General features: G+C 38.1%; 20 protein-coding genes and 3 long non-coding RNA genes across 69 annotated transcripts; 12 read left to right on the forward strand and 11 right to left on the reverse strand.

Moving 5' to 3' along the window:
• Positions 1-38,471: 38,471 nt before the first annotated feature.
• Positions 38,472-40,774, reverse strand: LOC124294818. Of its 3 annotated transcripts, XR_006904746.1 has the most exons (4): positions 40,431-40,774; positions 39,823-39,980; positions 39,522-39,674; positions 38,472-38,626 (listed from the first exon to the last, which is right to left on the reverse strand). It is a non-coding gene; the product is annotated as an uncharacterized LOC124294818 (long non-coding RNA). The 3 variants fall into 3 exon arrangements; XR_006904745.1 differs by having other exon boundaries at positions 39,522-39,980; XR_006904747.1 differs by having other exon boundaries at positions 39,088-39,980.
• A 33-nt stretch (positions 40,775-40,807) lies between these two features.
• On the forward strand, positions 40,808-45,765 carry LOC107226864 (myotubularin-related protein 14). 2 transcript variants are annotated; one of them, XM_046742133.1, is made up of 6 exons: positions 40,808-41,310; positions 41,673-42,232; positions 42,723-43,042; positions 43,144-43,612; positions 43,887-44,246; positions 44,463-45,765. In XM_046742133.1, the coding sequence occupies exons 1-6, from the start codon at positions 41,224-41,226 to the stop codon at positions 44,623-44,625; spliced, it is 1,959 nt and encodes a 652-aa protein (XP_046598089.1). In that variant the 5' UTR covers positions 40,808-41,223; the 3' UTR covers positions 44,626-45,765. The 2 variants fall into 2 exon arrangements, with proteins under 2 accessions (XP_046598089.1, XP_015523317.2); XM_015667831.2 differs by having other exon boundaries at positions 40,811-41,310; positions 44,460-45,765.
• LOC107226835 (peroxisome biogenesis factor 10) lies at positions 45,436-47,500 on the reverse strand. Of its 3 annotated transcripts, none has more exons than XM_046742138.1 (4): positions 47,328-47,500; positions 46,805-47,102; positions 46,479-46,730; positions 45,436-46,407 (listed from the first exon to the last, which is right to left on the reverse strand). In XM_046742138.1, exons 2-4 carry the CDS (start codon positions 47,093-47,095, stop codon positions 46,081-46,083), a joined length of 870 nt encoding a protein of 289 aa, XP_046598094.1. In that variant the 5' UTR covers positions 47,096-47,102; positions 47,328-47,500; the 3' UTR covers positions 45,436-46,080. The 3 variants fall into 3 exon arrangements, with proteins under 3 accessions (XP_046598094.1, XP_015523267.1, XP_015523266.1); XM_015667781.2 differs by having other exon boundaries at positions 46,805-47,105; positions 47,328-47,498; XM_015667780.2 differs by having other exon boundaries at positions 46,805-47,115; positions 47,328-47,495.
• Positions 47,501-47,926: 426 nt separating this feature from the next.
• Positions 47,927-64,469, forward strand: LOC107226866 (ras-related protein Rap1). Its single transcript, XM_015667833.2, has 4 exons — positions 47,927-48,545; positions 62,805-63,078; positions 63,502-63,783; positions 63,891-64,469. The coding sequence occupies exons 2-4, from the start codon at positions 62,896-62,898 to the stop codon at positions 63,978-63,980; spliced, it is 555 nt and encodes a 184-aa protein (XP_015523319.1). The 5' UTR covers positions 47,927-48,545; positions 62,805-62,895; the 3' UTR covers positions 63,981-64,469.
• Positions 64,470-65,299: 830 nt separating this feature from the next.
• Positions 65,300-73,464, reverse strand: LOC107226837 (carboxylesterase 5A-like). Its single transcript, XM_015667783.2, has 5 exons — positions 73,181-73,464; positions 72,327-73,039; positions 71,346-71,622; positions 68,864-68,973; positions 65,300-67,177 (listed from the first exon to the last, which is right to left on the reverse strand). The coding sequence occupies exons 2-5, from the start codon at positions 72,486-72,488 to the stop codon at positions 65,810-65,812; spliced, it is 1,917 nt and encodes a 638-aa protein (XP_015523269.1). The 5' UTR covers positions 72,489-73,039; positions 73,181-73,464; the 3' UTR covers positions 65,300-65,809.
• Positions 73,465-73,539: 75 nt separating this feature from the next.
• On the reverse strand, positions 73,540-110,239 carry LOC107226867. 4 transcript variants are annotated; one of them, XM_046742137.1, is made up of 14 exons: positions 108,318-108,839; positions 107,342-107,713; positions 86,134-86,386; positions 84,109-84,263; positions 79,107-79,301; positions 78,386-78,495; positions 78,088-78,254; positions 77,843-77,998; positions 77,591-77,658; positions 77,428-77,508; positions 77,128-77,289; positions 76,859-77,056; positions 76,285-76,389; positions 73,540-76,187 (listed from the first exon to the last, which is right to left on the reverse strand). In XM_046742137.1, the coding sequence occupies exons 2-14, from the start codon at positions 107,400-107,402 to the stop codon at positions 76,045-76,047; spliced, it is 1,854 nt and encodes a 617-aa protein (XP_046598093.1). In that variant the 5' UTR covers positions 107,403-107,713; positions 108,318-108,839; the 3' UTR covers positions 73,540-76,044. The 4 variants fall into 4 exon arrangements, with proteins under 4 accessions (XP_046598093.1, XP_046598092.1, XP_046598091.1 ...); XM_046742136.1 differs by lacking the exon at positions 108,318-108,839 and adding an exon at positions 110,206-110,239 and having other exon boundaries at positions 73,541-76,187; positions 79,053-79,301; XM_046742135.1 differs by lacking the exon at positions 108,318-108,839 and adding an exon at positions 108,873-108,949 and having other exon boundaries at positions 73,541-76,187; positions 79,053-79,301.
• A 1,000-nt stretch (positions 110,240-111,239) lies between these two features.
• LOC124294520 lies at positions 111,240-112,813 on the forward strand. The gene is made up of 2 exons (XR_006904399.1): positions 111,240-111,312; positions 111,396-112,813. It is a non-coding gene; the product is annotated as an uncharacterized LOC124294520 (long non-coding RNA).
• LOC107226850 (MAP kinase-activated protein kinase 2) lies at positions 112,109-126,485 on the reverse strand. Of its 12 annotated transcripts, none has more exons than XM_015667807.2 (10): positions 126,316-126,485; positions 124,604-124,682; positions 122,259-122,577; positions 117,800-117,939; positions 117,379-117,443; positions 117,009-117,116; positions 116,719-116,817; positions 116,544-116,619; positions 116,003-116,213; positions 112,109-115,891 (listed from the first exon to the last, which is right to left on the reverse strand). In XM_015667807.2, the coding sequence occupies exons 2-10, from the start codon at positions 124,639-124,641 to the stop codon at positions 115,652-115,654; spliced, it is 1,296 nt and encodes a 431-aa protein (XP_015523293.1). In that variant the 5' UTR covers positions 124,642-124,682; positions 126,316-126,485; the 3' UTR covers positions 112,109-115,651. The 12 variants fall into 12 exon arrangements, with proteins under 12 accessions (XP_015523293.1, XP_046595948.1, XP_015523292.1 ...); XM_046739992.1 differs by having other exon boundaries at positions 126,283-126,485; XM_015667806.2 differs by having other exon boundaries at positions 126,256-126,485.
• A 1,500-nt stretch (positions 126,486-127,985) lies between these two features.
• Positions 127,986-136,897, reverse strand: LOC107226860 (orphan steroid hormone receptor 2). Of its 12 annotated transcripts, none has more exons than XM_046739427.1 (7): positions 136,681-136,897; positions 131,648-131,787; positions 131,232-131,496; positions 130,796-131,058; positions 130,487-130,683; positions 129,976-130,253; positions 127,986-129,832 (listed from the first exon to the last, which is right to left on the reverse strand). In XM_046739427.1, exons 1-7 carry the CDS (start codon positions 136,709-136,711, stop codon positions 129,573-129,575), a joined length of 1,434 nt encoding a protein of 477 aa, XP_046595383.1. In that variant the 5' UTR covers positions 136,712-136,897; the 3' UTR covers positions 127,986-129,572. The 12 variants fall into 12 exon arrangements, with proteins under 12 accessions (XP_046595383.1, XP_015523308.1, XP_015523309.1 ...); XM_015667822.2 differs by having other exon boundaries at positions 131,648-131,791; XM_015667823.2 differs by having other exon boundaries at positions 130,796-131,043; positions 131,648-131,791; positions 136,681-136,894.
• Positions 136,898-137,031: 134 nt separating this feature from the next.
• LOC124294438 lies at positions 137,032-139,938 on the forward strand. The gene is made up of 2 exons (XR_006904300.1): positions 137,032-137,562; positions 137,648-139,938. It is a non-coding gene; the product is annotated as an uncharacterized LOC124294438 (long non-coding RNA).
• LOC107226858 (microtubule-associated proteins 1A/1B light chain 3A) lies at positions 137,990-141,208 on the reverse strand. Its single transcript, XM_015667817.2, has 3 exons — positions 140,680-141,208; positions 140,226-140,388; positions 137,990-139,982 (listed from the first exon to the last, which is right to left on the reverse strand). Exons 1-3 carry the CDS (start codon positions 140,720-140,722, stop codon positions 139,820-139,822), a joined length of 369 nt encoding a protein of 122 aa, XP_015523303.1. The 5' UTR covers positions 140,723-141,208; the 3' UTR covers positions 137,990-139,819.
• A 903-nt stretch (positions 141,209-142,111) lies between these two features.
• On the forward strand, positions 142,112-159,326 carry LOC107226836 (dual specificity tyrosine-phosphorylation-regulated kinase 2). The gene is made up of 2 exons (XM_015667782.2): positions 142,112-146,616; positions 157,056-159,326. Exons 1-2 carry the CDS (start codon positions 145,555-145,557, stop codon positions 157,791-157,793), a joined length of 1,800 nt encoding a protein of 599 aa, XP_015523268.1. The 5' UTR covers positions 142,112-145,554; the 3' UTR covers positions 157,794-159,326.
• Positions 159,327-173,206: 13,880 nt separating this feature from the next.
• Positions 173,207-177,335, forward strand: LOC107226838. 3 transcript variants are annotated; one of them, XM_046740474.1, is made up of 8 exons: positions 173,207-173,549; positions 173,897-174,006; positions 174,102-174,288; positions 174,424-174,552; positions 174,629-174,814; positions 174,938-175,210; positions 175,443-175,525; positions 175,614-177,335. In XM_046740474.1, exons 2-8 carry the CDS (start codon positions 173,898-173,900, stop codon positions 175,715-175,717), a joined length of 1,071 nt encoding a protein of 356 aa, XP_046596430.1. In that variant the 5' UTR covers positions 173,207-173,549; position 173,897; the 3' UTR covers positions 175,718-177,335. The 3 variants fall into 3 exon arrangements, with proteins under 3 accessions (XP_046596430.1, XP_015523272.1, XP_015523271.1); XM_015667786.2 differs by having other exon boundaries at positions 174,938-175,199; positions 175,354-175,525; XM_015667785.2 differs by having other exon boundaries at positions 174,938-175,199.
• On the reverse strand, positions 176,323-178,901 carry LOC107226840. Its single transcript, XM_015667788.2, has 4 exons — positions 177,828-178,901; positions 176,948-177,232; positions 176,557-176,852; positions 176,323-176,460 (listed from the first exon to the last, which is right to left on the reverse strand). Exons 1-4 carry the CDS (start codon positions 178,215-178,217, stop codon positions 176,352-176,354), a joined length of 1,080 nt encoding a protein of 359 aa, XP_015523274.2. The 5' UTR covers positions 178,218-178,901; the 3' UTR covers positions 176,323-176,351.
• A 1,118-nt stretch (positions 178,902-180,019) lies between these two features.
• Positions 180,020-191,134, forward strand: LOC107226854 (transmembrane protein 94). Of its 4 annotated transcripts, none has more exons than XM_015667810.2 (25): positions 180,020-180,328; positions 181,205-181,376; positions 181,623-181,757; positions 181,852-181,988; positions 182,159-182,352; positions 182,769-183,236; positions 183,453-183,614; positions 183,780-183,883; positions 183,971-184,062; positions 184,155-184,392; positions 184,482-184,575; positions 184,749-184,966; positions 185,077-185,312; positions 185,570-185,694; positions 185,783-185,931; positions 186,702-186,836; positions 187,318-187,461; positions 188,133-188,277; positions 188,368-188,576; positions 188,679-188,853; positions 188,977-189,222; positions 189,560-189,830; positions 189,928-190,021; positions 190,203-190,364; positions 190,443-191,134. In XM_015667810.2, exons 2-25 carry the CDS (start codon positions 181,207-181,209, stop codon positions 190,513-190,515), a joined length of 4,176 nt encoding a protein of 1,391 aa, XP_015523296.2. In that variant the 5' UTR covers positions 180,020-180,328; positions 181,205-181,206; the 3' UTR covers positions 190,516-191,134. The 4 variants fall into 4 exon arrangements, with proteins under 4 accessions (XP_015523296.2, XP_015523297.2, XP_015523298.2 ...); XM_015667811.2 differs by having other exon boundaries at positions 180,077-180,328; positions 184,752-184,966; XM_046739850.1 differs by lacking the exon at positions 180,020-180,328 and adding an exon at positions 180,381-180,498.
• Positions 191,135-192,536: 1,402 nt separating this feature from the next.
• LOC107226828 (GPI ethanolamine phosphate transferase 2-like) lies at positions 192,537-196,798 on the forward strand. 2 transcript variants are annotated; one of them, XM_046739858.1, is made up of 9 exons: positions 192,537-192,749; positions 192,884-193,082; positions 193,164-193,370; positions 194,518-194,766; positions 194,846-195,272; positions 195,366-195,528; positions 195,659-195,953; positions 196,045-196,214; positions 196,549-196,798. In XM_046739858.1, exons 1-9 carry the CDS (start codon positions 192,601-192,603, stop codon positions 196,796-196,798), a joined length of 2,109 nt encoding a protein of 702 aa, XP_046595814.1. In that variant the 5' UTR covers positions 192,537-192,600. The 2 variants fall into 2 exon arrangements, with proteins under 2 accessions (XP_046595814.1, XP_046595815.1); XM_046739859.1 differs by lacking the exons at positions 192,537-192,749; positions 192,884-193,082; positions 193,164-193,370 and adding exons at positions 193,885-194,161; positions 194,243-194,445.
• Positions 196,799-196,941: 143 nt separating this feature from the next.
• LOC107226862 (GPI ethanolamine phosphate transferase 2-like) lies at positions 196,942-202,363 on the reverse strand. Of its 7 annotated transcripts, none has more exons than XM_046739852.1 (15): positions 202,140-202,363; positions 201,744-201,886; positions 201,259-201,421; positions 200,961-201,159; positions 200,663-200,872; positions 200,317-200,505; positions 199,830-200,172; positions 199,185-199,381; positions 198,844-199,089; positions 198,588-198,769; positions 198,155-198,336; positions 197,919-198,072; positions 197,539-197,839; positions 197,253-197,419; positions 196,942-197,170 (listed from the first exon to the last, which is right to left on the reverse strand). In XM_046739852.1, exons 2-15 carry the CDS (start codon positions 201,769-201,771, stop codon positions 196,942-196,944), a joined length of 2,790 nt encoding a protein of 929 aa, XP_046595808.1. In that variant the 5' UTR covers positions 201,772-201,886; positions 202,140-202,363. The 7 variants fall into 7 exon arrangements, with proteins under 7 accessions (XP_046595808.1, XP_046595807.1, XP_046595809.1 ...); XM_046739851.1 differs by lacking the exon at positions 202,140-202,363 and adding an exon at positions 201,983-202,132; XM_046739853.1 differs by lacking the exon at positions 202,140-202,363 and having other exon boundaries at positions 199,185-199,339; positions 201,744-202,132.
• A 1,089-nt stretch (positions 202,364-203,452) lies between these two features.
• LOC107226832 (haloacid dehalogenase-like hydrolase domain-containing 5) lies at positions 203,453-209,467 on the forward strand. The gene is made up of 3 exons (XM_015667775.2): positions 203,453-203,719; positions 204,508-205,325; positions 206,124-209,467. The coding sequence occupies exons 1-3, from the start codon at positions 203,660-203,662 to the stop codon at positions 206,434-206,436; spliced, it is 1,191 nt and encodes a 396-aa protein (XP_015523261.1). The 5' UTR covers positions 203,453-203,659; the 3' UTR covers positions 206,437-209,467.
• LOC107226865 (potential E3 ubiquitin-protein ligase ariadne-2) lies at positions 208,619-214,104 on the reverse strand. The gene is made up of 7 exons (XM_015667832.2): positions 213,945-214,104; positions 212,762-213,284; positions 212,427-212,658; positions 212,195-212,312; positions 211,861-212,085; positions 211,519-211,731; positions 208,619-211,268 (listed from the first exon to the last, which is right to left on the reverse strand). The coding sequence occupies exons 2-7, from the start codon at positions 213,282-213,284 to the stop codon at positions 211,113-211,115; spliced, it is 1,467 nt and encodes a 488-aa protein (XP_015523318.1). The 5' UTR covers positions 213,945-214,104; the 3' UTR covers positions 208,619-211,112.
• Positions 214,105-214,835: 731 nt separating this feature from the next.
• Positions 214,836-220,671, forward strand: LOC107226868 (polynucleotide 5'-hydroxyl-kinase NOL9). Of its 2 annotated transcripts, none has more exons than XM_015667836.2 (8): positions 214,836-215,845; positions 216,028-216,172; positions 216,271-216,994; positions 217,195-219,199; positions 219,306-219,526; positions 219,591-219,632; positions 220,098-220,297; positions 220,388-220,671. In XM_015667836.2, exons 3-8 carry the CDS (start codon positions 216,951-216,953, stop codon positions 220,624-220,626), a joined length of 2,751 nt encoding a protein of 916 aa, XP_015523322.2. In that variant the 5' UTR covers positions 214,836-215,845; positions 216,028-216,172; positions 216,271-216,950; the 3' UTR covers positions 220,627-220,671. The 2 variants fall into 2 exon arrangements, with proteins under 2 accessions (XP_015523322.2, XP_046597248.1); XM_046741292.1 differs by lacking the exon at positions 214,836-215,845 and adding an exon at positions 215,875-215,967.
• A 109-nt stretch (positions 220,672-220,780) lies between these two features.
• LOC107226848 (DNA (cytosine-5)-methyltransferase 3B-like) lies at positions 220,781-246,935 on the reverse strand. Of its 2 annotated transcripts, XM_046741289.1 has the most exons (20): positions 246,636-246,935; positions 241,197-241,273; positions 225,559-226,507; positions 224,913-225,001; positions 224,722-224,841; positions 224,549-224,630; positions 224,358-224,471; positions 224,212-224,292; positions 223,838-223,990; positions 223,662-223,753; positions 223,466-223,576; positions 223,130-223,352; positions 222,904-223,034; positions 222,768-222,815; positions 222,626-222,690; positions 222,293-222,558; positions 221,971-222,207; positions 221,715-221,856; positions 221,409-221,623; positions 220,781-221,320 (listed from the first exon to the last, which is right to left on the reverse strand). In XM_046741289.1, exons 2-20 carry the CDS (start codon positions 241,242-241,244, stop codon positions 221,100-221,102), a joined length of 3,387 nt encoding a protein of 1,128 aa, XP_046597245.1. In that variant the 5' UTR covers positions 241,245-241,273; positions 246,636-246,935; the 3' UTR covers positions 220,781-221,099. The 2 variants fall into 2 exon arrangements, with proteins under 2 accessions (XP_046597245.1, XP_046597244.1); XM_046741288.1 differs by lacking the exons at positions 241,197-241,273; positions 246,636-246,935 and adding an exon at positions 229,641-229,826.
• LOC107226849 lies at positions 230,086-251,674 on the forward strand. Of its 2 annotated transcripts, none has more exons than XM_046741290.1 (10): positions 230,086-231,696; positions 232,074-232,836; positions 241,729-241,796; positions 242,061-242,272; positions 242,389-242,693; positions 242,839-242,980; positions 244,367-244,436; positions 246,125-246,274; positions 247,515-247,657; positions 247,902-251,674. In XM_046741290.1, exons 2-10 carry the CDS (start codon positions 232,589-232,591, stop codon positions 249,945-249,947), a joined length of 3,384 nt encoding a protein of 1,127 aa, XP_046597246.1. In that variant the 5' UTR covers positions 230,086-231,696; positions 232,074-232,588; the 3' UTR covers positions 249,948-251,674. The 2 variants fall into 2 exon arrangements, with proteins under 2 accessions (XP_046597246.1, XP_046597247.1); XM_046741291.1 differs by having other exon boundaries at positions 230,086-230,250.
• Positions 251,675-257,221: 5,547 nt separating this feature from the next.
• LOC107226856 (26S proteasome non-ATPase regulatory subunit 6) lies at positions 257,222-260,691 on the forward strand. Of its 2 annotated transcripts, none has more exons than XM_015667815.2 (5): positions 257,222-257,468; positions 257,750-258,101; positions 258,165-258,493; positions 258,584-258,752; positions 258,844-260,691. In XM_015667815.2, exons 1-5 carry the CDS (start codon positions 257,324-257,326, stop codon positions 259,016-259,018), a joined length of 1,170 nt encoding a protein of 389 aa, XP_015523301.1. In that variant the 5' UTR covers positions 257,222-257,323; the 3' UTR covers positions 259,019-260,691. The 2 variants fall into 2 exon arrangements, with proteins under 2 accessions (XP_015523301.1, XP_046597250.1); XM_046741294.1 differs by having other exon boundaries at positions 257,335-257,468; positions 257,699-258,101.
• The last annotated feature ends 3,093 nt before the right edge of the window (positions 260,692-263,784 follow it).

Raw genomic sequence — 263,784 nt, forward strand, 5'->3', positions numbered from 1 at the left:
ACACGAAGGAATTTTCTACCGGCGTGTGTAATTTTTGGTACAGAAAAGACGACCGCAGCCGAGCCAGCGGACCTCCTAAATAAATAAAGAGGTTAGGGGGACCAAATCCACCATTCTATAAATTGTGGACATAGGCCCAATAGAATTCCGCCTGCATGAAATAGATTTCCCACCTTTTTTTCCGAGTAAGTATAAAACTGAATCTTTTCGCCAAATATCTCGCAGAAAAGGAAAGAAAGAATGAGAGAAAAATACAGAGGCACAGCAGTACGCTAAACTTTATTCAGTTGCTAAAAGCGAACTGTGAGTTTCTCTCAACTCTCGTTTTTATATATGTATATGTATATATATATATATATACATTGAATTTGAAAACTCCACACTTTAATACTCTTCTTCATCCGTTATATCCTTCACATCAATCGGAGATATCGCCGTTTCGTCTATGCCGTTAAGCTGTCGTACTGTGAGCTTTGAATTTTTTCCACTTCACGGGAAGAGGAAAAAGAGACAAAGCCGGTACATAAGCTCGATTAGAGCCGGGCAAAGCGCATGTGCCATGCAGCTCATCGCTAGTTGCGCACTTGATGGCTCTGCAGTGTATAGGTCTGACTGTAATATTAGCTATTGGAGGGAAATGTTCGCTGTTTGCAGGGGGAATATCGCGTTCGTCCGAAGTGCCTGCCACTTGGGGCATAAAAAGGATTGAAAAATCGTAAAACTGTAACAGCGCACTAGCGCCGGTCAACATTAGGTTATATCATACGGATCTGAGCTAGATCGATTCTCTGCTGCATCGGCGATTAAAATTTCAGGAATAAACATTTTTCCGCAATATCCGCGATGCCTGGAATTATCGGGACTCAAGAAGGACGAAGAGGAAATAATCGAGTAACAGTGCGAGGGATAAATGGGAACCACAGACTGAATCGAAAATTTGGAAATGAGAAAAAATCGTTTGAATAATCACAAGGAATGTCATTTTCGCCGATAATGACGAACACGGATGAAACAGTGTGCGTAGTACGTGAACTCGAATGACACAAGCTATTAGATATCATCAGCTCGAGAAAAGGTTTTATAACTAGAATATTCAAATTGATTAAGCTCCAGTGTTTTTCATCCGATTCCAATATTTTTGGGCTTTCTTTGTACACTGACCAACGTACCAGAAAATAAATTATAGTACAGTTATAACATACAATTGTAGTTAATGACGAACATCTGCTGCACCGTACTTACACAAATCTTTTTTTTTTTTATCCACTCTGGATCTAACAAAAAATGTTTGTAATCATATTTAGACGATTTCTGGGAATCTCTTTATTGAACAAAACAAACCAAAAAACATTAGAAACGGATCAAAAACACCAGAGTTCAATCATTTTAATGGTTCTAACTGTAAAACGTTTTCTCAAACTGTTGATGTCTCAGCTTGTGTTACTCAAAATTGCTGGCATTCGTTAATAATTCAATGGTAGAGATGTTGTTTCGATTCGAGTTCGCCATCGATAGTGCAAATAACATGCCGCAGATTTTTTAAACAGTTTCTACTCCTTACTCAATTTTTGATTCATACCGTGATTCCCATTCATCCTTAATCCGCGAACTGCGTGTCTCCTTGCTCGCTTTTTAACGCAATTGCATCTTGATAACACCTAATACGTAATACCGAAGGCTGTTTTACCCGAAGGTTGGCACGCTTCCAATCAGTTTTGTTAACCCCCGTCGCTGTTATACAGGGGTGTTTGCCAGCGTAACTTAATCTGCGACCAAGTTATAACGTTGCACGTATGTGCCTGTAAACCGAACGTGTGTCCAGCCAGTCACGCCACGTATATCGCAAGCACGAGCGACGGGCCCAGTTTCTGTCGATCCGTTTTTTCCTCTTTCAAATTCTCCTTAATTTCTCGAACAAACTTATATACAGGCGATATTCCATTCCACATGCATGTAATTCCGCGGGTATAGGTACGTGCATGATGTGCGCACGGTACACAGAATGACGTGCACACACAATGGTTTGCAGTGCTAAACCCGCGAACGACTGCATTAGCATGCTAACCCAATTTCGTGCAATTAGTCTGCAGCAGAGGGAAAAGAGAAGAAGGAAAATGGAAGAGTCCGGGTCTCCGGTTTCACGGCAAACAAAGGAAAAAGCAAAATAAGAATCAAAAAGGGTGGAGAGTAGGGGGGCGGAAAACGAGTCGAGAATGGAGACGCTGTTCTGTTTACCATTTTTATTGAGGCTCGTTTTCAGAGGTAATGTCCGTTGCTCGGATGCCGAGGCGAGGATTGCAGATCATAAACGGGTTGACAGTTCTCCGTCCGAATGCTCATGCGGGAAGTACGCGTCGCTGGGTCACGTGACCGATTCAAGCGTATTCACGAGAATCCGTCCAATTTTTTCGTAAAACATCGGTTTGATTCAAGATTTTTTTCCTACCATCATTAATCCGATGTCAGGAAATGCACTGCGCTCTTTCAGGACACATAAATTATCACATAGACAGATAATACAGTGATTCAAAAAATATAACCTCAAAGCCCGTCTCGCAACGAAATAAATTCATGAAAAATCAGTACGATATTTATTCAGCCCTGGCTGACCAGAACGCGTTTTCTTACAATGGCACGACCGTTTTCCGAAAAATTTCAAAGCGATTCGAAAGTTTAAGAACGAGTAAACTCGATTCTTGGAGATATCCTTGAATCGGTCACGTGATCCCGTGCTAGAAACACGTTAATTGCCGGGGGAACAACCGCGGCATGTATCAGGAGTAGGAAGAGGAGGTAGACCGGACTTCCTATACGCGGATGTTGGATCGGACGGAGGTGGTACAGCGGTCAATTCACGCAAGTGGCTAGCACCGAAGTACACTTTAGCCCTTCTGAAAGCTCCGTGACCGAAAGCCTCCAAGGGAGAGTTATTATTAACCTATTACAGCGGTGGGGAAGCTCCGAAAGAATCGGCCTAAGGGGAGCCGTAGATCTGCTCCGCCTGCATCACGCGGACTATGCCTACTATACGCGTTGTGGGTGGGATGCCTCCGGATACAGTGCGTCCATCCATCAGCCACTCGGGGCGCCCTGATTCTCGAAAATGTCGGAAGAGAGACATTTAACATTCGCAGGTGTCTTCTCGAAGTATAACTAAACGAGCAGCCGTTGCATAGTCTGTAAATTCCACCGCCAATTATGTTCATCTCTGGGTATTGGGAGCGAAAATGTGTTGCTGCGTCATCTGGTGGAAAAGTAATGCGTTACTCTGAGTGAGTCATATTTAATTTTAAAAGACTTTTTTAGTCGTATTTTTTGCGGTATATCCATTACTTGTCAAATAACTAAAGCTTCACAACTTGCACTGAGTTTTCTTTGCTTTCACGTTCGTGTAATTAACGAAATACTATTTACTCATAGCCCAATTGTCGCCGCCATATTGCTAAGCTGCGCCCTCTATTTTCGTTCTCAGTAACAACTGTGAGTATTTCATAATTCCGGAATTAAGGAGGTTGATTCGGCATAAATCGGTAATGTAAATTGACTAATAAAAAAAAAAGAAAATCTCTTCCAATAAGTTTGTGAAAAATAGTCTTCTGGACAAAATGATCTATCTTAGAGTGAAATCGTTCAAATTCAGTAGATATTTTAACCAATTTTTAAGAGATTCTAAATCGAGCATCAACATCTAAGTAAGCTTTTTTTATAATCCCAGTATGTCCAGTATTTTTGTATTTTCAAACAGATCTCCGTAGCTTGTGAATATAGTTATTCGATGAATACTCAATGCACGATTGTCTCGTGATAAAATTTAGTGAAAAGCGTAGATTTTTGGGTAAAGCAACCTTCTCAAGCGATTATGCCAGAGGCTATAGAGTTTGACTACTAATTTTAAACCGTTTTAATTTCATTGAGGGAGAACAAAGTGAGGAACTTCATCATGGAAGTAACTGCTTTGTCAGCGATGTCATATTCCAGTCACATCCTGGGCGTAAATCTCCCCGGCTTCCCCATTTCAGCCATAGTCTCTCTTTCGTTCGCACCGCCGTGTCAAACATCAGGATGAGTGCGATCGTATACAGGTGTGTTATACATAACATATACAGGTATACGTGCGGCACGACGAATGCTGTGGAAAGGTGTAATTATTTCCCTCCGCCTAATATCAAAGTAGTACAAACCTGCATATCTGCGCTCCGGTACTGTTTACTCGCTCTCAAAACGCGGGCAAAACCTGAAATTCATCCACGTGAATAGCTCGTTAAAACTTTTCCAGAGGGATGCAGTTTAGGGTATTAGAATTTTCGTCCTCGAGTTACGTTCGTGCAAGGGAAAAGCGCGCTGCTCCATTCCGCAGCTGTAGACTTTCCCCAGGGAATCTCTTACTACACTCTCCTTTTATCTCCCGTAAAGCAGCTAATTATATCTTCACAAAAGTTCTTCCTTGGATGACCTTATAAAAGGGCCGTCATATCTTATGTACCCTCACAGTCTTCAGCTATCTTTCAATGAACCTTGTTGCTTCTGTCACAGTCGACCTCGGTCGTTTAATTTTCCACGTACCGAGTTATCTCCGACTTCTTTCACGTATTTAATAACGATGGTCGCTCACTCGTCTCCAAATGCATCTGGCTTACAAGTTTCGCAAGAAAAAATACACCATTACCGAACTGCGACCAGCGAATGAACAACAATGTTAAAATCATGATGTATAGCTATAATTTTTCGTAATTTGTTTAATATATACCGGTGGTTGTTCATTCAATGGTTTAGTCGCCATACTTGAAACGTAACCAAAGACGTTCCTTTGATTCAAACCTTCTTTGCTCCATCATTAATATGACGTGAAGAATATTCAAGAACACATCTTCGGATTGACAATTTCAGTTTGTGTAACCTGCATGGTTGCAGTTATAATATACAGTGAAATTTAAACTGAAAACAAGCCCGTGGCTTATACGTAATCATGAAAAGTTCCCTTTGATCGGTGGATAGTGTAAATACCATTCCGTGTTAAATAAGACTAAGAAAGTTGTTCGGAACGGTGCAGTGCTCTACAATCATGCGGGGTTTGTTGGTGAGATGCCCCCAGGGGATGGCCCGGATCGCATGAGATGCTATTCGTCTCGAAGATGCCATCTATCACGAGCATGGCGTTTCGGGCCTGGAGGTGTATACCTTATACACCCAGCAAGCTGGATGTCTGGAACTCGAGTCACCGGCTAAGAGGTCAAAGGTTCTCCGATGGGATGATGAAATTTTTCGCAACCAGGCGCGTGTTAACGTTTCTCTAAGTTTTCCTCCACACGTTCCGTAATACGCTGGGGATGCCAAGATGGCGTTGTTGCTGCAGGATATTCGGGGATATATGCCGGCGTTAAACCCGGGTGGAGAAAGAGGACCTGCGCAGGATGAGGATGAGAGAGGTGGAACAGAACAGAGAGTGAATAACTCCAACTACGTGATGCCGTCGTCCCGGCGAAGGATTGATGTACTCTCCCAGGTAACCTCATCCCCTCTTTCCGGACCGTCACGTACCGTCTTTACTCGACGCTTCGTATATAAAGTCCTTTTTGGGGTAGTATACCTACCGGCCTCGGAAAATTCTTTCACCCTGATCGGAGGGGGGGGGGGGCACTCAATTATTTATCAATTAAAATCATCGCTCTTCCGGTCGGAGTGCCTCGTTAAACAGAGAGCGTTAATTTTTCATTCCAGTCCGCGAGTAGGGATAGCTAAGTTTTTTTTTTTTTTTTTACCTTTTTTCTAAGGTTAGATTCGACGGTCATGGGTTATGTTACGTTTATTGAGACTGAGTTTGTTTCGCCGTCGGGCGACTATGGCGCTGTAGGTTTCTCTGTGTTGCCAACATAACTGTCTAGTGCAAAAAATTAGCCGTCTCAGATTCATTGTCCCCAAGTATACGTAACCTAAAAAATTGTTGTAGCCTTCGGTGTTGAACACAACTGCCAGCGACAACTGTAAAAATTTTCGAAATCACGCTCATGACGGTTGGTCACCCTGGCTGACAACTGCTCTCGGATTTTAGTGCATGCGCATTAAACTATAGCAGACAACGGACCATTCTACCGTATATATGTACAGTGAGGAGGTACAAAAGTATTCGTGCAGTGGATAAATTTAAATAAAGTAAGGAATAATTGTTCAAATTAATTTATTTATTCCATTGTTTACTGTGTTATTTCACGCCTGGCCACTAACGTAAACAAATATATGGAATCGGAATCGTTACCTTATGTTGCGTAGACAAGTCGCCGTTATGGCAAGGATAAAAATATTCAAACACTCTATCTACGAATAATTTTGTCCCTCATTGTATATATGCGTATTTGTACATATATGCATATACATGTACACGTATACGTGTAATGTACATATAAATGCGTACGACGGGTAGAAATAATTTTTCAATTTCACGAGCGGTGAATTAAACTTGCAAATATTCATCCCTGATTTTACTCACCTCGAGGAATCCCCCCCCCCCCCCCCTCCTCTTGGAGAAGTGTTAATCAAATTCTATTTCCTTAACGTGAGCGAGTTCTCCTCTCTCTCTCTCTATCTCTCTCTCTCTATCTCTATCTCACTCTCTATGTATGTGTATGTATTTTTCATATCTGCATGCTTTGTATACCTACCTATGTTACATGTATAATATAGACTCTACGGATTTGCAAATTTTCATAAACGGACTTTCACCGCCCTTGTTATTCGGATTTGCTCAGAATCATTTTTATTACCCGTATCAGGGATGTTGTTCAATTCGTGTTTACTATCATCGGTGAGAACAACATTGCTGGAAATTTTTTTTTTTTAACGTCCTCTTCTCTCTCCCTAACAAGATTTCATTCCAACGGTCCCCGGACCGATCCATCTTTAATAACTACGTAAGAATTACCAACGAAGGCGATAAACGGCGGGGTGAAAATACGAGCGTAAAAAATTTCAACCGGCGGGGAGGAAAGCGAAGCGAGGAGAAGCAATTAATACCTAATCGACGAGCGCGATGATTTTTCAGCTGGTGGTTAATTTCTACGAGGTTCATTATCGCGGAGCAAGACCCGGCGAAATACCGCACGATCAAAGATGCGGCACGAGGCGAATAAAAAGGTGAAGGGACAGAAAAAAAGCTCCACCCCTCATCACTGACGGACAATTAATCTTCGTCTTTTACTCGCTGAAACCTGTTCCTGCCGCAGCGATATCAACCGGAAACAATTGTCAAAAAATTCCGCCGTCTCATACCGGTTAAAAAGAAGCTGATACACCCCGTCCAAATGAGTCGGAAGATTCTCCGATTCAACTTCCGTCCAACTAATGAAAGTAATTACCTGATCACCGACACATTCTCCATTATATCCTACGGAGTATACATGTAATAAGTAACAGTCGTCGCAAGCTTGCCGGCAAGTTATTAACCTCGCTCGCAATTCTCCAAAGCTATGTATTATATATATGTATGTATATGTATATCCTCGGGGATCTTATAGTCGTATAATATAAAACTCTTACGAATCGAGAAACAGCGACGGGTCTTCCAGCTTCCAGTTCAACGCCTATCCGATGTGTGCAGTCACGTATCAAAGTGATCGTTGGACTTGCGGAACAACTATTGAACATATTTACGTCCGAAACTTGAACATTTCGTAGTTCATAGATAAGCTGATACTTTTTAGTTAGTTATCAATTTCAGTTTTGAACAAGTAGATACGTCGGTTGCACAAAGCAAGGGATGCCCAGTCCTCGGAATGACGGTAACGGATATCGGGGGAGGAGAATAAGAAAGCTGAAAGAAATTTGAACGAATCGATGAATGTCGAAAAGCTCTCAGCGGTAGCGCGAGATGATCTAATAAACTGTACGATTCTCTGTCAACCCGCGGGATGTAATTTGTGCGGAATTTTGTTTCGCGCTGAGGAAGAGATAAGAGAGAAAAAAAAATGCAAACAAACAAATGCGATAAGAAGGAAAAAACTGAAGGATTTCGAACCCTTCGCCAGGATGGAAGGTATTGAATGTCTCCGACTCCTTCCCTCGTCTCGTCCTCGCGTGTCATTCGCTTCACCGACAATTTTCCATCGAGAGCAAACCCTTCGCGATTACCCTGGGCCGAAGCGCTGAAAAGTTTATTGTCACGAAACTTTTACTTCCTTCCGAGAAAAGATAAGAGCAAAAACAAAAGGAAAGGAAAGGACAGAAAAGAAAGATGAAAGGGACCACTAGTCTCACTTTTCTCGACCCCGGTCACTGAATTCGTAACGATTGCCTCTCGTGATTCAAGTGCAATGGATTTCGGATCCAATGGGATTGGATTTCGGAAACTGGATTGTTTAATAAACGAAGATTTCGAGGCGGAAATAAGTCATGAAAAATTCGTTTGTAACAAAGGGTCGGTCCTTCGACTCTCGGAACCTTCTTTCCAACTTGCGCTGGATTAATAAGGGTAACAATATAAACGACCATGGTGGTGGTACGGTAAATTATTGAAAATAAATTTACTTGAATAAATAAAATCGAGTTACATGGACAAAAGCCTTCTACTTCATAAATACAAGCTTAATTTGAGCCTAAATAATAACTCCGGATTGATTCATCCCTGCAGATCAATAAGCTAATTGTACGATTGTTTCGGGGAAAAAAGTCGCGTTTTATGTAATGGAAAAAAAAATCTGTTTCAAAACAAGGTTTACAAACGAAAGTTCAATTGTAAAGATAAAAACTTTTGAAATTCTTCCCTGCGCCGTTCTTTACAGCTCGTATTATAATTACCGACAGCTGTTGCTGATGCTGTTTGAAAAGCCAATTATAATTATTATCTTCGACTGCCGCGCGTTCTCCAATTGCCAATCAACTGTTCAGCACAGAAACTGTACTCGTCGAAAATACCTGACCGTAATGTGACCCATTTTTTTTCGTAAAAATTATTCAACGTCAATGAGGAAACAACGTTGAACATTTCCGCTCCGCGATCTCATGAAACCTCAAAGTTATCGTTACATCCGGTCATCTAAATTCATGTATTCCATGGAGAGGAAAAAAAAAGTCGAGGGGTTGTAAGAAATCAGGAGCATTTCCACCTTGGAAGCATAAAAAGAAAAAACAATCTGTGCAGCTGAGAGTAGGGGGGTGGAGGGAGACGTGTCCCTAAAAGAATACGGAATTTCGTATGCCAGTCGTGAAGTGTGAACGTTGCAGTATAGGAGAGGAGATTCCTGTCTTTCCTTGGTAGAAAATGTTTGGGACGTTCTGTCTGAAATTCATCATTGTCGGGGATAACGGAAGGCGGGGAAACGGAAAACGGACGCCGGAAATCGATCGGGAAAGAGATGTGCGGAAAACTTTGCTGCGCTAAGCGTACTGCCGGCAAAATTTCCTGGCTCTAAAGTACCTGGGAGAATTTCTTCCAGTCACCTGTTCCCGGGTTTTGACCCCGCCTCACCGAGTAAATTTTCTTATGCACGTATCCATAACACACAGTTTGTACAAACTTTGGAGTTTTCGCGCTCTGCGTAGAACGAAGAGTACAAGGTAAGTGTCTATATACAGAGACTTAATGAACTTTCTTCATTAATATTCCTTAAACCCCTCGATTATTATAAGAAATGCATTTAAGAAGATTTCCACAGCTTCTATGTATATCAATTATCTTTGTCAAATTTTTTACGCTATCGAAACATTAATGTTCATTTAAAATTGACAATTTTTCTTCGCTATATAAATTGCTCGTAACTCTCTGTTGCGCGTCGTTCGAAGTGATTATTTTTTATCGGTAAAAATGACTGCGCTTATCTCGCGAGAAAAAAGGGAATAAAAATTTAAAAAAAAAACGTTTTACAAAAGAACATGCATGATATATGATATATATAATCGTATTTAAACATCCCACCTGTGGTTATATTACGGGATAAACTCGTAATTCTGCTATCTTCTTTTTTTATTTTAGCAGTTACAATTAATTTCAAAAGCATGTGTAGACCGTAAAATTAGCAGCGAGTCTAATAACTTGAAATTCCGTAATTAGGGTTCCCTTGTTATACCCGGTCTCCCAGCTCGTGTACATATATAACAATCTTATCAGTTCTCGAGTTTGAATTAAATAAAGGTTATCATCGTCCCAAGCCCCGTTTTAATTAACCCTTGAATGCCGACATAAACCAGGAATGAATTCATTCGATGTAAAGGGTAAATAAGTAGGATAAAACGCGGTGGAAAAGTGAACGTGAAAGAAAAAATAAAAACGAATTGCCAAATATACAAACGGGATCCGCAGCGAAAATATTTCCAAAAAAAACAGTGGACGACTGACTTTTCGGGCTTAATTACACACGAGAGTCAATATATCACGAAGCTCATCCACACGTGCCAACCTGCGGTGGTGTAAACACTTCTATAAATATATACCCAGCCGTTTCGAATGCGGGCAATATACATGGGAAATGAAACTGTCACTTGTGTCCCCGCATAGTGTGAACATGTGTAAACCGGTGGCAAGCAAAGTTTCGCCATGGTCCGAATGAATATATGTTGATACACTGCTTAAGCACAGATATTATGTGTGTATGTGCTTTGTCGACACGTCGATTGAACAGTTTGCATAGCGCGAGTCTTGCAGTCGTAGCTGCAAAAATCGACGTTTCGAACAGCCCGCTTTTGAATCAGTAGAGGAAACGCCTATTCGGTCTGCTTTTCACTTCTTTAATTAAGAATGATCGATCTATTCGAATCTATACAACGACAGGAGAAACTTCCCCGCGTAAACAGCGGGAAAGAACCCTGGATTTGAAATTCAAATTTCGAATTCGGCGTTGAGACTCTCCGAATGTCGTCAGTAGAGACGAAATTTATTGTTGTTCTAGTGTTGGGTCCGTTATGGACCATTGAATGGATTCATTCCCGCCCAAAGCAACCACACCTGAACGCTGTCGATAGGACATTGAATAATTACTAATGCTTGTCGAAAGGTAGTTTACTTAAGAAAGTGGATTCCAAGATTGTTCGGTCAATGCAATTGAATGTAAGGTGTCTTTGCAAAGAGCAAGTTTTTGAGTGAGTAAAGTAATCAAAACGGGAGATGTTCGGAGTAGGTCTCATTTTGAGAGAAATTTTCAGCTATGTGCAAGCCCGAGGAGACTTAAAAGATAGAGGGACAATATGAGAAGTATGAGATCACAGTCAATAGATAAGAGTGACTAGTTCCTTCGGGACGCTCAGACGAATCTGGAAAGAAAATGATAAATATTTTGAAAAATGAAGAAACTACTTTTGGCCGGGTTCAAAATGTTCATAATTTTTCCCAAATGTATTCTGTGATTTTTTTCTTTCTTGTGGCAGCTTTTTCAAAGCGTCCCTAAAATCTGTACATAGAACTGATAACTCGTATCTTGACGTTAGTGAATAATCAACACCTTTCAAGATGGTGAAAATACCACTTTTTGCGAGAGCTTAAACTTTTTCTAAAATCGCGTATAATTTTAAAAGTATTCCGAGAGCTCAAAGATCATCGGGTTCTAAGTACGGAACGGTGATGGTGAACATATCGATGGCCTTTTTTGAGTATACGTACGGACGCACTTTGAAGTCGGAAGAAAATTGGGATTGGTGACCGTTCGACGCTGGATGTAACCGCACGGAATTCACGAGTAATGGAGAAAACGCTACGACATCTCAAATGTCGAGTAGAAGAGTGGCCGGGTTTTTCGGTCATTCCAGTTCTCTCTCGTATTTCAACGACTCGAGAACCGCCCGTGCATAAGATATATTCGCAATATTGTCCCTCTCGACTCTTGGCTCTTTGACTCTTGGCCATGAAGCATATCTCCAGTCCTCCTCCTCCCGCCACATGTCCAAGCCCTCGATCATCAATGTCCCAAAGTAGCTCGCCAAATGCGGAAAGCATCGAACCGTGAAAATTGGAACGACCATCCGAGCCCGTCCGTATCTGTTGTTAATCCGACCCTTTGAACCGTGATGACGAGTAACATCATAGCGGTGTGATTACGAAATTAAACGTCCGTCCAATTTATACTCGTCGACCAAAGATCTCGAGCGAACCCTTTTTCCTTCGCTCGACTTTGTTCATTAGTAATTCATGAACCCGGCGAGCGTCTTCATCTTCCCAAGGCATTCCCACCGTAATTAAGAATAATATAACCAAGGTGTCTCAACGATCCAAGCTGCATGGGGTGTGTAATAACACTGAGCATATTTTTGCCAGACGATCAAAAAATTCCTCAGCTTGCTAAAGCGTGGAAAAACGAGCAAGGACAAGAGGAATGGAAACGGGTATCCCTGTAGTACCAAGAAAACACTTCGTCCCGAGCTCCTGATGTGGAAATAACTTGAGTGCCGCGATATATACACTACAAGCTGCGAAGTCCTCGTGGTTCTTTTGCGATTGTAAAAAGCATTGGAAACCCGAGAGGTCGGCAGAGGTGGTGACAAAAAACTACCGGATGTTTAGGATGAATATGTAACCGGAATTGGCCGTTGTCGTCATCCGGTTCCTTTGACTGCAGTACGAAAGTAGACGGAGCGTGTCCTCGAACGCACGAAGGGTACGTATACAGGCTCGATTGTCAAAGCAGGGGGGCTGAATTGACGCAGAATCGCTTGGCGGGCGATAGAGCGAAATTCAATTCAAGCATAATCGGAAATCTCTCTTTGATCGGTACCCCAAGGTAAGGAGATATCGAGTTGAGCTTACCCTCGGCGACGGAACGACGTACAAATCATCGAAGAGAAGTGAGGCTTGGAATCGATAATTACAAGGCACCCGACGATCCACCTTCTCTCTCTACCCACCCGCCCCCCCCCCCCCTCTCTCTCTCTCTCTCTCTCTCTCAGATAACCGTGAATTATCGTTTCCGTTCTTCGATCGTCTCCCGGCTTGTTATAACAGACCACAATTGCCGGTACGTCGCACGGGATGGAGAAAGCTGGCAATCGATACCCCGACCCCATGAATTTCCGCCCATTCTTAGCACCCCCGTGTCTCACGGTGTTGCTGCAATAACATGTGGAAGAACTGACGAGATCAAAGGATAAGTTGAAAGCTTTTGTGTGTCGCGGTGCGCCGCCGAATGACTCTGCCGTCGTTTCAAGGTATAAGAGAAGCACCACCCGTCATCCGAGATACGTTCACGGGTCACCTGGACCTCTCCCACAGCTCCTCTATCTTACTCGACCCTTCCGTTCCTCCCCTTTCTTTTCCTTCTATTTTTCCCATTCCCACTCCCATTCGCATTCCCATGCCGAGCTCCTTCCCGCCGTTATCCTCGTTTACGCCCATAGGTGCCACCAACAGTTACCACTTCATCCCGGATACAACGTGCGTAGCACAGATCGATCAACCCCTCTCACGAAAAATTTCATCTTGTCCTACCGCCACTCCCACTAACTCACTCTCTATGTCTATTCCCTCTTCCCTTGAGGCTGTACCGCTGTGGGGATTCGAAATTAGTACATGGTCACTTATACCTGCAAGATTCTTCTTCCGGACGAGGTGTAACGATGCGATGGACGTGCGATCAAGTTTATTATCCAAGTTAACGCACGGTCGAATCACATACCTTTTTACACCGTTGCCGCTAGAAGATGAAGTCGATTGATCGGAGAGTGATTGAAAGAGGCGTATTGGATTCGAAACCGGTAGCTGAATACCTGCCGCCAATCTTTGGACGCTCACGAATGTAACTACGACGTCGTCAATTTACAGTCGACAGTGTACAAATTGGTTGTAAATTGACTTGTAGTAAACAGTAAAACGAAACTGAAATTTTAATAATTACCAAATCCTGTTGATCCTATTAGATTCGCGATATAGGGAGTTCCATGTGGTACTAGTTTCTGTTGGAACTTGGTCTTTGATTAGTTAAACAATAGTTGGCATTTCGACGAGAGCGCTACTTTGGTTTCCAGACAATTCGGCTGTCTCGATGAAAAAGAACATTTATCGCAACAGGGATTTAACCGTGCAGCTGACATTAGAAGAAAAATCCGATCCGTGAAAATGGTTCGATCCTAGCAATATCCGGAATGGAAGGTAAAGCCGAATCGTGTTATACCCGAAAAAGGTAATAGCCTATCGGATCCTAAGCCCACAGGAAGCGAGACCGCCGCAGCGCGTCGTTGGTAAGAGTGTGCGAGAGTAAAACAGAGGGGAAAAGGTTTAGCAGAAGAGTAGGTAAAGGATGCTGAGCGAAGAAGAAGAGTCAATGACTGGTGAGAATCGCTCGGGTGAAATAGCCAATGATCTATAGCACTCGACTCGATGGAATGCTTTGGGTGGACAGATCAGAGATCCAAATCCACCAACCTCCCGAGACTTGGGAGTATGAAGAAGAAAACGGCTGAGACATCTGTCTCGCTGTTCCAAGTGTCGAAATTAAACATGACGCTCCGTGCGGCATGTTGGAGAAGTTGATCGATACCTTTGATCTACTTGTTCCCCCTGATCGCGAAATAGTTTCCACATGCTTCATCCGCCTCCCGTTGCCACAGCTTCGCGGAGTTCTTAAAGAGTCCCCGGAGAAGGGGGAACAGCGTCTCCATCAAATTTGCATCGAGTCTCGCAACTTTGAGGGCGAGCTGGTCGTCGTTCATTTCTTCCCGGAGTGTAGCCCGTCGATTATGAGGGGTAAAAGTGAGCCCGCTTTCATCGATCGCTCCCAGCTCCTGCAACCGTCCTGAAGGTCTTTAAGAGGAAGGCCAGTATATTTCACGGAAAACCTTAGAGCGCAGTGTCCCGAGTTAGCTGGTACCTTCGTTATGGACTCTGGCTAGGAACGAGATAAACTGGGTCACCGGCTGCCAGTTGCATTCACCAGGAACTTGGCGGTAGGTGTTCCCGGATCCTTAAACTACTCGGCTAATTTACCACAAAATTCTAAAGTCTCCTGCACACAACGGGCCAGTGTACACTTGCTATCGTTTAGTAGTTCTCTTTGAGAAAGCTTGTACCGCTGTACCTACAAGAGTAACCTTTGAGTAGGTACACGCGGAAATTGTGTGGAGACAGTTTAACGAAGAGAATCCTGCGGCCTGGTCTACTTGCGAAACGTCGTTTTACAGATGATTCGTACAACGTCGAGCGAAGGAGGAAAAAGGCAAAGGGTTCGAGTTCCTCGAGGATAAGATGATTATGTGTACAAATGCAACGTTGCAATTAGGACACAATTTTCCAGCCATGTGCTTGTATGAACATAACAAAATTGTATGACGTTAATATAATTGTACGGAGTTACGAAGGATGGTAAGCCGGGGTAAAATGAAAAAAATAAGAGGAAAAAGAAAAACTTTCTCGTTTACCAACGACTTTTATAACTGTAATTAGGCGCTAATTGCTTTTTACGCAATTCCCGAGCACACAGCTTTCGGCGTTAAACATTCCCGGTTATGTGCGTGCAGGGTATATAAGAATAATGTATATTATACGTGTATATATGAAGGGAAGTTTGATGGATTCTTGGAATAGGAAATTGGCTCGTGAGTTTTGATGAAATTTAAACACCATTAGACGTCCCTTCATGCTCTGATCGTTCATCTATTCTTCGACCCGGTTGTTTCCAGACGATGAACATCCGCGCAAGCGGTTCACCCTCGTTAGGACGATGTAATAACAGCGTAGACACTCGATTCTCCCTGCGGACTCGTGTATCAATTAATCAGTAGGGATTAAAGCGCGTGTAACAACGTTTGAAAACCATCAAATCGAATATTAACCAACGGGTTACACCGCGAGTTCGAGTCACGAGGAATGCGACGCACAGCTCAAAGGTGCAAAGTTCACGAATAATAGAAGAAACCTGAAGAGAAGAAGAGTGAGAATCAAGATTGCGATATGAAGAAGCATAGGTATAAAATGAAAAAGAAGCTTTGAGTGCGGACGGGGTTGATAAAACAAAATCTCACTTAGGGGGACCTGCACTGCAGGGTAGGTACAGCGGGGAAAGGCAATGGCATCAGTGGTTGGCTGCGGAGAGGAATGGAAAGAGACGTAGAGGATAAGAGAGGGCTGGAGTTCCAGAGACTAGCCAAGAGTCACGTTTGCCCTCGGCAAGAAGCTTCGAAGCTGAGTGGATGCGTTGTTCCTAGAAAAGCACCCCTTTGAGCCGTAAACCTCCGAGGAGTGGTCCTGAAACACCTTAACTTCACCTTCGTTCTGTCGTATCCTTTATGCCCAATGGACGCGACTAATGGACCGAGTGGTCCCGGACAATTTTATGGTTATCAAGTTCGCGGCCCCACCCATCAGTGCTTAAATACTTTCCCCGAGAGTCTAAACAGCGAAGTGCCTTGATGGGTAAACTTTGCTTTTTTAATGCAGTTGGCGTCGAAAACCGCGCACGCGCAATAAGCGGGACGTAATGGACAGCCGAGGAAACGCACCGATCCAAATAGCAAAGTGGATTCCGGAGGTCAACTCATTTACTACCGACGACGCAACCTGGGTAAGCTGTAGTTAGCTGGTTCAAGCCGGATTAGAGTAGGTAGAAGCACAGGTATACACATGTACACGGTAAGGCGCCGCCGTCACTCTTTTAGTTTTATTCCATGCGACCGGAGCGGTTGGTTGGTATTCAGTCACCGAGCAATTAGTTGATGTTTTTACGAGGGTCTCTCTATTTATTTCACTGCAATTCCTGCCGCTGGTGTATACCGCAGCTCTTGCAGTAGCAGTTATTTCTCTCTACCTCCTCCCTCCCCCCTCACCCCTCGCTCTCTCTTTAACAGTGAACTCCGAGTAGGTACTTCCGGCAGTTCCGATTTACTGAAAATTAAACGAGCCAGCATAAGTGACAACCGTCGACCAGGAACCTAAACGGAACCATGGAGATGGGTCGGGAACCATTAGAATGGAGGAAAAATAAAAGAATCAATCAGACCGAGGCTTAAGGCGACATGCCCTCATCCTTTGCCGGAATAGGGGCTCTGCTGATCCCTCAGCTAACTAGATTGCTATTTACATAGAACGTTTCGCAAGCAACCTCTTCTTACCCCTCCAGCAGTTGAGGGGAATAAACTGCGGGAATCCCCCGGCCGCGGCAGTCAGCTTCCAGCTAGCGGAGCCAAGACGTACACCTAATTAGGGCCTACACGCGAATTTGAGAAAGCCCTGGCGAATGTATAGGAGCTATATTCACTTCGCGAAACCCATACTCTCCGCGTGGATTTTCACGAATTGAGGCTTCCATTTAATTACATTTTGTCTCGTGACTCCAGACCCGAAAATAAACCAACCTTGGGGGATAAATTCATCGTCGCGCCGATCCTCGAAGGCTTTCTGCCACGCGGTATTTTGCGAACGATTCCAGTCTCCGAATATATAAATAACCCATCCTTCAAGGGCAAACAAACCATCGACATATCGGTTGGTACTCTCGTTTTCCGTCTCCACGCCTGGTCTGAGAACCCGTGTACTTTACCAGAAGTTAATTATTGGCTTAGGGGATTGTTTAGTTAAGATATCGAGGTATATACTGCAATTACATTAAGTTTAAGCTTACTTTCAAACTACGATGTAACTAATTTATGTTTATAAAAGAGCTCGAACCGCGGGGTTTGCTAGTCGCAGAGCTTTGCATTATGTATTTAAGCTCAGTTTGTACAGCGGTGAAAATCGAAAACTGTCCTATTTTTATTTTTTACTTATTTATTTCTTTTTTTTCTTCCTTTTTCTCTTTTTCAACCATTCTTCAATTCGCACAAACCAAACGATGTAGAATTTTCCTGGACCTGAAGGCCTAGCGTAGCGACAAGTTTAAATTAGTGGAACGGGAGGAGGGAAAAAAAAAGATAGAAGGCTTTCCGATGCTTGTTATATTACGAAAAAAAGCTTCAATCGTGAAATGATACTTTTTTCACATCCGGCGATGCGAACAACATATCAATGTGAACTTTTCACACATTGACTGTCGACAGTTTTCTGGACTTTTTATTTTATTCTTTTATTCTTTCTTTCTTTCTTTCTTTTTGTAATTCTATCCTCCAACCGTCAACGCCCTTTGTTTCAACAATCCCGGAGTAAAACGGCGTGATATATATAATGAAAAGTTTTTCCTGTTACCAAGCGAAACTGAGGCAAAAGTTTTGTTTCCTGCAGCGAGTCGAGCAGCTAATCGTTGGATGTCTTACTCCGAAAGTCCCACTTTCGCTGTTGGGATGAAATTTGTACCCCCTGTAAACTCCTTATTCGACTTTGCAAGCGTACTTTATACATATGTATATGCAGTACATACCTTCAGCTACGAAATATATTCATGCCGAGGGTAGTGGAACTCGCGCTACAGCAATAAGACGTGTCTAAATTACCCATAGAGTTTCTCTCCAATTAGCCAAATTAATGAGCAACTCACAACGACAACTTGTAACTAAACGATGATACGCAGAGTGAGGCATTTGTAGTACGTATAAATACATATATACTACAGTGGGAAGATCCTCAATCTCTGCTAATAATAACCGTATACATTGCTGCACTCGACTATTTAACATCGCCAGCACATTACACTAGGACTTTCCTCATTTAGCGTGTTGACGAATTTTTTCCACTCCACCCCTAAAATCAACTTCAAACAATTTAAAAACAATTGCCTAATATCTTCAGATTTTTATCTCAACTCTAAGATAATCCACTTCGCGATCGAAGTTTCTTACGGAAATAATATGGAAAAAACCTTTTTTCTCAGTGTATAATTTATTTTTCGAGTAACGATGTTCCAAAAAATCCGTAACTGCGAGGTCTTAGTCGGCATTAGTGCTACTATCCGAAAATGCAGCTTACGAAAGTGGACTGAAATATTCCGGATGCTGCAGATCGGTGAAATTCGTATCAATCGGCATTACCGGTTGCTCCCAATCGACTGACATCGGATAGGATGGGCGATCAAGACGATCGGCGAAATTGTTTATCGGTATAAAAAGTCGTCGAGTGCCTCGGGCGCATGGTCCAATTGAAAGGAGGCAGCTTATGATGTAGTTTTTGAGGACTCGACAGCCAGCGCGACGCCCCTGTAACGAGAATTTCAGGGGGCGGCGAGGCGAGGGAAGCAGGTAAGCCTGCCAGGACGGAGGTTACAGATCCTTCTATTGCCCTACAGGGAAATCAAGGATACCTTGGCACCGTCGGCCGAGCGGTGGAGGAACCACCGTCGAACCACACGCGCTCAACAGTTCAACAAAACGAAGTTAAACCTACCTCGCTTCTCTTTTTCCCCACCAACGGAGAATCAAGTTTAAGTTTTTGAATTTCTTTGTCTCGCCGAAAAGAGAAGACAGAAATCTCCGCGAAGATGTTTTTTGAACGGTATCAGGTCCGTTCCTTCGATTAATGGGGAATAACTTGGAGTAATATCTTTTTTGTACCAGGCTGATTCAAATTTTCATTCATTACGGTAACGGGGTTTCACCATCCAGATGCAAGGAGATGCAGTGCGAGTGTATTTAAGCTCGATAAGTAAAACGAGCGAGCAAACTTGATTATTATGCGGTAGGTACGGTGAAAATTTTAAGCCGTTAAGAAGCGCGCAATTTTCGACGCAGAAATTTAATTACACTTGAAACTTGATTAAATATTTCGTATAGAATATTGAAAACTTTGTCAATTTCTTCTGTTACATCGCGAATGGTCGAGAAATAACAGAACGAATAACGCGAAATGGATCATTTGAGGTATCGGAAAAGAAAGGGGAGGTAAATTTTATTGGTTATATAATACGGTATATACAGTGGGAAATGTCGGTGCCAAAACGCTCCCCCGAATCTCAATAACATCCTGTCAGGAGAGGCGAGTAAATCTTCAGGTTTAAGAGGGCATAAACCTGTCGTACTTATTAAATTCAGTCCTTTCCCCGAATCGTTTCCGGAACGGTGCAAAGGGAGGCGGAAACCACGACGATAGAAACAATTTTCTAAAGGTGGGTACCTGCAACATTCGAGAAGGAGAAACACGCGATTAAAGGAGGCTCGGTACACAGCCCAAGGTGGCGTATACGACAATAAACCACCGGAAGATCACAAGGACAAGAACATTGTAATTGCCGATCTCGGTGTCTCGGCGCTCATCCGCGAATCTCCGGAATTCAAGGCACTCGAAATTAATCTAAATTTTTGTTGTCCTTCGTGAGCCTGGGCTCGCCTCAAAAGTAAATTGAACTGCCAGAGACTGCCAGAAGAAATTCAAAATTAAAGGACGGTCCAAAAGCGATACAGTCGGTGAATTAAAAAGCCTTAAAACAAACGAGCTGATCTTACGTCCGCCATCTTGTCATCGGTAGATCAGATTAGGGAAAATTTCCCGACTATCGAGACTCGGTACACTTCGTGCAAGCCGTCAGACCTTCGCTGTCTCGCAACAAGTTAATACGCAACGAAAATTCCGGCGAAAAACAAGCTTCGAAATTAAATAACGGCTAGGTTAGGATTTACGCATTTTCCACCGCAAGATGGCGGAGCTCGCGCTCCCGTTTCGATGATAATAACTCAATCCTCCTATCGAACGGACGACAAGACGCGGGGAATACACCCCGGGCAATCTACATCCCAGGTGCAAGCCCGTAAAGCACGGATCCTGTCGATATAACCATAAACCATCCCTCATAAATTAAACACTATTTAATATCGGTTATCCATCTCGCCGCGGGACGCTACCGCCGTGCCGAGTTCTGGCTACCGGGGAATCCCCTTCACAGTTAAAGCTGCGCCTCCTCTGCACGCGCCGCGTTCCTCTCGCACCGCATCGTCATAATATCGCCCATTGACGCAGCGGGGATTCCCCGGCTATGTTCTACCCGCCACATACCTGCCGCTTCTGCTGCTGCTACTGCAGCTCCGCGTGACGTGGCGTGCGCGTTCAATCGAAACTTTTCCAGTTTCCCGGCTAGTCTCTATATCCTTTTTCAACAAACTTTAAACGCAGTTTTTCTCAGGAATTATTTTCAAGGAAACGAGAAACCGAATTTCAAATTCCACTTTGACCGATCACCGGTCTTTTACAACCTCGCCGTAAATTCCTCGCAATATATACTATGTCTGTACTGTTAATTGATAGTGCTAGTGAACACAAACATCATGTTTCACAAGGTAATTTCTTGGAGTAAAAATATCGTCTTGCGACAATTTGGACGTATTATCATTTAATGTGTTTTTTGTGCATAAAAATCTGAACATCCCAAACGTGAAATTTATTTTGCAGTAGAGCCTCAGAACCTGCCGATAGCACGCGTTTTTTCAACATTTTCAGTCATGCGTGACTAAAGAATAAGTTGTTTATTTTTTGTTTATTTTTTTTTTTTTGTCAAAAAGTAGACATTTCGTAGTGTATCCCGAAGTTGCAAGAGCGTGGTGAAATGGGTTTATAATTAAACCGATATAATGCGTATTCTATATCCAATTATATTATACAATATATAATATAATACTTTCAGAAAATTTTTGATTCCTGGAATATTTCATATTCTAGTCGAAATTAAATCCGCTCTAAAAGCCGACCAAAAAATGTTGGATCGATCCATAAGCTTGTAAAAATATCTCGTCTCTCCTGTTACTGCAAACAGGAACGCTAACTGTTTAAAAAAAACAAAGAACGAAGAATAAGAAGAGCCGGAACGAGCTTTGAATTTTTTCGCAACGAACTTATCGGTTGAGCGTTGTAGAAAATTGATGTCGGTAATTGAAACGAAGTAATTTTCTCGAAGTACATACAACAGCTTCTAGGTTATAACGAAGGATCCGCCTCTTTTGAGATATTATACCTGTATAGTATACACGTATAATAACGGGAGTGCAGATGATTGAAAGAAACGTTTTGCTCGTTAGCAGCGCGTTTCGAGGATCGTTCAGGGGGCGGGAATTTCCGGGATTCGGAACATGCTCACGTAACAAGGTTAAATTAAATTACGCGGTACAGCGATACACGATGCGGAGGGGGCGCTGCAGGTTTCGGGTTTCGGGTATAAGGGGTATAAGACACATGCCGGTCGGGTCGTACATACCCAGAATACACCGCGGGACGGAGTAACGCGTTTTCGAGACGGAACACCCCCTGCACAATATTCCCGCGAGTCGTGATTCTACCTGTGTGACCATAATTCATACACGCTACAGCGATATGTGCGACCGCCTCCTGCCGCCCCTTAATCTCTCGCACTATACAGCACATACCACCCGGGGCTTTATATATGTTACACACATACCCGCACTCTATATACCGTAGATACGTACATATCGGAACCCGGGAAGGTAGATAGAACCGTACATACAGGATATGTAGATAAATACGCACCTCCCATACGCAAACAGGACCAGCTACGGGGCCACGGGGTGTTTTATTTTCATTTTCTTTCCTCCTTCCATCTGTCAAAATGAAGAGAAATGCTCTGAACACGTTCTCTGAATTGGTTATATAAACGCGGTAAGAGTTCAACGAACTTTTTTTTTATACGGTTAATCCTAACATTCATCTAGGGTGACAAAAAAATAATATCTGCGAGCCTTTTTGTTTCATTTTCATTGTTCTGTTTTTTTTTTTTTTTTTGTTTTTTTTTATAATTCTTTCTTCTCCCATTTTTCACCGGACCAAAGTCAATGCGGAATTCGATCGACGTCAAAGTTTCGTATCTATATGCATACTTTTACCGAACATTGACGCAATTTAGGAATTGTCACGTATTCCTGCCCAGGAATAGTTCTCGGTTCGAAGGATCCTGCGGTACGAGACGCGTCCTTTGATAATATGGTCAATGACATTTCGATTCACACTTTGACGGCAATGCTGTGTCTTTTCAAATATATGTGTAAAAATGTAATCCGACTCGAATATCGAATTCTGCGAATAAGATGATGAATTCTGCGAAAAAGATCAGGGAGTCTGAATGAATTAAATTTTCCACGTGAAATGACACCGGGCATGCATCAATAAGTTCTGTTGTGTGCCTTACAACTTCTTGGGATCGAAATTTAGAAAAATTTTCTATTCCCAATATCGTCATTTTTTTTTACTTTTACATTGTACAAAGGTGGAGGCTGAGTTTGATCGCGCAAAGAGAACGTTTGATGTGGTTCAAAAGTTGGAAATATTTCTTTAAACGGGAATATGCCTTGTGCGTGTTTTTTTCTTACTTTTTCCCCCTTTTTTTTTTTTTTTTTTTACACCGCAATTTTTGGCTTCCGTCAAGACAAATTTAACGACCTGTGACAGAACAGCATTTTCACGGTTAACCCTCCGTTAGTCACGCCTTTTGAAGTTGGAGATTGCCGAGTTTCCCTCAGTGCCTACACATATATACATATATACGTATACATGATCCAACGCCAAGAAAGGAGACTGAGAGCATGCCCAGCGTCAGAAATTGAATACCGTTGAAAATGTGTAGGGGAAAAAAGGTGAAAATCAAGATAGACATTCCTTACGAAATAGCTGTTTTGCAGAAGTGAAAAAAAAATGCGCCGAAGAAAACAGAGGAGAACTCAATATTCCTAACGTAATAAACTCGTACAAAAGCTTTGCGTTTTCAGTGTAGATGCGGCTGATGATTTCGCTACGGCAGCAGTTGTGATAACAAAACGCTGGGGTCAAATTGAAACTTTTATATAAATATGCAAAGATGGAGTGCCAGAAATATTTTTGGTTTTAAAATCCGCGACATTGTTTTCTAATACCTATTCACTGAAAATTTCTTCTCGAGATTCTATGTTCTAGATCGATAACTATATAATCACACTAATTGCAGGTGTGCTGCTTGTACTGTGACAATTTTTTGCGATAGGCTATTCACTTACAGATCAAGTGAGGAGCGTTTAAAACGTTTCAATGATTTCAACCGATTACAGATGATTTTAATTTCTAAGATATCCATTGATTTCGAGCAACTATTACCGTGATTTCAAAAGATTTCCAATCCGTTCGAACTACAACCGATTGTTGCTTGGAACTCGAACGATTTCAAGTAAGTCCTAACCAATTTCTCAGAAGTCGCTTGACACAAAGTGCTTTGCGATATTCAAGAATTGAACAGCCCCTCGCTTTCCAGTAATTCGAACAACCTTATAACACCCGTTATTGCACCGACGCGATAACAATTTCACTATATAATCGTCCATTAACCATTATATGATGAATAAAATTTCGTCCTCGATGAATCGCAAGCATAACAATTAACGCTTCACCCGTTACGTGAAGTAAATTTGTGGATATATGTGCGCGCGTTACACTCGGGCGTATCATAAAAACAAGGGGTGGATATCCAAACAGCCGCATTTCTCCGGTCTGATTCCTTCGGGCGTACGGAAAGGGGTGGTTTTGCGGTTTAAGCAAAACAACGCCGCTTTGTTTTTGCAATTAACATCCGCTTACGTATAATACTCGCGTGGAAATTCAAGGAGAAATTATTCGGAGGGTGTCAACCGCAGGAGGTACCGGCTCTCCCCCACCTCCCTACCACCACCCCCTCTCTGACCACGTGACCGTGTCACGTGCGAAAGGCCTAAGGGTGGAAGGCTCCGCTGTTTTCATCCCCTGACGACATGACGACAGGCCAAACGGACCGGTCGAACGTCATCGAGGGTGGAGGGCGTACAGCTACGTCCGAATAACCCAGCATCCCTGCAGGGTCGCATCACCCTCCACCGGGTGGAGCTCAGGTCCGAAATTGCCTCCAAGCCCAATACAATAACTCTCTTAATCCACTTTCAAGCCCGCATTATTTACTCCGAGGTGCAGACGGGGCAACGCCTTCGTTTCACACTTTCTTCTCTCGTAACCGGTGACCCTGCATCTTTACCTGTTGGACGCAGCCTGCCAACTTAATGTGGAAATTTGCAACTGTCATTTATTTCGATACCGGCGGTGGGATTATTGTTGCAATGGATAATGGTGATCAATTCGATTTTGGGAATTACCGTCGATCGTGATTCGGATAACTGTGAAATTGCAATACACTAATTGTAAGATCACGTACAGGGAAAAGTAGAATAAACTGTATATGATCATTTTTTATCCCCATCGTCATCTGAATATGTATAATAAAAACTTCCACGAACTTCTGAACTTCGCATTTTGTTCGTTAGCTTGTCGAAAATTGAAATTTCGATTAGTTTTCAAAGAACCTATTTTCCGACACATACTCTTACAGTGGCTTGAAAACGTAAGGATTCGTCGTAATTGGAGGAAGTAAATTTCAACGGAAATCAATACTTTTCTTACATCTGAACCATGATATAAGTTATACAAAGTAAAAACATGCGCTCAGCTTTAATACGTATGCCAGGAGGCAACCGACTGATGAACTTCCACCTTTTCCCATCAGCCGGAAGTCATGTGAAGTTCCTTTGCACCGAGTTAAGTGAGACCAACCAGAAACTGAGCTAAGCTTTATACTTGTATCCATGTTACACACGTACTGATAGAAAATGGCAACAACACTTGCAATTAGCGTTTCAGTATAACAGCCGCAAGGTATCTGGCTTTGCGAGGTGTTGCCGGCTTGATTGGAGCAGAAATTAACTTAGAAAAAGAATAATAATAATGATAATGATAAGAAGAAGTATAAAAAGAAGACGTAGAACAAGAAGCAGAAACAGCAGCAGCAGCATCAGCAGCAGCTTCAGGCTACGGGAATAAATTCTTGTTTAGAGACTTGTTTTTATCATGCAAAATTACTTTCAAGAGCTGTGTATAAAGATCTCTCTTAGAAAAAGTTGCAAAAAAGTTGTCGGTTTTTCAGAAATTTAATGCCGGTATAACTTCGGGCTTTTCTGATATTACACCGCAGGGCTAACAAATTCCATCAAAACCCATCGAGCTCATTGACGTAGCAGCATTAACAGTAAACTTTGGCTCGTGGATACCCGAAGAATGCGAGTAACTTATTTTCTGTTCCGTCGAGCAAATCAGGGAGAAAAATCCAGTCTGGCAATCAGGAAAAATGCGAGATGCGGAAGAGCGTCAACTCCGATCCTTGGTGTCTGTATCTATATTAATAAAACTCAATTCGCGAAATCTCTTGGATTCCCAACTTTCCAAGGATTCGCGGCTTTTAAAGCGTAAGGTGTTACGGTATGCATTCGAACGGTCGAAATGTTCATAAATACGTTACTACAGCCGTGGATGAAGTGGCTTGAGAATAATCGGAGGATAAAAATGTAGTTTCATTTGGACTGTCGCCAGAGTTGCAGACCCGCACTCTCGATCTATGGCGACCCGGACCGTTACTCAGTAAGAGACTTGGGCAAGCAACGAGGAATCTCGGACGCCGAAGGAAGGAAATGACTCTGGCCAAGTGCACCAGTTCAAAAACAAGCCCTCCGGCGATGAAGCTATTTATGCAGCGCTTTGAGGAAGCCGGTAATACGTGGTCCATGCGGATGCCTGAAATGCCAGAAGTAGGAAGTACATCAAGCAGAAATATACCCTCCGATCTTCATCCTAAAATTAGCCGAGTTCTGGCGAACGTGAGTACTATATTACACTCTTTACCCTGATCTGAAATCGTCTATAAGTTATGGGTACCTATAAAAGATTGTACTCTAAAAAAATTGGTCGAGTTAAAATTGATCAAAATTTTGCTAGTGCAGACTACTATAGAACCATTTATATGGTTCCTTTGAAACTGGACCATCACATAGTGTTAGACTGACATCAGACTTTTTTTTGTCTATAGTTGTCCATGCTGAATATCTGTTTCAGTGTGTATGTATCAAGCATTTTCGTGGAAGTGCAACGGGGACCCCTAATTATAGGCAATTTAGGGTACAAGTCCACTCTGAGCAGCTCCGAGTTTCGCATCAGCCACGTTATACGGTAACAAATGGAAAACGGAATTGCTCAGAGTGGAGCATATCAGGTGTGTTCTTGCGCATCACTGCCGCTTCGGCCAATGAGAACGTGCCCACACATGACGTCATACCGAGCATTATTTTAAAAAATTATGAAACAGCCATTCATTCTTACGTCCACCGAATCATATTTGATGGGGGAATAATTCTCAAATGTTAAATAACTGGTTTCAACGGTTATGTTGTACTTTTTATACGACAGAAATGGATTTCTATCGTGACGTCATGCGGGGATCACGTGACTTTGCTACTGCGCATCACCGTTTAGAGCACACCTTGACCTCACGTTGAGCATCCAGAAAACTCGCGTTTGTTAACGTGAATAATCACTCTTATGCTTCCGATCGTCGTATAATAACAATTATTCAAAATTGAAGGAATAATGTGGGCTTCTCGTTAAATTTCTTTTGCAAAGCAAGGAGATACTTGAGAAGTTATCATCACGCAAATATGAAGGCTTTGGATGTATGAAGTGGGCGAAAGTTTAGGCGAGATGAAAGGCTGAGATAATTCACGTAACGACTCGACAGCTCGGTTGATGATACGGGTGGGTAAGTTACTGGTAGACTTATACAGACGTACAATTTACGTTTCAAATTTCAATAACCTGGACGTCCCAAGGCTTATACATGGCTGCTCCAGAAGGAGCCTCGCGCCATGGTGTGATATGTGCGCCACGCAGAGTAACGCTTATCTGCAGGCACTTGAATACCAACTTTAATTAACTTTTGAAGACGCTGAAAGATCAACCTCTGTTATTGCAAGTAATATAATGGCCTACGGCACACGCGTTACTTTGCAAACTTGATAGATCCTACCGCATGAAGAAAGCCACCCGAGAAGCGACGAGGAGAATCCACAGGGCCGTTAACCGGGGAATTTTCATTGCCGGGAAAGAAATTAAACCGTAAACCCGCTAAGTGGCTATATCGCCCCGACCAAATCGAGGCATTTGGGGGAATTCGTCTGGCGGATCAGATGTTTACCTTTCGTTAAATTCGCGGCTATGTGCGCAGGAAACGGCGATAGTTGGACACGGAATCAGTGAATGGACGATAACCAACGCCTTTCGCCGAACAAAATCGCAAAACTTTTAGTAGCTTTGTCGCACCCCGGTAGTATAATATAATATAATGATATACAGGATGTTTTCAAGTAAACGCCGAAGTTTTTTTGGGTTGCCTACCACTGAGGGGAACAAATGTCGGTAAAACAGATCTACCGAATCATAATCGCTTTACTCAAGTCAAATCTTATAGTCGTTTTGAAGTGACTCCGGGACGCGATTACTGAATGCTTCAGCTGGATGACATCGGTTATAAACAACGAAACAACTGCTTAGCTTAATTAACACAACTTGGCAACACGGACAGTTCCAGCTTACTCGCGAGGACTTTAAACGCGCTACTTACCGATACTTAACTCGTACCGATATTTGTTCCCCTCAGTGGTAGGTAACCCAACATACTGCGGCGTTTACTTGAAACATCCTATATACCTTGCGTTCTGTTTACATAAGGGTTTATACCGATACGGTTTCACTGAAATTTTCTGCAGTAAATATACCAAACGAAATTTTTCCTGCAACGAATGTTCCACACCTCTAGCGTGGGAAAAAAACGGGAGTATTAAAATGCAGTTGGTAGATGTCATGGGATTATAACCTGCAAAGTGGCGGGCATTACTCGAGGCATGACGCTTTGCGGTCACGAAATAAAATTAATTAGAACTGCGCGCGCCGCCCAATCGCGCGCTAAATAGCTTCGTTAAGTGCTCCGCTGCGTGTTCGGGGATTCCCCAATTTGAATGGTTCGTTCAACGACCGTTCGCACGCGCCGGGTCAGTTACCCATTTACTGGACTACGCGCTAACCGCTGAGGAAGAGGCATCGCCGCGATGCGTTTCCGGCCGGAAAAAGAGGCGGACATGGCATGGAACGGGAAATGGAGATACGGAGAAATGCGAATAGCCCTTAAATGGAACTCCAATTTAACATTTCAAGTCCTTAAAATTTATTTAGCTTGATTACTACCGATTTACATATCTCATCATAAAGTTTTCAAATGTTTTCATTTGCGTTCTAGAAAATTTCCAGGGACTTCCAAATTCATAGAAGATCGCAACAAACTACTGAACGTCATCTATAAGAAATAACTGATTTGGAAAAAAATAATTCGCACGAACATTATTATTTTATGAATACATGCAGAGTAAAAGATATCTACATACATTATAAGGCATTGGACAGCTAGTTTTCTCGGCACGGGCTAGGAAATCACAATTTCCGTGCACAAGTATTAAAGTTGACATGAAAATCACGCAATAAAGTGCAGCACGATACACATTGTGGTTCAGAACTTGCAGATGGGTAGTTGCGCATGAGGCAGGTCGTAAACCTGTTTATTGAGACATAAAAATGGCAACAAAAAAGGACCAAAAAACCCATACGACTATCGATTTACACTGCAGGGTTAACTGAACCAAGAGTAGTAAATCGGCTCCGCATCAGACATAATGCAGTCGTCGATGTACATTATACTATATAATTTTCCGTGAATAATTTAGCGGTCAAAATGCAAAATGGCGACTTGAAACGATTGGTTGGGGAAAATTCGAAACATTAAATATTTATGAAATAATTGCATTCGTCAGTGACAAAGAAAAGCTTGGATATCCAAGCTTTGATTCAAAATCTTAAATCGCTTCGAAATTATTTTAAAAAATCTGATAGATTCGTTCGCTTTTCGTCTACGATTGCTCAATTTTACTCAGACGACTATTTTTTACAAAATCATTGAAACGGACCTTCTTTTTTGTAAACAGTTAATGCGATGTTTCATTTCTTGATCATAATTAATATCACGACGTTATAGAGTCAAATATTGGAAGATTTTTGCAGCCTACGAATACAATAATTTGTATGACTCAATGAATGAATGTCTTCTTATCAAATTAAGGAAAGTATCCTTCCTTATATTCTAATTGGTTCATTGTTCTAATCTGCACGCGTACGATTAGATGAGACAATTGTGTAACTACTGTATGACAATCGATCACAGGAAGGAAACGCGGCCGTCTGCCTTAAACTTAACGTGTTAAAATTATGGGGATTTCCGTCAGCAATCTATGCAAATGGTTGACTTACGTCGGGCGAATTAATACCGATTCCAATCATGTTGACGTTATTGTATTACATCGCAGCGTGTTCGACACCCTTGAATAAATCACAAACCCTAGTTTAGGGGTGACAAATCCTAGTGAGAAGGACCGGGCGCCATTTTGTGGTAGGAAAACGAGAATATTATACGTGAGATCCGTGAGATTGTTGTCAGGTATAGTATGCTTTTCGGAAGAACTGATGGTCTCGATCGTCTCTATCATGTATTGTACATACATACATATAATATGTTATCTATTAAAAGGAATAACAAACAGAACTACGGCTTTGATTCGGCTGAGATGGCGGCAGTGAGGTTACGTTTGACATTGCTGTTGACGATATTCTCAGTCGGCGTATTTCTCCGTTGATTTCGCGACAGGATCAATTAAGCCATTCATAATTCAGGGAGGAAATTCCTATGCCAGAAGCAATACCTTCTGGATTTCCTTCCTCGGCCTGTCCGATGGCTAAGCCGAGTAGAGATCAGCCTGGGGTTAATTACGCTGGGCAGTGTTTTGGAAAATCAATTTCTCTGAAACCCGTGCCTAACGAAAGCTTTCCCGGAAATTAGGAAACTGCTGTTCGAACGTTAACCGAAAACGACAAGTTGTCGAACGTTATACTTTATTGTTTCATCCGTGTGATATTCAAGACACGTGATCACAGAGTGCGCTGAAGAATTCTCTCGGAGAATATCTAGGGGCGCGATAATAGGAAATTTAAGTTATTATTCCGGCAGAATAACTTTTTCATCTCCATTGCAACAATGCAGGCTTGTGGAACACACGGATTACTTAATTACATAATGAATTTAACCAAATAATGCAAATATATAATGCCCGGTAAACAGTGGCGTACTTTTTGATTTTAAATTACGAATAACTGTAGAATTTTATGCTCGCGCATATAAGCCGCAAAACTTTCCTCATCGATGTATAGCCATTCCGAAATTATATTTCGTCATGTGTTTACACAGTCGAAATAACTCATAATATTAAATTCTATGTTCAATTTCTAAGTTAGTCGAGACACGTGTATATAATGTATAATTCACTGCAGGAGAATGAAAAATAATGATTAGAGTCGTCTGAATGTAATGAACCGCTATTCGTTCGTTATTTGAATGAATGAATCACTCGTATACTAATTACACCTGCAGATTAAAAGTACGCACATACTTCTTCAAAGCTAATTAATTAACAAGGGTAATTAGGTTATAACACGAATGCAAACATTGCGACAACGATGAGGATATTACGGAGCAATACTGCGTGTCAATAAAGTTTAATTTATAGTCTGATAATGCGTTATTATTCAATTAATGCCTAATTAATGAATGTGTGCATAAGCATACATTTATTAGACATCGTGAAAGTGTCACGATCGTGATTATCTCAACTCTGATAAATGTCCGGTAACGCGATACTGTATTTATATTAAAAATATACACATGTATCACGTACATTTATAGGCCTATTCTACACCATTACTTATTGATACATGACAAGGTTCCATAAAATCCGGCAAATTCTATGTAAACAGCATCTGCGCAAAACTTTCCGAAGAACATATTTATCAAAATGCCTGAAATATCCAGCTATCAATTTAGACTAAATATTTGCGATACTGACCTACAAACTAGTCTAAACTTTATCTATCCAAACTTTATAAGATTGGGATCTCTAATTTTTACCTCTTATGAATCTCTATATGTTACACGATCTATGTTATAGCGTCAAGCTTGAAGCTAGCCGCAGTCTGTTACTGATCCGACAGCACCTGCCACCTAGTGGAACTTGTAGGTACTAAGTTTCTTCGGGGTTGAGGACCGTCAACCGATGATCACAGTAAATTTGAAAACTGTGTCGAATTCATTCCCACTACCGATAGGTAGGTAAATACTAATAATGACTGGGTTTTACAGAACCTGCAATAAGACTCAGAAGTACCATACCATGAAACTACACACCGAATAACTATTTTATGCATTATTGTGATCTTCCATATCTACATTGTTGTTACATAGTCAATGTATCTGATGCATCCTGCTTTGTTGTTTATTTTAGTCTCGGTCGATAACACGTGGTAGAAGGATGTCAGACTGACAACTAGTGACAACACCTGTCAGAGAAACGCAGCCACTGCGTCGGTACAACCACTGCAAACTAGCGAACCACCAATTGGTTATCATACCAGCGCTCACTTTCTGCAGAATAAGTATTTTGTACCTTGCACCCATGGAACAAAAATTTATCTCCATGCGTGAATGAGTAATTTACTAATTAATTAGAGATAATAGGAATATTGATTGATTGGAACTGATTGAAAGAATGAAGACTGCAGTTTGTGAACCAGTAGTTGAAGGAATAAAACGTACAAAATTGATCGGGTTGTAAAGGACTGTTCTTCACAACTGTACCTTTTTCTGAAAAAAAAACCCCCCGACGTTTTCAACCGTGTGATTTTGCATGATATTCAACGAGTAGTGGATAGTCTTGTTGATACGCCGTATCGAGAAGAATGTGAGAAGAAAAATTATTGCAACAGGTCAAAAGTCGCTAACATGGAAAGGTCAGAAGGTACGAAAGATATGAGCGTAGTGATTTTGTTGGATTTCTCAAGCGGGAAGATGAATTCTATTCGAATTATGCGTCTTCGAATATTACGATTAGAATCTACAAGTAAGAAATCTTTGAACAGCGTCTCAGCTCTTGGTTCTACGATGTCGTGCATGTTGTTTTTGGCTTCAACGACGAAAAATTGTTGGTTCCAGAAATAGCAAATAAAAAAAGCAGGGATAACTTCTTTGTATTTTTTCGGTCGCAATTTAACCGATTTTAAATAATGATGAAAATGCGTCATTGCTGCACTATATCGACTATATTTTTCTGTCCATTTTTGCGGATGTTGTAAAATGCTGAAATCGACGTGTCCAGAATCCACTTGACCGTAATTTTGCGAGAGGAAAGTTGCGTACAGTCTCGAATCGATGTAAACAACTGATGAAAGGTTACAACTGAAAACCATGTAATTTGAACAAGGTGTTTTTCGGCAGATTTCAGTTCAATTTAGGTTTATTCAACGTAAGTTAGTATAGTACAAATGTTCAAGTGTGAGTATACGCTACTTTACCAAGGTTTCGAAGAGTATCATTGTAATATGTTATACTAATACATTATACTAATAGGAATATGTTATACCAATGTCTAAGTATTATAATATTATATTGATTGATATGGTAAGTGTGATATTTCCAATAGTATTAGAGTTCAAGCCAAACAAAATGCAATGTACAGAACGAAAATTGCATGAGAAGTCTGACTACAGTCTAGGGAATAGAAATACAATATACATTTCATCAAGCAGAGTATTACCGATACTGTATAAGATAGTTATTATTATAGTTCGTGAGAAGTGTTCAAGTTCCTTTCTGCATACAGGTGAAATGCCCCTGCCCGAGATATAATATGAACACTATTGTATCGCTACTATTTTATGTAACCTGGAATAAAATTATTAATACGTAAAGAAATTTCACCGTTTGTGTTTTTGTTTGTGTCCCACGCTAATTTTGCTGCATTTTCTGAGTTCCTTGGGGTCCAGTTAGTCTGGAAATGGTCGTACAAATCGAATCTGAGACTAAAAATTTTTCGCCCAAAAAAAAAGTAAGGCTAACCCCTTTGTGTTTTTGGCGAAAATTTTCGCGACTTTGAAAAGTGCTGGAATCAATTATTTGGTGCACCATATCGATGTGATTTTGCGAGAAAATTCGATTGAGCGCAGTCCCAACACGCTGCGAGCAACGGATCAAAAGTTACAGCCAAAGAACGAGAACCTGTGTTTTTGACATTTTTCAGCCGGTGCTCTTTTGATCGTCATTTCTCTCCTAGTGGTCCCACGCTAATTTTGCTGCGTCTTCTGAGTTCCTTGGGGTCCAGTTAGTCTGGTAATGGTCGTACAAATCGAATCTGAGACTAAAAATTTTTCGCCCAAAAAAAAAGTAAGGCTAACCCCTTTGTGTTTTTGGCGAAAATTTTCGCGACTTTGAAAAGTGCTGGAATCAATTCTTTGGTGCACTATATCCACGTGATTTTGCGTAAAAATTCGATTGAGCGCAGTCCCAACACGCTGCGAGCAACGGATCAAAAGTTACAGCCAAAGAACGAGAACCTGTGTTTTTGACATTTTTCAGCTGGTGCTCTTTTGATCGTCATTTCTCTCCTAGTGGTCCCACGCTAATTTTGCTGCGTCTTCTGAGTTCCTTGGGGTTCAGTTAGTCTGGTAATGGTCGTACAAATCGAATCTGAGACTAAAAATTTTTCGCCCAAAAAAAAAGTAAGGCTAACCCCTTTGTGTTTTTGGCGAAAATTTTCGCGACTTTGAAAAGTGCTGGAATCAATTCTTTGGTGCACTATATCCACGTGATTTTGCGTAAAAATTCGATTGAGCGCAGTCCCAACACGCTGCGAGCAACGGATCAAAAGTTACAGCCAAAGAACGAGAACCTGTGTTTTTGACATTTTTCAGCTGGTGCTCTTTTGATCGTCATTTCTCTCCTAGTGGTCCCACGCTAATTTTGCTGCATTTTCTGAGTTCCTTGGGGTCCAGTTAGTCTGGAAATGGTCGTACAAATCGAATCTGAGACTAAAAATTTTTCGCCCAAAAAAAAAGTAAGGCTAACCCCTTTGTGTTTTTGGCGAAAATTTTCGCGACTTTGAAAAGTGCTGGAATCAATTCTTTGGTGCACCATATCGTTGTGATTTTGCGAGAAAATTCGATTGAGCGCAGTCCCAACACGCTGCGAGCAACGGATCAAAAGTTACAGCCAAAGAACGAGAACCTGTGTTTTTGACATTTTTCAGCTGGTGCTCTTTTGATCGTCATTTCTCTCCTAGTGGTCCCACGCTAATTTTGCTGCATTTTCTGAGTTCCTTGGGGTCCAGTTAGTCTGGAAATGGTCGTACAAATCGAATCTGAGACTAAAAATTTTTCGCCCAAAAAAAAAGTAAGGCTAACCCCTTTGTGTTTTTGGCGAAAATTTTCGCGACTTTGAAAAGTGCTGGAATCAATTCTTTGGTGCACCATATCGTTGTGATTTTGCGAGAAAATTCGATTGAGCGCAGTCCCAACACGCTGCGAGCAACGGATCAAAAGTTACAGCCAAAGAACGAGAACCTGTGTTTTTGACATTTTTCAGCTGGTGCTCTTTTGATCGTCATTTCTCTCCTAGTGATCCCACGCTCATTTTGCTGCGTTTTCTGAGTTCCTTGGGGTCCAGTTAGTCTAGAAATGGTCGTACAAATCGAATCTGAGACTAAAAATTTTTCGCCCAAAAAAAAAGTAAGGCTAACCCCTTTGTGTTTTTGGCGAAAATTTTCGCGACTTTGAAAAGTGCTGGATCAATTCTTTGGTGCACTATATCGACGTGATTTTGCGAAAAAATTCGATTTGGCGCAGTCCCAACACGCTGCGAGCAACGGATCACAAGTTACAGCCAAAGAACGAGAACCTGTGTTTTTGACATTTTTCAGCTGGTGCTCTTTTGATCGTCATTTCTCTCCTAATGGTCCCACGCTCATTTTGCTGCGTTTTCTGAGTTCCTTGGGGTCCAGTTAGTCTAGAAATGGTCGTACAAATCGAATCTGAGACTAAAAATTTTTCGCCCAAAAAAAAAGTAAGGCTAACCCCTTTGCGTTTTTGGCGAAAATTTTCGCGACTTTGAAAACTGCTGGAATCAATTCTTTGGTGCACTATATCGACGTGATTTTGCGAGAAAATTCGATTGAGCGCAGTCCCAACACGCTGCGAGCAACGGATCAAAAGTTACAGCCAAAGAACGAGAACCTGTGTTTTTGACATTTTTCAGCTGGTGCTCTTTTGATCGTCATTTCTCTCCTAATGGTCCCACGCTCATTTTGCTGCGTTTTCTGAGTTCCTTGGGGTCCAGTTAGTCTAGAAATGGTCGTACAAATCGAATCTGAGACTAAAAATTTTTCGCCCAAAAAAAAAGTAAGGCTAACCCCTTTGTGTTTTTGGCGAAAATTTTCGCGACTTTGAAAAGTGCTGGATCAATTCTTTGGTGCACTATATCGACGTGATTTTGCGAAAAAATTCGATTTGGCGCAGTCCCAACACGCTGCGAGCAACGGATCACAAGTTACAGCCAAAGAACGAGAACCTGTGTTTTTGACATTTTTCAGCCGGTGCTCTTTTGATCGTCATTTCTCTCCTAGTGGTCCCACGCTAATTTTGCTGCGTCTTCTGAGTTCCTTGGGGTCCAGTTAGTCTGGTAATGGTCGTACAAATCGAATCTGAGACTAAAAATTTTTCGCCCAAAAAAAAAGTAAGGCTAACCCCTTTGTGTTTTTGGCGAAAATTTTCGCGACTTTGAAAAGTGCTGGAATCAATTCTTTGGTGCACTATATCCACGTGATTTTGCGTAAAAATTCGATTGAGCGCAGTCCCAACACGCTGCGAGCAACGGATCAAAAGTTACAGCCAAAGAACGAGAACCTGTGTTTTTGACATTTTTCAGCTGGTGCTCTTTTGATCGTCATTTCTCTCCTAGTGGTCCCACGCTAATTTTGCTGCATTTTCTGAGTTCCTTGGGGTCCAGTTAGTCTGGAAATGGTCGTACAAATCGAATCTGAGACTAAAAATTTTTCGCCCAAAAAAAAAGTAAGGCTAACCCCTTTGTGTTTTTGGTGAAAATTTTCGCGACTTTGAAAAGTGCTGGAATCAATTCTTTGGTGCACCATATCGTTGTGATTTTGCGAGAAAATTCGATTGAGCGCAGTCCCAACACGCTGCGAGCAACGGATCAAAAGTTACAGCCAAAGAACGAGAACCTGTGTTTTTGACATTTTTCAGCCGGTGCTCTTTTGATCGTCATTTCTCTCCTAGTGGTCCCACGCTAATTTTGCTGCATTTTCTGAGTTCCTTGGGGTCCAGTTAGTCTGGAAATGGTCGTACAAATCGAATCTGAGACTAAAAATTTTTCGCCCAAAAAAAAAGTAAGGCTAACCCCTTTGTGTTTTTGGCGAAAATTTTCGCGACTTTGAAAAGTGCTGGAATCAATTCTTTGGTGCACCATATCGTTGTGATTTTGCGAGAAAATTCGATTGAGCGCAGTCCCAACACGCTGCGAGCAACGGATCAAAAGTTACAGCCAAAGAACGAGAACCTGTGTTTTTGACATTTTTCAGCTGGTGCTCTTTTGATCGTCATTTCTCTCCTAGTGATCCCACGCTCATTTTGCTGCGTTTTCTGAGTTCCTTGGGGTCCAGTTAGTCTGGAAATGGTCGTACAAATCGAATCTGAGACTAAAAATTTTTCGCCCAAAAAAAAAGTAAGGCTAACCCCTTTGCGTTTTTGGCGAAAATTTTCGCGACTTTGAAAAGTGCTGGAATCAATTCTTTGGTTCACTATATCGACGTAATTTTGCGAGAAAAATCGATTGAGCGCAGTCCCAAAACGCTGCGAGCAACGGATCAAAAGTTACAGCCAAAGAACGAGAACCTGTGTTTTTGACATTTTTCAGCTGGTGCTCTTTTGATCGTCATTTCTCTCCTAGTGGTCCCACGCTCATTTTGCTGCGTTTTCTGAGTTCCTTGGGGTCCAGTTAGTCTAGAAATGGTCGTACAAATCGAATCTGAGACTAAAGATTTTTTGCCCAAAAAAAAAGTAAGGCTAACCCCTTTGTGTTTTTGGCGAAAATTTTCGCGACTTTGAAAACTGCTGAAATCAATTCTTTGGTGCACTATATCGATGTGATTTTGCGAGAAAATTCGATTGAGCGCAGTCCCAACACGCTGCGAGCAACGGATCAAAAGTTACAGCCAAAGAACGAGAACCTGTGTTTTTGACATTTTTCAGCTGGTGCTCTTTTGATCGTCATTTCTCTCCTAATGGTCCCACGCTCATTTTGCTGCGTTTTCTGAGTTCCTTGGGGTCCAGTTAGTCTAGAAATGGTCGTACAAATCGAATCTGAGACTAAAAATTTTTCGCCCAAAAAAAAAGTAAGGCTAACCCCTTTGTGTTTTTGGCGAAAATTTTCGCGACTTTGAAAAGTGCTGGAATCAATTCTTTGGTGCACTATATCGACGTGATTTTGCGAGAAAATTCGATTGAGCGCAGTCCCAATACGCTGCGAGCAACGGATCGAAACTCACGGCCGACAACATCAAATTTGAACTGGGTTTTCAAAAAGGTGGAAGGGTAAAATCACAAATTCATAGATGCTGAGTCTCATTTGTATTTCATTCAACATATCTTATTTCTAGTACAAGTGTTCGGGTGTCAGTGTATCGTACCTCACACGTAGACAAATAGTATTCATGTGACACACAAGAAGAAATGCAACAAAACGATTTCACATTACATCAGAAATCTCACTATTACTTAAGAAGTACAAAGAAGAATTCACATTACTCCAAGTAAAAAGTAAAAAATGTTGTACAGAATAATTATTTTTGTAGTTTTCAACTATAGTTTAACTTTCTCTCAATTTCCTAAGCCGTTGGTTCCATGGTGTCCCAGATATCTTTTCTAGCGTTCTCAGGGTTCAATTAGTGCACGAAGGATCGTACACAACGATTATGAGACGAAAACCTTTTCGCTCTAAAAATCGAGAAAAATTAATGGTAACGCTCTTGATTAAAAAAAAACCTAAAAAGCATTTACCTCAGGGGCCATCCATTAGTCACGTCACACGAATTTTAAAACTTTCAAACCCCTCCCCCCGTCCTTGTCACAGGTTGTCACATTTTTAGACCCCCCCCCCCCCTGATGTGACGTCACAAATTTTTCAAACTTATGCATGTATTTAAAAATAATCAAAAGAAAACAGTTATTTTCATTTTATTCTTATTTTCATTAAATAATCTTCATATATAAATTTTTATGTTTTAGTACTTTAAATTTTAACATGTGAGGTCACAAAACTTTTGACCCCCCCTGCCCCTTATCACACTATGTCACATTACGGTGATACCCTCCCCCCCCCCCCCCCCCCCCCCCGTTAACGTATGACGTAATTTATGGATGGCCCTTATTCCGAAAAATCTTTAATTAAACAATACCTTAGACAGTATATCGACATCTGTTCACGAGAGAGAACAGTGCATAGACTCATTTCTCCAAGATTATTATGTCCATAATTATAGCCAAAATACACAGAATACACATATCAAAATAGTCATGGTCCGACGAATATCTCAAAAAAATCCTCAACCCATCAACCAATTCGTTTGTTTGATTTTCTCACAAATATTCTTTGAATACACCGAGTTTCCTTAGCACGTAAGAGGTTTGCAATAATTTTTCTGATACAACAAAGTTTGCGATTCAAAATTGCAATACTGTGATAGGTAATCACTTTCTTACTTTCCATACAACTCGCACATTCACTTGTGAAAAGATTTTACAATATTCTTCGAAACACTTCCTAGACTTAAATTTTCGCGGTAAAACGTTGAGAACGCAGCCAATGCTGCTTCGAAGAAGTTGAACTTACTGCTAAACTGCGCCGGAATCCTCATCTACTTGTAGTTTTGCGTCCATACGTGATATGATGTTTTGTAATCTTCGCTTCCACAATTCTCTGGTGTAAATAGAATCGAAATTTTTTCCTGTTTCCAGGTTAACACATCCACGCATTTATCGAAGGCTATTGGCAATCTCAAAGTTAGTAAATACAAATCTACCATGAGTTAGAAGCTACAGAATCATGTAAACCAAACATGTTCTCCATCAAACATGTACACAAATCGTTCAATTCTAAAATAAGAAAAATAATGCACAACATGAAAGTTCACCTCTAGCGACTTGGTCCGCAATCTCATAGGATTAATGGTAAGAATTATTGACAATACGCCGTGCCAGGTGTAAAGTTAACCCTGCGTCGGCCACGTCGTGTTTTTGTGACTACGCCGTTCTTGGCCATTTTTAACCCACTTAGGAGTGTCCAAAAAATCTAAAAAAAATTCAGAGAATAAGATTAACATGATTACTCAATGATCCAATAGCTTTCATTGCAATATTTCTAGTTGTTCAACAAACAGAAATGTTTAAACATCAAAAAACTCCCGAGATACTGAGAAACCCAAAAGTCAGACGTAACGGTATCGTGTTGACAGTGTTAACGATACAGATTGCAACGGTAGAGTTGTAAATTATTACTTTTCAATTAAATTCAATACGTATATGCATAAAGTGTACAATTATACGATGCAATACTTTATACAAATACTATAATGCAATACATGATTATAAATCCATTTATAAATATACAATACATTACAAACATATGAAGCGAGACACGTATAACGTTATATACACAGAGTATTGTATGGAGCATTGTGACAAATCATGAACAGTCATAGCTTAAATACACGGACCCATATATGAACATTTATACCGTCACCTTATCGTATACGGTTCCGCTTTGGGCGAAGAACGGGATGAGCGTATGACCGCAAGGACGTCTGCTTCGCATCTCGTCATTACAGCTTCGCGGCGTGGCGTGAGGGGGGAAGTTGGGAAGTTGAACGATGTCTGGAAGGGGTCAGCTAACCGAGGGGTAAAAATTGTATCATCGGACAAGGACTAAATTTACTTAACCAACTTGGTAGTAAAAGAACTTAGGATAGAACTAGTAACAACAGAACAAAAGACTGTTGATCTGAATCTAGAGGTTACGGTGGATTAGGAATTAACACCGCGTGTCCGACCACATGATGAAAAAAGGGATAAGCAGAGTAATAATAATAATTATAAGAAACAGAAGAGGTAGAAGAAGAAGAAGGCGCGGAGAAGGAAGAGGGATTTGAAACGCCGAAATTTGGCAATCGGCATTAGAGACGCCGAGGTATATATCTCGCTCGGTACATGTGCATACCAGACGTTGTAAAGCATTCATATCCGTTACACCTAGCCCAACGACGCTGTGACGCGAGAGTTTCGAAACGTTTTGAAACGACAGATGAAGAGAAATAAAGAAGGACAGTAAAGTAATAAAGAGAACAGCGAAGGAATTGAACAGAGATAAGGAACTATAAAAAAAAAAACAAAAAAAAAAGATACGAACTCGAAGCCGCGAACGGCTAAAAGGAAACGAACGGGAGAAACAAAAGCGAAACGTAATAAGTACGAGTGTAAAAAAATAATCACAACAATTCATAAACACAGTGAAAACAAAATACGGAAAAAAGAATATCATGAGTGAAATAAAAAACGAAGATCTTCAAGAGCTGCTTGTCCATTTTGCTAAAAATACTTATCGTGCCAAAGATGCTGACAGTACGGTAATGCATACACCTAAATAATATTATATTACCTTTAATCTTAACCCACGTTTAAGGTTATGTATCACGAACGTGGCATGCTTCTCTACGTCTGCTCAAGGCCAACGTAGGTGTCGATAATTTTAAGCTTGTTCAAGAAAAAAAAGGAAAAAACAACGCGGACAAATGACTTCTTTATTTTTAACTTCTTTTCTCGGCACTAGCTAGCTTGAACCTCGACCTAACCTAATCTAACCTGGAATTCGTGTTCACGCCACCTTCGTGTTTCTAATTGTCTCTATTCTGATTTCCTACCGCATCGTATTCTCAAAATTTTTTTTTCCACCCATCAGCACTTCTCATCGCACTTAAATTGTTCGCAGAGTCAAGCGATAATGCAGCGATGCCTGCTAATTTCCGACATCGATTACTCACATTCTGTGATAAGCAATAACGGTGGTGAGCTTAGCGCTCATTATCCTAGTCAAATGATCCTTTTCGAAAATGAAAAAACCAGAAGTTCTAATTCCGATTCACCGACGCCACCGCCTAGGACGACAGATACTATATATGAGAGCATGTATGATATCAATAAGCTCAGGGAACTTATGAAAAATGCAAGATTCGCAAGATGCAGGTCCAGGTTTCCCTTGCCGGTCATACTTTACAAAGGGAAATATATCTGTCGTTCCGCCACGCTGTCTGGTGGACCTGAAATTTACGGCAGGTCTGGTCTGGACTATTTCTTTTCGGGTAACGACGGTGCCAACTCTCTCCCTCCTGAAGAAGAGGTCGAAGAGGCTACTGGCGGAGAATTGACTTCTGGAGACTGGCAGCTGTTTGACAGAGTCAGAAGCCATGATATAAGACTGCTCAAAACTCTCAATGTTGGGACTATCGTTGACTTTATGGTAGAAAAGAAGAAGGTGAAATTTGGCATGAAGTAAGTATCAATATCATTAACAATAACCAATTTCAGGTGTTAAACCCCTTCGACCATTTATCTTTATGTATTTATAATATATAACGTTGGTTTGTCACAGAAATCGGAGTATAGTTTTTATTCCTGAGACAAATAGATGGTTTTTTTTCTCAAACGTATGCATAAAGTCTTCTTCAATTATATTCAATCCCAAATTTTATATAAAATGCAGAAGACATTGTAACGCTATATTTAAAGATGGCACAAAAATCCAAACTACCCTCTTAATTATTACTTAAACGCAGCATTTCATCATTTAAGCAAAATATAAAAAGCAAAAGTGAAAAATACGATATATACTTTTGTTTAAATAAGCTGTCAAAAGGAAACCTGCAGTCGTTGATTTTTTACTACAATAATTGTGTTGAATCACTTCGTAGTGTCTTTTCACTTTTTTTGTATTGATGATAAATTTATTGAACTAAGCAGTGCTATTTTGTCCGGTACATAGTGTCACGTCTTCGGAGAAGGTCGACAAGGAGAAAAGGTACTCAGACTTTACCATTATCTCACTGCCATATCCTGGGTGCGAATTCTTCAAGGAATACAGAGACAGGAACTACAATGGGAAGGGCCTCGTGTTCGACTGGAGCCAAGCTCATGTTGATGCGACCATTGGCGTTCCAGAAGATCCAGTCTCCACTCCGCTCAGGGTAAATTGGGACCAGTACAAAATCTGGGATCTAGTCCAGCTAACGCAAAACTACATGAAGCTCGTTTTACGTTATTTAACCGACAATGGAAGCGGTTTATTAATCCATTGCATTTCTGGTGAGATACTATAAGGACGTTTTTTTTCTGAGAATCATCAACAGGACTAGCAATCGCCACTTCTTTTATGAAATACTCACTTGACTAACTCCTTTTCTTAGGGTGGGATCGAACTCCATTGTTTGTCTCGCTGCTCAGGCTAAGCTTATGGGCAGACGGAATGATCCACCAGTCACTGGACGCACACCAAATACTTTATTTCACCATAGCGTATGACTGGATGTTATTCGGCCACAACTTAGAGGACCGGCTTAGCAAAGGAGAAGAAATATTCTTCTTTTGTTTTTCTTTCTTGAAAAACATAATGGATGAGGAATATAGCATATTGGGTTCACGCTGCTCAAAGACTAAACACCCGGTACTTAGAAACGACAGCGATTGCCAACTAGACAACGTCATGTCTGATAACGAATCCTTTGTCACGATTAGTTCGGTTAGCTCAAATTTAAGCCTCAACAGTTGGTGCAGTTCCGCTAGTCAAAATAGTCGCGATAGTCAAGACAACAATCCACCTGCTATCTCTACGGTTTCCCCTGTCAACGAAGGCCAGGAAGAATCTCAAAATAATGGGTATGGCTACAGTTGATTAATCCTAACAGTATTATGTTGCGTTCCAGGCTCGATTTCGAGGCACACTGTAAACCCGAGGAATGTTCGCTATCATCCCTGATCCTTCGTTTCAGATCCACCTCCTGAACGCCCTTGAATCAAAGCAGGCATTCCAAACCCAAACGACCATTAAGTATCCCTGACCCATACTATTGACCAAGTCGCTGAATTCCCTAATCTCTTAACTACCGACTGCTACCGTGAAATAAATCCGATTTTTATCTATGTACTTCAGAAACACGGTTGCACGGACCTTGCACACTACCCACAATCGGGAGAGTAGCGGATTGGGGCCGCGTTCGCCTTTGCCACAGACTCGAACATCTCCTGTCGCTGTACCTGTTTCAGGAAGGCTTCGACAGAGAAATGAATCCACATCCTCAGTCAGCGGAGGCTCTTGGCAAATAATATCAGGTACCGGAAGTCTCCGAGGTTCAACAATGGCCAATTCTTCCGGAAGCGAAACCACTTCTGGTGCCTGTTCAACAGTTTGTAGACCAATGTGCGAAATTTGTCCCGGACAATTATCGCATGATTCTAGCTGCACCATTACGGAAGATGGCCTGTCCCAGACCACTCTTGATCACCTTATGCAGTACGTGACCTTGATGAAAATAATATTTCTGTATTTTTAATCCGGAAATTAATCTGAGCAGGTATCTTACATCTTGGCGTGAAATATTACTTGAGATGAACATATGCAAGTAGTGTGTATAATAAATTAATCGATTATGCCGGCTTCTGTAGCTTTAAATCTTTAACACTTAGAGTTTGGAGAGAAAAAAAAATTATTTTCGTTTGCTTCCAGAAGACGGAAAGAAAGACTCCACAACGTAAGAACGCTATTTTACAACGTCTACTGTTCGGCGATCGGGTTCAAGTTCAAAGACGGCGCGGATTCGGCACTGGGTAATCTGTTGGGTAATTTTGCCGAAAAGGTTGGAATCCTTTCAACGCAGCGTACATCGTTGTGACCTAAGCCGTTGATCATCGTGACATCTTAGCTTCTTCCCCTCATCATGCTAATCACAAATAATTAATTTATCGTTATTGATTCTTCTTTGATTCAACTGAGAAAATTTTATTAATATCATTATTATTCACCTGACTAAAAAGAGTGACGTGCACACATATTGATAACTCACCATTGTTGTTGACGTGTATATCATCATCATGTATCGCGATTGAAACGTGTCGTGTTCGGCTTACGTATACGTCTCAATAAGACTTGTTATTTTTGTATATAATATATCGTACGTTATCCTTTTTATAATAATCGAAGTCTTTGAATCGTTCGCGCGCCTAATAATTAACACATATATAAAATAACGTTTACAATATTACACGTACGTACTTGTATTTATTATTATAGAATTCGAAAATAGTATCGTTGATCACAAAAAGAAGATTCGGGATCGAGTCATCGACTCGCTGTATAATCGGTGAATATTAATACAATTTTTCATGTTATTTAAATCATTTTCACGTTATGAGGTATCCGAAATTCGAAGAATATTCTTAGAATTAGGAAACACCAGATCCACGTAGTTAGCTAGCTAGTTGATAACGGGAATAAAAATGTGAATTCTGAGCTGGGGATTGAAAACGTCATAGACCAAATGAACCGCAGACCTATTGATGACAAACAATTAAAAATCTATTTCTACTGCATGAGAGGACGTTATCGCAAGATTAAAGAAGAATGAAATTGTTATTGTAAAATGCAAAGTAATGGTAATTCATAATTGGCTTGTAACATATTATACCAAATTGTACAATATTTGTAAAGGGAATCATCGTTTCTTCCGTTGTTAAAAATTGCAGGCACTAAGCCTTAAACTAAACTAAGTACGTGAATTAGAATAAAACATTTATCTACTTAACACGAACTACCTATTCCATATTGAAAAGTTTACGATAAAAATCGAGCAACATGGACTATGATATAGCACGTATAACCGTTGTAATGATAAAAAAATGAACATACGAACGGCAAAAACATGTTTCACTTAAATTCTGATTTCAAATAAGATTGAAGATTTTTAATTTATTTCTTGTGTACAATGTAATTTGGAGAAAAAAAACTTTTTTTTATATATTTTAATCAGATCTGACATCGGTTGTTTGTGTTTTATTTTACCAATCTCTCCTCTTTCACAACTGGAATTATAAATTTTTCCCATAAGTTGTTGTAATGGGTTATTGCGTGATCCTTCATCAGTGTAATAATTATAGCCAAACTTACAATGATACAAAACGTATTTATTATCAACAAGCGAAGGAATTGTTATTATTTGGCATGCATTTACTTTTTTCATGCTGTGAAACAATCTCCGTACCTAGTACATGTATCTAACGGTTTGTCACATTGGAATGGAAATAACGCATGCGTGTTTGCCACTTTTTTTTCTTCTCTCTGCCCGCATTTCTCAAATATTTAATAAATATATAATTCTAGATGGATGGGCATACTCTCTGCACAATGGGCACTGCGGTCTGGCGGCAAGCCAATCAGAAATACATTGCCAACAGAAAAGATGACCACAGGGTGTTGCGGTCGTTGGTACAACTTCGAGGCATAATTGGCAGCTACGTGAATCTGTGCCCAACCCTTTCGTGATTTCAACTGTTTTTGCCTCCTCAGATGCTGATAACTGTCGGCTGCTCCAGAGCTTCAATAAACATTGAGCGATCGTTGCCACCCCCAACAATCGCAAACCCCAACTTATCCCTTCGGCTGGACGACGGCCGTATACCTGCGAAAAATATTTGCAATTTTTACTATCAAATATGCTTTGAGCAGGGGTAGACAGTACGGTCAACGCACCTTGATATAATCAACACCAGCGATTCTTTTGCTGAGGCTGTAATACCGACCAAGAATATAGAAGAGACCTCGATGGGCTAGAATTACAATGGGAATAGCAGTTCTGAGTCTCGTCAATGAGAAATTTAGAATAGATTTCGCCTCGGGTGTTAATTCGTTTCCTGGATTGTTGATTGAGACCAATAGCCTGTCTAATATCCTTATCAAGACTTGTTCGCCAAAGCATTCCAATAGTATGGCTAACGTTCGTGCCTGAAAGATAATTTCAGTCTGTTTATAAAAACGGGCATTTGAATTCAGCGGATGTTCCAAAACTGAATACCCACAGCGAGCGATGGAACTTTTAAGGCTTTCAGGTCAGCTTGAATAATGCCAGTGTACTCCTCACCAATAGTCTGATTGTTCATTGCTGTAGTAGCAATGAAATAGGCGAATTTGGCTGGTAGCTCGGACTGTACGATGTGTAGAAGTAATTTGCTGCCACCGAGTTTGTGCATCAATTCTGATAAGTTTTCCCGCAAATTTGTAACAAACATATCATCCCGCTGACGGGCTCTTAATATTTCTGCCTGATTCGCACCCTTCGATCGGAAACCACGTGGAGTAACTCGCTCCATCGTTGACCTTCTAATTTCATCTGATTAACGGTAAGACCAAGAAACAAAAGACATTCGAACATTTGAATTTCTGTACAAATTAACGCAAGATCGCATGCACGAAGATCCGATACGTCTTCAAGTTTTATATTTCGCGGCATACGGAACTGCCAACTTAAAGAAAGTAAATTAATTTTCCGCACTCTCCATTGGCCGAGAGTGAGTAGAATTATTTGAGATTTTTGGCAGTTACCTCGAGTTTATAGCTCCGAAATAGGTAAAATCGACGCTCGTAGTGACGGAATAGAGCAAAAATTGCTGCTTAAACAGGTACGAAACAATATCCTGCTCGAATCTGGCGTTCCGGATGTCGTTCGGTGTGTGGCTGCGTATGACTAAGCGGTTGCGCTTACGTTGGTCGAATGGCTAGTGACGTCATCACATAAAAGCTGAGTGCCCATTGGGCTTGACCGACGTAAGGGAGCCCCCAATTGGCCGACGAAAGGTTACGAGAGAAGCTATCGGCGAACGTTCGTAGCGACGTGCCAATGGAAGACAGGGTGAGCGAGCGGCGACGAGCAGAGTAGGCATCGCCCTAGATAACGGTAGAATTGTGATTCGCCGGGCGTTACTTAAGGCCGTGTTATAAATTGATACGAACCGACAGAAGGAGTAAAACGTGCGGTGATATAGAGACTCTGTGGAATCGAATGATCCGTAAGAGAAAAAAAAAAACAACAAACTAGAGAATTTAAATTAACGAGTAAATGAACAAAGAAGTGTTGCGAGGAAAAAGAAAAAAGATACGGGATACAAAGAAAATAACAATAATAGTTAAAAAAAAAAAAAAACAACACAATTCAACAAGACTGTATAAAAGGTAAAATTAATTATTGTTATATGCTCGCGAGTTCGGCAGTAGTGCGGTGTGCGTGGAAAGGGTGCAGCATCGGCGACACGAGGCTTAGAGGGGAAGAAAATCTGTGAATGTAAAGTTGTAATAAAAGTTTCGTAGGAAGACTTTAAAGAGTTACGAACGAAAAAAAATAGAGAAAAGATATTCCTTCATTCGTGAACCGAGTATCAGTGTCACAACTCGACGACAATCTCGGTGTGCAATTGGTACGTACACCTACTCAACTGCCTGCCTGCCTACCTACCTACATCGTGACTCTGGGTAGTAGTGGGTATTTTCTCTCTCTACATGAAGTCATGGCGGTGTAGCAGCAGCAGCAACAGCAGCAGCAGCGGCGGCGGCGACGACAGAAGAAGGCAAAAGCGAACGACAGGAAACAACCGGAGAATCTAATCACAGTCAGACTTGGAAGTCGTTGCAACGAAATCGAAAACGGTGGACGTCGTAAAAAAACAAAATAAAACAACAACAACAACAACAATCATACACCATATATCGTAATTTCTACGGGAAATCAAGGATCCCCAGAGATACCAACCGCGAGATAGGCGTCAGGTATGTAACTAAGAAAATTACACACATCTACTTCATTCCGTCTCTCTTCGCTTATCTTCATCTCCGCACACAAGCGATGCATCAATTCATCCCTACACTGAAAACGCCCACAGTCCGAGCTCTCAAGTATCTTGTCGTATCTCATTTTAGCTCGACAGTCGATCCCATCCGCTTCCCTCTGGTCCTCTCACTATGCAACAAAAAACAAAAAGTTAATTCGCGAGTATTCGATAATCGGAATCGGATGAATAAAGGGAGAGAAAGCGAATTTTTCTTCTTCTGTCGTTTGTCGCATATCTAGGAATTTATTATCTACGATCACAGCAGCCGGATTTATCTTGCGTTTCGACCATCCATAGACTAAATACTTGATCCACATAACTGAGAGCGTTCCCTCCCTTCCTTTCAGTACCACGTTACCGATGTTCCTCTTTTTTTTGTTCTCTTCTGCTATTGCCCTTTTATTACTGTCAATCCTGTCAATTTCTTTCAATTAATCACGGTAACCAATCGCTTTTATCGGCGAACGAGGCTCGTTTTAAAATCGACCTATCGTACTGTCCACGATAAATAATTTATCAGTAATAATTTAGTCGGCTCTTTCACGTTACGAGGCGACATCTAGACATGCAATATATGGTTGTTGGTTGGCTTTACCGCAATTACGATCAGAACAAGTGACGACACGATTCAACTTACGGATACATACACTAAAAATAATCATAATCCTAATGTGACTCATATCATAAAACGCCGTACGCACGTATTATACGGTGTATCTATGCACGATGTAACACGAGCGTGTATAAACGTCATCCATTCCCCATCAGCGTCATCGCGGGACGAAAATCCTTCATGTGTTTAAGGGTCTTCGACACCCCCCCTCTGCACGTTGCGTGCATCACGGTCGTTCCTTAAATAAAATCAATTAACGTACTGCACATTTAATAATAGTACCACGCTTATACGGGCACTGATCTCGCACTCTCAAGATTACCTTCTACCCGATTTTTATAATTCACGTCGAATGATTTTCAAATATTCTTGACTGTTTCTCAGCTGTTACATACCTTCACACAGGTAACATAAAATCGAGTCACGAGAGCGGGAAATTTGAACTTGATAATAACTTCTCTTGAGATAAAATGCTAGTCATTTGTATAGACAGCATAGAATAATCTGTGTAATCGCACACGATTATATCATCGATGATTACACCGATCATGGAAATAAAATTCTTTCTTGCGTCATGCTTTTTAGACATCGATGTATCGATTGTATTTTTCTTCAACCTGGCGTCATAAACGAGGACTGTACGGGTCTCTCTACGACGTGTCTTGTTGCCAGTGTTTATCATGCAGGTTATTATTAAACGCAACCTCATTTACTCGTCCGTCAATATTGTACGTACTAATCTTAAACGTAAGTCGAATGAATATATAGTAAAATTTTTAAAGTTTTTAATGCACGTTATACAATGTAAAGAAAACTCGGCACGTTGTGTATGATTATTATATTATTCCATGGACTATTATCGGCTTCCAGCAGCAGGGGGAATACAATTAAAAATTAATTCACACAGCAACGAGAAGAAAGCAAACCACCCCTCATCCTGCAGAAAGGTACAACACGTATTGTGGGAGTAACATCGCGAAGTATACAGAAACAGTTGTACGTATACGTTACAAAATTATCAACTTGAAACCACTCGAGGGTGTATACATATGTACATATAGGTAGAGAGTCGTTACGTAAGTGATACCAATTATCCTTGGTGTGTGTAGGTATCTGGTTGAACTTAATCGACGAAACGATACACTCCATCTACTCAGTTTCGCCATTCTGGCAAACTGCAGGAAACAAGCAGCAACAAAGATAGAAAAAAAACACATTCCCTCGTAGATCTATTTCTGTACCATCTGTCATAATTCGTACTAATTTAAAGCGATTCGTCGATTTTCCGGTAATCCTTCGTACCAAAAACGGGGATAAACTCTACACAAAAATAATCGTTGCGCCTCCTCGAGCAGCATCAAATTTCAATCGATTATCCGAAGATTGATCTGTTATTGATTGATGTTTGTTTTTAAATCAGTAAACTTCAAGCGGTTGATATACTAGAAATAGTATTTAAATACACTTGTATAGAGATGGAGTTGTACCATTATTTAAACCTGAATTTTTATGAGTCTGAAACAACGGGATACGTTATGTCATAAAAATTTCTCTAAACGACTGAAACCGAGCATCCAGAAATATTCTATGCACAGATAAGGATATCGCATTACACAATAAAGCTAGTCGATGATGATATTATAACGATAAGAGTCGTCCGTACGTGTGTGCGTATGTTTTTCTTACATCAACCTATTTATCATAAACGATGTATAGTACGTTATAAGTTGCAAACGATTTATTAATTAGTTTAATTTTCGTTTTCTTTTCTTCTTTCGTTTCATCGACAAGAAACACACATGTGTTTCGAGTTGTTTTATCGGGGTTAACCGGCATTGATTTCGCTTTTTTCACTACCTTATTACACGTGTCCGATTTCGACTACGATATCGAGTCCCCTCTGACACTCATATGTGCATTTTATACGTGGGGACCCACGCTGGGCCCACGCCGCGTGCCCCACCCTCTGAACAACGCGTGTCAGCCAATAGAAAGTGAGTTGAGAGACCGACCGAGCGAAGAAGGCTGCCGCGGCTAACTACCAAGTCCCTAACCGTAACTATATAAACATAGAGAGAGCGTCGACTCCGTGGAATCCACGGGAACTTGTTTTAGAAGTCGGCAACGTTGCCAAGCACTTAATGGTGCAGGAAAGGTAAAAGGGTTCGTTTTTTTATGCTTTTCTTCTCTCATTTACAAACTTGAGGGCCTTTGACTTTCCTTTCGTTCGATTACGACAGTTTCACCGTTCGGAAATGAATCAAAGAAAGGTAATGTATACACTGAGGGTACAGAGCGAGTTTTCGCCGACTTTGCTGAACACTAAAAGAGGAACAGCACAGATGTATAAATCGACTGGTGCACTGCGATGAGTCATAGATCAACGCACCTAACAATAAGCTATATATCGCGCTTCTCCAAAATCACACCGGGTGCAACCAGCCAGCCGAAGGATGTACGGAAAGAATCGCGATTCTCGTATCCATGTATATCACAAAGAATAACGCAAAGTTTGTGATGAGTATAAGTTTAGTATAATAACGACAACATTCTAACCTGGAATAAGTCGCGTATACACAGTACGTCGTACGGATCTAATAACGACTTATAAATGTAACTGTCGCGATCTGATTGAAATAATATATAAAATTAAGAATTGTACTTGGGATACGTTTTTCTCATTGTTATTATTATTTTTGAACGGCAATATTTGTTTTTCTCTTTGCTTTCGAGATAAAATATCGACAAAGTTTCATCGTTATGTGTACAGTATGCGTATAATCTACGATATATCTCCTCTGTCGCTAAAAAGCCTTTCCAATTTCTTTACGGACGGCTGACGACTAGGTTGTAAGATGTATGAGGAGGCATCGCGATATGAGAAAGAGAATAAGCGAAGGAAAGCTTCCTGTGTTGAATGCTGTAGCACCAACGCAACGGTGCTGCAAGCACACACAGAGTGAACAACTTGAGGAAACACCGCTGTTCCTGCCACAAAGGCGCGGCTTCTTCTTTCTCCTCGCAAAACTTGTACAAGGTATATAATACGGTTGCTTTGTGCATCTAGCGGTATCTATATTTAAAATATCACGTCGCATGGGGTCCTCGGTTCGCGACGCGCTCCTTCAAGATACATCATTGTATGCGCGCGTGATGCACGAATTGAATTTACACACTTTGCCAAGTCTAGGAATGCTAGCTGATTTCATTGTCAATCGAAAATCAACGATATTGATGGTGAAATAGATGCGAATCGATAATCGCTTGATACACACGGCCTACCGATAAACGGATTTATTGTTGAGTCAAGTTGGTGAAGAACTTTTGTTGTGATTTCCAGTCACGCGTCGTTACTCCTTATCGCCTCCACCTCCTTCTCAATGCTCTTCGGTGTTTCTCGCTTGTCGCGTGTATACACAAGCCGCTTTTCCTTTCTTTATGCTTTTCACTCACAATCAGTTTGGATTTCATTACATGCGTACCGATATAACGAGCAAGGAAACTCACTCATCGGCAGAATTGCGTGGCTCTAAACGGTTTGGATCAAATTCCCTTTACAATCCTAGTTCGTTATTCGTTCAATATCATTGTCAGGTTTCAGAACTTTGAAGTTTGAGAAGTTCGAATGAAATAATAATTGTATCCTTATAAGGATGGCTACAACGCAATGAATTTACTCAATCTCCTCTCCGAATGACGTTCATTTCCGTTTCCTTTTTTGGTACGTGACTCTTTTGGCAGTGGAAGAAAGAAAACCGTTTCCGATCGCTCTCTTGATTCTGCGAAAACCGCGCCGCGAGATTGCTAACGCAGTTCTTCTAATGTACATTATACCTTGGACTATTCCTTCGGTGACGAAAAAATATTAGTCATTCATTCGTTGACGCTGATTAGGTCATTCTCTGACAATGCATAAACGTGTGTATAATGAAAGGATCGAGTCGGAATTCGAAATCCAGTAATTCATAAAGAGATAAAAAGAACTATACATATATCTAACAGGAATCGCTAGAATGTTATAGGCATTATACCTGTATAAGAGGTACCGATGACGGTGCAATCAAGTCGAATCAGAATCCAAGAGAAACATAAACGTGTATAGAATTTCAGAATTAAGTATATTTCACAGGGCTCGATTCTTTGCAATACTTTGACCCGGCCATGCATTTTATAAATCCTTAACTCTACTTTCTACTTCTTACCTTCTTTACCGTCAGCAGGTAATGAGTCGTTCTTACCGATAGATACAAGTCGTTTCACGGACTGTAAGATCGCCGGTTTTCCACTCGAACAGCCAATTTCTTTTCCTGTATTATACATGCACAAATTTCGACCCGTCAAGCTTGATTAAAAACTCCGATAATGACTGCCTTGGAGAGTAAAATAATGAGACTAAGTGCAAAATTTAGTTTTCGACCAAGCTTGATCAACCTTGTCCTGACCTTTGAATTATTCACCTTCGATTGAACGGTTACCTCAAAAAGTGAAGAGAGCAAGTCGATGGTAGAGAAAATCGTCAGGGGCTTTGAATTAGGTTCTCTAACCTAAATGGAACACCTGTTTCGTCCCCTCGTCGGCGGCAGCAATTCGAGCGCTCATCGTTCATTGTTCCGTAAGTTGCAGTGGCTCTCGATCCTCGAGTTACGTCATGCATCCGCAGCTTCCCACGAGCCAATTCCTCTCTTCGCTGCTCGTGCACTGCACTGAATTGCTTGGCGTAAAACCCGGTCAGCTATCGAACAAAACTACCACCGCATTACACGTTATGCGAAACTTTGCTCCGCTTCGAAGAATTACCGACAGGAACCTAGATAAGAGAAAAACCGCAGAAGAACCGCCCCGAGTCCTCCTGGTACAAAGAATTTAATACTCTGATCTTTTAAGCGATATGCCAACTCGGCTTGCAGCATTGAAATCGAACTGCTCGACCCGAGTCTCTTCGTCAGCGAAAAAATACGGGCTCTACTGCTTCCATTTATCGACCCAATAGGTCCACAATAAAATCGATCAATTCGCGGTCTCGCTCGTGACATCGAACTTTCCAAGAGTCGTTCTCTCGTTCGGCCATGGCCAAGACTTGACTCATCGCGCCGATGATATTCGTGCCAGACCCCTCGGGACGATGTCGCACTGGTTGGTTAATTAACCGAATTTAGGTGCATTCTACATATGGCGTGAAAAAAGGAGCCTACCCGTAAAGAAAACTTACCCGTGAATCATGGGTCGTGAGATACTGTGTACTAGTTAGGTCGATTTATGCTCGTCCAGGTTCAGGAAGTTCTTCTTCCTCTCCTCCTCCTTATTAGGTTATTTCTTTTTTTATTATACGTGTAACTATTGATTGGCACAAGTGATACCTTGTAAGCCTCTGGCTTATGACATTTTTGCTTGGCAGCAATTTTTTGACTCAGCCATTCACGTTTCGTGAATCCTTAACTTCTTATTACTTCCGATCCTCTTTACCGGCAACAGGTAACGAGTTATTCTTACCGATCGTTACAAATCATTTCACGGACTCTAAAACCGCCGGTTTTCCACTTCATCAGACAATTTCTTCTCCAAATTGTTCCAGACGTTTCTCAGCATTTTCAGTGGAGCAGGAAAGAGGCTGAGCCATACCGTTTATTCATTTCTCCCGTTGTGGTTTCGATCTTGCAAGTTCTGACGTCATCCCTTTTTCTTCTGTGACGTTGCTGCGACGTTTGCTGCAGCGTTCTTAGGAAACTTCAAGCCTTGACTTTTAAGGAGATTCATTACCTTTGATTAAGACAAGGCCAGAATTCCGTAGAAAAAAGATTCGATCCATTATTAGCCTTCGTGATGAAAATTTCCTGTCGAGAGTTTTACAAATTTTATATCAGGCGAAAGTCGTTTGCAAAACAAGTATTCAAAGCGTTTTTCGTCTGTTCGAATTTTAAAAATCGAACGATACCGTGAATACGAGGCGTTGATTATTTCACAGAGTGTGACACTTTCCTGCGGGTATAAACTAAATTCCGTAATTTCGTTCATTCGCCGGAAAAACTGCGCTTCTCTCTCTTTCTCTCTTTCGCCCGCTCGCTCTTTACAGGCATCACGGTTTAATTAAATTTCCAAACTTTCCCTTTGCACGCTACATCAGCAACGAACTTTATACGTCTGTTATACGTAAGTATGTTTGTATGTATATGTGTATACACATGTACATATATCTGTACTGTAAATTAAACATCGCGTACTTAACTCGAGTTTATATATACATAATACATACTCAATTTTATCCTGAGACAAAATTTCTACTGTAATACATAATGTACGAATTCAGTCTGGCTTCAAATATTCAATGATTGTACAACGTTTTTACTTGTCGAGAGGATGAAAATCCATATCTAACAATGAACAAACATTCCTCGGATACAATAAATCACCGTTTCAATCTTATGTAATCGTGAATTCTTAGCGACCTTATTTACTGCAGGATGTGGCGAAGGGTTCGCTTCGTACGTGTTTATAGAGGAAAAATTTATTGGTTTTTCACTGCTATTGCCTCATTCGCGTTTTTCCGCCTAAAGTATTTTGTTCATTTCCTCTCAGTAAGTTTTAATCGATTCTCCTATTCGCTGGCAGAAAAGAAAAAAAAAGAAAACCGTATTGATAATTCGTGAAATGAAAACTCTACGGAAAAACTCAACCGAGATCATGAATATATTATATCACGTATGAATTCGCAATGTATGTGAAATAATGATGATATCAATATAGCAAGTCACTCACTGATATAGTACATATCATTACTCGAACTTGCGATTCCCGTTTGCTGTAATCACTCTAACATTATATAAAATTTCAATTATATAATCCATGTTGCATTACCGTAACATAACTTGGTTATATCCCGGTTATGTCTACATAACGGACAACAATTAACGCTATTACATCCATGATCCACGTATACATAACCGCTATGTAAGAGCCATACCACACCCATGCTGTATTAAAGATAGCAAAAGTAAAGTTAGTTCGTGAGAAAGATTTTTTTTTTTTAAATAACGATGCATCACATGCAATGCGACTGGTTTTCGAAGGGCAAAGATTCGCCAAGAGAACCGCGTAACTAGAGCAATTAGTAATTGACAATAAATAATTTTCTATATTTCTTTGAACATATTGCATTAAAAAATTTGTAGCAACTAAAATAGAAAATTAAAAATATACCGGCTGGTGTAAAAAATTTGATGAAATTTTAACCCTGACTGCGTCTGCTACCGATGTGGGTTATATTATTCCGCCAGAGTGACTGTAAGAAGAGGCTGTTTGACCAGCTAGCTAATCATCAACCGGCTTTGCCAAAAGGAGCTGGTGGTGCTGCTGCTTGCTACTAAAGGCGGGCGACTAGACGAACCGACGACCAACGTCAACGAGGCAAACGAAACGGGTCATGGTATGCAGGCACATAAAGGGGGTGAAAATTTTCACCACGTGTTCAGCGCCAACTCACCTGCATGCTGCGATTGACTCTATGTATAATACCTGCATACTCGTCGTCTTTTGAACAGTTGCACAAGCCGTTTGCCCAGCCGTGTGTAATTCGTTCCTGATCCCGCATCGGGGAATTCATTATCAGTGTAAACAGAGGACGGAACTCGTATTGCTAACGAACTTCACCTCTGCAATGGAAATGAAATTTACTAGAATTTTCAAATTACTTCGCTTTGGTTGATTTAGTTATGTTATATGTATTTAATTGTAAATAAGTCCCCGTTACACAGGAAATTATTTTAAAGCGTATCAATGTTTGCAGTGTCAGATATTAGTAACAACAATTATTTATTTCGGCATTTTTTTGCTTACGAATTCATGTCGCTTATCAGATCCTAATTATAATTGTCTCGTATTGCAAGAATTAAATTTAAAAAAATGCAATTGTATCGTTAAATCACAACTTTAACATCTGTAAATTCATTTTTAACTATTTTACACATCGGATTTATTTTTACCAATCGATAAGCTGAACGAAAAGAATTTCTGTCTCGGACGATTTGTATCAGGCATATTTATTCACGGATAAACTAATTTATTGTTCATTAGACTCAAACGAACTGTATGGATTTTATGTTAAAAAAATTTATTAGAACAATGTGACTTCTCTGAGTCATTGTTAGTAACAGAATGTTGTTAGTAAAAGAAATTTTCTCTGAATCACAAAGACGTTTTTAACTACATTCAACTTGAAGAGGTTTAGTTATATCTTTTTAATATTTTATCAGTAGCCGATGATTTGTTCCATCGTATGGTAAAATAATATTCTAATACCTATTGATTAACCACGAGCTTCTCAATTTCACTAGAGATTCATATTTTACTATATTTTTTCGCTATTGTCATGCTTGTTATCTAAAATTCACCATTATATGGGGAATTTTCCTCGCTATAAGAGGTGGAAAATTTCGAAATAGGATAAACTTCATAAGTATGAATGGATATTGCGTTTTCCGGCGATAACCACGTTTCGCAATATTATGTATATATATATATATATATGCTTCGAGCAATTTTTTAACCCCGCCGTGAACGTTCCGTGAATCCCTCGACTCTTCTATCTACTCCTGATCCTCTTTACCGGTAGCCGATAACGAGCCGTTCTTACCGATCGATACAAGTCATTTCACGGACTCTAATTGTAAGACTGCCAATTTTCCAGTCAAATTTTCTCCAGAGGAATTTTTTTTCGAATTTGCCAAGTTTATTAACTTTCATCGTCGTGAAAAAATTTCCCCCCATTGCCTATTCGCGACATCGACAATTACCTCTCGATCGATTATAAAAAAAATCCTCTTCGTTTCGTCATCCCGTTGTTCAAAGCGCCCCCAACGACTGTTGGAACCCCCTTAATTGCCACTCCTACGGTTAAGCTCGTTTCCGTCGCATCCTGGCACGGAGTGGAGTATTTTTAGTTAGTTTTCTTCGACGCGGTGTATACAGTATAGGTATGTACGTAAGTATGCGTACCTAAAAGAGTTCAGCTCTGTCGCCAAGCAGACCCGCGTTTTAAGTCTCGAAATTCGGAGGACAACAGATCGCCATACACGACGTTGGCTACCTTCGAATATCTTCGCCGATAATTGTTGTAATGCGAAACAACGATCCTCGCTTATTGTAAACGTGACTGTGGAACACACGTCATCTCTGCTGCATATCATCACGGATAACAAGCTGAGCGAACAAACGTGCCCCGATTATAATTGTAGCACCGGATGATGAAGATCAGTGTGCATCATTTCAGACCGATTTAATCAGACTGATTGTGAGTCATTCGTCAAAGTTATTGTCTTCTTTTTTCATTAGACACATACATCTATATGTACGTATAAATATAGTCAACCGAAATATTCACTGCGTTGCACTTGGTCGTGATTACATATGAAAATCCCAGATAAAAATTTACTGCTGCAAACACACACAGGCTGAGGGACAAAGTTGTTTTGCACTTGAATTAGTGCAGGAAAAAACAAAGGAAAGGAAAAAGAACAGTAGAAAAATGTCCGCCACTTGTTGTACGGTCGTACGATATAACGAACCGCTACCGCTACACATGAGACGAAGTGTTTTTTCATCATCACAGGGGGATCCTTCATATATTGGACATGCGCATACTGCACGAATTGCGATGCAGTATGTATTTTTGTCTCAACTGCAGCGTCTGTCAGTTCTAACCCTGAAACGAAAATTTTTAACATGAATTGTTATTTATTCGACGATGTTTATATGGAAATATTATCCTTGATTTATCGCATAAATTTAGTGTCTGGGGACAATCTTTTATACATATAGTATACATGTAGCTCCCAGACCGACTCTGGTATGTACGGAAAACACATGGATGGTTAATTTTATTCAATGTTTCGTTATAATCACGCACCGACACTGAAACAGCCTTCGTGCAATCGTTTCACCGCAACATGCAGACGGATAAAACTGAGCAACGGAGAGATAACGTGATAAAGGAAATGAAGTTGCCCACGGTAGCCGGATTTTCTGGATTATTGATCGAGGCTCTACCGTTGATACGTTATAGACAGCGCACAACGCGTCTACGGGTTTTCAATTTTTCAACAATGTATAATAGGAATCGACTTAATGTTATTAGCGCAAACTGAAGTAGCGAAGTCAGTTTCATCAAGGGGTCAAGCGTATAACTAGTCACTTCTTTCCCCTCCGGCTAACTTGTTTTCGGTAAGAAAAAAAACCGCGAGTGCAATTCTATACGAATTATGTGACAATGACTGGCAATGAAGGTGACGTGATAATATTAGATGCATTGTCACGTAATTCGCATAGAATCGAAGTCGCATTTTGTTTCCGATCGAAAACAAGTTAGCCGGAAAAACAGACGGCGTTAATGAATATTGGAAAATTTGAATCGGTCGGTAAAGACTGACTACACCATCCTCTTAGATCTGAAGTTGAGGATGAAACTCGCATTGCGACGAAACAAATGCTGTCCGATTATATACTCTCGTCCAACGGCCAATAACTGTCCTTATATCTCACTCCTCACTTCCACCTCTATCTTTGATCAATTCGATCACAGAGTTTGTGCAGCAGGGCTGAATTGCCACTTCATATATTATACGGTTATGCTAGAGCGGTAACACGCTCATTCACGCTCATTGTCTGAGGCAGCAGCTGCTCATTGCGATTAGACGACGATGAGCAAAGTGGCGTGGTTGGTATCTACAACAATACTGCGCTCACAGTGTACGTAATCTAGAGACTCTTATACCCTGCGGAACGTGGGCGTTTTTCACCGTCACCGTAACGCTTCACGCTTTTAATATCATTCATCGATACCAGGGAATGCTGATGGGATTCTTTTTCATTAATAGTAATACCTCGATCCAATCCTCGGTTATATTACAGAAATTTGACGTTTCGAATCTTTCGTTTAATTAATTTTTTCACTCTATAACTAACTGCAATCCCACCGTATGTAGGTAGGTATAATGAGAATTAAACCTCATCGCCACCACCCTAATTGCGGAGTATAATAATGGGCATGAAATCACGTCGTATAATCCACCAACGTGCATATATGCGAAGAGCGAAGCGACTGGCTGGGGATCAGGCCATAGAATATCTGCTGCAGGGTATACGAGCGTGCGACCATGATGATGGCACACTTTTGCAACAATAGCCCCGCAAAGTCGAACACTGATGTATGCAGCAACGGATCTACCGCCAAACGTCATTCTTCTCCGCGTATATACCTATACGTTTACAATATCTATATCTACGTCCGCCAGTTTGCCCCATTTTTCGTTATATGCGAATAAAAACCCGATGCCGGGTATACTCCGAGTATATCAACCATTATATCTATAGATACATAACTGTTCGGTCGATGCGATCAAACTACGGATTATCTAGGTTGAAATTGGTTTCCCAGAGCCTTCAAGAACGTAACTAACTCGGAAAATGATTCTTACCGAACGGGCAGATTCGTTGGACCTTCAAGTTCAGATAAGAATTATACACTGTCGTCAAATGTTCAGGGATTATACAAATTGAAGAAAAGAAAACGCCGAGATTCTTGGCACGAAATTTAATTAATCTTCAACCGTATTTTCCGCCGTTCGAATCGAACATTCGCCAATTAAGTGCACCGGCATTAAACGAAAATTCACTTGACGTTCAAATCCACGTTTAGATATGAATTTCGAAGGAAAAAAAACTGATACGAATGGTCGTTTCGCAGTTTTATCACTTTCCTCAAAGTCGATAATGACCTGCTTCGTACACAAAAAGCCCGGAAAGTGCGCATTGTCCATGGGTCTCAATTAGAACTATCGCGCGTCAACGGTATAAGTAAGAAGAGACATCGATTATCATTCATTGTGAAGCTAATTTGTTCTATCTCTCGCACTATAAGATTTTACACTCCCGGGTAAAATGGATCGATAATCAGGCGAGGTTTACTGTCAGAAGTTTCGACACTTGAAGCCTCTTCTATGGTTGTTATTAAAACGTTATTTGCCGAGTCTGACAACAACGGAAAATCTCGGGCCGCTATGGACGTTAAGAGAAACATTAACACACACACACGCACACCAATCGCTGTCTCATCAAGCGGTTTTCTTCTCCACTGTTGAATTCTGTGTTATAAACTATGTCATTTACGCTCCTCTTCCATCCGCTTTCCATCTTTAAGTACCATTATCATAATCTTCTTCACTCAGTTTTTGGTCCCATCATGATTATTGTCACAAGTTTTGAATTTTATTCCGTCTTCATCCTGCATGATATATAACACTCACGATCCAATAATATAATCCAAATAGAATTAAGCGGTTTCAGAATATCAAGTTGATACGATTCCAATAAGTGCTTCCGTCTGTTCCTCAAACTCTGGCTAACATCTCAGAACTTCCTCGTCTTTTGGTTAGAAAATTGATAGTAGGCAAAAAAGTTTAAAACACCCGCAACTGTCAGAGGACTGCTGGGGTTTTGGAAATTGTGCAAAGAAAGTTATGAAAACGAAGTAAAGTTGAAAAAACACGTATAACGTAGAAGATTAACCTAAGCAACACGATATTTAAATCCTTGGAATACGTCTTCTTCTTTGATACAGTTCACAATTGACAGTCACTGTTATTCGTATTTACTATAAATTAATCAGGACATCGTTTATTTTCATCCCAAAAAACGTTAGACGTCTACGTTGTGCAACGAGTACGGACTTGCACCCGTGTTCGTATCGCTGCATAGGAGAAAGTGGCTGGCGAAAGGGGTTGTTGGAGACCCTAACCATTGGCTTGGCTCGTTCGAGCGCAGCGATGGTACCCATCAGAGCAGATAACTCATACCGATACTCTCTGCTCGACGTGGCGACGGTAGTGGAAGAGGTGGTGGTGGTGATGGTGGTGGTGGTGATGGTGATGGTGGTGGTGAACACGACGGGCGGTCGTTGCGTTGGCAGATATCGTCGAGGGCTGATTGTGAGCTTACACCTCTCCGCGCCCTGTTGGTATCCGAGAAGAGCTCCACTATCGTTTGACCAAGGAATCGCCGAGGCAATATCCTCAGCTCTATTTATACACTGTTTTCCAGTGTCCGTACATCTAGTCTTCCGTCTTTGATACCCGTTGCAAAGTATTTTTATAGCGAATAAATTGGTCGAATTTTAGCACCGCTATACATATATACCATAGGAAAATGTTCCTTTTTTCCTTCCTCTCCTTTTTCCGAACCATTGATCATTTGGTCGTAATAGCGATCCGATCTGCTGTCATTTCTGCTGACGTCGCTGTAGTCTTTTTCTACTCGCACTCGTGTATCTTTTATGACCGATGTGTCAATCTATGGGAGTTTGTGTAACCCCGGCAATAAATAATGGTTTCTCTTTTTCTCGCTTGGCTAATCGCTGATGCATGAAAAATATTTGTGCGGTTTTCTTTTGCGGAGGAGGAGAAAGGGGCGGGGGGGGGGGGGTGAAAAATGAAAATTGAAATACATATTGAAATCGCAAATTCGAAACATGCACCGAAAATTTTAAATCGAATATTATAACACTTTGGGTTAATAAATAAAATTTCTTTCCTGTTCCAGATCTATCTCGCTGAAAGAGACCAAAGACACGACGTGGCGGATTCGGTGACCTCTCGGCTGTGACAGCGAGCACAGATAGATAGGCCGAGAGATGCGCGAATACAAGATAGTCGTGCTAGGTAGCGGAGGTGTCGGCAAATCTGCCCTCACCGTCCAATTTGTCCAAGGTATATTCGTCGAGAAATACGATCCGACAATTGAGGACAGCTACCGTAAACAGGTGGAGGTTGACGGGCAGCAATGCATGCTCGAAATTTTAGACACTGCTGGCACGGTAAGAACGATTATCACTATACATATACGCTTCGTCATTGTCACTAATTCATTACACTCATTCATTACGTAAATGAAAACCTGCTGCATAGGCAAAATTAATTTTTCGACGAAATACTCTTTCAATATTAGCACATTAAACTATGTACCGTAATTTTTACGTGTACGTTGCGACGCCATTTTGTCGTCGTATTTAAATTTTAATGTCATTTGATATACCGCATTTTTCACTATCGTTACTCGATGTAACAAAATAGGAGTCTGGCAGTTTGCGCGACGCAATATGCCGCTTGATATTCGTGTAATTGACCTAAAACGGTCAGCTGATAACCGTTCCGGCGCCATATTGTTTCAGTCGCGTCCCCATTCGCTGATTCCCCTGAGCTCCGAAAAGAATGACAGGTCTTTTGATTGATATTTTCAGGAACAATTCACGGCCATGAGGGACCTTTACATGAAGAATGGTCAGGGCTTCGTACTGGTCTACTCGATAACGGCACAGTCGACATTCAACGACCTTCAGGATCTTAGGGAACAGATCCTCCGGGTAAAAGACACGGACGACGTGCCAATGGTACTCGTAGGCAACAAGTGTGACTTGGAGGATGAGAGAGTAGTCGGAAAGGACCAAGGAGTCAATCTGGCCAGGCAATTCAATTGCGCGTTCATGGAAACCTCTGCCAAAGCCAAAATTAACGTTAACGACGTGAGTGTTCTGCAATATTACCGAAAACGCCCTCAAAGTTCTAAACAAAAAATATCATATGACGCATCTTTAAGTACAATTTTAATCCTCTTGCCGTTTCGTTTCAGATCTTTTACGACCTGGTGCGACAAATCAACAAGAAGTCACCGGAGAAAAAGATAAAGCAAAAAAAGAAAGGGCTATGCCGACTTCTGTAAAGAGAGAAATGGGCCTAAACCCCCCATCGTATCCTTGTACGCGAAAATACATACGAAAGAGATAAACAAATGAACATATGCATATATATACATATATATGTGTGTACACATCTATCCACACACATACATATATATATATATATATAATATATATCTGAATTTGAACACACATACCAGTGGGGGCGTAAAACGAGGTTTCAGAGGAACGGGATAAAATACAGAATGGGGAATAGGGAAATAAACCGAACGGAGGGAGAGTATAATAAACAAGTGACGCAAGGAAGACAGGTGGGTGGGGCGGGGCGGGACTCTAAGCTTCGAAACCGATTAAAAATAGGAAGATGGGGAAGATGACTATAAAGGAGAAGAGCAAGACATTCGAAGAAAATAGTGTTTTCTCAAGCACTGATCACAGGGAGGAGTGGAGAAGAGGGAGCGACAGAGAGGGTTATTGTATATACGTTGGTCCGGGGTGGCTCGTGTCAAAGGTGCGGCTATAGGCGTACAACGGCGATGTCTTACCCTGTGACTTCGGTTATCACTGTAGGAGTTTTGCATAAAAATTATTAATTAATAATATTATATATTTAGGAGAAGAAAAAAAATAATAAACAAATAAGGAGATGATGATAATGATGGTGATGACGAAGATGATGATGATGATGATGATGATGATGATGATGATGATGATGATAATGATTATTATGCTGAAGAAAGAAAAAAAAACATGTTTTGGGTGTACGCCGGTGTTGGCCAAGCCCTCATGCACCATCGCTCGACGTACATCTCTCTTATATAATATAATAGTAATTATACATAGACAGTACATACATTATTATTAATGATTATTATTATTATTATTATATTATCAAAGCATCAAAATATTCATAAGTTATCAACCGTTTGTTTCTCGAAATCGATTTATGGTTTTTTTTTCTTTCTCTTTTTAAAATTTTTTTTTCTATATCCGTATTGAAGCCAATAATAAAAAAAATTCAATAAATGTTAAACGTTGGTTTAATCGTTCGCAACCTCTTACAGATGGTTGGATCCTTTCCTTACTACGATAGATATTAGATTGCTGAATATCGATTGTCAAGTTGAAGAGATAAATATAGATTTAAGCGTAATTCAAGCTTTCAACTAACTGCTCGTTCAGTCAAACTCTTAACTACATGGATCGACCATTTTGACGATAACTTCTCCTCGGTGTTTTCTATAATTTTAGAACTCTTTTTTTCATAACATTCGTATATGTAAAGTTAGCTGACTTGTAAGAAAGATTATAGGAGAAATCAATTTCAAATGATCCACGTCTATTATAGAACGATGTGTGAAAAGATTTATTTCCAGTTTTATGAAATTGCCAATCAACATATTGTGTAAGTGTACCAGTGACGGAAACTTGTTCGATCTTTCCTTTCGGACATCCGAGAAGCGACAGTGGAATTTCGAATTTCCTCATTGGCATGACTAAGAGAGTGTATTATTAATTAATTATTGCAACTCTGCACTCTGGCTTATTACCAAAGCGGCAACAATACGTTGCAAAAAAAAGAAAGCCATCAGGCATTTTCGAAGGTTCTATCGCAACGTTTCGCATATTATGCAATTTCTTTGTACTTCGCAATATTGCCAATTATACGTATGAAAAGACATGGCAGAACGACGATAGTTAAATTTGATTTGAATGATAATTTGAGTGATAATATCGCATCTATTAATCATCCGACATTGACCATTTTCAGTTTAGTATTACAATGGCGCCTAAATCAGACTTAGCAATGTTGCAGAGACAATACAATAGTTGTTTTCGACTATCCTACTCGTCAGAACAATCCGAACCTCCTGACGAACACCGGCTCCGCAACGATACTCTGCAGCACCGCGGTGAAAAAGACAATGTGGAAATTCGACGAAGCAGATGTGAGAGACTGGGCGGCTGATGTGTTGTTACAGTCACAGGATCTCGCCTCCTCGAGAACAATGGGATAATACTCGTTCCAAAACGCGAGCGCTTTGTAATCGACGGCATTGTGATCGCTCATGTTGATGGTCCTGTCGATCAGTAGAATGCCGGGATTCTCCTCGGTGTAAGGTTCCCACTTCACGCCCATGCTCGCCTGCGAAGGGTTCGCGGTCTTTACGAAGTTCGAAAAGAGCGTCATCATTACGTCGGCCATCTTCTTGTCGGCGGGGTTCCACTGCACGGAGCTCGCGGCGTGAGGAAGGCCCCAGACGAACTGGAGTTCGAACATGTGAGGGACTCCGGCCCAGTCGGGAACACCCTCCGTGGACATAGCCGTCCGCGGCCGGTAGTCGAAACGATAAACGAAGGCCGATTTCTGCCGCGATACTTTTCCCGCAAGAAGAGTGAGACCAGCGGCGTAGTTCTTCTCGGTCTGAAGGTCGAGGTATCGGTCTCTCAGCACCATTTCGTCCTTGGTCGGCGGGTAGGGTTTGTAGTAGAAGAGCACCGACTTCACCAGCATATCGGAGTCCACCTCGCAGGTGGTGTTGTCCTCGAACTTCTTCGCCGCGGCGGTTATCTCGCTGTCTATCAGCGCCTCGAACTTATCCGAACTCAACGCCCCGTCAGCGTTTTCGTCCCGCCCGTTGCCGATAGACTCGATGTAGGCCAGGGCCTGCTCGTTGTTCGAATAGCCGACGAGCAGAGGAACCGCGTTGAAGTTGCCCATCTCCAGGGTGACCAGCGGGTCCTCTGGCAGGAACGGCTCCGTCGTGTTGTTCGTTTCATAGTCGACGATCGGTCCCCACGTCTCTATGTGGGAGGATTCCTGCACCAGGATCTCTGCTCTAACGTTACGGAGACACTTGATGAGGTCCGTTGTCGGGTGACGATTGCACCCGAACTTTTCCGCTATCTGGTCTACCACCGACGTCTCCGTCTTCGGCGATCCGACAGACCCGATAGCGTCTCCGCTCATCGCTATTGCCTTGGAGAATTTTCCTCGACTCAATGGACTCAGTATGTGAAGACCCACGCTTATCGCTCCCGAACTGTGACCGTATATCGCCACGTTGTCCGGCTGGCCGGAAAAGTACTGGATGTTTTTCTGCACCCAGTCCAACGCCGCTATCTGGTCCAGCATTCCGTAGTTACCAGGAGCCTCCGCGTCCGTCGATGTGAAAAATCCAAGGATGTTCAGCCGGTACGCAACCGTCACGATCAGCATCTGAGTACGTAAAAGTCACGGTCAGTTGGGATCGCATATATGATAGAAGAGATAAAAATACTCGGGGGAAGTTTACTTGGAAAACAAGTGTATGATATCGTATCTTATTGTGTGATCCTCGTTGATTCCCAGCGTATCGAGTGATTGCTATTTGACTTGTAAGGATTTCATAGCATTCCTATCAGAAAACGTAACGGCTTGGAAGGGGTCACAAGAATCATTGTGGATCACCTAAAACACTGAGGAATCATTTGAAATCAATGGAAATCATTCGGTTAACTAGAAAAGAACGAAAGCACGTAATAAGATGGAAATCAATAGGAAAAACTCGTCATCAGTGTTGATAAATTGAAACCATTAATCATAAAACTTACAAAGATTTCCATCATTTTCAACACTTTCATGTAATTTTAAGTGAATTCGAGTGATGCTAAACAATTTCCGTTTTCCCTGTTTATTCCTCGTGATTTTGAAGAACATTTAAGTCGTTATGAGTTCCTATGATTGACAATACGATGTCCAACTACTGTTAAATTTAGGAAATCCTTGACACAAAAGGACGCATAATTAATGTTCTTAGACAACATGAGAACCTTGGCGATTATTAACAGATTTAGGTTGTGCAAAAACTAATCAATTTGCAAGTTATTACTCTGGTGAAAACCTGCGAAACACAATTTTAGCTTCCGTCCAATACATAAAGTAACCCTAGGACTATTTTCAGTATTCAAATCCATCGCAAATTCGCATAAATTTCCTATCCTCCACGCGAATATCACGTCAGTTGGTCCGTTGCGCTTCGATTCATTGATCTAACATCATTCTAAAAATATCTTTACCGCAGCTGACATACATACAGATATAGAGGTTAAATGAATTCGTTTTATAGTCACACGACAAAACAGCAAATTTATTGCACGAGAGATTGCGTTCAGGAATAATTCTGCTCAACGAAAATTTGCCGAATAATATCAGTGTGACTATCTCCGAATTCTAACCGATCACGCTTGGTTAAAAATTCACGGTCAAGGTCCTGATCCGAGATTTCAGGTCCTGGCATGTATAAATGTATTAAAAGTTGGTGTAAGGGTGACCACGCAATTACGCAACTATTATCACATACCTGCCTCTAACTGTTCCGTATTTTCGAACCCCGATCCCCTGCGATAAGTCAAATTCCAAGTCATATCTTGAACCTTAGACCGTGGGCATATTTACCAGCACAGAAAGTATTGTTGATTACTCGATCTTTATCAAGCCATAAAAAAAAAACATTGAGCCAAATCCCAGAATCGAGTTATATATTTTCACGCGACGTGTATTGTACCTGCAGTAACTCCTGCAGCACTTTTCCCAGTCCAGCTTATTTCAGGTACTGAATTGAGAAAACAAAAGTTATAAGACCTGTAGAATACGTTCGAACTTTTATTCGCATTCTATTTTCAAGCCCGAGGTCCACCTCGGACGAATTCGTGCATGTAAACCGTGACATACGTTATCACGCGCAAGACTCGGGGTCGTTATGCATGTCTCCTAAACACGCGAAACATCCAGATTTAATGACAGTAATCTCATACACGACTATCAATAGCATGCTATGAATCGATTTCGACGAGAGTCCTGCGACCCTTTCAAGGCCGTTCCGAACCTTCCGAATCGCAGTATCACGCTGAGTCCAAAGCTTACCTTCTGTTTGATCGAAAAGACTGTGGCGTCCCAAATGGCTGGAGTCCCAGTGTTGAAATCTCCGCCGTGAAACCAGACCATCACCGGCCAGCCCTCGCCCGGTGGATTGCCTGAAAGAAATTGAGCTGGTCAGTATGACGCGAAAACACCAGGCACGCGATACGTCCAAGAATACTGACTCCAAATTTGAAGTGAATCGGTCGAGCCGTTCTCGAGATATTCATGGCTCCGCAAAACGAGCCGCGAAATGGTGAACGTTATTCTAAATGACAATGCTTCCTACTGATTGATTCTAGTAAAAAAATACTTGAGTGAATCTCGATCTATACACACCCTTAAAACATGGTTAAACCCTTACAATTGAACCAGTACAAATTGCTTCGCTGTCCGCACAATGGCGCTAATTCAAACACAAGACCGTTGAAAAGTAACCATTTCCATATAATTCTGTTTGATTGGCGTAAACGTACGAGCTCCGGTAAGAGTTTGCCGAGTTTTTCACTCCTTGCAGTACTTATACTATACAAAATATTGTTGGAAGGAAAATCGAGCCTGCGGTTGAATTGCGGTAATATCACGAATCTCGCAACGGCGATCCATTGGCCCAGTCGCATTTTCGAGGGTTTAAAACCCGCGTCCAAGGTCCGTCGTGATGTGTACCTACACGAAGGGAGCGAAAAATCCAGCTAGAAATGGCGATGGAATGATTTCAGGGGTGGAGGAGAGGGCTTCGTGACTATTACCACCGTATCATGGCATCTGCGAGGAGGGCGAACGGATTGCGTGTCCAAAGCACCGTAACGCTGCAACACAACCATCCCTTCTTCTTCACCAACACTTTAAACCGTATACTTTATTCCCTTATCGATCCAGGACCGTTCAGCTTATGTCCAAATGGCAATTCTTTCTTTGTCGTTGTTCCCGTCAACCCAGTTGCTGTTTGACTGTAAGGGTGCCCCAGTCCGGACTAACTGCTCATGGGTGCATAAGTGTGCCAAACTTGGAGTACAGTGCAGCAACTCTGGTTAGTTTGGTGCCCAGAGTCGATTTGTCGCAGGCGTCGAAACGGATTGTCGAAATACGCAGGTGATTGGCCAGCGACGGTCCGAGCGATTCTGATCGGTATATAATTTTTATTTTTTTTTTTTTTTTCCCCCACCTTCGACAAAGAAAATGTCAGCGTTGCGTTCTTGTCGTACGTTATAATGTGAGTATCGTGGCTTTGGCTAGTTTTGTATACCCGGGGTTGTTTATCGCAACGATTACTATCATCATCTTCAAGGAAACTGAAAGCCCATTAACCGAGGCGATATTATATGCCCTTGGAAAGTTTTCTCGTTATATACAGGCACCTTGATGCTGGAGTCGTAAAGAAGTAAATCGTGGATTTGATTTAAGGGTTGCATGTAAGTCAGACGTATAAAGTTGACGGGCTGACTACCCTGCCGGAAATTTCATCACGTATAATCGACATGATCTGGTTAAAGAAGTAGACAAATTACTTGGCTCGTTTTCACACCGATACTGAAATTTACTTATCACAAAGGCTTCGGGGCTTGGCCATTGACCGACTGATTGTTCGCATCCGGAATCGATAATCTCAGTTATAGGCGAAACAAATCCACACTTCGGTATTCCGATCGGTTCGAATTCGCTTCTAGTTTTTCACAGTTTCGCTCGTTGAAAACATTGTAATATTCGGCACTCATCCGGCTGTACGTATTTCTAAAATTTCATCCCCGTTTACTTAATATGTTTAAATCCTTCCGTAAGGGTCTGCGAATATTATATAACAGAGGCCCTTGTGAATAAATTTTGTAACACCAATGGATTTGAATTTTAGTCAACTCTTGAGGCTTGTAAGGTCTTTGTCACGTTGAACTTTAACTTCGCGTTGCTGCGGAAAGAACTTTCTGCAGTAATATCGCGTGTCGTTGGGTGGTAAAAATTGTAAACGAGAAAAACCAATTTCAGTTGGCACAAGGCTCTGTCTCAATTTTTCTATTTTTTTCTTTTTATTCAACATGATTCATTCCTGCATTTTTCTACACCCGTACTTTTCACAATAAAATGATAGGCAGAGGTTAAATTCTTCATTCTATTTTTGTATCGGAACTACTCTACATCCAAGTCTCACTTACATTTCAATAGATAAAGTTAAGTCGAGTTGCTGTTTGCCTTTAATTACAGAACACCATTTGTTAATCCGCAATTCTAAATCAGGATCTAATTTGTCACCTTAGCAATTCAAATGCCAAGGCACCCCCAAGTTAAACTACTTGTGACGTTCATTCGTTTCCGCCGCTGCAATCTTCCGCCGGATATTTCCATCGCACCGTTATCACGGCGAACTTACCATATCATCACGGTGATTAAAAAATTCCGCGCAATTTTTTTTACTGTCATTCTCAGCGCTACTCTAAAGCGATACATATCTCGATGGCCGAATAACTTAAATGAGGAAAAGTTTATCAGAGCTCACCATCAGGCACGAAGACATTGAGGTAAAGACAATCCTCGCTGACTCCTGGATCATCGGCATCATTGATGGCCAGAAGTCTGAGGTAAGTCCGTTCATGGAGCTTTTGTCCACCCTCTACTTGCTGACAGGATGGAGCGTAGGTGGTGGCTTCTTTGATCCCGGACCAGGATGGAAGCGGGTTTGTATCAGGCGCAGCAAATCGAAGCTGACGAATCGGAGGCTTTGCATATGGTATTCCAAGGTACGCGAAAACCTTCTGCGTCCGCATCCACGTCATCTAATAACAAATTCAATCACCAAAAGCTAGAGTAACAGAATTTGGTGAACAGTGATTCTCATCGCTCAATGTACCCTCTGATTATATGCGAAATAGGAAATGACGTGTTGTGTCACGAGCACCAAAAAGTTTCGATAAAAATGTTACAGCTACTCTTTCAGAGTCCGGTGATTATAGGCTTGTTGCCGACACGGATCACGTGACTATGAACAATTGCCCTCCCCTTACACCTTGAGAAAATATTTATTGTTCAGAAATAATGATACGGCTTTGTTTGAAAATAATTTATGTGCCGTGAAGAAATCATATTCGACTCAAAGAAATGACAGTTTACTGTAAATACTGAATTTTACTTTTCGTACATAAGCACCCGAGTCAAATGAATGAATTCTTCGCAATGGTTGACAAACTAGATACAAAATCTTAAACACTTGAATGCATGTTTAGTTTATACGTTCGATGAATACTGGAAAATTTTTTTTATTTGAAATTTTGCATGCGAGTCTATTAATAATTGACATAGGTACAAATTGGCAGGATGGCTAAAATACCTGCACAGCATTATTGACTCTGCGCTTTGCAGGATGTGTTTAACATGTGCGGTGGAACGAAACATTCAGTCGCATCTTTCATAATGCACGATGATTTAGGCGTTGTAATAGGATTGGTGCTTAATAACAAGCCAGTGCATATTAATACCTCACCTCCTTTCCGACCAGACTACCCTGAAGGGGTATCTTGATCGTTGGTGGTTCCCTACCGACGCCTTGCCGAGCATGAGTTCTCTGGGAATCGACGTTGGGAATCCCATTACAGAACAAAGCCAGCAAGGATAAAGTGAAGGCGAATCTCGTGCTGTTCTTCATCGTGTTTAACCACCGACTGACGACTTGCTGCGACCGAGGAGGGCTTTCCGATGGTGCAAGGTAGCTTGCCAAGCGAGATCGCGTGACTGAGTTCGTCTCGAAGTAAACTCCATTCGTAAGGACCTGCGCTCTAGACTCTCCTCGTATTCGCGTCTTGGGCTTCTATAATATTTTATTTATCACAAGGTGATTATTATTATTATCATCACCATCGCTGTGCTGTTAGGTTTCCGGCTGCAGCTGCATGGTCTTCTTTTTCATCGATAACAGTTTAACAATAATGCCTTATGGTCGCGAAGAGGATGATAAAGAAAGATTTCCGTCCAGTATTCCATATCGACTCTCTCAAGAACCGAATCCTGACAATCTCGACAATCCATAATCAACTTTTTTCGTTTCATTATACAACGTCTTTGCATTGTCAGGACAATTAAGCCATTAATGGACGTGAAAAGAATGGCAGAAAATAATCATCCAAAGCTCTGAACGCCGTTCGCGTCTTCGGAAGATATCTCTTCTCCTTATCTGTGCGTTGGCCCATTAGAGGTGACCTTGAACAGTGCCGAGAGTTAATTCTGTGCAGTTCACATTCTCCTAAATTATGATTACCTTGCGTCAAGCTCGTGCACAATGCGCACATTACCCACTGACAAGATCTACGACATTACTTAATGTCTCTTTGGAGTAATTACCTTGAGTGCTCTCCACTGTGAACCGGCTGCAATTCGACTCCTAAATCTAGCACGTCTTCGTACCCTCACAGATCCTAGAATGCGATAGCGCCGCAACTAGACCTCGGGGTCAGGCTCGTTCTAGGCTCAACATCATCACCTACTTTCAGCCAGCTTGAACTATAAACGGTGCATGATAAATAATACTCGACTAATTTCTGCTGTGATCGCCGCACCGAATCCGAAGTTTACGCACCGATACATTTGTTACAAAATTCAGTTTTTTCACACTAGGAAATTGAGAAAGGTGGTACGAGTTTTTGCTAAATATATTTTTCGAATAATTTGGCGAATAGAAATATTCGTTCGCACGTTTGTGTTAAAAAATGTATTTGGCAAACATAGTTATAGATTATAGGAAATAATTTCTTTTCGTTAGAAGGTATATCGGTATTATGATTTATAAAAAGAAAACGTATGCTAAATAAGTACGTCCGACACACGTGGTCTCGTTCAATCGCTTAGACTAATTAATAGTATATTGTACACCAAGGGAGCGAAACGGTCACTCCTGCGGTAAACTCGATTTCCACTGTGCGCGAATGCCGATTTTGCTTTCTGTAGCGAGGAATAACGCTTCATCGATCACGCTGGTGCGATCGAGGTTAAGATTCATGCCGTCCGATGGCGTTATTTTGTAAGCGATCTCTTGCGCAGCCCATCTCTTAGAACCAATTGCGTCCCGCTGCGAGTGAAAGCCATCTTGGATTTTCGACCAATCGGATTCGAGATCATTTAGCGATTTCCAAGATGGCTTCCATTGGGCTAACAGCTGACCACTGAAATATGGTCTGCGCAGACCGAAACAAAAATGCATCCGTCGGAGGAACACACCTTTGTCTACTTTTTCACATGCTATGCTCCCGCATTACAGGGAGCGAAATCGGCCTTACCGCGCATGTATGGAAAAAACATACGTATATGTATTTCTTATTGCTTTTTTCGTATCCTGTCTTTTTGTCTTTTGTACAAAAATATTTTACATCACTGTTGCACGAAACACAACGTGCTTAAAATTATTGTTAGCACGCAAGTTTGAGGAAGAAATTTAAGGAAAGTGAACTCACTTCGTTACAATAATATTAGCTTACAGTCGGTATGAAGTAGTGAATTAATATAGAATAAAGTTTCGAATGAGATAAAAGAAAAACTGATTGAATGTCTTAATAATTGGATAAAATAAATTACAATAAACATTAGCCATGCACAAGAACCTTGGTATTGAGGCATAAATTAAAAATGTAATCTGATCTACAATCTTAAAAACCAATCAAATATATGCCATGTTAAGTACTCACTCGAACCTCTATTGTTTAAATTGACAAAAGCACAAGGTAATTGCTCCAAAAATACGAGGATCGATTAATTGGGGTTCGGTGAAATTTGTGTGGAAAAATATTTTCAAAACACGAACTTTGAATTAAGACTCATGATAATAGTAAAAAAAAATGATAAAAAATATTTTCCGATTGATCGACGAACCTCAATTTTTACATTCCTCAATAACCTGGGGTACTTCATTTCAAGTTCTTACATAAATGTTTACTAATAAATAATCATAAAAAGTGGATTACAATAAACTATATTTACATTTGATTTTTAGCGTGGTAGTTTCCGTAAGATTTGAGTCAATCGTTAAAATTTATTGTAAACTGTGGACTGAATTTTTTTCTTTTTTTTGTAATAGGCTCCGTGCAACTGAATTACAAAGAAGATATGGAAATCTTCCTTTTTTGATTTACTTATATCCAACCGAAAAGCAAAAAGCAAACAATTAACTCAAGGCTCGATCTACCGCCGCATCATGATGTTTTGCCTTCTGGCAAACTGTACATTGATCTTAACATGTATACGATAATTGTAAACTCTCTGAACTAAATAAGATAAAAATTTCAATTATACGTATACTAAATTTTTTTTCACTGAAGCCATTAGTCACGCATTGTTCGCACATTTCTAAGGCACGTGTTTATGTATATATAATTTTAAGTTTATATAAGAAAAAAAAAAAATTTCCACACAGCTTGATATGCCACGTTCAAAAATATTTCAGTGCGACAAACGTACATGCAGTTGTAAAAACATGCAGAAACGGCTTTTGGAACGGTCTCAGTCTAAAATTGCTTTAACAAATTACACAACCAAAGAAATATTCGAAAGAAATATGCCGAAAAAATTGAAATTAAAATCGAAATCAAAATACTTGCGAGAGATACACAATGAAAAGCTAGTCACAGTTTGGAAATGTCCAAGGGACCTGAATGAGATGGAATAAATAAAAAAAACAAAAAAAATGCAATACAGCATTCAAATTTTATCCAACCAAGGTGAAGCTTTCGAATTAATCACTTTCACGAGAGTCATTATCAATGTTTGTCATTTTAACGTCAGATAAAATACATATTATGTTAAAAGTTAACAAGATTCAGTTAAAATTTGGCCGGGCGTTGCCAAATCTTGTTATTTCTTTTTCTTTCTTTTTCGTGAAATGTTCACAATGCAAACTTACCATCGTAAATTCAGTCGTTATATGTATATTGTGTATATATGTATAATATTTAAAACACTCGTTGAGATATTCAGATTACGAATACGCGTATATCATATATATATATACGTCTAATATATTATTCTAGTATTTTTTTATTCTACACTTTCTACACAAAATTTTTTACCCTCGTCCTTGTTTTTTTTTCTTTCCTATTTTTTTTTTATCTTGAAAAAAAGGCGACAGATCTAAACATTGTCCAGTCTTAGAGTCTATTTATCGCAATTAGAATATCGCTTGTCGCGTTATATTTATATCTCCGTTATAAAACAATTCTTCAACGCTCCGACTTCGAGTAATACATATTTAAGTAAATTAACCCCAAAAGGATAATTAGGAACATAGTGTGTTGATTATTTGCGGTTTTCCCGATACATCTGGATCCAGCCGTGATTGTTGAAATTTGGTTGATCATATTATCTGTAGGGTAAAAGACACGAAAAAAAATTGGTAAACAGAGAAAATTTTAGTCACATTTTTCAGCGCGCGAATAGTTACTCGTACTTTGACGTCTTACCTCCAACGTTTGATCGAGGTGTGGAAGTAATCCGCATTACTGGATCGTGCGGAATTGGTTTAAGCGGCGTGGGTGCGGGACTCGGAGAGTTGCCATAACATTGTCCTGGAATAGCGATCAAAAGTGACAACCTTGTATTTCTTAGTCTTATTTACAGTTAAACCTCGTTTATCCAAGATAACGTGAGGAGGAGGTACCTCGGATAAGCGAAACCTCGGATAACACGGAAGAAATAAAAATTTTGAAAATTTCAATCATTATTTACGTATTTGAAATGGTAAAATGAAATTTAATCACAGAAGTATATTAAATTGAAAATCTAACGAACGTAGATTAATCTTTGGGGTAGAAAGCATTGTTACTACATATAAGCAACAAAGTAAAGGCTCCATCCGTATTATCCGAGCATAACGCGGAGACTCGGTTGAGCGAAGGCCGGAAGAACGAGGTTTTACTGTAGTTCGTTATATTGTGAACAGAGCGAACTAAGAAAAGAAAGCGCAGAAGCCTTAGATTCTTATAATTTATTTTTTTTTTCTCCATGGGTAATGTAATCATTGTCCCATGTTCCTACCTTTTTTGTACAAACGCATTCCCTGCGTTTTGGGATCGATATTTCTTATACAATGATCCCCAGCTTCTTTGATGTAGATTTCCTCGTCGTTAACTATCAGTCCAACGAAGCACTCGTTTGTACTAGTGTCGTTTCTCTTCGTGTACGTATACATAACGCCATTTTCTTCCCACTGTCCAAGACACAAATAACTGCGTTCTGAAAATTTAGAAACGATAAGATAGAAAAAGCAAATATATTCACAACGATGAAATTAAATTCTTACGCACCCTCGTATAATTCACCGGTACTACAATCACTGACTTTGTAATACATGATTTCTCGCGTGTTGCAATTACTACTTAACTCTGCGCACATTCCAGGAAGATCGGTTATAACTCCCGTATACTGGCCCGTAATTGGGCAAGGAGATTCGACCACGCGTTCTATTCCTTAAAAAAAAATTGTTCCACATCTCAGATGAATGGGGCAATAAAAATTACATGGATGAGTCCAAATTTTTTTTTTCTTCTATTTTCTCTTTCGATCATCATTATTAAATAATCAATTAATTTTATTTGTCTACTCACTGGATTGTGTCATCCAAACGGGTTTGTCGAGATTCGGATCGTCGCAGAGGTAACTTTTGTAAGTAAGACTCGTTGCCGTACCTGTAGAGAATAGAAATTTCGATAAGAAAAGGATTGTCATTTATTATAGTTACTATTATTATTTCATGTTTTTTACTCTCACCTGTGGTGAATTCCAGAACGTTTTCACTACGTTGTTTCATCATTAAACACACGTAACCTTCCATCTCACTGTAAAAGAATGAGAATACAGTTCCTGATTTGTAATTTTAGAACGACTAACTTTTCATTCAATGAAATGATAGTTCTTAGGATCAAGGAAATGATATATTACCGATATAGGGAATTTTTACATTTTATACATTTTTTTCCGTGCTCATGGATAATAGAAAATTATCAAAATTATTATAATTACCATTGGTCCTTCGAATAGACGACATAACGTCCGCTTTGATCGTTCGAATCGACAGTTACGAAAGTGTAACTTTTATATCCATTTGTATCCGTAAACGTCATCGTGCCGTTTACGATCAACGATTGTTCCCACTCGCCGTGCGACCATTTCGGGAATCTTAAAACCAAGAATGAAAAACTTGACTTTACCCGAGTTCATTTTTTCAAATATAGTTAGAAAATAACGCACAGATTACGGATACTTACAATGCTACATGATTTCTCACGTAGTCTGGTACCGTTTTTTGGTTCGTCGCTTTGCTCAGTACCAGAGTTTCGTATCCGCTAGTTGAATTTTCAAGATTTTGTGTGCAACTCGAGTCGCTGCTGAATGCCAGGTAGGTTTTACCTTTTTTATTATCGACATGATAAAGCTGAAAGGTAATTGGCGACGTTAAGTCATAAATCGTACATTTTTGCATCGAATTTGTTCGTTCTCAAAACAAAACCCATATGTACCCTTGTGATGAGGTACACGTTTGAAATTTTCTAACAAGAAACTTACACCGCATCGATATTGGGGTCGACGTTCTTCGCCTCCTTGCGCGTCCAGAAGAGCCAAGTATTTCGATCCGTTCGGCCCGTCCCAAGTACCGAGACAATTGAATGTAATATCTGTCGGAGAGGAAGATATATTGCAATGGTAGACAAAAATCAAATTCTCAAATTATACCCAATGCCTGTTAATCACATTGAAAAACATAGAAATATGAATTTCTGATATTTTCTATCCCGGAAACAAAAAATAGACAACGACTTGTTAGAAAATATATCGGTAAAAACGTGATATGAGATACTGTGGCATAAGTGGTCTTACAAATTAGTGCGAAGTATAAATGTCAAGTCAATTTTAACGAACAAGTATTAGCGTTCACATATTAATTTTCATGCTGATCCTTGCCGAAATTACCGTTAGATACGTGTCTAAATTTTCATTTTTCTGATCTTTTGCTAAGTGCGTGTGTGATTCTGATCAATGTCACAAAACAAAGCGAACTAATGTGGATGCGCAGGTGACGATGATTCAAGCCATCATGATTTGCGACCACGTATGATGAGTACAAAGGTATGGAAGAGAAGTAAAAAAAATGAAAAAGAAAAACAAACGAAAAGAAACAAGGAATAACGAGGATGCGACAAGACCATCACGAACACAGAACACTTATGCTCACTCATTATCTGATCGCGAGACGCCTTTCTCGACAGACTGATGAAATCATCCCTACCAAGATTCTCGAACGAGCATCGTTTGAATTTCAAATGAAACACCGATCCGTCCGGGCAGTTGCCAAAGTCAGATGAGAACGTGTTACATTCAATTTTTTCTTCCGAACCGTCGTTTATATTGTACGTAAAATGGTAACGTCCTTCAATCGGGCAATATTCGTTCCTTATCGGTTGCCCAGCGAATTCCTTAGTACCTGAAATGAAAAATGACTTCTTATCACGTATCAAAACAGGATGGAAATAATATTTCCAGTTCTATAGAACTGCACAATTTTTTTTAAATTTGACAGTTGGTGTTCAATACAGCGCCTTATTTTAAATGACACTCGTTATTCGGTGCATGTTAGGTTGCTTGCAGTCAGGCGAAATTCGAGTTTATTCCTTGAACCCAACATACTCTAGGCGGATGCTTGTTCTAAACCTTTTTCTATCGTTAGTTCAAAGAATTTTTAAGAACCCTGCAAAATTCTTCGCAAAAAGAACAATATTCTCTGAATATTGAGGAAAAAAAGGAATTTTTCACCAATAAATCGTATGGTAATCGGCGAAATTTCCTAATTCAAGCAATGCAGGTTGCAAGTAGGTATGTTAAGTTGCATATCGGCAGGCGTTTCGTGGATAATCATGACTGAACTTTTTAGTCGACTTTAATAACGACCATATACAATATGTAAATACCGTCAGAAACGGAAGTCGAATATCATTTGTTGGCATTTGATATCTTTTTCTGATATATAATGTATGTTATGCGAAGACGTATCACTACGGATTTTCGCAAAATAAATATAGTATATTAGAGCTCCGAACCGGGTAAAGTTCGTCGAGGTTCATAACTCGCATAACCGATATCTATGGGTACCGGTGATAGAAACTACAAAACAGCTAGAGGTAAATATACAATAGAGAGGAATCCATCCTCCCCACCGGAAGTCTGGTAATTCCATACCACTTTCCCTCAAGGGTATTTTTTCTCTTTTTTTCCGTTCGTTATTTCCTCTTTTTTTTTTTTTTTTGTAAATGTACTCTACTACCTGTGCTCACATAGATATACCTATATATATGTATACCCATATTGGCGATGCGTAAATATTTTTGTAGGATTCTCCGAGACTCGGGTTTACCCTCGCGACACGTGGGAAATTTGAGATAGAGTTTGTTACCCTTGATTTAATATAGACTGAAATTAATACTTAAATCTATGAACAGTGAATTAGTATGCGTTGTTCAATCCTCACATGTGTCCATGAATTAAGGACGAACCTAAGGTTAAAATATTGAGGTATGAATTAGCAATTTGAAAAAAAAAAAGAAAAAGAAAGAAACAACACGAATCACGTGTTTAAGAATACAGGTAAAATTTATTCATGTCTAGTTTGTAGTCAAAAAATATTTCCTCGTAAAAAGTGAACGGAAAAAAATTTCAAACTTAATACAGGCGAGATAATTAGTGTGATCTCAGCTGATTCTGACTCGTATTCACTGAATATTTCATGGGACAGTGAGCCAGCTCTGGGAGATGACTTCTTTCGGCGTAACGAATTTCCTTTAGTCACGGAAAACCCAGAAGCGACAGGTAGGTAGCTTTGTATACCGTGAATTTATGGTGAACAGGAAAGATCGAGTACGCATGCGTCAACACATCCACAGATTTTACACGAGTTAAAGCAGCCCAGCGTGTGCCACGAACTGCTGCCAACCTAACCTTCACAACGGCACGACTGGCGTCACGTAAGAGGTTATAAACCATTTCGTCAAATAGGTTGGCAGTAGTTCATAGCACGTACTGGAGCTGCGTTCATTAATGTAAAATATGTGCAATTTTCCCTGTTAACCATAAATTCACGATACACGGCGAAAGAGGTTATACCCATGGGGTACCGTATTATCGCCTGGTGAACATATTTTCGAAGAACGGAGCCCAAGACTTGGAAAGTAATAAAAATGAATAACACCGTCGTATAAATCTACTGTAATTGCACTTGCGCATGGCTATAACGTTGCAATATGGCGTCATGCGGTGTGATCAGCTGTTCGTATTAAATATGTATATTGTACGAACATGGATGCACAAAAACCTTCGTGCAAGCGTTCATACGACTATTTTGATACATTAAATAGATACAGAGTAAAATATACGATGAAAAACAATCTTTATTATTAAATATGAGAGCAAAATGGCGTCACCCAATACCGTGGATCCCGATAGTTTTTGCATTGTTTTCATTCTCACTGCTCTTTTTTCACGCATTTATTTCACCTCTCCATCTCATGGTTCGATGGTTCTTCTTCGTATACGAAGATGTATAAAAAGAAGAAAGAAAGAAAAAAAACTACCGAGCATAGAGCAAAAAGTGAGCTCATTGAGATCAGAAACTCGAGGCGGAGATCGCCGCGGAGTCCCACGCCCGACTGTTATAATACATATAGAAGAACTACCCTCGATCGCTGATCGTGTGGATGACATCGACTTAAATTCAATTGTTGTGTACGAGGTATGTACGCCACGTGTATTATATACACGTATAATTCTGAGGTAAAACTATAAATGTAAGATGGCCGGTGTCACGCTTCCGTAAACACCACGAATGCTGGGTCAACTTGCGGCAATTTTTTACACGACGAGCCTCAGCCTCATTATACGCTGGAAGAATAATACTTCGTTTCAGATTTCTTGTCGCCAAGAAACCCGACAGGTAGGTATAATAAGATAAGATGTATAATAGACACCTAGCCCTCGTCTAGCGGGATGAGAAATAAAAAAAAAAAGAAAGTAAAATGGAAAAATAGAAAAACAATAAAAATTACCAATTTCCGCTCATCTCGCGATCGTTCCATGCGTTCGATTTTCTCATACAACAATTGTCAATTATACACCTCACAAACAATTTACAATGAATGATGAATATCAATTAGGCGTGCGCGCAGGCGAGATCAACGGACGTGTGAAAAGAATACGCATACATGTATACAAGTATAAAGTGATAGCTGCAACGCTGCATCAATTGAAGTTACAAAGACGTGTCTCGAAGCTCGTATAATAATGTATCAATGCATACGTAATATGGTGATGCGGGCATGGATATATAATGTGTGTATAGATATATATACATATAGACACCCGTGACCAGATCGTTTATAATTCGTTACGTTAGGTCAGTTTATAATTATAGCATTACGGCTCTTTCAGCGTTGCCAATCGTTAATTAATACCCTCGAAACAGTTACCAAAGAATCGACATCGGTATAATAGCCTTCGTAAGATAATAGAGAATGTTTTTCCAAACAGATGTTGCTCAATATCAAAATGTGATACCTACGCGTGGAAATAGATTAACACAGGTATACCCGTGAAATAGGTGTGTGTCTAACCGGTAAGACCGAAATTAACATGTAAATTGAGAAAAACGAAAAAGCAAGTAGTATATGTACGCTATAAATACCACGAGGATAAAAAACAAATTTTCATCAAACGTTGAAACTCGTAATATTCCGTCGTGTTTTTAGCAGGTTTTCTAAACTATCAACGTCGCGCGGTGCAGAATCGTCTTGGATGGCGCCAGAGATACACTGTAGGTTGTTAATATGATTATACATACTGGATCTAGGCATCTCGCAGGGGCGTCGTTTCATGAGTAATGTACCTCGATACGAAGGTAAAAAGTAAAGAATATATACACGTAGGCAGGTAGGCATGTATCAAGTGTGGGGATCAAAAACCGAGCAAAATGTATTCGGATACGCGCGTAGAGATATGAACGTACACGTATGTAAACGTATAACACACGAGTAAAAAACGGGTAGCATCCGCTGTCTAAGACATTCTTTCATAAGTGTTACACAATCTTCTCCGCACTTCCTTTCCTCTAGTTATTATACATTACGTGTGTCTTTATGCACATATATATATATATATGTATGTATGTAGGTGTACTTCCACTTGCTTCGTACCGTCGATGCATTGCTGTCAGTATAATGCAACGCATACAAGGAAACGAGGCGAATTAATTGGTATAAATTTATGCAATACAAATATTCATACGCTTTGTTTATACACCTGTAATAACAAAATCGGCCCCATGATAACGAGTATTTGAGTTATACTGTATAACATGTAAATAAGGTGCAATCACGCTAATTTTACAAGTACAACGAGTAAAGAATTTGAAAAAAAAAAAAAAAAAAATAGGAAAGGAAACCGAACGTCGTATATATTTACATATTTACGCAGGTGAGAAAGCGTCGGCTTACAATTAATGTACATCATAATACCGAATTACCTAATTAATCATTAACGAGCCGGTACAACCTTATATATACATTATACGCATCAGGCAGGATACAAGTTTCTAACTAGAACATAATGCGTTCTTAATTGGATATATAAGGATTTCGTTTCTATTTTTGCTTTTTCTCCATTAATTACGACGTGGATTCTGCAGCCGCGTAGATTTGAAATCACAATTCCAACATAGGTATATAACAGTGCCTCATGTGTGTCTGAGAAATCAAGAGAGAGAGAGAAAGAGAAAGAGAGGCTAACGGAAAGGCAAACACCTTACACACCGGAATCCCGCGTGAGTCACATTTCGTAAAAGAAATATCTATAATGAATCAGTGATTATAAATTCCGCGGACTATTCGTCGCCGGTGTGACAGCAATAATTGCCAAGTAACTATTTGACGTTAGCTTCGCACATACACATGCAATCAACGTAATATATTTAAGTGATCAATGAACCGCGAAACTTGTGAATGTGGATATGCGTGATTCGCGAATTTTTTCCTAGATGATCAAAAAATAGACGCCTGTACAATTTTGTTTTTTTTTTTTGAAATTTTTTTCCTTTGCATTTAATTTGAAAAGTCATTATTTATCGGAGCTGTTACGTTTCGATGCATTCGATTATGGTGTTGCAGATATAACACAGTTTGTCATTATACACAATACAGGTTTGAGATGAAGAAAAAGTATTGAAGGTATAAAAAAAAAAAAATACTTACGGTATAAAATAGCCTTGGAGTATAGAGTATCACAAGATGCTGTCGCGGCAATCTCGGAAGTGTAACATCTGTTCAAATTCTCTGAGAATACTTCGATTATGTTTCGCGATCTCCTTATCAATCGGAAACATCGGATGCAATCATCGTCGTTGTATCTGTGAAAAAAAAAAATATTAAAAAAAAAACAATCAATATAAAGTGCAATATACTATGTATAATTCAATAACGTTTTTTCATATCTAAAAGACAAATTTTTTTTATTTTTTTTCACATCTGCGGCGAGGTCCCACGATGAGATATAATTATGGTCGAAGTGCAAAAAGAAAAAATAAAAAAAAAAAAAAAAAAATTACAATGCGATCGAATTTCTGTAAGATTTTACAACGCTGTCGAGGGAATTATATTTTTCAGAAGAATCGACGCCGCGCTTTGTGGTTATCCTCAAGGTTCAGTATATATAGTTTAGCGTTGTTGTGTTGTATTTTTTTTTTTTTTCTTTTTTTTTTGTTTCGTTCGTAGCGAAGATCCAATCGGAACTCATCACTGCTGAACCGCAACTTGTGCAGGCGAGAAGAATTCTTTCGTTCGATGATCGCGCCTCAACGACGACAACGAGGATGAAGAAGACGACGACCCAAGAACTACGTCACGGCTGAGGAAACATCCGCCGGGCAGTTTAACGACGAAGAAGAAGGGCAACCCGATCGTGTAAGAGATAAAAATCTCTGCGGTATTCGATACCAGAAAAACGGTATTAAAGAAAAAACGAAAGACGAAAAAAAAAAAAAAAAGAAAAAAGAAGCAAGATCTTCAACACCGGGCAACGGGCCAATCAGTTTTTAGACGTACTTGACGAGGAAACCTGCAAATCAGAAGAACCAGAAAAACGAAAAACCGAAAAAAAAAAAAAAAAAAAACTACAAAAAACAAAACAAAACGCGAAGAGAAAGGTATAGAAGCAAGAAGCGCACCCAATTACGGTTCGAAAAATCTAATTTTCCCGCATCCTGCAACAACAGTTCCCGATCCCGTCCGCAGGTACTACAGACACTCACGAGAAGACTACCTTCTTATTTCAATTTTAACATTACATCCGAGGTGGTCCTACAGCTGCATCAGATCTTAAATATCATTCGCTGCAGAGCATGTGCGCAGCAGCGTAAGAGAGTTGATGAGAATTCGTAGGCACGAAGGTATCAGGAGCATGCATTATATACGCACATTTAGCTCTCCACGGAACATTATTCAGACGAGAGGTGCAGTTTCGCATTTTTATTTATTTTTTTTTTTTTCATTTAAAAAATTTTTTATTCTCTTACAACTCTTACTTCTCTCTCTTTCTCTCCCGAGCAAAAAAAAAAAAAAAAGAAGATCAGACTTTGCAGCGAGAGTCTCTCCAGCAGCATCCGCACGCATATGGAAATGGTAAAAATTGAGGAAGGAGCGCGCGGCATATCCCTGGATCCGTCCATCCTTCTGATGGTGATGGTGGTGGTGGTGGTGAACGTGTATAAATAGCTCTTGGGAGATGGCAATTTAACTTCCATTAAGAAGCGCGCATGTATAACATGCATTTTGCTTTCTTTTGCGCAATCTGATTCGCTCGTGTCCCCCCCCGCCTCGCCACCTCATCTTTCCCCTTTTTTGCTCAACCGTCGCGTCGAATCCAAGGATGGATCGTGGTCTCGTCTCATCTCGAAATGACGAACATATGGCAAAAGGTTCAGGTTCAAACTGTCGAATCAACAGGACGGTGCGAGTTCTCTCCGTATGTTACCGGTTTTTTCGTTCAGCGAACCAATTATAACGAATAATTTTCACAGAGTCATCGTAGTTTCGGGTTTCCCACCGGGAATATAAGGTGTTAATGCAGGAAACGATAATCAAAACGTGAATTCTAATACCAAAGAAAGAACAGTTGGCGTTTCAACAGTTGGTCAAATCCATGGTCTTGAACCGCCTCCGAAACAGCGTCTAATTAAAGGCTTAAAATCGAACGGTTTATGTAAACGAACTTATACCAACCTATTGACCAAAAGCACGTTCTGGCCAACTCGTCGCCGACAATATCCCCACACTGGTATCGAATTGAAGGTTATGCGGACAGAGGAGTATGGCACCGGATCACCGATGCTCCCTGAACCTTTGGAACCAGCCCCGCCAACCTGCATGATAAACTCGCCCTGATACTCGGCGGAGAAGTAACATCCTTCCTGTACCGCGTGTTCGGGATCCTCGAAACTCTGGAGCACTTCTTTGGCGGTGGCTGCGTGTGCGCCTGACGATCAAAAAACAATAAAGTTGTATAATAAATTGTATGGGTCCGATGCGGTGAGATCTACGAAAATCGATAAAGTGATAGGACCCAATTAGGGGGCCCATTTCCGCCGGGCGGACATACGGATATAACAACGGATCGTAGTTTATGCGGTAAAAGTCGCGGTAGAAAGAGACTATCTGTAAAGCGAACGTATTCTCATGCCGTAAAAGATGTTCCCTGCATGCTGTATGCGCGTAAAGCGATTCGTCTGTGCGAGTGAGACAAGCTCTCTGTATATGTAACGGAGGTACAGGCATCGCGTATACCTAACTATGTGAAAGGTGTGGCATGACATAGCTGGGATTCAGTAAAGCAAGATCCAGAGTTTAGTTCTCAGGAACCTGAGACCCCTAGTTGTGCATGCCATACATCCGTAACACACGTAACCACGTACAAACACACCTTACGTAGAAGTGAGCAATGAGATTTCCGTCGACTACGAGGAGCGTCGAGAACGGTTGCACCGATAGTGCAGCTGCACCGGTACAATCTCCCGACTCTCTTTGATTCAAAGGGTAAAAGATCATTTTCAACGATCTGATCGGGTAGTCGTAATAATTGTCTATTTATAAAGTCTGCAAAAGTCATCACCAATTATCAAAGCTGCACTGACAACGAGAAGAGTTTCAACTTGTGGTTACCGTACGACGGTCCTCGACTGTTCTCATTCTACACCATAACCGAAAAATATCGTGCTCGCGATTCATCGACTAATCGAGTTTTTCGATTAATCGAAGTTTCCTAGTAACAATTCTGCCGGTCAAACGGTATATGAATCGAAACCGTTGATTTATCGAAAATACGATTAATCGATTGATGGTAAAAACGATTAATCGATTAATCGCACAGCACTAGTTCTGGATGTTCCTTTGGCTAGCGAGACCAATCTTATTGGACTAATTAGTGAAAGATGTTAAATTACCGCACTAACGATAACGTCGGTGACCAGGACGTGGGTATATAATACAGCATACTGAAATCAATTGCAGGGGGCGAATAGAGGGACGACGGTGTTCTTTGCGAACCTGACTCCCGCCGAGACCACGACCACCGATAAAAAGAAGAGGCCAAGGTGGTGCCACGCCGCAAGTTATGACGATGTGGTCGCGGGAATCAATCATTAAGCAAATTGTGCCTAATCACTTCCTGTCGTTTAAATAACGCCGGCCGGATTCTATCGTCGCCTTGGGACAAAACATTGAACGAGAGATGTAAAGAGGATGAAGAATGGTAATGAAGAAGAGAAAAAGGGCGTGAAGGGGGGGGGGGGAGAGGTAAAAGAACGGCCGTTAGGTAGTCAAATCGCAAAACAAAGAGTTCGACATCGTGTTATTCACAGTTTGTAATCTTTTATTCATGAATCATCATGCCCAGCGTGTATGTACCGACATATATATATATGTATATATATACGACGAACGAGCGTCGTGCACGCGTCTTTTTGTCCTTAGAGACCCATGCAGGCACAGACTCGCCAGAATTCTCTTCGATTACATCACGAATGGAATGCCTGCGAGTGATTTGCCAATTCTTTGTATTTTTTATCTGACTTTGTATCATTTTTTTTTTTTTGCGTTTTCACCACTTCGTCACGCATTCTCCGAGTGCGTGAATGCTGACATTTATTCTCACGCGATCGGAGTCTGTAATTTTTCATTTTGTAATTTGCGAATTCGGATAACCGATTCGGATATTTGGGAAAACAAGACACGTATTTATGCCTTAAATACTCACGAGTGAACGGTGAAACTTGACAGATTGAGTTCTCGAATTCTTATACAGGTTTACCACCTGAATCTTCGGCTCTCAAACACGGCTTACAGAGGTTATGGTTACGTACGCGACGAAAATTTATCTGGTTCCAGCATATCTCGGATAGTTGCTATAACTATAATTATTCGGAACAGTGAAGCAGGGTTTTGTTGTTAATTTATTGATAACTGCTACGGGTCATCATAACAAAGTAATTTCAATTCACCATTTGATCCAGAAGAGTTTGACATCTCATTCTCCATTTCGAGTCAAGTTGGCACCCCTGCTTTGCATCTCGCGGACCAATAGTATTCGATTATTTGGCGCATGTGCAGTAATTTACTCTTGTTACGACAGAAAGTCGAGTCGGCGCCTCGCGCGATTCTTATTTGTTAATATACCCACCTGTACGTTGGGTTGCATAGATATAGGTATGTGAAACGATTTAAGCGAGTGAAAAATATACAGCGACGAACGGAAATGCATGTTTTAAGTTGAGATAAGATTATCGTATCTCTACCGGCTCTGTGTATACGTTTCGTACAACAATAACCTCAAGCAGTTCGTTCAAACACCTAAAATAGGATTATTTTTACAACGGAAGCATATAGCACGCGGCATATCGTTGTATAATTACACTCGAAGAGTCGGTGCATGGAAACCGAAATACAAGAGTTAAAACAAACCTATTTAACCGCGACGACAAGGGGAAAAAAAAATTGTTCAAAGTTATAACCGGAAGAGACGAATAGTAGACAAAATTTGTCACTTTTCATATTTTCTTTTCATCTCGGTTCTACCCACCGCTTTATCTTCTTGTTTCTCACGACACCGTGGCTGCACTCTGTGTTTACCCTACATACATCCGTACTCACGGATCTGCACAGGGTGGTTTAAATATTTCCATAACGTACGATTACTTAATTATATACGGTTTTAGGAGAAAAAAAATTAACAAAATATCAACGTCGGGGTTATCTTAAAATGCTATGTTCACGTGGGAATAGAAAAAGGATTTAGTCCACAAGGACGATCAGCGTGATCGTTTGCGAAAATAACTCAAAGCCGGAAACCGTCGGGAGATAAGAGACAGGATTTAGAATATCGTTAAGTAGACGTCGCAGGAAGTTTGCCCCGTGTAATTGGGAGTGATAATTAGTTTGCTATCTTTTTGCATTCAAAAAAAAAAAAAAAACGTTAACCATCTCGCGGCAATGTGAGAAAAAAAAGTCAACAGAGTTCCGCTGCTCAGAGTTCGTAAGTAATAAATGTATCGTTGAATTCTGAGCAACAACCAGATGAAACGAACATAACTTTTATCTAATTTATTTATTTTTCGTTTCTCCTAAGTCGATGTATCGTACAGAAAGAAGAAGAAGAAAAATAAAATGTTATCTGCATTTTCTTATGAAAATGTCTGCGAAACATCGAAGAAGAGCCGCTGCATACCAATAATAGTATCATAAAACGGTGCGGATGAGAATGAAAAGGAGAATAAAATTAAGTGAAAAATAGAAGAAGACAGAGAACGGTTAAGGTGTTCCAATCATAAGGTCGATTATTCGTAAACTCTGCACGATCTGCAGAACTCTATAAAAACGATAGATCGTTAACAGCCGCAAGGGCTATATATTCGAAATTCCCGGAAATTATAATTGGATTATGAGAAAATAATTAATTATCACTTATCATAACCAACCACGCGTAACGTCGATAAACGAGGATAAAATTCAACGTTATTCTTTCGTTTTATTTATCCTCTTTTCAATTTATGTTTCCTCGTGGCAGTGTATAAGATGTACACACATAAGTGCGGTGCCTTTTTCTAAATATAATCGCCCCATATCCGGTGCTCGTGAAAAAAGAAGAAATTTTTTTATACCAGCCTCTTCATCCTCCTCATCCAGAATGCACCCACCATCACCATCGCCACAGAATTAGGCCCACGATCAAAAAAACAAATCGACTGGAAGCCCTCTCGACTCGTACTCTCGAGCACATTATAGGTATAATACAGGGTTTTCCGAGAAGGTGGAGGTCTTCTCAAAAGAATTCACATATATACATGTTGCCGTCGACAAATTTTTTTACAAATCGCCAATTACTTTGCACGTTAGGGTCGTCCTTAAGCAGGTTATTTTTGAATTTCGACTGTCTCATTCCGCAAATCGGTTCCAAATAATTCAAAAATAATTCCCCAATTCTTTCAAATTTTTATCTCAACTCTAGTCCGTGCCGCCAGAGGGTTGATTTTCCCATATTTAATTAGTTTCAAGGGAACAGTAATTAATCTACCCAATGGTTCTCGATGAAATTTGATATCGACGGGTTTCTTGGATCGCTGATTACGAATCTGGACTCGAAATTTTGAAATTCAAAAAACCGGATCCAATATCAAGCAATACCAAGTGACTTTTAGAATGTTTGTCCGTCATATTGAATCTGCGATTTTGAATTTCGCAATTTCGAGTTGAGATTCGTAATCAGCGATCCAAGAAACCCTCTCGACATCCAATTTCATCGAAATCCGTTTGGTAGATTTACTGCTCCCTTGAAAATAGTTAAATGGGGAAATCAACCCCCTAAATGGGAGTGATTATTATTATTATTATTATTACAAATAAGAATAAAATCAGTTCACCAGATTTTCGAAATCAGAAAATTAAAAACATTACACGTAATGTTAATAAAACAAAACATAAATAAGCAATGACACCGTGAAATCTTCCTTTTTATTATTATTATTATTTTTATTATTATTATTATTGTTCTTATTGTTGTTGTTGTTCTCATCATTATCAACATTTTAAGTAAATCAGCTAGCATGCGGCCTGTGAATTCTTTAGCGTTTCAAAAAGCACGAGACGAAAATTAGTATGCGGAACATCAGTTTCTCATCGGTAAGACTGTCCTAGCGAGAGCGTTTCGACTCGAGTAGTGTTGTCTTTCTTTTTTTTTTTTCTTTCATTTTTTTTCTGTCGTTTTCGTATTTCATTTTATACTTGTATTTAATTCGACTTAAAAACACAGACGATATAATTTTTCTAAGGTGTACGGATGGTTTTATACCTGGTCAAGTTGCCAGGATAAATCGAGAGAGAACGCAAAAGAATTCGAATTACATTATAGACTTTGATTTTTTCATCCACGTTTCCGGCGATTCCTGCACGCTCCCAAGACGCTCGGGTTACAAAATTCAAATGAAGCCGGCGGTGTCGCAGCCATAAAATCGAACCTCGACACATCGATTTCCAGTATCCGATTCCGCAGCCTCGAAACCTTTAGCACTTAGAGGTTGTTCATCCCGCGCGGTAACGAGACGGGAATAGAATTTTTCTTGTAAATGATATACAAGAGGGTTGGAAGACAAGCTGTGCAGGGACAGTATAGTAGCCTAGATCTTAAGTTCCAAAAAAAAAAAAATTTCTAAATATAAACCATACAGTTGCCATCGTCAAACTTGAATGCGTATAATATATATATATATATATATACATATATGTATATACATATGCACACATCTACATCGTGCATAACAACTTTAGAAAAATTTTCTCAAGATTACCGAAATCTTGGCTCGCGACGATTAGTAGGATTCTTTTCTTTTGCATTTGTCTTTTTCTTTTTTTGAAGCCTTCAGCCTTCGCATACCACATACGCATCTATCGCATGCCAGAGGAAAAGTAATTTTAAAAAATACTCTATTTGCTGCAGTTGTATTTGATAAATAACAAAAATGGTAACAGTATGTAAATTCAAATTTTGCTCTTTTTTTCACACCCCGAATTTGAGGATGCTTTTTTCTCATAACATAAATCGGATCATCGATTAAAAGTTGGAGAAATTAGATCTTGCTTCTTACAGGTAAGTACATGACTAAAAATTTGTCATGTATACCTAATTCATAGATATATACAGGTGTATACAGAAGACTGTATACGGATATCAACTGTTACACTCTGACTTTAAATTTGACACCGTAAGCTCCGAAAGGTTTCGGTCCCTCGGCATGTCGTCAGTTTCGCTCTTCTTACACCTGCATACGTCGATGTCTTTTCATCAGCAACATGCAGCAGCTTGTTAATATCAAACTGAAATAACACCTTTATACCGTATATTTTACGCATTATGTATATGTATACTGCGATAAACGGTAAACAGGCTGTAAAAAAGATAAACATATCCGAGCAGCTGTTGAGACGTGAAAAGAGAAGGAAAAAAAAATAAAAATTTCGGCTAAAGCTCGAGCTGAAATGTTTTATTAAATTACTTGAATCTTCCAATATATATATATTTTTTTTATTTCATCTTCTTCGTATAAATTGACTTGAAAATATGCGGGTAGGAGAAAAATCTCGACACTTTCATGTTTCATTTGCTTCTATTTATTTATTTATTTATTTATTTGTTGTTTTCATACTCTCGCAGACGAGAGGCTATGGTTATAAGTTATCCAGAGAGTTTACTGACTCTCGGTATAGGTATAACGACCGGTTGGTTCGCACTGTTGTTTCTTGTTCACAAACTTGGAACACTGAGTCGAATAAGTGAGAAGCAAGTACTGGAACTACGTACCGTAACATCACTGCTCGCATAGATACCAGGTATTATGGTATCTTATGCTGGTATACCGGCGATTATTATACCGTTACCGTTTCGATCATTTGCCAAGTTTCAATGTTTCGCTCAATTTTTCTAAAATCCACGAGACAAAAAGGGGCTACGTGTTCTTCTGTTATTTATTTTAATTTCTTTACGTCGTAATAACTTAAAAGATAAAACGTACGAAAAACGATTTACGAAAGGAGAATTGAAAACAACAAAAAAATAAAAAAAAAATGACGATACTCTCTTCAAAGATCTTCCCGCCAAAATCCCGAACGAGATAAACTCGCGATATGTATGCCAAGTCTGTCGCAATAATGGTATATACTGTACACATATACCTATGTGTATATATATATTCGTGCATACATATCTAGCTTATCTCGTCGGGAAAATCAAACAACTTTGCGGAGGTCGTTCCTTGGTTCACTTCCATTTTTATCCTCCAGTCTCTCTTTGTTTTTACTGCACTCTTCTTCACATTTTCCCTAGATCAACATCTCACGATGCAATCTTGCATTGTTTCCGTTATACGTCACAGTAAGCACCTCGACAAGAAAAGAGAAAAAAAAAAAAAAACAAAGAAAAAAAAATCATAGAAAAACGATGACTAATAGGAAGTGGAGAAAAAATACGAAACAAAGGAATTAATTCACAGTAAATGTATATACACAATAATTATATCCTGACGAAAGTAATGGAAATTAAACATAATTTGTAGTAACGACACCGTGTTGTAAAGAATTTACAAACTATAAAATATAATATGCACATAAATTAATGTAATGTGATTATAATTATCACGCGAGTGCATATAACATGTAACTCGAAGGTGTGCAGTGAAAGTTTGTATAAAATTATTAATTTATTAATTTTTTTCATTTTCTTCTCTGTTTTTCCAACGAAACTAGAATGTTGCAATTATGGATATAGGTATAAATGTAATATACAGAGTGAATTGCCAAGGTCCGAATGGTCCGTCCTCTGCTATAATTTAATGCGCATGAGCTACAATCCGAGAGTAGTTGTTTGCCAGGTCGACCAACCGTCGTGAACGCAACCTCGAAAATTTTAATAGTTGTCGCTGGCAGTTGTGTTCAACACTGATTTCTGTCAAAATTTTCGAGGTTACGTACATCGCGGCGAACTTTAGGTTCAATTTATGACGGTTGGTAGCCCTGGCAAACACCCGCTCTCGGATTGTAGCGCATGCGCATTAAATTATAGCATAGGACGGGCCATTCGGTCGTTAATAATCCACCCTGCATAAACTGGGTTGTCAGACTTCTCCTAGAAAATGGTAACGCACGTTACGCATGCGGTCCGCGGTAGGAGCGAGTATAAATTGCACAGAGAGCGTGTGCCGTATGCTGTCTTCAATTTCTTTTCATGCACCGCATATGATGTACGTTCTACCTGCCTCATGCTTATAACGAATATCTTGTTTCCTGGGGTTTTAGGTTTTACAGTCAATGAGCAGCATCACGGAGCTGCAACTCAATCTACAGGGTGTTCAAACTTTTTCTACATCTGGTGCCATGTGCTTTTAACTTGAAACGGGATTTCAAAATGAAATTGTTAAACCAGTCATTTTTACTGGTTTCATAGTTCTAGTGTTAAATTTCACGCCTTTTTTTTTATTATCATCGAAAATACGGCAGTCAGCACAATTCTACACGCTGCAATATCGAATACAAATATCCGAAAAAGAAGTTTTTTTCCCACAACAATAGTGCCATGAAATCTGTCCCTAAAAATTGAATTAACATTTATTGCAGGATTTATGTTTTCTGGATTTATTTTCTCATAAAACATGCAAAAAGGTTTTTTCATAGTTTTTGTAACTTATGCATAGGTTTTAATAATAATAAAAATAAATGGGCGTTTTACTCAATCGGTAAAGACTGACTATAACATCCTCTCAAACGACTACTCGTACCATTATTATTATATAAAAGTACATGCGTAATTTCGAATGAATAGTGTATATAAAGTACAATTGAAGGAAGCATTATGCAGTTATAACACGAGAGAATAACGTTGCAAAAACTTTAATATATATATGTATATCGCTTGTAACGATGCGCAATATCCGAGCCCCGGTAATTTTTATTATTTATTTTCATCCCGTTTTCGTTTTCCTTTTGCCCCACTCGGCGGTTATTTACTCCTCTTTATTTCTAAAGAAGTTAATCAAGCGAAGGCAGAATAAGCCGGCGTCTGGCCGTTTAAATTGCTCAAGAATGCATCTGGTGGCCAAGATTTTCGTCCGTTCGGCCCCCCCCAGGCATTTCGGCCGTTCACGCACACTTTTGTTTCTATAAGCTCTGCAGCAGCCAAGACCAACAACCATTCAAGAGCCCTGGTTATTGGCGGAGGTTATAAGGTACCGACTATTTATGCACGCGTCTTTCATTCACGGTAACCATCCATGTTTATATTCCCCCCCAAAGATAGTCTATCTCGCTGAAAATTACCGTCTCTAATTCAAATCCGCAAACGCCGCGCAATTAAGTTCCGAACAATCGATTTAACGAAGGTTGTGAAAGAAAGAAAAAACTCGCTTCATTGTACATGACGGCAGAACTTTTTGATTCCAAACTTGTGTGCATACAAATAAGAAGAGAATTAAGAAAGATCTCTTGGTTTTTTCTTTCTTTTTTTTTGTTGTCTTTTTTGAATACGACGATATTATGATAATAATAATAATAATAATAGAATTGTTACGAGGTTATGATTGCGACGCCGAATCTCTGTTCTCTTCACGTTTCAGGTGAATTTATATTACAGTCGGCGAGCTAAGGTGAATATAAATGAGGAGATTTTTCGTAGATGTGATCACATCACCCCAAGCAGCTTATAGCAAACTTATGGTTGGACATTTTTACTTATGCTCGTACGACTAACACGCATGACGTGTTTAACGTGCCTGGGTATATACGAAATTTATACAGTTATCAATGTATGTACCTGTATGCTCGTGGTATGATTGATTCAACAATATTATAGGTCTTTTTGTAAAATAATATTGAACATGCCTGCGAGAGCCATCTGTTTCGCTGTTGGGCTGCAGCAAAAACTACAACTTCCGATACGAATACACATATTTCAGCTCGGAAAGAATACCGCTGGGGTGTGTGTATCGAATGTGTGCGTAAGAGGACCCAGAGAGAAAACCACGCGTGAATTTCGTAAAAGACCCACCACCTGGTCCCTCGACCCGCCGCGCCGCACGCGTGTTTTTTCAACTTCTTTTCCTTTTACACGTCACGGAGCATATTATAAGGATATCCATTCGTCAATCCATTGTCAGATTCGAAGTAGAACAGCTGTGTGTTCGATATAGAAAACAAAGATAAACCCCTTGCCATTACTCTTTATATCGTTATTATTGTCATTATATTCCTACGCCGATATTTATCATCGGTGTAATGTAAATATACACATTATAATTATACCGTATTGTATGATCGTCTATAGATATCGGCGAAAAATGAAACTTGCCAAAGCGAATGATTAGCAAATGAAAACATTCGTACATCTGTGTATATGTTATTTCATACGCGGTGCAAGAGATTAAATAATATAGTTCGGGTTGTTGAAATTTTACAATAACGATTGCGATAATTGGTCGAAACAATTGAAAATACGTCGAGTTTATCTGGATTCGAACAACACGCGCTATTGTTTCGAAAATTTTATAATTTTTGCTTACATAAAGTTGCATTAAAATGAACAAACTCAAGAAACAAAGACACAGAATCTACACCTCCATGTTTCTATTTCTTACCGAATTAATAAATGATAAAATAATGTACGCTGACAGTACGCCGACAATGAGCGCAAAATACAGGTTCTGTTTTCTCGCATTTAATCTCGTACCGTTAGAAAAATACGACACTGTACGATATACTTGCGGAATGAAGTCAATACGCGATTCGTTATCAGGATCTCGTGCATTACATTGTACGCGCATATTATAATATCATCTTATTGTTACAGCTCGCGTTGATAAGAAGAAATCGGATACACACGTGTTAAATTGGCACGCCATCTGAACTGTGACAGAAAAATTCCAACACGTTTTCCTCTCATGATAAAAAAACTGACCCCAGGTTATAATTACGCGACCGATAAAACATCGTGCAGATCATCGATCACGTTAGAAACAACAAACTCGCATCAGATGTAAGCGTCAATATATATGGCCAATAATGATCGTATCAAAGCTTGAATGGTTATCTTTAGAAACTTATAAGTGTCATGATTTGGTTTTGGGAATTGATTGTCGAACGATTTGAAAATAGGCAGACTTTTCAATCAGAGTCACCTGACTTTGCCGCACGGTAGCAGACGCAGCAGGTCTGTGAAAACCCGGGGTAAAGGCGATGATGCGAGGCCAACTTCCTATCGATTACGCCTGCACTCAGGGGCGAATGCAGGCTCAACTCATGGAGTTTCTGGGGGGAGGCGATTTATCGAGTCCCGGGGGGTCGGCACCCGATGTGAGTTCAGCGGCAGCGCATGAGCGTCAAAGTTTGATGCTGCACCGACTCATGCCTAACCTAACCCATCGCAATAATTGGTTAGCCTGCACATCCACAACCATAGACTACGCAATTAGCCGATTCGCTATATATAACTTTACGATACAACTATTTTGTTTTTCTAATAGTTGGCGAGGGTTATTCATAGTCTGAATCCAGAATTTCGACCATATTCTGCAGTAGCTTCGGTCGCTATCTTGATTTCATAGTTTAAGTCGAAAAATACCGCTCGTAGACAAAAAATTGTTGAAATCAAGTTTAGTCATGACCACTTGCAGCGAATATTTGAAAATGGGCGAGATATTTGACAATAACAAATTACCCCTTGAATTCAAGATGGCGGCCGAAACTACTGCAGAATCTGGTAGAGATTATGGATTCAGATGTATGTATGTACACTTGGGGACAATGAATCTGAGACGGATAATTTTTTACACTAGACAGTTATGTTGGCAACACAGAGAAACCTACAGCGCCATAGTCGGCAGAGCGCGTACCAAACTCAATCTCAATAAACATATCATGACCCATGACCGTCGAATCTAACCTTAGAATAACCGCGGGGATAATGACTTGTCGGATCGACGCGTCAATTCTACTAAGGTAAGATTCGACGGTCATGGGTTATGTTACATTTATTGAGATTGAGTTTGTTTCGCCGTCGGGCGACTATGGCGCTGTAGGTTTCTCTGTGTTGCCAACATAACTGTCTAGTGTAAAAAATTAGCCGTCTCAGATTCATTGTCCCCAAGTGTACAATACATTCCGATTGGAATAATTGTAAGTGGCTTTGTAGGTGACCGGGCATTGAATAGATCTGTCCGCAGAAATGCGGGTAAAGAATCCTGCAGGCGCGACAAAACTGCGACCCGAATGTAAAAGGCTCGACGATTTTCAGGGGATGAGCCCTCGTCTCGCCTCGTTCGCCACCCCAAACAGCTCGTGCATTTGGTCCGCAGCAGCAGCGGCAGTCTAGTTTACTCGGAAAGATGAATGGCGCTGTTATCCGCGCTCTGATCCTCGGATCATTTCCTAGGACCCTTCGCCCCTTATTTCACCGCCCTATTCGCCCCGTTAAATTATTCAATCACATTCCAGGGAATTACTTTATGCGGCATACAGGTTAGGTTGGGTTGGGTTTGACTCGACAAGTTCGAGTCATTCTGTGCGTCGTTGGAATTTTTTAAAATTACTTCGTGCTTACAGTATCCGTAGGAAAATTTTTCAGGAATTGGCAGACTAAACGAACCATAAAACACAATGGTTACGCACACATATTCCTAATTCATACTACTTCAAAATCCAAAACTAATGCTACACAGTACATATTTAACCGTCATTTTTCCTTCTGATTTGTTTTGTTTCTTTTTTTTTACATCTAAGATTTGTTTCGGTAGTTTTATCGAAATTCTTGGTAGAAATCCCGGCTCGAATCCCCGGGACTCGACAATAAGTGCGAAATGATGTATACTTAATATTTATTCCTCCCAGGTGCGCAAATAATTCTAGCACAACCTAACCTAACATACATATCGTCCATTAATACCTACTTTTATAACATATCTTCGCGGTAAAGTTATTCGACCGACAATGAAACATCTGTCGTCTGGAATTTGAAGAAGGGACCTGCAACGATAAGTGTATACAATTTTGTGGATAACGTTAAATTCAAATGTTTCGAACACCGGCATCAACGTCTTTTTTTCGAATATGATATTTTCCCCGCAGTCCCAGTTCGAATCGACGTTGTGTGTTCAATAACAAACAACCATGTATTGTGGAATACGTTATACCTATATACTAAGGAGTTGGCAAGCTCGGGCAAAGAAATTGTCTTTCATTTCACTTATGTGAGCACGTGTGTCATAGGTATACATACACCGTGTCACACATATAAATTACGTTATACATTATACGTCTTCGTACCCACAAAAATTCTGTACTCGTTTTAAACGAATTTATCACGTCAGCTTTAACAGAGTGCTGGGAATTTTTAATAAAAACCCTCATTTTTGACCTGCTGGATAAAGATCGAGATAAAGATATTATACGAAATGCGAATACATAATCAAGTAGATAATGTTTTGTCGTTCTTTTTTTTAGTACCATCTTTAGTTTTATAACTAAATTCAACCGATTACGATATTATCACCACCTGTAAATCAAATGATATTATATCAATATTTCTGTTTTTCGTTTTATACCTTTTATCGCGTTTATTGCTATAAATAAAATCGGCAAGTGTTACTGCTGCAGCGATAATTTCCTATGCGTAGATTTACTAAATACATACGGACCGTAATATGCCGACCACATTAGCATATCAATAACAGACCACAGCCCACACAACAATGACGTATCGTTGACTGATGATAAATTATCGCTTGTGCATGCCTCGGCTAAATAGCTGAAAAACTAAATTGCTAAATTGCTCATTATGCCGTTTCATCGGCAAGTCGCGTATAAGGTACAATTTGAGTATTACATGTCAATCTCGAAGTTGCGTGAAAAAAGAAGCACCGAAAAAATATCTTCACCATTCTCAACCTTATTTAAAAAAAAAGAAAATCTCACGTTTTCTCTTAAATTAAATTGTCGGAGGAGGACCACACCGTGCTCAGCAAAAGACCCCCCAATAAGCATTGGTCTCTTCAACCTCGAGGATCAATTCGTAATTTATACATGATACTTGGTAAGCATCTTGATCCAAGAGCGATATATTATAGCTGCCTTTGTTGTGCGTCCTCTGCAGAAAATATCCCCTCTTTGTTGAGGGTCGTCGCGTCTCTGCGTCCCCCTGGATGTAAAATAAACCCTCGAATGTATATCCCCTTGAGCATAGAATTTAACGAGGATTCACATCCTAACAGAAAATCTCTCCGCATGGGTAGTTCAAATACTTTTATTCTATTCTACAACGTTTCGCGGGCGTTATTCTACATTTATTGATCAATGAATTCCTTCAACTACGGTAATATTTCATCTCCGCTTGGCAAATTTTTTTTTTTTGTGTATTCTTTCCGTACAAATATCCGTAAAAAAAAAACAAAAAAACATGATATTACAAGGAAACGAAGATCGAAATCGCGATTGGTAGAATACAAGTTGAAAAATGTGTGTACTGCTTTGCGGGTTCTAATTTTTCCCAACGATCAAGATCATCCGCGGATAATAAAGGAAGAAATATTATCGGTCTACTTTTACCGCTTATATACCCGCCTGCAGGCGAAGCTAAAGAACAATGCGCTAGACTTCCTTATGTATATACCTGCTCTTAACAGTCTGTTAACTCTCGAGTTATTACCACTGCTAAAACAGTATAATGGCGTCGATCTGCAGACGCGAAACAAACGATATGTATATATATATACACCCGTACATATAATTGCATTACATCAATTATATATTTACTTGTATTGTTGTTGTTGTTGTTGTTATTATTATTATTATTATTATTATGTAATTACAATCGGTTATTTTTCGTGTCAAAATCGATTCTAAGCTGTAGAAAAATGAAGGAAAGAAATAAAAAGTATACATCGATCCGATCCCCGATAAAGAGATTTTTTTAACGCGACTCAAGGCTCGGAGTATCTTCGGCCATGTGTAGAAGAATATGTTCCGACACGATGTAAGGTATATGTGTATATATATATGTATGCAAGTGTCTAAGGTAGGTAGGTATAGAATAGAAGGAAAAGTACTTCCTGTAATCAGACACCCATCAGACCACACGCTACGGATCTGGAGACCCGACGGGATTAAAAGCCCCTCCTCGATCCTTCTTTTGATCGTCCGAACGAAAAATCTCTCACCGATAATCTTTCGATCATTTCACAGTATAATAGATTATTTATACACGGTGTTTATACGGCGTTTTTGTATCGTTATTGGTAATTTTATATTAGCTATATGATGTTATTAACCAATATCAATTTGATATCATGCAAAGCGTGCATATTTCGATTTTATTAAAGTTTAATTTCAAAGCTCAATTTCATAAACAATTGGATCGACGTTTAAATTGAAAACACCTTTTGCCCACTTGACATATAATTTACACTTCAAGTTTTTGTTTTAAATCCATATATAATACATGTAATGTTGTTCAAGCGTTAACAATACTTATACAAATTTAGACACAAGGAAAACGAAGGAATTTCTTTCATTATCAATCTCACTCATCAATCTCCAAAAAGTTTTACAAGGCTGAAGTTAGTAAGAAAACAAAAATTACTATTACGTACCATTATAATAACCGAAGAAATTGAATTTACAAAATTTGAATTGTTTGTCGATGCTTTATTAACGGTTAACTAAATTTCAGGTAATTCTTAAGTTGCAAAATAACGTGCTTTTCTAGACACGCATCGTTACGATAACGTTACAAACTTAGGCCTGATTAAGTTTTTATAGTATAACACATAATACGTTTTTGTCCAATATGCAGTATACCATAATCGAGATCTTCATCGATTGAATGACCCGAATTTTTACGTGCGCGGAGGGCTGAAAAAAAAAAAATTGAAAAAAGGAGAAAAGGAGAAGCGTTTTAAACCGTGGCACATCTGTCCTTCCGGTCTGCTGTACGTATGCCCACCTCTACCTAAACCTATACACGCCCAAGACGCGCATAGAATGGAGAGATATGAATCATCCCGATCCTCGAATTACTCCAGCATCCGTTCGCCATATTCCACGGAGCAACGAAAGGACTCCTGCAGCGTTTCGGAGATTACGTTGTCACGATAAGCGTCTGTATATCACATATATACGTACACTGAATGCAAATGAGTGGACAATTTTTTCAACACGTAAGCATTCATTCACTGTGTCGCTTTTTCCACGGAAACATAAAAAAAAAAAATTTTCAATTTGAATTATAATGTTTACCGAGTCAAATTTTACTGATGTACTATATTTTTTCGTTGTACAGCTACGAAACTAATTTTCATTTTCTATACCCAATATATGGTTATAAAGAATGATAATACAACTTGACTTGTTTTCTACACAATTTTTTGCATATCTAGAGAACTTTTCAACATATTTCTTTGCGGTTTTTTGCTATTTCTGATAGTATACTGATAGATTTTCAATACTGAAGAGTAATTATTGCAATGTAATGTAAATTGTTATTGTTAGAAACAACTTGATTGAAAAAAAAAACGTGAAAATTGAAGGAATAATTCATTTCCGAGAAAGTTACCTCTCTACGAATATACACGTCTTACATAAAGTATAAGTTTTTGGGGTCGCTGATTACGAAACTGAAATCATATTTTGAAAATCCGGTACAGCGAATCCAATCAGCGACCCCGAAACGCCCACATAGAGTTTTATGACCAGATTCGATCAGGTTTGAAATTTTCATCCGCCATATTAGATCCGCCATATTGGATCCGCCATATTGGATCCGCCATCTTCAATTTTAGAAATTTGATTTCAGATTTTTTATCAGCGACCTCAAAAACCACTGCATACAGTTTTTCGACCGGACGTGATAAGATTTGAAATCTTTATCCGCCATATTGGATCCGCCATCTTCAATTTTTGAAATTTGATTTCACATTTTTCATCAGCGACCTCAAGAACCACTGCATAGAGTTTTTCGACCAGATTTGATAAGATTTGAAATCTTTATCCGCCATATTGGATCCACCATCTTCAACTTTTAAAATGTAATTTCAGATTCGTAAACAGCGATCCGAAAAACCATACGATAACATCTTGATATAAAAGTTGACCCAGCAAAATAATGTGTGACTCAAAAGAGTTAAGAACTGTATCGTATTATACATGTAGAAACAACAACGGCGTAATTATAAAAATTTCTACCGGTTTATTTTCGAGGTTTAAAAATTTCGAATAACAATAACAACAATAATAATAATAATTTCGTACAACACATTTTTACGAGAGGTGTTCTATTCGCGAGATGACTGTAATTGCGGTAATGAATTAGGTTAATTAAATCGCGTCACCCCGTTTATTTTCTCCTCCTACAATAGCCTGTATTTATACATATATATATATATATATATATATATGTACGCCGACATACCTTACATGTGTGTATATAAATAGCGTCTCGGTGGCGACTTAGGAGATTTATTTCGGTGCGGTTGGGCAGGCATAGGACTGATATTTGAGCGACTCAAAAGCACCGCGAGACTCAAGCACATATCTCGAAAGTTTAAAATACACATAGGATGTCTCCCACCTTCATCAGGCACATTGAGACAATAGTCGAGGAGCGCGAAAATTAGGTTAAATTGCAATCTCGGTGGTCGTCGGCGAAAGAAAAAAAAAAAAAAAAAACATCTCTCTGCCAAAAATTCACGCGACAATGACTCAGAACTGCGCGGCGCGAGAGATGTCTACTTTTTCGTTTCCGCAAAGTATGGTTTACTTTTTTTTTCCTTCTTCTTCTTCTTCTTTTGTAGTCGAAGTGAAACGATCTCTACAATTTTTTTTTTTTTTTTTCTTTTTCTATTCTCTTTTTTCTTCCAACTGTAACATATCGTTACTCAGGTATAACCCGATATTGTATAAAGAAGAATCAATGGTGAGTAATACACCTGTAAATACCAACTTTTCAATTAACAGGTTCTATGACGAGGTCAAGGTCGTAATTAAATACCGCGAATTATCATTTCTTCAATCTACAGGTATCTTTCACATATGTGTACGTATATGCATATACATGTATAATAAACCCGGGGATTACTATACAGTGAGTCATTCGCAGTAGTCGATATTATTATGACTCAAAAAACAAGTTTACAGTCATCATACGGCACGTGTATAATTTCCCCGTTCCGATCCCATTTCTTTAAATATTCACATTCATTGAGCAGGTTGCTTTGTTACGAACCGTATCTCTTATTAATCTTATTAGCGGGTAATCGCATTGAGAATATTTGTCGAACCGTAATATTCGTATGCTGCAAAGATTGTTTTCTACAAAGTCACTGACAAAACAAATTTTATTTTAATTGTTTTATTCAGTAGTCAATTCAACGTTGCCTGCATTAGCTTAAACGATAATGAATATCGGTACATTGTTGTGAAATAAAGTATTCAACGGTGCCAATTTGATACAAGGAAAAAAAAAATGAAAGTGTTTCGTCGTCAGTGTATTTGCGGAAAATGATCTTTTTAATAAAATTAACCGTTGTAAAGTGAATTTGAACAAACCTACCGTAGATTTTCACGATATTTCGAAAAGATTTTTCAAACGAATCATCGACGTACGAGCCTTTCTTTACAATTCCAATATTTTTAACGAGATCTTCGTGGACAGCTTCTGGAATGTAAGAAATTTTCTCAACAGCGATGCGCCGTTCTTACACCTTGCGTAAAATATTCCGTGTACAGACCTGCAAAGGTCTGAATTTCAGGTACCGGAGTTTCATTCCATTCAGCAAAGCATACATTAGGTACATAAAGTACGATATTATACACAAGAGCGGTAAATTCCCGAAGGTCAGGTGCAGAATGCAGTGTAGGATAAAAAGGAAATATACATATTTTCCCAACAAGTGCGTGATAGATATAATGGAGTAGGTAAACCGGACTAATGCAGGTTAATGGTCGTTGCACGGCGTGCTTCGCCTGTATAGAACGTTGGAAAGAGAGTGAATTTTTCGAAAAGAGAAACGACCCTTCCCTTCACGCGGACATTGATTTGTGTGGGTCAGGTAGAAAATACACCTGAGATATTCCGGCTGGGAGAAGGACGAATTCGCCTCCTCCCATTTCCCCCTCATCCTGGGCTTCTCCTTTCGCCGCAGGAGTGGTGAAGAAAAAAACCGAAATCTCTAACACGGCCCTAACGACGTTTTTCCTCTCCTCTCCTTATAATTCCTTTTTCTACGAGCGTCTAATTTTAGTTATCCAAAGAGAGAGAGAGAGAGAGAGAGGACAAAGTGAGACCTGTCCTACGATCCTTTCGTCCTTTCGTCCTCAGCCCTCAAGGGACAAACTTCCTGTGTCCCTTCAACCGACACAAACCGACAGGGGCGTACACACAGACATGCCATTGAAGCGGTTTAGAAAGATCAAGTAGTATTTTCCCTTGCCTTTACTTTTATCTCTCTCACTCTCTCACTCTCTATGTATACGTACATTCAAACTCGCATATACCCATAATCCACCTGTAATAGGTATGTACATGCCGCTGTGTTATACATACTTGTTATACTCTGAAGTGAACGCTTCTACCGCCCGCCTCTATAAACGTTTTTACGAACAGGTATAATAAGAGGACAAAGATTTTCGGAATTCCATTCAGATTTTCAAATCTTTCTTGCCCCACTTCCGTTCACTTTTCTGTCATTCCCTTTCCCTTCAACGTATACACGTCCTAACCTATACATATATGTATATATACTGGTTCTTTAGTTCATTCAATTCTCTTCTTCTCTTTACACACAATTCGTATCTCTGCATAGTTGAAGTTTGTAACGTTAAAAGTCGTTATTCCGCAGGTTTTGGATGGTCTGAAATCCAATGGACCGTATAAATAATGTAAACCGTATCCGAGATGAAAAAAAAAAAAAATAAACATGAAACTCAAAGTCAACTTCGAAATCATTGTGAAGTTGCAGCGTTAGTGAAGGTTAAAGTTAATATAGCGTTATCGTAAAGAAACGAGTAAAGAAACTGGTTTTTCTTAATCTTACAATGATTTTTAAGAAACTAAGATTTCGAAATACGAGTGTGTTTTGTTTTATAACATTTTACTGAATTTCAGACAATTCCAAAATGGCGAATCGTTACGATAACGTTACTAACTTCAATATGATCTATAATATCCAAGTGCAGTTCGGGGAAATAAGAGAACCGATAAGAGGATAGGAATTACTTCACGGATTCACGATTTTATACCTTGTGCTATATTATATGCTTATGTAAAAATATGTTTGATCAATGCCGCGGGGAAACAGAGGGAGGGATGTTTCTTAATCGACGAGCCCCCAAATGCGCTGCCTCTGGGTTCCCAACGTTTCCGAAAATACTTCTGAACTTAACGACTTTCGGAAATGGAAGTTCAGTCGCGGTAGTTTACGCGTATATATATTGAGGGACGGATTTCGAATAAACGTGCACAGGTGACTCGAATTTTGAACGTGAATAATAATAATCGTAACCTATCGTAATTCTACAAACGACATTATAAACGCATATATATATATTTTTGAATCATATTTTTGTATGAACGTTATTTAACTAAACGAATTTAATCACTAACAAAAAACGAATGGATTCAATGTTGCAATAACCAGAAATAAATATGGTATCGACGACTACGACAATCATACTGAATAGTTACTCTTACCACATTTTCCTGCAATTCCAAAAACATTTTAACCGTTACAGTAACGATAACCCGTTTCGCTACAATTTCCTAGTAATAATAGGCATGAAATTTTTCTCAAGAATCTGCATTTCCTGTATATACGATGTGTTCAATATTTGTTACACAAGATCGTACGTATGCAGTCGCATATACGCATAGCTTACGGTATTTTTGCGAATTTGAAAATATGAGTGAAAGAAAAATGACGCAACGTGACGTCATCGGTGTAAAGAATGACGTCAATCTTTCGCAATGACTGACACGAGTGTACAAAAATCAGAATTTCGAATCAATTCTTTTCACATCGCTAAATACCGTACCACACAAATATCTTTGAATCTTTGAAACGGGGATTACTTATTTTTTCAACCGCACGTTGCTGAGATTTCGTTTTCATTGTTTTTTTTTTTTTTGGAGCTTCTTGATTTCACGTGAAATGAATTTCTGCACATGTTGCATTCAATCACCTCGCACTGTATCATCGCGATATATGACGTCTCAAAACCGAACAATTTGTCATGCACAAAAATCCTGAGTAATGGTTTTATGCGACGGACGTATAGGGTGAGAACTAGACATTGATAGATGGAATATAGTGTTGTACCTATATCAGAGGTAAGATGTGTGTAACGTCTTCATACTCACATTGACCGCACGCTGCGACGGCGTGGAGAAAATACACAATGAGCAAAGTTCTGGTCCCCATGATGACGAGAGTAAATTTTCTTCACTCTTCTTCGAAGCACGAAATATTCACTCAATTGTCTCTTGCGGTGACCAACGAACGCGGTGCGTTGACACTTTTCTTCCAGGGAGAAATTGAAGAACAACAAAAAAAGAATGAACCAAACGACGAGCGCTCTCGCCGTTAATTAATTTTTATTTATTTATTTGTTTATCGTTATTTATGGTGTTATTTTTTTTGTTTTATTCTTAGTTTTCTGCACCGCAAGTGTCTCGTTTATGTCGTTGTTATCATCAACGGATCGTTGCTGCAATCCCGTATAACGAATCGATCTGTAATTATGGAGTTAATCAGACGTGTTAGCTGAGCGAGGAGAGGAGAGAAGAAAGGACAAAGTATTTGATTATCAGGACTTGAACTTGCGACAGAACAAGAAGTGTTCTTATTTTCGTCTCATTTTCAAGCAACGGAAAAACTGTCGGCGAATCTATAAACTCCAAATCGTCTCGAGGTTCGGGGGAAAATTTTTTTTTTTTAAATAAAGAAAACGAAAAGAAAATTGGATGGAGAATAATCCGTACCGTACTGTGAACCAGAAAAAGAAGGGAACAAAAAACAAGTAACAGGAAGTATTAAAAGATCGGTCTGAATGGAAGAAGAGCGTAAACAAACGCTCGGCCGCGAGGCGTAAACATCTTAGTTTTGTTTCTTCTTGAAATCGCGTGTACATAAATGGTATATAGCAAAAGTCAAGAAGTATTCGAGTAGCCGAGTATACTTGCAATAAACAACACGACAGATATTTTCCAAATAACGCAGCCTCCCTTAGGCGAGTAATAATCGTATCGTCGATTTGAGTAAACAAAATATAATAATAACCATCGTATAAAAGAATAGTAGAACGCGAATACAGTTGATGTTAATAATAATATTTACCACGTGCGCATGTCTATTGTAACGTGCCTCTCAATTTCTTGCAGATTTATGAATTATACACACACAAGTTTAACAAATATATTGTAAGTATGTAACAATAATTCATCGATATGGACACAATGTGCGAATGACCGATTGACCACAAAAATTATTCAACTTATACGTATTTCACAAATGTACGTCAGAAGCAAGGGTAAAACAAAATTTTAAGAAAATAAAATGGTTGGCAAAAAGGGAATCCAATTTGGAATAACGTTGAAGGTAAGTAAAATAAAAGTACGATTCGATTACTGCGATTTAAAAAAAACTGCTCCTTCTTTAAAAAAAAACACACATCGCACACACGTGTGACTGTCGACAAAATAATTTTGATAAGAATCAATCGTCGACAGCGATGAGATCCAACTAGAGGCTGTTTGAAAATTTTGTGCAAGTAAGTATTTAGGATAAGGAAGTGATGATAAAAAAAAAAAAAATTATCGAACGCCGTGATGCCCGTCGCGCGATCAACACACGTCCGTTCGCTGCAACAGCCGGAGACCGAATACGAAATACCTATCGCCTGATGCTTCTCTGCCGCTTCGCTCGGCTCCTCGTCACGCTCTCCCCGGCGCGAAGCGACGCACGACGCTGTTTGCCTGCTGCCGGCATGCCATGCTGCTCACGGCTCAAGCACCGATGCGTCTGGTGGACCCGTATCTCTCCCCCCCTCCCCCCCCCCCAGCGCGCCCGTGGCCCTTTTGCGCACCTTCCGCGATGCCTCGCGAAACGATATTCCCCCTCGACCGACTGCTAGATCATTGGTTGTGTCACTCCTCCCCGCACCTCCGTCGATAATGATGCGCGCGAAAATAATTACCATTGTTTCTTCTATCCTCATTTTTCTCGCTATCAGCTTTCATCTAACTGTGACTTCCCCGCAGCTTGATCGAATCACCGAAAGTCTGATTCATCGTATACACGCAGCGAAGTTTGCGGAACCTCTGATATTCAAGGGGAAGAATAGTATGTTGTTTAACGAGGAGACAAAATCGGTCTTTCGGGCTGAGCGTAAGTTTGCAATATTAGTCGTAGGTGAACAGGCGTACGGGTCAAAGGCGAGTGGGATTTTAAACTTGTACAAAACATGCTTGAGTTATATAATATCATGTATATGACCAGAGCATGTTTTACGCGTTTTTCCATGCGTGTTCTCCGTATACAAGGTATATCCGTTTCTGTGACGGTCGAGTGAGTTTGCGAATGCGCGTGCGCCGAGTATAGAAAAGACTACTTCCAAGTCCTAGGAGTTAAAAGTGGTCCTTTCTGTACAGCGCGTACGCGCTGTCGCGAACAAATCTTACATTACGCGACCCTAACCGCAATTCTTGCTTCGTGAAAAAACGCGGAATATACTCTCGTTGTATACAAAATCGCGTGCACCAAGGTGACAACGGTCTTTTCGTCTCGCCTATTTGCAATATTCGTCTTCGGCTCGTCAAGCATACGCTCGGACCGAACAGACAAAGTTTGCCTCCTTGTTATACAATATATACTGTTTTACGAATACGGGATATTGAAATTTAAGAAGGATTGTTATGTTCTTTGATGTTATACTGATGAATAAGAATTCTCGACCTCGTATATAATCTATTATAGAATCTTGGTGATCGGTCAATTAAGTAAACGTATTTTTAGTTAACGTTTCGACCCGGATATGGGCCCTCCTCAGAACGATTGATTTATTTAACTGTCAAGAACAACAGAAATTTTTTTTTATAAATAATAATACTAGAATTAATCAGACATTAAATATTGTAGATGTAATACTCTTAGGGCTATTATATATTATTGGTTAGTAAGAACATTTTGATTAATTGAAAAAAGAATGGCTTTAAGTGTTATTTACCTTTTTTTATAAGTAAGTGGACTAAGATGTAGTCGAATTCACAATTTACAATTAGTGGAGACAATGTTCTTTGAGTGACGGTAGTCAATGTCAATCTTCTAGTTATTTTACATGTAGGAGTTAATAGTTGGAAGTCATTAATTAAAAAGATTAAAGAACTATGTTTCTTCACAGTCAGTATGTCATTGTGTTAAAAGGTTTTTAAAGAAGGTCTTTTTAGCAGTAAAATTAATTTGCAAGTGTCCAAGAAGTGGAGGTAGGCTCTTTATGACTATGTTCCACATGTCTAACCAAAAATTATTGTTGGTTGAACCGATTGGGTCAACAGGTGAATAACGACTGATGGGAGAAACAAATATGATCCAGAGTGAAGGTGAACCTAATATAAACAATTATACAGAAAAACAATAAATATTTTGTGAAAAAAATTATGTAGAAAGAACTGTGTTATGGGGACAAAAAATTTTTTTGTATCTAGTTAAGGTTAAACAATATTTGTTGTGTGGGCGGAGATTAGAGGTTTGTAAATATTACTTAAATGTTCAACATCTTGTCTAAGATTAACGGAATTGGTGTGACCTTCACTCTGGATCATATTTGTTTCTCCCATCAGTCGTTATTCACCTGTTGACATACTGACTGTGAAGAAACATAGTTCTTTAATCTTTTTAATTAATGAGTTCCAACTATTAACTCCTACATGTAAAATAACTAGAAGATTGACATTGACTACCGTCACTCAAAGAACATTGTCTCCACTAATTGTAAATTGTGAATTCGACTACATCTTAGTCCACTTACTTATAAAAAAAGGTAAATAACACTTAAAGCCATTCTTTTTTCAATTATTCAAAATGTTCTTACTAACCAATAATATATAATAGCCCTAAGAGTATTACATCTACAATATTTAATGTCTGATTACTTCTAGTATTATTATTTATAAAAAAAATTTTTTGTTGTTCTTGACAGTTAAATAAATAAATCGTTCTGAGGAGGGCCCATATCCGGGTCGAAACGTTAACTAAAAATACGTTTACTTAATTGACCGATCACCAAGATTCTATAATAGGTTCTTTGATGTTACTTCTCGTACAAATATTATAAGTTCGTATAGTTATATCTCGATATTTATTTTCGTATGGTTTTTTTTTTTTAAATTTATTGTTTAAAAAAAATTCCAATTACAGGTAAAACGATTGTCTGAAGACAAACCGTTTGTTAATTAGATATATAATAAGCTATGTGGCGTGGACGGTGAAAATACGTGCACGTGTACACACAAGTTCCGTTATAAATCAATCGCAACGAAAGCGAACGCTTCCGACTGACCGAATAGGGTTCTATACCGTGGATACATGCGGTAAGTACCGTAGCCAAGCCTCGTCGCGGGGGGTCAGCGATCGGGTCATGGGGTGCCAGGTCAACTTCTCTTCGTCTGGCGGCGCGCGGCGGCGGCAGAGGCCCGTAAGCTCGACGATGAATGAATCCCTGCACATCAATGGAACGAGTCGGCGCCTGCGCAGAAGTCGGATATGCGGCTTCACGCTCGTCCGCTTTCCGGTATCTCCGCTTGCAGCATCACAGGCGTTTTACTTCAACTCGGCTAAATAAATATGCCTGATCAAATCAATATGCCAATGATTACAGTCAAGCGTATGATGTTATTATCGAAATAATTTCTGGATACGTTTAGAGTAACAGCAGAAATTTTTTCAAAATGTTTATACAGAGAATAAATTTTTAACAAATTAGGTATGCGCCTGTGGACCGGCAATCAAGAAATAAATTACGGCTAGGCCGGTTTTGTTGCCTATCCACTGGCGTTTCAAAAACTAGTTTTTAGGTACAATATTACAGTCTGAGGTCATGGTAGATCGAAACAAAAAAAATCAAAAATAAATATGACATACTAAATGCATTTTTATTATTCTTGATTAAAGTATAAGTATAATATTATAATTTGTATAAGTAATAATCCAACAGCCTAGCTATGACGACGGATAAGGTTACTACAGACGTAAGATTGTGTACCTTTTTTTAAGTGTCAACATTTTGGCGCGATTAATAATGCGAGGAAAAATTTTTGTGTTGTATTCAGAACTCAGTTGCATGAAAATTAATTGTTTGCAATGACATTGATTACGTCGTCTGTCGTGATATCTTTCCATTCTACATAATGATACGTAATGATTAATATATACCTATATATTTCTATAATATTAGACAAGTGATGATCACAAAGATTAATACATTATTATAGTAATCGATAACAAGTAAGTTTACATCAGACTATTATTCATATCAAATTCTTACTAATCATATTATTATGTGTATCTCGAAGTTGTTTTAAAATATTTGCAGATATATATTAATTACAGATTCGAGGTATAGCTCTTTCTCATACTCTAACCCAAGTCTTGATCCGCAAAAAATAACACTCGCACAGAGTACGACAAATCATTACAATTAGTCCGTACGAGTTTCATTTCGAGGGGTACAAGTAGGTCGATGTAGAAGTATTAAGTGTTCGCAAAGTATTATTCAAAACTTCTGCCATGCAGCGTATTCTTCAAAGTTCGCATTGATAAAAATAATAATAAACGAGGTCAAGCAGAAAAAGAGAATGAAGCAAAGGAGAAATGAGGAATAATAAAATAAAAATAATATTATTGAAAGGGATGATGTTAAATTCTACTAGTATTTATTTATATTCTTAACAACTTAAAATAGAATAATATAGTCACCTAAGTTATTAAATTAAGTAGTTTGGCCAAAGTTGAAATAGAGATGGAAAGCCATGTATTTGGCTATGAGTTTCTGGATTTTTTCTTCGTTCTACCAAATGCAACAAGCGGAATGCCGTGTAGGAACGCGAGGCCGTAAAAAACGGCAAACTACAACGAAAAAATGAAAAATCTTCAATTTGTGACCCGTTATTTTCAGTTTATGAAAACTTCATGTATTTCATGCACGCAAGTCTAAAAATATTATTGTTTGGTGAATTGGACTATCGAGAGAAATAAAAAAACAATAGTCTAGCATACTATCGATATTGTAACTTCAGCAAAATATTAATCATTGTGTACTATTGTTATTATTAATTTCTTTATCACTTATCCTATTTCCTTATATAGATTTTATACTACTGTTCTATTTTCAACCACGCAACCAGTAACAGGATATAATATTATATATGAACGATCGTATTTGACGACAAATAGAGATATATGCCTATATTTTCAACAAACAATTTATAATCATTATCATTACGATTATTACCTAAATTGACGTGTGAGCATATCCGACTATAATAATGTATGTATATAATTAAATGCGCTAGACAGCTTAGTCGTAGTTAGCCTCAGTCATAAGAACGGTTAAAAAATATACATATAATATACCTAGATAGTATATTCTAAGCACTGCCTTTATGCGATTCGATTGATCGGTAGCTCTTTAACTTCTAAACGGATTCACTTAGCGCAGCGTAGGCTTTTTAGATAGATATATAGGTTGAGGTATCCTACAGAATCGTCTTCCGGATTTTTTTTTGCAAGGTTTTTATTTTTCTATTAATGAACACGATTTTACTTTATGAAATTGAAATGAAACTGTCACCGTTATTTATAAGCATTGAAAAGCAGTTCCAATTTTTTTGTTTTTTCCTTTGTACCTTGCACTCTCAGATTGAAAAAATTCAGTTTAGGCACTTCTGTAACTCGCATTCGTAACGATTTCACAATGTATCTTCAAGTATAATTTATTTTTTTAATATCAGCACCGTTTTTCTTTGCTTCCTTTAGTTTGTTCTTTGCTTATCCTTATCTCTACCTCCATCATTAGCAAAAGTTTGTACCGAATGATATATTCCTCGCTTTACAATACTTTTCAATTGAAAATATCACCTATTAGGCTCTCGTTATTTGTTATTACAGAAAAACTATCTCTCAGTATATACGTGTATGTTTGTATCTGTCTGATTCCCTATTCTGTGGGATAAGAATCTTCAATGTATGAATGAATACGTAAAATATAATATTCAAGTGTAAAGCGGTTTTCTACTGCAAATGGTTGTTCTCATTGACGTTCTGAATTAATACTCAAGTAGTACATTATGCTAATTGTTATACGTTCGCCTCGACATTTCGTACTTATAGGGAATATCAGTGGCCTCTTAAAAATTTTCTTGAGAAATTTCGGTACCTCAAAGATATTTCCCTTCTTTTAAGAAGAGTCTCGAATTCACTAGTGATGTAAAAACCACGGAGCTCTTGAAATCCGTCATTTTTTATTTTATCTTAAACGTTTAATAAGATTGAAATGTATGTAATTGAGGGAAAACCCCAAAAGTTGTACATTTCTCAAAAAAGAAAGTTAGAATACGTGAAAACAATGCGATCATTTACACAAAATCAATGATTAGTTTCGTTTGTAGTTAGCCTGATGCGTCAGAATTCCGAACACTACTCGCTCTGTCAAAGACAGAAAAATGTCGGAAACACCTTAATGTTCGGTTTGACTAATATATTTTCATTCATCTGTTACTCTAACAATTACTCACACCTAGAAAATAATTCCTACGATCAAGACTTCAAAACGGAAGTTCTCTTTCGGTTGCACGTATATCAAAGTTCTAAATTCTCATGACAATTCCTTTTTTCTAGCTTATCAAAACTTTCCAAAAAACTCTGAATCTACGGGACGGGATTTTCGAATCTTCTCGAGAGTTATTTGAAATGATATCAGAGATATTTCTTAAGTTTAATAAAAATTGCTTTACACCAGATTCCACGTCATGTGACTTCCAGTTTCCCGTTCCAATTACCCGATAATGTTCTCTCGACGATCGGACAGCGGAAAAAAGTAGATTTCGAGGTCTGGACTAGTCTTAGAATGTTGGAAATTTTGCTTACAATATAATTCTTCAAGGATATCCCTCGCGACCAGTCAAAACGCAAAAATCGATACGTCTCTTCCATCTTCCAGTCACGATCAAAGAGAGTTGAAGGAAATATTTAGCATTCGCACACGGTTAGCCCGTATCTCGTTATCGTCTCGATAGACGTAAACACGCAGTTAAATATGTAAAAATATGTATATGCATGTATAAAAATTTCGTTCTCAAATTCGATTGTGTATTAACTCTCACTTAGTCTCTTTTATCCACGGTGTGCACAACTAACTGAAGAACACGCCGTTATAAGTTTGAAATAATAATTTGTTCGTCGGCTCTTGTTGTAATATAGCTTCGTATTATAATATTATAATAATTATTATTTTCCTTTCCTCAGTTGTTTTGCTTTCTTTTCTATACTAAAGTATGAAATTGTTAGAACATAATCCTAACCGTTAAAAGACTGTAACCAACGAACCTAGGAAGAAACGTAATAATACGTTTGCGATTACTGTCGTCTCTTATCCCGGCGCGAATTAAGGCGTTGTTCTAGGAAGCTGGCGTCGGGTTCGACGGTGGCGTTACGGTGTTAGCCTGCCGGGCACGCCTGCGTTTGTCCAGCAAAGCATTATTCGTGTTGTCCAATTGCTTCAACCCTGCAGTGTCGTAGTCGACTCGCATCGTAGCAAGGGATCTGGTCATTTCCTCTTGCACTTCAGGCCAGAGTTCCTCTCCTTCGCGAAGCACTCGCCCAGTGTGAAGCGGAGTGGCTGGCACTTCCGTGTGCTTCTATTGTACATCGCCAAGAAGAAGAAAATAAACAGAGATTAATGAGATATGAAAAGCAAGATCACCATAGCCTTTTAACCATGTTTTTTTAGATTGTTTCGTCACTCTTACCGAAATCCACTTGTTCCGCATAACTTGATCGATGTGTAGCCTTTGAGCAGGATCTGTGCACAGCATTTCCTTGATCAGATCACGCGCATCCTGACTAACGTTCGACCACTCTGGTGCCGGGAAATCGTACTGACCAAGCCTGATCCTTCTCTTCATTCCAGGGGAAATAGCCAAGCCGTGGTTACTGTAAAAAGGCGGAAAACCACAGAGCCTGAAACGAGAAAACAACGTGGTCAAACTTCTCCTAGACTTTAAGTAATACTAAAGATGGTTTTAAATGTCGATGTGATAGAATATTTCGCCTGAAAATGTAATGAATTAAGGGAAAAAATATATGGATACATATATCAAGATCAACACAGACATCTGTGTTGTCACTTTGAAATCATAAGCATTCTGATTAGATAATATAGCGATAGGGAGGTTGATTGCCCGCCTTGTACAAAGCAATAGCATAGTATAGTAGTTATACTGTGTTAATTTATAACGATTCAAAGATAGGAGTAATATGATAAATCGAATTATTGTAATTCTTACTTACAGTATGTACATGATCACACCCAGTGACCAAATATCGCAGCTCTTGTCGTACTTGTCAGGTCCCAAAACTTCTGGAGCTGCAAGAAAAACAAATTTGACAATGAAACATTTACTTTTCATAAGCTACTTGATTTCTTATTATATCATGTATCCAAGTCATGTTCTTTGAGACTTACCGACATAGTAAGGAGTGTAACACGGAGTTTGCAGAGTGTCTTTCAAATGTGTCTCCTTTGCAAAACCAAAGTCTGTGAGCTTGAGAATTCCTGTGATGTCTGAAAATATTATCAAAAGGTAAATGAAAGAGTAATGATGCATTGAGTAGTGCGTAATTGTGTTATAAATGAAGAAGAAGGCAGGAAGAAGAGTAGTTTATATAATATTTTTATGAGGAAACACAAAGAATGTGTGGAAATTTCTACTCTATACCTATAATATTTACGTATTAATACGATTATAATATTACCAGGCTTCGAGTAAAGTAGATTTTCCGGCTTTAGGTCTCTATGAGCGATGTTCATGTCGTGCAGATGTTTCACAGCTATGCATATCTCGTACATTATTTGTGCCGCCTCTGAAACATATTATAATTAATCAATCACTCTAATAAGGTTGGCAACTCGACATCCCAACGTATTTATTTCTGAGCGTGACAAGCTGAGTATTCAAATCGTGCACATTATAGAAACACATAAATTCTCTCACTATTATACGACGCTTGCAAGCCTTTTAAATCGTGTTTTAAACCCGTACAAGATGGGCGCGACTATTTTTTTCCTTGTTAATATTACGACGCAGCAAAAAACATCAAAGATCATGAAAACTTTGACAATTACCTCTTTCCGTAAAAGCTCCGTCCTGTCGATCCTGTATCCTCTGAAACAACTCGCCTCCTTCCATGCTGAAAAGAAAAAAAAAGTCATTAAATGAAATATGAACAATTTTCAACGGCAAGCGAAATATCTTACATTATGAGAAATGCAAGGAGCGGACAAAATGGCGACACGAGAACGTCCACCTCGTAACTTCAGGTGCAGCGTTTTCTTAGCGAGCTCAGAAGTCATTGAAAAAATTTATTACGTAGGTTTATCCAAGGTCTGCACGACCGAAAAACGTCGGTATTATGGACGTCGAAACATTAAGGGGAGCGGAAATTGCGTAACAAATTCTGTCCTCGATCTTGATGGGACATCGGCCATGTTTGTGTACCGTATAACGCCGGCAGAACGCTAACAAGATCTGTAATATTTTTCTCACCATTCCATCACGACGAGTAAACACTTGTTACCGCTGTACGTATTCTCGTACACATCCTTCACTTGTACTATATGACGACAGTGGGAGGCCCTCCAGTGCAATTCCACTTCTCTCCTAGCTTTCGTACAGTCGTGCAATACCTGCAATTCACACGTATAAATGATGACACTGTTTTCCTTGCTTTACGACCAGAGTACAAATTAAGAATGAGAATCGGGTGAAAATATAAACTAGTTATGTATCCATGACACCGACAATAGAGCACCGGAGAAATAATTTTTACGGGATTGAAGTTCGTAAGTACGTTATTTTAACAAGCATTTTCACGAAAATTCATATTGTTTACAGATTTCAGCATTCTTTTAAATCCAGTAAAGCTCAGTATAGCATTAACAAATCCATCATACTTTGCAATTTCAACTCCTTCGGTTATTCTGAAGTTGCACAATACTGTTTTTTTTTTTTTTTTTTTTTTAACGTTTATTAGGTCAACGTTACTTTAACCATACGATCTTTCCGGGAAACGGGACAGAAATGTCCAGTTCTCGAGATCCGGGTACAAAATCTGGGCGTTGAATGAACTCGGACGAAAGCAACGACCGCAGACTTGGTCGATATGCATCGGACTTGAGCTTGGTTTAAAAAAAGTTGGACCACGTTCCGAGCATTCCTCAGCCCATGCGGTTTATACCTAAATCATCACCTTGCAAGCAAGTTTACTTTTCAATTAAAATTTCACAGCCAGTTTACGTGTTAGAGTGAATTTCTTTTTTATACATTATACCTACACACGTATGTATCTCTTTCATATTATAAATAATCGATCTTTATCTGTCCATAATGATGAATCAATCGAGGGTAAAAACGAAGTTATTGGGAATCACATGATGATATCACGTTCGCTCGTGCGAAATCGCGGTGGTTTCCGCTTATTTAGTTTTTTTTGTTTTTCTTCATGTTGGTTCCTCTGTCGTCACGATAACGCTATCTCCGTGGAGTGCAATTTCGCGAATAGACATATAAAAGAAATGACGTACGAGTACAAGTAGTGTTGATTACACGATAATGGGCACGTTTTTAAGAAGGTTTTGGTTGGCCAAAAATCGATCTCTTTTTACTGATTTCAATACGAGATATAGTCGTACATTGAGTATTTATAAAATATATTGTATTCGTAAGCAGGGCAGATCTATTTAAAATACAAAAATAGAAAATACTGTTATTGTAAACAAAAGCTTAGATATCGAAGCTTCGTTTAAGGTTTCGTTTTAAAATTGTTAAAAATCTATAGTAATTCCGATCGATTCCAACTAACGATAATTCATTTTATGCAGACGACTGTTTTCTACAAATTCACTCGAATTTTATCGATAATACACGTCATGGCGTGCATTGTGGTAATATCTTGGCATGCTGTATTTTCTTTCTTGAAATTTCAAGGCGACTGCGAAAACGTCATTCTCCAATACCGTATTTTCGCGAAATGATCGTACGCCTTTCGTGAGTACATTGTGTACTTTATACCTATACAGACGTGACTCAAGTGACGGTAAATCAGAAGACTGTGTTTTATTTATACATACATAGATGGATTGGACGTGTTTGAAAAGTATTAAACGTTCTGCAGTCATGGGCGATTTTTTTTCCGACGTCAACGCAAATGTCTATAACCACATACCACATACCATTTACGACTTTACGGTTTTACGTCTAGAGGATACAGCGATAATGTTCTCACACTCTTCGACATAGATATTCGTATGTATAATATGTACGGATATGCATGTATAAATGTAAACTTGTACACATGCCGATATATGTTACGTAACAAGGAGAGTTGACAGTAATTTTTCCATAATAGCCAAATTATACGCAATGAATGTCAAAAAGATTGCGTCTTGACTTATTTTCAGTTAAATTTTCAGCATTCATGTTACTCTCTACCTTTTGCTGTATTCCCATCTGATTATAAAAAAATTTTACAGCAATGATTGTATCGGATTGAATGATTTCTTTTCCTGTTTCTTTACCTGCTTCTCGTATTCTATATTCAACTCGAAGATTCTTATAATAATACTCTTTAATAGGCTTGTAAAAGTAAATACAATTTGCATAATGGATTCTCACACGGTTATTTCCACCGAGGAACAGAGCGAGAATGACTACATGCGGCGGCAAGAGTTCAGTGGGAAAGAAAAGAATAGAGTAATCTGATTTTTGTTGTTCATGTTTTTGTACAACATCGATTCAACGATTTTGCAATGATTATACCTATAACACGTGGAGCTTCGGGCATTCGCATTACTTTTTGCTAGTAACGCATATATTGCGAAATCGCATTAACAGACTGTTCCTGCAACACTTCATTTGTATAATCATTCATAAACGATCCTGCCACGTGTGGCGAATAATATATAATTCTCACTAATTTCTTCCCCAATTGAAATCATTTCAATGTATGACAATTTTTTTTCCCTGTATCATTATGGTACAAGGAAGTTCCGCATACAAGATATTTACTCGAGCGGAAGACGATCATGCAACTACTTTGGAAGTTCCCGTGAAGTCCGTAAAAAGACGTGGACAGTTTTTTCCTTCTCGATATTGACCGTGAACTTTATTCTAAAACTAGAAATTAACCGTGACTTGATGGACTTGTAAGTCGATACTCGCGGACATGATTGTTTCTCCTCAAAATCGGCGATTGATAAAACGGACGAAAAAAATATTGACGTACGTACCGCAGATAAGAAAGACAATTAAAGAAATAGAAGAAAAACGTAGAAGAATACAATGACTCGTAATGTTTACACAGGCGAATCGAAGAACAGAAAAACAATGTGAACGGAAAGATATCAAGATAGTTCTTATAATTCTTTCCGTTGCAGTGAAAGGTCAAGTTAATTCCACGAATCTACAATATTTATATAAGCACACAAATATATCTTCTGTCCAAACAACAATCATTCAATTAATATTTACGGTGCGCGGAAAAAGTTTGTGTATCATCCCTCCAACTATTCTGATGACGTCAACCGTTTTCACGTGACCTACACATAAGCAAGTAACTGGTGCAGAAACAATAAAATGGCAGTCGATACATTCGGCATATCCTTTTGTTTATCCGTCCGTAGCAGCATATAAACGATTCATGACGATTACTAGTGGGCATTATGAGTTGTCTGTGACAACTGATATACGCTGCGTTATAATACACGCATATAATGTACTATAAGTTGGTATGAAATACGAAGGTTGCATTCCTACGTGAGACTGTTTGCTTAGTACATACGTACACACGCTTCAAACCATCCTAATTTGTAATTCAAGCACATTCTCAACGAGACCACGACAAAATATAATTATTGCTGACAGCGGATCAGATTCGCTGTAGTTTGGTCCCGTTCACCTTTATATTTATTGCTTTGCCGCGAAACGCTGTTCCGCAATCATTTGAATCGTCGTTCCGGTTTTTTTTTTTTTCCTTCATCAGACTTTTCAGAACCGAACACCGTCACTATAGTGAGGTATTTCTTACTATTTGCAACGAATTGGAGAGTAATTACTATCAATAAAATATCGCCCTTGCGGCGGAAAAAAGGAAATCATTGATTTTAGGACCGCCATGTTTGTTTGAAACCGAAGAATCCGCGTCTCGATCTTAAAATATTGCATCTTCGCAATAACCAGAGACAGTGAATCTCTCTATCAGTTAGTGGGCTGGTTCTCCGATCACAAAATCGGTGATATGTGACGAAAAAAGACCGTAACGGGCCTTAAAAAACGCGAAGTGGGAGCCGGGCGGGGATTTTCTTAACTATCATACTCGTCGTCGTATTTCACGCTATTTTAGCAACGCGTGCGCAGTTCTTTCGATCGGCCCAGCGACCGCAGCTCCCAAATTAATGCTACTTCAAGGCTGTCAGAGTCTAAGCCACAAAATAACTATTCAACTTGCAGGAATCAGGGAATACTCGGAATATCATACAGCTTACGCAATACCGGAATGTTGCTTTCAGCAAGTATGGATTTGGAATGGCGCGGTGCCTTTCTCGCATAAGGTGATTCAGCCGTGATTGATCCAACTCTATATAATATCATCAATTTCGATTGATAATGAATTACAGATATCTAGATCGTGATTCCGATACTGTCGTCTGTCATTTGGAAAGATATTCAAGGTTCTCTCAAAATGAGTTTCAGACATATTGTGTAATAACACTTCGCCTCAAATCTGTGGAAACATTGCAGGAATGTTTTTGTTTCTCTTTATTATTCATTAATTGCAATCGGGAAGAGACTGACCCCAGTTTGAATGAGTCATTCGCAGATGACGTAGGCACATACCTATGTACGCACATGTATGCACTATCCATAAACTTGAGACGTGGTGTTAAACACGGATTGTTTGTTTCTCCACGTCTATTTTTCACCCGATTATTCGAAAAGGGTCACTCACCTTGAGCGCGTATTTAGCTCGAGTCTTTTTGTCGTAACATTGAACGACTTTTCCATTTATCCCAAGTCCCAGAACGTGATTGCTTATCTCGTAGTCGTCGACGATGGGGGTTAATTTTGGGAGACGGGTTTCCCCTCTAGTGATAGGACACTCCATGACTGTCTTTCTCTTCGATGCTTTGCTGCAGGGATTTCCTTTACCGACTTTTTCCTTTTCCTTATTCTTTTTATCAGACCGAACGTCGACCTCAGTTTCACTCAGACTCGACTTGACGATTTTCTTTTGCTTCTTGGTGGTTCCTCGAGCTCCTTCCGCTTTTCTACGAAACAATCATTGCCGACCAACTTATTATTAGCCGTGAGATCATTCTCGCTACTTTCACACCAAATCCGTTTTAAAGGCTATATCACATTTGGGGGGGGATTCTGAATTTACTTAATTGTATAAAGAAGTGAGAAATGTGATGTGTACGTTTTTTTTTTTTTTTTTAGATCATACAATCAATTTCATATGATCCCCATGATATACGCATACATCGAACTTACAATTTACATCTAAACATAGTTTTTATAAGCGTCAATCACAAAACCCTTTTCCCAAACAGAAATCTTGCTTGATCACTCGTTATGTTGTTTCCGCGTGGTATTTATATTCAAATATTTTCCACCTACAGCTGGGTGAATAATTTGAAAACGTAAATCACATGGAAAAGGAATAAATTAAAAAACCGTTTCAGTGTATATTCTTCGAATTAGAAAAATACGAGCAGAATTGAAGAACGTAAAAATAAGAAGTCCGTAGATTCGTCGTAGCTTCGGCGGAAAGTCCTTTGAAACAATTTGAAGCAAAAACAACGGTTAAACCTTAAGTGATAATCTTGTACAACCTGACGGGAAGTAGTCAAACTGTGCGTATATAGCTGATAATAATTGTTTTACAAAATTTTGTTAGAATTACCAGTAAGAATATTACTACAATTATGTGTTAAAAGCTTCGTAAAAAGAAGAGGAAAGATCGACAACGTAACGAATGATTAAAGATTCTAAAATGAAAAGAAAAACCAAAAAAAAAATATCAACAAAGCAGAAGTTATAAGGATTGGTTAATCGTTTATTGCCATGTATACTTATGCGTTTTCTAAAACAATTTACAAGCGTGATAGTCGTAGATTAGAATATACAGTTACAAATAAATATAGTTAAAATTTCATTATAAACTGGAAACACTGCTGCAGAAATAAAGTATTATTATGTAAAGTAACGTATAACATGAGGTAAAAACTTTTTCCTTGTCAAAGTTCCTTGCGTATAATAAGAATAAGATGCATAAAGGAGAGTAGAGAAAGAGAGAGAGAGAGAGAGAGATATTTAAAAATAACACAGCTCTTGACTATCACGGATGCCATCGCCACGTGTTGATTTAATTTAATTATAATAATATACTTAATACGAATATTTGTAAAAATTGAAATGTGTACAAATATAGCCGTTGATAACTTTTAATTATGATACTAGAGGACGATAGTAGTTACGATCATTGTCACTTTAATTATAACGTCGAAGTGATAAAGCTCTGTAGTATGAGAAGTTAGGATAAATCGGTTGCGGTATAGGAATGCCATGTCTGAGGAGAAATTTCAAATGTTACAACAGACGTTTCGGTAAGATGCGAATTCTCTATTGGGGGAAGAAAAGAAGGAGAAAAGAGTAGAAATAAGTAGGAGATATCCCGTAATGTAACTGACGAATTTGAATTTGAATTTGAATTGCGTGATTTATTAGACGGGCTTCGTTAAACTGTTTTTTACACCACGCATGCATGTATTATGTATAAAGTCGATACGTAATAATTCGCGAGAATAAATATCAGTGTATATGAAGAAGCACTGGCGATCGATAATAGACACGAGGTTGAAGTTGGCAAGGTTATCGTAACGAAACATTGGTTAAAAACTTACTATTTTCTTAGTTTTACAATGATTTTTAAGGAACTAAGCTTTCGAAATATGAGTGTGTTTTGTTTCATAACGGATTGATGAATTTCAGACAATTCGAAAATGGCGATATAACGGTTTTTTCTCAACATGAATCGTTACGATAACGTTACCAAGTTCAATATGATCGATAAACAGCATAAACAAGAAGCGTGCCCAACTGCAGTCGCAGATTTAAAAGTAAAAATAATCGAATGACCCAAAACTAAAGAAGGGCATACATGGGATGCGTGTGTGTGTGTGTGTGTGACATAATTGCAGTATATTTTGAAGAACAAAAGGGAGGCGATTTATTAATAATGTTGTAAGTGAAACGGAGATGGGGAGAAAAAAAATTAAAATTTCACGAGACCTCCAAAACTTCCATTTATTAGACGACGATTTTGGCATTGCTGACCCAGCTCAATTCTCGATAAGTTTCTCCCAAAAAACTGTGGAACACCACGTATGTTATAATATTTATACAATACGGTTGGTATAGACAGGCGTAATTTTGTTGTTGTTAAAAAATAAGTACGGATGAGGGAGAAAAATCGAAATAGTCATAAAATGTAAAAAACAGTAAAAACGTACAGATATTACTGTCTGAGATTGTTAAAGAGCATTAATGCAAAAGTGTAGAAAAACGAAACGACGAAGCGAATCGCATCCTGGTGAAAATCGGTTAGAACCAGAACACCACACGGTAAAAGTAAGTAGTGACAGCGGTGGTTGAGAGAAAAAAGTTTCGGGAAAACCATTTGCACAGGAGGATACTGTTAAGCTTGAGGTATTTGAAATTTACGGCCTCACATACATGATTCCGGTATCACAAGTTATACAGCTACGAACGTATGCATAATATAATATGATGTATGGATATATGATCTATAATGTATGCGTATGCAGTTAGCGCTAGGTGAAAAATTATTCTGCAAATACACCGCATCGTATATTAACAAGTCATATTTATATTCCTTTTCCGTCAACACTTAACAGTTATTACGTATGACAATCTACGGTCTACCGAATACAAATAAAAAACAAAAAAAAAAAAAAATTAAAAAATACGCACAAATACAAAGAAATGGTAGTCGAAACAGCTTTTTTTTATAACTACTCGATTGATCGACGGGTATGAAACACGTTTACTCCTACTTCCGCATGTTAAGTGAAGCGTGATAGATGTTGTGAAGTTGTATTAAGCTCCGTTTTGACTTGTGCTTTTTTGTTTCATAAAACCGGTCTCGATTGTTTTCTAAAACGATTGGACGGGTGAAGACTTTATCAGTCAGGCGACACGCAGCCGTGTTGTGTGCTTTCTTTCTGTTCACAAACCAATGATTGCACACGTTCGCGTAAGTATAACTCGTGCTTCTAACCGTGTATCACAGAAATCAGAAGGAACCACGAGTTGCGGTTCGACGTAGAGGGGCACCATATCTACCTATGCGAACACACATACATAGACTACGTATTGCAGAAGGTGTGTCACGCCAAGGTTCGTAAATATGGAGGTTGAGTTCGACGGTCGGTCGGTAAGCGTAAGGAAATAGTCGACGCGTTTTAATTTCAAACTTTCGGAAGGGAATAGTTTCGACAAAGCTGGAGATTGGCTGATTTTTTAATACCAACCAATCAGATCAGTCTTTCATTTCTCTAGTTTTCAAAATGTGTCAAATAAAACACATCCAGTCTCGCGATATGGGCAAATAGAAAAGGCAACGCGTCGTCATTCGTCACTCGTGCCCACTTTTTTTTTCAATCCTTTTCATTTAACCCCCCCCCCCGCCCCTACCGACGAGCAAAAGAACCTACTTCCATCACAGAAACGTACAGCTTTTGTTATAACCCCGACAATTTCCACCTCGGACGTACTATGCGATGTTGGTATTGTAGGTAGGTATGTACCTACGGGTGTAAGTGTGCACGTATGTACCAACACACGTATCGCGCTATTCACAATTGGATCTCTACATGCACGCGCACTCCGTGTGGCAAATTTACAACGTGCAAATCACTCACTCTACAGTGTCTATCACTCTCCCTCACCGCGCGCAGTTATGATCGATCCTTAATCCTTACTCCGTTTAGAAAAAAAAATTTCAATTCCCCAACAGACTTTTTCGTTTGGACGATGCACTATGGATAATATACTATATCGTTTATTGTATTCCCGTGGCCATCTCTCTTTCTCTCTTAACCTACGAAAAAAGAGAGCGTCTGCCGGACAAGAGACCTCGACGAATTCCCGACTCTGACTGTAAGGCTACAGTCTCGCTGGGAAATTTTTCTTTCCCCTCCTCCTCCCCCCCTCCACGATTCTCCGCCACCACCACGATTCCCCGCCCCCACCTTACCGGCCCAACCAAATTCCAAAGTCCTCACCGACCAATGAACGAATGGACGGAACGACGCGACGAAATCAAACAAGGATGAAGAAAGGTGGTGGGCTATTAGTTAAACACAGCTGATTAGAGGCTATTGTGTCTTGCTATCTATGCTACGGATATAGTTTTCTCCGTTAAATCCTTTAGGTTCGTCGCTCCCTCCGGCGCCGAATTTCTCCGATTCCTCCTCCCTGCCTAATTATCTGTTTCGTTCACGGGATCAGGATCTTTCCACACAGAGGGCAGCACCGTCTAGTTAATGTTTTTCACCGCAACTTATGAATTTAACGGAAAAATGCCGATGCTTAGTAGAACGGTGTTATTTTTCCTTGATATTTTAGTACGTAATTGATGATCTATAATCAGTTATTGCTGTCTCAGTTTCGCTACGGACCGTGTTCGTTAATTACTAATTACATATGCTCACTAATTGATTCGCAATTTAAAATTATACCGTAACTCTATTTTAAGAATAAGCTATTCAGTAGAATTTGGTAACGTTATTGAACTGTAAAGCAATTTTCCGTTGCTAATGGTAACGGGAAATTTGTAATTTCAATCACTGTAATTATCCACTAATTACCGTTGCGGATATTGCAACACAGCCCAAAATCGTGCCAAGTATAACAAAGATCTCATGAAAATCTTAAATTCAGGGTTTTCAACCGTTCTGTGAATAAATCGAAGGCCGTTTAGTAACAGAGACTTTTGTAGGTAGGATTCGGATATAAATGTGACTCATTTGTCTTTTGTCTTTTCTCTGTTAGCTCACACCTTCATTGTAGCCTATATTATTTTTTTTCCATCTTCCTTCCGTTGCAAAACACTTTTTGTCTGTTGCTTTGTTCTAATCTTTCGCCACGCGATCGATCTGCAATACAATTGAGTAGAAACCTTGATTGGGAAGTTGTTGTACGTTTGTTGGATTTTCTTTTACTTCAGCTTTATGCACCAAGCCGGAAAATTTTGGAAGGAAAAACGAAAATTATAAACTATCACGTTTCATACACATACTCAGACTTCATTTATTTATTTCTCTTTTTAGTGTGTGTATATATAGATTTTATACATCTATATATATACACGGATGTACATGCACGTACATACATGAATATGTGTATATATATACATATATATATATGCTAATTACAAAATTATTATCAATATAAATATTTGTTTAATATAGGCACATTTTTTGTTATATACATTGCAGTTTTCCCTTTAATATTTTATCTATTTCTAAATATTTATACGTATGTTTACTTTTTGTTTAGCTATTTTTATCCGCTCGTTGGTCTAAACATGACCAAAATACATTCAAGTACTCAACCTGGTCTTACAAGTAGAGTAAAGTAAACCACCGCAATACTTCTTCCGCATTGTATATTGTACTCTATAAAGTGGTAAATTTTATAAAAAATCTTGAGCCATGGCTCGTTTTTTCTCCTTATTTTTTTTTTCACTGATTGTTTTCTATTTTCTCTTCAATACTTAACAATGCAAATATTTTTTGTTAAATAGAAAGCCCGCACACCAATTAACAACGAATATACGTAACGCTTTAGCGTCACAGTCTAAATGATACGCAACGTAATTAATCATCGAGTTTAAAAATGAATACATGTATCCGAGAATATCCAATCGAGTCCAGTTAGATTTCACGAAATAATGCAGTTCATTATGATTTACATCACACTAATACAGGTTACAGTGAGATAATTTTTCAACGAAATGAATGCGCGCTTTTCATACATTTATAGGATTTTTCAATTCTGAATAGAATCATTTTTTTTTTTTTTATGAACAACATGTCATTCCTATATCACCCGACAAAGTTGACGTATCATTTATGATTTACATTATACATGTGTTCATATACATATATATACGTATATGTATAACTTTTTTTTGTACAATGAATTTTTCTCGAAACGAGGAACGTCAATTGCGTGAATTATTTTCGATGTTTCACTGCAGCTTAACAAAATTGTGAAGTAATCCATTTCTAATTTTTGTGAAAATACTCTCATTTTACGAGTTCATTTATATAACTGATATTATACAATATTATTAGTTGATTATTATTTATTAACAATTAACCTAAATATAATGTACATTTAGTCGAGTCAACGTTTTTATTTCAACTCTTTGAAAACTTAAAATAGTATTTAAGTATATTGACGTTTTTCGCAAGAGGGCGAAACAGATAAAAAATACAAATTTCTCATTCGTTACAAATATGCTTGGTCTCAAATACTTGTAATTTTCTAATACCTTTTTCACACGTCAAGGATGTATAATACATGTGAAATCGCAATAAAGGAATACCTATTATTACGATACAATGTTTAAAAATTCATTATTGGCTCGTTTCACATACTATACGGGAAACGCAAAACGTTTTTTAACTATTTTTATGCTATTCAAAATTTGTATTTGTTTTGTATCCAAAAGGTTTTGTTCTCATATACGAATATATTTTTCTCCAATCTCTGGCTAGAGCTTTCTTATTTTGATTCATCCTTGATCACGTATTACAGTTACTATGTTTATTTTTTTATCCTAGTTCAGCATATCGATCGTAAACGAAACTTTACTCCAACTGTTAGAAAAATAAATACTGTATTTTTTAATAAGAAATTCTGTTCCACGAAATCATTTTCATGTCCTTGTTTAGAATATGTCTACTGTATACTGGTTGAAATTACAGGCCAATAAACTTTTATTTCTCCCTATATCCTTTCTTATTTATAACTACAACTTTATAGCAAGACCCATATTACTACAATATTGACAATACAGCGAAACTTTTTCATTAAATTTCTCGTGGTACGTTGCATTTTCAAAATGTCGCGAACCACTTTCACCTGATCTGGCCAGAGTTTATTTAACACATGGTCTTATAGCATCGTAAATACTTAAACAACTGCGACGGAGGCAAATTAAACTTGGTCATCCCATGTGGTTCTCGGGCTCAGTTTTACAGTCTGGCATGGTGAGAATGTAAGGCACTACGCTGGCAACGCTTACCCTGCCAATAAGACCAGCAAAAAAAAGATCCTCGAGTACTCGTGGGTCGATGGAACGCAACGGCGGAAGCCTGATTAGAAGACGGGGTAATCTTTCAGCCCCGACACACCGCTGCAGCTCGTTCCAGGCAGCCTCTTGCAGGACCTCAACTTTCTTACGCCAAACGCCAGACATCACGTTATCTGAAGGGGGCAGAAAAATTTCTCTTGACAAAAAACAAAAATATAAATTTGGTTTAGCTTCATCCTAATATTGATTAGACAATTTGCTCATTACTAAGTTTTCCACTGCCGTTGTTGTTAATGCTATCATCATTATTATTTACCGGCGCTGAACAGAGTGAGAGCTTTCAAGTAGGCGAATTCCGTCGCGTCAACTTGGAGCTTGTGAAGCGAACTGACGCAGTCTTGAAGACGGCATATGTGTTCAGTAACAAGTTTAACTTTGCTAGCTGTTATTTTTTCCTGGGCTATACTAGCTTGAAGATGATTAACAATTGATGTTAAAATACTGGGAAGAGACAACGTGTGAGCACACTGTGCTAAGCCTAGGGTGAAAAGTTGACCCCAAGAACTACGCACCAGTGTCGTCTGGACTTCGGAGCTGTGAAAAAAAGAATACATGTTTTCAATCTTATTGGACTGAACTGCGAAGATTAGGTATATTAGTCGAAAGAGGCAGTCTGTCTGTATCGCATAAGCGAAATCTGAGTTAGACCACCTCCTAATTCGTAATAACGGGGTTGGTAGCAGCGAGCTTGACTCTGAACGTGAAAGAAATCAGAAAAGTGACTTGCTGCCAGCCCTTCGAATAATTTGTGTAAAAGAAAAGCTTACGGTAATGCTTGAAATGCTGGTATACCTCTGGCCCAGTGTACAGATAAAAATAACAATCTAGCAGCGCTTTCACATATGTAATGTACCGAAAGATAAGCAGGTGCTGGACTAGGAGCTTTGAGTTCAAACTGCGTGTGTTTTTCGTACAATAATTGGCCTGTCCATTCCTCCTCGGATTCATTAGTGCCATTGACGCTCTAGAATCATCAACAGAATTAATATCAAGAAGTAACTCATTTCCAGGTCGCCAAATCAATAAACAGACAAAGCAAATGAAACGCCACTTTTTTGTTAAAAAGTGTCGCTTACCTCCCCAATAAGTCTGGCCATACTGTCCAGGGCGTGAGAAATTAAAGAACGCTCTCTGGCAAGGGTCAAAACGTCGCTGAGATCGCTGTCATTGCTCTGTTCCTCCATACTCGGACTTTCTGGCTGTTCCCAAGTCAGCGGTGTCTCAGGGATCGATTGTTGTGGTTCTGGCTTCACCCTGGGACTACGATTCCCGACTTTTCCGCTACCCGAGTCCCCCAAAACAGGCTTCCTCTCGTGCTGTACCGCTGCAACACCCCAAGCTTGCTTATGTTTATTACATCCATCAAGTTTTTCACTGACAATCATCGTTCGATAGTGAACCAGGTAAAAATTTAAAGCTCGTTCTAATGTCCGAGGTCATTTCGATTCTAAAAGGATTGATTTTGAAATTTAACAGTCGTAATTTACTCCCATCCAGTGAAATGGGACTTACAGTCACTGCGCATTCCCATCGCCAAGCATTTCTGAAGTCTGCAATATTGGCAACGATTTCTGTGATGTTTCGTTACTTCGCACGTTTTACTACCCCTGCACTGGTACCCGAGCTGCTTTCTAATGCTCCGTTTGAAGAAGCCTTTACATCCCTCGCAACTTATCGCACCGTAGTGCCGTCCGCTTGCACGATCTCCGCAAACGACGCACAACTCCAACGATAAACCCAAACCAAGAGGGCCTCGAGCGTCTCTGTTAAATGGGAGCTGAAATGATACAAAATATAATAAATAATTGGTCAAAATAATACTGTCGTCAGGCCATAAAAACCAGAACAATGTCCGTAAGTAATTTCACAATTGACAAAAAAAATTTCTATGCATTTTGACGTATGTAAGTGAATTATATGATTCTTACCACTACTTCGATGTCCCCGATATGATCCATGCCTGGCTGCTGTACCAGACTGCAAAAATCTCTTTCCAGTTTAACATCTGCTTCACTATTGTTCAAATTGTTTGCATGATCGCTCTGCTCAACGTGATTTCTGTCCATGTCTTTCTGAAATGATTTATGAAAAAATTTATTGTTATTTGAAAAATTACCTATTTATAACAACAAATATCAGTATTGTAGTTTATATTAATATATAGTTAATCGCGTCTTATTTTTCCCCTGAAACCAATTACTCAAATGATCAAGCATAAATGGCGATATCGCCACAAGAATAAGATCGAATCAATTTATGATTGTTAAACAATTGTAACTATAAATTCTAGTAAGTAAAAATCCCCTGTGATGTGAGCAAGAATTATTCAAATACTAAGAATGAATGATTGAAGTACATATGCGTATAACGGCTTAATTTTACGATCAATTTGCAAATATTACGAATATAATAATATTTACTGATAGTGATAACAATAATATTAATAAACGGAAGAAATTTTTATTATCTTTTATTCATTAATTGTATGTACCATTCGTTTGAAAATACACTTGAGGTAAATACTAATTCTCGACATGAGACAGAACGAGAATAAAAGAGTTGTGTAAATAAATTTAAAAATACACACATATATATATATGTCAAGTAAAGAAACTGTTGTATATAGAACAGCCAGGGATTACGGTTTGTTTCGAAAACCGTGTGTAATAATAAAGGGCTCGCTGCGGCGTACGAATTTTCGACATTATTTTTAATACATTCCAGGTCCTGTTCGGCACGGTCAAAGCACAGGAATGTAAACTAGATCGTTCGGTTCGAACGTCTGCCTCCTTCCCTCCACTACCCCTTCCGTTTCTTGCCCCCCCCTCTCCCTCCCCCTCCCCCTTTAACCTCATCCTCTTCGGGCGCCATTTTAAGAAGTGAAAGATGGTCCTCATCTCCGCAACAGAGTCTACAATTCCTCACCTTCCGTTGTGCATGACCTAAGCTACCTGCCTGTCATAAAAAGTTTGATTTTATTATACAATCTACGTATGTATTATGTACAGCATATGCACTATAATTCGTCATTGATGTCCCCGACGAAATCGAAGACGAACCTGACGCAACGGAATTCACGTTCGAAACTGTTTCGTTTGAACTGTGGCAACGAGAAAGAGAAGCGAATACCGTTTGACAAAAATTTCATGCATTATACTTGTAACGCGTAGACGGGGCCAACTACGCGTGCATTATATCGATTCCTCAAAATACATTAGTTAATTGATATATCCTGATCGGGATTTTATTTGAAATTACTCTATTTTTTTTCCTTGGTATTCGACTGTTTTTGAAATAATGGAAAAAATCGAAACCTCGAACGGACTAAGAAATCATACTCCCAGCTCCGATGACGCGTTATTTTACATGCCACGCTGATTTCGGAGGTAATTAGAAGTGGATTTAGAAATTTTGAAGACTGCGAAATCCACACGTCCCAGTTTAGTATAGCAAATTCTGATTTTAAACGGCGAAATACGAAATTGGATAAAATAGAACGGCACGAATTGGTTGATTGAACAGCGTCAAGAATTTGTTATATATTCATTGAAAATTTATATTTTCCAAGATTAAATGTACACATGATATACGTCCGTGTTATGTCATTAATTTTGTACTTCATATTACCGACGACATTGTATTTACACCTAACTTGTAATGATCCACGAAAACTGCGGAAAATTGAAATTTTAAAATTTGAACACGAATGAAAGAACGATTCGTTCATATTAACAAAACAACGTGAAAATGAGTGGCTCCGATTATTTAAATATTCCGAGAAACATCGACGGTTGAATAAACCTACATTATATCTCTATCCGTGTACATATTTATCCCTATGTATGCTTTATTCCTTCTTCTATAGAATTAAGGTGCACGCTATATACAACAAATATTATAGCTTTCGCGATACGCTGATGACGTGAAACCTTCGATGTGTAACGTCTTCGAAGCTGACATGCTGACATACGAACATTTCGAATGAATTGCAGCATGACTGCAGTGAACGACCTGAAATTTACCTCGGAAACATAATATAATATACCTCACAATTTACCCGTCGCGGATGCCATTATTTTTCAAACCCCGAGGCAATCGTTGCTATTTAATTAAGCACGTCTTGACATTGCTTATATAAGAACTCGTGGGTTCAAGTGATGAATCATTAAAAAAAAAAAAAAAAAACCTAAACCTTAAAAACAAAACGATTTAAAGAAAATAAAAATGATAATCACGTACTACTTTCCCGCCAAGAACAAATCGAAGAAGGCCTCCAGACGGTATTACTATACGTCAACTAAATACAACTGCGAAGATTTTTGACAACGACTATACAACATGGCCACCAAAGGTCAAAGTGAGTTGAAAGTGTATTGAAGTCAACGAGGCACGTTCATACTCGTACACGTTGAATTTCCAACGGAAACAACTGGCTATCGAATGTGTACACAGTCACAAAGGTTAGCAAGAATTCCTTCGACCGTTCGACGACTTGGAATAATTTTAGTAATGACAAACGGACACCACCTATTACAGAAGTCTTATGCGTTGTAAAATACATCTACACGCTCTACCGTGCGGTATATTATACTGTACCTGGTATTCGTATCATGAGGTCAAGCATACGTATATAGGTGTTATACACATAGGTATCTATGCAGAAACGGTGAGCAATCGCAGAGTTGAACGTCGACGAAGGTTTGGAAGTGCCATTCGTATAGGAATATGGTATCCGATTTCGTGACAGGGTTATTATTACTTAGCCATTAATCGGCACATGATTTGAGAACCGATCCGAAACCCGGTAGCGACGAACGCGCACGAAAATAACACTATTATAAAGCGAGAATTCACCAGGTTCACGAATCCACTACTCAATAAGAGCGAAACGTACCACGTGAAATTTACCACTGACTGCCCAAACTCAACCTTGTACAGGTACACAACCATTCACGAGCCGTTCTCTGCTCTGGCAGGTTGGCAGGTTGCGGGTCACTTCGACACTCCGATTTTCGAACGACAGCAGCAGCCAGGTGCATTCTAAGCTCACCTGCGATGCCGCAAGCATGTATCTGCCGAGCCTGTGCCATAGATAATAGATTCGCGTAATCGGACATCGGAACACCGATGCTCACGAAATTGGTCCGAACGATTTACTCTTGCAAACAATATGTCTACAAGTATATAATTAAAGCGAGAGGTCCGTTATAATTCTCGTGTTTTGCGCCTGCAGAAATACCGCTCGCACTCTTATGCATATTATGTAGCCTTGAAAAGATTGTTGTCTTTCTTGGCACAGGTTTGTTCGATTCGACGGTACACCACGTAACATGGAGGACAATTACGTGTTCTTTTATTTGTATTTTATTTATTTATTTTTTTTTCTTTTCCAATAATGATGCTCGCATGTGTATAACAAGACGACGAAGTTGCAAAACGGAATGGAAAAGAACATACGGGGCGAGTCATTTAGAAGCGATTTTACGTTTGCGTAGACGCCAGTCATGTCAGGTGTACAAGTATACAGGTATACCTATTATACCTATTCGTAAGCATATACGTGCAAAGGCATAGCATACATTCAACGGATGGTCGCACGCAGCAGCAGGTAAAGGTCGCCACAGGTCCGAAGGTTACTTGACCGACATGGCGTATATCTCTGGTGTTAACGGCAGCGCAGGTGCAATTGACACGTACATACGTTCAACAGAGAAATGATAATATTATCTCTGCCGCGTGCCTTCTGTAGCTGTACGCAAACGCGTTAAAAACAAGTAACGTTTCAAGCGAACTTCTTTCTTTTTTTTTTCTGCTGATGCGTTAGAAAAATTCGAATTAAGAAAGTCGAACTTGTACAAGAAATCTCTTCCAACTATGTTCACCGTGCAATAATAATACCGCGCACGCGGTATTGCATATTCGTATTTATATTATCTTTCAGATTACTCATAGCTAGAGTTGATGTTTCGACTGAAAAGTGAGTCATAAAATTTAATGACTCGCTGACGAAGAAAGAAAATGGAATATATGTAACGAAATATTTTAAAATGAGAAGAAAAAAAAAAAAAAGAAAAAATTAAACGATCGAGACAAATTTATATACGTGATATTCATTTATCATGATCGCAAGCCAATTAGCGTGTCGCGTTTACTGTTTATATATCAACAAATCATTGCGGTCGGTCGGAAAATAATCTGTCCACAATTTCTAAATCTTACCATTTAGTCGTGACGAATTCGTTGGAAAAGCAAAATCGACGATCGAGGTGTACGCTTGAGAATTATTTTGGACTTTCAAGAACTTATACGTGATTTTATCACGTGACCGATTGTCTCGGATAAGTCCGTGGATGTGTTATGTTCATGTCGACAGGTGAGTATTGTTTTTTCACGGAATAAAAGCGAAAGGGTCACGCAGTGATAGTTTTCAAATGTGTGATCAACTGGTATCGAAGTATGCGGAGAAATGTATTTTGAGTGTGCATGACGCATCTCTTCGGTTATTACAGGGGTTTATATGCGTGTAAAACGGTAAATGTGGGCGAACTTTAGCCCTGAGCTCGCGTAACACGACGAACTCGCGGCAAAAGATCGTAACTCTCATCGAGTGGGGAGATTAAATGGACGCAATCCGATGTGAATTATTTAATAGATAAATTGTTAAGACTTCGGTGGTAAAACTTACCCTTTGTAAGCCGACAGAGAGAAATGATTTAACTACGCGACATTTGAATATTTGACAGCTGCTACCAGACTTCACCACCCATCCATGGGTTAGAGTTCATAACCTCTTCTAACCTTTACTTTACCTTTCCATTCCCCTCCCTCCTGCCCTCGCAGCTTCCCCTGTCGCCGCTCTGCCCCCTTTACCTCTAACCTATCCCTACCTTTCACCCTTCTTCTCTTAACTTATGTCTGCTTTTAAACAGCCAATCACAATGCAAAGTTGAAAATAACTTACCCGATGTTCGGAACTTGGGGTCAGGCGCCATGTTTTGCCCATGTCAATTCAAGATGGCGTCATATGATCGATTGAATCTCGGGATTTTCTTATCCACTCAGGTTTTCTTCATTGTCATATTTTTCATGGATGCTGTAATAGCCTAAAGCCACGACGATGAACTGAAATTATTTTACATTGTCATGCGATTGATGGGTAAAATTTTCAAATATATTCTTTCTGCTTTGCACATTTGAACACGTACATACAAACATGGACGACGCTCTGTTTTATCTGACGCTATTTTTCTTATTCTAAGATCGTTGACCAATCATGGTACTCCGTACATGCTGTTTACAGTTCCGCGCTAATTTCAAAATTACGGTCAATGTAGGATGTTCGTTACTACTGACGGTAAAGGTTGAACCGTGAGATTGGTACAGACGAGAAAAAAAAGAACATGAGAAGAGAATACGAACTGAATGTTATGAATATAGATATATATTAAAAAAGAAAAAGTACTAAGTATCTTGAAAGGTAGATAATCAAATAATCAACACAAATAAAAATCAGTTCATTTACCATGAAAATTCCGAACCCTAACGTCGCATTTACCAAGTAAAACTTTTACATTTTTAATAAATATCGTCCCTCAAACACAGCTAGTATAGCCAGTCAAGGTGTCCTCTGTGAAGGTAAACATCAGATGAACTGAGAGTAAACAAACACCACGTCCTTATGCTCGACAATACCAATCTCATTGGTAGATCCAGCCCAGTATACGAATTGAGTTTTGCCCGTTTGAATTGTACCTGCGTTAAAGCCTTATAATTAGCAGTTGATTGCAGCGATTGTGAAAATGAATGCTGTTCAAATTCTCATCCCTGATTAAATTTGGCATAGGTAAAAACCATTAGACTAATTGTGAATTGTATGAATGTGCGATTAATGATAATAATACGTATAACAGAAGTTTCATCAATTTTAGCAACAGGTCTTTGGTCACAAGAACAAATTATTGTAAACAACGATGGAATTTGAATGGGTCTACCAGTAAAGGAATCATTGTTAAAACTCGAAAACGAATGTGAGGCAGAAAGGACAACAATATCGATATTCTGTTGTGTATTTTTATTATTTCAAATTATATGTTTACCTCTATACTGTGAGCGAAACTGCAAATGTTATCTTTCTAAATACATCAGTAAAATCATTAAAAGAAAATAAAATTCCACGGCGAACAAATATTCTTAACGTAAAGATATCTGATCGAAGTCAGGATACCGTGGAAAAACATCAGTCATTATAAAAAAAGAAAATGATTCACAAGTATCATAAAGTAATAATATTTATTTAAACAAAGGAGACATTACATGATAATTACATTAATCAATAATTCACAGCTGATTCTACCTGAATTGTTTCAAAAACACTCGTAATTGCCTGACATAGGAATTCAATGAGTATTTTTTCCTCCGAATTGTAATTTATCTTTTTTTTGTATAGAATAAGTATATTATATGCACGTTATTAATGACAGTTTATTGCATCTAGTTTGAAGGAAAGAGTAAGCAAAAAATATATTATTTTCAAGAAGGCCATTTGATATTTTAAATAACTAACAGTTTTTTTTTATTAACCCATGCTTTGAACTACCGAAAAGATGAAATTATCATCAAAGAAAATTCAATTGATTAAGATAAACAAAAATAGCAAATACGAAACACTTCGTTTCGATTGGTTTATGAAGATCTTACGAACAAATGAATTTTGATATTACTAAGAAAAACTATCAGCCTCAAAAAAATTAATAATTATAATATGAGAAAAACTTACAATCTTCTAATTACTAAAAAATACTTGTACGAACATATTGCAAAATCTGTTAACTTTAGAATATTTTGTTGCCATTTTCCTCAACTAACTACTAACGTACAAAATACTATTACCGCTACTTAATACATTTTATCTGTAAATATATTCCAATATTATCATAAAGGAGATTATTTGTTTAGATTCTACTGTAACATTTCTTGAATAAGGATAAGATTGTTACAAAACAATTATTTTTCAGCAGGCAATTTGAGGAACTATCACGATATAATTATACATGTGCGAGTGTAGTTAATACAAATTAATAAGTAACAATAGGATATGACGCTTAAACAAAAACGGTTAATAAAGAAATCTCAATGTCAACATTCAGGCTCAAATAAAAATATGATATTTCGTAGTATTTTTTCATCAAGTATTTGAGCTGTTTCACACTAGTAGTTCGACTTGTTATAACATTATAGTGATTGACGTGATAATTAAACTTTCAGTACAATGAATGGGTACAATAAAACGATAATTAAGTCAAGAATAATCAACTACTAGGATTATCAGCTCTCTTTTTACTGGAGGTATATAATTTGTTTACTTTCCTTTTTATTCTTTAATTCAGTTTGCATTTAACATGTCCCTCATGTATTCTCAAACTTATTCTCACACAACACGCAACAGCCTAATCACAGTTGCAATAAGTTCAACAGTATTTATCACCCGTCGTTCGATATTTTTGTATAAAATAATTAAATCTGAAATAGCAATAAGTCGGTTTTCAGTATTAGACATTTGTAACGCATGCATGTATAGAAAAGACAGAGGCATCCTCTGATTCATGTATCCTAATGTAAATGAAATACAATAAAAAAACGACAGTAAATATTACAGGTAAAGTGTCCTTGAAATTTACTCAACAACAACAATGCAGTGAATTGATTTTATTAATTTTTATATCACTTTAACAACAGATATAGGATAATATTTCAAGAAAATGTTATTTCAAATAGAAAACCCAGCTTTCTATACACTGTATTATAATTCGATAAAATTACTGATATTTATTTGAATATAATTTACATCGCTGTTTGCATGTATTTGATACCATTAAAAGTCAGTAAATACAAGTAAAAGTAAGATATGTGTAACAATTCATCCTCCTTTTGGATATTAGTCATCTTTAATGTTCACGCAGCAGTTTTTGGCACTAGCTATGAATTCTTTGCAACACACAGAGCATAAGTACGCCAAGTTCTTTAATTTCATATTATATAGGTAATTCTTACAATTTGTGTATAATCACCGAAGACTCACCTAGAATCACACCAGTCGCAATTTAGCAACCAAATACTTCTTGGCTAGCGAAAACAATGTAAAGAAAACCATCGGCGTCTTTTTCGTGCTGATAGAGCTGCGCCATTGTCAAGCTTCCACTAGCCATGCTTCTTTGATTAATCAACAGAAAAAATGCTTGGGTCGGATGAAGGTGTAGCCTGCGCCTATTTCCAAGCATGACAAAACAGAGTTTTTATGTCATTTGATTTACTAAACTACTGCAACATGTTCAGAAAATTGTTTCGCACAAAGTAGATATAAAAGAAAATTTCTGGCGACCTATCTCAGAGAGAGATAATAAAGAAGTGGATTAATTCGAAATAATTGAATGAGGTACAATTTAGTAAGAACACTAAAAAAAAAATAATAAAAATGAAACATGATTCCTTTGTGAAATTGCGACTCACCTAATAATTTTTATAAGCTCGGCTACAGTCAGGTGATCAGGTACTAAAAATTTGAATTTATCCATAATTGGCAATTGTTTTTCTCCGGCGAACCTTTCGACAATTATCGGAATCTTATTTGGATGTTGTTGCCTAATTAATTCAACCTCAGCGACACGCTGCACTGTAAATAGTCAAAGTAAAGTTGAAAATAGTGAACAAGAAGTATTATAGGTGGTTTTCGATTTGTTTATTTATATAATAAAAATGGTTTTAGCTCTCTCAAGGATTAAAAAGAAACATCTTATCGCATATTATTTTCATTGTTATGATTACGGTTATCATTATTATTATTATTTTTGTTTGTTTCCATAATTATACGTGCAGAATAGCGAAATTAATAGCCTTATACGCATTAAGCAGTAGATTAAATAACCTAAATTTGATGTTATCATTTATTCATTTATTTACTTACCGAACGGACGCGTTTCTTTAAACGATTTTGATGAGGACTTCATTTTCTCACGGTTATTGAGCTTTGCTTTATGGTATTGGGTACTGGAACTGCGACTCAATTCCTTGTATTTCTCGTGCGTAGATGTAAATATCTGTACGAACTACAATTTGCGCGTTCAAGTCGCACGCATTAACTAGCGTATTACTCAAAAGTAAGTATCTTGTCAATGCGACGTTACCGATTCTCGTGGGAAAAATAAAATGCTAATGATTGGTAGGCTGATCGAAATGTCAACACGATCAATTTTGACCAATGCACTCGGAGTTATGATACATACGTATGTAAATATTTATTTAGTGATTATTGCGACGATTCCAGCTCCACTCGTTGTAATAGTGTTGATATATCAAACTAACGATTATCTGCGCTATCGTGTGCGATCATCAACTATTCTTTTGTTTTGATTAGCTGCTTGGCGTCTTTTTGCTGTACTTCTTCTTGAATCCTCGCTTCCTAACGGACTTTTTTGTCTCCTCTCCCCTACTGCTGGGCAGCAAACAACACGCCACGAAGTAAATAAATTGATAAGATCGAAAGACCGTGCTATAAGTTTCGCCTCGGATATTCTACAAACGGAGACAGAATACGTTTGCTCTTCTTGTCGCACTGATGCTTGAACCAATTTGGAATACCTAAGCCTTGTGACGCCGACGTCAGTTGCACGCCGTTAGTACGAAAATTGTACGGACAAGGTTTTTGCATTTACAACCATGCTTCATGTTTATCGCGTCTCTCTTACTTCTAAATCCACTGCTATGGTTGCAAAATTTGTGCAAAAGCTTAAAGCATTTCTTAGTTTAGTCATATTCGTTAATAAATTCTCACTGGCTTACTATTTTTTTGGAATAAAAACTGTAAGGAGTTTCCTTTCTAATCAAATTTCATATGCCAGTGACTAGCGACGTAAGTAACAGAAAGAGGCAAACTACTCGAAATAAACGATGCGTTGAACTAAGACACGTAAAATTTCTATAGAAAGAACACTCGTTTTACTTTTCATGACAAAAAAATAGTCAGTCAGCGTAAACCCATTAATGAACATTACTGTTCAGGAAAGTGCATGAATGCCCTAACCTCCGGACTGACTTACTTTCGGTCCGAAACAGAATGCTACTTTGATTTATTATCTCACGTTATCTGCATGTTACGTTGTTTGTATCGTCACACAAAGTGAACTCGCATTTTGTTTTAGACCGAAAACAAATTATCCGTATAGGTAAGGCATTTATGCATTTTACTGTACATAGTATATTACGAGAAACCATCAAAATGTACAGCTACACTGTATACGTAGATGCTAACCTGCGCGTATAGTTAACAACATTTGCGGCAAGATGGCGCCGTGAGCGGAGAAGAGACCGAATAGCGGGTTCGTGCGACGTTCTGCAATCGCATTAGTAGGTTTTTGGCCTTCCTCGGGGTTCGGTGATCGCGTGCGTGTGTGCGTGGGTGTATTAAGCTGGCGTTTTCCTACGGTCCGAAGGAGCACGCCTCGAGTATTTCTAACAAATTTTCGCCTGTTTATATATGAAAAACTGTGTAACGTGACAATACCCAGTATAAAAATTGACGCACGTAACGGTACCCGACAAAGAACGGGTACACCTCTGAAATATCCGACTCGAAACAGGAACACTAGACGCGAAAACCCCTGATTTGCACCCCCACAATAAACTAGTGAAAGAACGACCAAAAGATAGTGCACCTGTGCCGGATGTACAGTTACACGCGAGTCGTATACAAAACAAAATAAGAATAATGACCAATTAGGGTTATACGTATACGTATATGCATGCATATCGTACCTGCACACATCTATTTGACGTTTCGAATAGAAAAAAAGATACTCCACTACACTCGTGTTCGGTCTGTTTTCCCCTCTTTTGTTCGAGTGACTCGAATAAAATTAAAAAAAGAAAGAAGATCAAATAAATAGTTAATTAATTATCTTTTCACGCAATAACACACCGAGCGATAGAATAAACAAAGAAATTCGATCAAGATAGATGTATAGAAAGAGAGAGAGCTGGACTGAACAGGGAAAAACAACAGAAGAGTGGTGACATATTGTCTCGCGTTTGAAATAAAAGAGTCACAAAAAACACAGGAGAATTTTCAAATAAATGTTCTCGTGCAACGTGGAAAGCTCTCGCAACGGGCTTAAATACACCCTGTTCGTACGCCCGTCTCTCTGTCTACCCAACACCTTACGGGGGATACAAAAAGTATAAATATGGTGGATGGTGTGCGTGATGGTTAGCGAACTGGCGCGGGTTCGACGAGGGGCCAAGAAATCATACGGCAGACAGTGACTGTGTGTGGCGTTGGTCGGAAGCTAGAAACGACCCCGACCATCTGAATAATAGTAGAGGTGCGTTGTATGACGAGGACGACGACGACGACGAGGTGGAAATCGAAAAAGAGAAGGAAAAGAAAGAAGCCGCCTCCTTCTCATTCTACCGCTGGTTCATGCTCATTCTACTGACGTTGCCTTTGTCTCATCCGTATTAATCGACAAATGAAAAGTCTATCCGCTACCTGCACAGATATGCCGATCGCGAACATCGTTTTAACACCGGATAGAGTGCGTGGTGGTGGTGGTGTGCGGCTGTGAATGAAATTCGACGTCTGGGATGAATAATAAATAAACAAAAGAATCGGCCTCAGTCGTCCATCTATCATAATTATTACGAATGAATTGTTCAAATTTTTTATCAACTTTTCGAGTACGCGCATGGATACGCGATTTTGTGTGCGTTATGTGATTAATTAATACAGCAAATTTTTAACGTAAATATATATATATGTGTATATATTTGCATAAATACGCCGGTTTGAGGGCGAATTTTATATATGCGAATAGAAAATTGTGCAAAGTGAAATATCGTACCGCAACGAAACACGGAGACAAAGACAATTGATGATAATCATCGCGGTAATGGTGATAGGTGTTTTTCAACCTCAAGTCGTGATAAAACTGCCCAAAGGAATTTTATTGTGAAGAATATATGATATAAATAAAATCATAATCGACGTACGAAACTTTCGAAAAGAAGAACGACGATCTCAGATAAGACGCTGAAGTAAAACGTGAACGAATGATAACAGATTTGACGCACGTAACTTGAATTGTCAGTCATACATAAATATACATATGCTGTTTGATATATTGCGTGCGTGTGTGTGAGTGAATGAGTGAGTGATTGAGTGTCTGTGTGCGTGCGTATAATTTCGGATGTACGAAGTCGGAGAAATCAATCTGTTGGATTTAACCAATGAAAACTGGAGGATATCTAATTCGTGACTGAAACATATATTGCACTGCCAGGGTTAAGGTGAATACATATGATCATATTGACACTTCAAATTATACGTACGCTAACGCGTAACTCTGTGTGCGGAGAAGAGAAATGATCGATATTGATACAGGTTCTCAACGGTGTGCGTGATTGAAAAGTAAAGTGGAAGTGTGACCACTCTTGCTGTTTACCTGTAAACCGAGAAACAAGTGAGCGCCGGATTTGATACGATTAAATAGCGAATACTTATTTTCGTTCTCCGACGGTGATAAAAGTAATAAATAATAATATTAACCACAATAGTAGGAGAATAAAGAAAGCGCGAAGCGGGAGAGACTGAGAAAAACAATGAAAAACAATTGAATGGAGCGAAGTCATCAAACTTGGTCGGCCGGCCTCGTGCCAACAACCTCTCGGCTAAACGCGTGCATCTCATAATGCGTTTGTCCTCCTCGTTTACCATAGAGTATAAAATTAGACGTTCGAATCAACGTTTGAAATTTTTTCTCAAAAATATACGACGGACAAAACAAAAGAGATAGGTAATACAATCGGTTTATTAATTGTTGTTTAACGAAAATAAAGGGAAATATTAATTCAAATAAATGAACAAATAAATAAGTGAATCATAAGTGACATTTTAATAACAATCGACGATCCTATTTCAAAGTGTTGTTTCATATGAGTGTAGAAACTCGTTTTCCATAGTTCCTTACTGCATTTAAGCGGGCAATTTGAAATAGATATTTTGTATTTCAAATTGAGACTAACACTAACCGATTTCCGTGATCTTTTTATACGTTACGATTTTCATAATAAAAACGCGCAAGTATCTCTGTTTGAAGAAAATAGATTCAAACTTCGTCTAGTCTACCACATTTTTTGCATCGTTTTATTTTTCGTTTGACACTTCATTACTTGTTTTTGTTTCGTTTTATTTCTCTCTATTTAAATTATTTCATTGAAAGTACTTGTCCAATCGTTTCATCTTCATTTTTCTTTTTCGTTGTAAAAAGAAAACAACAAAGAAATTCCAAAAAAAAAAGAGGGAAAGAAACACTTTTGAAATCGTGATATAAACCAACGCTACTGCCTCTGCAATCGACGATCTCAATAAACCACAGTCACACAACTTAAATATCGCAAGACAGCAGGTGTAGAAACAAGAGGAAAAAGAAAAATAGAAAAGCTCTGTTCTCGGTTTTTTGTTTTATTTTTTCTTCTCATTTAAAGTGAACATCCGCGTCTCGCCTATCAGTATAATAATCGAACAAATATATTACCGTAAAATTGAGACTGAAAACTTAACAACAAATCTCTCTATCACGTTTTAAATAAGCCGAAGTAAAAAGTTTTTCCCTTCGACGATATAATTAAATAAAATAAATAAATAATAATTTTTCTAAACAAAAAAAAAAAAAAAAAAAATCATTGTAATAAATATGAGCAGGATAGAATAAATACTAACCGAAGGGAAGAACGCGATAAATATTAAATATTACAAAAAAAAAATTACAATTCTAAATGGGCACAAATGACTAGCTTAGCACTAGTTAGTAGTTTTATCGAGATGCCGCTATCAAGACCGAACGCGTTTGTACCATCGAACGCGATATCGACGCAGACATACATCTCGACAAACGAAAGTAACCACTTGCCCCCGTTAAAAGGGGGCAGTCTAGTCTTGAAACAGGGTGAATCGCCCCAGAGTCACTCGGCGCACGGAAGTACGCACTTGCCAAGTTTGGGTTCGAGCGCTAACAACAGCCTGCAAAACCTTCCTAGCAATTCGGACAGCCTGAACATCAGCCTGAGTTCTCACACGAGCCATACGAGCCACAATTCTAGCTGCCACAATTCCCATTCCCAACCAAACAGCCAGTCGAGCAGTCCTATGGTGAAAAATGGCAGGACGGAAGGAAACTCTACGGTTGGCGGAAAGCCTGCGACAACAATCGCGACTCCCGACACAGTTATGAAACTCTACATGAAGTACCTTACGCCGCACGAACATCACGAGATATTCAACTATCCGCAGATATACTACATCGGAGCTAACGCTAAGAAGCGACCGGGGATCATCGGGATCGCTGCTAACAACAACGGGTACGACAACGACCAGGGATCGTACATTCACATCACTCACGATCACGTAGCCTACAGATATGAGGTACTCAAGGTAATCGGCAAGGGTTCGTTTGGTCAGGTCGTCAAGGCCTATGATCACAAGACCCAGGAACACGTCGCGCTTAAGATGGTCAGGAACGAGAAGAGATTCTATCGACAGGCTCAGGAGGAGATTAGAATATTGAAGAATTTGAAGGAACAGGATAAGGACAATACAATGAACATTATACACATGTACGATTCGTTTTCGTTCAGAAATCATATGTGCATCACCTTCGAACTGCTTAGTATTAATCTTTACGAACTCATTAAGAAGAACAAGTTTCAAGGCTTCAGCCTCGCTCTTGTTAGAAAGTTTTCACACTCTCTGCTACAGTGCCTCGACGCTCTCTATAAGAACAAAATCATTCACTGCGACATGAAGCCTGAAAACGTCCTCCTCAAACAACAGGGACGCAGCGGTATCAAGGTCAGTTTATATTCATATTATACAGTACTCACTGTTTTATTGATTGGCTCAATTGTATTCAAGTACAAATGTGTCGGATGTATCTCTCACAGTCAAGTTCGAACTCCGACTATTGTTGTAGTTTCACATTCGATCCATCGCTCTGTCGTTATTTTGTGTAATTTGTCTATGGTTCTTCAATCAAGCCCTTTGTATTAAATTGTATTATATTTCACATGAAAGTGGAGAGATATACTTGACGTTGAAGACGCTTTGCAAAATCACGAATTAAACATCCAACCAAAGCGATAAAATGGTAACTTTGTTGCGAAACGATGATTCTGAAATTAAGGGTTGAGGGTGTAAACTGACTTGATTCCTTGTTCAACTACTCTTTAAAAACACATTTAACTACCCACCGTGCGTGTGACACGAATAGTGCTGCTGGTTTATTTTTATACTCGAAAAAGCAGTATATTTTGAAAAATGCCAATGAGTAAAGAAATGAAAATTCTTCCCGGAAATAAACTCTTCATACTGTTGAAGAAATAAAACCTTGGATTTCAGTTGTACGACGGTGACTTTAATGAACGGCTGCTGTCTGCGAGTGGTTGCATATATAGAAACATGCACACCTTAAAGGGGGAATCTTTAAAGAGCAGAACTCAACTCAAGCAGATTTTCTAATAAGATGCTTTCAGTGAGGCGGTAGTAGACTACTTACTTAGTCTTTCAAAGTGACATCACACAAGCATCAGAATTTATGGATAATGTCTCTTTACGCCTCGACGCTGTCATCGATGAATTAGTCATTTCAAGATTTTACATCTTTCGGATTCAAAATTTTCATTCAAGATAAAATCTACTTCTGTACAATAATTACAATATTTCTTCTCATCTCAAGTTTGACCATAAACGAGAAAGAATAACAAAAATAACTCAATTTGTCTCTAGTAAGAAGTTCTCTGACGTCATATTGATTTGACACACTGTGCTGATCTGTGAAAAGTACTGTGATATTTTATTCAATAATTAGTGAATATTTAACACTGACAGTACAATTTCAATTATTTTTGCATGCTGTGTTAATCGTACTCGTATTTATCTGAAAAATACTTTGCACAAATTGGTCCGATCTACTAATGAAACTTAACTATTCTTTGGTATTCATGTTTGGTAAAAGAGTCTTTTCAATAGTGCGCATTATGCACAGTACTTTGAAAGATCAGTCAACTTCGTTAGGTGTACGATAAAAAAAAAAAAAAGAATCCTGGTAAAACGAATATCTACTTTATCGACGCTTGAGATTCGATTGTCTCCCAATTTTTATGATTCTTTCGACTTCTTGGAGAGCTTCAAGTTAATCCGTTTTAGGAACAGACCGCGAATGTCTGGCTGAGAAATGAACCCTCCCGAGTTCCTGTCTCCGAGTAAAAGTATTATTTTCTCCTTTCAAAATATAGATAGAGTGTGCTCTGGGTGAATCTTTGGTCTAGGCTAGGGGAAAACTTATGGCACCCTCTCTTCTCTTTTCTTTCTTTTCTTCCTCGGGTTTCCCGTCTAAATGTGTACCACTTCTATAAATATACTGTACTTAAAGCTTCCCGAGTAATATAGATATATATATATATATATGCATATATATATCTACTATACGTACTTAAAAAAGTTATCTATACCTCATCTTTCGAGAATGTCCTTTACCCTTTGAGTCATAGTGGTAAGTATTCTTACCACCTATTTTATATCCATTTTTTGTATATTTAAAGAACTTTTCAACACATTTCTTTGCGGTTTTTTTTCTATTTCTGATAGTATACTAATAGGTTTTCAATACTCGAAAGTGATTGTTGCGATATAATGTAACTTGTTATTGTTAGAAACAAATTGATTGGAAAATATGTATCAGTGTTCGGGGCCTCTAATTACGAATCTGAATATAGATTTTGAAAATTCAAGATTGGCGGATGCAATATGGTGGATGGAAATTTGAAATTCAATCGAATCCGGAGAAAAAACTCTGTCCAGGAGTTTTTGGGTTCGCCGATTACGAGTCTGAAACCAGATATCGAAAATTCAGTATGGCGAATCCAAACATGGAGTGTGTTGACCGTATTCGATCAAATTTCAAATTTTCGTCCACCACATAGGATCCGCCATTTTGAATTTCCAGAATCTAATTTCAGATTTGTAATCAGCGACCCCGAAAACTGCCTAAAGTTTTTCGGCCGGATTTGATTAAATTTGAAATTTTTGTCCGCCATCTTCAAATTGTGAAATCTGATTTCATATCCGCAATCAGCGACCATGAAAACCGTAAAATACCATCTTGTTATAAAAGTTGACTCGGCACAATAATGCGTGACTCGAGGGTTAAAAGAAGCATTTTTTTTTTCACCTCTATCTTATTAGATTTTCTTCTTTGTCCTTACTGGTGTTCGAATTTACAAGTATGATTATCATTTTCAACGTAAGATTTCTCATACACTTTATAATATCTCTACGGAAAAAGACAACGAGTCACAAGTAAAACCTGTGTGCAAAGATGCGAGCGAAGAACAAAGAAACGATTTTCCGGTAACTGAAGAAAAAACACTGAATTCTGACAGCCATCTATTTATATTCCTTTCTCATTTCTTTCCTTTCCTTTTATTCTTCTCCTTTATGTTTAACTATACATATACCTATACATACACACTTACTCACGGTCGAGTTGTTTAACTGCTGTATGTATGTATGCATGTTATATTTTTAGACAGCTTCGGATGAAAGACTTCCTGGGAATAAATTGGCCTATCCTAATTTTGTTTCGTCGTCATTAGATTTTTGTCGTTGTGTCGTTGTTGTTATTTTTATTATTATTATTATTATTATTATTATTATCGTCGATATTGTCGTTGCTATTTTAAATTTATTACATTATCGAAGTTAATTCTATTCTATACAGTATTTTCTGCTAAGTTTTGCATCAATTTATCAATTTCAAAATCCCGAAATTTTTTCTTGGCAATAGAAAGCGGCTTGATAAAATATATCCACAGTTCTATTTATTGCACTCGGAATTACTCCTCTTCTGCATGTCCGCTGGCTTTCAATTCCTATAGCGCGGAAAAATTCTTTTTCTTTTAAATCCAATACGCTTGCCGTTGCTGCTGCCCAATCCTAATAAAATTTAATAAACGGCCGATTTGTCCGTGAAGTGTCAAATACAAGTTTATCGAATCAATTTGAAGCGACAGAATGACGAGGTTGACCTTTGTGACTTTAATGTCGCGATGCATTTTTGAGAAATATTTTTATCTCTCAAATTTATAAAGATCGTTTGAAACTTTAGCAAACCATAGTACAGTAGTACAGATTATTATGACGCTCGTATATCTCGTTGGAAACTAAGTTACTTCAAAGTAATTTTGATTATATCACATTAACATCTGTAAGACGTTATATTTTATTTTCTATGATTTGGGGATGCAGTAAATATTTGCAATTAATGTATAAGTTTGCATTTTTCTTTATCCTTTGACATTTATCGTCGCGCATTTAAGCTAATATTCACCGTCATATTTACACAATTTATTTATGGACACGTGTACATGTCCCGTTGTGTTGTGTTTGAAATAATGATTTTTTTTTGTCATGTTTATTTATTGCTTGGTCGGTAGTCGTCAATCTTCGACGGCGATGTTTTGTTGCTGCTGCTTGCTGTACACATCTTTTGCCTTGCCTGCTGCAAAGCTGCCCTTATGACTCTTTGCTAAATTCAATTCCAGATTACTGTCGCAAACTGGTTTTGCCAGTCCTCTTGGTAACCGACAACTTTGTTGTGACCTCACAACACTGCCGGGGATATAGTGTCGAGGCTAAGAAATTATAACGTATATTATACTCTGGCGTATACATATATAATATGTCACTTATATTTTTACAGGGTGTTTCAGTATCGCGCTCACGTGTTCCGTTAAGAGGATGCCATAGGCACTCGTTACCGACCGAGTAAAATGTCCCTTATTTTGGTTTTAGACGAGATCCTTACTGACCGAGCAAAACATCCCTTATTTTGGCTACGGTCAGTCTTTATCGACCGAGTAAAATGTCCCTTATTCTGGTTGTAGACAGTCCTTACCGATCGAGAAAAATGTCCCTTATTTTGGCTATAGTCAGTCCTTGCCGGTCGAGTAGAATATCTATTATTTTTACTATAATCAGAACCTGAACATCACTGACATGAAATTACGACTGAGAATAAATCTCAAATTGTTATGTTGCGAGAATAACGGCAGGAAATATTTTACTTACAATTAGCAGTTATTCGATCAGAGGACTACATTTTATGGCATTATTTTCGTCTTCTGTCCAGCATTACATGATGTATAATTACATAGGTTCCGATAGTAGTCAAAATAACTGATGTTATACTCGGTCGGTAAACATTGATTATACCATCCTCTTAATACCACAGCCGCAGAACTAAAAACAGGTTGCAATCTTGCTTTTTTTCAATTTAGATGATTATTATTATTTTTTTTTTTTAACTGTCGTTTCTCTTCGTGCAAATCAATTATTCGATGTGTTTAATTCCTCGTGTTTTCTTTCGTTCTTCTCTTGTATATAAAACAAATTTCAAGAGTATACGAGTAAAAATACTCGTTCCTAATGCCGCGGTTATCGTAAAATTTGTTTCAACTCTCTGCGCGACGGATTTAGAATCTCTTCTTTCCGTTTCGAGTTAGGCTAATTTTTTGCTTCTTCTTCCGTCAACTTCTGCTTTTATTGGCCTGGCAACGTCGTCTGTTACAGACGCTTCTTCCGGTCAGTTTTTCAGGTTGTTCAAATTGCCGATCGTAAAGATATTTTCATTCTTTTTTACACCCCTTTTTTTTTTATAGTCCACATTCTCTCCTTCGATTATCGCGCGTCATTGAAAGCTAAGCTAAGACAGCTGTATATACAAACAAAACTGAGTTACGTTAATGCAGTTATGATTTCTACCGTTAGCTGACGAGTTTTTGTATTATAGCGCACTGATAGTAAATAATTCTTCTAATTCACAACATTAAGAATTGAATTTCATTTGAAACGTGTTAAATGTATTAATCTACAGGATTCATTTTCGTTTCACCTTGTGCAATTGTTTACGTATACTTGTAACACGTAAGAATAACAAAAAAAAATCGATACAATTGTTTTTTTTTTTCTCCTTGAGGAAAAAGAACTAATTGAACAGAAAAATTGGAATAATTTCTATTTTTGGACAGTATAACAATGAACCATTACAGCACCTCTTCTACTCGTTCTTCCGGTTTCTTAACCTTGACGATTGGATCGCGATACCGGACTAATAATAATTATGCACGTGAGGATTTTATTAACTCTCAAATTCCCCTGCATTGTCTTTGACCTAGTTAAATTAATAACTCAATCCATCGGTCGTCAATGAGCTACGTGAAACAAGAGACACATTCAACTCGATGATGTTGCGTATGAGACCATATTCAAAGAGTTCGTATACCCTACGATATAAGCCTGTGTACGAATATATATTTATTTTTTTAATTTTTTATTAATTTGCTACTCTTGCAAGTAGTACGCGACCGATGACCTTGATACTACATCGCTTTACACTGTACAGTCATTGCTTTATAAATCTGTATAGTGTATAATAACACTCAAGGTTTGATTAACACTACGCAGTATAACGTACTCCATGTTATTGTAAAACATGTTTGTTGGTTTTTTTTGTTTTTTTTCATCATTATCATCGTCGTTGGGATTTAAATAAGTTTTCTTCTTCCGCGTGTACAATATATTATTCGCGGTCTTCTTTTCGATTCATTCGTCATAGGATTGATCGAACAATTCTTAATTAATTGCCGGACAATCGAGCAGCGCGGATAAGAAGTAATACAAAAGACGAGAAGAATCACAAAGATTAGCGGTTGGACCGCGTTTAATAAAACTCTTCAATTCGCACATCTAAACGGTTTTCTAATCGTTTATAGCAACCAATCATCGACCTTTCTCCAGTATTTTTACTCTCCGTCAGCAGTGATTATACACACGAAATTTTATATTTTTTAATTTTTTAAATTTTATATATATATATATACCGTTTTTTAAAACATATTTTCAATGTTTAACATATCCGAAAAATCTAATGCAGTTCTGATTATTAAATGGAAACAAATTTTGTACCCGTTATAACTTAATATTTTTATTCTTATCAAAAGCAAGAGATTTGCTGCAGACGGACATTTCAAGTATCTGAATATTGACTATCTTGGGTTACTATGTATGTTCAAGTATCCGTGTCTTATCTATAGATATGTCAATAGAATTATATAGATTCCGGAACATATATAAGGTAAATGAGTGTTGATCTATAACGGATTTATTATCGTATCGTAGAACGATCGTTATAATCTCTGGATATGCTAGATGAACGATGAAAAGGATTCCACACAATTTCTCGAATCAGTTCCGCAACCAAAGATAAAATACCGCGGGGATAACGACTTGTTAGATTGACACGTATTCTAAGATTGAGTTTGTTTCGCGCTCGGCCGACTGTGGCGCTGTAGGTTTCCCTGCGTTGCCAACATAACTGTCTAGTGTAAAAAATTTGCGGTCTCAGATTCATTGTCCCCAAGTGTACATATCATATACTTACAATTCTGATACATATATTTATATATATATACCGTGTTTGCAATCCTCAGACAGCCTACTTTCCCCCGGCAGTTCGATTTATTTTATATAGTTTAATTGTTACGTTGTTGAAAAATTGATATTTTTAAAAATAAAAAGAAACGTCCTCACTAATTCAAGCTTCCAGTTTTTTTTGTCGTAAAATCTTGCAAAACAATCATTTTCATCGTACAGTCTTATAAAATGCCTCGCATTCGCGGTGATTTTCTAATTCGTCAAAAAACTAATTTTCAGATCTTGTAAAAGCAAAAACATAAAAAGGGGGGGGGGGGGGGGACGAAAATATTTCTCTAATCTGAAACAATAAAATAATTTACATACGTACATAGAGTTATATACGGTATACACTCATATCTATGTTCAATACAGTGTATCTTATATACTTGTGATATATTTCAACTGAGAAGGGACACATTTATACGTATTTTAGTCGAATCGATAAAATCAATGTGGGACCACGAAAATAACTGTGCTTGAAATTCATAAGGTAACGGTGTGTGCGTTTATGTATATACATTTGTACACACATATATATATATATATAATACATTCGGACTTATGCCTGCGTATACCGTTTGCCACGTATAAAGGTAAATTATTTTCAGTAATAAGCTCTGTGAGCTGAATGCATATAACATACATATAATATATTAATAACATGCATCGTAATACGTACATGAATATTGAACGGTAAAAATGGAAACAAAAATTAAAATATTTATAATCCACGTTTCGTTTTACTCGTGTTGTTGTTATAATGAAGAAATTGGAAATTGAGGGGCTTTGCTAATTGGATTCAAAGAAACAGTAATTAACCGGCACTGTGATGACCCGATCATTTTCTCCCATCCCTTTATCGCTCATTGATTGTATTATTAATATCATTGTTATTATTATTATTGAAATATATATGTAAACTTGAATACAAGAGCCAAAGAGTTTAATAGAAATGTTAATTGATCCATTTTAATGATTAGACTTTGCGAAGTAAGGTTTCTTTACGTTGTGTATACCGTGACTCGGCAAGTTTGAATTATCAACTATTTTAGTTAGGGCTTGGAAAAGAGAAAAATAAAAAGTAATAAAAAATAATCACTTAACGTCCTTGACGTAATACTCAGGTTTATTTATTCCGGTTGACATAATTGGTTCTTTGTACACAAAGATAAACCACCATGTGAATTTCAACTTCCGTAGTTGATTGTTAGACCTCCGATCTATTTCAATCGTTTATTATTTCTTTTCTCCTCTCCATCTGAACCGGAAATCTCTTGTGGTTATTAATAGACATAAAGTGTAACATGAATATAATAGTGTTGATGTTATATATATATATATTAGACTTCGTTTTAGATAAGGTGCAATTTTTTTTTTTTTTTCACATGTACTAGGTGGTAAAGACTAATGTTCAGACCTCGTTTCGGCAAAAAGATAATAAAAATATTGCTCCAATTTGAAACATTCTAATATTTCCTACACAGGCATATTTCTTCATTTCTTTCGCCAATATCCGAATATACATATATGTATAACCTTCGAGCTTGCAAGCTCTGGTGAAAGTGAATAACGGTTTGCAAGTGTAATAAAATTTGCATACAAACTTTTGCGGGCGTGTAATAGTAGAAAAGAAAAAAAAAAATGTCGGGGATTATTATACTTGAAGTATTATAGTTACGTTTTATCCCACCGTGCGAATCTCCTGCATCAGAAAATGTAAGACTGTACCTACATACCTAATAATAAAACACGAGAACGACGACCACTGGCATCATCTAAGAATTCTAACAACTAGCGAAAATATATAATACATATCGCGTCTGGACTAGTTTTCGCACGTGGTGTACTTCTCCACCTCGACGACGGGATCATAGACCCGTAGACATATCTCCACGTTTTTTTTTCTTCCCCCCCTTTGCTTACATCTAGTGAGTGAAAACTTGGCAGACGTGCAACGACGCTCTGTGAAAACTTTTTTTTTTTTCTTAGCTTTTTTTTATTTAACAGAACCAATTTGTAGACCCCTTTAATAGAGGAACGTTTTGTATTTAAGGAGGCCACTATCCTTCATTGCAAATATATGTATACTAACGAAAGATACTTTACCCATGTACGAAATATCGACGTTGGTTTCTTAAATTTGCTTAGAAATAACAGGCAGATAGTGGTTTAATTATATTATCTAAATAATTGAGCGGCATCTGGTAGCTTCAAATATATTGATTCGTACAGTTTACTGAATCTATTTCGTGTGGATGAAGTCTAGCCAAATTTCACCAGATCAATAGAGGCGCTATTCGATGAAATCCAAAGGTGATGTTGACCTGCCGTTTGATACGATGTTTGATAAACTCTTTTTTATCTCCCAAGTTATATGTAGTATTGCTGTGCGATTGATCGATTAATCGGCAGCTTCGATTGGTCGTTTTTCTAATTAATCGATTAATCAACGGTTTCGATTAAGCGTTTTTACCGATTAATCGATTAATCGGCAGTTTCGATTCATGTACCGATTGAGCTGCAGAATTATTATTAGGCAACTTCGATTAATCGATTAATCGAAAAAAATGATTAATCGAAGCTATCGATTAATCTCATAGCACTAATTTGTACATGTTTTTTCATACTAAACTTTTCCTAACCAACCTAATATCTCAGGGACTAAAAACAGACATCTAAAAAGTTGTTGGACAACCAGCTGAGGAAATGTAAAAAAGATTTATACGATTTTGAGCTGTGATCTTTTTTCGAATCATTGATCGCAGCCTTTCGGACTATAGTTTGCGATCGTTTTTCATTTGCAATTTAAATACTAATTCGATAGGTAAAATAGTATAATATTGTAAAACTTAATTCTACCGTTGTTCAAAATCAGCCACCTTCGTTGTTGAGTAAAAATAATCGAACTTGTCATGAGGAATTAACGACCTATTAATCTGCAAAAGATCCGTTAGATTTCTTCAAACACGTTACAACACAGTCGTGACATAACTCCGTGGTGAAAAACGTGTAATCTCATGTACACCCACGCGCAAACCATCAGCAATGATTTGTTGCTTCCAATGCTATAATTGGTACAGATTTTCTTCCCTCCGAGTCGCGCACGCAGGCTAGGCGAGTGGAAAATTTGTTTCGCGACATACGCACAGTGTCGTCTTTTTCTTCTCGACTATAGATAGACATGCCTTAATAATGGAACCAGCGTCAGAGTAGTTATAATAATCTCGTTAAACGGGAAATCGCGGCCCGGTATACGAAGACTAAGAATTTACTGTTTCTAGGTCTGTCGAGATGAAACTGTGAAACTTGGCTGATCGAGCGTCTCATTGCGCATGCGCGAGATTTATCGTCTTTTAACGCAGGTTTGCCAACTCAAAATAATTCAGCTGTCAAACGGAGCTCGTTGAGGTTACGTCGGTGACGCGAATGTTTTTAGGTTAACCGTATTTCGGATAGTTGACGTAGTGATTCAAGGAGGCTAGGAAAACTCTTATTATCATCAATTCGCCAATTGACGCGGAAGAGTTTCACATCTCACACCCCGTTTCGATCCAAGTTGGCAACCCTGCGACGTGTTCCAATCTCGCCCACCAGTAGAGTTGGATTATTTTGTGTTCGGGAGTCGATCGCTCGTCATGCCGAGTTTCACTGTTTCAGCTCTCGGTGTAAAAACAAACCAAATCTTTGGTTTATCCGTCTAAGTTGCCGATGAAAAATGCCGAATGTATCTAACCTCTCCTTGTATAATCTGTTCCCAGGTGATTGATTTCGGCTCAAGCTGTTACGAACACCAACGAGTGTACACGTATATACAGAGCAGATTTTACCGAGCGCCCGAAGTGATATTGGGAGCTAGATACGGGATGCCGATTGACATGTGGAGTCTGGGTTGTATACTGGCGGAGATGTTCACCGGTTTCCCCCTCCTACCAGGCGAAGACGAGGCCGATCAGCTGGCCTGCATAATAGAGCTGCTGGGCATGCCGCCTCAGAGGTTGCTCGACAGTGCTAAGAGGTCGCGGAACTTCATAAGCTCGAAGGGGTACCCGAGGTACTGCACGGCAACTACGATGAGCGACGGGACGACAATGCTCAGTGGCGGCCTCTCGCGTCGGGGGAAAAGAAGGGGTCCTCCAGGATCGAAGGAGCTGAAGAGGGCGCTGAAGGGATGCGAAGACGCCTACTTTCTCGACTTCATACGAAAGTGCCTAGAGTGGGATCCCGAGCTTCGGATGACGCCGAATAAGGCGTTGAAGCACAACTGGCTTAGGAGGAGGCTGCCCAAACCGCCTGGTGAAAAAAATGACTCTCAACAACAGCAGCAGCAGCAGCAGCAACAGCAACAGCAGCAAAACGCTGTGCCGGTAACAGCGCCAACTTCCGGACTGAGGACACCCGCTTCCGGAAGTAGAAACTCTAGCAAAACAACGTCGATTCCACCGTTAAGTTGGCGGACGGACGCGGATTTACGATCTATGCTTAAGAATTACAAATAGTACGAGATTTACCAGTCGAGTTATGGATAGTTGCGGTTGTTACTATTGTCATTATTATGTCATCGATATGTTTGATCATCGTCGTTGCATACCTGCTGCATATGACGTCGGTTCATCATTATCGGGTCATTGCTTATACAATGTCGTACTGCCATGACCAAAACAAAAATTGAAAGAAAAAAATACCGCGGACTAGTTTTTCTTTCTTTCTTGATTCGTTTTGGAGACTATGGGAACTTGACGAGTACGTCTGCACGGTATAACTCTGGACTCTTTACACCCTCATTAACATGTGACAATTGTTTGGACGGCGTCCGTCAGACGAGTAGTATAGATTAAGTGATGAACGGCGGCTACGTGCGAATGACAAATTCGAATTTTAACTGTCTCTGCGTTTTTCTAAAAAAGAAAAAAAATAAACACAAGACGTTTATTTTAGACTCGACCCAAATTAAGGATTTTAGTGTTTTGACTAACTCCAGCGTGCTGGCGGTAGTACAAACTCAATTAACAAGAGGCTGGATATCGTTTTCCTTTTTTCCTCTATTTCTCTCTCTCTCTCTCTTCTTCCTCTCTCTACCCCTTTTTTTGTTATACCCAGTGATTGTGCAGGGTCTAATACATATTGTCTAATATTGCGATTGACATAAATAAAATATCTATCTATCTATCTATGTCTCTCTCTTTCGCTCTCTCGAGATGTCTTGTGTTAGGTGAATTTAATATTGAACGAGATGAGATCGCTTCGCCGTCACATCTGCGTTTCTCTTTCGTCTGTAAATTGCCAAGAGAGGTACAGAAGGCTTCGTGACTAAGGCAGCAGTTTCAACTTGGGTCAGTTTTCTTTTTCGAACATAAAACCAGTGTCGTTCATATATGTATGCATAGAGTTTCCTTAAAACCCGACCATTGCAAACGGACCACTCAAAATCTCAATGCCCTGACCTGCTGCAGCTTTTGAGCCATCTTGGATCATATCCAGACTTTTGTAATGCATGTTTCTCATCACGTCACATGTGCAGTAAACACCTAAGTTATATGGCAATTAATATGAACCGACTGGTCGGTTTATTCTCGACCGAAATCGGCCCTTCAATACAGACCGGGGTAAAGTATTTTTGTAAGTAAAATACTCAGCAAGAGAAAATTAGCTTCAACGTTGAACCGAGAAAAAATATTTCTTACTACGACAACGGTTGTCGATATCGTTGACATCGCAGAAAAATGTGGTACAATTGAATGTTTAACGTCATTTTAATTGTCAATAGATAAACGAGATGGAGGATTGTTCATTCCATGGAACGTGGAAAAAGTTCGAAAGATATTTCTTGTCCTGATACTTGATATCTTTTAGCTGCTGCGTTGACGAGGCTACAAATTCAGGTGTCTTAACTAAATTTTATCGTAAAATTCAGTGCAGTAAACTTTGTTGCTGGTTGACTGTGCGAATATAAAGTGGTGTAATAAAATAGACCGTGAATGCTAGTGACGCTCGTTAAGTTTCATTATATGCAATGAAAGAAGAAGACAAAAAGAGAGGGAGGGAGGGTGGGAGAAAGAGAGATAGAGAGAGAGAGAGAGAGAGAGAGAGAGAGAGTGAGGGGGGTGGGGGGAGGGTAATTATAGGAATATGAAATAAGGATGAACTGCTGCGGGTAGTAAGATTAATATTTCAAGGCAATTGAGTTAGTCTAGTCCTTTTCAAACTATTATACCTGTAACGATAGTAATTCGCGATTTTTAAGTACTACCTACTTACAGGATTCTGTAACCATTTATTCTTATTCCACTGTTACCGATCCCCATTTCTCGTACATTTTTTATCACGCATGATTCTTTCCTTTGTTAATCGGCATAATTGAATGGTTTGGACACAGGTGAAGGAGCTAGTTCCGTCTGATAGCTTCTGACCTACATAACTATTCGTGTGCATATATATATATATACATACACACACACACGCGATACAATACATACGTCTCTAGGAAGACGTCCGAGGAACAAATAGATAAACTGTTACATGTGGGCCGGCTCGTTAGTCCGCCATGACAGTTCGAATTTAGAAATCTGAGAGGGAGAGAGAGAGAGAGAGAGAAAGAGAGAAAGAGATAGATAGATAGATATATTGCGAGAAAAGCTTTTACCTACTTTTTATTCTTCTTTGTAATTGTTTCATTTTTAAATGTGTAATACATTGAGGGGAAAATATCTCGATGTTGTTACAGTCGCGTTAGCGACGTATTGAAACTTGAACCATCTTAAACTGATGAAACTTTTAGTCAAATTTTTAATTTCCTATAGTTGACAATTTCTCGGAATGGGTATCCACATCCAACGTTATATTCTTCATCAGATATCGCAACGGCTGCTACATATGTATAAGTATATACATAATTTCTAACGTGCGTGTAATTTTTAAATTTCGAATTGCACGATCGTCCTTGCTTTTATTACGTTTTGCAATCGGAATCGCTGTAAAAAAAAAAAAGAAATCTGGAAAAGTAATCAACTTGAAATGATTTGTAGCATGAGAAAAGATGCGGGAAAAAGAAACATGTTAATAACCATTGAAAACAAGTTGCTGGGTTACTTGACCTCAAGACTACATGCAATAAGATATAACGTCTTTTCATACAGAAGTGAAGACTCAAATTAATTTCCGGTAAGAAGACAAAAAAAAAATAGACAAAAAAACAAAAAACAATGAACCGAAAACAATTCTGAGATTGCGGTTAAATTGTATGAGGTAAAAAAGTGAGCGATATTTGAGATGCAAAGCCGTTCAGAAATCTACAATAGTGAAAAAAGAAAGAAATGAAAATGAAACAAAATTATGTAGATATATATATATTGACACAGATAGTTGAAGAAGTCATTATTACATACCTATATGTATAGACGATGAGGATGTTTAGTAATTGAGCCCCGTGATATACGGAACAGAGTAATTGTTTTGTGATATGGAACTTAAAGACACACACAGGCATATATGTATATACACACATGGTGCATACCCACCTGTTATATATTACGTGGATAGTTTATATCCGATAGTAGGCTATATACGCTACGAGTTGAATGGAAATTGTTTAATAAGAGTTTGACTAGCAGCGGTTGCGTCTTGAAAGTACTGTAAAAATGGTAGTAAAAAGACCGACGAGAGAAAGAAGTGTTTAGTAAATGAGGCTGATTCTCTTTTTTTCTTTATTTTATCTCCCATCTCCACAGGAGAAACGAACAAAACGATTTTGAAATTCTTTTCAATTTCAAGTTTTCAATTCATGTCTTTTTGAAGTGTCGTAGCGTATTAATTTTAATTATAGTGAAAGAAGGAAAAAGAGAAAAAGAAAAACATGAAACGAAAGAAAGAAACCAAAATTCAACACCGACAGCAGTTGCCCGCAGGTAACGGTGGGCTCCTAGGGACATTTTCTGACTGTCGCGATTGGTATTGCGTCGGCTGCTGACTCACAATCAGGCGCTAACTGTCAGCCAATAAAATTCGAACGACTTGACGCACGCGCGTAAGGTGCGCACTTTCTTCATGGACACGGTATATACATATATATATATATATATATATATATATATATATATGTATGTATGTATGTATGTGTCGTTTCGTATAAGTGATATATAATAGGATTAGCAATTGTAGACGTATTTATATTGTAATTGATATATCTAGAATATTTGCGTGATATATTTGCATTCGGTCGAGTTTTTACGCTTTTGTATTACACGATGTACGTATAAGCACGTATAACGAACCGAGAGATTCGCAACACGGCGGGGTGTTTTCCAGTTCGAATACTTTTGTCGCGGAAAATTAAACGATTAAAAATAAAGAGAAAAATATAGGTTTTTACAGACCTTAAACAAATAGAAAAAAAAAAATACGATAATTCTGAGCATGAAATATCTACACACACACACCCACACGCGCGTATCGTATTATATACAAATTATACGTGAACTATTGGACGAAATATAGTTTACTTTTTTTACTTTATTTATGCATACGTTATAACCTATATACACATATAGTATGAATTTTTATTCGAAATATATAGTCGACAAATTTTTTGTTTCATCTTTTGTTTGTATATGGTAAAAAGTTGAGTTTTTTAAACATTCTTTTTTTATTCATCATCTCCGTATTGAGTCTGTAGCTTGGTGCTAGTTTTTGATTTGTCACTCTCTTTGTTTCGAGACTGCTCCCTTATGAGCTCTTGGCATTTTTTTGAAATTGACCAGCAGCTGCATGAATTAAATTTAATCAATTGACAAAGATCTTTCGTGCGCATATGATATTGTGATATTGGTTTAACGTAAGCCTTCTTTTTATTTCTTATGACAATTTAGAGATAATAATAATGAGAAAAAAGTATAGATTTGTCGGTAAAACATTGAAAATCGATTTACTTCCGGTAGAACCGAAAGTTCAAATTAAACGGGACATGGCAATTTTTCATGCCCAACATTTGGTTGTAAAATCTTGTAAGTTTCAAGTTTTTTCGGCGCTCCGTTTCCGAGATCGTCGCCAAGAGTTTTTCGGACGTACCGACATCCGCGGCGACATTTTTCTAAAAACATGTTTGTCGGGTTCTAGAGGTTCGTAAAAATTCGTTGAAATTAGAAAAAATTATTTTCGACCGAAACCAATACTTTTCTTATATATAGTAAAAATAAAAATCTAACTCAATGTGATAAAAGTAATAAGAATTTCGAAATATATATATATATATATATATATTTTTCTTAAAGTTTTCAAAATATGTCAAATCTCGAAATTGAAAGTTTAAGTTATGGTACACGTAATTTTTACATCATTTTTTAATATAATTGCGTCACTCCGGGCACTGACATTATTTCGCTAGCGAGTAATTAAGCGGTGATTCATGGTTATTTACATTTTTGTTTTTTTCCCCCTCTTCTACAAGTCTTAAATAACGTTCATAACTAAATTTTAGCATAGAATTGGAACGCAGTCTAACCAACCTCAGAGTCTTTGGTGCGATATGTCCGACTGCAGACTTGCTTTCAGGAAGAAAAAAGAAAAACAATTGAAAGTGGCAGATTAAAAATGGCGAAGTAAAACCAATCGAACGTTTTTCGCCGATGGTTAGCGATTCGAAAAGTTGTAGAAAAGGTTTTTCTCCACCGCTATCGTATATCGAAGTTAATCTCTCTGTCTAATAAAAAATATCTTAAAAAAAAAAAAAAAGTCAAACGGGAAGCGGAACGTTAGTCTCATGAATACATGCATATTAATTCGTTGTGCTTGTGTTTCCGTGTGTTTTCTTACTTATTCTAAATTACGGAATTAATGCTCTCGTGCTTTCTTACGGTATAACGTATACACGTGAATACGGTTGAAAGACGATGGTAGAGAAATTTCAATTTTTATTACACTCGTAACCATAAATTTATTCTCTTTTTATCTCTCTTCTCTCCCCGTTTTTCTCTCCATTTCACTCTTCTCTCATCCCGCAGATCGATACTTGAGGATCATGTTATGTAACACATGTTTAATCCAATCCGGTGGTATGTATAAGTATAAGTGTTATATCGACCCTCGTATTCAACAGAAAAGTTGAACTCATTTTCAATATTATTGTTATATACGATATACAAACATGGACACATTTATACACCCTTACTTTTATAAAATAATATATTATATACGATATGTGTAGAGCTCGTGACAAAGAAGAAGAAAATGTTCGAAAATGGAAAATAAAGAGGCAAGAATTACTCGTGAACAAAAACTTTCAGTTTAAATTAATTATACGGTGTTGTGTGTTACATATATATGTATATATGAGTAGCTTACAGTCAAATCGTCCGAAGCCCATGCGCTAAAATTCTAGAGCAAAAGCAGTTCTTCTGTCAGGTTGACCAACCGTCATAATTTCAGATGACAGATCGCTGCGATGTATGTAACCTAAAAAATGTTGACAGTTGTCAGTGGCGGTTGTGCTCCACTTCGGTCACTCGTCGAATAATAATTCTTACGAATAAAAACATTCGCAATCTGCCCATTCGATCTTCAAAAACAGTTGGGACGGCCAAAATGTTTTATCCATTACAGATATCGGCTATATTTTTGCAGTAATTGAACAACATTGACAACTGCCATCGCCATCTGTCAAAACCTTTCAGGTTAGATACATCGCGGTGATTTTTCTTCTGAACTTATGACGGTTGGTCAACCTGACAAAAGAACTGCTTTTGCGGCAGAATTTTAGGGCATGCGCGTTGGACCATTCGGTCGTTAGAAACTCACTGTGTACGTATATTAGGATCTCTGGCAGAGGATTGGCTCAAGAAATTGCACCTAGCGGTGAAAATATGCACTAGAGTGAGTGGTCACGCTGTACGTAAACAAATGCAGACAAGTGTATTTTTATTAAAATACATTTTGTTTTTGTAATTTTAAAATATAATACGTAACTTTCATTACAAGAAATTCATAAATTAGCAAACACAAAAAAAAAGAAGAGTCCAAATCAGCTGATGCGATTCGACCTACTCGCTCAAATGTTGAATATCGCCACCAGATAGCGTATCCGAGTGCTAGAGTTCCCAATTAAAAGTGAATTCCTAATAACTGCATGGTCTGTCGTCTGCTACGCTTCGATGCGCACGCGTTACAATTCGAGAGCAGTTGTTTGGCAGGGCGATAAACCGTCGTAAATTTTGTAACTAAGCGGTAGTTCACCGCTGTGTATCTAACCTCAAATAATTTGAAAGTTGTTAGTGGCAGTTGCAGTGAATTCACGACAGTAAAAAATTTTTGAGTTTCGAGACAGTTCGTCGAACTGACAAACACTTGCTCTCGGATTTTAGCGGATGCGCATTAAATTTTAGCAGACGACGGACCATGCAGTAGTTAGAAATTCACTCTGTATATGTATATATGGTATGTCGCCTAAATGCTACAGTGGCAAGAAATTTTTATTTTTCGTAATTATTTATTTATGTTACTTTTCTCTTATCATCGCGGAAAAGGGAAAGGGTGGTGAAAAAAACAAAGAAAAGAAACAAAATGAAATCGGAAATTGAAACAGAAACGGCATAAATTCTTAAACCAGTTCAACTACCTACACATATTGACATATGCATATGCTTACGAAAGAGATTTGATAGGTCCTATAACATTAAGTAAGCGTTATAAATATACATATATACATACACATGTATATTGTATAAATATACCGCCGTACCTATGCGGATAATATTATATTGGCGCAACAACTTGAGATAATTCCGGGGTATAAATTTTAATGATGATAATAATAATAACAAAAATAATAACGATGCTACATTATTATATAAATGTCGTACGTACATAATATAGTCATTAAATTTCTCCGCGGCAACTTTTTTATATACATTTCTACCCGTTGAATTACGAATATATTATATATATATATATATATATACATATATATAGTACGAATACAAAAAAATGGAATACCGTAACCGAGGAATATGAAAAACATAAACTTATAAAAAACAAAAGAGAGAAAAGTACCACGCAACAGGAAAGGAACGAATCGATGCTGTAACATTTTTTTTAATTTTATCATCGGAATCAAGTGTATTTTCTTATGCAACACAACACATGTACCCTGTCATACATATTAATATACCTATTATACGAGACAAATTAATCACTAAAAAGGTAACGTCAACATTAATAACAGCAACAGCAACAAGAACAACAAGAATAACAACAACTGATAATATAAATAATTATATAATATACAAGAAACAATTGAACTGATGTGAGACTGTATTACATTTCTAGTATAATATTATTGCATATGTATAGTAAACGTTTGTATGATATATTTCGTAATAATATAAAGTATGGATATATACCATATATATTCAAATTAAACGCAGGGTATTTCACAGTTTATTCGTCAAGCATAATGTATAAAATTTTATACTTATCTAATAATAACGACGCTGCGAGGATCGTAAATGTTGAATTTTTTTTTTTTTTTTTTTCTCTTTGTTCCTCTCATCTTCCCAACAACGCAAAGTGAAAACTGCCGAGAGAAGACAATTTCTCCTCTTCCGAATCTCGATAAAAAAAAAAAAAAAAAAAAGTCAAAAAAAAAAACAAGCGAATTTTTCGCACACCGTCGCTGTAATAATTTTTAGTTAGCAAAATAATGGACATGAGTTGAAAACGAAACTATTTAAAACAAGTTTGACAAAAAAAGAAAAAAAAAAGGGGGGCGGGGGGAATCTATTCGATCCAATTTTTTGATTCGACTATGGATCAAACGTGACGAATAAATTTCTGAATCACCCTGTGTCTACTGATAATGATGACGCTGATGATTATCTGTATGTATATACATACATGTATTACTTAACGTAAAATATAAAATAATTACTTAAAAATACGCGTAGCAATTGAAATACTTTGTACACGTATAACAATGAATAAATATTAAACGCGTTGTCAAGCTGCTATTATATGTATACGACGCGTTGTGTAGCGTAGCCTGAAAAAGATTATGAAATGGAGGAGAAAAAAAAACAAAAAAAAAAAAACGTTTAATTAAATAATAACGAGATATGAAAAAGAAGAATGCGAATTGAATGCCAGATAATAATGATAATAATGATAAGAACGACAACCACAATAATAATAATAGTTAACTAATATCGGATTAAACGATAAGTAATTATTGTAATAGTAATTGAGGTAAACATTAGTGAAATAATGATAATTACAATTTATAGACAAGAAAAAGAAGGAAAAAAATTTATAGATCATAATAGTATATTATACATATATACATTTATATATATATATATATATATATATATATATATATATATATATATATATATATATATAATATATATATATATTGCTGTTTAGTCACGATCATGTCTCGATGTATTTATTTAAATTAATCGATTTACGCTTATAACACCGCAAATTGTGTTATAAACGTTCTAAGCTGAATACTTATATATATGTATGTATTTTATTATTATATACAAATACGTATATATACATATAAAGCAAAGCATCATTTCACATGGAAAAAATGAATAAGAAAGAAACTAAAGTTGAAAAAAAATTGAATAAAAGAAAGAAGTCGAAAACAAAAAAAAAAAAAACAACCAAGCAGTGCATTTTAGGATAATAATTTTCTGACTTTTTTAAATATTTTTTTTCTTCCTCTAGTTCTCTTGTTTTCTAACCATACGTGTGAATACCTCATGAGGCTGAAGTTAGTAACGTTACCGTAACGAAACATCGGGGAAAAAATTAGAATGGGATGGAAGGAATTGCCTTTTCAAAATAAGAGTACGCTTTTTTTTTTCTTGTTTTGTTTGTTTCCTTATCATGGTTTACTAAATTTCGGACATTGCTAAAGGTGCGAAGTAACGATTAAATAATCTCCGCGAAAGACTGCCTCTCGTTAATTCTGCACAGTTCGTGTCCTTTAAAATGTATTACTACTATTCTTTATTACTATAGCTTATGCTATCATTATTATTATTATTATTATTATTATTAATTTTAATTTTAATATCATAATTATTATACTCATTAATTTTAAAATTTTTTCGTTTTATTCCTATTCTGTAATATTGTTTTTTTTTTGAATTCCCTCGTACGTAACTACAATAACGTGATCATAATTCGCCAAAAACAATTATAAACGACGCATATATATGTTTATTATATATATTGTTACAATTGTTTTGTCACCTTTTTAATGATCAGTAGTCATCATAGATAAAAAACGTTTATAAACCTCTTATGTCTTTCAAAAGAATAAGGTTGCTGCGTTAACCAACATTATTGTAAAAACAGACTTGTTTTAGACTTTAAAAGGAGAGCTTCGTCACAAAATAAATCCTTTTCCTCTCTTAATTTTCCGCTTTGTAACAATAATATACTCGTTTTATTTTACGTTGCACTCTACTTTTTGTTTCTTATCGCGTATAATGTGAATGCAAACGTGTGGAGCTCAAGTTATAGCGGAAATATCGAAATAGTGAAGCACGTGACAAAATTACGTTTACTCACCGCACGTGTATAACATGCGTATTACGTACAGTATATTATATTTCAATGACAACGGGTTAGAATTACTCATCATATTTATTTTGTTCAAATATTTACTTTTTAACTGTTTCTTCGTTAATCCGCTCGTTTCCCAAAGCTACAACGAAATGGCTCAAAACTTTGCAATTTCATCGTCTGGTCGAATGATTTTTACCCGCGTATTATTATATATAAGTTCAAAATAAGCTATACGTATATTTTACCCAAACGATTCACAAGCTTTTAAAACTCACTCACTTTCTGTTTATATCGCTCATCATTTTTCACGAGGTATTTCAATAATGTCACTTATATGTATTGTTAAAAAAAAAAAAAAACGAAATACGGACCGAACAGATTTTTCCTATTTTTAAGATCAATTTTGTAGGTAAATCAGATATTTTTTTACTTTTTATTTATTTTAAGTTTTTATCCATATTTTATTACGTAATAAATTGCCACCGCGACCCAGCGAGATAGATGGATGTTTCTCTTTTCATCTTAATTCGTTTTCAATGCTCAGAAATTTAGTTGTTTGTTCTAAATTTTTGTTTTAATTTTATTTTCCCCGATTCTTGACTCCTGAAAATATACGTAAATTCAGGGAGATAATTATCGTAGGTATGTAAATGTTACAGGATGTGAAAATTTGATGAGCTTAAGTAATACATTACGGTATTCGGTCGATAAACGAAACCGTATCCTAAATGTAGGAACAAAAACATAAACAGTTGACTAAATAAATGAATAATAGAGTGAATTGAAACATTGTTGTTATTATTATTGTTATTCTAATTATTATTATTATTATTATGCACCGATTCGACGGGAAATTGAGCGGATTTTATAGAAAATTTGGATTTTATTTTAGCGCGCATGTTTGAAGAGTACGATTTTCTAAAATTCAGAAAAGAAATTGAAGAGAAAAACAACGATTTGCATTTACTTCAAAAATGGATAATCATAATTGAAAAGAAAAAAAAAAATCGATTCGATATGATCGTTGGGTGCAGTGGCGTTCTTCACAGTATAGATATATACTTATCCTATATTATATTGTGTACGTATAATTTTACAACGGAATACACTATATGCTCTACATTATTATACACATTATATATTTTGCACATATAATTTATTTAATAAGTATCTAAAATTACATTTATATAATATTGTTTAAGCGACAATGCTAAGATGTTTGATCTCTTTACTCGTACATAACAATATATTAAATATATGTGTATAAGTATTTACATACATATATATATATATATATATATATATAATTTAACGAATTCGCATGATATTTTAGTACGTCCTGCATATGTTATGTTAGTTTTTCTTCCTTTTTTCTCTTTTAATTCTCTAAATTCTTCGTACATTGCGCAATATCCTTTATATTCGAATATCGTAAACGCAATTTCAAAATGATTTCAATACTACGGAGATTATTATTATTATTATTATTATTATTATTATTATTATTATTATTATTATTATTATTATAACTCGTGTAGTTACAAAGAAGAGAGTGTGAAGTAAAACGATGAGGTTCAATGAAAATTGTTAAATTTAAATACGAAATGTGAAATTAAATTTCATTGCGAATTTTATAATATTGTCAAATTTATATATTTTTCGTTTTTTTGAGATATGAGAAGATGAAAGGGGAAAACAATATAAATATATAAAATGTCTGTCCGGACGCGCAGGTGAATATAAGGAATAAACTTGAATAAACGCTGCTTAAAACAGTTTCTTCGTCTTCGTGTCTGGCTCTCTTTTTTTTTCGTTTTTCTTAGTCTTTTTTTTTCTCCTACAAGAAACTCGAGTGACCTGCATAACCTTATACGGTTACAGCAAGCCGTCTTTTCTACATTTGTCTTCGAACATGCGTACATGGGAATATGAAATTTTATGTAATTTTCTTTTTTTTTCTCAACTAAGAATTATAATCCGTTGTATACGTTATAATTCAAAATTAGGAGACGTTAATTGTTGGGAACTAGTACTTGCTTAGATTTGTGTAGTTTACACTGTTGACTTATTGGGCATGTATGTAGGAATGGAAGTATGACGGTGGTAGTCGATGATTATAAATCATGCTAAAAACGGGCGGAAGACAGGACCGTTGGGAACCGGCCAAGAAATCGAAGCCAAAGGAAGAGTGGTAGGTTATGTATATACACGCAAACTTTATCATTAAACCGATCGTCATCTTGCGTTCTTTTAGTGCCAGATGGCGCAGGAGCGAACATGAAGCATTTAATTGGCCAGTTTTCATTTTTAGACACCTGCCATGCCCCCGACGACGATGGGAATCCCCGAACCATTGGAACATGTCCTCGTGACGTCACGAGGCGCCGAAAACCTGGTTTTCGGCGCCATTTTATCACCGCATAACCAAAGTTTTTGATTTTAATGGATGCAAATCGTAATTCTTGAGGTTTAAATTTACTCGTGTTACATAAATTAATGAAACGTAATCAATAATAGACATGTTCTACCATCCACACGCAAAAAACACGGTCAACAGTCAGCTGTCAGCCTGATTGCATTAGTTTGATTTTTTTCCACCAGATGACGCATTACAAAGTGAAAATCCCAATAGTGCAGGTCGCTTTAAAAATGGTACAAGATTCACCGATTTTGATCGCCAATAATAGCCGTTTAATGATTCACAGACTTCGGCTATATCGTACTTTCACGCTACCGTCGCACTTTCGAACAATCGAACCACTGACGACGGTTATTTGTCGGTTTTAAACCTAATCAGCTCGGAAAAGTGAACGGCAAGGAAGAATCGGTCCTACTATTTTAATAAAGAGTTAGGAGTAGAGGAAAATTTAAAAAAAATCTCCGTTGATTTTATTCGCGTTAATGATATTGCAACATCATTGCCATATGATTATAGAATCTGCAGACCAAATTCGAACATAACACAAGCTATGTAAAATATGAACAATTTCAATAAACTTGTTGAAGTTGAGACTGGGCAGTACGATCGATATCATTGTGGCATTGAATCTTCGGTCGAGGTAATGGATAAATTATTTCCATTGAATGTAAAATCATCCAGCTGGATTATAGCGTTACCTCGGGCTTCTGACATTGAATGCTTTTCTGGGTTGCGGTGTTATTTTTACCCACTTCCGCGAGTGACGTCAAACAGGCCAGGCGTGCAGGACAGTGTCATCTCAAATTATAACCGTTAATCTGTCGGCTCGGTCTGTGCGGATAGATCAATTAAAAAAATATGCTTCAGTAACTGGTTGAAGACCTCTTTGCAACTACCGTTTTGGGTCCAAGGTCGAGATTTTTTATAATCAGTCAGAAGAATCGAGCGACTATGTACTTTTTGTACAGAAACTTGCGACGATGCGGGGAAAAAGGAGAACGAGATGATAAATTTTCTTCGAACGAAACACGAATGAAGCACAAAGAGATATTTTTCCAAATACGAAATCAATTATCGACACGAAAACAAGTTTTTTATTGAAAAAATTTGGTCATCAATCCTGATTTAACAGTTCTTCGGCAGGGTGAGACTGGCGATTTATTCGACTAAATAATTTGCAATTGTCGCGACAGAACGATCAAAGAGAATGGGATGAACGATCTTATAAAGGGATTGGTAAACCGATCGGGTAATTAGTGGCAGTGGTCTTGTTTAATCGTATTTACTCTTCACGGTCTACAGAGACCTTCTCCCACCCTCCTTCATTCTCCCTGCAGTGCATCGCTGACAATTTATTTCGAGAGGTAGAAATTCAATGGCAAGTTAATTGGCCTTTTGCCAGAGACTCGGAGTCTCAGGGTGGGAACTCCAGAGTGCGCGCGGTAGCTGTCTTTCAGAATTACTCGATAGGTGCTTACAATGCCTGTACTTGTACGTTCACCGTAACCCCGGGGAGGATAACAATTCGAAACGAGAGCCGCAATTGGGTTCAATTGAATTCGAAACAATTGATTGATTGTTTGTTCGAATGAAAGACGAACGATTTAATTTGCGTTCGTAATTAACTTCGAGCTCATAACATGTTTGCATCGGTAATTACACTGTGATAGAAATGATAATTGTCGGGTAACAACAGTTCGGAATTCAATTCAATTCGGTCGCTAGCTGGATTCAACGTACTCTTTCAGAGCTTATACCAATATGTACAACACATTAATCTATACATTTTGTATTTGTACGGTATCATCGCTTCATTTTTATACAGGGTTGATCGAATGTTTTGGGACGAATAAAGCATTGTCGAACGGCGAAGGATACGAGAGACGAAGTCATTGTACTATACTACTCTTCATCCAGTGGAACTCCCTCGCATCTTAACCACGATCTGCAATTTCCTTCTTTGTCCCCATTCTATTTTGAAGTGATCGTGTTCTTTCTTCTTCTTCTTCCTTTTATGTAAACATACGTAGGTGTATACAGGGTGACCGATTCGAGACATGACTTTTCTATCAAGTATCGTATATGATCGTATAGCATAAGGCGAATCAGTTTCGTATCTAAAAATAAATTTAAGAATAAATTTTTGTCGCTTTTACGTCAACGATTGATCACGCCGCTCAACCTTCAGATATCGATTATTTTTAGTTTTTACTTCGCGCGTTATTACTTAGTCAAGGTAAAAGCGATTATCCACTTATCGGATAGATACAGCTGAATCCATCCAGAGTGTATACGTATCATTGATAAATCCGCTCGATGAGTCTTGTTAGGCTTTTATAAACAATTATATTACGCTAATCCGGATAACGTTTCTACTTCTCGTTCTATCGATGACAAATTTTTCATTTTCCGGAAACACTCAAGGACTGAGTGCCAAACGCGATTACTAATCCGAAACGTTTTTACGACTTTAGCGGTTCCTGGATTATTTCTGATTAGAGGTAAATCGAGGCATGCGAATTGGGTTTAGCGATACCATCTGAATACATGATACGACACGCAATATCGATACTATCTTGAACAAGAACAGCTCGATACGTTCACAATCATTCTGTTTTTCTGTTCCATTTTTGAAATTTTTCGTTCAACGGTTTTGAAAGTTGATGCATTTCATAATTTTCCTTACGTCTGTAAATCAAGCTTTTATCATCTCCGAGTAACTTTTACCGATTTGAAATAAGCTTCAAATTGCAGACGCGCAAATCTGGAGGAAATCATGCGATCGCTTGTAGTGAGATTATTAATTTCGAATTAGACTGTTCCAAAACGACGCGCGATCCAGAATAATGTTTGAAACGTTTTGTTTGTTCACCGGCGATGTTGTGATGGCGCTACTAGTCGTGTACATAAATTATTTAGGCCATGTTCGTAAATTGACTGACAGTACTCAAAATTTCCTATGACAGAGTCAGAGCTATTCATGAACTTGGAAGCGCAAAAGAGATAAAAGATTGCTGACAGTACTGTCATTCAATTTTCGAACACGGCCTTAGCGTGGAACTAACCACAGGCCTTGACCAATCAGAATCGAGCGCAAGTATATTTGAATCACAGCGTTCGATTGCAACGAACGTTTCTCGCATTTCTTAACGGCTATCATTTTGTGGCTAAAATGATTTCCGGAGTTAGTTTTGTGCTGGAATGCATGATTTTTGCAAGTTGAATACCCTCGATAAAATTTCCTACGAATCTCTCGGCTAATCAGGTAATTGTTTTACATTAAAACTCATTTTCTGTAATGGTTGACAGACATAAACTGGTTTGTTTACGTCTACTGTGGTAGCTAAAAGCAATCGAATCATTATTTTGATAGTAACAATGAATTTTTCTAGTTGATTTTAAACAATGCACTACGCCAAGAGTTACTTTGCAACGATACCAGATTAAATAACAGAACATAACCTATAATCGTATCGTAATTTATATTTCATTCATTATTTGCTTTTTGACTTTTCTATTTTACTCTTCCCGCTTTCGTTCAACTCCTTTATATTGCATGTATCGAAGCCACTTTCGCGCCATCAACATTCCTAATACTCTTTCAAATTTCAGAATGATCTTGGAAATGATGCTTCTATTTTATGTCACCTCACGAAGCATCGCGTACGATGCTGGCCTGGCATTGAAAGAGATTGGCGAAAAAGAATATCTTCTAATAAAAGGTGATGAGTTATTTTGTAAGGAATCCTTTGATTAGAATTCTCTTCTGTTTACTCGCGAATCTAAATAACTTGTGAATTTTCTTTACTGTTTTCAGCTAAATCAACTTTACCACAACATGGTAAATGCTGGCACGATGCGCTTAAGGACATTAAAGCTAGCTGCGACAATTTAAATGACAGAGAACATTCTCTGCTTGCATTGCAATTGACTAATTGTTTTCTCGAAGACTCCGGCCATATCACTTATGACTGCTTTCTCAACGATGAAGAGGCTGGACGACGGTCAATCATAAGCAATGCTTTCTTCTACTCCACAATATTTTCATGAGAAAACTCTTGTCGTGTTAATATTTCCACAATTTTATTATTAGATGTTGATTTACGATAAAAAATAATCCCATTTTTTCTTCTATACAGAAAATGCATACACGATATGTCTGACCGTGCTTTTGGTGCTTACAACGCATTCTTTACCCAGACGACAAACATTTGCTACTTCTTGAATCAAGAGGTGTGGCAATTTGAAACTGACCAAACCATAAAGCAGTGAGTATGAGCAGTCAGTTTGAGGTGAGCTTTACCGTTAATGACCTTAATCAGTTGATTTGAAATTATCGTACAGGTTGTATCGTGCCTCGTCTCGCATGAATCAACAACTACTTGAAGCTTCAGCTATGCAAAGCGCCATGCTGGAGAGTCAAAGAGAAGGACTGATGCTGCAAAATGAACTTCTGCATCACGGACAACAATTAGGCACAGTTATAAAGTCATCGGCTGAAACTGTTACCAACATGGTATCGGATTTCAAGTAAGCTTACGATTGGTTAATTTTACTTTTTGTACAATCTAAAATTGACTAAAATTAGTTATTGATAAAGACGAGAAATGTGTTTATTTTCTTTTAATTCTCAAGTCTTAAAATTTCTTCCAGAGAAAATGCAAGTGAACAGAGAGAACTCCTGCATCAAATATTCTCTCACGTACATGTTTTTCAAAATTGGATTGTCGGCGAAGTTTCGTGGTTTCAGTCTATAATATTTTACACGGTTGGCTGTATATTATGCGGGTTATTTACATCTTCTAAAAGAACAGCTGATGCCAGGATTACCGTGTTTGTTGCACTGAGCTTGAATGTAGTTGTGGAACGAATGTTAGTACAATATTACAACAAAGGGAATTCGGATGATGCCAAGGTAATGCCAAGGTATCTTCGGATATGTGATCGTCGTGATATAGACATGATGAAATCTATTAAAAATTTACTACTTTTGAAAATTTTATTATTTACAAGGTTTTTTATTTGTCCATCATGCTTAAAATTAATTAACAATTATTCTGGACTTACAGATTGAACTCTCCCACATTACTTGGATATTTCGCAAGATTGTTTTAACATTTTGCACAGTCACTTTGATTTTTACTTCCTTTCTGTACAGAGACGAACAATTGGAAAATTCCAAAACTCTCAAACGAATCGAATATCAGTTGAAATCTTTGCATGATTTGAAAAAACCTGTTCGTGAGTATTTTCGATTGGTGCCTTCTTGTTATGCTTAATCAATAAAATTGCAGTAGTTGGAAATTATTTACGGACATTGGTATTACAGGCTTTTCAAGAAGACTGGCGATACGACGACAGCAAGAGTCACGAGAATTGGAAGAACTGAAGTTGGACAGCTTAAGGAGCAACAGGCGTCTCAAAGATGCCTGAATTATCGGCACGGGCATATCAATGATTCATTCATGAATTTACAATTCAGATTTCTACATAATTTCAAATCGACACGGCTATCTCAGGACACGGAACAACTGGAGACAGGAATATCTAATTTAATGTTCCTTGCTTTTATTGTATGTTATATCACGCACGCAGCCTTATAATTGTGCCTGATATGAAATTGTACATTTACGTAAAAATACTAAAAGGGCGGAATCTGAGATTTGTAGAAAGTTGGCAAGACTCGGTTTTGAAAATCGAAAACATTAAGAAAATAATTTATATTACATTATATACATTTCGAATTGGTACTGTTTATATGTTTTCTAAATATTTAAATGCACCAAAAAATAAATCGTGAAAACTTATACATGCCGCAATAGTGACGTAGGTAGGTATTTCAAACGAGTGAGTTTCAACACATGCGTTTAACTTTTCGCATACCGTTTCAATTTCACCTCACATTACTCTTTCATTCTCATCTTAAAAATAAGATTTTTCTATAATAAGTAAACAAATAAATATATAAATAATTTATAAATTATTGCAATAAATATTATTGAACTAATTCGGTATACCAGATAGAAACTCAATTTCTAGATGAAGTTTTTGGCTAGAGAAACTGAGGTTAATCACACTTACACGTTATTAATCTACACTCTGGGCGGTTTTTCGTAGATTTTCGGAGTCTGATCATTTGTCTTCTGAGGTTGTTTGGTACTACATTTTCTAAGAACCTAAAATTTTGTAAAAAATCATTTTTAATTCGATGGATCATAATGCTTACTACATACATCATTAAATTGATATAAAATATTTCGATTCAGACTCACCTTCGAGTTCTTTTTGAGAACTTATAGTTTACCACAAGTTTGTTCAATTCGCAAGCGAATCGTTCCGAACAATCGCGACCTTCGATCGCATCCCAAGCAACTTTACTAAGTTGAAAATATTCATTCGAAGAATTCCTTGAGGCGAAATTTTCGATTTTTGGTAAAAACAGCACAGATGCCATGAATATCAACGCCATTCCTATGAATCCACTGATGGCCATGAACAGTGGATTTGCGACTTGTTTTTCCGACGATGCTGCAGTTAAGTCTGCATGTTGCGGTTTAATATTGTGTTGCTAAAAATTACTTTATTATTTATACTGTAAATCAGCATGCATAGATTCAAAGCACATTACGCACACAGATAAAACTAGTCAATATTATAACTCACAATTGTATTGTACGCATGATTGACTTGTAGCTCATTCATAAAACTTTTCAGTGGATAAAAATAGTAGTAATATCCAGGTGGGCCAGAATTTAGCCTAAGTTGATTTCCAATAATCTGAGGCACCTGCCCATGAGGAAATGAATTTTTTACCAATGATAAACTCAGTGGAGAACCCTGCTGTAATGCCTTACTGTAGAGTATTGCAAGATCTTTGCGTGTCAAGCCAAGCGGGGCGGGTTCTTTGACAATTTGAACGGGTTTCAAAATTGTTTGAGGAGCCGGAACCTGAGTGAGATAAAAAAATAAGCAGGTAGAAAATTGTTTGTGATCGTAAAAAAAAAAAAAAAAAATGAATAGATATAGCGATAAATAAGATGGTGAATTACTATGACAAGAATGTATATCATGACTAAGCAAAAAGAATACCTTTTATATTTTTTGTACACTTTTATACACGTTTTAAGGCTATTTGTACATTGGAAAAAGCTATAAAAAAATTTTCATCACGAAATATCGGAAGTCTTTAATTAAAAAATTTGCTCATAGTTTTATTTTTCTCGTGAAAACACCATGTTGAAGTTGGTAACGTTATCGTAACGATTCATGCTGAGGAAAAACCGTTACTTCGTGATTTTGGATTTGTTTGAAATTCAGTAAACCGTAATAAAACAAAACGCACTCATGTTTTGAAATCTTTGTTTCTTCAAACTCATTGTAAAAATAAGAAATTAGTGTTTTTTCCCTCAATGTGTCGTTACAATAATGTTAATAACTTCAATCTCGTGTGAAAACGTTAATAATTCTAGCAGCCAGTATGTTTATTTTATTCATTTTTCCCCAAACTTGAAACTAATGTAAACCACACTACAGATTATCAAACCTGGTAATAAGGTGTAACAGATTCAGCAAATTGTTGATCATCGTTCATTATGACTGAAAGATCGGGAAGAACTTTTTTTTTCTGATCATGGGTGTATCGATGATAGTCATAAACGGCCGGCTTCTCCGTTTGCAGAATCTCCTTTGGAAATTGCTGATTGTTAGAGTTCGATTGCAGCCCATCGTTATTAAAGTAATTGAAATCATTTCCAGGACCAGTTGTTCTATCCGCGCTTACAGGCGATGGTCTATTGTGTTCCTGTAGCTGATTCATCACATTAAAAAGATACTCGGCACTGGATTCGGTGCTCGAAAATTGCGCACGAATCATAATTTCCTTTTGTAATATCGGGCCGAGCATTATAAAAATTATCCTCAAAATTCGGAACATTTTCAACACTTGTTTTGAATTCAATACGAAACAACGGTCCACTGTTTAGCAATTTATTTACTCGTGGTTTGGTACTACAATTTAGAACGGTTTCATTGATTGTCACAATTGTAGATTAATTACATAGAATTCGTATAACCGAAAAAACTTGCACTATCCCATTGTCATCGACGTGATATTTATTACAATTTAATTTAACGCCGTCACAAATCATGTTCGAAACTAATGTCGCATATCCATTTTTGCTCAGATCATGTGGCGATAGTTGCAGTGAACTAAGAACTTGAAGATGTGTATTCCTCAAGCAAGTTCCTACGGTCAACCAGTTCCCCACCTCGTTTTAGCAGTTCACTTCAGGCTAACAAGTGCCTCGAGCATTCTTCGGGGAGGAAATAAGCATGGATAAAGCATATACCGATGCCCTGATCCACATTCAACCTCCGCATCGGGCAATGTGTGTCGTCAGGTGCTCGAAATTGAATGTTTTAAGAAGAAGGAGAAGAAGAATAAGGAAAAAACGACTGAAAACCCAATGATGAAAAAGTTGGCCCTAATTCTCGGTCTGATTCATTGCATAACAATTCTGCGATCGGCTATTGTTGCGAATATATGTCAGAGACTTTTTCACCCATTGAAAAGAGAATGAAACGAAATTACACCTTTCAATTTAGTTACAGCCAATTATTACAAGAGTTTGAATTTTTTTTCACCATATTCTTACTTGAATTATGTACAGGATCACAACCGGGAAATAGAGGGAACAATATTGTCAATCGATAAAAATTAACTGCGAGAAAAAATCACTCAGCGGATGGTCAAGGATTTTTTTATCCCGGATGTTCGATCGTTAACGGGTCCCGTGAAACAAGAATATCTCTTGTTTGTATGCATGTTTTGCAACATACAGGTACATGGATCCATACATACGTAGACAATGTTTTAACCAGGCCAGTCGGTATGCCGTTATACGAGAGTTGGGAGGAACTGATCAAACTGTGGGGGCTAATAATCGTGGTTATTAACAATCGTTGTTGCATTGGAATACCGGCATGTGTCCATCACAGCAAAGTATCTCGCATGGGCTCAAGTCTGTAATCATTGTGAAAACAGAATTCTGTAATCATAGTCATTCTTTCTCTTTGTTTTTCATATGCACGCGACCCGATGCAGATACCTTCTAACGAGACTTACGCAGTCATTGACGTAAAAAGTGTGTTTCCTACGTTTCCGCCATCCACAATTTATTTATTCGAAATTCAAATATAGCACATCCACGAGGCTGAAGTTATCAACGTTAGCGCAACGGAAGATTGGGGGAATAAATTACTATTTTGCAATTTTATAGTTTTTTTTTTTGCCTTATTATAATTTACTGCATTTCAGGATTCCTGAAATTACGAAATAACGGATTTTCGAAACGTGAATCATTACGATAACGTTAACAACTTCAGCCTCGTGCATATCCAGTATTGCTGCTTTATAAAATTATATTTATTCAAATCAGCTCGCGGCAATAAAATCTGACCTCATGAATACTCGATGTTACAGTTAGATATGAAAATTTTAGATCGATAGATGTATTTAGGAATTTGGACAAACCCTTATGCTTGTTAAGAAATAGCTATCGCAAGTTGTCTGAAAAAAAAACTTCATTATATAATCGCAATCAAGTTCGACAAAAGTTCGAAATTAGCCAGATACGCGGTTATATAAAAATTTTGCAAATCATGGGAAATTATGTTAACGGTACACGGACCGATGATGCAGGTCCAGTTTGTATTCCTGATCTTGCCTAAAGTCGTGACAAATTTTATGACGTGCTTGCCTCGCGTTTATAGCTTCGATGGGCGGCAGAAAGCACTAAGCACAAAATCGCATGCGCGTATGCCGAGCATCCGTTTGTGATTTGGGGTGGACGGACAGAAAAGGGGTCAAAATATCAAGTGAATTGCAGTGACCGAAGCATCTCGATGTCTGGTAGAGCGACCCGACCATGTCTTTAACCCCGCTAAAACGATTGTCTGATAAAAGAAAAATCGCTACAATTTACGTCCACTGATACCTCTCGGATATCGGACGCATTTACATTCTGTTTTGATGAAACGACGAAGGTAGGTAGAGGCGGTGGGTTACGTAACTTGCGTTCTTAGCGCCTTAACCTCGCTTCGTTTGTTTTGAACTGATCTACTGACAAAATTGCATCAGCTGTCTGGCAATCAGCTGCACTTCCGCTTACGATAATACATTGCTGAGAGCATTAAATACCTCCGAGTACTCATCAGTACGCATTTTTTATTTCCCTCCGTTGCCTGTTTATCATGGTTACGATTAATTCATGTCTTATCTCAATTTCGAGAACAACGCATCATTGTATAGGCATCATAATCAGCGCGATGACTGTTGAAAAATTCCCTTTCAAACTTGCTCGTCAATTGTTTCTCTTCGTGATCATGAATGGCGCCGAACTATAAAAGACGTATCACGTGGTTACGGCTAGTTGATTTCTTTTGTTCTGCTTACTAACTGAGCGGAATGAAGATGAATGATCGATCCATTGATAATGAATTTCATTAAACATTTGTTCGGAATTCATTATCTTCTAGATTTTAGCTGCCAGATCACTAATAGTCTAATTGTAAGCTTTATCTCAATTCGAATTTGAATATACATACATGGATACGATTTCTGACTCGAATTTGGAATTCGATTTGGAAATTCGTGCCCGATGCAATTGGAAATAAAATTCAAATCTGAATTCATGCTTGCTCATATTTTAAATTTCCATGTTGAATTTTTATGCCTGGTTTCACTGATGCCAGTTGAAATTGTTCAACATATAAATTTACGGAATATCGGTAGAACGACAGCTTCGACATATACTATCCAGCTTAGTAATACTAGTATTCAAAGTATTTGTCAAATTACTTTAACTAACATGACCGAATCCTGCATTATCTTTAATATTTTCATTATCGATATATTCTCAGATATGGAGGGTGATAGGCGAGATGTCGATGCGGGGATGGAAATGGAAACAGAAAAAAATGAGAGCTTTGCCAAGGATAAATTGGGCTTAACGACAACCGAGGCTCTAGAAATATTGGGAAGCGATATCAGGCGTGTCGTTGATGAATATGAGGCAAACTACAAGAAAAATAGGTACAGATATAAGTGTCTGAAACAAAAGTATAGATCATTAATTTATAGTCTCAGTAGTGGAAAAATTACAGGATTAATTATACTCCACATCGGCATACTTATTCTGATCTCAAAGCACCCAAAGCGAAGCAAAGTTTGTCATACGAGAACGAATGTTTAGTCCCAAATATGGAAAATTGATACAAAGTAGGAATTTTTCGTCTGAATCTTATCACTTATGTTTATTATTATGATTTTCTCGTACAGAATGTACATGGCTTGGCTTAAGGATTCACTTCACCATTGTAGCCAGTACACAACGCTTTGCTGGACATCATCCCTGGCTTTATTATTGAACGCTGTTGCGCTAATCGCGCTCTACTTTGTTGAAAATGAGTTCTGGTTGGTTCCAGTCACTTTAGCCTTGAATTTTCTCACTTTTGCCAATCGTGTAATGAAATTTCAACGAATAACAACATTTTTCATATTCATCCAGGTCCAGATCGCTTCTACCCTCTGGGATAATAGTTTGCTGCCTTGTGTCGTTTAATTTTTTTCTAGTCGCTTGCGACAATAAACTTCGTCATCATGAAATATTAAACAGGGTGAAGATTTTGCTTGAACAAATTGAAAGTAAGTATTTTGATCAGGTTTGAATTAATGATGAATATCTAATTTATTCAGATATCGCAAGAAAAAAATTTGTGAGCTTAAAATGATGGATGTAATTCATCTTGTTCATTGTCGTTAACAATAATGATCAACTACAAAGGCTGATTATTGAAATATCCACTAATTTATAGATGCCCAATTCGTGTGCAACTGGAACATACAAAACTACCCTCATTTATGCAGTCCTCTTTCACCATGCCTCACCCTGCAATGGACATATCGAGATGGTCAAGTTGTAAACTTGCCTTGGGCACTGCTCGTCGCTGGAGATGTGATTGTGATTAAGCCAGGGCAGCAAGTTCCGGGTCACTGCATTCCCTACAACGTTAGTTAATTATGACGAAGCTGAAGCTAGCAGTCAGAGTTACCAGCAAAACGCGCTAAACTTTTTGGAAATAGAAAAATGCGTTACACTTTTATCCTGATCGTTGTATAAAAGTATCAGGAGTTCAAGATGTTTCATAAAATTTTAATTTTCAAACTTTGCTATCTTATTTAAATGAACATTAGAATGTTTAGCTGCTAATTCTAGCTGTTAGTTTTAGTCTCGTTTAATTATGAACCTCAGAATAAGTAAACAATTAAATATGAATGAAGAATTTTCCGTTTCACAAAGAGATAAAAAATTACTATCACTAAAAGATAGAAATATCTCATTCAATCATCTCTATGTATCGGAAACCTTGTTACATCCTGTGAGTCGAGTTCCGGATAAAATGACGAAAATTCTAATGATTTCAGGACGAAGGGCCGATCCTCCATGCCAAGGAGGTTTACAGCCCACCTGTTCACAGCGCAAACGAGATATTTTCCAATCCAAAGGCTCGTACGCCTCTGAAAAACAAGATCTACAAACTTCAGGAAACGCCTTACTTGACCAACCTTAGAATGGCTTTGGACCAAGCGTTGGATAGACCAGTTACATATCATAATCGAGAACGTCATCTAGTCATGATTTGTTGCATCGAGCAGTTGGCCTACCCAATTATTTTAATCATCGTATTACTCGTCAACTTATTACGTCATTTGTATCTATCGAAGGACGTCGGCATCGGTCACTGGACTGAAATGTTTTTACTTCAACCGATCGCTGTGACACTTCCTCTCTTACCGCTGGTTTTTCCCGCTGCTTGGCTTGCTTTGAACTGCTTTGGAATGGCCAGGTTTAAGGCCTTATTCAAGTTATACCAGTCTTCAAAAAAGATGCAGGTTCGTTAAGCGAATTAGAATACTAGGAGAGTTATCTTACTCATAAAATGAATTTCACATCACGTTGTACAAAATGATTGATCATTTATTTCTGAGAAAAATTAACAAACATTGATGTACACTTTTAGATTATGTAATTAATGTGCGTCTGCAAATTACTACTCATGAACGATTCGGCGAAAGACTTAATTGAGATTTAATGAAGTTTCGTTTTAGTTTGTAGATCCCTTTGAGGATGCTGATATTTCTGGACCAAGCAACCCGGAAGTGGTTTACAACTGGTCAGAGGTCAGGCAGTACTTCGTCAATATTTTTGTTGGCAGAGAACACATGATGTCCAGATCTGCCAATATACTTCACGTCCTGGGATCGGTCACTGTATGTTGCTATGCACGGTTAAGTGAAACACGATAAAAATGAACCATATACTTTTCTCCCCCACATAGACGAGTCTTGATCTTTTGACACGTTAATCTTACTTTTGTACTTAAGTTATTATCGCTATGTAAGGTAGAATTTTTTTCCCCACATTTCCGTATCCAGGCATTGTGCTGCGTGGACAAGAAGGGGATATTGTCATGGCCGAATCCAACAGCAGAGAAAGTTTTTTTCCTTCGTAACGCCAGCACTGTGTCTCAAACATCTAGGTGAGTCGTTATTCTGTTCCATTCAATTGTCGTCTTTGACGAAGCACTTTCCACTCATACTTTTAATCATTAAAATTCCCACCACAGTAACGAAAGCATGGAGAAAACTGCCGACCTGCTCTCATCTCACAATGAACAGGGAAAACAGGACACGAATAGAATATCTTATGCGCAACATGGTGAGGCAGTAATTTTTCTTCAATAACTTTTGTATTCTCACATTGCTCAAAGTCTATTCTCATTAATTTCTCTCAATAATCCAATTTTTCAGACATGTCACATTCAGTTGCTGAGGTTCTAGATCTGACGCATGATCATGCTCTACCTTTTCGATTGGAGTTCGACGACCACGCTTGGAAGCAGCATATAAATTCGCTCAAACCGTTGGGCTTGGCTATTCTTCTCAATACCTGCAATATGGACACACAAGAACACTATACTCAGTTCTGTTCTCACGTCACTTGCGAAGCTCTCTACAACGAAAATCTTGTCCCTGTTACTAATAGAAGGTGTGTGTTCACGCTCTTGAAGTGTTTAAATTGCGTCTGTGATTTTTATAAAATCTTCAATCCTGCTAATCTGACCTTTCGCACGATAGATGCTTGTGCGAACTGGCCAAGCAAATCGGATTTCAAGATCAAGCCCAGGAGATATTCAAGCTTGAAGAACAACTTTCGACTTTCAAGCATGTAGTGAGTATCAGTATTGAGATGGATTCTAGAGTTAAGAAAGAATCGAATGTTCTCGAAATGTTACAAATGTAAGAAAGGGTGGGCAGCTACATTTAAGCGAGATTTGAGAAACTGAAAGTTGTTGAATCATGTTGAATAACAATTAAACCAACGCATGTTCGCCATGTTACCAGCAGCCTGAAATGGTGAGAAGAGATATAAAATTTGCTCGATCGTTGAGCCTCTCGACAAAGTTGAAATTCCCATTCCCGCACATGGTGTCCGTCGTGGTAAGGGAGAGGAGCGGCGGAGGTTTGCAACTGCTGGCCCAAGGAACAGCGGACATAATTTTGGACTCGTGCATCGAATTTTGGGATGGTCACGACTTGTGTCCCTTGTCCGCTAGCGATAGGTAATATGCAATAGACGAGTGTAACGCGAATCCTGAAAAATTCGATCAATCTTGCAGTGAATTTAACCAGTTTTTATAAATCGGAATATCGTTGTCGTGTTTCGTTGTAGAAAGAAGGTGCAAGACTTCTATCAGCGTACGAGCTTGACGTCCTATTGTACCGCGTTTGCCTATAGACCGCTGACGCGAAGCGTTAACAGCAAATTGTCGGAAATATATTTGGAGATTCCTACAGACAGTAAACATCTGTATACGCCGCATCGAAGCCCAACTCCGCTCCCTTGGGACTTTAGGAATGTTCTAGACCCAAGAGTTAGGGGAGTCCTTGGGCAATTTCATTCGACAGGTAACAGATTCAGAAATATGATATCAGACTTCGAAGATGCATTTGAAACTCTGTGACTTGAATCGTTGGATGTATAAGTAAAACGGCAGAGTTCTAAATGCGTTTAGTAAATAGAGAAACTTCGTGTTTGCAAATTAGAAAACATTTCGACTTGCACGTGATTATATCGGGAGGCGGTTTTCGATAAAGGAAAGGAAGCTTAAGCGTATGCATGGTTAATGTAATTGACTAACATAACACCTTGGTACAATTAACAGATTCGCTTTTGTGCAACGAGAATAAAGACGAAGAAGTGAACGACATCGAAGGATGTTTTGATCTTCAATGTAACCAGATTTTCATTGGGATGGTCACAATGCAATATCAAGCACAAACAGACATGGTAAAATCATAATTTTCCACACGTCGACTCTTTTCATTAATTGCACGTTTCTCCGTAAACTATTCATTTGCTATCCATATTTCTTCAGGTACAATTAATTGAACAACTAGAAAGAGCCTGTATAAGATTTGTTCACTTTAGCAAAGAGAATGAATTGAGGTCGAGGGTGTTTTCAGAGAAAATGGGACTCGAAAGTGGGTGGAATTGTCACATTTCACTGTTAAGTGAAAGGACCAGGTACTGGAATCAACTTATACCGTCATATTGTCATATTATTAATACATAATTTTGCATATTGTGCTTCAATTTCATTTTTTCAACTGCTTTCAATTTCATTTGCATAACTTTACCTTAACAATAATTGTATCAAAAGCGGTCACTGCCAATTATATATACAGCCACTTATGAATTCTATTTAAAAGAATGTTACTCCAGTATGTTCGGAATTTGAATTGTATAAAACTGAAGGTAATATGTCTTTCAAACATCTAATGCTGTACATTCAAAAATCAATTGAAAATAATTGATCTAACAAATCGTTACCTTGAATCTGTTTTCAATTGTGTTCAAACTAACGTATCTAAATTTGTCAAATATATATTAAGAACTTTCTACAACAAACGATCAGGCTCTGGGAAAGTTTTAATTTGTTGATTGAAATTTTTTCTTGTCCTACTTGCAATCGTTAAACTGATTTTAGTCACTGTTTTTTACCAGTCGCAAATATTCACCACTTTTGAAACATAATTTCATACTTATTAACATACACAAGCATTCATACGGAGACATCCAATACAATAGTACAGGATAAAGCACTTGAGTAGTACCACACTGTTCGTTTGTAAACAACAACAACAACGTACCAATTTATCAATTTTATATTTATAGTCAAGTAATTCTACTCGAGAGCCTTGTTCCAAATTCATACCTCTAGATGTCTATATAATAATTGTTTTCTACGTTTTTAATAAGTGTCTCAATGTGCGTAAATAACACGCCGATATTAGGTCGGATAGTCCTGTGGGTTACTGGGTGAGCCAAGCAGCAGCTATGTTCTCACCCACACCCTCCACTCGATCTCACCAGCATAACCATTCCTGCATGGACGAGGCCAGCCAATTGCTTAACCATATCTCCCCTCGGTATGTCATCTCTATCCCCTACATACCAGTTACTTATCAATCAAACAGTCAATTTTCAAATTGCTGATAATGATTAGCGGTTTTCAATGACAGTACTAAAGTAAAAAGTAAGAATCGAACTTATCGAAATTCCTTGAATCGGAGGCTTTGCACTATGCCTGTAGTAGAAAAGACAAAAATTCGCCATCACGAAACTCTCCACACAGCCTTCACAGCTTCGATATAACGATTTTTTTTTTTGTCACATTCCCATAAACTAACAACAGTGCCATTATTGCGTTATGAAAAGCGCTCTGAAATCGCGTTCCAGCTATCGTTTATCTTTACTTGTGGATTTTCTCGCAAGAAAAATGAGTTCTTTATATTTACCGAGCCTGTATAAAATACCGTGGTATTGTAAAAACTGTTTGCTTTCAAAATTACGCTCTTTTGAATGGTCTCCGTAATCGGAAGCACCTTATGATATATATTTCAATTGCAGTAGTAACCTGGATAACAGTCGGGCAATGAGCATGTCGGCTCCGAGTGCCATAAACACGGAATTTACCACAGTCAAGTTCGATGACGAAACCACCGAGTGCAATGAGGCAGAGCCAATGCAGCCCAAGAGCGCAATGAGTCATAGGTACTTGTATCTTTGACTCCTTCTCAAAACTCGTTCCAAATAATTGTGATTAATGTGTTAAGAAATTTTCGTCTCTTCAAGCACCAGTAAGAATATAATATGTAGGTGAAATGTTTACATCTGAAATTCTTGCTTCTTGATGGGAAGCCACGTAAGACAAGCAAAGCCGTCTAATGAATGATATGCGGATGTGCAAATCATTTTTTTTTTTATTATTTCATAATTAATAATTAATAATTTTCGAATTTTACATTCTTTCAACAATATTCTTCTCGTAAAAAAAAATGATTTGCACATCCGCATATCATTCATTAGACGGCTTTGCTTGTCTTACGTGGCTTCCCGTCAAGAAGCAAGAATTTCAGATGTAAACATTTCACCTACACATTATATTCTTACTGGTTCTTGAAGAGACGAAAATTTCTTAACACATACATACCCGGGCACATGAAAACAAAATTCGAAACTCACTGGTGATGAGAGACATTAATGACAACAGAGTCAGGGCGGCTAGGTGGTCTAGTGGAGTAAGTCTCCAGTAAAGCATCTCTAGACGCCAGGTTCGATTCCTGGCTCCGTCGTTAATTTTTCGAAATCACCAAATTTACGAATTTTACATTCTTTCAATTGTGATTAATATTGAAGACTTGCTTAAATTCAAACTTTCACAGGGAGCAGGACACCATGCAAAGTGAGGACAGTGTTCTCGTTCAGAGTGTTGATTTGGGATCAGGGCAAGAAGCTTGGCGCTCATTGAGCTGTCTGACTGATAGCACGGAACAAAGTGCGCCCGTCAATTTTGATATGTCCAACAGAGTAAGTTGCGATAGTTGATGAGTAAAATAAACTGTACAAAACGGATTTGGTCATCTTGCTAATTAACTGTGACTTGCAATTCCTGATCAGGCTAAACTACCTCGTGGCATAGACAAGATAAGGCCACATATCGAACTTATCGACAACGTTCCACTGCTCGTGTCTCTCTTCACAGACTGCAATACCGTAGTTACCCGAGAAATGCTTCATATTATGCAGGATTATGGAGAAGTTGTCTGCGTTCTCGGTTCTTCTGCTAACGCAGAAAACATGCCAATATTCATGCAGGCTGACGCTGGGTGTGTTGTATCTTTTTGCTACTACTGAATTCAGTTGTGTAAATTATACGACGTTAATTTTTTCGTCAATGTTTTACCACGCTGACATTACAACATTTCTAGAGTCGCCGTAGAACCTCTCTATCCTCAAGTCTGTCAGAAAGTGCCAGTTATGATGCCCACGACGGAAGATCAGGGTCCGTCACCTGTCGACCTCAGCAGAACTCTAAATTCCATTTCTTGTTCACTCAGCATTAAACGTGAGGATCCGATTGCCTTGTATCATCTAGTTATGGAGGTACGATTGAAAGGATTGTTGTAACAAACACGTGACAGTTTCACTATTTTCTTCTACTAACAATTTAATTCTAAGTTATTGTATCTTGGCTCTAGATTATAGATGAATTATTTTTTCTCCTAGGCCCGCCACTATATGCAATGTGTCTGGAATTGCGTACAATTTTGGATTTGCTGCGTAGTCACTCTGTCGATGGCACAACTTTTGTCCAGCTTCTTGATGCTGCCGCCACTGTTTTCGGTAGGACAAGTGCTGTGGTTGAGCTGTCTGATTATTCCGCTGTTATCAGTATCGCTGGTTGCGACTCCTACTGATCCGACAATCATGCAAAGAGCTACGGGAAAGAATCAATGCTTAGTTAACGGACAAGTAAGCCAACCGACCTTTCACAACTAATTGAGAGCTCTCAGTCCCATAAAATTCCGCTAGCAAAGTTTTGAGAATAGACGGGAGAATCCTTTTCGGATGAATAATTAAAATAGTGCTGTGCGATTAATCAATTAATGATCGACGGTTTCGATTCATATACCGATTGACCTGCTGAATTATTATGAGGCAACTTCAATTAATCGATTAATCCAAACCGTGAATTAATCGATCATTCGGAAAAATGATTAATTGAAGCTATCGATTAATTGCACAGCACTAAATTAAATCTCTTATAACGTAAGATCAATGCAATGTCTTTCTTTCTACTGATTAACAGGTCGCATTATTCGTCCTCTGGTGTTACGGCAGTAAATTCTTACCAACTGTTATAACAGTGGTTTTGTCTCAGGGTATTTTACTAGCCAATATGTGTTATAAATTTTGGCATATCAATTCCAAGTGTGTTTACGTCTACCCACAACCTACCCCCGCTCCTGTTCTCGGAGCTGACTCTGACATGCCTGTACAATGGGGTGGCTGGGGTTCAGAACCACTTGCTATTCTGCTCGCGCAGCATTTTGCTTTGGTACTAGCAGTCTTACACTTTGGTGAGTAAGAATCGTTCGATCTGATGCCTGTGTCAACGCTTTCGGCATTGAATAACACCAAACAGAATTTACAATTCGTTTTGTATTATCCTTGCAGTTACGATATCTATCAGTTTTGTGCACCGTGAATATTCCGTTTGGAGAAAACAGCCGATAAAAAACTGGACGTGGGTTCTCACCACCCTCATCGTGTAAGTGCTCCACTTGTTTAAGTTGTTGTAAAAACGAATGGTATCTATGCATACGAGGCATTATTCCACATGTGCATTCAAAGTCAAGTTTTACTCCGACTCGCTAACAATTTGTACACTTTTTCCGTACCATCTGATTTTTAATATTAGCAGTATCAACAGATTGACTCATTTTTTTCAGACTTGGCGCACAGGCCATTTTTTCCGGAATAATATTTTGGCAATTTTGGACGGAAGAGTCCAAAAGGTTTGATAACTTTCAACTTCAATTGCCACTATTTTTCCTCTTTTCCGTTCCCCTCATTTTCGCGATAAATGAACTAGTAAAATGGCAAGAAATCAAGTAAGTTTTCTTTCTTCTTTACGCAAAATATGAATGCGTCAAATTAAAATGATCACCAATTCTTTTTTAATCTTTTAGAGCGAACGTGAGGTATCAAAAGAGGGCCAGATTGGAATTTGGAACAAAACTCGGGATGAATTCGCCGTTCTAATGGAATATTGCCAATTTATAATATTTTTTTTTTTGTAATTTGTAAATACGGTACCCAATTAAGTGTCGTAAGTTCTGAAGTACTTACCTGAATCCCTCAGAACGGGCGATCGATTTTATTTCGAAAATTTTTGCAAATCTTTTCTCCAAACCAACCACATACTGCCGTCTTTCTATAAATAATTAATTACCAGCTGTACATAATACTGCGTAATCTTCAAGGATTGCGTCATATCCGCGGGGTCCTCGCACCAATTCTCGTCATAATTTCTGACTTTGCGGTTTGCGTTTTTCTCGTAATTCGAAGAAATATCGGCATACCTTGACTCAAGCTTGCCTGGCATTTTTTTTCCAGAATCCTTATTCTATCGAAATACACCCGTTCGATATAATAAAAACTGCACAATTGACCTTTTTCCCATAGATGATCTGAAAGATTTTCACAAAGGTAATGATCGAATAAAAATAAATGGCTGTGTTTGAAGAAATTGTAAAACAATATCAAAATTACTGGCAGAAGGACCCATGTGCGAAGGGAAAATATTTACATAGATTTTCTTTCAGTAACAAAAAAAAAAAAAAATATATGTAAAATAATAATAAGTATATATACCTATCCAGTCATGATTAGGTATAATAGTAAATGAATAACATGAACAGGGAAGATAATTGTACACTTATATTTTTATATAATCCGCATCACATTTGAAGATTTGACAATGCTGGCATGCTTAGTGCAGTGAGTTCATTTATTTAACTATCATAATATACATACATACATACTATTAAATAATTTGTACAACATACTCGTACATAAAATGAATTCTGGTACAAAAGCAAACGACCTTCTTTTACATCGAACTGTTGGCATTAGTTTTTTCACATATGTTTTTTTCAAGGCTCAGCACAATTTTCATTTGCCGCCGCGTCGCGTCACGAAATGCCTGATATATAAGATACTACTTGCAACAGTTCTAAATTACATATTAATATACATAGCAACATATAAATATTTTATCTTGAGGTCATCTGGTAATTATTTACGCTGAACAATCACTTCAAGGATATTTTATTGATATTATTTCACGGACGATTACGTCCATTACATTTTGTCATATTAGTCCGTGCTTCGTACGAATGAAAATCACTAGCACTTATACTTTAGGGGTATGATTGGTATTGGTCTTGCGATCAATTTGACATTTCGTTATACTTTGTCGATAGGCGAACATGTTTGTACTTAATTTATAGTTTGTATATAATATATAAGTAGAAGAAAAACAGAGTGAAAAAGTTTTTTTTAACAAAGAAAAAAAACTAAGTGTGAGAGTGACGCCAAAGTTAACTGTGTACCAATTTGTGTATTAATCAAACAGTTGTTAGGTCTAATAATCAGCGTGATCCGTATAATAAGGAATATAGGTGGCGCTAAATGAAATTGTTGTTCACAGTTATAATTTACGTTTGTTAATTCTTGTTGCAGGCATGAAATTACTGAATGTAAAATAGGAATTATAGTTTATTCTGCTCCTCGGTCACAATGATTACAATTTTAATTTTAGTTTGTATACTATCTAGATACTGACAGGGTTCTGTGAATCTGTTTATTTTTTTATTACTTAATTTCATACTTTTCTTTTTTTTTTTTCCACCCTTAGTCATCCAATTTTAAATCCGCCATAAAACTGTACAACAATTCAGTTTTACTATCTTGCACAATGCATTTGGAACGATCTAATTAATCTCACAGGATCGTAACAGATCTGCGGCATTTATTCAAAGTACACACTGCATTAATAATTTAATTCTTGTGTAAATAAAAAAAAAAGTATGTGTATGAATTTGTGTCACCCAAATTATATTCTTTACAAGTTCGATTTTATTGAGAAATTTAATTCATCAACACGCTGTACGTTATATCTTTTTATTAACAATTGATGTCCCTGCTATCCAGCTGTCATTTATACTTTTAACAATTCTAAACAGCTTGGTTATACTCAATTTACAGTTACTGGCACGTTGACTGACTGATGAAAATATTGATATAGTTTTAAACAGCCTTGTTCGACAGTCCTATTACAGTAAAATGTTGAACGAAAAATGTGTGTTTCTCTACACGATATTCTCCGGATTGATAGCGCTGTGCATCTTTCTTTATGGCTATGTGCCGGTATTTTCATCACAGATTAACGCAGCTAGCCGTCAAGATTTGCCAACTAAAATCGATGGCTCAAGGTTACTATGCCCTGATCCTGTATAATTTTGCATTCATTCTGTGTCGACAAAAGTTAGATCAGCCAAACCTGAAACAAATGGATCATCGGATCGATAAATATTGTCATTTTGCTGATGGCATTTTCCTTTTTCAGTATCGACCCAGAGCGCATCTACCATTCAGACGTCCAAAAGCTGGTTATACTAATCATTGACTCTTTGAGCATCGACTTTTTCACAGATTATAGCATCAAGAAGAATCTACCTCACGTTACACGACTCATTGATCGGGGAGACGCATGCCTCGTTCCATACAACGTGCCTTCACCGACAACAACCATTCGAAAGATTAAAGTTTGAATTGGTTGAATCTCTAGTAATTGAATGAAGTTGTAAATGTAGAAAAAGTAATCGTTAATCTGCAATTTTTTTTAGGCTCTTGCCACTGGCACGAGATCCTCGTTCATAGAATCGATTCTCACGTTCAGTGTGGAAGAATTGGAAATGGATAGCATCTTCCGTCAGGCAATGGACAATAAGCTTCAACTTATCCTGCATGGACCTGAAACTTGGAAACAACTATTTCCGGACTCTTTTCTCCGCTTCAAAACGATCGATACCCTAATTTTTGACTACTCTGAGGTGAAAATTGGGAAATAATTTTTAGACAGAATCTAGTTAAGATCAAGGATATTATTTACTCGTCTTATAATTAACGATGAATAGTAGTAGTCGCTCGAATTTTTCTGCTAGGCTGATGCCAATGTGACTAAAACTTTGGGTGCTGAGGTGGATAAAAATGATTGGAATTGGCTTCTGCTTCACTACTTGGGTCTTAAAACTTTGGGGTTCAATCGCAATTCAAACTCAAAACAAGTCTCAATCAAGTTGCGAGAACTGGATGCTGCCATCAAGTTTACACACTCAAAGCTGACTGCTCAAGTACTTTCGTCTCTCCCTAATTACCATTTCGCAACGTTACCTTCACTTTCACTCCGAGCGCAATTGCTTAAATGAAGCCCCATTTTCGTCACAGGGAAGTAACTACAGAATCATAATTGTTGGAGATACAGGCATGGGAATGCTTAACGTACCCTCAAATCCAAATGAAAGTCTCGGAACACTTGCTCCCTACATTGTGATCGGAACGCATTGTCGAAATTTTGGGTATGCATCAATCAACCCGATCATAACAATTGGTTTACATTATTTATCGCATTTGCACAGTCCTTTGAAATTTATGGGCGAAAATGATCTGGCGCCAACGCTTGCAGTACTGACAGGCCTTCCGATACCATCGTCGAGTTATGGCTCCCTAAATTCTGTCTTCTTGAATGAGTTGAGCGACGAACAATTGTTGTATGCATTGCATTATAACACTGCCAGACTGATGAACTTGACATCAAAATTGGGCATAAAATATATCGATGACCGTAAGTAATTTTTCGATGCCTGTAATGATTGTAAAATCACTCCCAGGATTTAATTTTTATTTTATTTATCTTTCCGATCAGCTGCTTATGTGCTTTTTGAAAATGCGATTAAACAGCATGGACGGTACTTGAGAAGTGTAAACTTGCGCAACCAGTTCCAGTTACGAAATACAATAAGAATTTTATACACCAAAACAACGGAATACTTGTCCGAACGTATAAATGATTTCTTAAACACCTCGGATGTACCCATTCAATATTTGGCATTTGTCTTGATATTTGAGGTAACTGTGATGAACTTTTGTCAGCTGTAAATCAGATCGGAATCAAATGATATTATAGTTACTGTATTACAGGCTGTGATTATTCTTGTAAATCAAATGGACGAAAATACTGCGAACAGAAAATTCAACTTTTTTGTCATATTCATAACAAATCTGATGATACTGACTTGGGTACTAGCGACAGGAATGTCTAAGCGAGGCACTTCGTTTATTTACATGACTACTGCGAAGGGTTTTGTCATTGCAAATGTTGCAGTGCTAATGTGTTGCAACTCTTACATTATGGGTACACAGAAGAGCTTTTTGACGAGATTATTTTCCGTGAGTAATGCTTTTGCAAAATTGATTCCCATAACGCTTTTAATTGTCCTGCTACTGTTTTATTCGATTAATAATCCAGGCTAGTACAGAAGTGGCGGAGAATTCCAAAGAGTCCATCGATACCATATCGTCAAGAATTCAATTGGCCACATCCAAGCACAAAAACATGAATTTGCTGCTGGTGTTTCTTATGTCAGGAACAATTGTTCACGCAACAAGTTTGCTCGAACTGAGTTACATAAAGCAAGAAAAATGGGTTTGGTTCTTTCTGTGGACTTCCATGTGTTTTTTCATCATCTACAAGCACATTGGAACAATATATCAAAGCGAAACTCCTGAAACAAGTCACGAGCTCTTGAACGAATCGCAAAATGTTAAACACGGAGTTATCACTGTAGTTTCTTCCATTTTAATCATGCACAGAACAATCATGGCTTACACGACAGTCGATAATTGGGTGTCGCATAACGATAATCGCTTGTGCACATCTCTTTGCTTGATTTTAGGTACATGCCATTTGAACGTATCTATACAACTTCACCGTTACTTTTTACGAGAAACAAATAATTAACAAAAAGTTTTTGCAATTATTGACGCAGGTCTTGTGCTGCTAGGATTTACTTGTAGCATTTATTACGAGCCCTTCACATCTGCAGTCGATAAATTCATCACATGCATCCTGCTCGGTCTTATATGCTGTTCAATATACGCATTGAACGCTGCTCAAGGGAATGTGCTTCTCCCAAAATATCCAGAATCAGAGTGAGGTTTCTTTTAATTAAATTTGTTTAACAATACATAGACTGCGTCGAATAGTGTCCATTTAATGATGCAAAATGAAATAAGATTAAAAAAAACTGCCGTTATTGTTGCCCTGTGTAATTTTTTTCAGTGGCGCACTGGAGATATTGTTTTTTTGGTTGACGTGGATATCCATCATGGGGTATGGGATTGGATTCTGTACGATACAAACCTGTTGCAAAGGAATGTCGAATAGCAAACAACTGATCGCAGTAGCGATAACATGCTGGGCATGTTTTACAGCCTTGCTTACTCGCTCTCATAAAGTGCTGCTGATATCCGTGGAGATGTTATTTGGCCAGGCAATAAGCGATGTTTTTAAAAAGCACAATCAATGTTCGATTCTTTCTCACGTATGGCTGGGCCATTTGTTTTTTCACCATCAGGCGAGTCATTAACTAATAGGAATCATTCAGTTACATTATTTAGTACGTCTATATTTTACCGAGAATGTTAATCTGACGCTGTTTCACTTAGGGATACACATACAGCCTCGATAGCATCGATATGGCTACTGGACTGTTATTTTCAAAAAAGATGTGCACTTTGATGTATGAAGTACTTCTGGTCATAAATACTTTTTCTGCACCTGTTCTATCATACCTCATTTGCATCCATGGAATGCTGAGTAACAATTCCAAGACAAGGTGGGTAATAAAATAGTTTATGCTTTGGTCACTTATGTTATTTACATTATGGCGATGTTTACCATCTTGCTACTAACTCGCAGTAAAAAGAAAGTTCGCTTCATGATAGAAGAAAATTCTTTTATTCATCATATCAGGTAATTCGTTGTCTTTGGTTCTCGGAGCTCTGAATTAATTTCACTTCTTAGGTAACTAATTTATATTTTGGTAACTTTTACAATACTGAGTTGTTAATTTGGCAATGCAATGAATAAGTTTTTTTTCTTGCAAATCACAGACTAAAAAAGATGAATAATAGGAGTAAAGTGATGTAAAAAATTGTAAACCTTCACAGCACGTCGCAGGGAATCTCGGAGGTAAACATGATTTTTGGATACTGTCGTTTTTTTCTGATGGCGGTATACCTCCTGGGAATGTTTGTCCATCGTCACAACGAATGGTTGTGGAATATTTTGAGTCCAAAGCTTCTCTACGAAATAGTTTACACTTTTCTGATTGCCTTCGTCATGATAAGTGCTCAAGTTACCGGGTTGTTACACGATCTAAGTGTGAAGCTACGCATGCCTTTTACAGAACCCATGTAGATATTGAGGTAACGGTTTGGTACAAACGATATTAGAGGCGTAATTCAATCTACTTAATAACAGTAAAAGTCTTTTGAAATTGTACGTCAGATAATAAATATAAACATATTTACAGATTTCATATAAATATTGCACAAAATCGGCTAATACTCGTTAATTTTGTCATGTAAAATAAAAGTAGCGTTCATTGTTAACATTACAATATACATTACCATACAGTACATCGCCTCGTATAAAAGTTTCGGCGAAAATACGGTCCAAATGAATAAATGGTATCTTTGAATACTAACTACTATTGTGTACACAGCTAACGGAAGTAATCTAAACGCGGCGTACAGTCTATTTATCTCAATCACGTCGTCCAGCGATTTTCTAAAGAAATAAAAGGTATGTGAATATTTGCAAATTATTCAAATGAAACAGCTTTCATTTTTACGATTAAACAGGTACTCACGGATTTTCATTTTCACATGTGACGACATACAGAAGTGTGAGATAGGCCAAAACTGGTGCAGAATATGTATTGATGACTAGAAAAAGTCCCGTAATGTAAATATTGTACGATTCTACTCCCACGTAGCCCGCAGCAATGTCAATAGTGGATAAATTATTGGAGTTACCCTGTAATAAGAAGGGAACAGTGAATATATTTTTTTTTCATTTGTGATTGCATAAGGTTTTGCAGCTTACTGATATAAATAATGCAACGAATTCAATCCAATTTTTATAGTCTAACGTACCTGATAAAAGTAGAACACATTGCCCAGCCAGTAAAAAATGTGGATAATGATATCACGATTTTGATAGCCCCTCAACGCAGCGTATATCACAATACTGAACAATATCTGAATCGGCAACAATACGACGTTATACGGTCTGTGTAACATTGTTGAAGCCATGACCCAGGATTCTATGACGAACCGCAGAAGTAGGGACAAAAAATTTCTTCTACTTCTCCGTATCGTACTCCCCAATCTAAACACAGCGCAAGTTGAAAAGACCAGCATCAAGCACCAGAAAAATTGCGCCTCAACAATTCCCCTGCAAAATGAATAATTATTACCGTTGTGTTTCCCTTTTCTTTACATTAGTGAAAAATAATTTAAGAAGACTTGCTCACTTGGAGGTTGGATAGAATGGAATCCTCAATACTGCTTCAGTTCCCATGTGCCGAAGATACACGCAAACAGCGAGAGCAATATACAGCGTCAAAGAGTACGTTTTATATTTTATTTCCTCATGGGTGTGTCCGATCCAAACGAGAATTGAAAGGGCTAAAATTGTTTGTTCAAAATATAATTATACTCAATGCTAGGAATTGGTAATGAAGCTTTTTGGTACCGAACAAATGATTACCAGAGATTAGCAACACGGACATGTTTATTTTGCTTTCTTGTTGCTGAAGCCAATCGGCGATATCGGGCAAGTGGGCATACATATCTCCGGTGCTATTCAGCTGCCTGAGTACCGAGTGAGCCAATAAACACAGGAACAGTTTCATAGAAATATTTGCTTGGAGAGAATGTCTGTAAAAATATCTGTGGTTGACATGAAATTTGCATTAATTATCAGGCTGATGTTTAAATGAAGAATATATTGGACGAATTACAATCCAAAATGTGGAAGTCAAGTCTATTTTGTAAATCAGTGTACCGACTGTAAATGGTGCAAATAGATTTCTCAGAAGATCGAAAACGTTGAAAATATTTTGTAGCAATACAGTAATTAACTTCTTTGCCATCTGCACAGATATAGACTCTATTCAATGGTGCGAGCCTGTATATGTTACCTTGGCGATTGTGCAATGAGGGATTTACCGATCTTGTACAACAATAGAATACAGAACGTAGTCCAAAAAAAGTACCAGGTACGGTGTTCTTCCTCAACGAAACTACTGCTACTGAAACTCAGAGCATGAATGATGATACCCATTATTAATAGACACTGTGTAGTTCCTTTACTTTTCAGAACCTAAAAATTCACGTAATACTGTTCACTTTGACATATTACCGGATTGATTATCTCAAAGGAATGAACTTTCATACCTGTACTAAACTATCAGCAGAGAACCTGCGCTTTGTACACAAGTAACAGTTTCCAAATAATATTACAACGATGACCATGAGAATTAAGTTACTGTTTGTATCGTTCGACAAAAGCAACGATTCGCTTGAACCTTCCCATAAGTAATCGACTGATGTCCAAAGAATTACGTTGATTATCAGAAAGCCGTATATCTTTCTAGGAGTAATACTCGTATCCTGCTGCGTATTCGTTATAATGTACAGCACCTATTCGTTGTACAAAAATTAAAGAGAACTTGTTAAAAATAATATAATTGTTTTGTTGGTGGTGAAGATGGTAATATTTTTGGTGAAAAACTCACATGAAACATGAAAAACATTGCGATTGTCATGACGTGAAGGTCATATTTGGTCATGCTGCTGGTAAGTTTATTTCTCATCCCTCTAAGAGCAGCAGTATATAAGAATACGATTTCATCCACGGTTTCATTTGTCAGTCCATTTGTTTCCAGCCAAGCTGTATGTAACTTTATGGCATTTGAATATTTTTCATAAGCTCCTGCGATAAGCTTTTATTTAGTCAAGTTGTTAGTGAAACAGAAATATTAAAAAGAAACAAAAGATATTACAAAAAAGCTGTTACTAGCGCCGCTATGTATTAATTTTATATAAATGTAAAAAAGTGTGATCAACGATCTCAGCCGATCCTTCAAATATTAAACAAATTTTTCATTTTCCATTTCATTATCAGAGCACGACTCGAACTTTTGAACTGAAAAGTTGAATTCGTATTAAACAAGATTTGATGAATCTCCAATGATTTTTTGCTGTTCCCTACTTAACTAGTGTTTAAAAATTCGGACAGGTTCAATAATGATTCTCGAACCGCATTGAAAAGGGCAAAAATCGAGTCAAGGATCAAAATTATCACTACGTGCCGCCAATTTTAGGGCACTTTAGTTTCAGATTAGAACACATGAAGAAGGAATGATTTGAAGGTGTCTTACCAGAAGCTTGGAATCCAGTAAGCCTTTTAAAGTGATTGAAAACTTGTTTGGCATTGTAGTAAAGACTGAAGAGCTTTCTTGACGTGGACAGTTCTCTCAAGACATTCAACGAGATACTTCCTAGACTCGACGCCGGTATTGGGATACCCAGCATCACTGCAAGGGTACTGCTTACGTCTATCTGATCCATCTGAACGGGCTGATCATCGTTTCCAGGACAAGATGCACCGATTGCTACAAAAGGTACCAGAGTTTCCTGAGGTGTGTTTCCACCATGACCACCCGAGTCCTTCATCCCGTGATCTCCGCAAACGATAAATAACGTGGACTCATTTTGGGAGTGCTAAAATATCATCTATCAATTAAAAAACAATACCAGCATAAGTATCGAACAGTATCTGCTCCAGAAAACTTTGCAGCAAAATTGTGATAAGCGAAGATAAATGAGTGATTAGCTCGAAAGATTCGATTACTTATAAAGACGTACCCAGTGCACAACTTTGGCGTTAATTCTACCGATTATCTCATCCATTTCTCTCAATTTCGGTTTTATCAGAGGACTTTGAGGCCCTCCTATGTGCCCGATATGATCCAACCCGAGATAGTGCAGCACCATAATGGTCCAATCGTCTTTATTCAACTCGCCATCGATGTGGCGTGTCACGTTATCGTCTACCTGAATTTAATCGAATTTGTGTATTCCGAACGAATCAGTGTGTGCTTCAAGAAAGAAGAAGAAATTCCAAAAATTGAATGGAGACAGTTTGGTTTCTTGACCAAAAGGATGGCATAAACACACGAAATAATTATGTAACCCACTAATTCATCCTCACCTCTGTATAATCTGTGACAAAGAATGACGTGGTTCCGTCATGCCGGTCAAATATACCAGGAAACAACCTTAACCAGGTATCGTCCCCGAAGAATACTAATTTATGACCATGGTTTTTGGCCTGCAATAAAAGACTGTCACCCGATATGCTCGTGCTGCCAAAATTCAATACCACATCCACAAATGTTGGCGCAGTTCCTGTCGTTATGGCCTGAAAATTTGATAAGTCATTTTCCTGATGCTGTAAGTCAGTTTTACCACTTTTTATCAGTGAGCGAATTGCCGCCTGACGCCGGTACCTTTATCCTGGGCATGGTGACTGTAGGAGAGCCGACCTTAGCTTGAAGAAGACACGCCGAGTCGTTTTGTATCAAGCTCCGTGTGATTGGCATACCGGCTTGTCCGATGGGTCCAGCAACAAAATCCCACCTCATTCCGTCGATCACCATGAAAATTAACCTACTTATCATAGGTTTGTACAACAGCTCGTTGTTCACTCTAGAGACAGATGTTTCAAATTTCAGCTCCATTAAGTTGGTGAAAATCTGCCAGCAAAAAAAATGAAGAGACATATTTCTATCACTGATAATTGTCTACCTGATATGTTCAACATGATCTGGAACGTCCTTAAAGCTGGCGATACCAGCATCCAGAAGTTGCAGTGGGAAGAAGCCGTACAGGAATAACAGAGCGGAGAAGAGGGTGACGAACATCGCATAGAACAAGGAACAGCAGTCGAGGGAAAATCGTGACGTTCCATCTGGAAGAAGACAGCTATTCAGAGATTGCTAATTTTTGAGTTGTTAAAATACTGCGAAATTTTTTAGAGAATTTTTTACTCGGCAATTATTCATGACGGCATGTAGGTAAATATACGGTGATAATAACAATAATGATTGTCGTAGGTTTTGAATGAATTCTCAAGACCAGCATGCACCAGCTATTCCTAAAACGGTGGATGAGTTTGATTTCTGAATAAAAGTGCGGCGCAGTCACTACAGAATCGATTGAGAATTTATATCAATGGCAAAGTTGATTATTCGCGGTTTGAGAGTACACGAATATCGCAATAACGAGCTAACCTCTTTTGCTCCGTTCATGGGGCGTCATTCTGTTGAAAATGATAGCTCACTATTGATTCAGTGTCGCTCCGCTTATTTTGACACACGAATCAAAATCGGTCCATATTATTTTTATTATTTTGGAAGGGATCAGGAATCTGCATCTAAAATATAAATGATATGTCACATGGTCAATTCAAGTCAAGGAGGTGAACGTGTTGAACGTGATGAAATACGACAATCTTAGATAACAGACGCACTGGTTCGCTACAATCATTCAAAAATTCTAAATTGTTCGTAATTTCATTGAATAACCGTGCACATATAATTGCACCGTAATTGCAAGATTCGTTTGAAAAGCGCATGTGGCATTGCCGAGCTCAACAATTTTCTCGTTCGGTCGATGCATGTCTATACATTTCGTAATTCTATTCGCCACAGAGATCCAGTGTGAAAAGGATAATTAATTCTTCAATTAATATTCCATCGGTTAAGTAGGGTTGTGACCATTATGACATTATTTTAAGGTTATGTAGTACTCCTAACTCTACCGATCGAGTGAGTCGCCCATTTTTCCCCACAAGCAAACGATAAGGATAGTTGGGCGCCAGATGCATTAGCGTCAAATTTTAGGTAATTAAAAGAAAAGAAAAGAGAAGGAAAGATATGATTAGGTTCTATACGAAGGTTTACATAGTTCGCTCAGTATAGACAAAAAATGGTAGAGGCGAGGGCTCGTATCTTAGTACATGCTCTAAGGGTCGTATCCAATAGATAAAACGCAGGAAAAGCAAGTAATAGTATCAAGCTTATTAAGAAGATGCAAAAAAATTAAATACAGTCAAAGATTTCAAGAAAATTTTCTGCAGCCAGAGAAAGATGTGAAAGACAGGTATTCGTGTGAGAAGCGACAAATAGATATGGTTATAGTTCGCGATACTATTACTCTGAGTCGTAACAATCAGCAAGGTTTACAGCAACCGGTTATCGATAGGCTAGCATGCAATAACAATACGACATCACTTAATGTCAACGTCAACAATTCAAGTGAAAACAGTGTAACATATCCAGAGAAAACCGCGTATAAATTCAGAAGATATTGCCAAAATGACGGCACTCAAAAAAGAGTGCTCCGATTTTCACAAAAAAATCTTCACTTCTTACGGCCCGGAGAAACGATCTATACATTATCTATACATATATTATTAAAGTTCGAAGGTGGAAATTTCGGATGTGGGATCGAGAATCGCGCTCCGCAAATTTCGACCACCAAATTCTCTACCTCCTGGATCCTGCGCTCTAGGTCCTTTACCTTCGACTTCCAGGACGCGCGTTCCGTAGTATTTATTATAAATTAAACTGATCGTTAAATATATCTCGAATGAGGGGGGGAAAAATTGGACGACCAATTTACTAGACACGTTTGACAGGCTACGACTGTCGACAAGTTTTGGCGGTAACATCATCTTATTAGTTTGAATTCTGCCTACGTTCAATGATTGAGAAGATACGAGATTTACGATTTTAATTTTGTTTCTCAATTATAATGCATATTTTATTCGGTTTAGAGTCCTTGGAGAATTCAAGTTTACGCCTGAGCCCGCGTGCTAAGGCAATTCGGTAAGCATCCATGTATATCGCAGCTTATTTCTTCAGCATACATGAGCTGCTAACCCAACCTAACCCAACCTAACTTAGCTTAACCCTAGCTAACCTAACCTGACCTCTGGTTCAACTGGTGCATAATAACAATTGCGATCCACACATCAGAGACCGTTTAGAAGGGTCAGTACAGCACCATGTACGCCGTTTCGTACGTATGTTTAGTTGTGCGTAAATCAAGTATTTAACTTATATATAAATCTAATAAAATTAAATATAGCAACAAAGTGAACCAGTTGATTACATACACGTTGAACAGTAACTTATTAAGTAAAATGACAATCGTCAGCTTATTAAAACGACTGTCAGAAGTGAACAGATTCTATGGAACTAGAGTAAGTGTGAATTTTTGTTTATCATTATTGTTAGAAATTTCATTATTCCTGTTTGTACTTCATTGAACGAAAGAACACTCTTAGCGCATTCATAGTTTTACGCTCACTATTATTCGTGTTGCTCAATAATCATGACCTTAGAGTAATATATAATGGTTAAAAATAACAAGCCAAGGTTAGCGTATTCTAACTATGTTCACTTTTAATTCACACACCACACACTTTGCGTTGTTAAATTATGTTTGCACTTCTTAGCGCTCTGGTAAATCACTAAAAAATCGCCATGTTCACTGTTCCAATTCCACATCACAAATCATGTCCAGAAAACTCCATTGAATAACTTCCTTCACAGCCAGATACCTAATCGGTGTCTAGATGAAATTTCTCACGAACTATTCATTTAATCGTAATGCTGTAGCTGAAATATCGCAAAGAGTTTGGTTTTCCGATTAAAATAGTCTCTTGTGCAATTACAATTTTTCCTGATAAATTGAATTGCTTCTCAGATATAATGTGCATAATTGTTAAATCGCTGGGTATCAATACATAGATAAATTTATTGGATATCAAAGATGCATTTTATCAAGAGAAGCTATCCACGTCTGGAATCGCTGGTCATAGAATATTCTAATCATATTATAATCTGCAAATCGTACATAATCAGATTGAATCAGTGGAAAGGATTTATCTTTCTTTGAGTGACATTTTAAATTGTGAAATATGCTGAAATCAAAAAAGCACACCTTCATGATTTCAATTTTTCAAACCATCTGCCTTTAATCTTTCAGCATTTAAGTACAAAGCCAAAGTTTGGTCTTCTCTTTGACATTGACGGGGTCATAGTTCGCGGTAAAACGGTTCTGCCTCCCGTGCCAAAAGCCTTTGAACGTCTACGAGATTCGGATGGCAAATTTCGAGTACCGACAGTATTTGTTACAAACAGCGGGAATGCGCTTCGCAGTCAGAAAGCGAAAGACTTGTCCAAATGGATCGGTTACCAAGTGAAAGAGGAGCAGGTGGTGATGGCGCACTCGCCGTTGCAGATGTTTAAACAATTTCATGAAAAACAATTTTTAATATCAGGCCAAGGTCCAATTGAAGATATAGCCAAGGAACTAGGATTTAAAAAAACAGTAACGATCGACGAGCTTGCCAAGAATTTTCCGTCGCTAGATTACGTAGATGTGGCCAAAAGGAATCCACGCTGCGGTCCGATAGATCCTGACTTTCCGAGAATAGAGGGTATCGTCATGTTCGGAGAGCCAAAGGCTTGGGAAACTTCTTTACAACTGATGGTAGATCTTTTGTTGACCGACGGAATGCCCGTTGCTTCACCTCTGGCCATTCCTTACCCACATATCCCAGTATTGGCCTGCAATATGGATCTTCTGTGGGTGGCCGAGGCCCCGATACCAAGATTCGGTCATGGCGCCTTTTTATTATGCCTTGAAAATGTCTACAAAAAAGTTACCGGTAAAAATATGGTCTACACCGCGCTTGTCGGTAAACCGAGCGAAGTAACATACCACCACGCCAATCGTATGATATTAAATCACGCCAAAAGTATCGGGATCAATCACAACATTGAAACGATATACGCGGTTGGGTGAGTCAGCTTCTTGTTCCTCCACGTCCATTTTCAAAATGCCATTACTAAATGTGATTTGTTTTCAAAAACAACCCAAGTTCGATAATTTATTGCGTCATCGGTTGCTTCATTTCATTAATTGATTACGCAAGACGTTAATACGATGTTTCACTATTATCTATTCCAATGTCGAAGGTTTCTGTTGAACCGTTAGCCACTGGGTGGAGTAAAGAGCCGTGTTTATTTTTACTTGAGCCTACAGAACGATTGCTAAAATAGAATCACTGCAAGGCTCTTTCGTCCGTGTTATCTTATCAGAATAATAAAAACATACCCAGGTTTATTTACTGTAGAAAACTGACCACACTCAATGATAATTGACCTTTGAGAATAGGAAAGTCTAGCTTATCTAGAGAGGAGAATCATTTCGAGTGGTTCAAGTATCGATATCTTTACAGCTGTTTAAAACGTTGCCTGTTTTTCTATGCATTCAAAACAAAGCATGTTTTCTTCATGAAATGAAAATAAAAGTTTAAACGAGCAAACTGTCTGCTTCATTTATCATTGCCGTGCATTAACTGTTTAATCTATTTCACTTGTCAAACAATCCTATTACTCGTCAAAAAATCGAGATAACAATACCGTACCATTTCAAATAGACGCTTATTAAAAATTCTCTAACGAAATGACGGCGTTCTTGGATGCATGCATAGTTTTTTGACAACTCAATAAAATCTGGCGGGGGGGGGGGGGAGAAGAATTGTAATATTAATAATAATGATAATAATAACACAATGTATCTTCACTTATTTGCAGCGACAACATAAACACGGATGTTTTTGGGGCAAATTTATACGACAAGTACCTGGCTCGTTATGCAAACGGAAAAGGCAGTAAATCGCGCAGCATGGAGACGCTGATAGGCAACAACGGTCTGAAGCGTTGCGCCAAAGCTTGTATAAGTATTCTTGTCGAAACTGGAGTACACAAACGAGATTCCGAGTTTATATCCGAACACAGTCCCAGGGATTTTTTACCGGTCGAAGATGCGTTGTGCAAACCTGCTTTCATAGTTAATGACGTAGAATGCGCGATTGATCTGGCCTTCAAAGAAGAAAAGTTTGATTAATCAGGTGGTAAAAATTTTAGCCTCCAATTTTCAGAGACTTTTCGAATTTCGATGGAGAAAATTTAGCCTGAGATCCGAAGCACTGCACAATTACGTTTTTGGTAGTACTCGGAATTTAGAATTTGAAACGTTGTATAATTTGCTGATACGAATCAATTGAGTCATGTATATACTATCATAAATATTAGGTATGTGGCACAAAGCTTCAATATTTATGTTATTCACATTGTTTGCAATATTACTATTCAAATCTCTCTTGCCATTTATCATTATACATCGCACTCAGTGACAAGATTCATAAAAGTCTTTCTTGTTTGCCTTTTTGATGCCCTGTTTTAACATCGAATATATGTAAAGATCGGTTTATGGCGGCGAGACTTTGTTCTCAGTTTATGCTACGATTGTAACCATCTTACTTTATGTGGGAAATCATCCCAAATACTTGTAACTCGTTTTTTTTTACTCAAAGTTCAGGTCCATTGAATGCATGCATGACTTATATCAGTGTAATGTTATACATAAATGTTATATATACACTTGTACAATGTGTACATACATGAAACTTAGTCAAAGCATAATAGTACGTTCCTAGATTTAGTTTTAATAAACAATTTTGAGACGATAATTTGGAGTAGAAGCGAGCGACGGTTTGAAAATTTTTAAACATTACCCATGTAATAAATAATACTTTCGTGACTATTAATTGTGATTTACAAGCAACATTTTATGGCCATTAAAGTAAAAAAGATCGTTATAATTTTATTCCAAGATAAATATAAAGAGTAGAAAATCTCTTGCTCGAACGATAACTAAGAAATAATGACAAAAAATTGAAAAGTTTTCATTAGAGAATAATAATTTTGATCAGAGTTTAAAGTCCATTTTTATTACAAACATTATTCAAAATTATACTCAATCCTAAATTTATACATATAAATTATGAATGAACTCAAATGCTAATGAGAAGGCAACTCTGCTCGTATATCGATGCAAGACTGACCAAAGCTGAATTAAACGACTTCGTAATGTCAATATATGTGCTATAATAATGTTGGCTGTTTATATATTACTAATAATGATGATGATGATGATGTAGTAATATGAATAATGATAAAAAAAGTTACGATCAAACTAAAGCGGTAGGGTAAAATTGATATAACAACGCACTTGTGTTGTTCGTAGAAAAATATTTAGCTGGATATGTTTTGTAGTATGAAGAATGAAAACTAATAATACGAATAGAGAAACGAATGAATCTTAAGAAAACAAATAAGAAATGGTAAACAATTATCATTAAAAAATTTATTCAAGTGTAATTTGAATACCTAACTAGTTTAACAATTTTAATCATGAAATACACATTGAAATATGATCTGTGAATACTTTTTAAATAGTAAAGAAGAAAAATTGCACAAAGTTATTCAACATTTAATATGACATTGTTGAGATGGTAAAAATATGGATAATTTAATACGCACATAAATATCAGTGCTCAGTAGGAGATGAAATTGATAAAACCTAGAGAATGGTCAATTAATTAACAACGTTGAACAATTTTTGCACTTACGAAATGAAAAACGGTCTCGCATCAAACGCATACAGCATTGTGTTTACAGATTAAATATTAAAGTATCGTCGTTCGATAATATATATATTTTAATTATCGGCATAGGACGGAATTAAAACAAGTATTCTCATATTTCATAATCTATACGTTTCTCCAAAACGTTGTACGTATGTACGTTCAAGTACTTCAATATAGGTATACATTACATAAACGAACTTGATGCAATTTTATTATTATTTACATTAAATATATCAAAATAAAATGTGCACAAATATTTATCGCGTATTTGTAAATTTGAGAATAATTGTGCAAGAGTAAAAAAAAAAAAAAAAATCATGATTTTTCAACACATTAGACTGCAGGAATTATTGTACATTATCATCTGCGTTAAATAATAAATATTGCAAAATTTATCAATGATACACTATAGTGTGTAAATTTTAATTAATAAACAAAACCTTTTTTTATACTTTTGTTCTATTTTGCTGGAAATTATAATTCAGGTAGAAGCGATGAAAGCGAGTTCAACCACTTTTGTTGTATCTGCAGATTAAACTGTTGGGCTGGGAAAATTTTATCTTTAAAATCCATTTATGTGTGTTTTTGTTCATCAAGTGTTTCGGCATTGGCTCTGAACTATGATTCGATTATTTCTAGACATTGAGAGGAGGGGGATAAATTAGACTAGTATTTTTGATTTAAGTAGACGAATATTATAAGCAATGAAATAAAATGACTAATTCGTACGTACATATATAACGAGGATCGAATTTATTTCCACGTAAAATATTACAATGATATTTTATTTTTTCCTAAATTTCTTATTTCTTGCGATAAACTTGTGGACCATAATTAATCTTAAACTAATAATTATCGTTGGAATACCAGAAATATATTAAATTATGCTTGAGCTTCGTAGATTGAAGCGTTAATTACAAATTACAATGTTTATTAATTCCCTAAAATCTTACACGTAATCATAGAAAACGTCACACACAATCTTTCGCGCACATTATAATCGTACACTAATCTAATAATATTTACAGTACAGTTACTCTAATTTTCAAAGTTTTCTGAAATTATCTTAGATTCCTTTCTTTATCAACCCTCTCTATTTTGCTCATTTCTTTTATTCTTCTCATTTAAGGTACTCGTTATTTTATGTTTCATTAATATAACAATTATGATCGGTAATAAAAATCACCCAACCACTTTACTTAATCGCTATTAACGATATACTTGCTGTGACCAAGTCCAAGAATTAAGTCGTATAAGTTTGAAAATTCGTAACATCTTTATCGGAACAGATAAAAAAAAAAAAAATAAAATAAAAAACCAAAAGCCAAAATTCATTTATTATACAATTATACAGGAGTACCGATTGCCTATAATTCATATTCTCATTTCCATTTTTCTATCTTGTTACTGACCTGGACGATTATTGCAAGATAAACTACGCACGCACGCGTCCGCCAAAAAAATACATAAAGTTTATTTGCAAATTCTCACATTTAGCTGACTTTATCGTTGCGATTTTTTTCTTTCATGAAACAGTAATAAAAATGAATTATTGCTTCACTGCCCATAGACTCAGAACGACTTTCTTTACAATATAATCCCTGGCTTGGATGTTACTGCATTTCATATAACGAGCTTTAAGCAGACAATAATTTGCTGTACGTTTGAATATTATTAATAATTGTACTGGTTCGTATAAATAAGAAACATAAATAAAAAATGATTAGACCAGAAAAAATATACATAATATTCATACATACGTTCATAAGAATCAAAGTTTCACGTTTTTTTCTTTTTTCTTCAAATTTTACAAGAGTACAATTTGTTTGTGTTAAATTAAAATTGAAATAATTACTATGATCAGTGTCCATTTATTGAGAGTCAGTAATTGTTCGGATTTTCTGAATCGTTTTGTGTTGAAACAATTATGTAACTAACTGATGAGAGAAACGAAAAAACATTACAAACTGTACTTAACGATAATAACAACAATAATAATAATAATAATAATAATGGTAATAATGGGGAAAAAAAATTTCAGAAACAAAAATGATATAATCATTAAACAGGCAATACAACTTGTAATCACTAATTAGTATAAAACAATTTAACACATAAGTAAATCTATATCAAACGGTTTAACTAGTATATGATCAAAACAAATTGCCTCGTTACGTGTAAGACATTTTTGTCAAATGTCTGATATTTTATTCGGAAGGAAATATTGTGCGAAGATACAGAGTTAATTATTTGATATGAAAAATAAATATCCATGTATCATTGTACCGTTTGATGTCGTTTTACTTGCTTACATATATTCAACAAACGATAACTCACGATTCGTATTCAAAAACTCGAATCAAACTTTCTTAAATGTTTTGCACAACTTAATTTCAATTACTAAAATTCATTTTATCACGATCGTTACAACAACCACGACGGTCTGAATAATCTGAAATATGCTAACTATGTAATTTTTCGCTGGTTACAATATCTTATTCTCGGCCTTATTACTTTGTTTTCGTTTCAATTATGATTAATCAAATTCTGACTTATTCATTTTCTTTTCTTTTTTTTCTTGTGTAGTGTAGTATTCTTTTTGCAACAGCCAAATGTAAATGGAATAATTTTTGCAAACCGTTAAATCAAATTTCGCATGAAATAGCTGATGTTCCATTTTTTATTCGGTTATTTTATTCTCTCAGAAATATTTTCGAGGTTATTTTATTGTTGAATGTTTACCATGTTTCGGGAGATTAAAAATAATTAGCTAAAAGTACGAATGACCTGTATGATAATGGAAATTTGCATTGAGAAACGCAGCACAATCTAATAAAAACGTTAAATTTCAAATAACTGTACGATAATTGTGTTTTAGTATTTTTGCAGAGATCACTAGGTTCTTTAGTTTTCTTCATCAGTAATTCATTAATTCTCTCTTTCAGTTCTACTCTTTTACCCACCTACTTTGCCGTGAAGAGCAGAGGGGACTCTATTGCCAGTTTTTGAACCTGGTTATGATTTATCGGACATAATTGAAAATTATGTCTTAATCGGAAGATAATAAACCGCGATCTGATTCAGACGCGGATCAGACCTCTAAAAAATCCTTGAGCAAAGTTACACGCCGTTTCTCGGCTATGTCCTTCTGATTCTCAAGATCACCACGATCCGTTGTTTCTGCACGCTCAATTTTCCAAGATAGATTCTCTATCTCTGCTTCCAATTGCGCTTGCTGATACTCGAACTGCATGAAAAAAACATAGTTACAGAATAGAATAAAACATTCGCTTTCTCTTTTATTGAAAAACGAATGACAAAAAAATTCTCTAACTTTTATAAGTTAAATAAAGATAAGGAGACTGTTGAATTTTCTATAAAGAAAAAAAACTTCTGCAGTTTGAGCGCGACATCTAATTTATCTGGCACACATATCAGAAATGAACGTTTAGACTTGATTTTCAATGGACAAATGAAGAATTTCTATGTTTACTTACCAGTACTTTTCGCGGTCCTGCCTCCATGAAATAAGCATATGGATATGTGTACTGGAGCGTATACCTACAGCGGGCCAAAAGAGAAGCAGCTTCAAACAAGTGTTGCCAATCAATCCATGTTCCACTGGCATGCATTACTTTCTTGTGGATGCGAGATTTTATTGTTTCCAGTGTTTGCTCTTCCAGCTTGAGCGACTTGCTGTGATTTTCCCACTGTAATAAGATTTCGGTCGATTAAAAACGAGCAATTTACAGGATTTCACGCTCAGATGTAAAGTAAAACAGTTTACCACAACCTTTCGCCTGAGTTGAATATTATATGATAAGTATTTATTTATTTACCCTTTCATAATAATGTAGATATTTTTTCAGGGCTTCCCGAGCTTGTGCATGGACACTTTCACGAGAAATATTAGGATTTTCCTTATACCGTGAACATTCGTAGTATTCGCTGCCATGTGCCTTCCAATCACCCAGGCACATCCAGCAAAAATCGTGTTTGCAATTGTAACATTGCATATGATTGCACCCGCCGTTTTTTTCTATGCAAATGTGGCACTTTGGACACTGAAATCGATTACGAATGTGTTGGTCTACTTCATAATATACGAGTCACTTAAATAAGGGCAGGCGTTTTTTTTACCCACACAATTAGCCAGCATTTCAGTTCACTTACATCTTTGGTGTGAGCGCATATGTAATTTGCAGTCTCTGAGTCATCTGCACATTTAGTAAGCCATTTCTTTATCGTACCGCAGTCGGTTGGTGCATGATAATCCATACCACACCTGAAGCTGGAAATGTTTGGACAAGAAAGATAAACAGATTTGAAATCCCACAAGAAATGAATACCAAATTTGCCAGAGAATAAAAAAACGTTTTCTTAAGCAATCAATAATCGCAGTTACCAAAATGGTGTTTTACAAGAGGAACAGATGACTTTTTTGGCTCTCAATTCTTTGGAGCGTACGACTATCTGGCAATTCGGTCCTGGACAAAAGCGAAGCTGCGGATGAGACTTGACGTAATCACGGAAGACAAACTGCTGATATCTTTCTCTCATTGTCAATTTGGTAAGGAGAGATAGGACAAAATCTTCTGGCACAAGTACTTCGCAGTCCTGAGCCATGCAACCAATTCCTAGAGAAAATGAAACAATAATACGATAGTACGATTGTATGAACGAGTAGTAATGGATCTTGTTGTGTCTGTAATGAAACCTATGAAAAGTTGACGAACGTACCGGTTGAAATGCCTTGTATAATTTGAACTTCGAAATGCATACACCAGCAGTCCTTGCAGAAGGTATGGCCGCATGTTAGAGCGGCGAATCTTTCCAGGGACAAAGTATTAACACAAACCAAACATGTTCCAGTCCTTGCACCTCTGAGGGCTATGCTGCTGTCCGGTTCATGGGAGGATTTGATTTTGGAAGTAACCAAAAGACCGGAGGCGTCGTTGCGATACTTGAGGATAATATCTTGAAGCGCCCACTCATGGGCATGCAACAATACTTTGGCTAGGGATGGCGTGATCTGTAATCTATTACTCAGTTCTTCGACATTCTCATTTAAAAGTCTTTCTACCTCTTCGACTTTGAGGCACTCGTGAATCGCATATTCCGGATCTTTTTTGTTCTGCTCTGAATCAATGTCGTTGTCTGCCTCGCTGCCCCATTGCTGATTATTGTAATAATCGTCGTATCCTGGATCGCCGCAATCCGAATCCGTGTAATCCATGTCGCTCTCATATTCTTCGCCCGACATCTGCGTGGTATTGAAAATAAGTATCGCTGCATCTTTTGATCCCAAAAATGCATGGTATATACAAAATCAGGATGAAAAAATGGCAAACTTGTTAACGTACTGTTTGGTTATAAGGGACAAGTTTGACAAATAACTTTCAAGCGAAATATGATTGAGAAAAAATACTCTTCAGGGCAAAAGTATGTTCGACATGGGGGATTTAGGATGGTGAATTTTTATTAGCGATCAATTTGGTTTTACCGATGCTTGCATGAATTGATGGAACAGTGTCGATGTTGTTCAAGCTGAATAGATGATTGTTCTTTTCTCGAATATAAGGATGAATCGGGGTTATAAATACGTTAAGAGAGTTGGAGTGAGAGAGGGAATGGAGACGAAAAAAATTACGAAATTTCGTCAAGGCTCTGAGTGTACAGTGGGCAAATTGTGGAGACCGTTTATTTCTTGCGGTCCTAATTATTGCAAGAATAGATAAAACATTATTATTCAGATTATGATTGGGAACAATGACGTTTCTGATACCGTAGAACAACAAACGAGGAGAATATACATGCAAACAATAGATGTATGAGGTTCCCAATTTGTTTTCTCGGATTTACAGTTTTCATTCGGGTGAAACTCGAACATTGAATTCTTGGGAATATTCGTCTGAACACGTACCTTGGATCGTTCGATTATCAAGAGAAATGCATTAAAATCACAACTGACGTTGCAAAAATAATGCTCTAAATATCCTCAACTTGGGTAACACCACTCACGACAGAAGACCACCTCGTGTAAAAGCTCCCCCCACTATACACGACGTCAAGAGAGAGACGCAGAAAGGGTGATTACAGACGTGCCGGCAGACGTGCCGTACCGATTGTCCTCCCCTCGACGATAAGGTAGAAAATTGCAGCCTCAGTCGGTAACGAGGTAAACTGAAAAAATAGCCGTCGTGACATAAATGTTATGAAACTATCGAGCAGCTGAGGAATTTCAGTAATTTGAATTTAGTTGGAACGATATCCCCGCAAATAGGACGAAAGTTGAAAACCGCGAATAGCAGGTACAATAATATGGTTACTCGATAGTTTGATTATTAATGCGAATAATTCAGGTAAATTCAGACTTGTTCTGTGCGTGTGCGCATTTTCCAATTTTACTATTCATAATAAATGTCGTTGATGAAAATAAATTCTTCCGTCGACGCAAGTGATAACATTAACGTCACTGTCTGGCAACGTTGACTAAAGATATATTCTTCAGTTAACCCTGACAAGTAACAACAACGATTTTACTAATCATGCTTTTTTCAGAATAAATTAGAGTCGTAACAGAAAATCTGACACCATTACCTTGTCGGAAATTAATTAACGAAGAAAATGAACCCTAGCTCATGAAAATTGGTTGAAGTTTTGTACATTCTTCAGTCAATACTTGAGCCGTTGACCGAAGACCTCCAGCCGTCAAAGCTTTGTCGTTCAAAAGACGCGCCAAATTATCACCGCACAGCGCAGCGTCTTTAGCGGACAGAATTGTAGGTTTGAGCCACAGACTTAGCTCCAGTTGTTGTTAGACCGACGTTGGACCGGTTATCTCCAGATGTAGTCGGTACTCGTATAAGGGCAGTATCGCGAATTCTTCCGGACACAAAGTTATCTCGATAATTGTTGATCCACACGTTGACGTTTTGACATATCAATGAAAGAATAAAAATGCCGAATTACGTGTACTCGTTAGCCGAAAAAATACAGATGGTGTTGCAGCGTGAGCAGGGATTGAGCTACAGGAGCATTACGGATCATTTTGCGGCAACGTATCCTAGCAGGCCGATACCGTCTTCGACAACGGTGAGAAACGTGATAAAAAAATTTCGCGAGACGGGTAACCTCAATGGAAAATTAGTAAAAGTGATCCAGCCATTGAAGCGACTAAAGGATGAAGTGAAGCTGGACATCTGTCTCAAAGTCGTCGAAGACCCGAGCAAACCCATCTCTCACATCGCTGAAGAAATTGGTGTCGCCAAGTCTACGGCGCGAAGGGTTCTCCAACAAACTAAGATGGGGCCGTACGAGCGTCGGAAAGGCGGTAGAAAAAAGAAAGAACCCCATAAGTCTGAAGATGAGGAAAAGATGGAAATCGCTGTCGAGCCTGAACTGCTGATTTTGAAAGTCGAACCACTGTTCATTGATGAAAGCGAACCGTTTTCCACAACAGACATCCAAATGCCTGGAGTGAAAGTCGAACCACTTCCTCCCTCTGAGGAAATCGACCCCTTGTTTGTAGCTAACAGTGAGCTATGTGACGTTAAAAGTGAACCTTCTTCACCCGAATCGTGGTGAACATGCTGATTGCAAAGGTCTTCGTTGAAGGATTCATTTCGATCAATTTTTGGTACTGATAACTTGTATGGGATACATTGGACACTCTGTGGCTGAACTGATGCCCGAGAAAATCTGTTTATTGCTTTTATTTCTTTTTATTACTCATTGGTAACTTAGGTTAGGGGAAAGTCGCAGCTGATATTTCCCGCTGAAAATATTACTGGTGGAATTCGTTAGCTGGTTGTCCCCCTTTTGGTAGGTGTCATTCCGTCCTGTTTTGTCTATAATATTTTTGAACCCAATTTCAGATTCGAATTCTATTTTTAGTCTAGTGATGTTTATCTCAAATTACTGATGCTCGTTTAGAAACTTATTAGGTAACGATCACTCAATAGCATGTCCAAGAAAATCTACTAACATACGTATATAATTTTTAGGCAATATATGAATTAACCTGAGCATGAGAATTGTACGACAGAGGTGCTCTAATTGAGATTGAATGACCATTCGTCATCCCATGAAAGAAATGACGAATCTTACCAAGTACGAAATTTCCTTAAATCACCGAGTGACTGGAAAAAGGTTAGTAGATTTTGATGACCATAGGGATTCAAAGTTTTATACTTCTACTAATCGTTGCTTAATTTTACTGTTCTTAATTGATGTGTTTATTTATTTAGGTCAGGAAGCTTGTTGCCTTTCCAATTTCCTTGGCTACATGGAAACTGGATAGTAAATCATCCTGTGCTTTGAGACAACAAAGTCATTCATTCACCAGAAAGAACAAACATTTCGGGAGTGCATTGAGCAAAGCGGTGGTAACTGTGTCGGCTAGAAAAGTTGACAGAGCCCAGTTGCAGAATGTGGCAATCATGTATGATAAATTCCAAGTAGTTGAAGGACGGAACTGTGGACTATTTTTTATCAAACTAGCAGAGCAGGAAACATGTTTATTTTTGATATGTAATCCGTTATTTGTCCTTCTGCTAAGCTGCTTCGATGAAAACTCTTGTCTAGTATCCGCGAAACTGAAACTGGCAAAAACGATGATGAAAACTGACTAAAATCTGTTAATAAAGATTGTGACGGTAAGCAGCGAACTTTTTTCCCGACAACCCGTTTTCCACCTTCATTCAGTTCGAACAGTGACCGAAGCGGGCCTCGAAATGTTCGGAGAGCGCCGCATCTGGGTCTTTATTAATCTATGGTCAAAGCTGCCAAACGCACGTGTGCGGCGTGGATATTTTGAAGTCCCAGGATGATCGTTTCTTGCGCGCTATTATTTTGCACAATGAGTGAAAATACTATTTGAAACAAGAACGTGACTAACAAAAATCCATAACGGGTGGTATATTTCACTATGACGACAAACGGCTATGACCGGAAATTCAAAAATCGTGTCAGGTGAGTGGCAATGAATTTTCAACGCCTAGTTTTGAGGTTAACCGCATTCTCAGTGCGTAGTACGTCTGCACATCATCCCGATTTTCTATTTCATTGACTTTTTTTTACATTTATTCGCGTAACGACATGCGATCCGAGTTGCTGCTAATGGATTTTCGATACTGCCTCGTTTGATTTTTAATTCTTTTATTTGATTTCAGAAAATTGCTGACCAATAAAATAGGTGAAATATCGAAGGCCCGTTCCAAAAAACAAAAGCAAGTGATTGATTGTCTTACAAGAAAACGCGCCGTTATTTCAAAACCACCACAAACAATTACCGTCGTAGACGATGAGTATTCAACTGAAGTTTCGACGAAAGATGTTGACGAAATATTTAACAAAAAATTAAAATCAGAAAAACGTAAAAAACGTCCCAGCGAAGACAGCTGCGAGACAACAAAGAAACAAAAAATACACAAAAAAAAGCAAAAAGTTGAAAAAGAAGAAACTCCTCAATCAGATCGTATATTGAAAAAAGAAAAGGCACGTTCAAAGCGTTTGCGACAGAATGTTTCGAAATCTGAAGAATTGCTAACATTTCCGACTGACAATTTACATCTTACGGAGAATACTGATCATGATAATGCTTATATGAACGATAATTTGACGAATACGAATCGTTACGCCATAAATGATTCACTAACAATTTTGGAAAGAAGAAAGAGATTTAGAGATCCAACGGTAATAAATGGAGTTCCATTAAACATGTCAAACTTGTCAATATTTAATTCATCAGTTACATATGTAAGCACAGATTTTACGGCGTCAAATTCGCGGGATGATTTTGGTTGCAGCTTTTTTTCTGACGCGGAAGATTCGAATTTGAACACAAATTTAATAAATTCCAATAGCAAACCCACGATCATGGAGAATGCTACAATGGATACTGAATCAATTGATGGAGGTGTTAACGAAGATATCGACGACGTTGCGAATCTGTTTGTAAATACAGCCGTAGATATCAAGGAGTATGATTCGGACGTATCGCTTGTTTCGAGTGGGGACAAATCACATCCAAACTCTTCCTCGACTCCGAGCAAAAACGATTTCAGGGCAGAACTGCCGTTTCAGGATTCGGAAATAACATTGGAAACCCCGTCAAAAATAAAGCCAAAATTTTACAGTCTTCAAAATAAGGTTATAGCCATAATGAGTCCGTCTTGTAAATTTTACTTTAACGGAAAATTGCGCATCAAAGTCTTGATCGGCAAGGTAGAAATATACGGGTTTGTTTTTAGTAAAAGCGAAACCGTCGTGCCCGCCGAAATTTATTCCCCGAGAGGGGTGAGTTTGGTGAGCATAGAGACTGTCTGCGACAAGATCAATGAGAATACGAGCACAGAAAGCATTTGCAATTTGTTGAGAACGGAGGGAATCAACATCGACGTAGCGGAAAATCTCGCAAAGAAACTGAACAATTTTCCCGGCGGACAAGCAGTTGTGGTTTTGGAAAATTTGGAAAACACTCTGACGAAATTTTTGGACACTTATTACCAGTTCAAACTGTTCCCGAAGGTCGAAGATACGACAAATTATCACAACTTGCATCCAAAAAGGGCGGAAAAATTATTGCAAGCGGTATTTCAGTACGACAATCTGCAGGGAAAGCAGTTACAAAAAGACAGTTATCGCGATTCGAATGTATTGAAACGACTTGTGAACCAGAATCCGAACGATTATCAACGAATATTGATTGCTGGCGGCAAGAGCGTCGGGAAGTCGACGACTCTGCGATATTTCATAAACGGTTTGTTGCCCACCCGCAAGGAAATCGTCGTCGTAGATTTCGATCCTGGTCAACCGGAATTCACGCCGTCTGGATGCATTTCTTTGAGCTTGATCGACCGGCCTTTAATCGGGCCGAATTACACCCACCTGAAAACCCCATTTTACCAGCTTTTTATCGAAGAAGTTGACGTGACCCGATGCATTCCACGCTACGTAAATGCGGCAAAAAAATTGGTAGAATACCTGAACGAATCGACGAGATTACGGAACAGCACAGTCGTCATTAACACGATGGGATTTTGTACCGGTGTCGGATGGGACATCATAGTCTACATTATCAAACTAATTCACCCTTCAACAGTCGTGCAAATAGGTAGCCATAGACCGAAAAACAACTTCTTGCGCCCGTTGAGCAGTAAAGTGATCAACGAGCAGGTATTTATAATTCTTGGATAATTTATTAAAAATTTCTTCTATCTTTCGGTATGAATTATCGTGTAAATGAGTCCGACTTTGCACAATTGATGAATTTATTTCGTAGATCCCGATTCTTTCACCAGATCGTTTAGCCGGTCGTGAGGACGAATATTCACTCTGGGATAATGCTTGCGATCACGATTTACACGTGGTGCCGACGCTCGCCGAATCGAAAGGAAAATTCGGAGATTTGTGGGAAATCGGACCACGCCAACAGCGCGATCTCACACTGCTATCGTACCTCAGTAAAATTCTGAAGTACGACGAGCTCGGAGAAAAATTTTTGTGAGTCTGTTGCTTCTTTTACAAGTTGTGAAATTATTTCTCGATTAATTTCACACTGTTTCAGATTCACTCAGTCGTTGCGAATCAACGATGCAGTTCCCTACTCGTGAGTAAATCAGTAATATTTTTGAGTAGGGGTAAAAAACTAGAATTGCCTATCGATAAAAGAACCAGAATATCGAATTTTCATAGATGCGATAGTCCTAGTCGTAAAATTTAAAAATGTGGAAAGTCCAAGTATAGAAAATTTAAAATATTGCAAATCGAAGTACAGAAAGACAGCATATAGAAAGGTCTAAACATGTAGAACGGCAAAATCGAGAATCTGTATACGATTTTATATTATCGAGAGGAATTCTGACGATTCTGTAGTTTGGTATTCTATGTCACTTCGACTTTCAATATTTCAAGATTCTATAAATCAAGTTTCCGGTTCTTTAAAAACTCGATATTGCGGCCCATCAATTTTTTAATCCTTCTATATTTGTACCCCTACCAATTTTTTTTTTTTTTTTGCGAAAATTCGAGGCTATATTTTCATTGTTACTCATATGTTATCGATGTTTCGCAGGGTACCGTTGTCAGGTTTAACGATATCGTTGATGCGCCCGGTAGTTCCGGCTTCCCATATTCTGGCAACAATGAACGGAAACATCGTCGCCTTATGCGGGATCGATGAGACCCAAGAGAATTCTGAGGAGGCTCGTGCTGCGGAGGAAGTTTATCCGAAAACTTTGCCGAGAGCGCCGTTATCGACGTGTTACGGATTCGGTAAGATTTCCTGTTTTCTCGTTTTTATTTTTTCGATTCCATTTTTTCGCCCATGAAACTATTACTCACGATTCCGTGATTCCGTTACAGGAATCGTGCGGGGCGTCGACGTGAAGACCGGAAAGGCATATGTCAACACTCCGCTCTCTATCAGCGAGTTACAATCCGTAAATGCCTTCGTCGGTTGCATTCCGTTACCGGTAAAATTGATCGGAGGTTTGGGTCATCGTAATGCGCCTTACGTGAGTGAGGGGGTCAATTTACCAACGAGCAGAGACACCAATCGCAGATTTTTCCGAATGAGGCGTCACTATGTACATAGATACTGAATCGAGGGGGGAAAAAAAACAACAACAAGAATTATGTGCAATGGGGGGGGGGGGGGGGGGGGGAGGAGGGCACAATGGGTTCGATTTGACGATATATTTTTTGTTTGAAATTCGCTTATTGGATTAAAGAAGTATAGTTGACATGTTTTATTTGATAAATAACGAATAGACTGTTTATATTAATAAAATAACAGGGCGGTTATCATTTATTCATATAGTGTTTTGAGCATGCGTAAAAACAAGACAACAATTACCATTGCACTTTTCGTATATCTATCGTTAGATATGACTTATATTTAGAGATTAAAGGTTCCTCTGACGATTAGATGTAAAATATTTCTAAATTATTTAGAATAAAGTATAGAAGATATTTTCATGACCGGTTTTCAAAGTTCGTTCATTTTTTTTTATTGCGTCAATGTAAAATCGACAAACGTAGAGATATCAGTACGTTTATCGGAAGTCAATAAGGTTTACTCCGGCGTTTTTAATAAAAAGAAATAGCAAAGAGGTCGTAAAATTGCAGTGATCGTTTGCACACTCCATGATTGACCGATCAATTTTTGCCGTTTTGTAGCAGAAAGGTTTTTAACGTCAGTAAAATGCCTTGGAAAGCCAAAAATTAACTCCAATTCTGTTATCCACAAAGAATCAGGCGCTCCGTTCATCAGAACTGGTTTCAAAAGTGATACACCTAGATGCGTTGATTAAAATGTAAATAATTAGTGGAAACTTGAAGGCAATGCTGCATGATGGACAATATCAGTTTCATTATTACTTACCTTGTTTCAAAGAATTTACTTTCGTTGTGACTGTCTGTATCTTTTTTACCAAAGCATGGCGATTGCAATTTGGTGTCAATACGCTTTGCAGATTTTGAGAGGGGTCTGGAGGCGGAAAATTTACCCCTATTGGAAGATTGCTCCAAAACAATCTTGGTCGATGTTGGGGTGAAAAATCTGCGGCATCTATGAGGTATGGTTCACAATTGAGGGACCTTTGACAAAAAAAACATCATTGTTACCTGGATCTTCCAGCTCTAAAAGCTGTTGATTTGAGTACAAAATTCAAAAGTTCACCAATCTTACTGATTAATTGCAATTCGGTATCGACTCTGCATTGAAGCAACATTTTCAAAAAGCCAAAACAAGTGGTGACCTCCGTTTGCTTCAGTGACGAGGTTCTTTATTCGACAGTAGTCGAAAAAGAGTACTCCAGTTCCATTCGGATCTAGAAAATGCATGCAAAGTCGAAATTTCGCAGCTTCAAGGTACCTGTATTTTTAAATACGAAAAAACCTTCTTCAGACAGAAGCGTGATGAAAGTATGTGAAATGCAACTCACCGTTTAAACCCAATCGGTTTGGATTTGCTACGCTTAAGTCATTGCATGGTGAACCGCCGATGAGTAAATCGATGGGTGCAATCGAGTCTATAACGTCCTGCGTTATACTCCTGACATCACCAAGCTGGTATATTTTGTCCCCAAAATGTGCCATGCTGACGGTTTGCGCATCGGCGTCGATTTCTGCAGCGTAATAATCTTCCACTATTATGCCCAGATTTTCTAGCACTAGCAGTCCTGAAAATTTAATATCCAACATGCAACAACAGATATTTTATTTCTGATTTGGTAGCTCATTTTCGTAAAATATGAACTCAATTACCTGTACTGATTCCATCAAAGAGTGACAGTACACGTATTGATTTTCTCTCTCTACTATTATCCCATACTTTATTCCAACTTGTGTCAATGTTTTTGTGAAATAGTTGACCCATCCTTTTCTTCCAGTCTGCTCGTGGTTTGAATATTCGACTTTTCTCTTGTTTGTAAGAGTCGTCACATAAAAAACAGAGCCATGGATCCTTGAGCAGAATTTCATCATAGCCCGCTGGAGCTATCAGATACTTAAGACAAGCGGTGCAATAAACTCTGAAAGTATGGATGAAATATTTGTTCAGCTCATCAACAATCGAATAATGTTAGGTACCTCACTTACCGAGGACAATCGTAACTGTCACACATGACGATTGTGTCCGAACCGGCGCACAAAGTGCAGTAGAACTAAAAATTGTTATGAACAATAAAATTTACAATCCGTTTTATTAATATTTTAGAGAACATTCGTTCATTGTACTCACGCATTTTCCATCATCCCCGTAAGCGAATATAGCTGCCTTGAAGTCTTCCTGTAATGAAAATTCTTTATAAATTTTTGTTTACAGTACATGTGAAACAAAGTATCATCAATGATATTAATAATCGTTAATAACTGACCAAGCAAGCTGTGCAAAGAACGCAGTTGAAAAACGGATGTTCTTGTAAATTTTTGCAGTGAATTTTTAGACAAATAATGCACAGAACTTCCAGAGTGTCACAAAGCCCAGCAAATACGGCTTTCAAAGCATCTAAAACGTGACTAACGATAAGTTAGATGTTACATTATTTCTATTTTAGAATGCTGCTAAATTTTTATCAACTCTAAACGAGATCTTTGCTTTACCGCAGTTTTCAATTTGGCTTTCACGTTCAGCTGCAACACCCTGATTTGCTTTCATCTCATTAAGTTTTTCCACAATGTGAGACGAATATCTTGATTCTGAAGACTCGTCATTTGGCCTGGAAATTATTGGCATTTTCGAAGTGGTACTCAAACTTGACACCCAAGCTAAGACATCGTCCATCGTCCATTTGCTGGTATCGTAATTAAGCCGAGCACAATAATCCTGAGTAAGAATCAGAAACTTCTCAGTCATGCATGTCAGTAGTAATTGCGTGTAAAATAGTGTTGAATATTTTATGTAGAACGGTGTAGACGGGCTGAAACTCTGAAGCATACCTTGCAGGCGTTGAGAACAGCGTTCGTGTATACTTGTCTTTTACACTGAGTTACGTAGCTCTGCATTTTCTTTATTCCCTCGTCGAATTTCATTACATTCTCATAGTGAACCTGGAAATTTGGATAAAGGAATGTTCAAGTTTTTATATGTATCTCTTCTTGATAGTGTTTTTAAAATAATTTACTGCCCAATTACCTGGGATAACTGATAATCCCCGTACCAGAGGATCCATTGGCAGCCAAAGTTGGGTTCCTTTGTTCCACAGTCGTGATGATGAATGATCATCGCTGCCGGTGAAGATATAACGATAAATTATTAATCAAGTTCTATCCGAGGTTGTGGAGTACCAAATCGTTGATTTGAAAACCTACCAGGCCACCAGCTATGCCCACTGATTTTTCCCCACACGATAACTCCCGGTTTTTGATCCATCAGTGGCAATACGTGATCTTCTGCAGAACTGGAAAGCAATTCCTTTGCCGATTTTCGGACCAAGTATTTGGGAAATTTACTGGATCGTGATCCTGCATTGAAGAATTGATGTGTGAGCCGAAGCAAAAAGGTGGTTTGGGAACAGATAAGAACGTAAAAATTCTAAACAACGCGTATTAGATCAGAAAAGAAAGTGAGAGAAGATTTAGCAAATCAGAGGGTTTAAGCAAAGAGGATTGATACTTTTTACATGGATTGCAGGGTGAGAAGAAAAATAAAAGATGGTGTGAATAGTGTCAAAGAAAAGAAGGACCATTATCCTTGAGCTTCTTGTCCAAGCTGTCCCGATTTTCGCTGCTTAAAGAACTCGAGTCGTTGGGCGATTTTGGTGAACCTGAAATAAACGAAGGTTTGATCATATCGATCGAGTGGACGTCCTCGACGTCTGACCAAACTCACGTGCTTCTTCTTTACTGCGTTCAATCTTTGCCTTTGCCTTAGTATTTTCCTGCTTTAACTGGGCCAGCCGTTGTTGTATATATTTTGGAAGTGGATTGCATATTACATCATTCACTATAAAATATGGTAGAAGTATCACACCTGCGTTTTAGTTACCCAGATGTTAGTTTATATGGAAATATAGTACTCACGGTGGTTTTTTCCCATCAGATGCTTTTGGGCCCAGGCTACGTGAGGTTTGATCAAAGGGATGTTCAAACGTTTCGAGAAAAGCTAAGAGCAAAAAAATAAATTGTACGGAGAACCACAAAATTTTGATATAACTCGGCAAAATTATACCCGAATGCCTGATAAAAAATTTTACCTTCAAAGTTACGAAACAGGCCTTCTTCCTATCTCTTGGTACTCTTTCGTCTTCGAGATGTCTGAGCAGTCTACTATCTAAACTACTTGAAAATGGTTCAACTTGAGTTTTCTCGTTTAGCTGTAACGGGAAATAATATTAGGAATCACACAATTTTATATCGTCTGTATGTAATCCAACAATTATGTTACCAGCGAAATTAGATCCTCGCCTATCCAATAAACACAAACTTTATCCACCTTTGGTTCAATCCCAACATCCTCAGCGGCAACCACTATTGCTAGAAAAGGTCAAGAATACGGAACGTGATGCAAGTTATCTTGAAAGATAAAAGCGCAGAAGGTAACAAAAAACCGATTGTACTGGTTTAAATAATAATTCAAAATATCTCCATAAAATAATGTTTATTTAAAACGCAGAAGTCGTACACCTCCGTAATGCTGTAGTGTTCAAAAGTACCTGGCATTCTGTAATACAATGTTCTACAAAGTCCCAGTGAACTGAGCGAAGCTAGAAGTAAATTCTGGAAGAAATATCCATGAAATTTCAGTGAAATCCGTGAACTTCCACGCATCATTATACCGTGAAATGAATCCGATTGCGGGTAAAATTTTTAATAATTTTATGGACAACCGTGAAGGGTACAGGGTACCTAAGAAACTGATTTATTGGAATTTCACTGAAACCTCTTGACATCTATGAAATTTTCGAGAAACCCATGAAGAAGTCTGCAGGCCGTCTATTTCGTGAAATTCGATGTGATAGGAGCGGTTAAACTTTTATTCCATGTAAAAGACACCATCCGTCCAACGGACGAAATGGTCAGTGATATCTTACCGGGCCACCAGGCCATGCTGATCCGTCCCCAAACGAACTTGCCTACTTGATTGCGTGCGTTTTCAGACCCAAATACGTTCTCGATACTCTTAATGAGGCTTCGCGTCATCCTGCGACCATTGTGCGAAGACTGTTCCTTCAGAGAGTTGTGATTGCCACTTCCGACCTCTGGGAATTGGGAAACACTGTTCGTTTTTTTACTCTGGATAGATTTCACTTTTGATACATCTGCGGATGAATATTTCTCTCCCCTTTTGCTCCGGGTCTCCGGGTATCTTTGCCGGACCGAAGGATACGGCTTGATTCCGTAAGTGAAGAGATTCTGTTCCAAGGACTCTTGGCCTTGATTCCGGCCAGTGTAGCTACTCCGAGGAAAGTCATCGCGGGTGTTAGATAAATTCTTTCCCTTATCCTGACCAGCGTTTGTGGCAATTATGCGACCGTCAAAAGCGTTTTGATTTTCGGAGGATGCGTGGAGCCAGTTTTCAAGATTACGAATGATGACCGATTTGTCGTCGTTTGTGCTCGATGAACTGGAGAAACTTTGCTCGGCAGATGGTTGTTCCTCCTTGCAGCTGTTGCTGCTTTCGATTGAATAGTAATCGTGGTCGCGGTTCAGGAAAGCAACGCCGATTTTTTCGCTCGAGTCATCGAAGTCATAGTACAACCCTCCGTAATCGGTCTCCTCAACTCTTACCATAACATCTTTACCGGTTTCGCCTTTGGACTTTGGCCAGGAACCATCGGACGACGTGGTTCTTTCTGCTTTGAAAAATGGCTTTTTTGTGTAAAGACAATGATCTTCTAGGATACCGGACTCGCCGATTGATCGTTTGTTAGACATCATGGAACACTGAACCGATTCCCATTCTACAAGAGGATCATCTTCACTCTTGACGAATAGACTCGAATAATATTCATCGCTCGACGTTCGGACGATAGTTTCGTTCTGGAACATACGATTCAACCTATATCTGTAATTCTTTACAAATTTTGTGGAAACTGTTGATAGCATGAAAAATTTCAGACTGCAAATTTTTGTTAGAGTTATTGTTCTAGATAGTTTTACTTCCGCGATTCAGGGACAAAGATTTTCAACCGTATGTTAAAGTGTATATTAAGTATTATAATAGATTGAATTCAGTGAAATTTTTTTGAGAATTCGATGTCGAGGAGACTAATCGATATCTATTTATCCAGTGGGGCAAATTCTCGATGAAAACCACTGATGGAAACATTATTCTGAGGTGTATATACGTAAAGTTACCAAGCGACCAACAGATGGCGACAGTTGAAACTAACCCGATAAAACAATTTACGACTTGCCAAGAATTGGAATGTTTTTGGCGGAAGCCATGGCAGTTCCGAATGGATTATAGAATCAAGGCGAAATGTGCTATAATTAAGAGTTTCGAAAGTGAAATGACAATATTTCCTGTAGCTGGTCATCCATGGATAGAAAATAATATAATCGAGCAGGTGTGAATTAGTTATTTTAAACGAAATTCGTTTAATAGAAATGAACATTACTCAAGCTTCAGTAACGCATACCCATACAGATGCGGAACGGAAATTTTTTTTCCCCACAAATTATAATCAACGATATATATGGAAAATTTGGTGATTTTAAAGTGGTACCGTGTGTTTGAAACGCGAAGAAAAAAAGTAACAGAGAAGATAATTGACAACAGAACTGATCAATGAAATGAGAGGTGTGAAAAGAAGAAGAAAAAAAGAAAAAACGAGAAGAAAACGAATGGAGAAGAAGCCTTGAACTATAAGTAATAGGTTTGATGACCCGTAGGTCAGGTGGTTCACAAAGTTTCCTCGTAACAACTTTCGGCATAAATTGAAAGTTGTTGACAGAGTTTTGTCGAGGGAACGAGGCGCGGGGCAACCCTCAAGAGTAATTCTTGTGCCTCTGGTTAGTTCGAGCGCTGCTCTACTCCGATGCGGATTGTCTCGAGTGCAGGACTGTCTCTTCATCGATATATTTTTTTTCTTGATTTGTTGTTTGATTGTTTTTTTTTTTTTTTTCTTATCATTCAAAATTCGAAGCTGCGCTAGGTCGTTAAAATGTTTTTTAAAAATAATATCTTCCATTTCCCACGCAACAGTAAAAAATCACATCAGCTACATGCATATAAATTATTCAGGAAAAAATAATGTGCAAAATATTTCGTGGAATGTTTCTGATACACGTTCAAGCTCTGTAATTATATCATCACCCTAGAGATTAGGTTATCAAAATCAGGAGAGGATATGAACATATTCCCGTATACGTTATACTCTTTCATCCGGAAATTAGTTCGCTTTATCAACATTCTACAACATCCTCTGTACGATGAAGTGATATAGAGTTCTCTGTTTCTATACAGGAAAAAAATACATTCATGTGCTATTATACCAGTATCCGCACGTAGGCAGATAAAATGCGTGTACATATATGTATGTATATATATTATACATGTGTACATATATTACACATGTGTACATCTCCATCCTCAGGCCCAGGATATCCAGACTTGATTCTTATGTACAAGATCCAGGAAAATCGGTGAACCGCAATTTTGTCGTCTGCCCGTGGTATCTCTCGACCTTCGTACGTAGTGCAATTGAACTCAGGAACAGCCTTAACGATTATTATGGGTCGTGTCATACTGAAAGACTTTATTTGCAAAATTTATAAAAAATCTTTTATTTCCATTCACATCATTCATATTATACCCAAACCTACTCATAGAATTATTTATAGAAATTGCGTAGCAGATGATGGCCATTGAATTGCATAAATTTCGTATCATTTCTTATACGTTTTGTCTTTTAATAGTTGTTAATTTAATGAACACAGTTTTAGCAATATTTTAGTAAGAATAAAAAAAGAAACAATAGCAAAGATTTTTTGTCTCGTTTTCTAATCATCCTGTATCTTTTCTTTCGCTCGGAAATTTCAAGTTTTTTATTTCATATCTTGGTAACCAGCTGTCTCTGCGGCAAGTTCATTGATTCGTTGATTGACCCGTCGATTGGTTTCAGGCACCTTCATTCTTCCTCCCCATTCATTCGAATATCAAGTGTAGTAGTACAGGCATACTTAAACAGCGGTGGTTATTTATTGGTTGAAAATAAGAGATGTAAAACAACCGATCTCCGAGAGAGAAACGAAGGCTTCTTCCTCGTTCAGAAAGAGAGACAGAGATATAGATAAAACAGAGACCGATGATCTAGAAGAGAAGAGTGCAAATGAAGAAATACGGGTAAGAGCGAACCGTGCATATACGCATAGAAGTGCTCGGAAAATGAACGTAAGTAAGGTTCACACGCGGGTTCACAAATATTGGGTTGGATGGATGATGAGTGTGTGTGTGCGCGCGTGTTCACGAAGGAAAAGCGATGAGAGAGGGAGAGAGAGAGAGAGAGAGAGAGAGAGACACGAGAATGAGGGGCGGAGGAGGGGGAAGAGAAAGAGAGACAGAGCGTGGGCAGCGCGTGTACGTATACGTACAACAGAATAGAGAGGTACTAGATGCGACAGAGTGTAAGCCGCGCTGATGAGGAAGAGAGAAAAACGAGGGAGGAAACCGGCGCGAAAAGAGGAAGAGAAGAGCTCTCCGTACTTCCCACCCTATGCAAAGAAGCGGAGGCGGCTGGCAGCGGCGGCGGCGGCAGCAGTAGCAGCAGCAGTAAGCAGCAGGTTTGCGCGGCGCAGCGGTTTGTATGCACGTACGCGTCGTAGCTGGCCGCGCGCAATGGCGCACACAGAGCCGAACGAACCGTTGGCAAACGCGAAACGGGGCTTGGGACGTCAGGGGTGGTAGGTGAGGGTCGGTGAGGGAAGGGCAGGAGGGGGGGGGGGTCTCCTAGTCTTTCTTGTATTCTATTGATTTTTCCCCGTGGAAGTTTTGACGACGGAGGGAAGGGGGTGTGAGAGAGAGAGAGAGAGAGAGACAGCGAGGAGGGGGGTGGGTGGGTTGAGTGGATGGGTGGGGAATGTTAGCGACCGCGGCTGCGACGATGGAACCGGCGGCGGGAACGTCGACGTCGACGACGATGACGACGACCACGACGACGAGGATACTCACCGGTTGTGCGCCGGGCAGGCCGCAGGCGACCGAGTTGAAGTAGTAGCGTGCACAACCGCTGCGCATAGGCTGGCTCTGGTTGTTGGCTCGCGATCGCGAAGCGAGGAGCCGAGCGGAGCTGAGCTGAGCCGAGCTGCCTCTGCCTGCCGGCGAACCGCGCTAGGAGGAAACGGTTTGCGCTTTACGGCCAGCCAGCGAGCCAGCGAGCCAGCCGCGGCAGGGAGGATCGGATAGGAGAACCTCTCTCTATGTTGGGAGGTCTGTCTCTGTCTCTCTCTCTCTCTCTCTCTCTCTCTCTCTCTCTCTCTCTCTCTCTCTCTCTCTCTCTCGCTCGCTCGTAGCGGCTGCGCGCGCAGCGACGCGCACACACTCAGAGGCCGTGAACCTACACGACGACGCTGCGCTCCCGACGCGACCGTAAAGCTAGCTGCTACACGATCCTCTCCGCCGCCTCCTCCTCCACCACCACCACACCATCGCCGCCGCCATCACCGTCACACCAGTCACCGACCGACACAAACGCACACCGCGCCAGCACCGTCCTCAGTAAGAGAGAAGGTCTCTGTGAACACCAGCGACGGGGCAGGCACAGCGCACATTTGCACTCGTGGTAAAAGCGAACATGGTTGCCAAGAACAAGTTTAACCCGTGTATTATTATATAGTTATAAATTAAATATACCTCGCTACGCGGTGTGTTAAATACTACGCTGGATATCATTGTTGGTTGTTATTGTTGTTGTTGTTGTTGTTATTATTGTTGTTAATTCATTTTACTTTCTTTATTAAATACCGTATTTCAATTATTCTTCTACGCAAGTTTAATTACACAAGTCACGACCGACGGTTCGCGCGAGATGGGGAAAAGTGATGTTGTTCATGTGACAAAATAATTGTTTCCATTGTTTTTTTTTTTCATTTAAATTTTTTTTCGTTTTCTTTTTTTTTTCCTGTTCTCGGTTACCTTAAAATTTTTATTTCGTTTTTTTTTCTTTTTTCTTTACCTCCAACAACACCTTACACAAACGGTGTACACCGTCATTGACTTACCGAAAATTATTTATATAAGATAATACCGTGCGGATTTCGCTATTACTTCTCGGGTGCTCACTTCGAGTTGTTCGGGGTTTGGATTATGTAGAGGATTCACCGTTCTATATATACAAAATTCGTATATATACGTATACATATTCGTGTCGGTGTTTTTCTCTCCGTGTGCGTACGTATATATTGTGTACATATACATTACCACGTACACTCATTGTATGTGTGCATGGACGTTGGAGGGTATGAGCTCTGCTGCTGGTGCTGAACATGTACAGAGGAAAGAAGGTGGTGTTGTACTCGTTCTATAACTATAGTTTGTGTAAGACGTTAGTGGTGGTGTTCGTGTTGGTTGTGGTGCTGCTGGTGCGGAACACGGTCTCGCAGATCTTGTAGGCGTTGTGACGAGGTTATCTTGTCCAGTTACCTCGGTAGAAGAAAACTTCTTGAGATCCCCCTCGTCGTTTTCGAACAACAAGATACATCGCCGCGGTACCAAGAAGTTTGAGGTATTACACGTATACATACCTCATAGAGTTGCACATTGCCAGCTCTTGAGAAGGACGCGCTTTTTCTTCCACGGTAGAACGAGAAAAAATATTTAAAAAAAAAGAAACGAAAAACACGAAGTATATATCTATATATATATATATATGTATATATATATATAAAGAAAAAGAACAGAAAGGCAGAGAGTATACATCTACCGAGCGCTTACGTTTCTCCGAGGAATAAGAAGCAAAGGAACAAAGAAAGAAGCGGTGAGATAAAAAAAAAAATATCGAAAAAAACGAAAAAGTAGGAGAAAAAAAAAATCACACACGCGCACGCAAAACCTGTATGCACGAGGAAACTACATTCACACAAGCTCACACGTTGACCATCTACGAGTTCGCCGCAGCGTTATTGTGTGCATACAGTTCGTGATAAGAAAGGTTTATAACAACGTTTATGGCTGGTATGCGTCTGCCTGTGTGTGCGTACGGAAAGTTTGTTGCGCGCAAAAATAGGAGGTATATCTTCTGTGACTACTGTCTTTAGTCTACCTAGCGATAAGCTGCGGTGCAACAAACATACCTATACAGTGAGAGAGAGAGAGAGAGAGAGAGAGAGAGAGCGAGAGAGAGAGAGAGAGAGAGGGAGAGAGTGAGAGAGCGAGTGAGTTTGGTTGCGTTAAAAAAAAATCTACAAAAGTTATTACTCCTCACTGATATCTGGAAGTTCTTTACGGAGCTCGTGCGCTGCACAATACAACAGCTGAACCTTGAGTGGTGTGAAAATATAACCGTAGTAGGTAGAGGTACTCTGCTGCACGGTGGTGTCGAGGATTGGGTAACACTTGATATTCACATCGAGTTTAATTCTCAGTGTGTTTCTCTGTTTCGTCAAGTTTATATACTTAGGAAGGGAGACAGGGATTAATAAATGTTAAACGGTATTACATATACAGCAATAAACTGTGTCAGTTTTTAAAGGAGGTTGGAAGTTAATTTCCATTAAAACGTAACTTGTACGATTAATGTAATAGGTAATATTGATAAATAAGTGGTGGAATATAAATCGGTGTTTGGTGGATGTCAAGAGTACCATATTTCGAAGAATCGAGAATAAACGGGTAAATTGTAACGAAAGAAAAAATAAAAGATATAACGTAAAAATAAAAAAATAAGTGAAGCGGTGTCGGGAGATCTGTTCAATCATGAATATAATAAAACTCTAGCCTTTTGGGGCGATAAATCTAAAACCCTGGGACAAATACCCCCGTATAGGAATAAATTAGAGGGGTATTGATGTGGTCTCTTTTCGAATTAACAAGTGACCGCCAGTGAGTGGTCGAAGACCACGAAAAAGTGGTATAGATAAAGGAGAGGAGAAGATATAGAGTGATAAAGAAGGGAAGGAAAAATGCAGGTTGCAACACTCTTCCGGGAAAGTGCTACCCTTTTGGGAGCATCGAGTTTAGATCCACCCCAACAGACTCATCACCAACCCATGCAACAACAACACCAACATCAGCAGGTCCAACAGCAACAGCAGCAACAGCAACAACAACAACAACAACAACAACAACAACAACAACAGCAGCAGCAGCAACACCAGCATGCCGACTTACACCTTGGACATAATCATCACATGCAACACCATTACAAAATGTAAGTTTATCTTATTGTTAAACGGTATTACTTCATTGTTATCGTCGTCGTTATAGTCTCCATTTTTGTTGGACAATCGACTAATCATCATTATCGATAGAAAGTACAACAGTACGCATCGTCGTTATCCGACGGCGTTGCGAAGCGCGGTATTTTATTTTATTTTATTTTATCTTTTGCTTTGCGCAACAAAGAGAAAGGGGCGATAAAGTATTTTTCGCCGAAATAAAAAAAGAAAGAAAAATTGAGAATCCTCGATTTTCGAAAGTCGGTTAAATTTCCTGGAAGAAAACCATTTTTCTCATAATTTCCACCACGGGTTTCGGTTCGTTTGAAATATTTATCGCATTTCTAGTTATCGTCATATAAAATATGTGCGGTACGTGCGTAATGGGAAAAATTTACGCGCTTGCGTGCCTCTCGCACACTATGTAAACTTCACCTGTTTTTTCCTTCGCTTCGCATGAATCACATTTTTTTCACCGAGGTCAAGAACTCTGACCCGATGAATATGTTGATTTATGTTAGATCGGCGACAGGTGAAAAGTTTCGAGTCGTCGATTTCAATATCGCATAGCTATTGTGTAAGAGTTGGTCGTACAAGAAGAAAACGTCATTATTTTCTTTGTTTTTTTTTTTTTTTTATGCTTCCCAATATTTCCAAACTTAAATCTAATCAATATTTGTTAATTTTTTATCAATTATTTCCTATATATAACATTGACCGTTAAAACCTAACGTTGATTCGTGCGAACAAACGTTGACGACACTCGATTTCCCGACATGCAGTTTTTCTGCAACACTGTTATACAGGTATATCGAAATTAACAATCGCGACATGAGGTCCGTTGAATTTCAAGCGTACACGTATGTAACACACATTATACACGTACACCAGCCATTTCCCTTACACGTTAAATGCAGACAATGATATAAGGTAATCGATGACAAAACATGACCTTCCTTCCGCCAACTTTACGCGCGGATAGGTGTAGGTATAAAAGAAAGGAAGGAAAAATAAAACTAAAATTAACCATAAAAAAAGGAAGTTGGCAAACTTTTTTCTTGCATCATTAACAGAGACAAAAGTAGGAAGTAAAAGTTTGAAACTCGCGCCAAAACTTGGGATCGTATGTATATATATATATACGCACGTATACGAATGAGAAATGAGGCTCCGACCTTGGATCAACTTTTTCTGGGTGAAAGGGTACGATTCAGTTTACCCGGAGCGAAACTTTTTCGGTACTATATACATACGTGCGGGTTTTTGTTACACCGTTAATCTTATCGATGTTAAAGTCCGATCTTAATAGTTACTTCTTTCAGTTTTCCTTGTACAAGCTTATTTCCCAACTTTGTATTTAAATTTTTTTTGTTAATCGAAATTTTTGTTTGTAACAGTATATATTATATATAATTATATATTACATACTTGTAATTAATTCTGCAATATTTATTCTCGCGGTACGTTCATAATATTTATATAACACGCTTGAACTTTGGTAGTGATTTGAGAATGTATTAACTGACTATATAGCCCACCGTATACATTCCACGCAGAAATGTGTGTACGATAAATTCCAGGAAACGATAAGTAACACGTGATAAGCAGTCCATATTTTGGGCACGAACAAGAGTCGGCAAACTGTCAGACAGAGTTTGACAATGTCGTTGAAACACACTCAGTCATGTTAGGTTCAGGGTGAGGAAGCGCGGACGAAGTCATGTTTCTCTGCTACTGTAATTTTTCCAATTTACAATTCAACAACAAAGATCATTTCGGCGTTGAATACGCGAAGAGTATTCAGGGCCGAGTAAAACGATACGTCACAACGTATTTTTCGACACACCCGATCGTAAGATATTGCGGTTTAAAGTCAGACGGCGCAGCGCTAATTGCTGCGCATTCTTGAGCGCACGACGGATATCCACCGTTGCACTTTAGGACTCTTGAAACGAAATGACGTGTTCATGGGTATCGTTGAAATCAGGTCGACGTCCTCTTTACGATTTTTCGAATTCAGTAGCCGCAACTAAAGGTTGAATTTTCGTACTTCTTATGTAACGCTTATTAAAAGGAGGGAAAAATCTGAGATTTAAGCTGATTGCTGGAAGGGCGATAAAAAGCCTAAGGATACTCGTGGATAATATGTCAATGCTCGCGTTAAATCGAAACAAAATTCAAAACAGAATAAAAAAATATGCAAAAAAAAAAAAAAACATCGGGCAAGACGATGCCACAGGTCGGGGTTCTGGATTCTGAGTTTACAGTTTGTTAGTAGTTGGATGAAAACTCGGTCAAAGTCTTGACGCCGCCGTCGCGAAGCTACTACCTCCTACAACTCTCTGGGATTCACTGCTTGCTACTGCTGCAGGGTCGCCTGGCTGAATGCCTCCTATGAGTTGGCTGGCTCGGGGAGTAAAAGATATCTCGTAATTCTCCCCCGCAAACTTTCATCCTTCTCCTCTTCCTCCAAGAGCTCCCTATCTTAAATGGCATTATCAAAGGGGAATCGCTTGCGTAGAAAATATACTTTGTATAAGAGTGAGAAAAAAACAGCGAGAGAGTGACGGAGAGTGGCAGGAATGAGCGGACGAAGCGGAGCGTTAAAATAATCGGGGAATCCCCGTGCGTGAAACAATTTAAAAGTGATATTGAACTATAAAAAGGACTATGGACAAATATACCATGTGTTGCTTGAATTGTATACACCGTTAAAATCGTTTATTTGTAATTGTTGTGCGGATAACTTTCCGGGTGTAATTATTACACGTACATTTCAATCAATTAGTTAATTAATACGGTGAATCGATTTGCCATATCAATTTTAAAGGAGAGATAGATGTTAATTTCATTGCAGTTGACGCAGTTTTTTCATTCGAATGAAATTGACGATAAATTGGTCCGAATGGGGAGAAAACAAAGAAAAGGACTGATAAGAATGATGGTAATAATTTAAAAAAGAAAAACGTTTCAAGAGACCCGAGGTTTTTTTCTTCGCATCTCGAAAGCTCTGCTTCACACTTGAGAGAAAAGCAAAGAGAGAGAGAGAGAGAGAGAGAGAGGAAAGAGAGGAAAGAGATGGGAAAAGTTTTGGTATTATCTAAACATGTAAGAAAATAAAGGAGTCAACGATTCGTACCGCGTTAAATATAGCCGTTGCAGAATGGGATGAAATACAAGTATAATTCGACGTTGAAAAGTTTCCTGCCGACTGGGAGGTTGGGGAAGAGAAAAGTTATGACGATAAAAAGAAGAAGGAAAAAAAAAACAACACAACAAATTTGACAAACAAATAAGTAAAAATGAAGAGCCGCGGAGAGCGAGGGGGAGAAAAGAAACGAACCAATAAACAAGGATACTTGCAGACGTGCCCCGGGAGATGAGATCCAAGTTATGTTAGGTTCAGGTTCGACTCCAGGTTTTTCGTTTCGTTTCCTTTCGCCAAGTTGGGTAAGGTTAAGGTTTGAAAGAGCCAAGATTGATTCACATCATAAAATCTGATTGCCTTCCTCGCGAAGAAAGTATCCACATTCATCCACCGTTTTTCTTCCCCCCTTTACTTTCTCTCTCTTTCTTTCTTGCTCTCTTACTTTCCGAAGCTGGTCCGTGAAATTCCCTCACGTTTTTCGTTCGTCGAAAATCCCCCCCTCCCCCCCCCGCCCTCATTCGCAACTTCTCCCCGGTCATTCACGAGTGCATACATTTGTTTATTATTTATTTATTCTTTCCGACACAACTTGTTGAGAGTAAATTATATAATCATATTTTTGCTGTAGTTAAAATATCGATTCGAAGATCATTCATCATCGAATGTAAGCTTTGTTGTATTATAAACCTAATTTACATCCAAAAACTCGGTTAGGATGTTGAGAAGTATAAGAACTTGTACTCTTTCTGCGTATTGCAGGTTGATTTACAGTTTATTGACATAAACATCCTTATACGCGTTGACAGGGTGCGTAAAAAGAGGATTCTGTACTAAATCCCACGTTAAATTCAGCAACCCCCGATCTTCACAGCTGTGCACCTTTTCCCCTTCTCCTAATATTCTTTTTTTTTTTTTTTTGTTTTTGTCAACACTCGCCGAGCGTGGAACTTTTGTTCGATTATTTTCACGAATAACATTTGTTTCTTTTGAAATATATCAGCCGTGAAAGATTTAAGTGACAAGAAGCAGCAGAAACGGTGAGGAGAGGCTGGCAAAGTATCAACAGCCTGTTGCTAGTTATATTGATACAGTTTTGATCGCCAATTTCTTTTTTTCGATTGATTCATTCATTCCTTCTTTATTTTCTTTCTTACGTTAGTTTTCTTTTTCTTCTTATTCTACCGCAAACGCTCTGTGAGTGGGAAACTGTGATAATACTTTAACGCCGTATATTCATCGATCTTCTTTTTTTCTTCTTCTCTGTATTAAAATGCGACTCGTAATATCCACGAACACCACCTACACAAAGATGCATCAGCTCGATTATTCGTCAATGTTACAATTCCCTACAATTTTTGTTCATCAAAACTTGAACGAGATTCAAAATTTTATTCCCTTCTACCACGCGATAGTTTCACGAACGCATTAGCCCAAATTTTTCCCCGGGAAATTCAAAAACACTACGCTACGGGATAAAGAGCTAGGATAGTTTCGTTTTGGCCTATACCCTAGCTAGCCCTGTGGTTTTTCCTTTATCGACATTTTCACTGTTTAGCAACGCGTGTGTATAACACTGTATACCTATCCATATACATTACCGTGCATATATGTACACGTACACATGTATGTGGGCATCGCACCACCTAACTCGTTCGTGTCTGTCTCTCATGCGGACGAGGGAGGCTCGGAGGGGTTTTGTTTGTATGCGCGAACATGAATTCATATACATACGCACTTGCACGTAAACGCCAATACATGTTTATCTATATACACATATACACGTATGTATTCTACAGTATATCTACATTATATATATCGTAATATATATTGGCGCGCGTGCGACTTGGGTGTATGTATACAGTGTATTATATAGTGTACACATACATACGTGCACGCACACGCACACACACATATACATATAAATATATACATATATAAATGTTGTTCCCTGTGTGCGAAGAGTTTTCTGGGGGTCTCCCTTAGCAACAAGCAGCCCCTGCTGGATTAACTGATGGCTACAAGCCCCCATGGCGTAAAAAAAATACACGTGCAAGAAAAGGGATGAAACTGTGAATTTGAAAGAAACGTTAATTTTTTGCTTTAGTTCGTCCATTATTGTTATTATTATTATTATTATTATTTTTTTCCGTAATTTGTTCACGCTTTGCGTTTAAAAAAATTATCTTCCCATCGTATTATATTATACGTCTTACGTTACTTCTGTTAGTTCGTAACAGATTCGCGATATCGTATTTTTTATTCGTTGTTACGATTCTCTCTGTAGATATTCAAGTAATTTTTTTTTTTCGATATACATTCTTTGTTCTATTAAATGTTTATAAGTTAAAATGACTTTACTGATGAATCGATGAAAGTAATAGTTGTTAAAATTTTGGCAAAAGTAGCTGCGAATGTTTTCAAATTCTTTATACGTACTACGATCGTGTATATAAAGTAAAAAGATGAATGAATGAATGAAAATTTTGAAGAATAATGATATCACACGTGTTGAAAAACATAGAGAATAGAGAATTAATTTGAAGATGAGTTATGATACTTTTATGAAAAGTTCATCGTAACTTGTGGAAACTTATTTTTTCGCTGCGGAACCGCAGATTATAATCAATTATAATGAAATGAAAGTAGTGGAATAAAAAAGTGACTGTGAAATTTAACCCTTGTTTCACACCCTGGGGTACAAAGAAACTCCACGCCTTTTCTTCATTAATTTAAAGTACCTAAATCTAGAAACATCGGTTCTGTGGCGCCATCCGGCATTTTGATATTTTGTTATTCAACCTATACAGTTTCAAAAAAGTACCCTTTTAAGATCTTCCAAAAAAAAAGTCAATTGAAAATATTTAATAGTTGATGTTTCATAACGATTTATGTCATTGGGGTACAAACGACCCCAGTGTGTCAAGTAGGTGATTCTACAGAATTGCATCAAACAAGAGGAGTTAAATTTTGTCGCTACACCACCCACGTGTGTTCTACACCTTGAAAATAGAGTGGAGTGGATAAAAAAATAAAAGAGAGTCGTAGCGCATTGTATAATTTATAATTTTTTCCGAGTTGTTTTAATCGGAAATTGTTTATCACACGCTGTTTCGTACCCATCGCTACCTCCTCACACTGTAGCCTCCACCTCCGCCTCCACCTCTTCTTCCCCCTTTTCCATCTCTTCCTCCAATTCCCCCGTCACCCCCCAGCCCATTCATCCCATGCAACCAGCTCCCCGCCAGTCGTTTCAACCAAGTACGCAGACACAAACACCGCGCTAAGCATAATACATGTACGCCACATCCATACACGTACGTACCACGATCCGACGTATATACCTAGGGTACGTAGATACAGGGAGAGCCATATACACTCGGGGCCAACGCATGTATCCACCTTGAACATGGTATACCGGGGGTATATGTATGTACATCGGCACTATGTATTTACACGTGGAAGGAGGTAGATGGGTATACCTTATACATATATATAGGTATATAAACACCACGGGGCATGTAAGAGTATATTACACGCATACATAGCGTTGTGTGTGCACTCACGCGTATATATACATACATTTATAAGTATACATACGCTCGTGTATATACAAAGTATACTCCATGTCAAAATATATGGGGGGGGTTCTTTCGGTTTGCCTTACCTTGGTTATATACACCTGCTGTTGCTGCTGCTGCGCCGTTGTCAATGATTACTCTGTGATTTGGAATTTTTTTTTCCCCCATTTTTTGCATCTAGGGTTTTTTTTTCACAAATTTCTTCAAGTCTTTCACGTTATTTATATACGCTCGGATGGCCAGCAGCACAGGTGGCGCCATGTTTTGTGGCGATAATCGGCGACGATAATTTATGGAGGGAATATACAGGGAATAAAAAATAAATCAAAGATTTCGAGTCACGATTTGAAATAAGAATGGTGGTCTTTTTCACCGTGGTGAAGTTAGCAACGTTACCGTAACGATTCAGACTGAGGAAAGACCGTTATTTCGTGATTTTGCAATTGTTTGAAATTCAGTAAATCGTAGTAAAACAAAACATACTTGTATTTGGAAATCTTTGTTCCTTCGGTTATTGTAAAAATAAGAAAATAGTGATTTTTTTCCCTAAAGTTTCGTTACGATAACGTTACTAACTTAAATCTCGTATTTTTTATTCTATGCTACGTGAAATCAAATAAAAGTACAACCGCAACTGCGATGCAGGTCATGTTGCACAAAAATGGAACAAAATGTTACACAATAACTTTTTTTCGTCTCCGTAAGACGGTGTTGAGATAGTATTAATGATAGATAGTTTATGAAACAATTTTTCACGGAATTTCGTCATACCTCCTGAAACGTTTAGGTATATAAGGGTGAAAAAACACGAATTACACTAATAAACGGATTGATGATGGAAAATTGGTGTGCTATTGTCAACGGGTAGAAAGTTTTTCAGTTTTATTTTTTTAACCGAAAATGACTAGGCCAAGTTTCAAGATTTTTTGTTTAAAAGTCATTACTCTATAGGGATTTTGTACTGCTTATTTATTGTTAGTGATTAATGAAAGTATAAACGATAAGCAAAACGGATACTGCTGGATAATTGATGAACGACCCACTGACACCGCTAATGAGACCGTCTAGTTGATTATTTTTTTAAACCGAGGGACAATCCTTCGTTTACGTTTATCTGTACAACACGTCCCTTTTATTGACGTTTAAAATCCTGTACAAGGGGAGATATTCAGTCAAGATAAGCCAACGATTCTATTCGCACTTTATTGATGAATGAGTAACGACTATACAACCCTGCAAAGTTGCAGGGTCGTAAACGCGTGTAAATCACACCGTGAAAAATCATCTTACTCTGATATCTTGATTGGAAAAAAAGTTGTAAGAATTCGGACAGATGTCGGTGGTAATAGAAGAGGGATGAATTCTGATTGAAGTAAAAGATGCTCCTCTTTCTACTTTTTAGTTGATTGATGGATGGACGGTTAGAATAGCATTAACAGAATCTTGACGAATATATAAGAATTAATTGAAGTTTCGCGAGAGCTTTCTTTTTCCCCAACAATCAGCCATGACGAATAATAATATAATCATCATTACTTGTATCAGGAAATTCAATTTGTTTTGACGGTTTATTTCTCCATAATTACTCCAATAATCAACGTCAATTTCCTTCTGATCATTCAAATACCTGTTTTGTAGAAGTCAAGTCTCCACCAGTCCTTTGCTTCTCTTCCATTTTCACAATCTTGTGTCATTCGCCTATTGCTGAAACATAGGATTGAAGATACTTCAATAGTGTACTAGTACCAGTAGATACAACATAACAGAAATTTGAACTTTTCAGGTCTTAAACTCAAAACATGCACAAAAAAATCTTGAATTGCAAAATTCACCTATGGATTGTTTCATCAGATAAATTTTTATGTATCTGTAGTCACAATAGATGTTGTCGGACTGGCACTGGCCTCTGATCTTTAGAAACCTTTAATACTCCTAAGCCATATGACAGCTGGACTGACTGACGTTGTACACGGATCATAGAAAAGCCAAGACCCTTAATTGAATATAGTCGGAATTACGTGGGTTTTTGCTCTCAACACATTTAGATATTTTTTTTTTCTACTTAATCTCTAGCGTATTTGTGCAAGAGAACTAATGTTCTTGTGACATGACGCAGCATTGTTTCAGAATTTTGTTAACTAAACCGGTATTTGTTTCAGGTCATATCCTTCTCCGGTTCAAAATGGAGTTCCCAATGGCCAGACGATGAATTGCTCAAACACACAAGGTTTGTACAAAGAAAACACAGTGGAATCATTTCAGTAAACAAGGAACTTTGCATCGACGGTTTTCCTGGTTGAATGCTAAAACTGACGGTTTGCAATCACAGAAGTAAACTCGCATTCGCTGAAAAATTTCTTGAACTTACTTGCGTTCGAATAAAACCAATGATAAAACTATAAAAATATATTTACAAGAAAGTAACGGGAAATAATTGAGTCATCAGGATTTCTCTTGTGGTAACGATTCATCATTGACTTCCTTATTTCAGGTGGAATTATGGTGAAGCAGGAAGCCAGGGACGATGGCTACGAAACAAGCCCGGATCTCGAACTCAGGAGTACGGGTGGCGACAGTAGTCAACAATATCATACACCCCTAACACCTCACACACCACACACACCTCACACACCTCACACACCGCTCACACCGATGTCTGCGACATCTCAACAGCCAGGTAGCAACACAACGAATCTCAATCAGGTGGGTTTCAAGTTGGGAATCGTTATTACTTCCAAATGTTGATAACTACACTCTCTGCAGGTTTTTCTGAGTGAGAAACAAAAAAAAACTAACCAATGTACGATTAACTATCGCAGGTCACAATCAAGTGCGAAACACCTGTCGATCCTTACTCATTTGTCGATGAGGAAATGTCGATGGGAGGCGGTATGAGGGCGGCGAGTAGTCCAGGTAGCAATCAGGAAAGTATGACGTGTCCTGGAGGAGCTCAATCTAGAACACCTTCGACGCCTCCTGTTCACCTGCAGAACCATTCGCCTGGCAATATCACGAGTCAGCTTCAGATGAGCCTCGCCATGAATGGGACGAATCCTCAGTTACCGCACCAACCCAAGAAACGAGGCAGAAAGAAGAAGTCTGAGATGATACTGACGCCGGAGGAGTAAGAACTACGCTCTTCTTTTTGCCCATAAATAATATGATGCTCAAGTAGGAGTCTTACTTGGTTTTACTTCTCTGTCTGACTCAAATAGACTTGGTCAATATAAAAATTGCCCCCGTTCATTTGAAATTCATTGTATTTACAGAGCCGAACTGGCAGAGGCCAAGAAACGGGCAAAGACTTACAAGGAGCGAAAAAAGCACGACAGATTTGATGGGATGCCGGAAGAGGAAGTTAGTAAACGAGTGCTGCCGGATCACCTGACGAGTAATCTCGACATTATTATAGTAAGTTTTAATGATTACTCGGTGGTTAACTGTTGGTTCATTCGGCAAACATTGGTAGTGATGAAGTAATTCTCTGTTGACAATTGAAAAGTTATAGATACGTAGAAAAACGTTAAACACAAAAGTTGAATGAATCATTAAAGTGGATTGAGAAAGTCTAAAGTTTCATGGAAATTTGATATATGAGCAATCGAACAAGTCAAGAGGAAAAGTAATTGAATGAGGCAACATTTGTAAACAGGGAAAAACAAACCAGATGAAAAATGGAACAGCATTGTCATAATTGAAGATTGTTTATCTTTGTAATGAGTTGGAGGTAGAAGAATATTTGCATCGAATTAGTCGGAGAGATTGAAAATCAAATCCAACTGGTGCGTTTAAATCGTTTCCTCTCAGTTGAATAAGAGTACTGATTGTACGGTGCTTAGCTGCTTCTTCTACCTCTAACATCAACTCTCTGAATATTTGATTCTTGAGATTAATTGAAAACTTTTAGCAGCGTCAAGTTGTCGGATCTACAAATTTTTATCACATATTTCTTTCAACGTTTATATAAGTTCAAGTTGTAGCTATGAGTGAGCCAGTGATTAGTACTGATCAGAGTATAGCTGAAACAATATTTGAGTAACACCAGCTTCGATCATCAAGTTATTGCGAGTCCTCAGACGATACTGGATGAGATGCAGAATAGTAAAGAAAGATAAGGAGCATTAGACTATTCAAGGAGGATAACACCTGCAATTGGAGTTCGCCATACAACATCTAGTGACTCGAAGAGACCAGAAATCGGTTTGAAGCTGATACCAAGATTGGAGAGAATCCTCCAAGAAGTACATGTTTGGTCAAACATGACATCAAATACAACCAAAAAGGGAATTAAAAAGCTCTGCCAGCATCGTTGAACTAATTTCTTTTGCATGAAAAGTAACTTTGTTATTATTATATGCCTGCGATGAATAGACTTCTTCGTAAATCTATCACTAGTTTACACATCCATTATTATTTTTGCATTGGTTCTGGTCATCTCTTCATACAGTAATACTTTGTATTTTATTTTTATTATCCTCCTGGATGCATGATTCGTTTTTTGTTTCTATGTTTGATTATAAAGTTCAGTTATTAGACGATTATTTGAGATGATGTGTGCATCTATGTTTGAATACTTTGTTCTAGAAAAAGTAAGAAATAAATAAGTAATAATTTGGGCCAAATTTGGATCAGGTGTTCGGTGATCAAGAAACATGTACAATGCATATATATATATATATAAAATAGACGCAAATATTTTTTGGTTTTTCAACAATCGTGGCTAATGAAAAAAAATTCATTTTGAGAATAAAATATTCCTATAGATAATTTCAAGCAGCTCATATTTTTATGTTATAGATTGGCATCAATCCAGGATTGTTTGCCGCTTACAAAGGGCATCATTACGCAGGACCTGGAAATCATTTCTGTAAGTAGCAATTAATTTCCAAAATTTACTATCCGAATTTTCCTTACCCAAGAACGAATGTTAAATATAATTATCCCGGTGTGCTTTTAGAATGCGTGTAAAATTTACTGTCAGTGTCAGCAATTATAATTATGTTATTTATATATTGGTTAAAAGTAATTTCAAATGACAGATAAAAAGGAAACTAAAATTGTTAGCAGAAAAAAAAAAAATAAACAACGTTTAAATCAATGGGAAGATGAAAAATCGTTTGTATTTACTTTATTCTAACATAATGAGAATTTTATAGAAAGTTGATGAAACGGAAGAAAAAATAACAAGGTAAAAAAAAAAAAGTAAATAAATAAACTATATAAAAACGACTGTACGGAGTAAGGAAGATGGTAAGGGTAGGAGGGAGGGAGGGAGGGACCAGGGAATGAGGGAGGAGAGGAGAGGAGAGACGTGAGCGGGAAAAACGGGGGGTAGGAAGGGGGAGGGAGAGGAGTTCAGGCAGGGGGAACGAGGAAAAGGCCAGAGAACGACGGGAGGGTGGAAAATGTGGGTGGAATGAAGAGGTGTGGGTGAGTTCATGTCCCACGCCTATCCGTTCAATAGCAGCTTTAGTCCAGTGCTCTTTCTCGCTCTTTCGTTCTATCCTTCTCTCTCTTTATTTTTTACTCCCTGTTTTCTCTCTCTCTTTTCATCCCTCGCCCCTTTGCCCCTAATTTTTCACCGTCCCGTCGTATTCTTTTTCTTTCTCTACAAACATGTATATTTTTAATAGACCTCCGTCACGTGTATTTTAATGGACTTTTCTTTTTCGTTCATTCGGTTCCTCCTCCGGTGACATTCTACTTCCTTCTTTTCATTTACAATTAAACGCATCGCGCCAACGGCGATTTATACGCGCGTTACAAATGCTTAGTTCGTTACAACAGATTCATGGCGGAAAATTACGAATCTCTTACGGCTTGTGTACGTATTTATAATATACTTACGTATGTACGTACATACGTATGTATGCATGTATGTATGTACGTTTATACGTTTATACGTACGGTACGCGCTTCGTCCTACTTTTTAGCTCGATCGATTATATCCCACACGTTGTTCGTTCTCCTCCTCGTATGTCACGAGGTAATCTTTCGTTAACGAGAATACAATAATAATGTGATTAATATTATTATTCTCATCATCATCGTCATCGTCATCGTCATCGTCATCATCGTCATCGTCATCATCGTCATCATCGTAGTCACGATTTTTTAATGCATTTCACCGAACCGGTACCAGATATGACGATGTTTATGCAGTATACTCGATTGGTAAAGCTAACGGATCATCGTGATTCGAATTTCGAATGTGATATGGCAGTTTTTATTACAAACGGTTCGATAGCGGAAAAGTTAATTCATTTGTTTTCTCTGCTACACCTATAAGCATAAAATGTGTAAAGTGTGTCGATCTTACTTTTATACGATCCCTTTTCACGACTCCGCGATTTAATGATACGATTTTTTGCCTTATTATCTATCGCCTCTTGTACGACGCACGATAATAGTGTTAACGGTTTTTTCGGATTTCGTTGGAAGGCGTTACGAATCCCCCTAGTAAAAAGTTCTACATCGAAAAGATACGTCTACATCGCAATAAAAAAAATCGTCGATGGGTCGAAAGTAAATTGTCAAAACTGTGACTTCTTTCAGGGAAATGTCTTCATCTGAGCGGATTAACGCCCGAACCTCTTACAGCCGATGACGATTATAAATTGTTACGGCTTGGAATAGGATTTACGAATATGGTGGCACGCGCGACCAAAGGAAGCGCCGATCTCACGCGGAAGGAAATAAAGGAAGGTCAGTCCAATTTTACATGCGTATATTTCCGCCATCTATTACCAGAATCCCAGAATTTGTTTCATTTTTTTTTTCCATAGCGGCCGCCTTTTCTTTTCGTGGAACTTTTAAACACAATTCGAGATAAAGCGATCTTATTGTAGTGGTTCTAATGTAATTTAACCACCCATCGTTTTGATCTGTGTTAGAAAGTTTCCGAAGAGCCGAAACAATCGAATAAAGCTAGACTTATCCGCGAGAAAATCACTAGATTTGTTGGTTATGGTGTTGTTTTATTGTTCGATCGCGTAGATTGATCAGATTATTTGATCTATTGCACAAAATGAAAGATGCACGCTTAGGTTTTTCGATGCGTACTTACCCAGGGGAGGTTAATCGAGGAGAATACTCAATGATTTATCAGTTGCGTTGGTGTGACAATTCACAATTTTACACCGGCACAATTATAACTTTCTTCGTTCGTTACTTTGATTTTTAATGATGTCTAACCTGCATGGCTTCTCGGACCACGTTGTACGCCTAAACGGGACAGAAAACACTTATCCAGTTTTAAACTCTGTACTGGACAATAGTTACATTTCACTCAATCTGATCACTTCGAGTCGAACACAAAGAATATGGCGAATGGCGATCAACCTACGAGTCTGCATGTGTAAATACACCACGTACGTAGTGCCGCACACACGCCAGTTGTGTTTTTTGTTGTATTTTTGCCACTTCGGCAATGACGTAATTGACCCTGTACCCCACGGATATTTAACTCTGTAGTTTAGTATCTTTGCCTGTACCCGACAAAATCCTGGGATTATTTTGCCGCCGTTCAACTTGTGTCAAAGTTCAGGCGATTGAGAAACGCTCCAGATTAGTTCCTTGAAAATGTACCCACGTGAAATCCATCTACGTATTATTTTTACATTCTATGGTTTATAGGTTCGCGTGCTAACGTTCTATTGCTTGATTGGGGCTATTAAAACACAGGATGCGAATTCAAATCGATTATTTATGTATGAGATAATTACCACGAAAAACCTATACGATATTCTTTGATTCTCTAATTTTATTTACGTTATAAACTTTGACACAATTATTATTAGTTTCAGTTTTAAGAAGATATCAATTCGTACTAGCAGAAATTTGTGTCAACGTTTTCCTTATCTCGTGAACGTTAAAAATTCTCATAGAATGTTTGTACATGTTCGAAATAAACTGACATTTACACATGTTGTTAAAATTGTTTCAGGAAGTCACGTGTTACTCGAAAAATTACAAAAGTATAAGCCCAAAATAGCCGTATTCAACGGTAAATTGATCTACGAAGTATTTTCTGGCAAAAAAGAATTCGGATTTGGCAGGCAACCAACTCTCGTCGATGGAACTAATACGGTAAAGTTGAATTAATGACACTGAAAAACATGAACAAATAAATTAAAAAAAGTACGCAAAACACAAGGAAATCGGATCCAAAGATTAAGAAATTTTATTCCATCGAATAGAACAGTTACCGTATTCTTGATTTTAGTTGTTTTTTTTTTCCTCAATCACACATTCGCATTTTTCTAATTTTTTAAATTATAGAATAATATTTCAAACTGGGGTATTCTGACTGACTTTTTGTTTGATTTAATAGCACATGTGGGTCATGCCGTCGAGTAGTGCGAGGTGTGCACAGCTGCCACGAGCGGCGGACAAAGTTCCATACTACGCAGCATTGAAGAAGTTCCGTGATTATTTGAATGGTGCAATAAGCCACCTTGAGGAATCGGACATAGTTTTCGCCGATTCGAAACTGAAGAAAAAGGAGGTGGAGCCAGTGGAGGACAGGAAGCCGATATTCGATAACGAATTTACACCAGACAGCGAAAACCAGATAACAGATTTGAGCAGCACGGTGCAGATAAAGCAAGAACCGGGCACAGGTGTGATACCGGGTAAAAAAAAGCGGGGAAGACCAAAGAAGATAAAGAGTATCGAAGAACAGCCCGCGCCAGACCCAGAGAAGCTTGATGCTAACGGTGAAGTGATAAAGAAACGGCGTGGTAGGCCGAAGAAAATACATCAGCAACAGAAGCAGCAACAGCAGCAGCAGCAGCAACAACAACAACAACAACAACAACAACAGCAACAACAGCAAATGGAAAGCGACAGCAGGGAACGAGAGACCCAGCAGCAACACCATCATCAGCATCAACAGCAGCAGCAACAGCAACAGCAACAACAACAACAACAACAACATCAAACTCTCAGCAATCATCATAACGACAACTATTCGAATTCCGTGCCAAACTGTTTTTCACCACCGATAATGTCACCGCCAAACAGTTTTCCCCATATGGCGCCGTACCCGTCGATGGGGGATTCGGGATTCTTCGGTCAGAGTATGAACGACAGTCCGTACAACATAAGTGCAAAGCAGAGCCCTGTCCACATGCATCATTACAGCCAGAGTCCAAAGTCTATGTCGCTATCGTTCACCCACTCCGATTTGTCCTCGGAGATAAACACGGCGATATCGTCGGAGAACAACCTTGAGCCGTCCCCCCTGACATCGCCGAGCGTCGAACACCCGGACTTTGAACCCCCGACCAGCATCGCCCAGCAAAATATAGCCGGCGATCACAGATCGTACAACCCGGGCAGCGGCGACAACAACGGTCACCACAGCAATCCCGGAACCCCGTCACACTCGAGCTACAACAGCTACATGGGGTACCACGACCGGCGACCGGAGTCTCATAACACCCACCCCCACCAGACGACGCCGACGCCGTTGAGCCAGCAGGGTTTCGGCAACGACGAGCACTCTCACCACTCTCACCAGACGCCCCCTCACACGCATCCGCACACCCCTACGCACCCGGCAATGTCGCCGCACTCCCATGAGCAGTACAATACGGTGAAGAGGAGCAACACGGGTGGCACTGGGGGCCAGGACGTCTCGTCGAAGAGCCTCAGCGATTTGGAGTCACTGGTTGACCAGATACCGAGCATAGCGGACAGCGGTAACCAGCGTCACCCTTCGCAGAGCATTATGAGCGATGAGTCTCTCGCGGAGAAGATGGATACCCATCACCAGGCCTCGTATCTACCAAGTTTCACGCCATCCAGCATGTCGAATTACAGTCCGCCTCCCGCGCCGCCTCACGCCGGACTTTATCCCGGTTCTCTCCATCATTCGCCGGCAGACAACTACGGCTCGTTGTACGGAATGAACAATCGGCATCACCCGGAGACCCAGCAGCACAGCAAGTCTTATACCGTGGAAAATTTGACTTCGAACAGTTACAGCTCGAGCATGAACCACCCCCATCCGGGTAATTCGTATCCCAACATCATACCCGGACCCCATTATCCTGTCCCGATGGGTTCCACGAACGGATATCTCTTCGGTGGACTCGATCCCAGCCTGATGCAACGCACTTACGGCATGGGCGGCATGGGTGGGATGGGCGGCATGCATCCCTCTCTAGGACCCATGGCTAATCCCTATCCCTATAACGGGTCGTACACCAGCTCCTTTGACGCTTACCCACCTTCCCACGCCGGGATTCACGCGCCTAGTGCCAACTATCCAGGGTATCCTGGGGGCGGTGGACCCGGTCCCGGGAGCTCCGCGACTTCCTACCTTTCGTCACATCACAGGCCACCCGTCGACCTCGCCTACGACGCTGTATGATAATCAAAGTAATCGATATAATATTACTCGCTTTTTTCTATTTTTACATTACATTACATTATATTATTATTATTATTTTTATTATTACTGTCCGATCTGAATTTTTTCGCCTTTATATCTCGTAGCCTCGATGAGTGATATGAAAAATTATTTATCGGTATTTGATTTTTATTTATTTTCTCTCAGATAAGGAGGTTATTTATTATTGTTATTTTATTTGATTATTTATTTATGACGAAGAAAAAATGTTGATCATATAAAGTTTGTCCAATTTTAGTTTTAATAGACTTTCGCGAAATCGGCGCTAACGTACGATTTTGGAAGAAAAGAAAAAAAATCGAAACTTTCTCTTTTTCTCTCTCTGTATAAATAATATTACAAACTGCAGTATTTTTTTAGTTACATATCAACAGTAAACCTGATACTTATTATTCGGTATAGATAGAAGTACACAAATACAATGTATAAAGAGTGAATTATATTTGGGGTAGATTTTTGAAAGTGAAAAACGTTATCAAATGGTGAAGAATACCTGAAAGGTAAATTCATATGCTGATATAGATTAAAAATGGTAGCCGTTGATATATTTGTAGTTTCATTTTGGGTCTAAAATAATCTTCAATACTCGCCAATTATCGCATGCTATAGCACGCGAAACGAAATCAAAGCAAGATATGTTTAGTTACGGTTATATTCTTGATAAAATTGTATGAACTTACAATCCAACTTGCGAAATTCACTCGTCAAAACACGTACTGCCTGCCTATGGTTTACTCATTGTAATGTGGATAATAATCAATTATAACTTACATCCGGAAAAAACTTTGAACGGTGTTAAAAAAAAAAAAAAACAAATGAGACAGGTGAAAGATATTCAATGGGAACAGAATTGAATTACTTCTCTATCCTTATCTCCGAGATCCGTGGACGATGTCGCCGTTTTCGTTTTATTTTATCTAAGATTAAAATTTCAAAATCACATTTTTCGCAACATCGACGCTACAAGTTTAAGACGAATGAATAAAAGGTTGCTCGCAAAGTCTGTGGCCAAGAATGTGTCGTAGATATATCGGTAATAATCACGCGTTGTTACGGACTCAAAGCAATCAGCTCTGTAGGTAAAATTTTGATTTTTACTTATTTGAAGATAAGTAAGTATAAATAGGTAATTATATAGGGAAGACCAGGGCGCATAGTTGTAACATCAAGGGGCAAAGTGCAATTTTCCAATTCCCTTTTCTTTCCAATATTTGGGTAAAGTGAAATCGAATTGATATAAACTGTATACAATATTATTTTAGAATAACTCACATAATATTATCATCCACTTTGCCCTGGTCTATATCCTATATGCGCTCTAACAACTGTGAGTTATACTAGTTATGTACTTTATTTTCTTCTTAACGAAATTCTATATAATTATATTATCAGCATCTAATAATAGACGTATGTGTACATGGCTAAACTAACAATAGTCAAAATTATTATATGTATGTTACCTACCTATCCACTACGTAGTGCGGTGAAAATCACGACTATTTCCTGGCTATAACTTTTACGCGTATACTTATAACTCAAATCTAAACTAAATCCTCGAAGTGTTACCCCGACCCTCGGCTTTCAACGGGACACTTATGGTGCCATTTGAATAAAAAACAAAAAAAAAAACTGCGATAAGGAGAAAAACATCGTATGCTACTGTATAAATGCACAGGTTTTTATCCTATCATACGATACTAATATTATTATTATTATTATTATTATTATTATGAATATTAATAATTTTATTGCTATTATTATTATTATTGTTGTTGTTGTTGTCATCATTATTATTATTATTATTATTATTATTATAACATGCGACGATGGTTGAGTACATGATATATAGTTATCATACGTATTATAAGTATATAGGAGATTTAATTGTGTCCCGGCGATATGGTGATTAACAATAATTAATTATTATTGTTTATACATATTGTTATATATTTGTTCAGTTTTAGGTATGACATTATTATAATAATATTAATTATTATTATTAATATTATCTTTTATTAACTAATGATTATTATTAATTAGAGAAATATTATTGGACATCCATGGTGGAAAAATATTTCTGACTCACTGTGTTCCAATTACGTGACAGAAATTAGAATATTTTCGTAGATAATCAGAGATTATTAGACTATTCATAGTTTTTTTTTCAGATTTATTCAGAAATATTCTGTAAAAGTCTGATAATGAGTAAGTATGAAAAACTCTGTGAAAAATCTGATAATCTTTGATTATATCTAAAAATATTCTAATTTCTTTCAAGTAATTGCAGGAACACTGTGACTCAGAAATATTTTTCCACCAGGGATAATATTAATTTAATTATTTTAGGAGAAAAGATATAATTGACTGGCGATAAATGCTAGTTCTTAAAAAACGCGAGTATAATAGCGGTAAACAGGTGGTATATATATATATTATAAATGGAAATGCAATTAAAATTACAGTTTTTATATGTGATAATTTTGTTATGTCAAACGAAATTAATTCATGTGTAAAATCTGGCCTGCGTGCAATATACTTGTATATATACTGTACTTATACACATATATACATATATATGGATATATATATATCCATATATATGTATATATGTGTATAATAGAATCCGTTCTGTCCGGGAAGAGGTGGAAATCAATTTAAGAATGATTCTTTATTCGAAACATAGAAAATATAATGATTGCGTAAAAATATGTATATTAGGTATACATATTATATCTCGAATACCGAAATTTGAAATATTTGAGCGTTGTGATGATTTTAGTTTTTTGTTTTTTTCTATTATTTTAAGTGAATGCAAATTTTTTTCTTAGCATTATCTGATCAGAGATTATTATTGTTGAGATTGTAAATATATAGTTTAAATTTACAAGAAATCGTTGCCTGCAATTTGTCCATATCAAGTTATAATAAGGCTTAGTCGAGACGGTTGCAATGCATATAACGCAGACTTGGCAATGATCGGATGAAAGCGATAGAACGCACCATATTTTTACCATCGGATTATAGAGGAATATTAGATTCGAGGTTAGGTCTAGTTTCTGGGAATGGAAGGCAAATGGCCGCGAAGCTTTTTCAATTTTCCACCTCGCGACTTTAGCCTCCAGGATTTTCCACCAATTCTGTGAATCGACAAAAATTTTAAATTTCATCGGATCATCGGCACCTGCACGATTAAGCTATGTTACAATAACAATGTTTTTCACTTTCAAACATTCTCTCAACCGTGAATTGCAAATTGAATTTTGCCTTCTCTATGTCTGAATTACATCTGCAGTGTTATGTTTAAACCAGTATCGCTAAGCCTTGAATATATCAATTAAATATATGTCAATGATCTTAAAGTGGCGATCTTGTTTTCATCAGGTTTAAAACTTGGGGCTTTCGGAATTGCTATTGCGTTTTTGGGCCGACTGTAAGTAAATCTTAGATAGTCACTTATGAGCCGGATTTTTCGCCGTTTTTTTTTTTTTAATGCGATGTAATTGAACAGGAAAAAAAAAACTTCCTCCGGTTCCATAATGTTATGTCGGTTGTGCGTCGAGAAATATAAAGCGTAATCTAGGCTTGCTTATAAAACTGTGCAATAATATTTTAATATCTTATTAATCGGCTAATCGGCAAAGAGGAAACTCTGAAGACGTTGCGACCTAGGTAATTTTCATATTTAAATTCGAATTGTCGGTATGTGCATTATTATACATAATTATATGATATTGTCAAAATGATCCAATTATACCCGCCGTTGAGCTTGTACATCATTCTGTGGTATATACGTGCGTATTTATACGTAATATCTTTTTGTTTTCTTTTTTTTTTTTTAAGTATACGCATAATTTGATCGCAGGTACCTCTATAGCATTACCTATTATACTTATTGTACACTGTATAAATCTTAACACAGAAAAATAGCCTGCAACGAATCTCATTTTTTTTCTGGTCCATTATGATATCTCTGCATGGATTTTAAAACTGTTCCTTGTCCTCTGGGTTATCCTCTATCCGTGTTATACACTATTCAAGACGTACGGTGATGATTACACACACACACACACACACACATCAATCACGTTAACTGTGTTATGTACTTAAATTATAATTTATCTTTCATCATTCAAGCTACAATGAGAAAAAGAAATAAAAATAATAAGAAGAACTACGGTGCGCTACCCCATGGATTATAAACATATTACATAGTTAAACAGTTTGTTAGATATATCTGTTTGATATGGTATATTATAAATATTATTCAATGTAGAACAGATATCATCGAACAGAACGACTAAACAAGATAAAATATGATGCGAATCGACAAATATAGGGGTATATAAATAAAACGTATTAAATTATTAATCTTCCGAAATTTGCCACCATTGTTTGAAATTTGTCATAAAATTTTCCGCTTGACATAAAAAATTTCACATTAAATATGGAATACATGAAATTTTCGATAAAATATTGCCCGTCATGTTCAATTCGTCCATGGTGTTATCAAGTTTAATTTTTCACGTCTGATTTCACCGTTGCGTTTGATCAAATTATTATTTAACTCTCTTGTGACTTAAAATTTGTTAAATCTGTTATGACATTTATTGATAATATTATTTTTATTACTTTCAAATATTAATGATAGTAGTAATAATAATAATAATAATAACAACAAAAATAACAATAATAATAATAATACCGATATTAGTATACTATTATTAGTATAATACCATAATATGAAATAAATTTTAATATTATTATATCATTATTATATATTCATACACGTATAAATATACCCGAATACCTGCAGTACTAGCATGATAAATAACAAATTATATTGGTATAAAATAGTACACATACACCATAAATACCTATAATACGTGATATATGTGTACAGATAAGAAAATTTAAGTACTTAGGTATAATACATGATTTTTAAATGTTTCTGGAAACATACATAAAACGCGTGCATATATATAATAAATATATATATATATATATATATATATATATATATATATATATATATATATATATATATATATATATATATGAGTGAATAATAATAATAACAATACCACTACTACTAATAATAATAATACTAATAATTTTACGTAACATTTTATCAAGTAATCAAATAGAATGTGTTGAGATATTAATATGATGCACAGGGTATAGATGAAATCGTTAATAATAATAATAACAACAACAGCAACAACAAAAAAAACCAATAACTGTCTAATTATTAGATGTTCTTTCATTAAATTATCGGCCTGAAAATGTTATTAATGATGATGATAATAATAATAATAATAATAATGATAATGATAAAAATAAATTTAAAGAAATGAATGAATTCTGTAATATTAACAAATTTGAAACAATTCGCAACTAATAGATGTATAATTCTTTGCGAGAATCTATACAATAGTATAGATTACTACTACTACTACTACTACTACTACTACACTACTACACTACTACTACTACTACTACTACTACTACTACTACTACTACTACTACTACTACTACTACTGCTAATCCTAATGCTAATAATAATAATAATAATAATAATAATAATAATAATAATAATAATAATAATATAATTATCAGAATTAAAATTGAAATATAAATGTTAATGTTAATTACTACGTAAACCTATCGAAGTAACTGACGATGATGCCGATGATAATGAGGTAAATGATTACGATTTATTAATTCGTATTGAATATAATTATACTTAATTGTAAATTATTGGATTAAATAATAACTAAGTATATATATATACACATATAAAGAAAATTGCTGTTGAACGGAGCAAGTAATCATATTAAGTACATATAACGGTTACCTTTCATGTGGTTACATATGTAGCATCGAATTTTGCTGGTTTATAAATAACAATTATGTACTAATGACGCAAGAGTTAATTTCTACGAATTAACCGTAAGAAAGTATTGAAATTCGTCTCTAGTACCACGTGGAAAGTAATCTTATATAAGAGAGCTTGGGCCAGTGGCCTCCAAACATATTTTTTAATCGCTTCGAATCTCTATTGTTCTACGTATAATATAATGTGACTATACCTTAACTGTAAACGATAAATATGGATTGAATGAATGATTCAGTATAATTTGTTCGATATCAATTACTACTATTATCATTATTGTTATGATCGTTATTACCATTATCATTATCATTATTAGTACTACCAATATAATGATGATATTAAGCCGCGTTTAATTTATCCCCGTATTCAGAAATTATCGCAGAGATGGAACAGTAAGATCATTTCGCACCGCATACGAATACGAAGATGTCTTCGGCTCGATTTAAATATGTACTTGATGGAAATGAACATTAGTTTGACGATTAATCAAGTTATGGAAAAAGAGAAGATGAAAATATGAAAAAAACTTTGCTTCTGATGTTTAAAAGCTCTTTACTATACGGTGAGTAAGACTGATCGTCAGTTTCGATCTGTGAGATTGAGTTTCAATCTTATATGGTTTAAAACATCGTATATTCTAAACATAGGTGTATATATATATATATATTCATATAGATACATATTTTCTGTGTCGGTATTTAAAACCGTCGTCGGGGTATAAACAAGATGTGTGGAAAAAACCCAACTCACAATTAATACGGTAGATGTCTGGAGTTATTTAAAATTGTATATAATTACTAATAGGAATCGAAACGCGGATTTTATTTATTATCGTACAGGTGCTCCCTGCCTCCAATTTTTTTTCTACAAATATTCTTGCAGTTCCTTTCTCGGTATAATCATCGTTGAAATATTACATCGTATAAGACGCTTCGCATTAAAGGAATTAAACTTGAAGATTAATTGGAATCAAATTTTTGCAGTAATTCTGCCAGAATCAAGATATGATTTCCATAAAATTTTGTTCTCAAAATTGGAATCAATCCGATGAATGAGTATGTATGAGGAATTTGGTACCGAAAGAGAGTAATCAGCCAATCATCTCAAATATATTATATGAATATCAGGCCGGTTAAACGTTTGTGCAATTAATATCTGTAGGTGAATTTGTTGACATTCAAATGCATCGATGTCGCGGAATAGCAAACACTAGGAAGAATGAAGTAACGAAGCAAAAGAGAGAAAACAAGAGACGACCGGGAATTGTAATACCGACGGGCTTTTGAGGCTTTGCAGGTTGATTTGTGGCGCTGTCTCTGGGGCGGTTAGTGAACCGTTTGACCAACTAGAGAAGCATGTCACCATAAAGTGTAAATTCATTCCCGTCCTTAACAGTGGGATTGTTCCTTTATTGCTGAGTTGTAGGAAGCTGTCAAGAAGAAAAATGCCGTTGGAAAATTTGGAAGAAGAGGGTCTGGAAAAGAATCCAAATTTGGAATTGGCCCAGACAAAATTCCTGCTTGGTTTACCGGAGCACAAAGATGAGATAAGCTTGAAGACAAAGCTCCTCGATGCCATCAAAGCGGAAAGTAAGACAATACCACGGTATTATTTTTGCATGCGGGAATTACTGGCTGTAAATAAAAAAAATAATCATCAAAATACCAGCCAGTCCCGTAATCACTCCATAGATCTTTTCTTCTACCTTTTGCGGTTATCGTCAACTCATCGGGAACATAACCTCGAAAATCTTGAAAAGTGCTTCCTAACCCCATATTTGAAAAAGCGTCAGCCGATTCGTGTTGCACTTTTGTTGCAGCCCGCCTCTCTTCGAGCTAATCCAACTGACCTTTCGCGCTGTTCTTCCCAGATATGGCGCCGTTCTACAAAGAAGTTTGCCAGGACCTTAATTGGACTGTAGACGAGGCCTTTCTAGCAAAGATGGTAGCGACGAATCAGGAGCAGCTGAAGGTGCTCGATGCGGCGATCGAAGACGCGGAGCAGAATCTAGGCGAGATGGAAGTTAGAGAAGCGAATTTAAAGAAGTCTGAACATCTGTGCAGAATCGGAGACAAGGATGGAGCGATATCTGCATTTAGAAAAACTTACGATAAGACGGTATCTCTGGGTCACAGACTCGACATTGTCTTCCACAATATTAGGATCGGCCTTTTCTATATGGACCATGATCTCGTCACACGAAACATAGAGAAGGCTAAGAGGTAAAGATATCTGAATTTTTTTCACTTCTCTTACTCATAACTTTATTATTTCCATCTGCACAGCTTGATCGAGGAAGGTGGAGACTGGGACAGAAGGAACAGGCTCAAAGTCTACCAAGGAACCTACTGCATCGCAGTCCGCGACTTCAAGGAAGCTGCGACATTCTTCCTGGACACAATTAGCACGTTCACCAGCTATGAGCTGATGGACTACAACACGTTCGTCAGATACACGGTCTACTTGAGCATGATAAGTTTGCCCCGTAACCAGCTTCGAGACAAAATTATTAAAGGTTCTGAAATTCTTGAAGTTCTCCACACCAATCCCGACACCAAGGACTATCTGTTTTCTTTGTACAATTGCCACTACGCTGATTTCTTCAAAAATTTAGGTAAGATTCACACTACATATTTTCCGTTATGAGAAATTAGATCCCAAACCATGATTCATAGAGTTATCCATTTCTAAAATTATGTTTCAGCCCAAGTTGAGGGATTGTTGCGCAGAGATTACCTCGTTTTTCCCCATTACCGTTACTATGTTAGGGAAATGCGTATCTTAGCTTACACTCAGCTCCTCGAGTCCTACAGATCGCTTACGCTTCAGTACATGGCTGAAGCCTTCGGCGTCACAGTGGATTATGTCGACCAGTGAGTATTACTCTTGTTTGTGATGTTAACTTGACTCGCATCGCAAGATCTGCTCAACTACTTTCCGTGGTATACTTTTTCTGTCACCCAGGGAACTTTCGCGCTTCATAGCCGCCGGACGACTGCATTGTAAAGTCGACCGTGTTGGCGGTGTCGTGGAGACAAATCGACCGGACAGCAAAAATTGGCAGTACCAAGCTATGGTTAAGCAAGGAGATTTGCTTTTAAACAGAGTCCAGAAATTGTCTCGAGTGATAAATATTTAATTGTAACGAATAATAACAGCGGGGGGCTCAGGGATCATCGGTCAAGTTTGTAAACCGAACGCTTTGTTTTGCGTACAAAGTTATGCAGAAAATGAGAATCTAAAACAACGTTCTGTTATCCCGAAACGGAGAATTTAACATCAAGCTCGCAAATCGCGGGCCCGTTTGAAAGGTGCAATTTTCCGTTATGCTAACAATGCCGTTGAAAAGTAATCATAGATTTTTACGGTAATTAGGATGTTTTCAGTGTAGAATTTTATCGGTTTTTTTTTCTTCACTCGGGATATTCGTCGACTTCGGAAGGGAAAAATGAAAAAAACTCACCTGTTTCTAGAGAAATTTCCATATACTTATAATTTTAATATTATTCGCACGAACTTCGTCAATACGAATCATTATTGTGTTTGAAAACCAAAATTTACAAAAGATAAAAATAAATATGAGTAACATAAAAGTGCGGAAACGATACTCTTGAACAAACTAAATAAAACTTACGTAGTCGGTAAGACAAAACTTTGCGAAAATATTTTTCTAAATTTTTTGAGTTCCACATTAACGGTTTTGCGAATATTCCTCGGGTAATATAAAGATTAATTCATTAAGCATCGTGAACATAGAATTTTTATTTTTATTTTGCCTTCAAAGATTTGCTGATTTATTGCTTAATATCTTTGCGACTTAGATCGATTAGTGTTATTGGTTCTTTTTTTAAATAATGTAATCCGCGTTCCACTTCCTGTAATAATTTCTCATACATAAAAACAGGAAATCTTCAAAGGTTAGCGAATCTTTTCGTGTAATCAAAATTTCTGAAAATGAAGAAGAATAATCGCGACTCATCCATTCAGACGTAACCAACGAATTAATGATTACACCAAGGTTTATTAGTCAATGGTGAAAATTCCGTTGCTTACCGTCAATTATATTATAAGTAACCGTGGGGAGTCTGCTCGTTACAGTCAAGGGTATAATAATTTATCATCTCTAAAAAGTAATATATAGACGCCTGGGAGAGTATAACGGCAAGTATAATAATTGTCATAAGTCCAACTAAAACTGAATGCCGCGGTTCAGTTTTCTTAAAATATTATCCGATTTCGCAAGGAATCGGACACTTGGCATTCGTTTCTGTCACACTCTAAACGCGCTATTGAGTAACAACAGTGTCTTTAACAAAAATCTTTCCCCAACCAACGAGGACACGATTATGGTAAAAGAACATCAAGAGGCAAAAGAGAGAAAAACTAATTGTAAGCCAACCCTAGAACGTCTGTTGATAGTCAAGAAAAATGATTAATTATAAAATACGGTAGACAACAATATATTTATATGTAGGGGAGAAGCGGACAAAATGGATCCCATTAAGGGAGGAATGACGTTAAACCAATTTCGACAACACTATTTTATTGTCTTTGGCCTAAAAATATATTCCAACCGTTATCGGCATTTTTTGAAATCCCATTCGATTGTACAGGGGGCTCATTTTGCCGGCCTCTTCCTCATACGGAGTAACATGCAAAAGATTGTATGACCTTGTCTACGTCACGGATGTCAGACGAATACGAGACCCAGCCAGTGACGCACATCCCTTGGATAGTCTCATTACAGTCAAGGTAACGTGATTCTTAACAATTGTAAAGGTCGTTTATAACATGTTATGGTATATTTCGTTATCTTGTCAATCTCTGAAGTAATGTGTGAAGTTCACGATGTTTTCGTATTGCTGCGTTGTTGATGATTCTTGAATACAACTTCGATAATAATGCAAGATTTACAACCGTTGGTGTACAGTACAATCATTGATGTGAAATGAGGTGCGTCACAATGATTAGAAAAAGAATTTCAATAACATGATACAGTCTATTTATTCGGTTTGGTCGCACCCTGCTTTAAGGAAAATGACGTCATATTAAAAATGAATTTGAATCTAAAATCGTCATATTCGCTACAAATTATTGTACTCCGTCAGGAGTAGAACCGCATTTTTAGCAAGATGTTGAGAATTTCAAATTACCCAATAGCCCTTGCGAGAAAGGCGGCGCAACTATAAAACAATTGTTGAAAATTTGACTATCATATAATTTTGTAATTAGAAGAAAAGTAAGAATGATTTTAATAATAGAATCGGTATATCCATTCGGCAAGTATTTTAGCTTCGTGCATTTGAAGAAAAATTGCGATGTGAAAAACAAAAGGTAAACGAATCATGAATAGGGAGAAAATGGGCGAGGTGAATGGATGCCGATATTGTCTCATAGATGATTGAAGTATCGGGGAATGACGGAGACTGAGAGAGAAAGAGATTGTCTCGTAATTGGCAGTCCGCGCTAGCCTGCGCTCTCGGAGAGGGATAGAGAGATGGAAAGTTAGCGAGAGGGACTGAGAGCAGTGGCAGCGGACATATATGGTCGGCCCGGTGCCAGAGGCTCTCGAATTACAAGCCGGCGCGGCGCAGCTGGTATCGCAGCTTGGGTCTGCGCCTGCCTTCGGTCCTTCAATCCTCTTTCCCGATGCGCGGAGCCAGAAGCAACAGCAGCAGCAGCGGATCCAGAGCCGAAGAAGCGGAGGCATCGCCGTGTTTCACGGCGCCCACCGCCGACGTCGACGCCGACGCCCGCTACCAAAAATACCTCGCGTCTGAACAACAAGTGGAAAACGCTCTGGGCAATTCATCCATCCATCCATCTATCCCCATCCTCACCTTCTGCAATCCCATCTTATACCCACCCACAATTTTCCTTATTTCAATATTATCAAGCAACCGCCTCCTCCTCCACCCCACCCTAATTCACACACACACACACACATATTCGTCTGTCGTGTGTTGCACTCTATTCGGTTTAGGGTGCGTTGCAAAATTAGCTCCCAGTGCTGTCAACAATCTTTCATCTCTTTTGCGCTGCGGAGTTTGTGACTAGCCATGTCTCTGTCCTAGGGAATTTTTAGCGCTGCCAGATAGTTTCGGAACCCACCCTTAGTCGCACCTAGCTATAGGTCACGGATAGTGACATTTGTCGAAAATAAATTATTGCCTGCTACTAATTATTACAGTCTATCAGTGCATCGAGGCCAATGTTTTGGGTACATGTATTCGAGAGTATCGTTATACAGTAACGGATTTATAGGTGTATTATTCCGGAATCGCAAGAAACTTTGATTCAAGTAACTATTTACTGTGTATACAGTTTTCAATGCTTCTATTAAATTTTTTTGGTTATAGCAACGTTAAATCTGTTTGTTTGGCTTACTGTTGTGTATTTTTTTTTCGTCGCTAAACAAGATCTTAACATCAATTTATTTTTCTACCGAATTATCGGGATGAGTACGAGTGACGATGTAACCGAAAAGAATAGTAGCACCTGCTAGATTTTCTGCTTACAGGTATAAAACCAATTTGTATTTCGTACCCAAAACTATATTTTCAGGGATTTCTCCCGGTCTACTACATTCTGATTTCCGATAATACATGAAATTGGCAAATTGTTTACGCGAGATCGCGATATCGCAAGAAAAGTTGAGGATTCTTCAAATTTAATATCCAAACGACGTCATTTGTTTTCTTGTTTTTCCACGTTCATTTCCTCTCTATTTTCACTTTCTTTCCACTGCAACTTCGTTCTCGATATATTGTACAAACAAGAATCTTTTTCTTTTTCGGATGAGTCGTATGTCCGATTTTTTTTTCTGGTGATAAAGAAAAAAGAACCTCAAACACGCACAGAGATTTTGTTCCTTGCTCTTGCAGTATACCTACATGTGGTATTGTGAGTAACAGAAAAAAGAAAAAGGGAAAAAAAAAATAATTCTTCCTCGTAAATCGCGGGTGAATAAATATGAGGAAGACGAGCTTTTATTTTCTTAGTTACGAATTTAGATCGGTGAATAACGATCATTATTTGGCCAAGAGCGTGATGCAACATGCGTGAAAAATTTCGTCAATCGCAAGCCTGTACACTAATATGCATACGTATACGTGTCACATGTAACTTATTTGTCACTGCAGAATGCATGCGTTCATTATTTTTCAATTCTTTCGAAAGAAATTCTTATTTCATTTGTTATGCTTTATACAGTTGATTGATGTCTCTTTTTACATACTAGCGTGCCGAGTTTATTTTTACAAAATACCTGTGATAAGCCCGACTTATATATAACTTAATATTCGTCTCGACTTGTTATTTTTTGGTTCTGTTATTGAGATGAAATTTTTCCTTCCACTGCTTAGTCTTACTTTCAATTTATAAATATACACAATTTTTGTTGACTTTTAGAATCTGTAATAACATTATGTATATATATATATATATATATATATATATATATATCTTAACGATGCTCTTAACGATATATATATATATATAATATCAACGATGCTCTTTGCCATGGAACGGTGTTTATCTCAATTTAAAAATTTTTCTCCAGTCCACGTGCCCTACATTTTTCTCCCCTTTCATGTTAATATGCGCCGTTTTATTAAACTTTTTTATAATCTTTGAATGGAAAACAGAAGGCAAAAAAAAAAATCGTATATCAAAAATCGTACATTTATTATCGTTAGTGATGGATGAGGATTTTTCAATTTGCTATTCACATAAGTTGCCACTACATAGATAATGATTAATTGGCGAGTAGATCGAACGATCGAAGGAAAAAAAGAGGTAAATGTTGAATAGAAAAATGGTCGAATCCTCGGTATGATCGCCCGTGTATTTTGCTTGTAACACAATTTTTCCGGGCAGCATAATAGGTTGCTGTCTTGTCCTGTC

Source organism: Neodiprion lecontei, chromosome 5 (assembly GCF_021901455.1).
Source record: "Neodiprion lecontei isolate iyNeoLeco1 chromosome 5, iyNeoLeco1.1, whole genome shotgun sequence".
In the NCBI taxonomy this organism is placed as follows: Eukaryota; Metazoa; Arthropoda; class Insecta; order Hymenoptera; family Diprionidae; genus Neodiprion; species Neodiprion lecontei.

Coding starts and splice junctions, on each gene's coding strand:
- LOC107226864 (XM_015667831.2), top strand. CDS start 41,224: ATGAGTGAAATAAAAAACGAAGATCTTCAAGAGCTGCTTGTCCATTTT. Junction 41,311..41,672: donor CCAAAGATGCTGACAGTACG/GTAATGCATACA, acceptor AATTGTTCGCAG/AGTCAAGCGATAATGCAGCG. Junction 44,247..44,459: donor ACTCTTGATCACCTTATGCA/GTACGTGACCTT, acceptor GTTTGCTTCCAG/AAGACGGAAAGAAAGACTCC.
- LOC107226835 (XM_046742138.1), bottom strand. CDS start 47,095: ATGGAGCGAGTTACTCCACGTGGTTTCCGATCGAAGGGTGCGAATCAG. Junction 46,731..46,804: donor TAAAAGTTCCATCGCTCGCT/GTGGGTATTCAG, acceptor ATTATCTTTCAG/GCACGAACGTTAGCCATACT. Junction 46,408..46,478: donor CTGGTGTTGATTATATCAAG/GTGCGTTGACCG, acceptor TATTTTTCGCAG/GTATACGGCCGTCGTCCAGC.
- LOC107226866 (XM_015667833.2), top strand. CDS start 62,896: ATGCGCGAATACAAGATAGTCGTGCTAGGTAGCGGAGGTGTCGGCAAA. Junction 63,079..63,501: donor TTTTAGACACTGCTGGCACG/GTAAGAACGATT, acceptor TGATATTTTCAG/GAACAATTCACGGCCATGAG. Junction 63,784..63,890: donor CCAAAATTAACGTTAACGAC/GTGAGTGTTCTG, acceptor GTTTCGTTTCAG/ATCTTTTACGACCTGGTGCG.
- LOC107226837 (XM_015667783.2), bottom strand. CDS start 72,488: ATGAAGAACAGCACGAGATTCGCCTTCACTTTATCCTTGCTGGCTTTG. Junction 71,623..72,326: donor GTAGTCTGGTCGGAAAGGAG/GTGAGGTATTAA, acceptor ATTTGTTATTAG/ATGACGTGGATGCGGACGCA. Junction 67,178..68,863: donor TCTTTTCGATCAAACAGAAG/GTAAGCTTTGGA, acceptor TTACGTACTCAG/ATGCTGATCGTGACGGTTGC.
- LOC107226867 (XM_046742136.1), bottom strand. CDS start 107,402: ATGGGGACCAGAACTTTGCTCATTGTGTATTTTCTCCACGCCGTCGCA. Junction 78,255..78,385: donor GACCCCAATATCGATGCGGT/GTAAGTTTCTTG, acceptor ATTACCTTTCAG/CTTTATCATGTCGATAATAA. Junction 76,188..76,284: donor ACCTCGATCAAACGTTGGAG/GTAAGACGTCAA, acceptor TTTACCCTACAG/ATAATATGATCAACCAAATT.
- LOC107226850 (XM_015667807.2), bottom strand. CDS start 124,641: ATGCCAAAATCGTCGTCTAATAAATGGAAGTTTTGGAG. Junction 117,444..117,799: donor TTACTCGTCGTGATGGAATG/GTGAGAAAAATA, acceptor TTTTCTTTTCAG/CATGGAAGGAGGCGAGTTGT. Junction 116,818..117,008: donor TCTACTTTACTCGAAGCCTG/GTAATATTATAA, acceptor TAATATTTTCAG/ACATCACAGGAATTCTCAAG.
- LOC107226860 (XM_015667822.2), bottom strand. CDS start 136,722: ATGGGCAAAACATGGCGCCTGACCCCAAGTTCCGAACATCGG. Junction 130,254..130,486: donor CCAGCATTTCAAGCATTACC/GTAAGCTTTTCT, acceptor TTTTTTTCACAG/CTCCGAAGTCCAGACGACAC. Junction 129,833..129,975: donor TCTCACTCTGTTCAGCGCCG/GTAAATAATAAT, acceptor TGCCCCCTTCAG/ATAACGTGATGTCTGGCGTT.
- LOC107226858 (XM_015667817.2), bottom strand. CDS start 140,722: ATGAAGTCCTCATCAAAATCGTTTAAAGAAACGCGTCCGTTCG. Junction 140,389..140,679: donor TAAAGAAACGCGTCCGTTCG/GTAAGTAAATAA, acceptor GACTATTTACAG/TGCAGCGTGTCGCTGAGGTT. Junction 139,983..140,225: donor GAGCTTATAAAAATTATTAG/GTGAGTCGCAAT, acceptor GCTTGGAAATAG/GCGCAGGCTACACCTTCATC.
- LOC107226836 (XM_015667782.2), top strand. CDS start 145,555: ATGACTAGCTTAGCACTAGTTAGTAGTTTTATCGAGATGCCGCTATCA. Junction 146,617..157,055: donor AGGGACGCAGCGGTATCAAG/GTCAGTTTATAT, acceptor ATCTGTTCCCAG/GTGATTGATTTCGGCTCAAG.
- LOC107226838 (XM_015667786.2), top strand. CDS start 173,898: ATGATCTTGGAAATGATGCTTCTATTTTATGTCACCTCACGAAGCATC. Junction 174,815..174,937: donor AACATGGTATCGGATTTCAA/GTAAGCTTACGA, acceptor AATTTCTTCCAG/AGAAAATGCAAGTGAACAGA. Junction 175,526..175,613: donor TGATTTGAAAAAACCTGTTC/GTGAGTATTTTC, acceptor TTGGTATTACAG/GCTTTTCAAGAAGACTGGCG.
- LOC107226840 (XM_015667788.2), bottom strand. CDS start 178,217: ATGTTCCGAATTTTGAGGATAATTTTTATAATGCTCGGCCCGATATTA. Junction 177,233..177,827: donor CTGTTACACCTTATTACCAG/GTTTGATAATCT, acceptor TATCTCACTCAG/GTTCCGGCTCCTCAAACAAT. Junction 176,853..176,947: donor ATCATGCGTACAATACAATT/GTGAGTTATAAT, acceptor AGTAATTTTTAG/CAACACAATATTAAACCGCA.
- LOC107226854 (XM_015667810.2), top strand. CDS start 181,207: ATGGAGGGTGATAGGCGAGATGTCGATGCGGGGATGGAAATGGAAACA. Junction 183,237..183,452: donor AGTCTTCAAAAAAGATGCAG/GTTCGTTAAGCG, acceptor GTTTCGTTTTAG/TTTGTAGATCCCTTTGAGGA. Junction 183,884..183,970: donor ACTGTGTCTCAAACATCTAG/GTGAGTCGTTAT, acceptor TTCCCACCACAG/TAACGAAAGCATGGAGAAAA.
- LOC107226828 (XM_046739858.1), top strand. CDS start 192,601: ATGTTGAACGAAAAATGTGTGTTTCTCTACACGATATTCTCCGGATTG. Junction 192,750..192,883: donor ACTAAAATCGATGGCTCAAG/GTTACTATGCCC, acceptor TTCCTTTTTCAG/TATCGACCCAGAGCGCATCT. Junction 194,767..194,845: donor TTTTGACGAGATTATTTTCC/GTGAGTAATGCT, acceptor TTAATAATCCAG/GCTAGTACAGAAGTGGCGGA.
- LOC107226862 (XM_046739852.1), bottom strand. CDS start 201,771: ATGACGCCCCATGAACGGAGCAAAAGAG. Junction 201,160..201,258: donor GATCATGTTGAACATATCAG/GTAGACAATTAT, acceptor ATCTGTCTCTAG/AGTGAACAACGAGCTGTTGT. Junction 199,382..199,829: donor TACTGGATTCCAAGCTTCTG/GTAAGACACCTT, acceptor AGCTTATCGCAG/GAGCTTATGAAAAATATTCA.
- LOC107226832 (XM_015667775.2), top strand. CDS start 203,660: ATGACAATCGTCAGCTTATTAAAACGACTGTCAGAAGTGAACAGATTC. Junction 203,720..204,507: donor ACAGATTCTATGGAACTAGA/GTAAGTGTGAAT, acceptor TTAATCTTTCAG/CATTTAAGTACAAAGCCAAA. Junction 205,326..206,123: donor GAAACGATATACGCGGTTGG/GTGAGTCAGCTT, acceptor ACTTATTTGCAG/CGACAACATAAACACGGATG.
- LOC107226865 (XM_015667832.2), bottom strand. CDS start 213,284: ATGTCGGGCGAAGAATATGAGAGCGACATGGATTACACGGATTCGGAT. Junction 211,732..211,860: donor ATCTACATTATTATGAAAGG/GTAAATAAATAA, acceptor ATCTTATTACAG/TGGGAAAATCACAGCAAGTC. Junction 211,269..211,518: donor CAGGACCGCGAAAAGTACTG/GTAAGTAAACAT, acceptor TTTTTCATGCAG/TTCGAGTATCAGCAAGCGCA.
- LOC107226868 (XM_015667836.2), top strand. CDS start 216,951: ATGACGACAAACGGCTATGACCGGAAATTCAAAAATCGTGTCAG. Junction 219,633..220,097: donor AACGATGCAGTTCCCTACTC/GTGAGTAAATCA, acceptor GATGTTTCGCAG/GGTACCGTTGTCAGGTTTAA. Junction 220,298..220,387: donor ATCGACGTGTTACGGATTCG/GTAAGATTTCCT, acceptor ATTCCGTTACAG/GAATCGTGCGGGGCGTCGAC.
- LOC107226848 (XM_046741288.1), bottom strand. CDS start 229,706: ATGCGCAGCGGTTGTGCACGCTACTACTTCAACTCGGTCGCCTGCGGC. Junction 224,472..224,548: donor TCTGATGGGAAAAAACCACC/GTGAGTACTATA, acceptor CATATTTTATAG/TGAATGATGTAATATGCAAT. Junction 222,208..222,292: donor CTTTGATGGAATCAGTACAG/GTAATTGAGTTC, acceptor TTAAATTTTCAG/GACTGCTAGTGCTAGAAAAT.
- LOC107226849 (XM_046741290.1), top strand. CDS start 232,589: ATGCAGGTTGCAACACTCTTCCGGGAAAGTGCTACCCTTTTGGGAGCA. Junction 244,437..246,124: donor AGGACCTGGAAATCATTTCT/GTAAGTAGCAAT, acceptor GACTTCTTTCAG/GGAAATGTCTTCATCTGAGC. Junction 247,658..247,901: donor TCGTCGATGGAACTAATACG/GTAAAGTTGAAT, acceptor TTGATTTAATAG/CACATGTGGGTCATGCCGTC.
- LOC107226856 (XM_015667815.2), top strand. CDS start 257,324: ATGCCGTTGGAAAATTTGGAAGAAGAGGGTCTGGAAAAGAATCCAAAT. Junction 258,102..258,164: donor AACATAGAGAAGGCTAAGAG/GTAAAGATATCT, acceptor CCATCTGCACAG/CTTGATCGAGGAAGGTGGAG. Junction 258,753..258,843: donor ACAGTGGATTATGTCGACCA/GTGAGTATTACT, acceptor TCTGTCACCCAG/GGAACTTTCGCGCTTCATAG.